Genomic DNA, 288,358 nt, shown 5'->3' with positions numbered 1-288,358 from the left:
TGGAGCTCCCCTCGCCCTCCGTCCCACTGGTGCCTTCACCCTCCGTGGATTCACCCTCCTGGGCCATGTGGGATGCAGCTCCCTCTGTCTCCAGGGCCTCTGCTCCTCCGCCAGATGATGCTAATACACACAAGCACAGGGTGACAAAATAAGAAGCGTTGGAAAGACAGAGGAGACACATGGTCATTGCCAGCAACACCACTACCGTTGGAGGACACAACACACAGGGAGCATCCCTATGCACTAGGCCATGCACTAGCAGTTAGTAGGAAAATCACCTGCCCATGGGGGACTATGTCTAACACCATTTGCTGCACACCTGGAACCCACAGAAGCCTGACTAGTTGTAGATGCCCACCACCACTATTGAGGTTGGAGTGCCTCAGAGCCTGCCTAACAATGGACCTACCCTTCCAAGTTCACCCTGGCCTAGGGGAACCCACAGCCCACATCCCCCACCCAGACACCTCGTAAAGCACGCAGAGGCAGCTGAATGAGACTGTACTCACCCCCTTGTGGCTGCTATGATGCCCTCAAGAGGCCACCCAACTCCGGATATGCCACCGCCAGGATCCGGAACATTAGGGGGGTCATGGTGCATCGGGCACCCCTTCCACGTTGGGAGGCCATCCCCAGCTGGGCCTCCACCGTCTTCTTGCTCCAGCAGCGCAGGACCTCCCATCTTCTGTGGCAGTGGGTGCTCCATCTATGATAGACCCCCAGGGTCTGCACTTCCTTGGCAACTGGCATGCCAAATATCCTTCTTCTGGTGGGCGCTGACCTAGAGGAAAGGTACAGGATGAAAGGAAATTACTCTCCAGTCTGGACCGTCATACTCATTGCCCACCAGTTCCCACCCATGCCCTGATGCACATATACTCACCATCCTCACATGCAGGCCTCAGCACCACCCCACATGTATCTTCCATCCACACCACTCCATACATTCATGGCCCACGCATCATGCTCACAGTGTACTCACCTGTTTGTCTGGAGGACCGTAGAGTAAGGTGTACTAGGGGAGGACCCCATCCACCAGTTTGTCCAACTCCTCCGCGGTGAAGGCAGGGGCCCTTTTCGCCAGACACATGAGCCATTGTCACTTCCAGACTGAGGTCACAGCAGCACTTGCAGTGTAGGTCCTCTCCTGTTGAAGGTCAGGTATCAAGTGAGTGAACAGATAGAAAATGGCGGTCACGTCCGCGGCGGTGCGTACCGTCACCGCCGGCGTACCTCGTCATTGGCTCCTGGAACCCATAGAGCCCAATGATAACCAATGCTAAACTGCGCGGCGGTCTTCGACCGCCTACCACAACACTGCCCAACGCCAGCGCAGTTACATCATTTCAACTTGCCCCTCCTTACATGTCAGGCAGCCGCCATTTTAGGGGGGCACGTGGCATGGCACCTAACTGCGTCAAAGCACATTTTGGCAAAGACAAAGTACGCCACACACAAATTTACTCACATTACAGCAAAAGCACTTGTGCAACCTATGTGGTACATGACCCTCTGCTCACCATTCTCCTCCATAGGGCACATCTGCTGGGGCAGATGATGAGATGGCGTCATCCTCCGGTGTACAGGCTGCTGGTGGACCTGTCGACAATGGAAGACAGACACATCATTATCACCTACAGACTTGATCGTGCCACAATCCAATAACTGTGTGTCCAATTGGAGCCAGACCTGATGTCAGCTATCCGCCATCCCACAGGAATACCCCCTCTAGTGCAGCTTCTGTCAGTGCTCCATTTCCTGGCAAGTGGCTCCTTTCAAATACATGCCATGGCATCAGGGATTTCTCAGCCAATGTTTTCTAACGTGTGACCAGAGTGTTGTCAGCCCTGCTGAAACACATGAGCAGCTACATCATATTCCCCCAGCTGGAGGATTTGCCCACAGTGAAAGCTGACTTCTATTCCATGGGACATATCCCCAACATAATTGGTGCCATTGATGGTACACATGTGGCATTTGTCCCACCCCGCAGAAATGAACAGGTGTACAGAAATCGAAAAAGCTACCATTCTATGAATGTGCAGATGGTGTGTTTGGCAGATCAGTACATCTCTCATGTGAATGCCAAGTATCCTGGCTTTGTGCATGACGCTTACATTTTTGAGGAATAGCAGCATCCCTTATGTGATGAGCCAACTCCAGAGGCACCGGGTGTGGCTAATAGGTGAGCCCAAGGTCCCCACACAGTATGAATAGATGTCTGGGTATAGGGTAGTCCCTAAGGGTTAGTGTGTGTCTAACATATTTCCCTAGACATTTGCAGGTGACTCTGGTTACCCCAACCTCTCATGGCAACTGACCCCAGTGAGGAATGCCAGGACAAGGTCAGAATAATGCCACAATGAGGCACATGGGTGAACTAGGCATATTATTGAGCGGACTTTCGGCCTCCTGAAGGCCAGATTCTAGTGCCTCCATCTAACAGGTGGCTCCCTATACTACTCACCGAAGAAGGTGTGCTAGATAATCGTGGCATGCCGCATGTTACACAACCTGGCTTTGTGACGCCAGATGCCTTTTCTGCTGGAGGATGGGCCTGATGATGGTATTGTGGCAGATGTGGAGCCTGTGGACAGTGAAGAAGAGGAGGCAGAGGAAGAAGATATTGACAACCGAAACAACATCATCATGCAGTACTTCCAGTGAGACACAGGTAAAAGACTGGCACTGCTCATCTCATATCTGACTACTGTAGGACATTGTATAAGTCAGCCTCTTAACCTCTGAGTATGGACACTGACAGTTCACTTTGGCATTCCATTTCACAGATCTGGGTACCTCATTCTGCCTTCCGCTATATTTACTGCTGCCCAACAACTGTCATACATTGGTATGTGCAAATGAACATTTACATTGATATTTGTGGAAGAAGTTGTAATTATACATTTGTGAAAGTCCAGTCTGACTCCAGATTGGTTTGTGATTCAAGGGTGTTTATTTATGGGCTAATGTTTATAGGGGTATGTGGAAGGGGCTGGGGTGATGGTGGAGGAAGGTCCATAGTAGAGTCCAGTCTCTCTGTATCACAGGTGCATTGCCCAATGGGGCATAGGAAGTGGAGCAATGTCAGTTAAAGGTGAACAGGGTGACAGAGTGGGTCACAAGGGTGACAATCAGGAGAGTCTCATTTCCTGGTGGGGGTCTTGGCAATGTTCTCTGTCTTCTGCCTGGATCGCAGGGACAGTTTACGTGGTGGTTCTCCTTCTGCAGGGGGTGGGGTGCTAGTGGCCTGTTGGTTCTGTGGCTTGACCTCCTGTCCACTAGCGCTGGCGGACATGGAAGGCTGTTCATCGTTCGGGCTGGTGTCAGGGGCCCGGTGGTATGCCACTGTCTCCCTCATGGTATTGGCCATGTCTGCCAGCACCCCAGCAATGGTGACCAGGGTGGTGTTAATGGAGTTCAAGTCCTCCCTGATCCCCAGGTACTGTCCCTCCTGCAGTCGCTGGGTCTCCTGAAACTTGGCCAGTACTGTGGCCATGGTCTCCTGGGAATGGTGGTATGCTCCCATGATGTTTGATAGTGCCTCGTGGAGGATTGGTTCCCTGGGCCTGTCCTCCCCCTGTCGCACAGCAGCCCTCCCAGCTTCCCTGTTATCCTGTGCCTCTGTCCCCTGAACCGTGTGTCCACTGCCACTGACCCCAGGTCCCTGATTTGCTTGGGTTAGTGTGTTTGCCTGGGGTCCCTGTAGTGATGGACACACTGCTGATTGACGTGTCCTGGGGACAGTGGCACGGGCCCACTGGGTGGGTGCTGTGTCCGGTGACATTGTGTAGGGGTCCTGTTGGGGTGTAAATGTGTTGTTATTGTATCTGTGTGTGCCATCTTGTGCAATGGGTGTGTTTCCATCTACTACTGTTTTTGCAATATCGCCTTGGCCCTTGTGTGAATGGTGATTGTGTGCCCTGGGTTAGTCTCTTCCTTGGACATGCTTTGGTGATGGGTGTCCATGCAGGTCTGTGATGGGTGTCCGTGCATTGGTGTAACATGCAGGGCTTGGTATTGGGATGGGTGGGTTGTGATAGTGGGGTATATGTGAGGTGGTGGAGTGATGGGTGTGAGGGTAGGGATAGATGTTTGTGGTGGCATGCAGGTAGGTGGGGGATATAGTAGTAAAGATTTGCCTTACCAGAGTCCAGTCCTCCTGCTACCCATGCGAGGCCCCCAGGATGCATGATCGCCAAGACTTGCTCCTCCCATGTTGTTAGTTGTGGGGGTCCAACGCCAGTCCTCTGTATGGCTACCTGGTGTCTGGATACCACGGAATGTACCTTTCCCCGTAGGTCGTTCCACCTCTTCCTGATGTCATCCCATGTTCTTCGATGCTGTCCCACTGCATTGACCCTGTCGACAATTCTCCACCATAGCTCCATCTTCCTAGCAGTGGATGTCTGCCGCACCTGTGATCCGAATAGTTGTGGCTCTGCCCGGATGATTTCCTCCACCATGACCCTGAGCTCCTCCTCAGAAAACCTGGGGTGTCTTTAAGGTGCCATGATGTGGTGTGAGTGATATGTGAACTGATGTGTGGGTGATGTTTTGGGATGTGTGGTGTTTTGTGCGTGGATGGTGTATGAGTGATGGTGTTGTGTGCCTCTGGATGCTGGTGTGGTCTTTGCTTTTCTGTCTCTCTGCTTCTTCATAAATGTTCATTAGAAGGGGTTGTGGGTAATGTGGGTGTGTGTTTTATATTGGATTGGGTGTGTAGGTGTGGTGTGTGTATGTGGAACAAGTGTGTGTATTTTGAATTGTACAATGTGGTTGTGTTTTGTAAGTGTGCATGTGATAGTGTGGGCATATTCCTGTTGGCGTAACGGTGTGGGTTTTGGTACCGCCAATTTATCATTGACCTTTGGTGTGGTGGACTTTTGTGGGTGTCTGTATTGTGGAGGATTTCTAAGTTTGGGTTATAATACCCGTAGCGGATTTCCGCCTCGGACACGGTATGTTGGCGGCCGTCGGCACAGAGGTCAGCGGACTTTACCACCAGGGTTGTAATGAGGGCCTTAATCTTCCCATGCCTAAAGCCCAAAGGGATGTGTTCTTGTGTAATGTAACTGATGCCCATGTAAAGCACTCTAATTTCTTCAGTTCAAGTCTGCACTATTTTAAACTGCATAAAAACAAAACAATTAAGGCTCAGATTTATACCTTTTGACACAAACCTGCGTTAGTGCAGGTTTGCGTAAACAAATATAGCACCGGCTAGCACCATGCCAGGACAGCAGCTGGATGCCATATTTAAGGAATGGCGCAAGTCGACGCTAAGGCCCGGTTAGCATCAAAATAAATTATGCTAACCGGGTAGGGGAGGCGTAGGGATAACTGGAGGCTGTGTGTGAAAGATGGTGCTAGTCAGTTTAGAGTAATAAAAATGACTCTAACCTTACTAGCGTCATTCTTTTGATGCACCACCCCCATGGACATGACTCCTTTCTTAGTAAATACGGGAGTCATGCCCCCCAGCCCAATGGCCATGCCCAGGGAACTTTTCTCCCCTGGGCATGGCCATTGGGCACAGTGCCATGTAAGATGGCCCAAGTTAGGTCCCCATGGCACTTTAAAAAAAAAAACTTACCTGGACTTACTTGGGATGGGTCCCCCATCCGTAGGTGTCCTCCAGGTGTGTGGGTGTCCCTGGGTGCAGGGAAGGGCACCTGTGGGCTGTTTCCTTGGTCTCTGACCATAGAAAATGGCCCACAGGTCCCCTAACACCTGCCTGTCCCAGGCATTAAATAATGGCGCTAAGCATGCTTATCGCCATTATTTATGGCCCTCCTCCTCCTGTGTGTGATTTTTGCACAGGAGGATAAATAAGGCTCGAGGGCGTTAGAGTAATTTTTTTTTGCCCGGGAATGCCTACCTTGCATCTCATTGATGCAAGGTAGTTTTCCGCAGGCAAAAAATCCAATATTTTGACGCTAGAGATGGGTCTAGCTTCAAAGTATAAATATGGAGTTAAGTTTGCATCGGATTTGCGTAAAAAAAAATATGCAAATCTGTCGCAAACAGAGTATAAATATGCCCCTATGTGTTTTGCATACTTTGTCATTAGACTATACATGGACTACAGTTGGGTGATATTTGTGCTACATTTGGGTTATGTTTTCTCTCGTGGCCAATTTGGGAGACTCCTTTGTTATGAAGCTCCCTAATCTTCTCATTTACTGCAGTAACTACAATTGAAAATTCTTCCGGTTTTCTACTTTGATTCCATCAAGCTGGTGGTCAGATGTGCCACACTTTTGCCATAAATTCAGAATGTGCATGTTTCAGTCTATAGGTCAGAATGTTTTAATGAAATAGAAGAGGAAGATAGTTGAGAACTCACTTAAAACATGTCCTAATTTTTCTTCCTATAGCACTAACCATAATTTCTATTGAAAAATGAAACGCCTCAATGTGTTGCTTTCTAAATTAATTGGTTTAAGTTTCAGTTTGAGTCATTCAAGATGGCTTTGGATTCACCACACTTTTGTCATTAGTAAGACTATAAGTGCTCTAGTTGTTCTTTAGAACACTCTGGGAGACTGCAGTAGAACAAAAGGGAATCAAGTTGCAGGATACTCCCGTTGGAAGTACAAGTTTTACTGAGAATGTCAGACTTTATTCTCATATGGCTGAGAAAGACAGTGTGAATTTGCAGAAAATATGCTCTCGATTTAGCTTCTGGAGCACCCTCCATATCTTCTATGTGTAAAACAGTTTCTCCCAAACATAATTCATGAAATTCCAACAGAAGGCTGTTTCAAAGGGTAAAATCACATTAGCAGCAAATAATTTATATTATAAATAAAATCTGTCATGACCCTTTATACATTCTCTTTTTTGTGACTCTCCAATCCTCCAATTTGGTGCTACAATGTATATTGGTCACAAGATGGCTGCCATCACGTTATGGTTAAAGTGCTGACAGCCAATCAGATCTCACCATGAGATCTGGGCTTAGGCTCTGCCCAAAGATACAAATTAGGATTTCCTTTAATATCTTGAAAAACTACTGAACAGATTTACACCAAATAAGAAAAAAGGGTGATCTGCAAATCTAAAGTTACCTGCCAAATTTTGATGTAATTCAATCTAGCGGTTCGGGCTGCAGGCGTGTCTTAAGAGTCTGTTTGAATTATCTTGGAAGCGCGTTTTGGCAGCAGGAGGAGGCGGCGCCCAGAACGAGGGCAGGAGCCCTTTAAACTTGAGCTTGTGCACCCGCTACCGCGGGAAGCGCGTTTTTGGCAGCAGGAGGAGGCGGCACCCAGAACGAGGGCAGGAGCCCTTTAAACTGATATCGGTACCTACATATAGGGTTGGGATGTGTTTTTTTCATCAGGCTGACTCCCCTGTGGATTCCATGACTCAGCGTTATAGAGGGCTGTAAGGAGACGTTTAAGGACTCAGACTTGCAGCTGGTGCCGGCTCTGTGGACAGGGCAGGAGCCCTTTTAACAACTTTTTTCCACTCCCACCTTACGGGGGCGCTTGTAACCAATGCCGGCTCTGTGGACAAGGCAGAAGCCCAAAATAACTCTTTTGCACCCCCGCCTTGTGCCCGCCAGAGCCAGGAGGAGGCTGGGCTGGGCACACCCTGTTGATATTTGATTCAGAAATTGCATATACCCTGTCTATGACTAGCTAAGAGTGCCTAACATAGTTAACCCCTTATATATAATGGGGAAAAGAAAGCAAAACCAAATAGGGAACGGTATTAATACAAAAAGCCAGAGAAGTACTAATACGATTACCAATTACCTTACAGATGCGATGGGGAAAATAAACTAAGAAATCATTAATGTTGAAGCACGTTTAGTGGCAACAAAAAATGTCCTACATGAGGCTATCACCGAAGTGAGCTTTGAGGCTGTAGGCTTAACCTCTGAATTAAAATCCCCAAAATAAAAATTTATTGGGCCGGACCCTAGATTTTCCCTAGGCTCTTTACTTCCTACAGATATAATAGAGGAAATTGATTCACCGAACAGTACAGATGACCAAATCTCTTCACCACCCAAGAAAAAAAGAAGCAGTCAGATTACTAAATCCAAGTCCATGCTAGTACACCCACAGCTTCCTAAGAGTAACAAAAAAATTACAGAAATGCATGGGGGTCATGCAGTAGTACTATCATCAGATAACGATGGTTCCTTACAAAAACGTATGGAAACCCTTTTTAAGAAACTGCATGGCAAGCTAGACCACATAGAGTCAAAAGTATTGTTAGAATTTAAGGAGATAAAAGAACGCATAACCAAGAAAGAAGTAAGTGTTAACTCAATGACTAAACCGAAAACTCTGCCTCTTGGCAGTGATTTTATATCAAACGAGAATCAAGAGGTTGCAGTCTCAAGGAATAGTGCATCGACAGGGATAGCAGATCCAAACAAAAGGAGTATGAAATGCCGGAACCCCATACAGGAAGAAATCCCTCAGTCCAAGGCACCTATGATTAATCAAATGGAGCATTTGGATAGAAATCATAGATGCCAGTCCCTGACTAGAAATAGACCTGTGAAAGAGGTATTACAACTACCGCCAGATGCTACTCCATATACAATCATTCTCAAAAATGTTCCCAAACTGGGATCAAACATCGTCGAGACCTGGCCAGATTTACGCAATAAAGTAGTACACTGGATTTCAGGGAATATATGCACACCAGATATACTATTTTGTGAAATCTTATATGCAAGGAGAGTTGACTGGGTGGAAAATCTGGAGGAAGAAGAGGGAGATTGTATCGTGGTCAACTTTCATAATCCTCATTTTGTGGGCCAACTGCTAGCAGATTTGGATTGTAAAAACTTGAGGAGGGAGATTATGGCTGTTCCCCTAGGATACTTTTAAAGAATGATGAATACCTCAGGCACAAGGGACACAGGGGCTACAGGGAATATATCCAGTATCTTGGACAGGCATAATAAATTAGAGTATTCCAACCGATTTGCCCCCTTGAGTAACATGGAGGATCTAGATTGACTGCAGGAGAACATGAGTAGAAAAGTGATTTTGTTGTCCAATAAAACACAACCTATTACTATAGTGCCCAAATCAAAATCTTTAAGTGGTAATGGCGACGCCGAGACAGATGGGAGACCCTTAGTAGGAGACCTAATTATACTCATGTCGTGGAATATAGCTGGAGTAAAAACAAAAATGGTTGAGAAGGAATGGCAGACTATAATAAGTTCATCACATATAATCTGCCTACAAGAGACATGGCACACGGGATACTTTTTTATGGAAGGCTATGCCACATTCTCTACACCAGCCTCGGCCTCAGCCAGGGGAAGGGCAAAGGGAGTACTAGCAAATTTGATTTCAACACTGGTACCGTATATACTGGTGAAATCCTCCCTTGATTCCCCTCACTACCAGTTTTTATATTTTCGGATAGATGGGATTTTAGGAATTGTATTAATAAACTATTACAATAATAAATTTGATGGTACCAATAGAGTAGCGGCATCGACTCTTCAGGATGACCTACAGGCCTTTGTAAACAATATAACTTCAAGCTATATAATAATATGGGTTGGAGATTTTAATACTGGGACATGCAAGAATACTATAGGAAAGACATGTGGATTTATCGACGATGGGGGAAGTGCTCAACTGCACTTTGTGCATAACAACTATGGAACCGTATTGAATGAAATATTATTTAGACATGACTTAGAGTTGATGGAACAAGATGGGCATGAAGGAGTGAAGCTTCCGTCGTTTGTAGGAAGAGGACATTTCTCATTAATTGACCATATACTAATGTCCAAGAGTTATATGGACATGGTCGATTCATTGAAGATTGAGCCTACTATCTATAGTGATCATTACCCCTTGTTACTGACTATGAGATTAGCCAAACCCTTTAATATAGGTGAACGATTAGCAATGGATATAGGAATAAGAAGGGAAAATGGATTTGCAATTAAATGGACTGGGGTAAATGAAATAGATGTGATGAACAAAGTTGTGACACAACACCGTCAAGAAATTTTCACATGCACAGAATATAATCAAAATCCATATACGATTCTAGGATCCTTTAACCAGCTCAGAAACGCCATTGCAGGAAGCTTAGTGAGAACATCGGGGAACAAAAAGAGTGAAGAAGTGGGGTGGTTTGATCACAATTGTTCATCAGCTAGCCAAGAACTAAAACAAGCCCTGCAGGCCCGACCAAGGAATAGAGAAGAAGTAATTACTAAGCGCTCTAACTACAAACATGCATTAAAGACCAGGAAGGTACAACTGAGACGTAGGGCATGGGCTAATCTTGAGCAAGCAACGACATTAAGATAAAGTACTCTATTCTGGAAAACAATTAATCAACCATTCCTAAAAAATAGTGATGTACCCGAAATAACAGTACACGTTCCTTTATTGGAATGGCTTTCTCATTTCGGCTCAATTTTTAACCCAGATAATCTGACTATTCACCCACCAAATATTGGGATAATTGAGATCAAGCCACCCTTCTTGAAACCAGTTAGTCTAGGGGAAGTGAAATCTGCTATGGGAAGATGCCCGAAAGGGAAGGCACCGGGCCCTGACGGGGTGCCAGTAGATGCTTAATTGACACATGTCGATTTATGGTGCCCTATTTTGACCCAAGTTTTTTTGAGTGTGACAAAGGGATATATTTTAACAACATGGAGTGAAAGTATAATTGTCCCTATTTTTAAAAAGGGAGATAGAGGCGACCCCAAATGCTATCGGCCAATTTCACTTTTAGATACCTCTGTTAAACTGCTGGGAAGAGTACTCTTAGAAAGATTAGAATCATGGGCAACTAACAATCATATACTCACAGAGGCCCAATTGGGATTTAGGCCTGGGGTTGGTACCCTGGAACAATGTATAAACCTTAACTTAATAATAAGTAAATACAATAGCAAAGAAGGGTCATATGTTCCTTTGTTTTGCAGTTCTAATCAGTGCCTTTGATTTGGTGAATCATGCTAAGTTGTGGAAAGTTTTAACAGATATGGGTGCGCCCTCAGATATAATAAGCTTCTTGGCGCTACTATACAATCATCTAACAGCACGGGTGAGATATGGAAGAAATGGTGAGTGTACCCCAGGTTTTAGGATAGGGAGAGGAATACGCCAAGGTTGTGTTTTGGCGCCTCTCCTATTTTCCCTTTATATAAATGGAGTGGATGCCCACCTAAAAAATATAGAAATTGATAGCCCTAAAACAGGAGAATGTTCTATCCCAATTCTTTTATACGCAGATGATGCAGTACTGCTGTCACGACCTGCAAATGGGTTGCAGCGGTTAATTGAGGGCTTTGTGGAATTCATGGAGGAAAGAGATATGATGTTGAATATGAGCAAAACAGTGGTAATGACTTGTGGACAGGGAAAGGTCAGGAAGAAAACTTACTTTATTAAGGGCCATAAATGTGAAGAGGTGAATGGATTTACATACTTGGGTATACAATTTTCTAATATGGGTCATTGGAAACAACACCTAGAAATTATTAAGATGAAGTATATTAGGACAACTGAGGCTGTCTTTAGATTTTCTCAAAAAATTGGTAATAAACCCCTAAGGGAAATGCTGCAAATTTACAAAAGCAAATCAATCAGCAGCATCACATATGGTTCTGCCCTTTGGGGCCTGATGCCCGAGATCCATTCATTACAAGTGTTAGAGAACACATTTTTTAACAGATTACTTGCAGTCCCAAATACCACCTCCACATTCAAGGTACATAAGGAATTGGGCAGCCCTTACGTGGAAGATCTAATATATATTAATGCGTTGTCGGCTTGGCATGGCATTTGGTCAAAAGAAGGGACGCATTTTACCCAAAAGATTATTAAAGATTGTCTTACATTAGAATATTGGAATAGAATCCCATGGTTCATGCATTTAAAAGATCTGTTGAAAGGCATAAATCTAGCACCAAATTTGGACAACCCAGGTATAGTCCTCCAATTTAGTAAGAAAGAATTGAAAAACCAATTAATGGCATGGAGGGATAGTGATAGAGAAAATAGAGAATGCATGAAATCAACAGTAGCACTCTATATGATCAAAAACAACGAGGTAATACCAAATTACTTACTGACAGTTGTAAACACTCAGCATAGATTTTATCTGACCCGATTACGTTTTAGAATGTTGCACTTTTTGGTAGCCTTCCCAAAGGTGAGGATTTGGAGTAAAAGCCTACCGAAGTGCCTCTGTGTGGGACGATTTTCACAATCTACAATGCACTTCATTATAACTTGTAAATGTTATCATGACATTAGGAAACAATTTTTAAAACCACTATTTATTATTAACAAGTTATTTTATTGTAGAGAAGCTTTTAACTATTTATCTAAATGGGATACCAATGAGAAATGTGAAGCAGTGATAACATTTATCTTACATGCAATAGAACAGAGGAAAAAGTTGTCTTATCTAGAAAAACTAGATATGAGAATGAATAACCGCCTAATTTGTTGCAGCAAATGTTTTTATCTATTTATTTATTAGTAATATATCTTGAAGTATTTTATTGTATATCCTTTTTTATTTAAAAGAGATCGTTTATCTTTTATGGAGTAAAATCCGAATAAAGATTGTTTTGAATTGAATTGAATTAACTTGGAGAAAACATTTTTTAACTCCTCTTTTTCTTGGCCCCGCTTGACGAATCGCCTCGACACTTTCCATGCACAACAAGACTGAACTTACTAATATAACACTTTTTTGGAAAATGTCATGAAGATTTGTTAAACCGTGCCAAATATATAGACAAGACAAAAATGCTTCTTCTATGGAAACTAGGTCCTAACTATAACTACCTAGTGATCTTTATCTCTATTTATTTATCTATCTATCTATCTATCTATCTATCTATCTATATATATATATATATATATATATATATATATATATATTTATAGCTAGCTAGATAGATACTCATGGAAAAAACAAAGGTTACAGGGACATTATAGTTAGGTTCTAAATTTACTCCTACAAAACCATAGAAATTCAGCAGTTATATTTAGAGTTATTTTAAGAAACTATAACTTGTGCCCTAAAGTAATTATATCTTGTCCCTTGCCATGCACAGTTTTCCTATCAATAATTGTATTGCACATGGTCCAGAGATAATAACAAAGATGTCATACAAGATCTCATCAATGATATAATATGTGGAGTGATTATCTGTGTATAGCGAAGGGCGCACAAGTTATTTCGTGAATTATTTGTGAAATATTTGTAAAGTCATTGGGGCCAGAGACATTCAAATTTGTTTTCCCTTTAATATCTCAAAACCTACTGAATGGATTTACCCCAAATAAGGGAAGGCATGATCTGCGCACCAAAAGCTAGCTTTCTGCCAAATTTGGTGTAATTCTGTCTAGCGATTCGGGCTGTATGTGTGTCTAGCGGATGTATGGGAATTAACATGGGAAATACAACTTTTTTCACACACACCCCTTTTTCAGTGCTCCAGCTTGACGCACCACTCCAAAACTTTCCGTGCACAACAACAATCACTGCAACACTTTTTTGAAAAATGTTGTGAAGATTCGTCAAACGGTGCAAATATATAGGCAAGTCAAAAAATGCATTTTCTATGGAAACATGGTCTTAACTATAACTACGTAGTTATAACTACCTATCTATATATTACTATATATAGATAGATATAGATACAGATAACTATGTAGTTATAGATAGGATCACTTTTACATAGCAAAAAACATGTTTTTCTGTTGCTAATAACTGTGCCATCGTTTGATGAATCTCCCAAAAACTTCCCTAGTAGGTTCTACTTTTCAACTAGTTTGTGCATTGAAAGGTTTGGGGTGATTCGTCAAGCGGGTGGAGAAAAAGAGGGGTCACAAAATGCCAATTACCTGCATTTTGTATACATTTCTTTAGGATGGGCTACAGCAAAAATGGCTGCATGGAATTACACCAACACAGCAGGAAGTTAGATCTTGATCCACAGATTGGGCTTTTTGTCATTTAGTATAAATCCGTTTGGCAGTTTTTGAGAAATGAAGGGTGAAAAGTTATTCTATATTTTGGCAGTTGGGCTCACAAGAGTATCACGGGTGTCCAGCAAGAACATAAAATCTAAAATTGAGCCCTTTGTTTGGTCGGGAGGCCTGTTTTCCCATGAGCCTTCATGGTCTTGCCGGAGCATGAGGTTCCTGTGAGTCCAGCAGGAGCGCCTGCTCTGATTGGCTGGCTGTTGGAATTTTAGAAATGAAATGGCTGCCATAACAGCTTACTGTGAAAAATTGCAGGTGTTGTGGAAACGAAGTAAAAAAGCTATATGAGAGGGCAGCAGAAGGCATGCTGTCCCCCTAGATTTAGAGAGGAGGTATCTAATTGATAACTACTGAGATAAAAAAAAATATATATTGTTTTTAATAAAGTTTCACATTCCCACAGGACCCCCAGGAGTCCATGAATAATATAAAGGAGCAGATAAGTTCTAATTACAGTCTGCTACTAAGAAAGCATATTACACCACTTGATAGTGAGAGAGAGAGGTCTCAAAAGAAAGGCCAGTCCCTCAAAACCCCTACTATCACGTCTCATCTGGGAGGAAAGTCTGAAAGGGAGGGCAGTCCCTCCCCACACACTGCTATGCACACCTGTCATCTGAGAGGGAGGTCTCCAAGCAGAGGCCAGTGCATCCACCCACCCTTTTACGCATACCCATAATCTGAGAGAGAGATCTGAAAGGAGAGAGCCAGGTGATCATGATGTGATTCTCTGGCTCTCAAGACAATCTTGAATATTTATGAACTTTTTTTGAGTTTTCCAACATTTTTAACTTTTTTGTATTTTAAAATTTTATAATAGCGTAGAACTAAAACTTGCAACTTGGGGGAGCAACACCATCATTTTAAAACCTAAAAGGAGAAAAATCTGGAGAAAAAAAACTGTTGAAAAAAAACTATTGCTTAGGGCGGCATTTGTGATCTTGGACAAACTTGTCCTGTACATACCTGCTTGACTTAGATAAAAAACTGATCTGCTCATATGAGCAGCGAAAAAGTGCTTAATTAAAAATGGTCAGGGTTGTCATTTGTTTCAGCACTCAGTAGCTGGGCAGGCACAGTATCTCCAGGATGAAATGAAATGGGAGCCACGGAAGCCTAAGCTAAGTCTGCCCGAACAAGCCATTGTGGATCTGTAGATCTGAGGTGCCTCCACATGCCTGTGTACTCATACTGAAATGTTTGTTTCTATTTCCCCGGCTGAAATCCTTCTTGCAAGGTTTGCAGATGATGTGATTTTCAGATACTTTTTTACCACCTGGCCTCATGTTCCAGGCTGCTCATCAGAATCTGATGAAGACATTTTCTTAAAAGAAGACAAACAAGGAAAGAGAGCAAACCAAAAAGGGCTACCCACTGCAAAATACAATAGGCAACTAAAACAAAAAGGATATATTCTTCTTTTTCTAAATAAAGACATCCTTATAAACCAATCACAATCCTTCCTTGAGATGCGCTTTCTCTCCCAGACCTCTTGCAAGTGTCTTGCGAGCATCTCACGAGACTGTAAAAAAATACTTGCTTTATATCTTCAATGGAACAGTACATAATCACTGCTATTAACTTAATTCTAAATGTACGATCTAACAAGTGGTTTGTAAGAGCTAATCAGGAAATATAGCCACCCTGTTGAAGTAAGCCTCAGCAAGGCCTACTAGTGCAAGGGGTTCACCTTTCTCTGCACAAAGTCCTCAGACCATGTAGGAAGAAGTTGGCACAGAAACTGGAATAAAAGACACACGTTTATTAACCTCATGAGGTGGTACTACAGTTCAAACAGCACCCTAGGGTAATGTCTGAAGTAGCACACTGAACTGAGAGAGCATGGTCCTTTTATACCCACACAGGGGCTAAAAGGAGATGGTACAATTATGGAAACAAGACTTGTATACATGTAAGGTCATGTGGAAAATACACAGTCGACAGATAGGAGGAGCTAACAGTTTCCAAGGACTAACAGCTGCAGACCTTACTGAGCATGTGCGAAAGTAAGAGATGCTAAATATAACTTGTCACTAGGCAGATTTCAAGAGCAGTTAACAGAAAGGTAGGACAGAGCACATGGTGAGCACATGGCAGCATGTAGCAGAGAAAATGGCTGCCATGAATACAAAATGGATTCCGCAAAATGTTCACAATAGTTACTAAATACAAGATGTCTTCTGCTAATGCTTAATCTAATCACTGCTAAATTACAACAGACGACCCTTTCATCATTAGCTGAAGACGTTTGTCTTTCTGGGATAATCTAAATATTCATCCTGTATATTTATGCTCATCATTTCAGCTATTTCCTTATCTAACATATGTTGTGCCTTCATTTCTGTAATATTTCTTTTGGTAGGCATACAAGCAGTAATACACATGGAGCAGAACATTGGACCACACTGAATACAGATACAGCATGTAAAAAATATTGCAATTATTACACACAGGATAGTCAGTAGTTTCCAGCCCCAGGCGGAAACAAGAGCCCAAAACCATCCAGAAAAAGTCCAAGTATCAGTCTCTGTATGGATTTCTGCAGCAATTTTATGCAATTTAGATATTGCATCATATACTGAAGGTGAGTGATCTGGGATAAAAACACAACAACTACTACCGATGATTCGACATGCACCACCTCGGTCAGCTAATATCACATCTAGTACCATAGGATTTTGGAGTGCTACAATCCTCGCAACTTGGAGCTCCTCAGTAATATTCCCAAGTGCCAGAGCTGCCTGATTGGTAACAGCTTCCACAACCCTAGTCAATTGTCTCACTTTCCTACTGTTTAACGCAACACCTACAAAGGGGAACAATCCTAAATTAAAATCAACATATTGTTGCAGGCTAGTATCCGTTTGGTCTACCTCATTTGTACTTATTTCCCTTTTATATCTATTGTTAATGATGTCATTGAACAATTTCAAATCTCGGTGATATGATGCAGGAGCCAAAAACACAGGGGGTAATAGAAAAGATACATAACACACACCTGACCACCCAACAGGTAGTTGGTAATATCCATAGTTACCACAAACAAAATATGTATTATGTGAAGCTGTAAAACTACTATTATTTACACTCTCAATAGTTAAAATCAAGGTACAATCGCTTATCCCTACTGGAATTCGTCCAATGCTTCGTATACATAAATCTGCTTTAGTTTTTGTAATAGAAATCACAAATTGTTCTTTCTTGTCAGAGTCTCGTATATTTGTGAAGACATATGGTATTGAAACATTGTCCGGTTGATACTCTTCCGATTCCCATTTAGTTCCTTTAGCTTGGGGATACCCATCTTTGTCTTGGTAGCACACTTTATTAAGGCGAAAAAGAAGTCTGCCCTCTGTACGTTTTCCAGATGCAAACAAAAGCATGTACCAAGCTTGACAAGAACCATTGTGTGAAAAAGGAAGAGGAATGAAAGGTGTTCCTCCTTTCTTTTGATGCGCAGGTATCATTCCACATACCCAACAGTTAGTAGTATTTGTAGCATTATGAGTATGATGCAACATCTGAATGAAAGTATTATTGAAGTACGATTGACGGTGCTTCTGCTCCTGATAGGGAAGCGTAAAGTAATAGTGATCCTCTGGTACTGGAGTAGTGGCAACAAAAAACTCACGAGCAGGAGACTTCTTTTCAATAAACCAGGTGATTGTTGCTGTAACCACCAAAACAACAACAAACCCCATAATACTAATGATCAATTTGTTATTCATTTTAGCAACAGTGATAATCGACCCTTTCAGAAATGAATTAAAAACAATCGTTGGAGCTCTTATCCCTGGGCAGCCGCTGATTTCTTCAACACGGGCCAAGACGGGTGTCACTACTCTAATGCACGGCTGATCCACCCCCCTTGCCACATTGGCTCTCTGTTTCACTAACCCAGGGCGGTAGCTCAACCAGTCTTTTCAAAACAATTTTTCAGATTCTTTCCTTGGTCTCAAATTATATCGCGACACTCCAGAAGCCGTATGGTCCGGGAACACCTCTGCTGATTCGTCAGGTGATATAGCTCGGCCTTTCTCCGTAGTCAAAATCTCTCGATGATCGGTCAGCACAGCAGGTTCCACCAAGGTAGGTAGCACTCTCTTGCAGTGAGTACTATGGACCCAATTCTTTCGGTTCGTCACTCGAACTGCTGTCCTTGTCACAAGGAGCACCTGTTCTGGGCCTCGCCACCTTGGTTCCAAGCTGCTTGATCTTTCAAAAGACTTAATCATCACCTGGTCACCAGGTCGGAGTTCATGGCCTTCACCTGTAGATCTGTCAGGAAGTGCTTCTCGAACCTGTTGATGAATAGAAACCAAATTGTCGGTTAACTGTGCCAAATAATCATTCATCAGGACACAAGGTACATCATATACAGATTTTGGTTTAGGAACTCCCCAAATATTCATTGGTCTCCCAAATACTACTTCATAGGGGCTAAGGCCAAGTCGGGAGTGTGGCACTGACCTAATAGACAATAATGCCAATGGTAATGCATCCGGCCAAGTTAAGGATGTGGAAGCCTGTATCTTCGCTAATTTCAGCTTCAATGTAGCATTATACCTTTTCACCAACCCTGCTGATTGTGGGTGGAAACCCGCATTGAACTTCTGTTTGATCCCTAATCCTTTCAGGACATACTTAATAACTTCCCCAACAAAATGAGGTCCGTTATCACTCCATAAAAGTCTGCAAACACCAAACCTAGGGAAAAATTCTTTCAAAAGCACCTTCGCTGTGGTAATGGCAGTATTATCCTTTGTGGGGTATGCCTCTATCCATTTACTGAAGGCACAAACCACCACCAAGACATACTTTAAATTGTTGCAGCGTTCAAGCTGAATATAATCCATTTGTAGAACTTCAAAAGGTGCAGTTGGTGTAGCATACCCTCCTGCAGGAGTACGTGTCCCTTTTCCAGGATTGTATTGTAAGCAGATCAAACAAGGCTGTACTACTCTCTTAGCTGTACTGGAAATTTCTGGATGCTCCCAAACATGCATAAGCAACTTCGTTATTGTTGAAGCTCCAACATGTGCCAGCCCATGTGCCATCTGAACCATAGGTTGTACAAAAGCTATAGGCAATTTCCAATTATCCATCTGCTTATTCCGCCAACAGCCCTCATCATCCAATTCTCCATCTTTAGACCATTGCTCACGTTCTTTCACAGAAGCAGATTTCTGTATATCTAATACGTCTTGTCTAGCATTATGCCAACATTCAGCTTGTGACTTCACTACATACATAGAAGTAGTACTTCGCTGCATCGCAGTCTCACGTGCTACACGGTCTGCAAGAGCATTACCTTGCCCTATCTTATCGGTCACTTTCTTATGTGCACTACATTTCACAATAGGTAGTTTATTTGGATATGTCAATGAAGTCAAGAGGTTATGCACTAATTCTCCGTGCATTATCTGCATCCCGTGGGATGTGAGAAAACCTCTTTCCTTCCAAAGCAAACCAAAATCATGAGCCACTCAAAAAGCATAGCGGCTGTCTGTGTAAATGTTCACACTTAAATCAGTACTAAGCTCACATGCTCGTGTCAAAGCTATTAGTTCAGCTGCTTGAACTGACTTCTGTGGTATACGAGCTGTCTCCACTGCTGTGTGTATTGTGGTGATTGCATATGCAGCTGAGGTCGTACCATCTGGCAACTTCAAACAAGACCCATCAACCCACAGTTCCCCGTCTACATCTAAAAGGGGCGTATCTTGTAAATCAACACGACCCTTTGTCTGTTCTTCGGTAAGGAATATACAATCATGTGTTTCTTGTGACTGAGGCTGAGTCACCGGATATGGCAACAAAGTAGCTGGATTTAGTGTCGCACATCTCTTCAGTGTAATGTGAGGAGCCAACAATGTCAACTCATAACCTGTCATACGGGCGCTAGTTAAATGTTGTGTCTTTGTTTGATTTAAAAGAGCATCAACCGCATGGGGTACTAGCACCAATAGCTTATGTGACAAAACTATCCCTTCACTCTGACGTATTGAGACAGCTGTTGCGGCAACTGAACGAAAACACCCGGGCAACGCTCGAGCGACAGGATCAAGTACTGCTGAAAAATATGCACAGGGACGCTGCCTATCGCCATGTGTCTGTACTAAAACTGACAATGCACATCCATCTTTCTCGTGTACGTAAAGTGCAAAAGGCTTCATGTAATCTGGAGTACCTAACACTGGTGCAGAACAAAGGGCTTGTCGCAGCTGCCGGAAAGCAGTCTCACATTCATCTGTCCATGGGAGGGGCATTGGAGTATCTTTAGTCAAAAGTGCTAGCAAAGGTTTAGCAATGTGTGAAAACCCTAATATCCATTGCCTACAAAAAGAAGTAAGACCAAGGAATGCACGAACATCTTTCTGAGTAGAGGGTACTGGTGTGTCTAAAATTGCTTGAATACGATCTGATGTAAGTGCACGGCCCTCCTTAGACAAAAGGTGACCTAAATAGGTTACCTTTGGTCTACAATATTGCAATTTCTTTCGTGACACTTTATGATGGTGTGAAGCAAGAAAAGAAAGTAAGGACAAAGTGCACTTTTCACATTGCTCCGGGGTATCAGCTGCCAACAAAATATCATCAACATATTGTATGAGAGCCACACCTTCAGGCAAAACAAAAGAATCAAGTTGTCGTTTTAACGCCTGACTATAAATACTTGGACTCTCCGTATAGCCTTGAGGAACTATATGTTCGTTTATTCAAAGTAAAACCAAACAAATATCGGCTGTCAGGATGAATAGGGATCGAAAATAAAGCATTCTTCAAGTCTATCACAGAGAACGTAGTTGGTGTCGGGGGAACCAAAGTAAGGAGTGTCGTGATGTCAGATACCACAGGATATTGTGGTATCACAATCTTATTGACTTCTCGTAAATCAATAATTAATCGGTAAATCCTAGTATCAGTATCCTTTTTCAGAATAGGAAGAATCGGACTGTTACAAACATTATACAGAACTTCCTCGACAACTCCAACTGCAATAAGATCATGCACAATTCGTGTGAGTGCTTCTTCGCCCTCCTGTGAAATTTTGTATTGAGGCAAACGTGGCAATATAGCTCCCTCCTTGACACTAATATGTACCGGTGGAATAATCATTTGTCCCACATCAGTATCTGAAGTAGCCCACAAAGTACTAGGGAGTGAAGCTAATGCAACATCCTCTTTAACAAGACAAACTCTTTCCATCACAGGATGATTATCATTTAAAATAACACGCACCCCTTCAGGAGAGCATCGTATTGTAGCCCTGAAATACTTGAGCATATCAAGACCCACAATATTGTGTGGTGTATTTGGAGAAAGCAAAAATGGACATGGAGCAGTAAATTTATCAACATGGAATGCAAGTGGTTGTGACAATGGGCTAGGGGAAGGTGTTCCATCGAAACCTGTCGATGTAATGGTTAAGCCAGACAGGGGAGCCCTTGGAATCAATTGTTTAGACAAGGCGCTACGAGTAGCTCCTGTATCAACCAGAAACTGATCAGTAAGACCCAAAACATGTGCTGTAACATAGGGACCCCTCTGATCTACTGGAACTTCGACTGATTCCTTACCCCATCCTAGGCAATCCTATGCATAAGCATAATCTTGGAAATCAGGCTGCACATGATCAGACATCTGGTATTGGTTCCGTCTATCAAAAGTGTTAAACCCATCCTGCCCTCGTGTATTAGCATCAACCCTAGCATGATCATTTGTGCTTCTTCTAGGTCCTGAATATCCTGAGCGATTTCTCATTTGTCCCCGACCACGTGAACACTGCTGAACACGTAGTGCTGGACAATCGGCAGCCCAGTGCCCAAATTTCTTACTATACGCACACTGATCATCAGACAAATTCGAACGAGTGTAAGAAGAACCATAAGATCCACGTCTACCTCTCTCACTACCTCTAAAAGGCGGACCATAAGCTTGAGCCAACATAACCTTCGTCTTTAATTCTTTAATCTTTTTCTCCTCGCTACCTTTTGCTTCTAATTCCTGTCGTTCATAATACTGAGCCATAGTCAAAAGAGAAACCGGAGTAGAGGTAGTCCATGAACTTTCACTAGCTTTTAGACGACTAGCTATTCCTGGTAACAGATTTGCAACATATTTATCGACGAACAAATGTCTGCCCTTATCATCTGACAATGACTGACCGCTAAAATCATGAAATGCTTCTTCAAAGCGTGTAAAGAAATCAGAGACCGATTCATCTGCCTTTTGTTTACAAGACGCTAAAACAGTCCAATCTATCTTTTTAGGGGGAATAATCGTTTTCAACTTAACTAATATGGCTGCAGGAAGATCTAGAATCAACTGATATGGCTTTTTCGCAGGTTCCCTATCCCTGTCCATCTGTTCTATTTCTTTCCATGATGCCCCAAAAACTGTACGATCATCAATTTTACGAACAGTTCTCCACATATCTGGCGGCAATATCAATCCGAAAAATAAATCAATGTCAGCCAAAGTCATAGTACAAGAACTAATTGCTCCCTCAACTTCCTCATAAAAGGCGGCTGGATTTTTCCACGGGTCAGGTAATGCCGTTTTAAGTGCCATTACATCTGCCCTATTCCAAGGAGTATACACCCAATTATAAATAAAATAACCCTTAGCATCAACAGAAGTTTTATCTTCATTTGTACCCAATCCTTTAGGAGGAACATACAAAGGTGCGGCCTCCCGCATTGGTTTCACGTGAACTATCATAGTCTTATCTGTTTCAAAGATGGAAGCTTGCGCCCCTTCGGTCTGAGATGCTCGTGCAACTGCGTCCGCAGCCCTTTTCTCTTCTTGCAAACGGACTGCCACAATACGTAATTTCATTAAACGCCTGATTGCATCAGCCACCTGGGAGAAAACAAAAAGACCATCACGCATTTGCTTATGATCAGCTGCTACATCATCGGGCTCTAACTCATCAGAATATTTCCGATATAGTTCAATAACTTCTGAGCCAAATGCCTCAGTAAAATATAGCTGCTCCTTTTCCGTCCACCCTTTCATGTTGTCTAAAAGTTCAGAAGCAGAAACAACGCTACGAATTGTTTTACGAGCAATAGATCTAAGCTCAGACGCACGGTCAGCAGGCAGCATAGAGCGACTGTCCTGCATCTTCTGTTGCTCCGAACTGGAGACTTTAGGTAACTCATGAGGGGCAGAAGGGACGACATACGGAGGTGGAGGGCGATCTAGTAAGAATAAATCATCATGTGGTTTATTAAGAATAGGATAGAGAGGTTGCCTAACAGTGTATTGGCCAGTTTCCTGTAGCTTACGTTCTTTCTCTTCTAGCTCCTTTAAGTCATTTATTTCTTTCTTTCTCATTTCCAATGCTTTCACATATACATTCTTCCGCTGCTCTTTCTCAAGCAAGGCTTGCTCACGCTTCACTCGTCCACGCGCTTCTTTCTCCCACATTCGTACACAGTCAAACATATCTTGCCTAGACTTTCGCTTACACATACATTGTTCCACATACTCAATCTTTCGCAAATCAAATGACCCATGCATAGGCCAACGTAACTCAGGATCCGCGCGGGTGTATTTATTCCATAATGTGCTGTACATTATAGAAGAAAGACCATGTTTAACATACATATCTCTATTTGGCGTCCCCTCTGGGGGTGCCGGTTGCGATTCTTCCAATCTCAAATTGGTACCATTACAAAAGCAACACATCCTACGAAGTGCGCTAAAAACAGGCATGCCAAAAATAGTGCAGAATATGCAATATTATAATCAAAGTAGCACTTAAGTTGCAGTTCAAATTAAAATTAAATTGGAGAAAATTCTCCTCATTACCTGCCTATATAAATTGCAATTTATATATCAAATCCAAAGAATACAAATTGACTAGTCACCCAAATCATGAGAGCCACAGTAAGTAGTGCTAAACTACATTACCAAACACAGGCATCAAAACCCACAGCAAGTGCCGTAAAACGGCTCTTACCAATCTCAGGGTGTCCAGGTTCCAACTGCCAAGTTCTAAAATCGACCAAATGGTCACTGCATGACGAATGAACAAAAAGGATCTCAGTCGAGGACCGGCGCCACCTGGATGGTCAAATCAGAAAGAAGGGAAAAACGCCGTGGTTGCCAAGACTCGGGTCTCCTCAGGCATTGATCGTCCGCAGCGAGATTCCAATCCTTCTTCGCGACCAATCCATTGGGCATCCGAGTCGCCGATAAGTCCCTGTTAGGGCGCCAATTTGTTGAAGTAAGCCTCAGCAAGGCCTACTAGTGCAAGGGGTTCACCTTTCTCTGCACAAAGTCCTCAGACCATGTAGGAAGAAGTTGGCACAGAAACTGGAATAAAAGACAAAAGTTTATTAACCTCATGAGGTGGTACTACAGTTCAAACAGCACCCTAGGGTAATGTCTGAAGTAGCACACTGAACTGAGAGAGCATGGTCCTTTTATACCCACACAGTGTCGCGCCGCACCGCAGGACTTACTTGGGGCCTCGCGCTGCTCTCTCTCTCCATCTTGTTGGGGTCTCCTGAGCCCTCTTACCTGTTTGGGGCTCCTTTTTCTTCTTTTCTGTCTTTCTTCCTTTTTGGGTCTGTTTTCTTCCTCTGTCCTTTATGTCTTTTCCCCTTCCCAGGTTACCTCTGTCTTCCCAGCATTCCTTCTTCCCTATTCTCTATGGTTTCTGCTCCAGTCTATTCTATCTACTTTTCCCTATTCAAGATGGTGTCCTTTTTCTTCCTGTGGGTCACTTCCTGTTTTATGGTATTTAAGGGTGGTTTTTCTTTTCCTCTTTGCGCTGCAACACTCTCTGTTTCAGTTAGTGTCCTCGCTCCTGATTTCCTAGCCCTTGGCTCTGGATTTCGCCATTTCTGTTTTACGTCAGTTCCTTTGATTCCTGTTCCTCTGTTCTTGTTCCAGGAATCCCCTGCGAATCTTCTGGGAGGTTTTTTCCTCTTCTTCTGAAGGGGTTTTTTCCCTCTGGCGCTACTTTCTCACGGTCACGGTCTGTCCTTGGCGTTTCCTCGCCTACAGCACCGTGGCTACCAGAAAGAGTTGCCCCTTTTTGGGCCAAAGTCGAACCCTCAAGATCCACGCCTCAAGATCTGCAAACTCCAGGCGCAAGCAGCACGTGAGTCGTGACAGATTGCAGCGCCAAACCATCTCGACGTCTTCTAACACCATGGAAGACACTGTGGTAGCTGCTGCGGATCCGGATCAAGCTCTGCTAACTACAATTCAGCAACAAGCTCAAGAATTACAGCAACTACGCAGTGAGAATGCTGCGCTGCGACAGGCTTTGGCTTTCCGCAGTGGTGATGTCCCGACGCTCTCCGCCTCTACCCATCGTTTTTCGGGTGAACCAACCAAGCTGCGAGAGTTCCTTGACTCCTTGACAGTGTACTTCGCCTTCCGACCCACCCAATTCTCCCATGACCGAACAAAGGTGGGTTATCTCATCAGTGCCTTATCTGGTCCTGCCTTGGCCTGGGCAACCCCGATGGTATCATCTAACGATCCGGTATTGTCGGATTATTCCGCCTTTGTGAACCGCTTCAAGCTGATGTTTAGTCGTCCGGGATTGGAGGCTTCAGCAGAAGAGGCCTTATGCGATATTCATCAAGGTTCACAAGATGTCCTTCAATACATTACACGCTTTCGTCAACTAGCGGCAGAGACCACCTGGGTGGAACGTACTTTGGTGACTTTGTTTCGTAGAGGACTCAAAGAAGAAATCAAAGACGAACTAGTACATTCCACCAGAGTGGAAGATCTTCGTGGCCTGATGGATCAAGCCCTCTCCATCGAGTATCGCCTTCAGGAACGGAGAGCAGAGAAGAGAAAGAGCAGAGGGTCTTTTCAACCAAGCACCTCACGAGTTTTTCCGCATCGTTCTGAGGAACCTCGCCCTCCTGTCAGAGACACCGAAGGAGAACCCATGCAGGTGGATACAACTCGAGGCCCTCTCTCCGCTAGCGAACGAGAAGCTAGACGAAAGAAGGGTTTGTGTTTATACTGCGGTTCTGCCGGCCACATACTGCGTTCCTGTCCAGTACGTCCATCAAGGCCATCGGGAAACGCTGCTTCCCGTCCTCTGTAAGAAGGGAGGGGACGGGATTAGCAGCTATACCTTCCATCAGTTCTTTCAACGACAATACCACATCCTTGTTCATTTTACCAGTAATGTTACAATTACCTGATGGCCGTCAAGAGAAGACTATGGCACTACTAGATTGTGGAGCTAGTGGCATTTATATGGATAAGAAGTGGGCCACCACTCAACAAGTTCCTATACAACCCAAGGAGACTCCAGAACAAGTACACACGGTGGATGGATCTTTGATATCATCGGGTCCAGTAGATACAACTACCCTGATGCTGAATCTACAGATCAGTAACCATCAGGAACACATCTCCTTTGATCTTATAACTTCCCCCAACCATACCATCATTCTTGGAATCCCGTGGTTCATCAGACATAATCCATATGTGAACTGGGCTACCCGGACGGTTTCCTTGTCTTCACAGTTCTGTCACGAGCACTGTTTTGCTTCAGACAAGTATTGGTCGCCTAAGAGGTCAATAATCACGGAGGGTACCACCGGTTCGACCATAAATACAGTCCAAGGAGTTCCTGAACACTATTTGGATTTTCAAGATGTCTTCCAAAAACCTTCCAAACCTGTGTTACCTCCACATCGAGGTTACGATTGTGCTATTCCCTTGGAACCTGGCACTATCGTTCCTTTTGGCAGGATGTATTCCCTCACGGAGACTGAAAAGGAAGTACTAAAGGAGTATTTGGATGAAAATATTCAAAGTGGTCTTATTGTTCCATCGTCTTCTCCGGCCGGGGCTCCTCTCTTTTTCGTACCCAAGAAGACAAAGGACCTTCGCCCTTGCCTGGATTTTCGAGGCCTGAATAAAATAACTATTAAAGATCGTTATCCTTTGCCTCTCATAAGGGACATTTTAGAGGCAGTCAGAGGGGCCCAACGGTTTACCAAACTAGATCTACGGGGAGCCTATCACCTCTTACGCATTAAAGAAGGAGATGAGTGGAAGACGGCCTTTAGGACTCCATTTGGTCACTTTGAATACAGGGTAATGCCTTTCGGTCTTACTAATGCCCCGGCAATCTTTCAGAGATTTATGGACTCAGTATTCTCGGATCTCCTGAATCAGACAGTTGTAATCTACCTTGATGATATTCTTATTTATTCCAGAAATCTCGAACTCCATTCTTCCCATGTTAAACAAGTCCTTCAACGACTCCGGGCACATCAACTATTTTGCAAACCCGAAAAGTGTGAGTTCGACCAGACGGAAGTCAAATATCTAGGATATCATTTAAGTACCACCGGAGTAGCCATGGATCAAGAAAAGGTACAAGCTATCCTAGATTGGCCTTCTCCATCTTCTATTAAAGAAACACAATGCTTTCTAGGATTGGCGAACTTCTATCGACAATTCATCGCAGACTTTGCAAAACAAACTAGCCATATAACTCACACTTTAAAGAAGGAAAATCTTATTAAAGGGTTTGTCTGGACTAAAGCTGCTGAAACAGCTTTTCAGGATTTAAAGAAGGCATTTACACAAGCTCCCATCTTAAGACATCCAGATACCAACAAACGATTTATTGTCGTCACCAATGCTTCTGAAAAAGCCATTGGTGCCGTCCTACTCCAACAACAAGAGGATGATGGTCTTGAACATCCTGTTTTCTATTTGTCTCATATACTCTCTATTGCAGAACAACATTACTCAGTATTGGAAAGAGAATTGTTGGCTCTGAAAACAGCTTGTATTGAATGGAGGCAGTTTCTGATGGGTTCCAAGGAACCTTTTGAAGTGAGAACAGACCATCGAAACTTACAATGTTTACGAAATTTCGTATGCCAAAATAGTCGTCAAGCTCGTTGGGCCTTCTTCTTCAGCCAGTATGATTTCTACATTACATATATTCCTGGCTCCCAAAACATTCTGGCTGATGCTCTATCGCGTCGTTATCCAGATTGTACTCCTGTCCCAGCTCAACCCCTACTGGAACCTAGTAAGATCATTGGGGTAGCCCAGTCTTTTCTGGAGGAGGTACAACTGGAGCACCCCAATCTATCTGATGATGAAATAGAGAACTTAAGGCCTCTTTTACATAAGAGACAAGGATACTATTATTATCACAATCTGTTATTCATCCCCACTAACAGAGTGAGAGAAAAGGCATTACAAATGTGTCATGATTCACCGGTTGCTGGTCATAGAGGCATCAAGGCCACACAAGAACTGTTATCACGATTTTTCTGGTGGCCTACTTGGAAACAGGATATTGAAACATACGTTCAGGCTTGTCCCACATGCGCTCAAGTCAAGATTCCCCGAACCAGACCTGCGGGATTACTCCAGCCCTTGCCGGTTCCGCCAACTCCATGGCACACCATCTCTACCGATTTCATGTGTTCGTTACCACTCTCAGCAGGAAACCGGGTAATCATGGTCACTGTGGACTCTTTTACTAAGATGGCTCACTTCACTGCCTTGAAAAAGCTACCTACATCCCAAGAATTAAGCCAGATATTCATCGAACATATCTTCCGTCTTCATGGACTTCCTCATACTCTTATATCTGATAGAGGACCTCAGTACATTTCCCGGTTTTGGAGGTATTTTTGTAAGACACTAAACATCGATAGAGCTCTGTCCAATGGACAGACCGAGCGTCTGAACCAAGGCTTAGAACAATACCTTCGTTGTTTTTGCAACTCAACTCAAAGCAACTGGAGCACTTATCTCCCTATCGCTGAATTCTCTTATAATAACTCAGTCCATAGTGCCTCCAAGACCACTCCTTTTTTCTGTTCTTATGGTTTTCATCCTACCTCTTTTCCTACTTCTTCTCTGTCTCCCACTCCCTTGCCCGCTATTACTCATTTTTCCAAACGTCTTCTACAAATCCATAGACTGATTCGTTCTAATCTCTTACACACCAAGAGATATATGAAGAAAGTAGCAGACAAGAAACGTAGGGCCACTCCGGACTACCATCCACAGGATAAAGTTTGGCTTTCTTCTAAATTCTTACCCTCACGTCTTTCTCAGAACAAATTCACACCTCGCTATTACGGGCCTTTCCGTATTCTCCAGTTGCTTAATCCTGTCACTGTCCGTCTTCACTTGCCTCACACATGGAAGATTCATCCAGTCTTCCATGTCTCCCAACTCAAACCTTATGTACCAGATCCGTATTCCCGTCAGTTTTCCTGTCCTCCTCCTGTCTTAGTGGATGATGTTCCTGAATATGAGGTTCAGGAGATTTGTGACTCTCGTATTTTTCACACCCGTCTGCAGTATCTGATTCATTGGAAGGGTTATCCTCTCAGTGAGTGTTCTTGGGAGGATGCATCTTCTGTTCATGCTCCTCTTCTGACTCAGCGCTTTCACCGTTTATTTCCTTTCAAACCAGGGCCTTCGGGAGGGGGGCCTACTGTCGCGCCGCACCGCGCGAGCCGAGCGTTCGGCACAAGCCGCGCGTTCGGCTCGGGCCGCGCTTCGCGTCTCTAAGACGCGGCGCGCCCCGAGCCTTTCTTGCACCCTGCGAGGCCCCAGGACTTACTTGGGGCCTCGCGCTGCTCTCTCTCTCCGTCTTGTTGGGGTCTCCTGACCCCTCTTACCTGTTTGGGGCTCCTTTTTCTTCTTTTCTGTCTTTCTTCCTTTTTGGGTCTGTTTTCTTCCTCTGTCCTTTATGTCTTTTCCCCTTCCCAGGTTACCTCTGTCTTCCCAGCATTCCTCCTTCCCTATTCTCTATGGTTTCTGCTCCAGTCTATTCTATCTACTTTTCCCTATTCAAGATGGTGTCCTTTTTCTTCCTGTGGGTCACTTCCTGTTTTATGGTATTTAAGGGTGGTTTTTCTTTTCCTCTTTGCGCTGCAACACTCTCTGTTTCAGTTAGTGTCCTCGCTCCTGATTTCCTAGCCCTTGGCTCTGGATTTCGCCATTTCTGTTTTACGTCAGTTCCTTTGATTCCTGTTCCTCTGTTCTTGTTCCAGGAATCCCCTGCGAATCTTCTGGGAGGTTTTTTCCTCTTCTTCTGAAGGGGTTTTTTCCCTCTGGCGCTACTTTCTCACGGTCACGGTCTGTCCTTGGCGTTTCCTCGCCTACAGCACCGTGGCTACCAGAAAGAGTCGCCCCTTTTTGGGCCAAAGTCGAACCCTCAAGATCCACGCCTCAAGATCTGCAAACTCCAGGCGCAAGCAGCACGTGAGTCGTGACACACAGGGGCTAAAAGGAGATGGTACAATTATGGAAACAAGACTTGTATACATGTAAGGTCATGTGGAAAATGCACAGTCGACAGGTAGGAGGAGCTAACAGTTTCCATGGACTAACAGCTGCAGACCTTACTGAGCATGTGCGAAAGTAAGAGATGCTAAATATAACTTGTCACTAGGCAGATTTCAAGAACAGTTAACAGAAAGGTAGGACAGAGCACATGGTGAGCACATGGCAGCATGTAGCAAAGAAAATGGCTGCCATGAATACAAAAAGGATTCCGCAAAATGTTCACAATAGTTACTAAATACAAGATGTCTTCTGCTAATGCTTAATCTAATCACTGCTAAATTACAACAACCCTGGAGTCCAGGCAGGAGATTGTGAGTCCGGCTTCCATGAGTGTCCTACAAGTTTCATCAGTTAAAAAAAACAAAAAATTCAAAACATATTTATTTTTTAATGGCTCTTGTATTATAGGTTAGCATTAAATAGTAGCCAAAACCATGAGAAAGCACTCTGTAAAATAGATTAAGACACAAGTTAGAGCTCTACAACCTTGCCAGTGTCCCGCTAGTGGCTTGCGAGCATAATGATGCATCCTAAAAATAGATTTATATGTTGAAAACGAATACTGTACAATATTGCAAAAACTGATCACAAGCTCTTTTAAATATAATAATGAACAGAACCAAACACAAAGACTATGAAAAGTGTAATATTAGAATATTAATGAACTTGCTAGGAAGATATCGCAATATGACAGTTATAAGAACTGAGGAGATGCACAATCTGAACTGGAATTTTATTGTGTTACTCTGTTTTATACTCACACATCATTTTTAGAAACATTTTGCAAAATGTGAACCCTTCCCCATTATGTTATAATAAAGAAATCCCTTTCGAAATAATGTCTGCTCACAGGATATGTTATACAGTTATTGTGCCATACATACCCTCCAAACTGATTCATTTACTGTATAAAAAAAAAAAAAATCCCAGAACAAAACAAAGGTAAGATTAAAGCTGTAGTTAGGTGTATTAAAAAGATTTGTTTTTGATTGAAAAACCTTGCAAATTCCCTGAAAATAAAAAAGGTTAAAGTAACATTATAATTAGGTGAATTGCTCAGTGACAACATTAGGGTTTTAAAGTTAAAAAAACACTGATATTCACCAGTTATAGTCAGCAGCACTAATTATAACTTGTGCCCCGACATGCACTGCTTATGACCGCATGCATGACATCACTCATGACATGTTCTATGACATCATTTATGACATCACTAATGACATTACAAATTACATAATCGAAGACATCATTGATGGTATCACTGATGACTTTATCTAAACTTTACTTTCTCACATATTGCTCTAAAAATTACTATGGCATTAGGAGCCTGACAGTAGGCACAACATAGCGCGGGAGAATATCAGCCATCATTATTGCCATCACAGATACAACTCTCTTAGGTGTAGAATGCAAGCATTATGTGCAAAATTGACCCCATAGCATACACTTTATAGGCAGCATAATTCACATTAACAATCATTAGCGGATATACGGGAAACCCTCATTGAGTACATTGTTCAACCTCTATACAACTGTTCAGACAAAGCCAAAATAGTGAATGCCAATAAGTAGAGAACTGGGTACTGTTAACACTGTTTAGTCTATGGAGAGCATTTACTCTTTACCATACTGTTTGCAAATAGTGAAACTCTCATGAGAAATACAGCGCAGAGTATTAAAAATAATCTACTATGAACAGTGTACACTCTATGCCACAGTTGTCAAAAAAGACACTGTTTGCTCATTGTAATGTACAGTGCAACACAAATACAAAGAGGTAAACATTAGTAGAAATAAAAGTATTTCTCTTTTTGAACATCTGCTTTCAAGTGGTGTTATTTTTAGATGCAAAACCCTTTCTACTATTGTTAGTAGATAGGGTTCTGTATAAGAAACATTGGTGGTTGACAGGGAATGCCCATAGGACACCCCCTTAGAGCTAATGCAAATGTTCAATGCAAAACATGTTTTGTGTTGAAAATTAGATCCAAAAAATAGCATCTTACTTAGGTTTCTGTCACTTTTGTAATGCAAACCTAGCACACAATGTCACAGAACAAAGTGCAGTGCCCCAAGTTGCTGTGCTGCATTGCATGCAAGGGAGAGAGGAGGAAAGTGCCATATGTACTGACCGGGAAAATGAAACCCTTTCTCCCTTTGATCCCTCTTTCAAGTAGCCTTAATTGTCAGCAAAACCCCTTGTATGCTACAGTTGTTCATCAAAAACCATGGGCATTAGCATGGGAACGTCCATGTACCACCCCAGGAATGCTCCCTTAATGCCTTATAGCAAAGTAACGCAAAGCAGCACTTCACACTGGTTTGCTTTACTTTGTGCTACAGACTAACTTTGCATTGGTTTGTAAATCACAAAGACTTTGCGTAGGATCTGGGTTAAAAAAGCAATGCAAATTCAATGTCAAACCTTTCTAAATCTGGGTCAATGTTTGTTAAACTGCTGTATGTGTAAGCTAATATTTAGGTTCTACACAAAAGCTGCAAGAGTTTCTCTTGCCTGTTGGAGCCATAATCCCAGATTATGCATACACTATCATACCACTCTGGTTTGAACTTTCTACAGTTCTGCTGACAATGAATGACGATCCTGAATCTGCAAAACCAAATCAATCAAGGACTAGATAGTGACATCCAAGCATTCCACTGACATATGCTGAGGAACCATCTAAAACCTTTCTCTTCCAAAACCAAGATCCTAAACTCACAAAATGGAAGAACTACCAGTTCACAAACAGTTGTCCCCAGGAATGTGACCCCCTTCCACAGAGGTATCCAATGAAGTAAAAAACTTGAGAGTGATCACAGAGTCCAACCTGTCACTTGCCCCATAAGTTCAACAAGTTACAAGAAGCACTGTGTACACAATGAAAACTCATCAGTGCAACTTACTTCTCTTAGGTTTCCCCAGCATTTGACTACTATTGCCCCCATTCCCTAATATATAAAAATAAACTCTACCTATGGGTCAGGCTCCTCCTACTCCAAAGACGTCTATGGATTCAAAATGCAACAACCAGATGACTCCACTGTCACATATATAGCCACATGACCCCTTGCACATCAATCACTTCTATAGCAACTCTTGTCCAGGGACTCATTGTTCAATGCACTCTGTGTTGTGTGTAGGAAATGGCCATCTTTTGTGTAATAAAGTCCCAGATGTTTGCCTTGACTCTTTATGCTGCCTTTAGAATGTTGAGCATGTTATCCCAGCCAACCAGTACAAATATGCATGTGCTCCACCTTTCAGCATGATGAAATTGTCATGTACCTAAATGGTGTAATTCACTTAACTGTAATTCCTTATTGTATGGTACAAATGTGTAGCCAGAACCTGACATTTAAACGTAACAACTGGACTGAAGCACCCATTGTGCCATCCACTACAGTGACAGCATATATATGACTGTAGGCATACCCTCTGTAGTCTGGCTAAGCAGTTCTAAACTGGAAATTTGACCTGCCAAAACAAACACTTTTGACAGGCCTATGCTTTCCTTTTCCATATTAGTAAGTTCCCCCTACGTAGACCTCCCTGCCTCCAAGGCATGGTGAACATTATTTGAAAGGAAGACAAGTATAAGTTTATTGGTAAATTTGTCACTAGAATCAAAAGGCCATAAAAAGAACTTTCACTGTAGGAGAGCAGACTGTTCCAAAGGAAAGCAATGGGATACAATATTAAATGCAATCGTTTTATTTCCAGCTAGAATAAAGCTACATAATTAATTATTGAACTTTTTGAAATATTTACTAGCAGCCCAAATTTCAGATTTATTATAAATATTTTGGAAAATATACTTTTAGAAAGTTGCCTTTTCCCTGCCTATCCACATTCTTAACCACGCAATGCCTTTACCACCCATATACTTTTATCACACATACCTTTGCAATGCAAGGTAAGAATATATAACATAAGTATTTAATTTTGGGGAATCTCCTTTGCCCCCTTTTTGGTAGCCTTACCAACCTCTTACCTTACCCACCCTTAAACCCTAAAAGCACCCTTACTACCCTGGACCCTTTCCAACTTCTAAACCATAAACATCACACCTACCACTCTATACACACACCCTAAACCTTAAATACACCCATTCCACCTAATATCCTGACCCAACCATAATCCCTAAAAGTACCCTTACAATTTTATAGCCCTACACACCCCTAAACCCAAAACTATTCTTAGCAACCAAGACCCCTACCCACTCCTAAACATTAAAAGTACCATATTCTTACCTACCTCTAAACCCTGAAAACTTCCTAACCATCTTATACACTTACCCACTCCCAACTTCTAAAATAACCTTATCACCCTTAAATATTAAAACATCCTTACTACCCTATATCCCCAACCAAATGTATGATGGAACAAAGAATGCTGGAACCACGCATGCCTGAACGAGGTCTGAAAAACAACTGGTTTGTTACCATGAATGTCTTTACCATGATTGCCTTTACATCAATTTTTCATTGGAAAAGCATGCCTAGTAAAGGCATGTGTGGGAACGGCATGCATGGTTCTAGTATGCGACCCGCCCACCTGCCCTAAGGCCCAGAAGTATTCCACCCCTAACACTAAAACTACCCCGACACCCCACCCAAACAAAACTACCCTGGATATCTCCCACCCACCCTGATCCCTAAACCCTTCCCCGACCTCCCCCACCCGCCCTAAAAACTCCCGACCCTCCACCCCGCCCCTAAAAACCAAACTACCCTTATACCCCACCCCCATAAACCAAACTACCCGATCCCTCACCCCCACCCCAAAAACCGAAATACCCCTCACCCCACCCCCAAAAGCTAACTACCCTGATCCCTCACCCTAAAAAATCAAACTACCCCTATCCCCACCCCCACCCCAAAAAACAAACTACCTCAATAACCCACCCCCAAAAGCCAAACTACCCGATCCCTCACCCCACCCCCAAAAACCTAACTACCCTGTTCCCCCACCCCCAAAAATAAAACTACCCCGATACCCCTACCCAGAAAACCAAACTACCCTGATCCGCCCACACCCAAAAATCAAACTACTCTGATCCTCCACCCACAAAAACCAAACTACCCGATTCCTCACCCCCACCCCCAAAAACCTAACTACCCCTCAACCCCACCCCAAAACCAAACTACCCTGATCTCCCACCCCCAAAAATCAAACTACCCCATCCCCCACCCCAAAAACCACACTACCCCGATCTCTCCCCTAAAACCAAATGACCCCGATTCACCGCCCCACCAACAAAACTACCCGATCCCCCACCTCTCACCCCACAAAACCAAACCTACCCTAAGCTCTACCCCGCCCCTAAAAGCTACCTACCCTGACCCACCCACCCCTGCCCCTTAAAAAACAAACTACCATGATCCTCCACCCTCACCCCCAAAAACCAAACTACCCCTGTCCCCCTAACCCCCAAAACCGAACTACCTAACCCCCCACCCCCAAAACCCAAACTACGCTGATCCCGCCACCCCTACTCAATCCCCCACCTCCATCCCCAAAAACAAAAGTACCCCCACCCCAAAACAAAACTACCTCACCCCAAAATTCAAACTACCCCAATCCACCATCCCCACAAACAAAAGTACCACAACCCCCACCCCCAAAAATCTAACAACCCTGATCCCCTGAACCTTCCACCCCCAAAAACTTAACTACCCCGATCCCCCATCCCCCCAAAAAAAACTACCCGAACCCTCCACCCCAAAAACCTAACTACCCCTATCCCTTACCCCCAAAAACCAAACTACACTGATCCCCCACCCCAAAACCAAAAGTTCCCCGACCCCCTCCACCCCCAAAAACCTAACTACCCCGACCCCTACCCCCAAAAAACAAACTATCCCCCCACAACCAAACTACCCCAATCCCCCACACCCAAAAACCAAACTACCCGTCCCCATCCCAAAAAAAAATACCCCGATCCCCACCCCCAAAACCAAACTACCCCATCCACCCACCCCGACAAACAAAAGTACCCTGACCCCAAAAATCTAACTACCCCGATCTCCTGATTCCCTGACCTCCCCACCCCAAAAACCTAACTACCCTGATCCCCCACCCCACCCCAAAACCAAACTACCCTGATCCCCTACCCCCAACAAACAAACTACCCCGATCCACCGACCTTATCCCAAAAACTACCCTACCCCCACCCCCAAAAACCAAACTACCCTGATCCCCCACCCCCTCAACCAAACTACCACGACCCCCACCCCCAAAAAACAAACTACCCGCCCCACTCCAAAAACAAAAGTAATCTCAACCCCCACCCTGCCCGCCCCTAAAAACAGAACTACCTCAAGCCCCCACCCCACCCTTAAAAACAGAACTGCCCTGACCCCCGCCTCTAAAAATCAGCACTACCCCAATCCCCCCTAAAAACCAAACTACCGAAGCCCTTAATCCACCCCCACCTCTAAAAACTACCCCAACCCTGCCCCAGCCTCACTTACCTGACCGCGTCCTGACCCGATGCACTCTGCCATTTTCTCTGCCTTAAAGGCTGTCTTCCATTTCCATGAGCTTCAACTGTCACCTAAGTAGCCCCCTTGATAAGGTGTGAACTTGCACTCAGAGCACAGACAAAAGTCATAGGTTGCAGGGCTGTGTTGTTTTTCCCTTGAGAGAATGTCACATAGGTTTTGTCCATGAACTTGATTAACTTCAAAGCGCAAGACCCTGTCACAGGCAGCTGTAGCTAGCACCTAGGACTGCCCCTTCCCTTTATACCCCAGGCAGGCTGACACCAGTCCCAGTAGGAGGGCAGCTTTCTCCACAAATGGTTTCAAGTGACCACAGAAAAGGAGCTGCTCATTTACATGATCACACCACTGGGGTGGGTCAGGAGCTCTGCACATGGGAGCAAAGGTCCTGCCATTTTGGTTTTGCCACACTGGTTAGGGAGGAGCCAATAGTCACCTCCACCCACAAGCTGGTGCCAGACATAAATGTAGCATCCACAGTACCCTCGTCAGAACACTGCTTGAACGTATGGAAGAACAGAAGAAGACTAAACCTGCTGTCTGCAACCTGAGAAGAACGTCGGAGACTGAACCCTCTCTCCCTCTTGTACCCAGGACAAGGAAGTGGACTTCAAGGACATAAGGCTGATCTCCTTTTCAAACTATAGGGGAACAACAAACTAAAAGAGGCCTTTTCTACAATTGCCCAGGTGACCAGTTCCCACTAGACCTGTCCTGGACACTGCAGGAGTGAGTGTTGACTCCTAAGTGCTGTTCCTAAGGTCCTGGACCCTTGTTTGACATTAAGGTGTACTCCTCTTAACATATCCTGAAACCTGGGACTTAGAAACTTTTTAGCTCCAAATACCTCCAGTGGACTAGGACCAACCTGCCAAGCCGATCCAATGAAGATGCATTTTCACTGGGCAAAAAAGTTCACATTGCTCCTGCTAGGAGCTTTTCTGCAGCAGCAAATACAATTCAGTGGCAGCAATCTGGCCATGATGAGCCATTTTAGGGTACAAATGGCAGCCTCTAGCTACTGGAAGAATCCAAGTTCCTGATAAGTGACAAAGTCAGAAGGTATAAATATTTACTAAAGGTACTAAACATAACTGGCTGGCGAGGGATTTTCCATGAGAGCATAGTTTAAATATTTCCCAATCAGGCTTTCCTGCTAAAAGGCAATGGCTTCATCTGGACCTCAACAACACAACAATTTGCCCTCCACTGTGCAGATAAACCAATGTTTTTTTACAGGTCTGCTTCAAATACACTTGATTCTACTGAAAAGAAAATACATGCTACAAGATAATACTTTTATTTCATAGTAAGAAATCATTACATAATTATTTAGCTATTCTCTCAACCTTCTTCTTTACAACAGTTTCACGTCATAAATCACACAATTTAAATAGAGCCCTTACATTGTACACTACACTACCCCATATCACTCAAATTTAGCAAAAACACCCCTTGCACACCTACAATTTCAACCAATTTCAAACTAATTATGGGAGTTCCGACTTGGGAGTTCTGACTTGGAGGTTGGCGGTAGAAGCTATGGATGACATGCCATTAGAGAGAAAATTCAGAATTATTTCAGAGAAAATGAGGGCACTGAATCATCCAAACTATGGATTGGGATGCCTGTAAAATTGTCCTCAATGGCATTGCATTAATACCATTCATCCCACATTAATCAGGGTAGTGGAAAGGCAAAACAAAGTTCTAAGAGACATAGAGAAAAAGAAGATGTGAGCACCCATGACTCCATATAAAAAGAGGCTTAGGTGCTTTTGAAAATAAAGAATATCCAGTGAGAACCTTGGTCAAGCAGGATAAATCAGGTAGACTACTAACTTCGCTAGTCAATCCAGATAAGGAGTCCCCTACAACAGAACTCCTGGGTGCCTATTGGACAACAGTATATTCACAAAATGAAATAAATGATGCCTTTGTAGAATATTATGATGAGATGCTGGACATGGGTTAAACTCCAGATTGTACTAGAATATTTCAAGAAAATGGGGCTGGATAGCCAGTTGCAGGATGAATCTGAATTATTTGGACTGAACATTGTAAAAGGGGAGATGAGGAAGGTGGTTATGGAGAAAAGTAACAGGGTTACATTACTACCCATTGAATATTATGAAGAATGCACAGTTCTATTGGCACTTGCAGAAAATCAAGGGGCTTATTTGCAAGAAGTTTGCTCCACCTCTGAGTCATTTTTATTTACTCGGCAGGGGCGCAAAAACAACTTCATATTTACATAGTGATGCTAGTTGCCTCTAGCATCACTTATTCCACCTCAGCATCAGCTTTCAGTACCATTGGATCTGGCTGCATCAGATACTGACAATGATATGCAAGGTTGGTGTTCCTTAAAAAATATGCTGCGTTGACGCAGCCATATTTACAAGCTTTACGAAAAATGACACACGCTTAGGAAAAGTCATGCAAAGTCTGACTAGCATCACAATTTTAATGCCTGGTCAGGACAGGCATTAAAATTACTCTTTGCTACAGGGGCATAAGAAGAACACACACAAAACACCCTAGCAACCCGGAGGACAACATGAATTTAGTCCTACTATGTTTAAGGTACCAAAAACACCACCCCACTCCCCACTGTTGGAAATGGCACTTCTGCATGGTCACCCCCAGACTTTTTGCCTTCCTCCTCTTCTTTTTCTGACCGCATTTTTGCTTGCTTTAGGAATCTGGTCACTTTACCACTGCTAACCAGTGCTAAACTGCGTGTGCTCTCTCCCTAAAAACATGGTAACATTTGCTCGTACCCAATTGGCACATTTGATTTACTTGTAAGTCCCTAGTAAAGTGCACTACATGTGCCCAGGGCCTGCAAATTGAATGCTACTAGTGGCCGGCAGCACTGGTTGTGCCACCCATATCAGTAGCCCCTTAACCATGTCTCAGGCCTGCCATTGCAAGGCCTGTGTGTGCAGTTTCACTGCCACTTCAACGTGGCATTTAAAAGTACTTGCCAAGCCTTAAGCTCCCCTTTTTTTTTTACATATAAGTCACCCTTAGGTAGGCCCTAGGTAACCCATAGGGCAGAGTGTTATGTAAGTAAAGGGCAGGACATGTACATGTGTGTACTGTATGTCCTGGGAGTGGAAAACTCTTAAATTGTTTTTCCGCTACTGTGAGGCCTGCTCCTTTCATAGGATAGTATGAGGGCTAGCCTCATATACTGTTTGAGTGGTAGCGTCTGAATAGAAAGGGGTAAACTTTTCATGTTTAGTATGGCCAGAATGGTAATAGAAAATCCTAGTTATTGGTGAAGTTGGATTTTATATTACTATTTTAAAAAATGTCACTTTTAGAAAGTGAGCATTTCTCTGCACCTAAAATCCATCTGTCCCTTACAGCCTGTCTCTAATCCACATCTGGGCAGGGCTGGCTGACAGCTCCATTGTCCATTTCACCCAGACAACCACAAACATGGGATACTCAGTCACACCTGCACTCATCTGCATATTGAATGGGTCTTCCTGGGCATGGATGGTGAAGGGACTAACACTTATATTTCAAAGGCTAGTGGCCTGCCCTCACACAATAGACTGCCAAATCCTATTCTGGGACACTGTCAGACAGACCTGTACTGAAAGAGGACCTTGTGCACTTCAAAACCACTCTTTGAAGTCTCCCCCACTTCAAAGCATTTTGGGTGTATAAACTGGGTCCCTGACCCCACCAAATCAGACACTTCTGGACCTGAACCTGCAACCTGAGGAACTGCCTGGCTGCCCAAATGACTCACCAGAACTGCTTTGCTGTGAAGGACTGCTGCCTTGCTGTTGCCCTGCTCTCTTGCTACCCCCTGACTTTGTTGAGAAGTGGTCTCCAAGGGCTTGGATTGAGCTTGCCTCCTGTTTTCTGAAGTCTCATGTCCAAAAAGACTTCATCTCTTCAAGGAAATTCCTTGTATGCTGAAAATCGACCCACAGCCTGCTGGAAATGATGCACAGCCTGCCCTGTGATGAGAAAATCGCCGCACAGCCAAACTGGAACGATGCAGCCCGACTTACAGAGTGAAGATCGTCACAGTGCCTGCGCTGCGACTGGAAATTCGATGCATAGCCATATCGAATCAATGCCGAGCTGAGCCAGAACGACACAGCCCAAATTCTTGAGTGAAGAATTCACGCAGTGTTTGTGGTGCAACAGAAAATTTGACGCATCACCTACCGATTGACACAATGCCTGTGACTGAGTCCCGCACGCCCAGGATTTTCACACATCGTCCCTGGGCATCAAAAGTCTCCAAATCGCAGTGAGGAACCAAGCCTGCGTGCCAGAAATCAACGCAAAGCCCCTTGCAGTGTTCAAAGAAAAGAGGCATCATCTGTGTCGCTCTGGAAAATCCGCCACCCACCCTATTTTCCATGCATCTCCTCCTCTATGGTCTTCGTGTGTGATCATTTTTATGGAAACCAGTTGCTTTGTGCACACAAGACACAACTGTTGATTTCTAAGTTGCAAAAGTGATGTTTGAACTTGTGCTTATTCAATCTTCATCGTTGTGACCTTAATTTAACTAGATAAATATAATATATTTTTCTAAACCTTTGTGGTGTATTTTTCTGGTGTTTTCACTGTGTTATTGCATGATTTATTGCACAAATACTTTACACATTGCCCTCTAAGTTAAGTCTGACTGCTCTGTGCCAAGCTACTAGAGGGTGGGCACAGGATAATTTGGATTGTGCTTGACTTATGCTGACTAGGACCTTTGGATAAAGGCCAATACCTCAGCCAACTAGAGACCCCATTTCTAACACCCACCATCACCACCAAATCCACCACCACCACACAATCACCACCACATGCACCCCAGAGGCAGTGCAGGAGAAGGGAGTGCATCTACCACAAGAAGACATCCCTGACTGCCCTCAGGGAGGAAGAGGTCATCACCTTCTACCAGCTGTGCATGGAGTCCATTGTACCCAGACTGCAAGCTATGGTCGACATGGTCACCAACATACCACCAGTGACCAAGCTTCTGGCTATGCTACATATGCTTACATCAGGCTCCTTCCAGACCACTGCAGCACGTGTGGGAGGAGTGTGACAGCCATTCCTCCCCTCTGTCCTGGATGCCATCATCTGCCTCACAACCCACCACATCCTCTTCCCTAATACCCAGCAACTGCAGCAGGAAATAAAACAAGAATTCTGCACCGTTGATGGATTTCCACATATCCTTGGTGCCATGGACTGCACACATGTGCAACCTGTTCCTCCTGCTGCAACTGAACACTTATACAGAAACTAGAAACATACCCACTCAATGAATGTACATGCCATTGTTGACCATCGTGGGTTGATCCTGAATGTGGTGGCCAAATACCCGGCAGTGTACATGATGCATGCATCTTCCTGCAGTCCATCATAAACCAGAGATTCCAGGATGGACAATATGAAAATGGCATGCTTGTAGGTAAGCAAACAGCAAGTACATAACTGATGCAATAACAAACAGATATTACACAATACACAGATGTCTGTCTGCCTGCACAGATATGGACTGCAGGATGAGGCTTCTCACACATGTATGCACTATGCTCCAGTACACGTATGTAATACAAAGCACCCTGACATACAGGTGAACATATCTCAACCCATTTTTGCACACGTTGCAGATTATAAAGGCACACAGCCACGCATGGCAGCTAGGAAATCTGCCCAAAATCTCTGTGTACCAGGGAGGTGTACCATGTACAGTGGGGAGTGGTCACATGCAACACACTTGGACCATCAGCCGTGTCATGGACACACAACAGGGACTAGGGGCCTCATGTACAAGGCCCTACCAGCAGCATGCGCCACCAGAGCATCATTTTGCTCATAGTCCGGTGGCACAATGTGCCACTCAATATTTGCAAGGCCATATTTGCAAGGCCGTGCACACTTTGTGTGACTTTTCAGGGGCTTGTAAATATGGACACCTTTCGCGCATAACACTACGTGAAAGGGGCTTTCCATGAGTGTTAGTTAGGATGTACTCATTTAAAACCCATGGTAGCTGAAGGTAGCTGATGCATTCACATATTTACAAGGCTGGGAATTCTGCAGCACACATAGAAAGAGGGAAACACCTTATACGATTGTATGTGGCCAAGATTGTTTTTGGCCAGGAAGGTGTCCCTTCCTGCACTAAAACAATCGTCCCTACAATGCAGGCACACATGCACCATTGTACATGGCTGCCTGCATTGGCACTTGGCAGCAATTTGTGCGCCACTGCAGGGGGGGAGGACAGAAAGGTGCCATATGTTGTTGATATGGTGCATTCATGGCTTTCCCTGGTGTCAGATGGGAGCACAGCAAGGCACTTGCTGCGCTGTTTGTGCCATGGACCCCGTACATGAGGCCCTAGGTGCCAGATGACAAAACAAGGCCCATGGGCATGTGATATGTAACTGTAGAAATGTATACTCTTATGTAAAATAACTCCCATCTCACATGTGTGAAGTGTAATGGTACACATAGACATCACTTACCATGCTTCTGAGGCAGCAGCTTTGCATGGAAGGTGCTCCCACATACAAACATTCTATCCTGAAAGCAAAGGAGGACATTTACAACGCCTGATGCAAGGGTGAATGTGTGCTTGCCAGCCAACTTGTCTGTAAGTCTAGTTGAATGGTCCCCAAATCTGCAGGAGGCCCCAAATATTGTGTACAAGTTCCCCTTCTTAGAGATGTAGCACAGTGTAGGAAGTCATGTAGCTGGACTGCAGATGAGCACCAACAAATTGGTAGGATACATGTGCTGTGTGCACAAATTGGGCGCAATGCCATTACACAAGTGCACAATGTTTCCTCTCTGTGACATTCAACCATAGATTGGGAAATGGCAGTTGTCACATCATGTCACTCTGTTGGTATGTGTGTGTGCATACCGTGTGAACGGCATCTTGTCAACTATCATGGACAATGTAAGACAATCAAAGGCATGGACAAATGTAATATATGGCTGTACAAACATCTGGGGAGGAGCATGGACCTATACATGTTTCTGTGTCAGCCATATCTGGCATGTCACCAACAGCTTAGGCTGGATCGACAAAATATAATTCACATCCACATTATGTCTCACCACACATGTTTTGTGAACACAAAACATTGAGTGGACTTGAGCAACGGGAATCAGCCACCATCTAAATCTCCTGCAGAAATATGACAGTCAGAAAGTTGAATTGTATGATATACCTGCCCTGCTTTTGCCATACCATACAGTGAGTGTACAGGCCTGTGCAAACTGCAGTATAGTGGCATGGCCAACATATCATGTGGTCACACTTGGGAGAAGTGCATGATAAAACCAAAACACATAGCACACAGGGGCAGGATGTATGCAATACAGTAATCTAAAACAATGACATTGTTGCCCTATTATTTTACATTTCAGCTGACCAAGAATATGGCTTCCATCAGTGGGTCATTACATGATTTGGAAACCCACAAACTGAGGCAGAAAAGGCTTACAACCAAGTGCACAGTCATACCAGAAACATAGTTGAGCGGACATTAGGGGGCATATTTATACTCTGAGCTGAATTAGCATCACTTTTTTTACGCTAATTCAGCGCAAACTCAACGCTATATTTATATTTTGATGCTAGACATGTGTAGCGTCAAAATATTGGTGTTAACGTCATTTCTTGGATGTGTGAAACCTCCTTGTCCAAAAAATGACTCAAACACCCTAGCGCCGTATTTATCCATCCGTCCAAAAAAGACACACAGGTGGGAGGCGGAACTAAAAAATGATGTTAACACCGATTTGCATCAGCATTTAACTCCTGGATCGGGGCAGGCATTAAATAGTGGCAAACACACCACTACATAAGAAGAAAACACAGAAAAATCATTACAAACCACAGGAGAAGCTGGCGGTGATAATGATGCAGCTTGCTAGGCGGTGCAGAGGACAGCCACAATTCCAGCAATCACCACCACAACAACGTTGCCCACAAAGGCAACGCAGAAGGCAGGAGAGGGTCTTCAGAACCAGGACCAGGACAACCCTCCTTGACCTCAGGGACCTGGAAATTATTAGGACCTACAGACTGAACTGGCAAGCCATACTACACCTGTTGCACCACATTGAGCACAAATTACAGCCAGCCTGCAGACCCCACACAACATACCACCTATGACAAAGCTGCTTGCTGTCCTGCACATGCTGGAAAGTGGTTCCTTCCAAACAATGGGTGCACTGGTTGCTGGTGTCTCACAGCCATCGTCCTCTGCATTCCTGCCAAAGGTGTTAGACGTTATCATCTCCCTGACACCCCGCCATATCAGCTTCCCCAACGCGCAGCAAAAACAACAGGAGAACAAACAGGTGTTCTATCAAATCCTTGGCTTCCCACATGTGCTTGGTGCAATTGACTGCACCCACGTCCGGCTCATACCACCTCCAGCAAAAGAGCACTTATGTTGGAATCGCAAGCACATGCATTCCTTTAATGTGCAGGGCATAGTGGACCACTGGGGACTATTCATAAACATTTTGGCCAAGTATCCTAGGAGTGTCCATGACACCTATATATTCCGGCACAGCAGGATCAATAAACAAGTTTAAGATGAACAATTTGGGAATGGCCTTCTTGTGGGTAAGTCAACAAATCTAGCAATATACACACAACACACCAACCCTGTCTGACACACAAGACATTCACCACTACAGTAACCCACATGTGCAGGTGAAAACACATATGCACCATGCTGCAGTACAGCAAATCAGTGCACAACAAAAATACATACACCCACATGTACGTAACCCACCCACAACTTGACAGGCACACCTCCTGAAGGACAGGTGCAGACATGTACCCTTTGCTAACAACAGAACTACACAGACTACTACAAGTGCCCACAGGTTGCCTACTACGTACACATCACATGCAGTACACCTAACAAAGAATAGCACAGACATGTCAATGGCATACACCATGCCAATGTCATGTAAGTTCCAAATAGGCACAGATCCCTCAAGTCATGCCATGCAAATCAGTGCCAGAACAAATGTCAAACACCACACAACTTGCGCCTATATCAACTGCATCTCATCAACACATCCCTGACTTACCTGTAGGGCGCAGAGACATCTGCCCTATGCATTGGCTCACACACATAGGAATACAAGATCAATGCCCATCACATACCATGTGCCAGATGTGTGAGAAGTGGTACCACACCTAGGGATCATTCCGACCCTGGTGGTCCATGACCGCCAAGGCCGGGGACCACGGAAGCACCGCCAACAGGCTGGCGGTGCTTCCAGGGCCATTCTGACCGCGGCGGTAAAGCCGCGGTCAGAAAAGGGGAACCGACGGTTTCCCGCCGGTTTTCCCCTGGCCCAGGGAATCCTCCATTGCCATGGGGATTCCGACCCCATTGTAAGTTGTCCACCTTCCCATGCTGTTTGTAGTGTGGAAGGGGTGTGCAATGTTTGTCGCTGCAGGTCTGTCACCACAAGATACATAGCATGATGATGCTGATTCACATGTAGCTGTCACCTAAAACCTGAGGAAGTGCCAACAACAAACACCACCCCAGCGGTGCTGTATGCAGGTTACAATAAGGAAGTAGACTGTGATATGAACTCAGATGATTGTGGCTCCAATGCATGCTGCATTCCTGCACACACAATAAGAGGCAATTGGCCATCAAAACAGCATATGTATAGGATGGTGTACCCTCCTGCACAGATCCATCCACCTCCACAAGGCAGTTAGCCAAGTACCCTGGTGCAGGGTAGGTAGTGCCGGTGCGCGGCTGCACATGATCAACCGGTACAGGGGACAACAAATGGCTGGCAAGTAACATGTCACACATGGGGCATTCTTGCATAGTTGAAATGTTGCAGGACAGTGCAGCCAATTTTGGAGACATGTTGTGCATTCTCACTTACCAATTTCAAAGGCCCTAAGTGTCACACATCATCTGCAATGACACATGTCAAAAGAGATGGGATGTCCAGGCTCTGTAGTGCTACCATGTTTCCACCACATCTGATCCCATTGTGTTGTGAGCCTGTGTCATGTCCCCTCTAGTGATAGCACACTGAGACACAGGTGCACTACACAACGCATGGTACATGCATAATGACCATCAGTGTGGAATCCAAATAATTTGTCCCAGGTCCTTGAGCCAAACACAAGACTGTCATGTCCAACAACCTAGTTGTGAGGAGACATTACACAAGGATAGGAACTCACACCATACCACAAATACATATGAGCCACAATTAGCTCTAAATATCAACTGCCATGCTACATGACATACCTGTTGCAAGCCCTAACAACAACTTACTCCTTTAATCTTTTGCAGCAGATCATGGTTATGGCATACAGCCATGGATAATGACCCCATTTCCCAACCCAAGCATAGCAGCAGAGTGTGTATACAATGAGGGACATTAGAGGACACAGACTATTGTGGAGAGAATATTTGGCATCCTAATTGCCAAGATTCAGGTGCTTGGACATCACAGGAGACAGCCTCCTATATGCACACATCGTCTGCAAGATAATCATGATGTGCCATCCTGCACAAAGTATGTGTGCGGATGAACATCCCTTTATATGAGCAGGCTGATGACCTGCCTGAAGAGGAGGAGGAGGATGGTGGGGAAGAAAATTAGGGTGAACAGCACAACACAGCTGCTGGGATACCCCGCAGACTGCGCATCGTTGAAAACGTCTTCACTTAATAATCACGTTACTCACCTTGTACATTTGGTCAATAGACACCTCACTTATTCACAAAATCCGGCTTTGGTCTCTTCAGTCTACACAACATATACCACAGGATTGTGAGTCTAACCTCAGGGAGCATGTCACAAGCACAAGTCTTATGAGTACAGTTGCAACATCACATGTGATGTGTGAGATTTAACTGCTACTATCACTCATTTCACAAATAGCCTCATCACTTGATGTGATAACTGTAGGACACAATCTATGGACCACAACATATTATTTACATCCATGTTGGCAACTTTTACAACAATAGCTCATCACACACAACTACAACATGTCCAAATGGGAAGTAAACAAGGGGCCCACACATGAGGCAGTAGATGTCAAATCATGGTAAGACTGTAATGTTTGAGCAGACCACTGACACAACTCAGTGTGAGAGTTGCAATTGCTGCATGGGGCATGTGTGACAAGGGGGGACATTATTGTTGACTATGGTCATCATGATTAGCCCAGGTATGACAAGCAATGGGATAAATTGACCCTGCTCAGTACATCCATGGAAATCAGTCCTGTCACAGGGTACACATGACCTCACACTTTGGACGAACATGTCTGTGGAATGCACATTAGAATGGATGAGAGCATATGCAGCTAGGGCTGCAGGTCCACCACACAAAAATATTATTACAATGCTAAATGTAATGACATTGATCTGACTATTGTGTTCAATAGATTATATGGTTGGAATGTAGGCAGAGTGTGTCAATCACAGTATGTACCAAATATGTATACATGTCAGATATATGTGTAGTCCATACATTAGTCACCATATCCTCAAGATCAGCAATGGAGACAGTTGTCGGCTAACACATGCTAGATAGCATTCATCAGCCATCAACAATGCCCGAGCTGTGTATGCCGTCTGAAATGTGATGCTCTGTAAGACAACTACACACATCACATAAGTGAACACAATTCACCATCACATTCCATTACTCTTGCATACTACTGACTGCCATACATGTGTGCATACACTGTTGTCACACATACATACATATGCATGACATGAATACATTTGCATACTGTTGATTCTGTAACACACATTGGTGTAACAGACTAATCACACCCAAATCACATTGTTGTGTGGACTACCACATGTGATCATACACAAAATGCCACCCTGCAGCCCAGCCCATTCAATTTGTATGTTGATACCGGATGCATCCATTGGCAATGGCCAAAATCACACAATCAGGAATAGAGTAAAAAAAAATGGCGCAAATGCTTCGAAAACATTCACAAACGCAAAGTATATGACCCCTGGGCCATTAGCGTGTTTCCACCTTTGCACTCATCTCAATGCTGATTTACTGTTAAATCAATGCATAAAGGTTATGTGCAATAAAAGAAAGACGCATGTAAGTCATGCATCAGAAATACCCACGCAAATATCAGATGCGTCAAATAAATACACACATTACAGAAAACGTGACGCACAGGGACATGAAGTGATGTTATAGGAAGTCCTATTTACAGGCATGGTACAACGGGTGTACTTTCACTTTCTCTTTAGAGTCTGTGCCTCTTTGGACTGTGTGGTTGTGTCTTGGAGTTGGTGGTGTGTTATTGCTCTGTTTTGTATCTTGTGGTGTCCCTCTTGTTGTGTTTTCTGTAGTGCTTTACTGTACTTTGTCCCAGTGTTAGTGAATTTGTGTTTTTTTTTTTTTCCTTGTACCTGTACTGTGGGGTGTTGTCCGGGTTAGTTATTAAGTTGGGTTAGTTGGGATTGTTATTTGTGGGCGTTAAGTTTCCTTGACTTAATTATTTTTTTACAAGCATAATTTTTTGTCAACCTGTACCCCAGTCAAATGTCTGGTAAGGGGGCTGGAGGAGCTGGGAGGCTTTGTGTGGCTGGTAGCCCACTACCTCCCATTAATGTTGGAGATGGGTGGACCTGTGATACAGGGCTACCGGACGGAGGCAGAGCAGCTGCGGTGGGGCAAGGTACTCCACCATTTGGAGAGGGCGTACCACAGCAGCCGCAACGTCCACCAGCTCAAACATCGCTGGGCTGATCTGTTGGCCTGGGAGCGGGATCTTTTTGACCATCTTGGTGTGGTGATCAGTGGCCATGTTGGTGAGTCTCCCATTGGCAAACTATTTCCTGTTCACTGCACTTGAATGACAGCAGCAGATGTGTTGATGTGCTGCATGCAATGCTTGTGGACAGGTTGCATGCCATCAGAATGAAGTATCACTGTGCCAGTATGGACATGGGGTTCACATATCCTACCATTTTACCAATGCAAGTCAGATGTTTGGTGAGCCATGCACAACCATCACTAAGTCACACATGTCATGGGCCATGGCAACATCTGTGCCCCAGCATTGTGTCATGTATGATATGCCAAGACAACGTCAGCATACCATATGTAACTAGATTGTGATAACAAAGTATGGCAAACCATGTATGGCGCTACATTGTCAGAATTTCACATACATCATCCCTACCATTATGTTTACAAAGGGGGCATTCCCGCCATAGGGGGCACTGGCAATAGGGCATTTGAAACCATTAGACAACTGTGACACATCAGTCATGGATTACTCAATGCATGAACATTTCAGACTACAAATTGAGCTGCTTGTCCTTCACATAGTGCCACTGTGTGCCTTGCAGGACAAGCCAGAATACCCGAGTCAGTTGTCTTGCAGAGCAACAGGGTAGTGACATATATCTGTCACCCAACTCCCCCTCATTCCATGGAGTTCCGTCTTCTGCAGATTGCCCGCATATGGCTGTTGCTGGATGTAGCACTACATGAGTCTCAGGCCCAGTGTAAGAGTGCAGATGTGTGGCTCTCACTCACCTGAGTGTTAGTATCATCATGAGTTTGTAGTGGTGTGTCCATTTCACTGTCCTCAACCTCGATAACTAGCTCACTCCTCTAAAATAGTACACACTGTAATATGTTGTCCACTAGTAGTGACAGTGATATGATACTAACCATGGGTTTCCATCCATATCTTTCAGGTGGACCTGCCCCCAACACCATAGACGAAGTGGCAAGATTTGAGGACCCAGATGTATCCAGTGATTATGTCTGTCCTGTGTAGTGATTAAGGCTTTTGTGTGAGTGAGTCATGTGTGTGTTGCACCCAATGCTAGAAGTGATTAGCTGTCAAATGATTACATATCAAAGTAGGCTGGATGGTGACACTGTGTCACATTTAAGGGTCCACATGCATGTGCAGAGAGTCATATCTTGTGAGGCTTGTGGCGCTCAATGGGCAACATCGTGCAAACAAGGTGATGACAAGCCACATGTAGACCCATATGTGACTTAGATGTGCACCGTTATGAAAATATTGACACGGGGACTCACGTCATTCTCACAAAACAGTGATGCCCATTTTGTACACAAATTGGTGCATCTCTGTATTGTAATGTACAGGTAGGACTGCATGGGCAATTTTCCCCCAGCATGGTGCCACATATATTGTACTCCACTTAAATGACACTTACATGGAATGTAATAGGCGTGCATGCAGGTCAAGTCCAAACGTGTGCTGGCATGGATATGGGTGTGTAAGGAATGGTATGGGCTGATCAGGTATTGATGGGTATCTACACCTGGACACATGAATGTAGATGTGAAAGACCTATGATTACCAGCTTCCTAGTCGTCAGCCCTCCTAACATACGGTCTACTCCATGACTCCATGTATGAGTGGGCATGCGTTGGTGGATGACCTGGAAAGTTGAGATGAAGAATTGCATGGCCAGCCCCGAGGCACAGGGGGTGGGAATAACTAATTTGATGTGATGCTCACAGTGTAGGTGACAGTCATTTTGACCAGGCTTGCATCTGTACCTATCAACGCTGACCCTTTATGGTTAACAACTGCATCTCATACTCCCCATAACAGATTCAAGTTCCTGGTGATGTATGGTTCAAATTTCACACAGATGATGAGGAATAGTGCCCCTGACCTATGTGAAGTTGACACTTCCTTTGCATTGTTACACATGGCACAAAACCAATGCACATCTAATTTTGTTTGTTTCCTAATCTTATTGTGGGTGGCTATGGTGTCAATGAAATGATGCTAAGCCAACGTTGTAGTTTCATTCATCAGGGCCATTGTATTATCTGGAATGTGAGTTATAGTTCACGTGCAATTCGATGTAGAGTATAAGCCTATAATCTGCACATACTCCACACAATGCTGACACTGATGGTTGCCTGTCTAATTTTAACAGCTGCCAACATGAACAATGAGGAGCCGTGTGCCTTTCAAAAGAGGGCAGTCTGCAATCGGCACATACTAGCAGGGAAATCTCAGTTCAGGAGGATGGCACGCCGCTATCACAAAGAGCGATCTCCTGGTGAGGGGCGGGCATTCACACAAGGGGGACCCACACTGCCCACATAGGGAGGACCAAGAACCACAGCTGTGCAGGGGACCACAGCTGCCACCATGACAATAGCCCCAGCTGCTGCACCCTCAACATCTCAACATCCGTGCCACAGCCAACCACATCTGCTGCCATGGACATTGAGTGCCATCATAGATCTACAGAGTGATGTCACACAGGTCCTCATAAGTTGGACTCTCTTGAGAAGGAGGTGGAGAAGAATACTAAATGACTAAGGGGCATATTTATACTCCATTTGCGCCGAATGTGCATCAAAAATTTTGACGCACATTTGGCGCAAACCGTGCACCATATTTATACTATGACGCCTGACTCCGCAGATGTAAAAATTCCTCTGTGTGTGTAATTTTTTGGATGCGGGAAACCGCCTTGCGTTAATGAGATGCAAGGTAGGCGTTCCCGTCCAAAAAATTACTTTAGGGCCTGTGCGCCTTATTTATACTTCAGCATCATTTTGACGCACAGGAGGGGGCAGGCCTTAAAAAATGGCGCACAGCCTGATGTGCGCCGTTTTTTCACACACGGGTGAGGGCAGGCGTTAAGGGACCTTTGGGCTCACTTCCATGGTCTCTGACCATGGAAACAGTCCAGAGGTGTCCTTCCCTGCCCCCAGGGACACCCCCTGCCCCCCTCGTCCACCCCTGGAGGACGCCCATGGATGGGGGACCTATTCCAGGTAAGTACAGGTAAGTTGAGGTAAGTAATATTTTTGTATTTTTCTAAAGTGGCATAGGGGGGCCTAATTTGGGCCCCCCTACATGCCACTGTACCCAATGGCAATGCCCAGGGGACACAAGTCCCCTGGGCATGGCTATAAGGCAAGGGGGCATGACTTCTGTCTATGCTAAGACAGGAGTTATTTCAATGGGGGCTGTGCGTCAAAAAATGGCGCAATTCTGGTTTGGCCCATGGTTTTTTACTCAAATCTGACTTGCACCATCTTTTGACGCACAACCCCCATTTTCCCCTACGCAGGCGCTGCCTGGTTTGAGTCATTTTTTTTTTACTCTGACAAGCCAGCAGTGCCGGCTAACGTCAATCCTTAAATAAGGCACCCGCATGGTGCGTAGGAATGGCATTAGCCGGCGGTAATTTTTTTGGTGCAAAACAGCGCCGGCGCTGGTTTGCACCAAAAAGTATAAATTTGGGCCATAGGAGCATATTTAGACTCCGTTTGCGCCGAATGTGCGTCAAAAATGTTGATGCACATTCGGCGCAAACCGTGCACCATATTTATACTGTGACGCCCAACTCCGCAGATGTCAAAATTCCTCTGTGTGCGTATTTTTTGGGATGCGGGAAACCGCCTTGCGCTAATGACATGCAAGGTAGGTGTTCCCACCCAAAAAATGACTTTAAGGCCTGTGTGCCTTATTTATAGTCCAGCATCATATTGACGCACAGGAGGGGGCGGGCCTTAAAAAACGGCACACACCTGATGTGCGCTATTTTTTAACACCTGGGTGAGGCCAGGCGTTAAGGGACCTGTGGGCTCACTTCCATGGTCTCTGACCATGGAAGCAGTCCACAGATGCCCTTCCCTGCCCCCAGGGACACCGCCTGCCACCCTCGCCCACCCCTGGAGGACACTCATGGATGGGGGGACCCATTCCAGGTAAGTACAGGTAAGTTGAGGTAAGTAGTATTTTGTAATTTTTTTAAAGTGGCATGGGGGGCCTAATTTGGGCCCCTCTACATGCCACAGTGCCCAATGGCCATGCCCAGGGGACAGGAGTCCCCTGGGCATGGCCATTGGGCAAGGGGGCATGACTCTTTGCTAACACAGGAGTCATTTTAATGGGGGTTGTGCGTCACAAAATGGCGCAAGTACGGTTTGAGCCATGATTTTTTACTCAAACCTGACTTGCACCATTTTTTGACGCACAACCCCCTTTTTCCCCTACGCCGGCGATGCCTGGTTTGAGTAATTTTTTTTTACTCTGACCAGCCCGCAGTGCCGGCTAACGTCCATCCTTAAATAAGGTGCCCGCATGGCACGTAGGAATGGTGTTAGCCGGCGGTAAATGTTTTGACGCAAACCAGCACCGGCGCTGGTTTGCGTAAAAAAATATAAATATGGGCCTAAAATTCATAAAGAGGAAACTCAAAAGGCCCAACCTGTGAATGGCATAATGACTCTCAGATCATCCCCAGTTCAGCCCCCTCCCTCCTCCTTTGTTTTAATGTTTTTTAGTGGGTATTAGCGGAGTTAATTGGAGGTTAGTGGGTTAGTAAGGATAAGTAGGTTCGGGGTGAGTTTTCTACTTTTTACATTTAAGTACGTGGGTGGGTAGGGGGTGATGTTTGGGCTTTTCTGAGTTATAAAAAAATAAAATAAAAAAATATATATATATATTTGTTTAGTAATAGGTAGTATATGGGGGGGAGAGCCAATGTTCAGAGTGTGTTGTTAAATGTGTTAGGTAAGTTTAGCATAGAGTAGTTAGGGTCTGTTGTTGGTTATGTATAGGTAGGATAGGTTAGGTAACATTAGGATAGGTGTTCCTAATTCTTTTTAGTTTTGTTAAAATCTAATTAAAAACATTTGAGTACTCCCTTAATTCATGTGTCTTATGCTTGGTTCTCAGGTTCTTCCCATGGGTGTAGAGTGAAAATTGTGTGTTGTCCTAGGGATTCCGTCCTGCCTCTGGATCCCTCTCTTGACATGTTAATCACTTTCTTACAAATGAGCTGTCACATTGGCAGCTACAACACATCTAATTATTGTGCATCTGCCATCCGGTGTACCTACCACTCAAGGTGACTATGTTGACCATGTATAGGACAGGTAGGTATGGTAATTCAGCTGTCCTTTTATGGGTCCTGTTTCGGAATGTTGGGCACTGTGGGACATCTGACAACAGCCTACATTTCATTCCTGTCCTGGTAAACTGACCAGTGGCAGTTACGGATGAGGTTGAGTCCCCCTGTTTCCCACCAATGTGTTCTACTGGTACTCCCAGCTGACAATATTGCCCAAGAACTGTTTCACAGTCATTTCTGCCATGTGAACTGTGTGTAGCATACATGTGTTCAACATTTTTTACATTCTTAGTGAATTGCTTGTAGGGGATGAGGCCAGCATCGACGTTCATCATGTAGGTACCATGTGCATAGATATGTGCCCTCATATTCATGCAATCTTGTACTGACACTCTGTGACTTAAGACTTGTTACACACATCACAATTCCTAAGCATAGTAGATGTGTCACAACACCAAGACATGCTGGTTGTGTAGGTGGTGTTTAATACCAAGTGTTATAGTGCAATATTTACAATGTCCAAGTCTGTGACCCCATCCATGGAATCCATCCAATTGTGACACAGCACAAGCCCAGGGATGAGGGACATGTCATGGGACATGCTTGGGTAAAGTGTCTTTCAGTGTAGGGGAACATACATTGCCAATTGAAAAGTTAGAGACAATTGCAGTCCATAGCAGAAAGGTCAACAGTATGTCGGTGAAGAGAGCATATCTGCAACAGTGCTAACACTGGCAGGATGTCAAGCACAGGACAAAGGTCAACACTTCCCATGGCTTGTGCTACAGGGAACTCCTACGGGTGAAGATGATCTGTTCCACATCTTTATCCTCCAATGTGTGTGGTGCCTCCTCTACCCTTGATGGTGGTAGTTGGGAGGTAGAGTGGGCCACACACACTTAAGTGGTTACAGATGTGGACTCCCAATTCCCGGCAGCTGCCATCTACGGCACTACATTTGGCAACACTGCAGCAAGGAGGAGCTGTTGTTTTTTAAGTATAGCAGGAACATCCTTGTGGTAGGCAGCCATGTCTGCCCTGAGGGAGACCACTTCCTGGTGCATGGAGTCCATCTTGTCTCCCTCATGGCAGCAGCTAGTCCCTCAAACACTCCTGGACTCCACGCACTAGGGAGTGTGTGTGTCGGTTAGCTGTGGTCTGTTCAGTAGCCGTGACCATGCATGTCTGCATCCCTTCAAGGCTGGTTGCCATAGTTTGCATCCCCTCCCGCACCTCCTTAGCCAGCTCTCACTGGACTCCTACCACTGTCCTATCAAAGCTGGTCCCTGAGTCCTCGGAGTCCTCAGCAGTGTATGTGCTGGCAGGTCGTACTATTAGGGTGCTAAGTGGGGCCTGTGGGATGTCTGCTACATCAATACTCCTCCTTCCGACTGGAGGTTGTATCTGGAGGTTTACAAGGACTTCTTGGATGAATCCTTTGCTGATAGTTGCCAGCTGGTCATCCAGGTCATCAGGGTACTCCAGGACAGGTAGATCCGCAGGAGAGCCATCATCCTCTGCAATGAGATGATATAAAATCAGTCTCTCTGTGTTATGACAGTTGACATGTCACATCACTGACTTGATATTTGAGGCTCATTGTCATCTTAGGGCCATATTTATTGAAAAGTTGTGCAGTGTGGTGCTGTGCAAAAATTCGCAGCATCATGCTGTGTCACTTTGGGAACACAAGGATGTGCCTTATGTAAGTGAATATGGTACACCCCTGTGTTGTCCCTTGCTCTGGTGCAAAACTCTGCTGCCAGTGCCAACGCAGGCATCCTTGCACCATCGTGCAGGGATGTATGCGTTGAGGGGTGTGATTGTTTATTTGCATGAAGGTGTCTCTTCCTGCACATTAACAATCACTAATGGTGCTCAGAGCCAAATCACCATATACAAATGATTGTTTTAGCGCAGGAAGGGACTCCTTCATGCACATAAACAATGATTTCTGGCATTTTGTTCTTCCTATGCATGCTGCAGAATGCAGCACACATTGGAAAAGCAAAAAACGAGGAGGTATAAGTGTATTCCTCCTCGTTGCACCCTGCTAACACCAACCATGGGGGTGGCGTGAGATTTTGTCACTGCTTCAGGTTGACAAAATTCCATTTATCTGAGACAGCATCAAAATGCAATGGGTGTTCCTGTGGCATACCCACAGCAACACCCATTGCACGCACCTTCCACACACAGTGATGGTTGGGAAGGGGGGTATTTACAAAGTGATGTTAAGCCACAAAAAGTGGCTTAATGCCACCTTGTCAAAAAGGCGCAGTGCTTAGCGCCACAGGAGCGTCTCTGAAAGGGACGCTCCTGTGGCTCTAGGGGCCTATGATACACCCCTTAGTTCCATACTATTGTTCCTGTACATCATGGCTGCAGTCTACAGCCCTATGCCACTCCTGCATGTCTCCTAAGTGTGGTTTCTATCCTTTTTGTGGCACTAATCACTGCGCCGTACTGACAAGGTGACATTAAGCCACAAAAGTTGGCTTAACGCCACCTTGTCAATACGGCGCAGTGCTTAGCGCCACAGGAGCGTCTCTGAAAGGGACGCTCCTGTGGCTCTAGGGGCCTATGATACACCCCTTGGTTCCATACTATTGTTCCTGAACAGCATGGCTGCAGTCTACAGCCCTATGCCACACCTGCATGTCTTCTAAGTGTGGTTTCTATCCTTTTTGTGGATTGACACCGTCTTTTCATGTTCTACCCTTCTTTTGCATCCATTTGCATGGTGAGGCCTTGCAATGGGTGTTGCTGTGCTCATGCCACAGCATCAGATATGGCAATTTTCACCTGTCACAGTCTTACATGTTTCACGCACACCCATGCTGGGCTCAGACCTTGCACCACCCCAGGGATGGCATTGCCAGGACACTATGCTCTTGTTGCCATTGATGGCTCCTCATGTTGTTGTTTGTGTTTGTGTGCTACATTGCATGGCACTCATTGACCTGGCAGAGTTCAATTTCATCTCCTGTCTGTGTAGGTGTGTTTTCCGTACTAAACACCTATGTCCTCCCCTCAATGCAGCCCTCCTTGCACTAAGATACATGAGTGCAGCATGGCGACAGTACAGCTCATTTGACACAAGCACAGGGTTGAACCCAGGGATGGTCAGTATGGGTATGAGATTTCTGCTGTGTACACCATTCTGTATGTGACAGTGCCTGATGGTAAATGAGTCTATGGAAATAGCCATTTAACAGGAGTTATACTAAGGTCAGGACCTGAAGCAAGTTAGAGATGATTATGCAGGTACTGATTTCAATTGTATCAGTCCATTGGGCACCTGACTAACATTGTGCATTTGACCGCCCCAACAGCACAGGTGGTAGTGGCAACTGTTGTCAATGTGGAATGCCCCATGGGCCAATGGCCTGGACAAGGCAGGTTTCTAGCAGCTTAAAGACTGGCTACGCCATCTGTCCTGTGACACCAGACTACTGTTACATTCAACACTACCCTCCAGGTCTGTTTCCTCATTTCCACCAGCCTTTGCATGGCGGTATAACCCCCATGAAATGGTTGTTGGTGATGTGGTGTGGCCCTGGGTGCCTCCGCACATTCCATGCCCTGGCCCTTTGCCTTTTTCACTGCATGATTTGCAGGGCTGTGTGCAGCGTGTCCTGTTACACCCAATGCAGCCCAAAACTGGCACTGAGTCTATTTGATCTATTAAGAATGTTGTGCTAAGTGCCCCACAGAGCTACCATGAGCAGACAGATTTCCAACCACCATCCCAACATGTGACTCCTACTTGCAAGCACAAAGGATACACTGCACTGGCAGTCTTACAAACACCGGACATGCCCATGCACCATCCTCTGCCAGTCAATGTTGAATTATCTGCCATTATGTTTACAGTCACACCTCATGTGTTGTATGTGTGTGTTTCTTTCCCTATTCCCATGTGTCTGACATGGTTGTGTCGGAGTAGTTGTTTGCTCAGCCTGTGACTGTTGTGATCTACTGTTTGCTATCTGTGGTTCAATACTGCTTCAGTTTTGTTGGTCTGGTAGTTGCATGTTACTAATGATACAGGTCCAGCCTGCTATTCCCCCAGTGCCTGTTCAGTTCATTGTTCAATGCACCCAGGGAACACCCTGACTGCATGATGTAGGGATGGCTGCCTCATGTGGATGTGTTTTCTATGTGCGGTGTGGTGGTGCTACCGGCAAATGGCGGGGTACTTTTGTGACAGTTGCAGTGACTTGTGTGCTGTGAGATGCAGCATACATGCGTTTGGGCAATCAGATGATGCAATTACAAGGTTTTACTGCAAGGGACACCACTATAACGTAACCCCAGGACTGGTGTTGACTGACTACTTGGTCTCTGAGGTCTTGGTCATGTTAGTGGTGTTGATATGACTACATGCGAGGGATATTGTGATGTCACAACCAGTGACACAGTGATTATACATACCTTCCATCCCATGTGCTGCATATGTGCATGTAGGTATTTTGGCCTGGTGTTCAAAATATGTCCAGGTTGTGTATGTGTCATGGTACAACGCACTACCAAGGAGTAGGTACATGTGTATCTTACGTCGGCATGGTGCAACTTGCTAAATTTACATTGTTTTCCTTCTTGCACTTGATATTTTAAATCATACATTTCCCCCATGCAACTTACCCTGCTTTTGTAGTGTTTCCTGGTAGCCTGTGCTGTCCTGTCCAGCGATTCCTGTGATGATTTCCTCCGGGATGACCGGTGCAACCATCTCCTCTATCTTGTACATCTTGAGCACAGTTTTGTGTCAAAAAGTCGAAATCTGGCCCTAGGTCTACTGAAGGGGCGGTTTCGCTGCGTGGACGTTTCGGGTAGTAGACTCCACTATTTCCCCTCCCTGGTCTGCAAGATTAAATTGGCCTGTGAAATACTGCGCAATATTTGTGTCAAGAAAAATGTCCCTTGAGCCATCACATCAACCTGATCTCCCGAACACTACTGCAGGTATACGGAGATGTGCACACATTGTGCAGAGCTTCTTCACTTAAGCACATGTGACTGAAGGCATGACTGCAAAACTTGTAAATAAATAATTCAATCTAACATATGTCTTGAGTTTCTGTCACAGTCCCACTTAAAAACATAACCCACCTACATGGATGAAAGCTTAAATAGGCTGTACAGTTGCCAATCAAGTGTGAACACTGTCATCATCCTCAAAGTACCAGACAAAGGGGGTTATTCCAACTTTGGAGGAGGTGGTAATCCGTCCCAAATGTGACGGATTTACCACCAGCCGTATTACGAGTTCCATAGGATATAATGGACTCGTAATACGGCTGGTGGTATATCCGTCACTTTACCGTCACTTTTGGGACGGATTACCACTTCCTCCAAAGTTGGAATAACCCCCAAAATGCTTTGATCTCTTAAAACTGTGGTGTGTAATGTATGCATTGCCTGTTGAACAAACATGTTGAACTAGAAATACTCATATCAGACAATGAACTGTTGGTACAAAAGGAAGATGGACAGATATGAATCACCATTTGATGCATTAGGGTGAAACTGTGTGGCAAGGTATGTAAATAGTATACACAAACTGCAACAATGGCTGAGTGTGAGATATGTGTCAACTCAAAGGGTGAAAGAGTCATAACACTGGTAACAACTCACAACATCCACATCTTTTGCACTCACATATGACAAATCGTAAGTGTAGCACAGATGACAGTACACCTGCATGTGTAGCACAGTGTCCAACAAATATGTGATCATTTTGCATGGATGCAAATCAATGGCATAGCACGTCACATCAGGACACAGAATGACTTGTAAATGAATGTGGGAAAATTAGCTGTAATGACCATTCCCCCAATCCATCCTTACTAACTGTGCACCTGAAAAAGGACATAGATTGCAGCTATGGGTGAGTACTCCTCACAAGCACAGCCATATGTAAAATCAATAGAGTCATAATCATGTTCTAAACATGACCTGCTACATTGTGGAGGGGACTTCCAGAGTACATAAATATTACTTCTCCAGTCAAGAAATGTTTGGGGTCAATTTAGCCTACTCACCACCAAGAGCAACTAAACTAATATTAGTGTGATGCAAAGTGTAGAACACTTCTGCAGGACATAGGGGGTCATTCTGACCTCGGCGGTAAAAGGCCCTTACCGCCGGTCAGAAGTCCGCCATTCTACCGCCGCGGCCGCGGTAAACCGCCACGGTCATTCTGACCACCAACTGTGAAACCGCCAAAAATCCGACATCCAAGGAAGGCCGCCACATCAGCGGGCCGCAGAAAACTGGAGATGACCAAACCTCCACCGTCACGCCAACACAAACACGCCCATGCCATTCTGACCCAGGAATCCACGCGGCGTTCTTTCAACGGCGGTATTCCATTGGCGGTACACACTGCCGCGCTCAAAATACACACACACATGCAAAACACTGCCACATTGGACATTTTGAAATACGCACACCTGAGACACATACAAACAACACACCCACACATCCAATCAACTATAAAACACACACCCACATCACCCACAAACCCCCACATCTACGCACACATCACCACATATCACCACGCACATCACCACAAACACCACCCCACACCTCATCCACACCACCCCATGGCACCCCAAAGACACCCAAGGTTTTTGGACCAAGAACTCCGGGTCATGGTAGAGGAAATCATGAGGGTTGAGCCCCAGCTCTTCGGCACACAGGTGCAGCACACCACCATAGCAAGGAAGGCTGAGCTATGGCAAAGGATCGTAGACAGGGTCAACGCTGTGGGACAGCATCCCAGAAATCGGGAAGATATCAGAAAGCGATGGAACGACCTACGGGGGAAGGTGCGCTCGATGATCTCCAGGCACAACATCGCTGTGCAGAAGACTGGCGGCAGACCCCCACCCACTCCACCCCAATTCACAGCATGGGAGCAAGAGGTGGTAAACATCCTGCATCCTGATGGCCTCGCTGGAGTAGGCGGAGGAATGGACTCTGGTAAGTCGAATCTCAACTACTTCACCCCCCCCAACCACCAGCATGCCAACCCCCCCCTCACCCCCAATCTCACCCCCCAGCACATAACCTCCCTGCCAATGTCTCACCAGCACAACCCACCCTAAACAACACCAACCCCTGAACGCCAACACAAACCATAGACAGCCACCACCAAAGCATGACCATTGCACATACCCATACACCCCCCCCAAACCCTCACAACACCTCCCACAAGGGAATGGTAGCACTGGGGGCCAAGGGCACACAAAATGCACGCCATGGCACACACAGAAACAATAACCATACTCCTTTACCCCTGCAGGGCCCGAACGCCAACACACCGCCACGGAGGGTCCAGATTTGTCCATCCCACCCCCAGAACAGGCCCCCAGCGAGGACAGCAGCTCTGTCGACCTAGAACCTGACGACCAGCCTGGACCATCGGGGACCTCTGGACAGTCGGTTCCCCACACACAGACACAGGCCACAGCAGACCCAAACCCCTCTGGGAACACCAGCACAGCTCCCACCCAGCGGGCCCATGCCTCTGTCTCGCGGACGCGTCAATCAGCGGTGTGTCCGCCACTACAGGGCACACAGGCTGACCCAACACCCCAACAACAACAGGGACCTGGGGGCAGTGGTAGTGGGCACACCGTCCAGGGGACAGAGGCCCGGGGAAACAGGGCAACTGGGAGGGCTGCTGTGCGACAGGGGGGGGAGGACAGGCCCAGGGAACCGACTCTCCAAGAGGCCCTCACCACCATCATGGGAGCATACCATCACTCCCAGGAGACGATGGCGACGGTACTGGCCAGGTTCACCGAGATCCAGGCACAGCAGGAGGAATGGTACATGGGGTTCAGCAATGAACTCCGGGACATCGCTACCGCTATGGGGACCATAGTCCAGGCCCTCAACCGGATAGAAACCACATTGCGGGACCATGTGGCACCGCAAAGGGCCCCTGTCACTAGCCAGGAACAGCCTACCACCTCCGCCGGCGCTAGTGGTCAGGAGGCCCCCACAGAACGACGGGCCACCAGAACCCCACCTCCTGCTGAAGAACAACCACCCCGCAAGAGGAACCTGAGATCTCAAAGGAAGACAGAGTAGGATGCCAAGACCCCCGCCAGCCTAATATCCCCCCGGATGTCATTCCACTGTCCCACAGTGTCACCCTGTCCAACCTTGAACTGCCCCTGCTCCATCCTTCCACAGCCCGATGAACAATGCACCTGTGCGACCGAGAACTGGACTCTGCCATGGCCATAACTCCACCCCCACCCATCACCGTTTTAATATCATGTACCACAATATAGCACTAAAAATAAATCACTCATTGCACAGAAATCATTCTTGAGTCAGCCTGTATTATTTACAAATGTATAACACATTACTTATCAATAATGTTCTGTTATTTATGTGTGGACAACATACCGATGTCAATAAGCATTAGTCCATGGGCTAACCAAGCAGAAGTCACGCAGTGGGTCATACAGCACTGAAAAGGGAAGGGAAAAGTAAACTTCAGTTTAAAAGAACTGGGGGGAAATACACATAGTAAAGATGCAGGGGGCATTCAGTAAATGTTAAATGGCGTGGGTGATTCCTACCTGTGTGCTACTGAAAATACTGTTGGATAACTCTGTCCCTGTTGTCTGGGTCGTCCTCTTCGTCTTCCTCCTCTTCACTCTCCGCAGGCTCCACAGCTGCTTCAACACCACCATCTGGACCATCCTCCTGCAGGAAGGGCACCTGACGTCGCAATGCCAGATTGTGAAGCATACAGCAGGCCACGATGATCTGGCACACCTTCTTTTGTGAGTACATCAGGGATCCCCCTGTCATATGCAGGCACCTAAACCTGGCCTTCAGGAGGCCAAAGGTTCTTTCAATGATCCTCCTAGTTCGCCCATGGGCCTCATTGTACCGTTCCTCTGCCCTGGTCCGGGGATTCCTCACTGGGGTCAATAGCCAAGGCAGGTTGGGGTAACCAGAGTCACCAATTAGCCACACACGTTGTCTCTGTAGCTGTTCCATCACATAAGGGATGCTGCTATTTCGCATCACATACGCGTCATGCACTGACCCAGGGAACTTGGCATTCACATGGGAGATGTACTGGTCAGCCAAACAGACCACCTGGACGTTCATCGAATGGTAACTTTTCCTGTTTCTGTACACCTGCTCATCGTCTTTTGGGGGTACTAAAGCCACATGGGTCTCATCAATGGCACCAATTATGTTGGGGATATGTCCAAGGGCATAAAAATCACCCTTCACAGTGGCCAAATCAACCTCCTCAGGGAATACAATGTAGCGCCGCATGTGTTTCGTCAGGGCAGACAACACTCTAGACAAGATTTTTTAAAACATAGGCTGAGACATTCCAGATGACATGGCCACTGTTGTCTGGAATGAGCCACTTGCCAAAAAATGGAGGACTGACAGAACCTGCACTAGAGGGGGAATTCCTGTGGGTTGGCGGATGGGGGACATCAGGTCTGGCTCCAGCTGGGCACACAGTTCATGTATAGTGGCTCGGTCAAGTCGGTATCGCAGTATGATGTGGCGTTCTTCCATTGTCGACAGGTCCACCAGCGGTCGGTACACGCGAGGATTCATCCTTCCCCTCGCAAGTCCCAGCGGACGGTGCCTAGGAAGGACAACATGGCGCACAGAGTCAAGCAAATCACAGGTACGTTCACCACTGCATGCATAGCACACCATTATCTATGTATTGAAAGGCGTGTATGTTTGGCAATGCAAGGCCTAGGCCTGTGTGACGCAGTACAAATAATGCCATGTGGGCCCTTGAAATGGCGGCTGCCTGACCTGTGAAGTGGGACAATGGGATGTGAGGTCAATGCGCTGGCGTGGCACACCGTGGCGCTAGGCGGTCGAAGACCGCTATACGAAGCCGCATTGGCTAACATTGAGGCCTATGGGTTTCAGGAGCCAATGGCGAGGTGCGCCGGCGGTCGCGGTACGCACCGCCGCGGTACGCACCGCCGCGGGCGTGACCGCCATTTTCTATCTGCTTAATCACTCGAGACCTGATCATCCACAGGAGAGGACCTATACTGCAAGTGCTGCTGTGAGCTCGGTCTGGAAGTGATAATGGCTGCTGCGACTGGGGAAAGGGCCCCTGCCTTCACGTCTGAGGAGTTGGACAAACTTGTGGATGGGGTCCTCCCCCAGTATGCCTTACTCTACGGTCCTCCAGACCAACAGGTAAGTACACTGGGTGCAAATTGAATGGGCTATGCCTGTGTGGAGTGGTGTGGATGCTAAGTTGGTGGGGTGGCGGGCGAATGAGGAGTGCAACGCACGACAGATGAGAGCATGTGCCATATGGCAAGGTTGGGGAGGAGGGGCCAATCGCATCTAACATGCAGAAAAATGATGATTCTTCCTTCCCACCCTGTACATGTCAAATAGGTCAGCGCCCATCAGAAAGTGGACATTTGGCGTGCCATCGCCAAGGAAGTCCGGGCCCTGGGGGTCCACGTCAGACGGGGCACCCACTGCCGCAAGAGGTGGGAGGACATCCGCCGCGGGACCAGGAAGACCGCCGAGTCACTGCTGGAGATGGCCTCCCAACCTAGGAGGGGTGCCAGTCGTACCCTGACCCCCCTGATGTCCCGGATCCTGGCGGTGGCCTACCCTGATTTGGATGGGCGCTTGAGGACATCACAGCAGACACAAGGGGGTGAGTATCAGTACATTCTGCTATCTCTCTGCGCAGTGGAGGCGTCTGGGTGGGGGAGGAGGGTTGGGGGTGACATTAGGCCAGGACGCTTTCTGTAGTGTAGTCCTCTCCTTTAGGCATGGTCCTGTGCTCCCGGCCCCCACCTCTGTAGGGTGACAAGTACAGCTATCGATGGTCCAGCATCACACATGTGCGCCTTTGTCGTCTCTAGACCTGTTGTCCTAGTCAGAAGTACTGAGTAGTGTACCCCGAATGCGCGGCTTAGTGCATGAGGCTCCTGTGTCTGTCCTCTCCGCCAACGGTGTTGACATTGCATGCACTCAACCTGGTCTTCGTTTTTCTCCCCCCACCCTTCTTCTTCGTCTTCTTGTGCATCTGTGCATTAGCATCATCAGGCGGAGGAGAATTGGCATCGGAGCACGAGGGAGCTGCAAGTCACAAGGCCCCGGTGGGACCAGGAACAGACACTGAGGGCACCAGTGATCCGGAGGGCGAGGGGAGCACCACAACGGGGACCGGTGGTGACACCAGCGACAGCGACACGTCCTCGGATGGGAGCTCCCTAGCGGTGGCGGCAACATCCGGGCCCCCCGCCTCTCCAGGTACAGCCGCCACCCAGCGCGCCAGCCCCGCCCTCCCAGCAGCCCCTCAGCCTACGCTCCGTGCCCGCTCGCCCAGGAAGGCGGGCGTCTCCTTCGCCCCAGGCACCTCAGCCCCTGCCCCTGCCCCTGTTACCCCTGCTGCCCTCAGTGAGGAGGTCATTGACCTCCTCAGGACACTCATTGTTGGGCAGACTACCCTTTTGAATGCCATCCAGGGGGTAGAAAGGGAGGTGCATCGGAGCAATGCCTACCTGGAGGGCATTCATTCGGGTCAGGCTGCCCATCAACGATCGTTCAATGCTCTGGCCTCAGCACTGACGGCAGCCATTGTCCCTGTTTCCAGCCTCCCTCTTCTGACTGCCTCCAGCCTGTCTCTGTCTCCTGTTCCTCAGCCTATCCCATCCACACCATCAGACCAGCCTGCACACACCTCAACACCCAAGGGCAGCTCATCCAGACACAAGCACCACAGAACCCACAAGCATTCACGCAAGCAACACCCAGATGCAGACATTCCAACAGTCACTACCACCTCTGTGTCCCCCTCCTCCTTGTCTCCCTCCTCCCTCACTGTGACGTCTACACTCACACCTGCATGCACACCACCATCAGCCAGTGCTTCCATCCCCAGCACACCCTCCAGTCCAGTCCGCACACGTGCAGTCACCACTCCCACTACCATTTACACGTCCCCTGTGTCCTCTCCCACTGTGTCTGTCACCCCCTCTTCCAAGACACACAAACGCAGGCAGACACCCACCCAACAGCCATCCACCTCATGACAGCCTCCAGCACAAGCACCTGCACCCAAAGACAGCACACCTGACTCTCCTACAACCACATCCTCTTCCTCCACTTCCATCACCACTTCTCCTACCTTTTACCTTGGTCCTAAGAAAGTTTTCCTTGCTAATCTTGACCTCTTTCCCTCCACTGACCCACCCCCTCCATCTGCAAAGAGTCCCAAGAGCACCTCAGCCACCACCAGCCCAGCTTCGAGTGTCACTGTGGTGCATGGGTTCTGGAGCCCACCCTTTGCCAGCAGTGACACTTCAATCAGCAGCAAGGGGACAGCCAGCCCCCCACCAGGCAAGAAGACCAGGAAGCTAAAGGGCCGCCGTGAGAGGACTGACACGGCTGCCCCCAAGGAGCAAAGTTCGCCCACTTCACCAGCCACAACATCTAGGGGAGGCAAGGGCCCGAGAGACCCATCTAAGGAGCGAAAGGGCAGCACGGCAGAAAAGTCAGCAAGCAGGAGCGCGGAGCAGGAGGGGCCCACAAGCCCCATCCCGGGTGTTAGGAAGGACACCAAAGGGCCCAGGACTCCGTCACCGAAGGGTCCAGCAACAGCACGGTCGGAGGGCGACTGAGCAGGGAGTCCAGGCCAGGTCTGGCTCCCTTGACCTACTGGACGAGCACCGCTGAACAGGGCCCCGCCGTCTCAAGCACCGCTGAACAGGGCCCCGCCGTCTCAAGCACCGCTGAACAGGGCCCCGCCGTGCAGAAGAGCACCGCTGAACAGGGCCCCGCCGTGCAGAAGAGCACCGCTGAAGAGGGCCCCGCCGTGCAGAAGAGCACCGCTGAACAGGGCCCCGCCGTGCAGAAGAGCACCGCTGAAGAGGGCCCCGCCGTGCAGTAGAGCACCGCTGAACAGGGCCCCGCCGTGCAGAAGAGCACCGCTGAACAGGGCCCCGCCGTGCAGAAGAGCACCGCTGAAGAGGGCCCGCCGTGCGGAAGAGCACCGCTGAACAGGGCCCCGCCGTGCAGAAGAGCACCACTGAAGAGGGCCCCGCCGTGCAGAAGAGCACCGCTGAACAGGGCCCCGCCGTCTCAAGCACCGCTGAAGAGGGCCCCGCCGTGCAGAAGAGCACCGCTGAAGAGGGCCCCGCCGTGCAGAAGAGCACCGCTGAAGAGGGCCCCGCCGTGCAGAAGAGCACCGCTGAACAGGGCCCCGCCGTGCAGAAGAGCACCGCTGAACAGGGCCCCGCCGTGCAGAAGAGCACCGCTGAACAGGGCCCCGCTGTGCAGAAGAGCACCGCTGAACAGGGCCCTGCCGTGCAGAAGAGCACCGCTGAACAGGGCCCCGCCGTCTCAAGCACCGCTCCGCTGGGCCCCTTCCTGTCAAGCACCGCTCCACTGGGCCCCTTCCTGTCAAGCACCGCTCCGCTGGGCCCTTCCTGTCAAGCACCACTCCGCTGGGCCCCGCCGTCTCAAGCACTGCTCCGCTGGGCCCCGCCGTCTCAAGCACCGCTCCGCTGGGCCCTTCCTGTCAAGCACCGCTCCGCTGGGCCCCGCCGTCTCAAGCACCGCTCCGCTGGGCCCCGCCGTCTCAAGCACCGCTCCGGTGGGCCCTTCCTGTCAAGCACCGCTCCGCTGGGCCCCGCCGTCTCAAGCACCGCTCCGCTGGGCCCCGCCGTCTCAAGCACGGCTCCGCTGGGCCCCGCCGTCTCAAGCACCGCTCCGCTGGGCCCCTTCCTGTCAAGCACCGCTCCGCTGGGCCCTTCCTGTCAAGCACCGCTCCGCTGGGCCCCGCCGTCTCAAGCACCGCTCCGCTGGGCCCCTTCCTGTCAAGCACCGCTCCGCTGGGCCCTTCCTGTCAAGCACCGCTCCGCTGGGCACCGCCGTCTCAAGCACCGCTCCGCTGGGCCCTTCCTGTCAAGCACCGCTCCGCTGGGCCCCGCTGTCTCAAGCACCGCTCCGCTGGGCCCCTTCCTGTCAAGCACCGCTCCGCTGGGCCCTCCTGTCAAGCACCGCTCCGCTGGGCCCCGCCGTCTCAAGCACCGCTCCGCTGGGCCCCGCCGTCTCAAGCACCACTGGCACAATGACAGTGCCGGATCTGTCTCGAGCTACTGTTCACGGTTCACTGTGCCCACCATGCCTCCTCCTTGACCGGTGGAGACTGTTATCCACCTGATGGACTGTGGCTTTGCACTCCCCAGGATGGCCGAGTGGGCAAGCCACCCACTGTAGAGACTTGAGAGACTGTGGCTTTGCACTCCCCAGGATGGCCGAGTGGGCAACCCACCCACTGTAGAGACTTGAGAGACTGTGGCTTTGCACTCCCCAGGATGGCCGAGTGGCCAAGCCACCCACTGTAGGGACTTGAGAGACTGTGGCTTTGCACTCCCCAGGATGGCCGGGTGGCCAAGCCACCCACTGTAGAGACTTGAGAGACTGTGGCTTTGCACTCCCCAGGATGGCACAGTGGGTATGGTGGCCCCTTCGTGGATCTGGCGTCGTGGACTCATGTGGCTGTGGTGTCCCCCCCCCTTCCCTTCCCCCTGAGGTGCCTGTGGTTTTTTCATCAGATGCCCCTGCAGTGTTCTCTCCAAAGGACTCAGGTCTCCTGTGTGGGCTTTGCCCTTGTGTTGCTACACTTTGGCCCACGGACACTTGGAATCTCGTTAGATGTGCAGGACTTATTGCCTCGGTTTATCGTATACACTGGATGTTGAATTGGTATATTTGATTTGTTATTGCTATTTGACCGTGACTTATCAGTGGTTTTTATTTCCCATAAATTTTGAGTCACAATTTAATTATGTCCTTGTTTTTTTTACGGGGGTTTGGGTGGTTTCACTGTGACTTGTTGCTCTGCATTGGTGTGTACATGGTTTGGGGGGGGTGGGTGTATCGCGTATGTGTGTGCACGTAACCTTTCGTCCTCCCCCCTCCCCTGTGTCGTAGGTGCAGTACTCACCGTTGTCGTCTGCGCCGGCGTTCGTACTCGTTGTAGATGAGCAGGTAGACGAGAGCAGGTAGGATGTTTAATTCGGGTTCCATGCTGTCCTCCTTCCTCGTGGAGTGCGTAGAGGTGCGCGTTTTCCCGTTCGTAGTCTGTTTCCGCTGTGTTTTTATCGGCGGTGCTCCCGCCCCGGAAAAGGTGGCGGATTGGCCGGTCATGATAGTGTGGGCGGTACATTGTCTGCCGCCTGTCTGTTGGCAGTGACCGCCGCGCTGTTTGTCGGTCCCGCCGTGGCGGTCGGAGTGTTAATGTGGCGGGCTGTGTTGGCGGTTCCCGCCAGGGTCAGAATTCCATTTTTTGGACCGCCGGCCTGTTGGCGGTTTGGCCGCCACTTTATCACCGACCGCCAGGGTTAGAATCACCCCCATAATCTACCATGGCCCAATATCAATGAGCATGAAGAATGGGACGATGAGGATGCTGAAGGTGGGGAGCAGGCATAAGATGTGACTTCAATAGTAGCAACATTGCTGAGGTACCATATGCTAGTCATGTGTGTGGTATATGGTGAATGACTCAGATAGTGTCAGAAGAGTGTGATTCCAAGGAAAAGTGTATCTAAGTAAGATAACACATATCATCACAACCAGTGTGTATCCAAATTACCTGCCCAATCACAGTGTGAGAAAGGCATCCTGATTGCATATACAACAAAATTTGACTTACTGAAAATGTGGGAGACTGACCCCGGTTTTAACCTGGGTCTGCTAACCATGCCTTGGTCCATTTCAATGAATAAAAGGTATATATGCAGAAGTGCTACAAGTACAACTGCCAATGACAGACTCCTGTATGTCCCTAGTAGATAACAGGGCAAGAAGGAATCAAACTACCTATAAGCCCGTAGTAAATAGGGCAAGGGTGAATCAAACTACATATAAGTCTCCAATAGATAATAGGGCAGGGAAGTTTTGATTGTCTGCTGTATGTAATATGTGATGCTAGGTGCAGAGCCAATCTCCGTAGGCAAACTGGCAATGTGTTCGCTGATGACAGTCCTCTGGTTGGGGGGGAACATGAGCAAGTTTCACCATTCACACATCCCTTCACATGTATTTATATGTTTCACGACAAATGCCTGCTGTCTGCACTGTGGGAAACAGCACATATTGGCAGATATCTGCACTGTCCTAGATGTGGGTGTGCGGCCCACATAACATGGCAAGTCCATGGCATCCCTGGGGGTAAACTAAGAAATGGATTCAGGTGCCAACACATAGTTGCCACTGGGGCATCCCTTCAAAGATGTAGTGTCAACAAAATATAGGAAGTGAGGCCTATGCATGGTCTGATCCCTGTTGTGCATGTTCTTTCATCCATGTACAGTAACAAAACATACAATGGACACATGGATAGAGAGGAGAGTGTAAAACACAACTATTTGCAGGCAATACAACAGTCCATATGACTATAAAAATGAGTTCCACATGACACCAGACATATATATACATATTTTAGTCATTGTGTCAAACTAATCGAAGCATTGTCCCAGTGCAGGTTTTTGTAACCCATTCTTTGGGGTACATTAGTCTGTTGGAGTAGTTGGGGGCAGTTTTTCTTTTTTCAATCAGTTAATTGTGTGTTTGGGTTGGGGCATGTCAGGGAAGGGAAGGACCTGTGGCATGAGTGCAGAGGAGTTGGGAGACTTTATATGAGTGGTCACCCACTACCTCCCACATATGGTGGCCATGGGCGGTCGTGTGATCTAGGACTATGAGACTGAGGCACAGAAGCTGCAGTGGGGGAAGATCCACTTTCACATGCAACGGATCTTCGAGGTGGAGAGGTCGACCCACCAGCTGAAACATCAATGGGCACACTTCATAAACAGGAAATGTGACCTCCTCGACTACATGGGATTCGAAGTCAGAGAAACTGTTGGTAAGTACCCATTCTTTGTGGCTGATTCCTTTCATTGCACTTGCAATCAGATGTCTGCTGGCCTTAGGGCCTCCCTTTACTAAGTTAGGACTCAGGACAGGGCTGCAAGTAGTGTTGCTGTGCCAGCATGCATCCCTGACAAGTGCAGCAATAGGCAGTAACTATGACATATGGCACATTTCCTGTCCTTGTCCCCATGCTTGGGCACAAATTGCTGACAAGCATCAATGCAGGCACCCTTGTGTCATGGGGCAAGGGTACATGATTGACAGGGATGATTGTTCATGTGCAGGAAGCAACACCTTCCTGCCCATGCACAATCATTAATGTTGTTTTCCATCATCTATGTGTGTCGTAGAAAGCAGCACACATAGGAAGAGGAAAAACGTGGAGTAATCTTGTATTTCTTTCCCATTGGGCCTCTGAGTCGCCTCTCCTGAGGTGCCATTTGAATCAGATGAATCACCAGCCTTGGTATCACTGCCTGGCGTTCAGTGCCACCGAAACTTAACAGAAATGTTGCTCTAGCCGTGCAGGTTGACACTTGAGCTTGTAAATGTGACCTACACTATCAGTGATTCACCTATGTCAAGGCACAAATGACATCACAACCCAAAACAGTCACTTCATAGACAGCGCTGGCACAAAGGATTTCAATTTCTGGGTTGTCATACGTTCACATTGAGCAGTGTCCCTAGCATACCTGTCGGACACTTTCCTGTTAGCACCACAGTGCACATGTCACCAGATGTGCTGTGGGGAGCTTGAGGAAATATGTCCCATATTTGGGCATATGTCAACATGTGCCACCCTGGGAGGTGTCCCTTAGTAATGGAGATCCAAGTTTGAAACACTTCAGAGGATCATGTCTCACGTAGTTGAGGCATGATGCGTGTAATTATGAACATATTCATTACTTGTCGAATGCCATATGCCTGATTATGTCACACACGTTTGTACCTCAAATGATAATGTAGTGGTTTGGGGTGTAGAACACATGTGTGATTGTGTCTTTGACCATGCAGCAATGACATCTAACAATGTCTATGAAATGAGGGGACAATGATGTCTAACTACTGTTGTATGTTGCACAGTCATGCACATATGATGTAAGGAGTGCGGCAGAAGTATTGCTAGTCATGGCTTAGAGTGTTCTGTGAGTCATGTAGGTGCACAGTTCCACTACACTCATCTAGCCTTAACAAAACCTGATGTAGTCAGTCATTTGAGAGCCTCACACTATGTACCTGAGACATGTATGTACTGTACCATCAGATATCTATACATATCATACTGGCCTACCAATGCATGACGTTGAGACATGCCCAATGGCCCATTTGAGTTGTCACAACCATAAAGCTATAATGGTCAATTGCAAGTCATGTGAAATGTGAAATATTTGACCACAGTGTTAATTGTTCAACATTCACAGTGTCTCATGTTATGTCTTGCTAGTGGACTCGAGCCATACTTGACAGGAGAGTTGGAAAGATTCTGTGACCCCGATGCTACCAGTGAGTGTCATGCATTATATGTAGAGGCTAGTGCAAGGATTGTGTGTGATGTTGTATGCTGTGTGCAAAGCCATGTACAAAGTGCATGTATAAAAAATGAAACTCCAGAGGCTATACATGTGTATGGAAATGAGGTGGAGGTTCAGTCCAGGATGTGCCTTTGCATGGTGGTTCTGATTTCTATAATTGAGGGCCCCTTAATATGATAGCATGGCCAAAGAGCAATGACCACAATTCCAGGATCTGTGAACATATATGGTAGTGGAATAACAAATGAACATGGCAGGGCACTGTAGATCGGAACAAAGCTTTCTATCTGTTCAGATAGGCTGTTGTTACTGACGGTGCAATCTATGTTTGATGTGTCTGGCTAGCCCACACATGAGGCCTGATTACGACCTTGGTGGATGGGCTACTCCTTTACAAAAGTGACAAATATCTTGCCTGCCATTTTAAAAGTTCCATAGGATTTAATGGAACTTGTAATACGGCCGACGGGATATCCATCACTTTTGTGGCAGAGTAGCCCATCCACCAAGGTTGTAATCAGGCCCATGGTGTATGAGTTAAAACACAGTGATGGCAGTAAGAACATGTGCCAGGAGTACAGGGGTTCTACACATCTATGCAGGGTGACAATATGTGGGTCACAGAACATATTCATGCAAATAGAATCCTAAGATTTGCAGATCAGTGGTCAATGTGCAATACTCGGATTTGCAGTTGATTTGCCCACTACTGTGGAGTGATGCCCCATACTCTATGTTGTGTGTGACAACATTGATATCCCCGGTCGTTTCAAGAAATCTGGTAATGTGTGTTAGACTAGAGGGCTGTTCATACAAAAGTGACATACGACATGCCAATTCCAAATTCAGCTTCAGATAGTGCTGGCTCTGGTAGTCCACAGGATGTAATGCAAACTGGTACATACAATGATCAGCATTAGCCATTGCTGTTTCAAGATCCATTTGCAGATGAGATGTAGGGCATTCCTGAACCCACCTATTAAATGGTTGTGCTGTGTGCTGGTGTGCAGCAAGGTGACATGAATTGTGCACCCATATGTACAGGCATTGGGCTGCATAGTGAGACACATACAGTTGCTTGGGGAGTATACTAGGAATCATGGCACATCCCACCATGTATGTACATGAGTGGATATGGGAGTAGTTTCATGTATCTCTGTGTGATGTGAATGAACTATCCACATTTCATTCTCACATATGATATCTGGCTCATGTATTTTTCATGTAGTAATATGTCCAGGTATGTGTCCTTGCCATATCAGGCATGTAATGGTGTGGAGCATGACATCTAACTTACAGTTCTTGCTCCGATGACTTCGCTAAATGTAAATTGATCCAAGAGCAATGGAGTATGCAGAAGGGACATTGATGAGCAATGCAACATGATGAGTGTGCCCTACCATGACCACAAAAAACAGTATTTTTCATAACCATTGCAAATAATGATATGGTCATTCAAAGGTGCCCCAAGACAGGGCATTGTAATTGTGTAAAATTCGCTTGGACTTGATATCTTTACCATAATCAATGTGGAGATGATGCATATTGGACAAATGTCTGTTCACATTGCCCTCCAAGATGTTATTGTGATTTGTGATGTGTGTCATGTGATGTCTGCAGATAGTATTTACATGGAATGCTTGATATGCATTTTCCCCAAGGGGCTTTTATATGACATGTATTGCTCCTATTTACTCCGGCAACATGACACCATCCCATAAGAGAAACTCTGAAAAAAAAACAGAGTGGTATTGTCACATTCCCCATGTGAGAAAGACATTCAAGAGGATAGGAAGACCTATGAGCATGAGAAAGCATTGGGGTCCTGGAGTGCCTTACACAGCCACCTCTATGCACCATCAACAGGCCAAGTCTCAGGCCACAGACAGGGTTGGGCCTGCAGGGAAAGGTCCATCCACCACCACCACAATCGACTCATCCATACCACAGGCCCCATCACAAATCCTTTTGGCGGATTTTGAGCATGACATCTGGACTGAAATAGCTGACATGAAGCTACACATCTCAAACCCGGAGCAAAAACAAAACCAGGTGCTCATCATCCTTTGCAAACTCTAGGCCGCTGTCATAAAGAAATGAGGAGCAGGATTGCCCAAACCAAAGCTTACCTCCCTTTCCCTTCTATATATATTTTTTGGGAAGTTGACGCTTTACATAGTTAATGCTCAGTACGTTAGTGTAGTGTAGGTTAGTTTTAGCCTGTAATAGTTTTTACTATGGGTGGGTACATTATTTGGGGTTTCTTATTATTGGGTGATATTGAGGGAGGTGATGTTTTAGGTGTGTGTACTTTATAAAAAACAATTAAAAAAAACAAATCCCCCCAAAATACAAAAACATATTTCTTTGTTTAGGCCTAGATGTTTGGTTCATTCATGTATTCCTGTAGTTAGTGTTGTCCTTGTCTACAGATGTGTTTTAAGGGGGGTGGGGGTTGGTATCTATCATGTGGCGTTAAATGTAGAGGATAACTTAAGTTAAGTTAGTTGTAGTTATAAAGAGTTTTAAGGTAGTGTAGGTTAGGTAAGGGTGGTTAGGTTAGGTAGTTTAGGTAGTTTTTAGTGTATGAATAATAGTTGTATATACATTTTATTGTGTCATAAATTATGGTATCCATCATGATTTACTGTATCGGTTTTATAATGTCCGTACAGGTGATGACTGGTACATGCATATGGCTTTGCAAGCAGCATCTGGAAACATGTAACAAGGTGTATTCCTTATGGGCAAGTATGTGTCAGGTTGGCAATGGGATTCCATCAGCTATCTACAAACATCATTTATCAATGTGAGTGACAAGCTAGATGTGAATGGATACACATTCTATTATAGGTATTCATGTGCATTTTCTCTGTGTTGGTAAGCCATGGGACATGCATTTCTGGAATGTTGTTGTCAATGCACCCACCCTAACTCATGGATTTGTTTCTCACACATTTATGCCTGCCCCTCACAGACATAAACTAGCATCATTTGGTTGTCACATAAATGTGAGATTTTTGATACTGTCCTTTCTTAGACCAACCACTTATGGTGTGAGTTACATCAGCTGTCACAATGACTTCATGATACCTGTTGCATTACATAATGAGGAGCCCCAGAAACTGTTTTTTTCATCAACATCAATATCATATTCTTCAAATATGTTCATTCAGTCTGTGTGGCTCTGTCTTGGATTGCAATCCACAGATATCCATTTGGTAAGCAGTCAATGTATGAGCTTCACACAATGCAACATGTTCATGTTGTTCCTGCTTCAGACACACATACAACACCAAGGTTGTAGTAATTGATTTTATTTACATGTGTTAATATACGTGCAGTACTGAGGTACATTCAATGAGGCAACAACCACAACAGATCTATTTAGCCATTGGATGTCCAGACAGAGTCCATGGGGGTGAACATGCCATGGGACATGTGTAGGAGAGGAGTACTTTAGTAAGGAAGAAGACCACATTGCTATAAGTGAAGATTGGCAATAATGACAGTCCACATATATGAGAGGTCAACAGTGGGAGATTCCAATTGAGGATGGTGCCAGGTGTTTTGACACTAGCATGATCTTTAGCACAGAGCAAAAGAGAAAGGGACCATGTGCCACAGAGAAAAGCTACTGGGCAGTTTTCTTGGTGAAAGATGTTCCTTCCACATCTTCATCCTCTGATATTTGTGGTGCCTCCTGTGACGGGATGTTGCAGGTGCTGAAGTAGAGGGAAGCACAAACACATCAGGGGCTGGAGTTGTAGGTCCTACGCCCACAGCAGCTCTCATCTGTGTGAACACATGAGTCAGCATAGCAGCAAGGATGACCTGCAGGGTCTGCAACACTGCAGCAACGATAGGGTGAAAGGCACCAAGGTGGTAATGAGGGAGTCCTGCTTCTGCTTCATGGACTCCAAGATATTTTGTAATGCCCCCAGCCTGATGGCAACCTAACTGGTGGCACTTGGGCTGTGCATTTGCTCCTGCCTCAGCCTCATGACACCAGCGATGTCAGACAGGAACTGCTGGAGGCCAAGAATCAGAACGTTGGTGCCTCGTATGGAAGTCAAATTGTCCTCATTTGGACTGAGGCACCTTAGGACTGCCTCTGAGGTCACAGTCTCCAGCCCCACCTGCACCATATCTACCAGCTCCCACTGGACTCCTACCACAGTTTTTTGGAATGTAAGTTCTGGGGCCTGGGACTCCAGGGCTCTGGTTGACCTGGCAGGTGGTGTATGTTGGATGATGGGTGGGTCATCCGGAGACCCCACAACGCTGTCTAGCCTCCCTGCACCCAGAGATTGTGTCTGTATGGATTTGTTGGAGGGTATCCAAATTAATGGTTTGCAGCTGGTCATCCGTATCATCCGACAAGTCCAAGACAGGCAGCTGGCCAGGAGGTATTGTGTCATCCTCTGTAATGAAATGGAGGTAAGTTAATGTTGAGCTCTGCTAGATTGTGGCATAAATGATCAGGTTTACAATCAAGGTTTCCAAGCGAGCACTTTAAAGGCCTCATTTCCAAGGCCCTAGCAGCATACTGTGCATTTGCAGTGTCAATGAATTTGATGCTCTCTAGTGGCACAGTGTCCAGGCCCCAAACTTAGAAGACCACACCACGCCAACTTGCGTAGCTTGTCATGGCCCTGTAACAGTGTACCCCTTTTAAGCATCACACTGCATACAAGGTGAGTTCCTTGGGTGTTCTCCCACAACACCCATGGAATCCAAAGGCACATGACATATTCCCAGATTTAGATATCTGGAAATGCATCAGATTCCTTTTCAACCTCAGGGGTGGTATTGAAGTGGTGCAACATAGGGATTTTACATGTTAGTCACCATTGTTTTCCTATTTCGAGGTTTGCTGCATTCTGCAGCACACATGGAAAGTGGAAGACAACATTCATGATTGTTCAAATTCAAGAAAGTGTCCCTTTCAGCAAGTGAGCACTCATCCCTGCAATGCAGGCCCCCCTATAGCATGGTGCAGGGGTGCCTGTGTTGGCAGTAGGAAGCACTGAGTACACCATCATGAAGTAAAGTGCAGGTATGTGTTGCGGTTTGGTAAATACAATGCATCCCTGCACTTTCAAAATGGTGCAACACAGCATGGCAAGCTAGCTTGCAGCACCACAGTGCATCATTTCCTCATACGTGGAACTCTGAGTTGGACAGTGATGTGTTGTTCAACTGTTGGGCATGGGTACTGATGCACAGTTTCCCGAGACTTAAGTTGCAAATGGGTTGTTCCCACGGGCCCTGTGTGCTTGCTCTGAGGGATGTGTTTCTGTCATACTGTTTAGTTTGGCTCACTTACATTCCCCCATGATATCCTGATGTGAGTTTTTTATCTGCAGAGTATCACACATCATATGTCTGAGGCCCACACCATTGTATGTGTCCAGACCGCCTTAGATTGCCCACTTTTGATTCCTGGTACACAGATAAGTGGTACACAGTGATTCTACCGAACTCAAACATTCATTCTCACGCACCTACAGAAGATCAATCATGCATGTTCATATCCAGTGGTACTATATGATAATTTGTTTCAGACATCAATTGTTGGGGCCTCACCCCACATGGTAGTGGTGTTGTTATTGGTGGCAACTCCCTACATCTGAATACCACATCAGTGGGGCCACCCACTTCAGCCTAAGTTCTTCCATGGGTCCCATGAATTGTGGTGGTTAGGTGTTTCTTGGTATCCCTTTGTCAAATTCCTGTTTGACATCCTCCAAGTTGTACATGTGGCACCATGAGACATTGTTGCATCATACTCCTTCCTGGCATGTGCCACATACTCCTCCTGCTCCACATGACTTGTAGGCTGTAGTCCCCTGATGGGCTTTTCTCTGCCATCTCTTCCTAGGTGTGCCACAAGCATTGCATAGTCATGCCCAGTGGCGCATGTGTATTTGTGTAGGTGTTATGCAGACACATGTCCATTCATACCTCCCCAGTATGCACAGACTTCCTGTTCTAATCAAATGTCATTTAGCCATGAAGACTCAACACCTACCATGCAGAGCAGTAGCAGTGTATCACCATGCCCACACATAATCATTAGTTTGTACACACATGGCCCAGTGTTGTGCATTTCTCACATCAACCAGCCTCCAATTGGTTATTTGTGATATGTTCCTGTGGTCCCTTACATGGCAGCTGACACCTGTTTGTACTCCACTGCCGGCCATGTCAGCTAGGTGCAATTTAGTTTGATGTAAGGTACAATAGACGTCTCTTGCTATGTCCCTATGTGTGTATGCCTCCCATCGCCCACACCTGATCCCTCTCAGATGAGTTGTTTGTCCTGTGAACAACACGTTCCATTCAGAAGATTTAAATTCTAGATTAGTGTGCATAGGCCCAAGTGAGACAGAGTAGTTACATGTTGGAAGGATGCCTGCATTGGAACTAGGCAGCAGTTTTTGCCCCATCGCTGAGGAAAGTACAGGGCTGCATTGAATTTTAGTGACTACGACGCATCCCTGTACTTTCTAAATGACACAGTGCAGCACAGCAAGCACGCTGGCTGCACTACACTACATCATTCCCTCGTACATGAGGCACAATGGGCCTCATTTATGCAGCAGGTGGCACAGGGCGGGGCAGCACGTACCCTGCACTACAGAGAAAAGGCAGAAATGCACTATATCTAAAAGACACGGCACATTTCTTTCCTGTCCCCTGCACTGCTGCATAATTTGGTGCCTATTGCCAATGTAGGCAGCCTTGCACTATGATGCAGGATGTCTAAGTTGCGAGGATGATTGTTTTTGTGCAGTAAGGGCCACCTTCCTGCACAAAAACAATCATAAGAGGTAATTGTCTCTTTCTATGTGTGCTGCATTTGCATTTCACATAGAAAGAGGTATGAAAGGGAGGAAATGAAAATATTTCTTCCCGTTACATCATTCTTACGTCACTCTTGAGGTAGCATAGGAATGTGACGCGTTCGCAGCCTTGTAAATCTGTGAATGCAACAGATTCCTTTGGGTTCCATAGTTGTCTAGCACCAGGATGTGCTAGTGGCTACCTTTGCAAAGGTGAAGATGCTCTTGTTCAGATGAATATGGGTGGATTCTGGCAGCTGCAGCACTTAATACCCAGTGCCAATGGACCAGGTCTTGATTTGCTCCACTTGACAGGGCAAGACTTGCAGCAAGCATGATCCAGGTGCTGAAGGTGATGATGAGTCAGAGTCTTTTGTGTCCCTGACTCTTCAGGAATACAGGAGGCAAGCCGGCAAGCCCTCTGAGTCATTTTGGTTTTGGGTTCTCACTACCAGGCAAGGAGGACAACAGAGCAGTAGTCCAGCAGATTCCAGCACAATGAAAGACCTTTCAGCAGCACAGCAGCCCTTCTTAGTGGCACAATATCCACAGGTCAGGAGGTGTACTGAGATGGTGGTGTCTTAGGTCCAATTCTTATACCCATTGGTGCCTTTGAAGTGGAGGAGACATTTAAGAGAGGCCTATAAAGTGCAGAGTTCCTGCCCCATCTGCGCTGGCTCCAAACTTACTAAAGGGGGTTAAGCAGTCCTTTACGTGGGACAGGACACTGCCTAGTCAGGTGTCAGAGTCAGCCCCACCCTCCCATCTTAGCCAGGATGGCGCATCAGTCACACCTAAGCTCCCTTTTTCTGTGGCTGTCTAGAGGAAATGCACAAGAACCCAGCTGTCACCCACCCAGACGTGTATTCAGAGACAGGCAGAAGGCACTAGATGGTTAAAGTAAGAAAATGCTAACTTTCTAAAAGAGGCATTTTAAAGTTGTGATTTTAAACTGTGATTCCAGAGACACCAAACTTTGATTCCCATCTCTTCCCAAATGGAAATTACATGTGTAAATTACAATAAGGCAATCCCAATGTTATCCCATGAGTCAGATAGGCTTTAAAGTAGTGAAAAATGAGTTTAAGAGTTTTTCAGGTACAACTTAAAAGTACATGTTGTACTTTTTAAGTGCACTGCACCCTGCCCTTGAGCTGTCTAGGGCCCAACTTAGGGGTGACTTATATGTATTAGAAAGGAAGGCTTGGGCCTGGCAAGAGGGTTAATTCACCAGATCGACGTGGGACTTTAAAACTACAAACACAGGTTCTGCAGTGGCGCGCCTGAGTCATGTTTGAAGGGCTACTGAAGTGAGTGGCACAATCAGTGCTGTAGGCCCACCAGTAGCATTTAGGTTACAGGCCCTGGGCACTGGTAGTACACTTTATGAGAAACATCTAAGTAAATTAAATATTCCACCTGTGGATAAGCCAATGTTACCAGGTTTTAAGCAGAGAGCAAATGTTCTTTAGCACTGTTTAGCAATGGTAAACTGCCCAGAGTCCTTAAGTCAACAAAAACCAAGCCAGCAAAAATGGAGGTCAGAAGGCAAAAAATGTAGGGAAACAATGCCAAGGAAGGCAGGTCTAACAAGGGAGGGTCAGTAGTCTCAGATTTCAAGTTACATTTACCCGATGGCATAGCTGCAGTAGGTTACATGATGGATAAATAACAGAAAAGGTAGACAAAATTCCTGAAATACAAAAGTTCTTAATGATATTAGAAATATTGCTTATGGCCAAAGAGAGAAATAAAATGAGGACAGGATAATCAAAGTATCCCACCACTCATGGTCAAGAGAATTGGTATTAACTCACACTCAAAGGCAACATGCTGAAGAACTCCATCTAGAGGGAATACTAAGTCATCAAAATGTGGGAGGTTGGCAAAGTTTAAGAAAATGGCCAGATAGAGGGGGTTGAGATCCCAGGTGATTTCTATTAGGAATGAACTTTGAGAAAGTTGAGGAACTGCAGAGTGATTATGACATTTCAGGAGAGTATTTTCTGTTATTCAGGGCAATCAGAGAGATGATATGAGAATTTTGGAAGCTAATTAACATAGTATGCACAACAAGCTGGAAAACCAGAGCAGTAACGTTAATGTATCAAGTGCTACTGCATCAGTGCAAAGGTTCTTTAGAAGCCCTGAGGGAATCTTAAATGACAGACCTTAATATACCCTGTCAATGAAAAGTGGGGTCAGGTCCTGAGGAACATCCCCAAAATAACTAGAAATAAATTTTTCTGGTTATTTTTCCTGTACTGGGTGCACAGGCCATATGCAAAGCTTGAATGAATTAAGAAGATTTACCCCTAAGCTCAGGTTAAATATCCCAGATGCAAAGAATTATATATAGATATTAGATATAGCATTCCACCACATGATATAGGAAATGTCCGGACTTAACAGGAGACTGTGAGAAGGTGGTGGAATTGATTGATATCTTAACAGAGAAAAACATACCCAGATCCCCAAAAGTGTTTATAATAGGCCTTACTGCCAGACAAAGGCAAAAGGGAGATGACTAGCTTCATCGACCTGCCTCTATTGTTGGAAAAGTGGAATAAAGCAACAAATTGAACAAATACGAGAGGGCCAACTCAATTAAAACGGCATAGAGAACTGATAAGATGGGCTGAAGGAGAGGGTACACTTCTTCCTAGAGACGCAAAGAGGGGATGGAGAAAAATATGCTTTGCAAGAGCCTGAAATGAAATGATGGCCTCCTTACCAGAAGCCCGATCTGGAACCACAAACTCCTGCTACACCGGTCCTTTGTGAAACTGGTTGTTAACAAATACACAGTCGACTCTTGAGCAGCCGGACAGGAGCTAGCCTGGAAAAAGAAAGGGTGAAATGTGCAGTGGAATGGCAAGGTTAGCTCAGTGCCTTTAAAAGGGTTGTATACCCTCATCAACTATGGTGTTCAAGGTCCATTGCTCCTTCATCTGCAGATAATATGAGAAACTGTATGCTGTTTGTTACAGAAATGTATTAAAATAATTTCTCATCACATGTGTGTGGTAGGTTGTGCTGTCACCTGCATTTATTTTGCGTTGTTCCTTTGGTAGGAGCAGAATCTATATGACTGAGGAGTCTTGGCACATAAAAAGATAGGACTGTCTATCTTTTTATGTGTGGAGTCTCTGCATTCTTAAAGATACTACTAGTAAAATGCAGTTGTGAATAACAAAACATCACAAACTGTAGATGTAAACTGTAAAGAGTAAATTTACCTATGTGAAGCAGGCCATGGGTTATTTGAGGGATCAGGCTTCTGTGCAATGGCATTTCTCCCAAATACTATATTCCTCTGCCTAATGATAAGCAACAAAGGAAGGAGTCCACAGACAGTAATGCCACAAAAAAAAAAGCAACAAACCAACATTTCTGCATTTTGCTGGCTTCCCACTCCCAATATATGCAGCTTTACCAGAAGGAGCAGAAAATTACCCAAACTGCAGTTTGATGTTCTGTTAAATTACTGGAAAATAGGCAAGTAATGCTTGTGCACAGATACTGCCTAGTGGTGTCAGATCACTGCTTTGAAATCCTCTGTGATTTAATGTATTGGCTTAGCTATCTTCATCTATTGGTCTGTTCGAGTTTCATGCACACTTTAATTCTGCCCATAGCAGCATGGCTCAGTGGCTTAGCCCACCTCCTCTACTGGCTTTATTAACACTGAGTTTTCAGTAATGGCTGTATACATGAGCATATCTGTTTTTAAAATGTACTCACTTCATTGTCAGTGCAGGTGTCACAATCTCTGCTTTAATTTTCTGCTTTATTTTTATTTTTTCCATATGTTTTAAACATGTCTCCATGATGGTGGCATTTTTACTTGTAAACTTTTTTCCCAAAATGTTATATTGTTTCACAGCACAGGGAAAGCATGACAGATACTGTTAGAAATGGGGTCTCTGGTTGGCAATCAGTCTGCCCTCTGTCTAAGCAGGGACCCTCACTCTAGTCAAGGCAGTGGAGATACACACTTAAGACAACTCCTGCTCACCCCCTTGGTAGCTTTGCACAAGCAGTAAGGCTTATCTCAAAGGCAATGTGTAAAGTATTTGTACCAACACACATAGTAATACAATGAAAACACTACAAAATGGACACCACAGCACTTTAGAAAAATAGGCAATATTTATCTAAATTAAACAAGACCAAAAATCCAACATACACAAGTCAAGGTATGTTTTTTTTAAAAATAATAAGAGTCTTACTCCATAGAAAACAAAGGAAACATTGTTGTTACACAAAGCACCTGGTTTGCATAAAAAAGAAGGCCCCACAGGCGAGTGTGCGTTGGAAAAGTCAGCAATGTATCGATTCCTTACTCCCAAGTGAGGCCGTGAGTTGTTTCTTCTACGTTCAGGTGGGAGATGATTTGTTGTTCTCTCCCGCAAGAGAGCGATGCGTCGATTTCTGTATGGGTCACCCCAGATCAGCGCAGGTTCGGGATGACTTTGATGGCGAGAGACGATGCGTGTGAAATCCGGCCGCACGGTGATAGAAAAACCCCAATGCGAGGGGTTTGCGTTTGTTCTCAGCAGCCGCAAGTGGGTGTTGCATCATTTCTCCAGCCGCTATGCAGGTGATGTATAGATTTCCCAGCCGCGATGCATGTGGTGATGCATCGATTTCACCCGCGAGGCATGTGGTGCATCATTTTTACAGCCATGTTGCAGGTAGTGGGTTGAAATTTTCCGTGCACGGCTTCCTGTGCGTGGATTTCAGTCCTCGTTCTACCAGCTTCACCTCTCAAGGGCTCAGGGACTGGATAGGCCACCACTTGGCAGGGCAGGAGTCTCAGCAGAGAGTCCAAGTGCTGGCGGAGGAAGTCTTTGATGCCACTGAGACCTCAAGACAGGAGGCAAGCTCAGTCCAGGCCCTTGGAGATTCTTCACAAGCAGGAATATACCACAAAGTCCAGTCTCTGTCCCCTTTCAAAGGCAAAAGCAGCAAACTGCAGGATAGCCAAACAAGCACAGTCACTGGCAGGAGCAGCACTTCTCCTCAGCTCTTCAGCTCTTCTCCTTGGCAAAGGCTCTTGTTTCCAAAAGTAATCTGAAAATCTGGGGCTGTGGGTCCACTACGTATACCCCTTTCTGCCTTTGAAGTAGGTAAACTTCAAAGGAAAATCTCTGTTGTTCACAAGATCCTGCTCTGCCCTGGCCTGGCTCTAGACTCACACCAGGGTGGTTGGAGACTCCATTGTGTAAGGGCAGGCCTATTCAGGTGTAAGTGTCCGGTGTAAGTGTCCATTCCTCCCTCCACTCTAGCTCAGATGGCCCATCAGGATATGCAGGTTACACCCCAGCTCCCCTTGAGTCACTGTCTAGTGGAGATTCACAAACAGCCCAAGTGTCATTCTAACCCAGACAGGGAATACACAAGCAGGCATAGTCAATTCAATTCAAAGAAGCTTTATTGCGGCTACAAGAGCCAAAAAAGCGCATAGTCACAGAATGGTTTAAGCAAGAAAATGCCAATTTTCTAAAAGTGGCATTTTGAAACTGACAATCTAAAAACCAACTTTACCAAAAGTTGTGTTTTTAAATTGTGAGTTCAGAGACCCCAAACTCCATGTTTCTATCTGCTCTCCAAGGGAAACTGCACTTTAAGGATGTTTAACGGCAGCCCCCATGTTAAGCTATGAGAGAGATAGGCCTTGCAACAATGAAAAACACATTTGGCAGTATTTCACCGTCAGGACATATTAAACAAATGTCCTCCCTTTAACATACACTGCACCCCCCCCATGGGGCTACCTAGGGCTTACCTTATGGGTGGCTTACATGTGGAATGGAAGATTTTGGCCTGGCAAGTGGCTACACTTGCCAAGTTGAATTGACACTTTATAACAGCACACACAAACACTGCAGTGGCAGGTCTGAGCTATGTTTATAGGGTTACTCATGTGGGTGGCACAATCAATGCTGCAAGCCCAATAGTAGCTTTTGATTTACAGGCCCTGGGCACCTCTAGTGCACTTTACTAGGGACTTACTAGTAAATCAAATGTGCTAATCATGGAAAAGCCAATTACCCATACATTTTACACAGGTAGAACTTGCACTTTAGCACTGGTCAGCAGTGGTAAAGTACCCAGAGTACCAAAAACAGCAAAAACAGAGTCCAGCACTCAGTCAAAACATGGGAAGCAGAGGCAAAAAAGACAGGGGAGACCACACCAAGGATGCCAGATCTAACACGTGTCCCCCCCCAGCTGAAAGTGGGGAGAACTATCCAACCTCATGGGAGTTCTCTTCACAAAGGCGGAAGTATCTGGACAGACCATCAGCATTGGCATGTTCTGTTCCAGGGTGATGGTCATTCACGTAGGGAGATAGACCACCTCAACAGTCTTGGGTTCTCACTCCTCATCTGCATTAACGATCTGAGGGGCCTTTGGTCTGTCTGAACCCGGAAGTGAGTCCCAAACAACTACGGTCTTCGCTTCTTCAGCACCCAGACCACAGCTAAAGCTTCATGCTCAATTGCACTCCTCCTGCGTTCCTGGGAAAGTAGCCTCCTACTAATGAAGGCTACAGGTTGGTCTAGGCCCTCTTCATTTAGTTGTGACAACACTGATCCCACACCATGCTCTGAAGCATCAGTTTGCATGACAAATTATTTAGAGAAGTCAGGTGCCTTCAGTACATTTGCCGGGCACATGGCTGCCTTCAGGGCATCAAAAGCTGTCTGGCAAGACTCGGTCCAGATCACCTTTTTGGGTTGCTTCTTGGAGGTTAACTCAGTCAAGGGAACAACAATAGTGCCATACCCCTTGACAAACTTCCTATAGTAACATGTGAGACCTAAGAAGGCTCTCACCTCAGTCTGGGTCTTGGAGGGGCTCCCAAACCAGAATGGTATCAATCTTTGGCTGTAGGGGTGCCACCTGGCCACTCCCCACCTTTTGTCCCAAGTACACCACAGAACCCTTTCCTCTTTGGCTCTTACTTGCCTTAATAGTGAGGCCTGCCTTCTGTAGGGCCTCTAACACTTTGCAGAGGTGCTGCAAGTGTTCCTCCCAAGTGGAGCTGGGCATAGCAATGTCATCCAGGTAGGCTGCACTGAAATCCTCCAATCCAGCCAACACCTGATTAACCAGCCTCTGAAAGGTGGCAGGGGCATTTTTCATCCCAAAGTGCATCACCCTAAACTGGTAGTGCCCATCTGTGGTAGAAAATGCAGACCTCTCCTTGGCCCCTTCAGTCAGAGCAATCTGCCAATATCCAGATGTTAAATCAAATATGCTGAGATATTTGGCAGCCCCTAACCAATCAATGAGCTCATCAGCTCGGGGAATGGGGTGCATGTCAGTTTTCGTGACCACATTGAAACCCCGGTAATCCACACAGAACCTGAGTTCCGGAGTGGCACCAAGAGCAGCATCTTTTGGGACCAAGACCACTGACTGGCCCAAGGGCTACTGGAAAATCAATAACCCTATGAGCTAACATTTTGGATACCTCATCCTTAGTGCAGTCCTATAGCTGGGTCCAAACTGAAGTGACATGGTGTGCAAACATAATGATGGATTGATGCGGCCTGAGTAATTACCAGTGGCTGCGATAAATTCAAGCATTCCATCCATCACTTTTTTGTATACTTTAGTGTTTCGTCCTAAGTGCGACAGGTATTCCAAGACATGGTCCCACGCACACTGTATCACTGGCACCAAGCTGTAGATGGCAGTTGAGCTCACAACTAGGACAAAACCATTTTTGGGTTGCTTGTGTTCCGGTTCAAAAAGGACCTGGCTTGGCAGTCCGGCCTTGACTTTTCTGACGGAAGCAAGGTCAAGACTGATTTGCATATATGTGGGTCCAAACTGAGCTGAATTGGTGTGCAATATAATGATGGATTGGGATGCAGTCCTAAGTAATTACCAATGGCTGAGGTTCATTCAAGCATTCTTTAGTGTGTAACCATAAGTGGGATGGGTATGCCCCATGTGGGTCCCATGCACACTGTGCCAGTGGTATCTGGCTGTGGAGCCCATAACTTAGGAGAAACCAAACGTGGGTTGCTTGTGTTCAGGTTCAGGGAGGATCTGGCTTGACAGTATTGGCTTCACTGCTCTGATTGGAGCAGGATGAAGATTGTTTTGCATATAGTTGCGCCCAAACTGAGATCACATGATGTGCAAAATAACAATTGTTTGAGGTGCGGACCAGAGTAATTACCAGTGGGAGAGTAATTGAAGCATTACACATTTTGAATACTTTGATGTCCCACTGCCATAGTATCTCAAACCAGCCCCCAATGGACTGAATCATTGGACAGTCCCAAATCATTGTGCATCAAAGTGCCTCTAGACACATTGGCCTTCATTACAACATTGGCGGGAAAAGCCGCTTACCGCCGTGCAGAAGACCGCCAACACACCGCCGCGGCAGCGGAATTCCGCCACGGTCATTATGACCCAATGCTCGGAATCCGCCAAAATTGAGACACCCACACAAGTCCGCCACACCAAAGGTCAGTGATAAATTGGCAAAGACAAAACCTCCACCGTCACACCAACAGAAATACACCCACACTATCACGACCCACGAATCCACGCGGCAGTCTTTCAACTACGGTATTCTATTGGCGGTACACACCGCCACGCTCAAAATACACACACTCTTACAAAACACAGCCACATTGGACAAATCAAAATACACACACCTGATACACATACACACACCACTCCCACACACCCATTACAATATAAAACACACACCCACATCACCCACAAACCCCTACGACCAAAATACCAAAAGAAGGCCAGAGAGAGACACTACAAACTGCTACCAAGCATCCACAGGCACACAATACCATCACCCACATAACTTCCATGCACCTCACACAACACACCACTAAATCTCACACCACTTATCACTACACACACCACCCAACACATCACCCACACCACCCCATGGCACGGCAAAGACACCCCAGGTTCTCTGAGGAGGAGCTCAGGGTCATGGTGGAGGAAACCGTCCGGGTAGAGCCACAGCTATTCGGATCACAGGTGCAGCACACCTCCATAGCTAGGAAGATGGAGCTATGGTGAAGAATAGTGGACAGGGTCAACGCAGTGGGACAGCACCCAAGAAATAGTGATGACATTAGGAAGAGGTGGAACGACCTACGGGGGAAGGTGCGTTCTGTGGTCTCAAGACAACACCTTGCGGTTCAGAGGACTGGCGGCGGAACCCCACCTCCTCCCCCACAACTAACAACATGGGAGGAGCAAGTCTTGGCGATTCTGCATCCTGAGGGCCTCGCAGGAGTAGACGGAGGAATGGACTCTGGTAAGTCAACTCTTAACTATTACATCCCCCACCCTACTTGCATGCAATCACATACCCCCACCCTCGCCCTCACCCCCATCACTCCAACTCCTCACAAATGTCCCAATATCACAAACCACATATCCCAACACCAAGCCCTGCATGCAACAACAAAGCATGGACACCCATCACCAAAGCATGGCCACTGCACATACCCATACACCCTCTAAACCACCATCACACAAGGTCCCACACAGGAATGCAAGCACTGGGGTACACGGTCACCCACCCATTGCACACCATGGCACACACAGATGCAATAAACATCCTTTTATACCCCTGCAGGACCCCTACCCAATGTCACCGGACTGGAGGGTCCACACATGTCCACACCACCAACAGAAGAGGCCCACAGTGATGATAGCAGCTCTGTCCCACTGGATCTAGATGACCAGCCCGGCCCATCGGGGACCTCTGGACAGTCGGCTCCCCTGACACAGTCACAGGCCACCACAGAGCTTCCCCCCTCTGGAAACACCAGCACATCACCCACCCAGCGGGCCCATACCTCTGTCCCCAGGACACGTCAAGCAGCAGTGTGTCCACCACTACAGGGAACCCAGGCTAACCCACCACCCCAACAACAACAGGGACCTGGGGGCAGTGGCAGTGGGCACACGGTCCAGGGGACGGAGGCCCAGGAACACAGGGGAACTGGGAGGACTGCTGTGCGACAGGGGGAGGACAGGCCCAGGGAACCCACTCTCCACAAGGCCCTCTCCAACATCATGGGAGCCTACCACCATTCCCAGGAGACGATGGCAATGGTAATGGCCAAGTTTCAGGAGACCCAGCGGCTGCAGGAGGAACAGTATTTGGGCTTCAGGGAGGAACTCAGATCAATCAATTCCACCCTGGGCACCATTGTAGGGGTGCTGAAGTGAAGTCCTCAACACCAGGAGGGACACTGTGGCACAACCAGGGGCCCCTGACACTAGCCTGGACGATGAACTGCACCGCCACAGGACCACCACACCAGCACCCCACCCCCTGCAGAGGGAGAACCACCCCGCAAACGGTCCCTGAGATCCAGGACAAAGACAGAGAACGATGCCACGACCCCCGCCAAGAATTAAGACCACCCTGATTGTCATCCTTCTGTCCCACCTTGTCACCCTGTCCATCCTCAAACTGCCCCAGCTCCACTTCCTATGCCCATTTGGGCAATGCACCTGTGAGACTAATAGACTGGACTCTGCCATGGACATTCCTCCACCATCACCCCTCACCATTTTATAGCACCCTCCAATATTGAGCACTTAAATAAACACCCTTAAAGCACAAAACAATCTGGAGTCTGTCAGTGATTTCGAAATAGTGTATTAGCAATTACAGTGTCAAAATGCTCTTTCAATTGTAATGTCAACATACCTATGTCACACAGCTCTAGTCCATGAGGAAACAAAGCAGATGTCACACAGTGGGACCCACATCTGTGAAATCGTAAGGGAAAGTGACAACTCAGTGACCATACACAGGGTGAAAACAACAGACAGTAGAGAGGTAGTAGTGTTAAAGCACATGTAGTAGGCAGGTTTGTATTCTTACCTGTGTCTCACTGGAAGTATTGATGGATCACTGAGTTCCTGTTGTCGATGTCCTCTTCTTCTGCTTCCTCGTCTTCACTGTCCACAGGCTCCACAGCTGCCACAATACCTCCATCTGGACCATCCTCCTGCAGAAAAGGAACCTGTCGTTGCAAAGCTAAGTTGTGAAGCATACAGCAGGCCACGATGATCTGGCACACCTTCTTTGGTGAGTAGAATAGGGATCCACCTGTCATATGGCGGCACCTGAACCTGGCCTTCAGGAGGCCGAAGGCCCACTCTATAATCCTCCGAGTTCGCCCATGGGCCTCATTGTAGCGTTCCTCTGCCCTTGTCCTGGGATTCCTCACTGGGGTCAGTAGCCATGACAGGTTGGGGTAATCAGGGTCACCTGCAAATGGCGAGGGACAACTGTTAGACACACACTAACCTGTAGGGATATCCCCAAAGCCAGACAACCATTCCCACTGACTTGCTTCCAGGTGCTCACCTAATAGCCACACACGGTGCCTCTGGAGTTGACCCATCACATAAGGGATGCTGCTATTCCGCAGGATGTAAGCGTCATGCACTGAGCCAGGAAATTTGGCATTCACATGGGAGATGTACTGGTCTGCCAAACACACCATCTGCACATTCATCGAATGATAACTCTTCCGGTTTCTGTACACCTGTTCACTCCTGCGGGGGGTACCAGAGCCATATGTGTCCCATCAATGGCACCTATGATGTTCGGGATATGTCCCAGGGCATAGAAATCACCTTTCACTGTAGGCAAATCCTCCACCTGAGGGAAAACGATGTAGCTCCGCATGTGTTTCAGCAGGGCAGACAACACTCTGGACTACACATTGGAAAACATAGACTGGGACATCCCTGATGCTATGGCCACTGTTGTTTGAAATGACCCACTTGCAAGGAAATGGAGTACTGACAGCACCTGCACTAGAGGGGGGATTCCTGTGGGATGCCGGATAGCTGACATCAGGTCTGGCTCCAACTGGGCACACAGTTCCAGAACTGTGGCACGATCAAGCCTGTAGGTGATGATCACATGTCTTTCCTCCATTGTCGACAGGTCCACCAGCGGTCTGTACACCGGAGGATGCCGCCATCTCCTCACATGTCCCAGCGGACGGTGCCTATGAAGGACAACAGCGAGCACAGAGTCAACCAACTCAGAGTTACGTACCCACAGCTTACACAGAACATGATTCATAATCTGAAATTTACATGTATGAGTGTTGAGGCAAGGCCTAGGTATGTGTGACGCAGTTGAAAATTAAGCCATGCGGGCCCCTGAAATGGCAGCTGCCTGACCTGTAAAGTGTGACAATGGGATGTGAGGTAACTGCGCTGGCATTGTACACCGTTGCGGTAGGCGATCGAAGACCGCCACACAATTCTGCATTGGTTAACATTGGACCCTATGGGTCCCAGGGTACGCACCGCCGCAGACGTGACCGTCATTTTCTATCTGTTCAATCACTCGATACCTGATCATCGACAGGAGAGGACCTACACTGCAAGTGCTGCTGTGACCTCAGTCTGGAAGAGACAATGGCTCATGCGTCTGGGGAAAGGGTCCCTGCCTTTACAATGGAGGAGTTGGAGAAACTTGTGGATGGGGTCCTCCCCCAGTACATGCTACTCTACAGTCCTCCAGACAAACATGTAGGTACACTGGGAGCATGCTGTATGGGCTATGCCTGTGTGGAGTGGGGTGGATGAAAGATGGGGGGGAGATTGAGGCGTGCATGAAACGATGGTGAGTACATGTGCCACATGGCAAGGGTAGGGATGGGGGCCAATGACTGTGATGGTGCAGCTGGTAATAACTTTTATTTTTCCCCTGTACAATTCATGTAGGTCAGCGCCCACCAGAAGAAGGACACCTGGCGTGCCATTGCCAAGGACGTCCGGACCCTGGGGGTCTATCACAGACGGAGTACCCACTGCCGTAAGAGATGGGAGGACATTTGCCGCTGGAGCAAGAAGACGGTGGAGGCCCAGCTGGGGATGACCTCCCATCGTGGGAGGGGTGCCCGTAGCAACATGACCCCCCCTGATGTTCAGGATCCTGGTGGTGGCCTACCCGGAGTTGGATGGGCGCTTGAGGGCATCACAGCAGCCACAAGGGGGTGAGTACACTCTCATTCAGCTGATTCAGCACGCAGTGGAGGTGTCTGGGTGGGGGAGGTGGGCTGTGGATTTCCCTAGGTCAGGGCGAGTGTGCTAGTTAGGTCCCCTTCTTCTGGCAGACCCTGTGGCACCCCACCCCACCTGTGTACAGTGCCAACTACACCTAGTCAGGCTCCTGTGACATCCATGTGTGCAGATGTCGGCCATAGCCTTGTAGGCCATGTCCCAGGGATTGAACAGTGGACCCCAACTGCGTGGCGTAGTGCAGGGGGCTTCTGTGTCTGTCTTGTCCGCCAACTGTAGCGGTAATGCATGCACTCAACATGTCTTTCTTCTGTCACCCCCCCCCTTTTTGTGGTCTCTCTGTTCTTGTGTGCATTAGCATCATCAGGCGGAGGAGCAGTGGCACCGGAGCAGGAGGGAGCTGCATCCCACATGGCCCTGGAGGGCAAGACTACGGACTCGGAATTCACCAGTGGGACGGAGGGCGAGGGGAGCTCCACGGCGGGGACAAGAGCGGACACCAGTGATACGGACTCGTCCTCTGATGGGAGCTCCCTTGTGGTGGCAGCCACATCTGTGCCCCCCACATCTACAGTTGCAGCCGCCACCCCCCCTACCAGCACCACCCTCCCAGCAACCCCTCAGCCTTTGCCCCATGCCCACTCACCCAGGAGGGTGGGCATCACCTTCGCCCCAGGCACCTCAGGCCCTGCCCCAGTCACCCCTGCTGCCCTCAGTGAGGAGGCCATTGACCTCCTCAGGTCCCTCACTGTTGGGCAGTCTACCATTTTGAATGCCATCCAGGGAGTAGAGAGGCAGTTGCAACCAACAAATGCATTCTTGGAGGGCATTCATTCTGGTCAGGCAGCCCTTCAGCGAGCTTTTCAGACTCTGGCCTCAGCACTGATGGCAGCTATTGTCCCTGTCTCTAGCTTCCCCCTCCAACTTCCTCCACCCAGACCCACACCCCTGTACCTCAGCCTACCCCAAGCACACCATCAGACCAGCATGCACACACGTCAACACACAAGGGAAGCTCTGGCAAACATAAGCACCACACATCCCACAGGCACTCACACAAGCATCATACCCATGCAGACATACCAACAGCCACGTCCTCCACTGTGTCCTCCTCCTCCTCGTCTCCCTCCTCCCTGCCTGTCACGTCTTCACTCACACCTGCATGTACTACATCTTCAGCCACTACGTCCATCACCAGCACGCCCTTCACCACACCCCCCTCACGTGCACTCACCACCCCCACTACCATTCACACATCCCCTGTGTCCTCTCCCAGTGTGTCTGCGAGCCTACCTCCCAAAGTACACAAACGCAGTCACACACCCACCCAACAGCCATCCACCTCACGACAGCCTCCAGCCCATGCACCTTCACCCAAAGTCACCAAACGTACACCTCCTACAACCACAACCTCTTCCTCCACTCCCAAACCCCCTCCAGCTACCCGTCCCAGGGTTCCCAAGAAACTTTTCCTGTCCACCCTTGACCTCTTTCCCTCACCTCCCCCACCCCGTCAGTCTCCTAGGGCCCGACTTTCCAGGTCCCAACCTAGCACCTCAGCCACAGCATCTCCGGGACCAGTGGTGCCAGTAGACACCGGATTCTGGAGTGCACCAGGCAGTAGGGCAGCCAGTGTGGCAAGGAGCCACAGCACAGACAGCCCCCCACCTGTCAAGAATCAAAAGTTGGCCAGTGCCCGGAGGGAGAGGGGGAAGACTCCAGCCACCAAAAGCCGCTCCCAGGGGTATAGGTGGGAGTGTGGAGTCAGCTGCGACACCTTCCAAGGTGGGGAAGGGGCAGAAGAAACTCATCAAGTCTGGGAAGAGCAGCACGGCAGAGAATACCACCATCAGCTCCGCTGCCCAGGAGGCAACCGCCATCATCCCCGCTGCCCAGGAGGCCACTGCCATCAGCCCCGCTGCCCAGAAGGCCATCGCCATCAGCCTCGCTGCCCAGGAGGCCACCACCACCAGCCCCGCTGCCCAGGAGGCCACCGCCATCATCCCGCTGCCCAGGAGGCCACTGCCATCAGCCCCGCTGGGCCAGAAAGGACTGCCAGCACCAGCCCCACTGGGCCAGACAGGACCGCCAGCACCTTCCCCACTGGAACAGAAAGGACCGCCAGCACCAGCCCCGCTGGGCCAGACAGGACCGCCAGCACCAGCCCCGCTGGGCCAGAAAGGACCACCAGCAACTAAGTCGCTGACAAGGACCCCGCCGCAACAAGCATCGCTGAACACGACACCGCCGCCACAAGCACCGCTGAAAAGGACTCCTCCGCCACAAGCACCGCTGAACAGAACACCACCGCCACAGGCACCGCTGAACAGGACACCGCCGCCACAAGCACCGCTGAACAGGACACCGCCGCCAAGGGCACTGACGCTACTGAGTCCACCACGAGCAGGATAAAGCACTCTGGGCACAAAGCCCCCTCCAGAACCAGTGGAGATTTACATCCACTACCTCTGTCCTTGGCAGGATGAAGCACTCTGGGCACAAAGCCCCCTCCAGAACCAGTGGAGAAAGGCATCCACTACCTATGTCCTTGGCAGGATGAAGCACGCTGGGCACAAAGCCCCTCCAGAACCAGTGGAGATTTACATCCACTACCTCAGTCCTTGGTAGGATGAAGCACTCTGGGCACAAAGCCCCCTCCAGAACCAGTGGAGATTTACATCCACTACCTCTTTCCTTGGCAGGATGAAGCACTCTGGGCACAAAGCCCCCTCCAGAACCAGTGGAGATTTCCATCCACTACCTCAGTCCTTAGCAGGATGAAGCACTCTGGGCACAAAGCCCCCTCCAGAACCAGTGGAGATTTACATCCCCTACCTGAGTCCTTGGCAGGATGAAGCACTCTGGGCACAAAACCCCTTCCAGAACCAGTGGAGACTGTTATCCACTTGAGAGACTGTGGCTTTGCACTCCCCAGGATTGAACAGTGGGCAAACCACCCACTGTAGAGACTTGAGAGACTTTGGCTTTGCACTCCCCAGGATTGAACAGTGGGCAAACCACCCACTGTAGAGACTTGAGAGACTGTGGCTTTGCACTCCCCAGGATTGCACAGTGGGCATGGGGCCTCCTCGTGGATTTTGCGTTGTGCACTCAACCGGCTAAGGTGCCCCCCTTTTTCCTTCCCCTGAGGTGCCTGATGCCCCTGCAGTGTTCTCTCTGTCATGTTCGGGAATCGAGTGTGGGCCTCGCCCATGCAGTGTGGGCCCAGTGTTCCACGGACTTCAATGGAGCAATACCTGGACTACTATTCTTGGTGTATATATATTTGTTTATAGTGTATATATATATTTTTGCGTACTGGATTTTAATAGATTACAATGGTTACACTAATTTGCTTTTGCCTTTGCATTCTTCCAGGGGGTTTGGGGGGTGTAACTGTAATGTATCATGCTGTATTGGTGTGTGTGTTGTCGTGGGTGAGGGTGGGGGTGGGGGTGTTGCGTGTTGCGTGTGTGTGTCACTGTTTTTTCCCTCCACCCTCCCCTGTCTCGTAGGTGCAGTACTCACTGTAGTCTTCGCCACTGGCGTTCGTGCTCCTGGTAGAGGAGCAAGAAGATAAGGGCCGGGAAAATGTGAAGCTCTGGTTCCATGGCATCCTGGTTCCTCGTGGGGTGTGTAGAGGTGAGCGTTTTCCCTTCGAAGTCCTGTTTCCGCCGTGTTTTTGTTCGCAGTGAATCCGCCCCGGAAAAGGTGGCGGATTGGTAGGTTGTGATACTGTGGGCGGTACATTGTTTCCCGCCTGTCTGTTGGCAGTGACTGCTGCGCTGTTTGTTTGTAGCGCTGTGGCGATCGGAGTGTTAAAGTGGTTGTCTTTATTGGCGGTTTCCGCCACGGTTGTGATTCCATTTTTTTTTCTGCTGGCCTGTTGGCGGTCTTACCGCCGCTTTACACCAACCGCCAAGGTTATAATGACCACCATACCTGGAACAGGAAGGAGAAAGTCTAGTGATCATCTTCTTCAACCAGTCTGGGGTATCAAATATCTAATGGAGGTAATGGAATTGGACCAGTCAGAGGTGGGTCAAAATTGCCAATCAAGGCCTACCACCATTCATCATCATCATCATCAAGTGGATCCAGGACTCCCAGCTGGCTCGCAGTTGTAAGCAGAAAGTGGTACAATCACAATATACCACTCTTAGTTGTCTGTTTCATGTCCAGCTATGCCTTTTGTGAATTAAATTGGTGTTCGATGCTGCAGACATAGGCCCTCATTACGACATTGGCGGTAAATCCCGCTTACCATCGCGGTGACGGTCTCCAACATACCGTCCCGGAGGCGAACATTCATTCGCCATAATATGGTACACACACACTAAACTGGCAGAATACTGCCACAAACACATACCTGCCAGACCAAAGGTAATTGTTAAAGTGTTGGTACGAACACCCATACTGTCACACCAACAAAACAACACCCTCCGCATTATGACCCATGAATCACCACTGCAGACATTCAACTGCGGTAAACCATTGGCGGTACACACCGGCGTGATCAAAATTGACAGCCAAATACAAAACAACACAACATTGGCCAAAACTAAAACCACACACCTGACACTGATACACACACAACACCCACCCACCCACAGCACTATAAAACACACACCCACATTACACACAACCCTTCACGAACACAAAAAAGAAAGCCACGCAAATCACAGCAACAACTATACACACCACAAACACCTATCCATATGTCACGCACCACACACCCCACCACATTATACAACAGCCACTGCAAAACACACACCACACAACACCCAAGTCCCCACAAAGGCACCCCCATTTCATAGATGAGGAGTTGCGGGTCATGCTGGAAGAAATATTCAGGGTAGAGCCACAGCTGTTTGGAGCACAGGTACAGCAAATCTCCATTGCAAGGAAGATGGAGCTATGGCGGAGAATCGTGGACAGGGTGAACGCTGTGAGATAGCATCCAAGAACAAGGGATGATGTCAGCAACAGGTGGAATGACCTACGGGGGAAGGTACGTTCCATGGCAGCAAGGCACCAGCTCGCCATCCAGAGAACTGCCAGTGGACCCCCACCTCCTTTCCCACAACCGATCGGATGAAAAAGTCTTAGCAATACTGCAGCTTGAGGGGACTCACTGGAGGATCCGGAGGACTGGATACTGGTGAGACACAATTTACTACCTATCCCACCACATGCCTGCATGCCACCACCACCCCTCACTCTGACACCCACTCCATCCCACTCCATCCCACACAGTACACCACCACAATTGAATAACATCAATGCCAAGCCCTGCATGCCATACCCACTGCATGAACATCCCTCCCAGCCCTGCTTGTACACCCACCACCAATGCATGCACAGCAAGGAGAACTAACAATTCCACAATACATCACCATACACAAACAAAGATGACAGGGCAACAGCAATGATATAGGGGAAGTTAGGGATGTAGAAAATGTCACAGACATGTAGCATAATATACCACTTACATCCCCACAGGTGTCCCAGCCATTCTCAGCGGCAAGGAGGTGCCACGGCTACCCAGTCCCCCAACAGATTATGCCCCCAGTGATGACAGTAACTCTGGACTTCTGGATCTGGATGAACTACCTGGCCCATCAGGGACTACTGGTCAGTCAGCAACCCCAGCCCATACCCACACCACCACAGAGCCTCCCCCCTCAGTAACCAATGCCACAGCAGCCACCCAACGTACCCACACCTCAGTACCCAGGACAAGTCAATCAGCAGTGTGCCCACCTGTACAGGGACCCCAGTCCACACCTCACAGCCAAGACAATCAGGGTCCTAGGGTCAGTGGCAGTGGGCACACTGTTCAGGGGACACAGGCACAGGGGGCCAGGGCAGCTGTGCGCTGCAGGAGGACAGGCCCAGGGAACTGAATTGCCGGGAGGCACTCTCCAATGTCCTGGGGGCTTACCAACAATCCCAGGTCAAGATGGGTCAGATTCTAAACATCATGCAGGAGAACCAGCGGCTGCAGGAGATACACCATCAGGAGATCAGGAAAGATTTGCAGGCCCTCAACACCACCATGTTCTCCAGAGCAGGGGTACTGGCTGACATGGCCAACATCATGTGAGACTACACAGCACACCAGCGGGCCCCTTCCACTAGCCATTCATCTGAGCAGCCCTCCACATCTGCTACAGCTAGTGGACAGGAGGCCCTGCCACAGGACCCACAGGCCATCAGAACTCCTCCTGCTGCAGAAGGTGAACCACCCAGCAAACCTTCCTTGTGACTCAGACAGATGCCAGAGACACTTGCCAAGACCAAGACCACCGCCAAGAAATGAGACCCTCCTGAACACCCTCCTTGTGTTCCAATCTGTCACCTTGTCCACTTTGAACTGCCATTGCTCCCCTTCATATGGCCCCTTGGACACTGGACCTGTGCTACACACAGACTGGATCAATACCCTGGACTTTCCTCTACCATCACCCCATTCAATTGCACTATTCCACCTATATTTTTCACTTCAATAAACACCCTTGAACACAACTTGAGTGATAGTGCTTTATGTGACGAAAATGTGCAATATCAACAGTTACATCTTGTGCAATTGTCCTGAACTTTGTGATTGTATACAAATAATGGCTTGTAGCTCTCTGTAGTCATCACATCAGTACACAGTTGTAATAACACCAACATCTGCAAAATGAGAAGGCATAGGTGACACTCAGTTGAGATGCAAAGGAAGTGACTGCCATCATGCTAAAGCCACACTGAAAAGATAAATAATCAGAGGAATGGTCAGTTCCACTGTCTTACATGTGTGTCATTGGAAGTACTGCTGTATCACTGATGTCCTGTTGTCCACATCCTCATCCTCTGCCTCCTCATCCTTACTGTCCTCGGGGGCCACTGCTGCCACAGGAGCATTTTCACCCTCCTTCTTCTGCAGATAGGGCACATGTCGTCTGAGGGCTAGGTTGTCCAACATGCAGCATACAACAACTATCTGGCAGACCCACTCAGGGAAGTAGCACAGGGATCCACCTGTCGCATGGAGGCATCTGAACCAGGCCTTCAGAAGGCCGAAGGTTTGCTCAATTATCCGCCTGGTTGGCCCATGAGCATCATTATATTGATTCTAAGCCCCTGTCCTGGCATTCCTCACAGGGGTCAAGAGGCAGGACAGGTTTGGGTAGCCAGAGTCACTTGCAAAACTTGAGGTACAAACATCAGCCTTGCACAATGGCATGGGGATGACTCCTGAAGGCATACACTGAAGTGCATTGGGTGGGGACTCAGGCTCACCTATTAGCTGTCAAAGCCCAGCTCACCTGAGTTCTTGTTCAGTTCTGATGGAGGTTGAAAACAATCCGACCCCACCCTGAAACTGCTTGTTCCAGCACACTAGTTTTTAAAACAGTGCACTAAGAACAGAAGCTCAAGGGAAGGGGGGAAGTGGATAAAATAAAAAAAAGAGAGACAACACCGTTCTTGCGTTTCCACTGTTGAAGTGCTGCACAAATCTGCGGCCCTTTCTGACTTCTGTAGAAACTGGTGCCTAATGAAACATAAACAAAGAACAGATAAGTGCAACCTATTCCTAAATGGGTTCCTGACTATCCCTTTATTTATTAGAAATTCTCTTCTAAAAGTACCTCTTGGATCCTGGTCTCTAGTTTCCAGGTTTGGAATGTGTTACTGCTCTGGGATGTGTTTTCTATTACTGTAAAACTTTTTTCCCATATTTCCAGAATCTTTTATAAAACAAATACTGTACTTTTACATCAAAATACAGCATGTAATTTGTGCAAGTCCTTGATTTACTGTTTGCCTTGCTGTTAATGGTTTCCACTGTTCGATTCTTAAAAGTTCCATGAGAAAAAACAATGTTTGCTTCACAAAGTTCTGCAAAATATTCTTGTAACAAAGAGTTTGAATCACAATGTTCGTGGAAGGTATTTCGTTTCAAATTGTCTATACACGAATCCAGAAATTGTTGTCAAAGTTCTTTCAGGTAATAAAAGGTTTTGCACTTACTTGTTGCTCGCAATAGATACTGATCAGTCTAACCTTGTCTTCTTTCTCTTTTGCAGGTTACTCATAGGAGAGAGGCTGAAGCAAGGAGGAACCGGAAACCGGAAGAAGGAAGAGCCAGAAGCTGCGCCCATTGAAGTCAATGAAAGTCTGTAAAGAGCAGGAGTGCCAGCGCTGAGGGATCTGTTCTCAGGTAAGCGGGAGGTAGACGAGCACAAGCACTGGGTGAGGCTCGGGGGATGCCTTTTATAGACAGGGCTGGGTGTGGTTTGAAGGGCTGGGTGTGGTCCTCACATGCTGCACATGTTCTTGGAAGGTGTGCAGAGCTGGGTGTGGTTTGAAGAGCTGGGTGTGGTCCTCACATGCTGCACATGTTCTTGAAAGGTGTGCAGAGTTTCAGTTATTATGCAAATGAGTTGGATTAACACATGGCCTAGGGAGGAGTGTTTTAAAGAAGCCTTGGTAAAAGCAAGGCCCAATGTGTAAACAAAACAGCACATTAAACAACATACACAGAAGCCTAGGGGGGGGGGGAAGGTGAGATAACAAGAAAGGCTTTCAATATTAAGTTTAAAAGGTAGCTATTACAGAACCCACTAGTGCAGTGAGAGGGGACATGCTCTTTGCTGTGTACAAACCCTAACAGTTGCCCCCCTCACAGGCCCTCCTACAGGACGGGGTTTTCCTGGATTTTTTAAATAAAACCGTCTAATCAGCTGTGGGGCATGTACATATGATGCTGGTTCCCATGAATTCTCAGATTCATCATATCCTTTCCATTCTACTAAATAAAACAGACGTCCACTAATTCTTTTTGAGTCTTTTATGCTTTTCACTTCATATTCCAGATTTCCCTTAATTGGTATGGGTGGAGGTGGTGGTTCAGGTCGGGTTTTTGAGTTGTACGGCTTAAGCAAGGACACATGGAATGTAGTATGTACTGGATATTCTTTTGGTAAATCTAATTTTACTGTTACCGGGTTTACTATGGCAGTTATTCTAAAGGGTCCAATGAAACGTGGTTGCAGCTTTCGGGATCCCTCTATGTTTAGGTTCTTTGTGGAGAGCCATACCTTGTCACCAATTTTATACATTGGGGCCTCAGACCTGTGTTTGTCTGCTTGTCTTTTCATGCTTTCCTTGTACTTTAATAAATGTTTCCTGGCTTTGTCTTGTATGTCACCTAACCTCGTTAGTCTATCCGTTACTGTAGGCAACAGGGAATCTTCTAACAAAATGGGTATAGCTCTTGAATGATACCCCTGCAAGAAATAGAATGGTGAGCAAAGTAGAGCTGAATGCTCAGTATTATTATAAACAAACTCTGCTACAGGGAGAGCTTCCAACCATTCATAAGAATAATCAGCCAATAAACAACGTAGCGTTTGAAGTAAGGTTTGGTTCAGTCGTTCAGTCTGTCCATCTGTCTCTGGGTGGAAAGCAGTGGATAAGGCCACATCTATTTTCAGTTTTTCACATAATTTTTTCCAAAATCTGGAGTTGAACTGGCTCCCTCGGTCTGAAACCACTTTGCTTGGCAAACCATGTAAACGCACAATTTCCCTTATAAAAATATCGGCAAATTCTGCCGCCGTGGGTAATTTCCGTAATGGTACAAAATGTGCCATTTTAGATAAAAAATCCACTATAACCAACACTGTTGTGAAGGATTTTACAGGTGGTAAACCTACAATAAAGTCTACGCTCACAGTGTGCCAAGGTTGTTTGGGTGTTGGCATTGGTATTAACAAGCCGTCAGGAGCCTTATGAGAAGATTTATGTCTTGCACAAATTGGGCAGGTAGTGAAAAATTGCTTAATGTCCTTTCTTATAGTGTCCCACCAAAAGTGTTTTTGCACATTTTCCAGGGTTTTTACCCAACCAGGATGACCTGCCAAGGGTGAGGCGTGATGCCAAATCATCACCTGTGTTTGTAATTCAGAGGTGGGCACTAACAGCATGTTGTCGTGATACAATAAACCTCGTTGTATTGTGTTATGGGAATCCTTTAACCAATCCTGAGGTGCTATTTGCATGTGTGCATTATATAGATCTGTAATGAAATCCTTCTGTTGTACTGGTGCCAACAACTTTTGGGGAGGAATAATGGGTTCTCCTATTTTATCTTGTTTCATGTCTGAGGTATGTCCGTATCTAGATAACACATCAGATTGAATTTGTTGTGCACCTGGTCTATAGGTTATAACAAAGTCAAATGTGCTAAAAAAATTTAACCAGCGCATCTGACGTGGTGTTAGTGCTTTAAGTGATCCAAAAAACTGTAGGTTCTTATTGTCAGAAAAGAATGTAACTGGGTACTTGGCTCCCATTAAATGGTGCCTCCATTCTGAAAAGGCTACTTTGATAGCTAGTAGTTCCCTTTCAGCCACAGTGTAATTTTGTTAAGCTGGCAATAACTTTTTGGAATAGAAGGCTATAGGATGTAACTGGCCATCTACTGCATCTCGTTGAGAGAGAACTCCTCCTAAAGCTACTTGTGAAGCATCCGCTTCAACAAAAAAGGGCAAGTCAGGATCAGGATGTTTCAGAATTGGGGCTGAAGTGAACTTTTGTTTTAGGAGTTGAAAGGCGTGTGCCGCCTCATCAGTCCAAAGAAATCGTTGCCCTTTCCGCAACAAGGTAGTTATTGGGGCCGCAATGTCTGCAAAATGTGTAATAAACCTCCTATAAAAATTGGCGAAACCCAGAAATTTCTGAATATCTTTTACAGAGGATGGTTCTGGCCAATCAGCAATAGCACTGATTTTCTTTACATCCATAGTTATTCCTTGAGGTGACAGGCAGTATCCTAAAAAGTCCACCTTGTTGACATTAAAAGTACACTTTTCTAACTTAGCAAAAAGATGATTTTCTTTTAACTTTGATAATACTGCACGAACATGTTGGGTATGTTCTTCTGAGTTCTTAGAGTAAATGAGGATGTCGTCTATGTATACTATGACACAAACGTCCAGGAATTTGTATAGGACCTCATTTATAAAGAACTGAAAGGCCGCAGGGGCATTACATAACCCAAAGGGCATTACTGTGTACTCAAATAAACCAAACTTTGTCTTGAAAGCTGTCTTCCACTCATCCCCCTCTTTTACTCGGACCAGGTGGTAAGCTCCCCGCAGATCTAGTTTAGTGTATACAGTAGAATGTCTTAATTGATCCAACAACACAGGCATTAGAGGAAGAGGATATTTATTCTTTATTGTAGCCTTATTTAGTCCTCTATAATCGATACACGCGCGCAGGGATTTATCCGGCTTCGGGATAAAAAAGAGTGGAGATGACACCGGAGATGTGGAATGACGGATGATCCCAGACTGTAGTAGGTCATCTAGGTAGGTTCTTAAGTATTTGGTTTCTTCGTCAGTCAAAGCATATACTCTGTTATTAGGTAAAGGGGCCCCTGGGATAAGATCTATACGGCAGTCATAAGACCGATGTGGGGGCAGCACACTAGCCTTTACTGGATCAAAGACGTCTTTAAAGTCAGAATATTCAGGAGGGAGACTTGGTTCATCTTGTGTAACACTAGCACAGTGTAATACTGTGCTCTGTTCTGTAACTGCTTCTTGATAGCAATTGGTTCTACAGAAAGAGGAATCCAAAGTAACAGTTCTATTCACCCAATCAATTTTTGGGTTATGAGTTGTTAACCAGGGTACCCCGAGAATCAAACCAAAATTAGGAGTATCTATCAGATCAAAGCTAATCACCTCTGTGTGCCCGTTCTGACAGACCATAACAAGTGGACTTGTTTGTTTTGTGATTAATCCAGAGGTCAATTCTGACCCATCCACTGCACATACTGCTTCTGGACAAGGCTTTAGGCACATAGGAAGTCCTAAGATTTCAGCTAACTTATTATCCACAAAATTTCCTGTCGCGCCTGAGTCCAGTAGGACAGGGAGAGAATGCCTCACTAGGGTAGTAACAATTAAAACGACCTGAATTATGAAATGTCTAGGTATGTGCGGTACCCTGACGGCTGCAGCATTAGAGGTTTGATTAAGATGTTTTCTCGAACAAGTAACCTCTCCCCTTGTCGAGCTTAATCGTTTCCCGATTCAGTTGAGGAGGTGGAGGAAACAGCACCCTTTCGTGGAGTTTTAGGCTTTACTGGACATTCTCTGGCAAAGTGACCTGCCCTGCCACAATATAAACATAATTGAAATGTTCTCCTTCTTTCTTTTTCCTCTGATGTGAGTGGACCTCTGAGTGTCCCTATTTGCATAGGCTCTGGTTCAGGGAGTTTATTATCTGTGTCTTTCTTCTCGTGTCTAATAAAAGTTAACAGTGATTCCAGTTTGTATTTATCTCCCTTTCTTTCTCCTAGTCTATGTTCTAATTTCACAACTAAATCTACAAAGTCCGAATAGTCTTTTGGCAAATCAACGATATGAGCCAGCGCGTCTTTTAACTCGTCTCTCAAACCTTTATAAAAAAGGGAGACACGCTTTTCTTCTGGCCACTGTGTCTCGGTGAGTAAACGATTAAAACTAGTGAGATAGGTCAATAAATCCTTGTTACCTTGTTTAAGATTTAAAAGCTCATTATCACTTGCCTGCTTGAAAGTGTGTTTTGCAAAAAGGCTGGTCATGGTACGTTTAAATTGATTCCAATTATGGAGGATGGGATCATCTCTATCCACGAAAGGAATTGACCAATTGGCTGCTGTGCCACCCAAATAAGACAAGACGAATGCCACTTTCGTATCATCAGTAGGGAACTGTTGTGGCTTACAAATGAAGTGTAATTGACATTGATTGATAAAAACATGGAATTTGTTACTATCTCCATGAAAACGTTCAGGTGCTGCTAAGGGCACAACATTAGGAACATTAACAGTAACCTCAACTGGGGAAGGCAAAGTTGTATGTTTTGATGGCGCCCCTGTCTCTTAGGAGGTTTTAAACAAAGGTGTAGAAGCTGTGTTCCACTGAGATCCCCTAAATTTATACCTGCTTAAATCCTGTTTTAAAGAGGTATTCTCCATCTTTAATCTCTCTATTTCCTCTTGCATATGTTGCAAGATGCCAGACACTGATTCATTATGAGCCAAGTCCTCATTTAGGGCCTGCGCCATATCCGTGACGACAATGCCCTCTATTTCTTCCCAGGTATTCATCGTCCACCAGAACTGACATTTTTTAAAGGCTTGTGCTTCTGTCAAAGCCCAGCTCACCTGAGTTCTTGTTCAGTTCTGATGGAGGTTGAAGACAATCCGACCCCACCCTGAAACTGCTTGTTCCAGCACACTAGTTTTTAAAACAGTGCACTAAGAACAGAAGCTCAAGGGAAGGGGGGAAGTGGATAAAATAAAAAAAAGAGAGACAACACCGTTCTTGCGTTTCCACTGTTGAAGTGCTGCACAAATCTGCGGCCCTTTCTGACTTCTGTAGAAACTGGTGCCTAATGAAACATAAACAAAGAACAGATAAGTGCAACCTATTCCTAAATGGGTTCCTGACTATCCCTTTATTTATTAGAAATTCTCTTCTAAAAGTACCTCTTGGATCCTAGTCTCTAGTTTCCAGGTTTGGAATGTGTTACTGCTCTGGGATGTGATTTCTATTACTGTAAAACTTTTTTCCCATATTTCCAGAATCTTTTATAAAACAAATACTGTACTTTTACATCAAAATACAGCATGTAATTTGTTCAAGTCCTTGATTTACTGTTTGCCTTGCTGTTAATGGTTTCCACTGTTCGATTCTTAAAAGTTCCATGAGAAAAAACAATGTTTGCTTCACAAAGTTCTGCAAAATATTCTTGTAACAAAGAGTTTGAATCACAATGTTCGTGGAAGGTATTTCGTTTCAAATTGTCTATACACGAATCCCGAAATTGTTGTCAAAGTTCTTTCAGGTAATAAAAGGCTTTGCACTTACTTGTTGCTGGCAAGAGATACTGATCAGTCTAACCTTGTCTTCTTTCTCTTTTGCAGGTTACTCATAGGAGAGAGGCTGAAGCAAGGAGGAACCGGAAACCGGAAGAAGGAAGAGCCAGAAGCTGCGCCCATTGAAGTCAATGAAAGTCTGTAAAGAGCAGGAGTGCCAGCGCCGAGGGATCTGTTCTCAGCTAAGCGGGAGGTAGACGAGCACAAGCACTGGGTGAGGCTCGGGGGATGCCTTTTATAGACAGGGCTGGGTGTGGTTTGAAGGGCTGGGTGTGGTCCTCACATGCTGCACATGTTCTTGGAAGGTGTGCAGAGCTGGGTGTGGTTTGAAGAGCTGGGTGTGGTCCTCACATGCTGCGCAAGTTCTTGAAAGGTGTGCAGAGTTTCAGTTATTATGCAAATGAGTTGGATTAACACATGGCCTAGGGAGGAGTGTTTTAAAGAAGCCTTGGTAAAAGCAAGGCCCAATGTGTAAACAAAACAGCACATTAACCTCTTAAGTGCGGGCGTCGGCCACTGGCCGACGCCCACACACCCTCCCTGGTGCGGGTCACGACCAGTGGCCGACACCAGGAAGGGCATTAATAAATCCTCGGGTGCGTCGCACCCGAGGATTTATATATTTTTTTTTTTTTCCCCCGGGAGACACGGAAGCTACCGTGTCTCCCCCCCGCCCCCCACCCGCCCCTTTGTGACGTCAGCGTGCCGCGAGGCGCGCTGACGTTGCAAAGGTGTTTTCCCCATGAAAGCAGGAAGCAGCCTTGCGGCCGCTTCCTGCTTTCATGGGGAAAACGGCCTTTTTCACGTTCGGGAAGGCCTCGTAAGAAAGGGGAGAGTCTCCCCTTTCTTACGAGGCCTTCCTGAAAGTGTTTCCTGGCCCCCGATCGCAGCACAGCGGGGCACCTACCTTTTTTTTTTTTTAAGAAAATTATGGCGGGGGGGGTGGCCCGTTTTCCGGGGGGGGCCGCCCCCCAAAAGTGAAATCCCTGGTGTCTAGTGGGGTTTCAAAAAAAAAAATAAAAAAAAAAAAAATGAAATGACAGGGGGTCGCCCGTGGGCAGGGTGACCCCCTGTGGGGGCAATTTTTTTTTTAGATGTTGTAGGGTTTCCCTGGGGGCCATTTTGGCCCCCAAGGAAACCATACAACAACTAAAAAAATATATATGTATATATCTATATATATATATCTATGTAGATAGATATATCTAGGTACATGGATATATCTATAGATATATCTATGTAGATATATATTTATATATATATATATATATAGGTAGATCTATATCAAAGAGATTTATAAAGCGCGCTACTCACCTGTGAGGGTCTCAAGGCGCTGAGGGGGGGAACGGGGGGGAGGGAAAGGGGCTAGGAGGTTCACTGTTCAAAAAGCCAGGTTTTGAGGCCCTTCCTGAAAAGAAGTAGGTTTTGGGTCTTGCGAATGTGGGTTGTGAGTGCGTTCCATGTTTTGGGTGCAATGTAGGAGAAGGATCTGCCCCCGGTGGTGGTGTGTTTGATGCGGGGGTCAGAGGCAAGAGAGAGGTCAGCTGAACGGACGTTTCGTGTGGGGGTGTGGAAGGTGACTCTCGTTGAGGTAGGCAGGGCCTGTGTTGTGGAGTGATTTGTGTGTGAGGATGAGGATCTTGAAGGTGATCCTTTTGTCAATGGGGAGCCAGTGGAGGGATTTGAGGTGTGGAGAGATGTGTTTGTGTCGTTGGAGGTCGAGGATGAGTCGTGCTGCTGAGTTCTGGATGCGTGCAGTTTGCACTTGAGTTTTAGAGTGGTGCCGGTGTAGAGGGCGTTTCTGTAATCAAGCCTGCTGCTGATGAGTGCGTGAGTGACAGTTTTTCTGGTCTCTGTGGGGATCCATTTGAATGTTTTTCAGTATACGGAGTTTGTTGAAGCATGAGGAGGTAAGAGCGTTGATTTGTTGGGTCATAGAGAGGGAGGAGTCTAGGATGATGCTGAGGTTGCGTGCGTAGTTGGCGGGGGTGGGTGCAGGGCCTAGCGTGGTGGGACACCATGGGGGGTCCCAGGTTTTTTTGGTGAGGGCCAAAGAGGATTATTTCAGTTTTGCTTGAGTTGAGTTTCAGGTGGTTGGCTGTCATATATACATCACTTTTGTCAATATGTGTGTGGTTTCCCGGGGGGGAAAAGGGTCCGACTTGTCTAGTGGCAGTTTTAGTGCCATAAAGAAGCACAGAAGGTTTATATGCCTACTGCAAAGAGCACATCTGTATTTTATGTAAATAGCTGAGTACATTAGTAAAGTCTATGGAGAGATGAAGGGCACTTTTGCTGGGTGGTAATGAGGGAATCCGAGGAGGAGGGAGTGGGAGCACCAATAATGATTGTTGGACTGGGCGCAGGAGGTGCTAAAGACTGTGACGAATGGTATGTGACAAGGTGTTTTTTGAGTGTCTTGAAAGTACGTGCTGATTGAGGGAAGAAGCGCAGGTAAGGTGGCCTCTACTGTTGCACGTATCTCACACACACCATCGATTTTGTGACTGTCTACGTAGGCTAGTGTTTTAGAGCAACAGTTTAGCCAATAGCAGAGATGGCATCTTGATGGATGACTGCTGCCTGCACTTGGGTTATAGAGGACCGCTCTGACATAGATCAGAGACTGAGACATCAGATACTGAGACAGCATCTGAGGGATAGGACAATGGCGCAGACTCTGGGAGTGATTTTTCAGTCAGAGGAGTCCCATTCGAAAACTCCTCTTCCAGTACATTATGAGGGAGGTGAGGAGGACAGTCCTGCTGTCCCTTCGCAAGCTGTTCGTGCAACTGGGTAATAGTGGGTTAGGCCAACCCAGAGAGCAGGTGAATGCGGCGGCAAGCAGAGAGAGAGTGCTCTCTTGGGAGCTCACCAATTTAGTTCAGCCCCAAATTCCACCACCCAAATCATATTGTGGAGACATCAAAATTGTCTATGGCAAAACAAACTGGTTTTGTAAGGCAGGCACCTGTGTTTTTGGTCCTGGATTCGGCGGCCATATAGAGAAACACACTAAACCCAAACATTTCTGGAAACTAGACATTCGGGGGAGTCCACAGAGGTGTGACTTGTGTGGATTCCCCAAAGTTTTCTTACCCAGAATACCCTGCAAAGCTGAAATGTTGAAAAAAAACTCTATTTTTCTCGCATTTCTGTCACACAAACTACAGGAATATGCTGGGATCCACAACATTCCTACCACCCAGGGACTCCTCACCTGTCCTGATAAAAACACTACCCCACTTGAGTGCCTACACCTAGTGCCTGTGTCAGGAATGGATCACCCCAGGGTCAACAGCTGCCTCACGTAAGGACCAACATTGACCGTTGTGTGATCTATTCCTGTCGCAGGCACCAGGCCTAACCACACAAGTGAGGTATCATATTTATCGGGAGACTTGGGGGAACGCTGGGTGGAAGGAAATTTGTGGCTCCCCTCAGATTCCAGAACTTTCTGTCACCGAAATGTGTGGAAAACGTGGTATTTTAGCCACATTTTGAGGTTTGCAAAGGATTCTGGGTAACAGAACCTGGTCCGAGCCCCACAAGTCACCTCATCTTGGATTCCCCTGGGTTTCTAGTTTTAAAAAATGTGCTGGTTTGCTAGGTTTCCCCAGGTGCCGGCTGAGCTAGAGGCCAAAATCCACAGGTAGGCACTGTTTTCTCTGAAAAAATTTGCTGTGTCCACGTTCTGTTTTGGGGCATTTCCTGTCGCGGGCGCTAGGCCTACCCACACAAGTGAGGTATCATTTTTATCGGGAGACTTAGGGGAACGCCGGGTGGAAGGAAATTTGTGGCTCCCCTCAGATTCCAGAACTTTCTGTCACCGAAATGTGTGGAAAACGTGGTATTTTAGCCACATTTTGAGGTTTGCAAAGGATTCTGGGTAACAGAACCTGGTCCGAGCCCCACAAGTCACCTCATCTTGGATTCCCCTGGGTTTCTAGTTTTCAAAAATGTGCTGGTTTGCTAGGTTTCCCCAGGTGCCGGCTGAGCTAGAGGCCAAAATCCACAGGTAGGCACTGTTTTCTCTGAAAAAATTTGATGTGTCCACGTTCTGTTTTGGGGCATTTCCTGTCGCGGGCGCTAGGCCTACCCACACAAGTGAGGTATCATTTTTATCGGGAGACTTAGGGGAACGCCGGGTGGAAGGAAATTTGTGGCTCCTCTCAGATTCCAGAACTTTCTGTCACCGAAATGTGAGGAAAACTTGTTTTTTTGGCCACTTTTTGAGGTTTGCAAAGGATTCTGGGTAACAGAACCTGGTCCGAGCCCCGCAAGTCACCCCTCCTTGGATTCCCCTAGGTCTCTAGTTTTCAGAAATGCACAGGTTTGGTAGGTTTCCCTATGTGCCGGCTGAGCTAGAGGCCAAAATCTACAGGTAGGCACTTCTCAAAAAACACCTCTGTTTTCTTCCAAAAATTTGGATGTGTCCACGTTGCGCTTTGGGGCGTTTCCTGTCGCGGGCGCTAGGCCTACCCACACAAGTGAGGTATCATTTTTATCGGGAGACTTGGGGGAACGCTGGGTGGAAGAAAATTTGTGGCTCCTCTCAGATTCCAGAACTTTCTGTCACCGAAATGTGAGGAAAACTTGTTTTTTTAGCCACTTTTTGAGGTTTGCAAAGGATTCTGGGTAACAGAACCTGGTCCGAGCCCCGCGAGTCACCCCTCCTTGGATTGCTCTAGGTCTCTAGTTTTCAGAAATGCACAGGTTTGGTAGGTTTCATTAGGTGCCGGCTGAGCTAGAGGCCAAAATCTACAGGTAGGCACTTCTCAAAAAACACCTCTGTTTTCTTCCAAAAATTTTGATGTGTCCACGTTGCGCTTTGGGGCGTTTCCTGTCGCGGGCGCTAGGCCTACCCACACAAGTGAGGTATCATTTTTATCGGGAGACTTGGGGGAACGCCGGGTGGAAGGAAATTTGTGGCTCCTCTCAGATTCCAGAACTTTCTGTCACCGAAATGTGAGGAAAACTTGTTTTTTTAGCCACTTTTTGAGGTTTGCAAAGGATTCTGGGTAACAGAACCTGGTCCGAGCCCCGCGAGTCACCCCTCCTTGGATTGCCCTAGGTCTCTAGTTTTCAGAAATGCACAGGTTTGGTAGGTTTCCCTAGGTGCCGGCTGAGCTAGAGGCCAAAATCTACAGGTAGGCACTTCTCAAAAAACACCTCTGTTTTCTTCCAAAAAATTTTGATGTGTCCACGTTGCGCTTTGGGGCGTTTCCTGTCGCGGGCGCTAGGCCTACCCACACAAGTGAGGTATAATTTTTATCGGGAGACTTGGGGGAACGCTGGGTGGAAGGAAATTTGTGGCTCCTCTCAGATTCCAGAACTTTCTGTCACCGAAATGTGAGGAAAACTTGTTTTTTTTGCCACTTTTTGAGGTTTGCAAAGGATTCTGGGTAACAGAACCTGGTCCGAGCCCCGCGAGTCACCCCTCCTTGGATTGCCCTAGGTCTCTAGTTTTCAGAAATGCCCAGGTTTGGTAGGTTTTCCTAGGTGCCGACTGAGCTAGAGGCCAAAATCTACAGGTAGGCACTTCTCAAAAAACACCTCTGTTTTCTTCCAAAAATGTTGATGTGTCCACGTTGCGCTTTGGGGCGTTTCCTGTCGCGGGCGCTAGGCCTACCCACACAAGTGAGGTATCATTTTTATCGGGAGACTTGGGGGAACGCCGGGTGGATGGAAATTTGTGGCTCCTCTCAGATTCCAGAACTTTCTGTCACCGAAATGTGAGGAAAACGTGTTTTTTTAGCCACTTTTTGAGGTTTGCAAAGGATTCTGGGTAACAGAACCTGGTCCGAGCCCTGCAAGTCACCCCTCCTTGGATTCCCCTAGGTCTCTAGTTTTCAGAAATGCACAGGTTTGATAGGTTTCCCTATGTGCCGGCTGAGCTAGAGGCCAAAATCTACAGGTAGGCACTTTGGAAAAAACAGCTGTGTTTTCTATAAAAAAAATAGGATGTGTCCATGTTGTGTTTTGGGGCATTTCCTGTCGCGGGCAATAGGCCTACCCACACAAGTGAGGTATCATTTTTATCGGGAGACTTGGGGGAACACAGAATAGCAAAACAAGTGTTATTGCCCCTTATCTTTCTCTACATTTTTTCCTTCCAAATATAAGAGAGTGTGTAAAAAAGACGTCTATTTGAGAAATGCCCTGCAATTCACATGCTAGTATGGGCACCTCGGAATTCAGCGATGTGCAAATAACCACTGCTCCTCAAAACCTTATCTTGATCCCATTTTGGAAATGCAAAGGTTTTCTTGATACCTCTTTTTCACTCTTCATATTTCAGCAAATGAATTGCTGTGTACCCAGTATAGAATGAAAACCAACTGCAGGGTGCAGCTCATTTATTGGCTCTGGGTACCTAGGGTTCTTGATGAACCTACAAGCCCTTTATATCCCCGCAACCAGAAGAGTCCAGCAGACAAAACGGTATATTGCTTTCAGAAATCTGACATCGCAGGAAAAAGTTACAGAGTAAAACATAAAGAAAAATGGCTGTTGTTTTCAGCTCAATTTCAATATTTTTTTATTTCAGCTGTTATTTTCTGTAGGAAAACCTTGTAGGATCTACACAAATGACCCCTTGCTGAATTCAGAATTTTGTCTAGTTTTCAGAAACGTTTAGCATTCCGGGATCCAGCATTGGTTTCACACCCATTCCTGTCACCAACTGGAAGGAGGCTGAAAGCACCAAATATAGTAGAAATGGGGTATGTCCCAGTAAAATGCCAAATTTGTGTTGAAAAATTTGGTTTTCTGATTCAAGTCTGCCCGTTCCTGAAAGGTGGGAAGATAGTGATTTCAGCACCAGAAACCCTTTGTTGATGGCATTTTCAGGGAAAAAACCACAAGCCTTCTTCGGCAGCCCTTTTTTCCCATTTTTTTGGAAAAAACTAAATTTTCACTGTATATTGGCTATTTTCTTGGTCTCCTCCAGGGGAAACCACCAACTCTGGGTACCATTAGAATCCCTAGGATGTTGGAAAAAAAGGACGCAAATTTGGCGTGGTTAGCTTAAGTGGACAAAAAGTTATGAAGCCCTAAGCGCAAACTACCCCAAATAGCCAAAAAAGGGCTCAGCACTGAGGGGGGAAAGGCCCAGCAGCTAAGGGGTTAAACAACATATACAGAAGCCTGGGGGGGGGGGAGGTGAGATAACAAGAAAGGCTTTCAATAGTAAGTTTAAAAGGGAGCTATTACAGAACCCACTAGTGCAGTGAGAGGGGACATGCTCTTTGCTGTGTACAAACCAGCCACATCCTATGCCTCTGTAGTTGTGCATCACATTTGGGATGCTGCCATTCCTTAAACAAAGGTGTCATGCACTGACCTAGGATACATGGCAGTGAAGTGGGAGATGTATTGGTCAGCCAGGAACACCATTTGCACATTGAGTGAGTGGAAACTCTTCTGATTTCTGTAGGCCTGTTAATTGTGCCAGGGGATTACAAATGCAATATGTGTTCCATCAATGGCCCCAATAACATGTGGAATATGCCCCATTGCATAGAATCCAGCCTTCATAGTGGCCAAATCTTCCACTTGGGAGACAGCAATGTAGCTGCACATGTGTTTGAGCATGGCAGACAAAACTCTTGCCAGCACTATTGAGAACATTGGCTGTGACATTCCTGCTGCCAAGCCCACTGTTACTTTGAAAGAACCAGCTGCCAGGAAATGGAGCACAGATAGTATTTGTACAAGAGGGGGGATCCCAGTGGGATGATGGATATCTGATATCAGATCAGGCTCCAATTGAGCACACAACTCTGTGATTGTGGTCCTGTCCAGTCTATAGGTGAGTATTATGTGCCTGTCCTCCAGTGTAGTCAGGTCCACAAGGTGTCTGTACACAGGGACTTTCCTCCTCCTCCTATTCCTCCACAGTGGTATGTATCTAAGGGACACAAGAGTGAGAAGGGTGTCACAAACAGAATAATCGAACCACCATCTCAGTGTAACTGAGCATGTATGGAATTGGACAATTTAAATGGCAATGTATGTGCAATTGACAGCAATGATGCAGTTTCCAATTTCAGATTGTTGACCACCACCATAAAATGGCGACCGCCTGACCTGTATGTAGTCACAGGTGGAAGTGATGTAACTCCGTTGGCGTTGGGTGTCATGGTGGAAGGTGGTCTTGCACCGCCGTGCTATTCCTCACTGGCTTACATGGGGCTCCATGGAGTACAGTGTCCAATGAGGATGACAGGCGGCGGTGACAGTGTACACCGCCGTGGACGTGACTGCCATTTTCTGTCTATAACTACACTTGATTCCAGACTTTTCAAAGGACAACACCTCCACTGCGTGTGCTGCTGTGACCTGTGTCTGGATCCTACCATGGCCCATGTGACAGGGGAGCGGGCCCCAACCTTCACTTCGGAGGAGTTGAAGTGCCTGGTGGATTGGGTCCTCCCCCTGTATGGACAGCTGCATGGGCCTCCAGACTAACAGGTAAATATATACCATCGGGACGATGCATGCAACAAGGTTGCATGGAGAAGTGTGTGCTGGCAGTGTGTCATTTGGGTGGGGGGTATGTCTGGTGGTAGTCTACATGTGGGGCTCCGGGTGATGTTTGTGTCAATTGAGTTGAAATGGTATTTGTGGGCCATATGTGTGACTGGCTGGATTGTATGGTTAATGGTGTCCTTCTGTTACCTCTGCAGGTCAGCGGCCATCAGAAGAAGGGATTGTGGTGTGCCATCACCAAGGACGTGCAGACCCTGGGGGTCTATAGCAGGCGGAGCACCCACTGCAGGAAAAGGTGGGAGGACCTGAGCTGCTGGGCCAGGAAGACCGTGGAGGCCTTGCTGGGGATGGCATCCCAATGGGGAAGGGGTGCCTGTCGGAACCTGACCCCCCTGACAGCCCACATACTGGCAGTGGCCTACCCAGAGCTCGGAGGGCGCTGGAGGGCAGCACAGCAGCCACAAGGAGGTGACAGTGTATGTAACAACCATCTTTGCTGCCTGGCATGGGATCCTGGTGGTGGGTTTCAGTTAGTGGGTGCCCCTTAATGCCAACTCAGACATTGCTACGTGGTCCAGCTCATGGTAAAGGGGTGTATGGCAAAATCTTGTTAATTAGCTAGGTCGCATTTCATGTCAGACAGGGCTTAATGGGTCCTAGGAAGAGTGCAGATGGTGGTGGTTGGCTCTCATATTGCTGTGGTACCTAGCCAATGGAATGCCAGTGTGATGCATAGTGCTCAATCTTGATCCCTGTGTGTGATGGTAATATGTATGCCATCTGTGGTGTAGGTGCTGTAATTGACCCAGTGCTCCGTTCCCCCCATTTCTCCTTCTGTCATCCTGTCCATGTGTGTATTTGCATCATCTGGCAGAAGATGAAGGGCACAGCGACTGAGGGATTTGCAGCCCACAGGACCCAGGAGGCAGAGTCCACTGACTCCGAGGGGACCAGTGGGACAGAGGGCGAGGGGAGTGCCACTGCAGAAGCAGGTGGTGACCACACTGACTCTGATTCCTCCTCTGATGGAAGCTCCCTGATGGTGGTGGACACCTCTGGAACCACCCCAGCTACAGGTACAGCTGCCACCCCCCGAACCAGCACCGTCTCCCAGTAGCTCCCCCACAGAGTTGCCCCCTCACCTAGGAGGGTGGGCATCTCCTTCAACCCAGGCACCTTAGGCCCTGCCCAAGTGAGCCCTGCTTCCGTCAGTGAGAAAGCAATTGACCTCCTGAGATCCATCTCTGTAGAGCAGTCAACCACTGTGAATGCCTTCCAGGGGCTGGCATTCCAGATGCAGCATGCAATGCCTACCTGGAGGGTATCCACGTGGGGTTGGCATCCCTACAGAGATTGTTTCAGGCTCTGGCCTCTCTCTGATGGCAGCCAAGGTCCCTGTTCCTACTGTCCCCCCTCCGACTACCACTTCCCAGTCCCAGTGTCCTCAATCCCAACCCATCCCATGCACACATACAGACAAGAATGCACACAAAACATCACACAAGGGTGGCACAGACAAACGCAGGCAGCACACTTCAGGCCACAAGCACTCACACAAACAACAGACAGTTGCACACACAACAACATCCACTGCCTTCACTGTCTCCTTCCTCTTCCTCCTCCTCCCTCACAGTCACATTCACACTCACACCTTCATACACTGCACCAACAGCCACTGCCACTATCACCACATCATGCAGCACACACACCTCACTTGCAGACGCCTCTACAACATCCATCCACGCGTTCTGTTTGTCCTCTCCCACCCTGTCTTCCCCCTCAAGAGACACAGACTCTCGCACTCAGACACCCAACAGCATCCACCTCACACACACACTGTCCATGCATCTGCACCCAAGTCCAGCAGATGTATACCTCCAACAACCACTCCCTCTACCTCCATCTCTCCTCCCACACCCTGCTCCAACATCCCTAAGAAGCTTTTCCTTGCCCAACTTGACCTCTTCCCTCCTCCACCACCCCTCCCGTCCTGCCTGTAAGAGCTGGGTCCCAATGGCCCAGTCCAGCACCTCAGCCAAACAGTCTGCTACTGCTCCCACCAAAAAATCAGTTGCTGGCACAAAGGGGCCCCTGAGTGTGACAGCAGCCACTCCTAGTAAGAGCACACCGCCACCTCAGAAAGGGAGGACTAGGGTGGCAAAAACCAAGGGACAGAGGATGGGGACAGTGGAGGCACCTCCTAGTCCTGGAGTCAAGAACACAAGTCACATGTCAAAGGGCAAAGGGGCGCGTCACAAGAGGTGACACATGGATTCCCCTCTACCACCAAAGAGTGCCAAGGATCCCCCTCCACCACCCAAAAGTGCCAAGGTTCTCCCTCCACCACCAAAGAGAGCCAACGATACCCCTTCACCACCAAACAAAGCCAAGGCTCCCACTCCACCACCAAAGAAAGGCAACGGGCCGCCTCCACCTGCAGAGGGCAGGGAGCCCTCTCCTCCAGCAGAGGCAGCCAAGGAGACACCTCCACCAGCAAAGGGCAGAGAGCCCTCTCCTCCAGCAGAGGCAGCCAAGAAGACACCTCCACCAGCGGAGGGCAGGGACCCCTCTCATATAGCATAGCCAGCCATGGAGACACCGCTACCAGCAGAGGGCAGGTAGCCCTCTCCTCCAGCAGAGGGCATGCAGGCCACCCTCCAAGGACTGTTGGGCAAGGAGCCCCCTCCAGAGCCAGTGGGTATTTTACCCACTTCAGAGATTGTGGCTTTGCACTCTCCACCAAAGACAATTGGGCAAGGAGCCCACTCCAGAGCCAGTGGGCATGTTACCCGCTTCAGAGATTGTGGCCTTGAACTCCCCACAGAGAAAATTGGCCAAGGAGCCCCCTCCAGAACCAGTGGGCATGTTACCGACTTCAGAGACTATGGCCTTGCATTCCCCACCAGAGACAATTGGGCAAGGAGCCCCCTCCAGAACCAGTGGGCATGTTACTCGCTTCAGCTGAGGTGCCCCCAACCCACCTTCCCTCTGAGGTGCCTGCCCATTTCCAACATGATGCCCTTGAACAGTGTGGTCCGGATTGGGTCAGGAGTCAAGTTGGGCCTTGCACTGTGCCCTGTGGCCATGTGGACCTTTTGTACTTTGGACTGGCCATTGGCCCAATCTGGACATTGAAACCTGCATGTGCATTTGATTTAACATTATGGTGGCTGTTAGTAGCAAATTACAGTGTTCGCTCCCTCTAATTGTTGTCCTTGTTTTAATTTAACGTGGGTCCTGTGACATTTGTTTCACTCTGTAGTTGGTTCTGTGTATGGTGTGTGTGTGAATGGTGTGTGTTGTGCGTGTGTGTGGCACTCTCCTTTTCCTCCCTCCCCTCCTTGTGTGCTAGGCGACTGTACTCACCGTTGCCATCTTCGTCAGCATTGGTGTTCCAGGACAGCCATAGCATAGTAGAGCATCGGGAAGACTTGAAGTTCTGGTTCCATGGCGGCAGCGGAATCTTCTGTGTTCCTTTTGGTGAGTCTTTCGTTGTCTGTGCAGTGTTTCTGCCAGGCTTTTGATGGCATTTGTACAGCCCCGGAAATCCTGGAGGTTTGCTATGTCATAATATGGTGGGCGGTACCTTGGCTTCTGCCTGGCTGTTGATGGCTAACTCCAGGGTCAGTGGTGTTAATGCCCTGGCGGTTGGTGTTAGTACATTGGCTGTCTATGGGAGGTAACATCGCCATGGTCATGATTTGGCAGTAATTACCGCCAGCCTGTTGGTGGTATTACCACCACTTTAACAGTCACCGCCAATGTCAAAATGGCCACCATACTCTAGTGAATGATGCACCTAGAGCAATTTAAAACATTGGAATTTGTGTAGCTGGTATTTACCCTGATATTCCATAAATGACTTCATATTGACACCTGCCCAAACATATTTGAATTTAGACATGCCTATGTAGTCCCATCCTTCAAAGTTGGGTGCCACATTGGTGGTATGGAGCCAGTCACCAAGCCAGAGAGGGTATCTCGTGTAGGGAAGCCATTCCACCCCATGTGTTGCAATGGCTTATGCCAGGCTGTCAATGTCACAGCTGTGATTGTGGTGAGTTACGAAGGAAGTTTGCAGTGATATGGAACCCACAGAGGGACGGTCTTGTTGAAAAGATCCAATTGCAGGCAAACTGCTGGCTCCAACCTATCACCAAACATCCAATCATTAGTAGGGAGATGGGTTAAGGGATGTTATGATCCAATACAAGTTATTTGCTCTGGTTGCTGTCTCCTTTCCAAGAAGTTGCATGCTGTATTATCTAATCATTCTTTGACTGTTGCTTCTTTTCTGGGCTTTCTGTATTGTATTGATTGTGTATTGTATTGTTTGATTGCATTGTGTACTACTTTTCTTTTGGTACTGATAAATAATAAATACTCAGGATTAGAATGGTAACAGTTTGCGACAGACTTGGGGCAGAAATAGTACACAACAAAACAGAGCACAGACAGATAGCCAATTCAATGCTCCAGAGCACAACATAATATCTCTGTCAGCCAGGAGCAAGCTACTTTGGCTGCACATACATTTATGGAAGAAAGTGGCACTCCCCTTGCCCAGATTGCTCCTTTGGGATGCAGAGTTCTCAAGTGGCGAGCAAGGCATTGCAACACTGTATCCAGAAAGAACCACTTGCCTGCCTGACCTAACGTTTGGAGAAATTCAGCAACAGTTACGAGAAATTCCTATGTCCAAGGCACACCATTACTGCAGCTGCCTCAACACTGTCATATCAAGCCCATCCATGCCACGCTGGGGATTGCCGTCACCTGGGGAGCTTAGAGCCAATTGGAAGCTTAATGCTTCAGGCAAGCAGGTTGCTCTCTGCTCCTCATTAGTTGACCAGTAGCACCACATTCAGGATGCCCCCAACCAAGTTTGGGCTCCTTCATCATCACTGCCACTTCCCCTCTAGCAAGGAGAGAGGAGAGAGATCCAAAGCCGAGAGTAATCTGCACCACAATAGCAAGAGGTACGGGGATAGGGGTTCCCATACAGCAGCAGTCTTTACTGAGGCATTCTCCTTCCTGCCGAGGGCCGGCCAACTGCTCCTTTGCGGCTAACCACTTGCAATTTCCAGATCCCTGTCAGAGGTCCACCTATAGGAGGACGTTTTCCTACCTGGCATCTTTCATCCTGGAGACATGCCTCTAAGGGGGTTGGGGCAAATGGGTTGCACGGCTGGAGATTACCAGGTCTCAGACAGTCACCAGGGCTAAAAATAAAGTCAGCACTTCTGGTAGACAGGGCAATGTCATCTCAAATTCTGAAGTGCCCTTCTGAAGGGTAAGGGGGTCCCTCAACCTCTTGTTGCATTAGAGGAGAAGGGGCCCAATCTAAGCTCTGGACAGGCAGAGAAAGAAGCACAAAAGGAGCTTGGGAGTGAATCTGAAGTGGCCACGCCCGGTGAAGTCAGTAGCTTATGCAAGGATAAGATGGTTTCTTGCTTCCAAAAGACTATGGACTCCTTTGTCACCGCCTTTGTGCTTCCTGCAAACAGCACTCCCTTTCCTAGCCATGTAGAGGTAACGGTCCACGCTAAGGCACATAACCAAAACACAGGATCAGACCTGCTATCCTTTTGGGACCCCACTAACCTCAGTAGCAGTGGATTCACAAATGCTCATTACATCTCATCGGATGGCTGTGGTGGTTCAGGAAGGTGGAGCCAACCAACAAAATGGGGTGGCTGGTTTGGCTCATCTAGGCCCAGCTATAAATCAGCCTCAACTAAAGTCTCCAGCCCTCTAGGGGCAGGGAGCGGCACCAGCATCATCATTGGCACCACTGGCACCATGGGGAGTGGCTGGCAACACACGAGGCACTTTTCAGACTGTCTGATAGCGACTGGGATGATGAGGTAGATTTAGTGGCACAAAGAGGTCCGGCTACCAATACCTTTTCACTGGTACTGAAGTCCTCTTTAGACACCGGCTCTGCTACCATCCAGCTATCTAGGTCTACGAGGGTGACAGGTACCAAGAAAGATAAATCTGGAGATGTAGTGAGATCTGCCTTTGACCAAGGCATCATAGACCCTACCCTCGACATTGCGGGGAAAGAGATGGAGCTGGTGTGGGAACCTGATGGCACCGAACTAACTCCCACTAACTACTCACCTCCGACCACAATACCATCAGCAGTGTTGTCTACCCAAGATTCATCTCAAGCCCATCCCTGATCTATATATTCAATCCCTCCATTACTGTTTCTATTGGAAGGCCAACAAAAGCCAGGATCCGGGCCATCATCAGGGGCACCAACAATGGCCGCAATGAACCATCTTCTGATGCAGCATGGTGAGGAGTATAAGAAATATTCATTGGCACTAAGGGCAGCCCACATGAAAACTTGAGTGCACCTTTGGAAGCTTTCTAAGAACATAGATATGCTCCAATCTTGAGTGGTTGCAGTGAGTCAAGACAAGTGTCCCTCCAGAAAGTAGTGGAGGATAATTCTGCAAAGATCGCCCAGCAGAACGAGTAGACTGTGACACTCCTCACAGACCTGGAAAATAGATCACACAGAAACAACCTCTGGGTCCTTGGAATTCCTGAAGGTTTAGAAGGGGATGGCCCTCGGGGATTCATTGTTTGTCTGTTTCAGGAAGCGTTTCCCGATCTCAGGGACTGGGATATGGACTGCATGATCCAGAAAGCCCATTGATTTGCATATAAGCCACCTATCAAACCATTGTGGTATCCATGGGCACTCTTGATATACATAGCAAACTACTGAGCTGTCACACCTAAAATACCGGTTAAAGCCAGTGGACTGGAGTTTTTTGTTCGCATTGACTTTTCTCATCAAACGGTTGTGAGACACTGGCAGCTTTGTGAGTTTATTCTGGCCCTGCAAAAGCTCAGCGCTATGGTTTCCCTAATGGAACCAGTTGCCCTACGGATTTTCAAGGAGGGACAGACATATTTTTTTTATGATGGCCCAAAAGTCAAGGAGCTCATCGCAAAGTGGCAGCCTGGGGTTTGAGAGAGGCTTCTCAGCTTCTCTTGCTTAATCTTTGTACTATATTTAGTGGGTTAGGTGCGAGGGAACATCAGTGGGATTTGGGATCATTCGAGAGGATTGGATCTGTCAAAGGTTTGAGACGGTCTTGTTGGAAGTTTCTGATTATTGCATTTGGATAATAGTCACCGTTAGTAGGCATCAAGTCTTTTTTTTTTTACTTTCTGTCCTTCTCTACTATAGTATGTTTTTTTTTCCCTACTCTGAGAGCGGTTTTCCATGAAGGGTGGGAATCTAGGTCTTTTCAACTACATGATGCATCAGGGGATTAAGTCACAGGGCCATTAGAGGAGGGCACAATGGGCAAGGAGATGGGTTTTGCTCATGTACCCTGGCTAGACTGGGTGGGTTGAGGTAGCAGTGGGCAAAGGGGGTGTAGTGGATAGCCTGTTCCTTCTTGTGCTCGATGGCGAGCATCTGGCTCTTACTGCTATCATGGTCCAGCCCCACAAGCCTCTCTTCTACAAGGGCTTGCAACTACAACAACAACATGGGAGGGAATGCTCTTGGGTAGCTTGGGCTTAATTCAGGGGAGGGTAAAACATTTTGGGATTGGGGGTGGTAGATGAGGGGGGCCAGTGGGTATTGGTGGTTATTTCTTTTTTTTCAATCAGATTATTTATGTGGCCGGGTTGTGGGGCAGGGGGGTTTGCAAATGAAAATGAGGTTCAAGGATATTCTACTTATAATGTAAAGGTTGCAGCAAATGTGATTTCTCCCTGCTTAATATGATATGCTGGATGTTTATCAAAGTATGGCTGTGGTTAAGCGGGGGGCCCAAGACCAGCACATACATCTTCTCTCGGGGAACATTAATGAGCTAAAATCACTTCAGAAGCTTAAGCTTCTGAAAGAATGGTTATAATATTTACATCCGCATTTAGTAGGGCTACAGAAAACCCATCTCCATCCTACAGAGAATTCCCTTCTAAATGATTTGGAGTATCAGGTCTTGGCCTCAGCTTGCTATACCTCATCGCAGAGCGGGGTGGCCTTATTGGCAAAGGATAAGAGCTGAACACTGATAGATCATCGGATTGATACCTTTTGCTAATGTTTGTAGGGGACAACCTAGTTTTACTCTTTGTGTCTTGTATGGGGCCAGTATTGATGATCCTGGGGCCTTCAACAGCTTATTGCCGGAACTACATGCTTGGCATGAGCCACTGATAATATGTGGTGATTTCAACCTTGCTCTAAATACAAGAGTAGACTCCTCTTACAAATGTATGCAACATGTCTCCCATCCAACAGCTTTTTATAGGTCCAAGAAAATGGCTAGAGTAGCCCTTTTTCAACTAATGGAATCCTATGCCTTAGTCGATGTTTGGCATTATCATTGCATAAGGAAGCATGGCTTCACATATTACTCTGCCTCTTGTAAGACTTTTTCTCGTGTTGACATGTGTCTTGTTAGTCGTAAGTTCTTGTCTTATTTGGGCATTTGTTTGAATCCAAGAGTGGTTTTAGATCATAATTCTCTGTCCCTGTTTATCCAGGTGGAGGGGATACAACTAAATTCTAAATCTCATTTATGGACATTAGATCGACAACTCCTCCTTGATGAAGAATAAATCCATTCTATTATTCAGGAGGCTAGACTTTTCTTCAAACTTAATAAGGCTTCTATCCCTATGGTATGGGATGCATTTATGGCCTGCTGTAAGGGCCAGACCTTGAGGTTTGCCACCTTCCAATGGAAACAAGGTAATTAATAGTGACTAATATTCAGTACACCCTCACCCATCCGGATATACTGATGGTCAACAAGGCAACGGCTCATGATTGCCTATCATTTGCGTCCCTGAGGGGTCACTTTTTAATAACTCAGTACTCACTCAAGGAACTAATTGTTGATAATCTTATGATGATGGCTCTGGCCAAACAACTAACCTTCTTTGAAAAAATGAAGAAATGGGCTGGGTATTATCATTTCAAGTTCAGGAGAGAGACAATTTGCATGCTATCTTGGAGATTAAGAGCTATTGTGGGAATGTTGTGACAGATGCCAGTACCTTCAACTTTATCATCATCGGAAATTGTCTACCAATCAGCAGCTCAAACTGGAAAGACTGATATCAGCCCTGGAAGTGGAAGATGGCTTTGGCCAGCTAGCACATGGTACAGCCTGTGGTCCGGATCAACTTCCACTGGAAATATATTCCAGATTGCTACATCTTTCAGTCCCAGTATTGTGTGACTTATTCAACTTGTTTGAAAAGTTAGGCACAATTTCTCTGTCATGGACTGAGACCAACATAGTCTTCATCCCCAAAAAAGGGAAGGACTCCTTACTTTATACTTTATTTCAGCAGATTTCCCTAATCAATGCTGATTCCAAAATATACACCTGGATTCTGGCCAACAGGCTTCCCACCATTATCAGCAACCTTGTTGATGAGGACCAACATGGTTTTGTTCTGGGGCGGAACACCTTTGTGCATGTTAACTCAGTTTCACTGCTTTGGAGGGAGAGTCTGTCCTGGATAGACTGGTAGGAATAATAATGTAGGGTATCATGGCTATTTCTGTGGGTGGTTTTGGCTAACTCAGGGTCTGGTCCACTCTTTATGGCTTGGATCCAACAGATCTATTTGAATCTCATGGCTTTGGTATTTTGTCTTGGGTCCCCTTCAATCCTGATCTGGATTAATTGTGGTACCTGCAATGGATGCCCTCTCTCCCCTCTACTCTTCACACTCTATATAGAACCCTACATCCAAGCATTGAAGTGTTGATGAGATATTGCCCCCTACAGATCCATCTTCTAAAACTTAAAGTTCTTGCTTTTGCAGATGATATTTCCATCCTGGCTTTCTCCTCCGTGTAGTATATAAGAGCTATTCAACAAGAGGCTAATTCATTTGGGGTTATCTCTGGTATAAACTCAACCTAGATAAAATGTTGTTTCTAGCTAACATCAAACGTGCTACCGAAGATATTTGCTGGGATAAGTCTTGAACATATCTGTGGTTGGAACTCTCTCTGAGGACAGGTGAAATAATCAAATCTAATTATGAATCACTCTCCAGACAGATGATTGATACATTTAGTAAATGGAATTGTCTACAAATAGGTCTAATAGGTCGTTGCAACCTAATCAAAATGATTATTCTTCTGGGATATCTATATCTCATCCGTTGTATAACTTTGTATCTACCTGAAGCTTTTTCTAGAAAGGTCGAGGTCGTATGGTAAAGATTTATTTGGGGATATAAGAAGCCTTGTGGTAATATTTGTAGGTTGCCGCAGCTCAGAACCAAAGGCGGTCTCTCAGTACCTGACCTTTGGATATATTTCTTCACGGCATTCATGTCTTTGCTGAGTAAAGTAGTTGGGAGTGAACCATGGGAGCTTGGGTGGTCATTTAAGGAATATCTCACTTAGGGCAGGGAGATGACCCCACATACATGGATTATAGACAAGATTTATTTCAAACGTACTGATTCAAGAATTTAAGGGTTTACACTTCTATCTGACAGCTCTGAAAAGAAGGATTATTGGGACTACATCTTTTAATAAATTCATATCTCTGGTAGAAACCCAACTTTCCATCCTCAGTCCACAATAACTTCATTGACTGCTGGCAGGCGATTGGCTTATCTACATTTGGTTCTTTTACTGAAAAGGATAGCTTTCTCTCATTCGAGGTGTTATCCCAACACTTCTCGCTTCCTCACTCAGGCTTCTTCCAGTACATTAAAATCCACCATTTAATACAGAGTTTACAGGGGGCCGAGATCAATTGCTCCAATAATATCCTCCTTGAATTCTTACAGAAGGGATCCCTCAAGAAATCAATTAGCCAGCCCTGCCAACGTATATCCCAGGCAGATGCCCATTGAAGGGTAAACATTTTCCAGACTCTGGCTGAAAAATGGAACCAACACCTTGTTGTCTTAGTTACTCTGAGGAATTGAGGTGTAGTTACCTTCTAGCTCATGCAGTCTTGAATGTTTCTGGGGTAAAAATCCATCAATAGAAATTTATGAACGATTTCTATTTTGCTCCTTACCGACTTTGGGTTATGAATCTGAGGGACAAGTCCAAATGTCTTTGGTGTTCTGGCAATCTTACAGTCATGGTGCATATTTTCACCACTTGCCCGGCTGTCTCACATTTCTGATCATCTGTTTTTGATAAACTGAACTCACTCTGTGTGTTTAATCTCAGGTGGTATCCTAAATTAATTATTTCTAGTCACTCATCTCTTATCCCTGAAAATCTTGTGTGTCTCTACTTTTGTGTCATTGTATTGGCTCAATTGATCTTGTCTAGACATAGGCTGATGACCCAGGCCCCCAACCTGTTGCTTTGGTGGCATTAATTTATCATTATAGGTTCCTTTGAATGCTTAATCATTGATTGGGTCAAGTAACGTCAACATCTCATGGGGATATGGGAGGCATTTAGTAAGTTTCACGCCATCTTTCATGCTGGTCATGGTCTCTTACCCCCCTTGGCTCTAGCTGATCTTATATTATTTCAGGTAGTTTTGGGCAGGGTAACTAATTTCTTGGGACATCCAGGCACTCGTAGGGAACAGGGCAGTTATCATAACTATTCTACAATTAATTGAAGAGTAGTTTTTCTTTTTGTTTTTTTCTTTCTACCTGATGTTTTTTTGTTGCTCTTTGACTTGCAAGCGCAATTAAAAAAAAAAGATAATTAAATTATATTTGGGACCATCAAGGTGCTTAATAGAAATTGACCTAAAGGGTTGAGCATATGTAAATTGATTATGGATCTCTATATTAAATTCTAGTGGGGCGGTTAAATAAAAAAACGTTTATTTTTTATTTTTAGTAAACTGCAAATGCTGCTCCCAAAAATTAGCTTGCCAAGGTCCAAAGGTGCATATACTATTGCCCATATGTACAACATCCCCATCATTTGCCCATGTATCACAGTCACATTCCAGGAATATCTATCATATGCTAGTGATAGCCATTAAGGCCTGTATTTATACTTTTTGACGCTAAACTGCGCTAACGCAGTTTAGCGTCAAAAAGTTTTGCGCCGGCTAACGCCATTCTGAAGCACCATGCGGGCGCCGTATTTATTGAATGGCGTTAGCCGGCGCTAGCAGACCGGAGCTGCCTGGTGTGCGTGGCAAAAAAACACGTACACCAGGCAGCGCCGGCGTTGGGGAAAATGGCGTTAGGGCGTCTTAAAATGGTGCAAGTCAGGTTGACGCCAGAAAATCGCCTCCACCCGATTTGTGCCATTTTTAACGACGCCCAGACGCCATTTACATGACTCCTGTCTTAGTAAAGACAGGAGTCATGCCCCCTTGCCCAATGGCCATGCCCAGGGGACTTATGTCCCCTGGGCATGGTCATTGGGCAATGAGGCATGTAGGGGGGCACAAATCAGGCCCCCCATGCCAAAAAAAAATAAAATAAAAATAAAAAATTATACTTACCTGAACTTACCTGAATGTCCCTGGGATGGGTCCCTCCATCCTTGGGTGTCCTCCTGGGGTGGGCAAGGGTGGCAGGGGGGGTCCCTGGGGGCATGGGAGGGCAGCTGTGGGCTCATTTTGAGCCCACAGGTCCCTTAACGCCTGCCCTGACCCAGGCGCTAAAATCCGGCGCAAATGCAGGGTTTTTTGCCCCGCCCACTCCCGGGCGTGATTTTTGCCCGGGAGTATAAATACGACGCATTTGCGTCGCAGTCATTTTTTTAGACGGGAACACCTACCTTGCATCTCATTAATGCAAGGAAGGCGTTCACGCAAAAAAATGACGCTCTTTCCTCATACTTTGGCGCTAGACGCGTCTAACGCCAAAGTATAAATATGGCGTTAGTTTTGCGCCGAATTTGCGTCGAAAAAAACGACGCAAATTCGGCGCAAACGGAGTATAAATATGCCCCAAAGTGTCATGGATGCCCACATTACGCCAGTTATGGCTGTGGATGACCAACAATTTCCAGGTTTACCGAAACAGCACTGCTAGCTACCTCTTTGCACTTAATGGCAGTCATAATAAAGATAACATAAAAAAAGATAAATAATAAATACACGTTGCAAAAAAACCTGATGTGCCACCCAGTAATAAACTTGAAGTCCGCCATACCAAGTCCCCCTCAAAAGTAGATTGTGTACATTTAGCCACAGACATTCTTAGTAGTTTACCTGACCACAGAAATACTGTAAAGGAAGAATGCAGGGAAGTGAAAAACCATCTGTTTCAGATTCAGTCTTTGGATGCAGTGGCAGGTGCGTCATCTGATATGAAGCCATTCTGGTCCTGTTGGCCAAGGTAGGTTATGCCTTGACCAGCTTCCTGGCCAGGTCCTTAGCTAGTATTTGTGATTTAACTTTAATAATAGAAATTAGGCGATAGGATGCACACTGATCTGGGGTTACTGGGTGTATGTATTACCACTATTGTGGCTTCTCCAAGATCCTCAGAGAAACTCACTAATATGAGCTGCTTCAGTAGGGAGGGACTGAAAATGAAGGTTAAGCAGGGAAAGAAAATGAAGGTTAAGCAGGAAAAGATAGTTTTTAAAGAATTCCACTGGAAAGCCATTAGGTCCAGAGGGTTCCTCACACTGCAGTTCCCTAGCGTTCTATGCAATCTCCTCCGGGGTCACGGGTGAGTGTAAGTAAGTATGATCATTGGGTGTCAGGCATTGGAGTAGACGATCTGACATAAGTGGCTTGGTCTGCTCCACTACAGAGGGCATGGATCTAGCATACGATGCCTTATAGTAAGAAGTAAATTTGTCATACTCTATGATGCGGTACTAATTACTGTCTAATGTACCAGAATCTACTCTTGTTGCTGGCCTGCCCATAGCTACTTAGTAAATCATTTTACCAGATTTTTCTACAGATTCATATTTTCTGCTTTGCAAGGTCTGCCAGAGATGCCTGGCTGTGTCTGAAACAAAATCTCATAATTGTGTTTTGGAGTCTTCTAACAGTCTGAGAATGGAGACCAGACCTCACGCTCCATTTGTAATACATTAGTTTCAAGAATCATAATTGTCACCTCCCAGTCCCACCCATGGGCTTGAACATACTCTGTTGCTCTCCCCTGATCACTGCCTTGAAGGTCTTCCATAAGGTAAGAGGTCAAGGAACTGGGGTTATTGATCTCAAAGTATTCTCCAACGTCTCTTTGGAGTGAGGTGACCAAAGACCCACTTTGAGGCCACCTAGGACTAAACCGCCAGTGAAAAATGGATTAAGAGTGATCTGATATGACTCTGAGGAGGACATAGAAACCCACAATGTCAGGGATGTCCACGAAGAACAAGAAGTAGTCAGGTCAGGAAAATGTGCCATAAACGGAGTAATTGATAGTAAAGGCCCTCTACTCTCCTTGATAGACCCGCCAAGCATCCATCAATCCCAGAGCATCAGGCTTGTCCTGTGACTGGGAAACTGGTAAGGCTTCACTTACAAGATAGGGCAGGGGCATGGTAGAATTCTGGAGCCCTTGTAAATGCTTGTGGAATATAAGCTCAAAAAAGGAAACTTATTGGGAAAGGAAGGAAACAGTGCATGGGAAATGTTTAGATTGAGAACTTTGATGGGTGACATTTGCCAAGTGACTCCGGTCTACCATTTGCCCCTAGTGATCCCTCTAAGCAGAAGGGCCAGTTTCCTGAACCACAAAGGGTCACTCAAGCTTAATTTACTTTAAAAAATCTTTGGAAGCCTTGCATTTCCCAAGGCTCACATAGTTACAAGTTGTGTAACTCTGTGCACCCCTACAGATAACCAATAATTGTGTCTGGTCTCATCTGTTGCACCTTGGTGGTCACTCTGCAAAATTATGCTAGAGTGGATGCTGATGGCCATAGAAGTCAACCCTGGAAAAGAGCCCACGAAACACAGGAAGGTAGAAAAGGAAAAGAGGTTTGGTTCCATATATTTAACATGTGTACGCAGCCATATTAGAGGGGTTGCCGTCTTTGTGAACAAACACAAAAATTTAAATAAGCACTCAAATATCCTGCCTTACTTACATTTCCCTGCATGGCATCTCTTTCCATTGTCTTGAACCATCCTGTGAGCTGAATATTGTGCTTGGTTAGGATGTATGTCAGTCACTATAGCCCATATTCCTATACTTTAGGCAGTCCTACTTTGATGACCACCAAGTGGATATGCTGAAAATGTTTTAGTTACTTACGGCACTCCATGAGTGCTTTAATCAACTTCTATAAATTAACTGTTAGGCGCTTCTGTTTTCATTTCAATCAACTTCAAATGTGAATTTTGTTTAGGGAAAATAATGAAAGGAACAGGAAATCATGATTTAGTGCTCTACTGTTATGAATTTCATTTAATGTAGTCAATTAAACCCATCAACCCAAGGTAGGCACTTGCCAGCCCGATGATTAGTTACTCTTATGCTGCGCTTCAGAGCAACATTATTGTACCATATCACGTTTCCTTTCGAGTTGTTATAATGTTGCTGTTTTGCATCATTTTCAATGCATGGGCTATAAGTAAGTGTGTTTAGACTTCAAGATCTCCTTCACTGTTGAAAGCGCCTCTGCCCTCTTCTGCTTCTGCCAGTGATGCTTAGAGAGTAAAACATAACGATGCATGACCTGGAATTTGGATTTGGTAGTAAGTACTTGGTTTTGTAAATGGCCAAAATTACCCATAGTTTTTCATATCCCCAACAAGGCCACAAAGCATTCTTATTCCCATTGGATCCCCGTATTTATACTTTTTTAGCAACGCATTTGTGCTGCTTTTTGACGCAAAAGCGGCGCAAACTCACAAAATACGTTTTGCGTTAAAACATGACGCAAATGCTGCGCTAAAAAAGTATGAATACAGGCCCTAGAGTTTTATTACAGATAGGGGCACTTTTCCTGTTAGCGCCACGGTGCTATTTTAAATAGGTGCACCGTGCACAAACCAGGAAAGTGCACGCTATAAGGGTGAATGCGCTGCCTCGAGGGCTGCCACAAACTCCTGCTGCTCTGTAGACAATGCAATCAATTGAAAAAGGGAGCGACTGCTTCAAAGTCACTCAGGGGCATATTTATACTCCGTTTGCGCCAAATTTGCGTCGCTTTTTTAGACGCAAATTCAGCGCAAAATTAACGCCATATTTATACTTTGGCGTTAGACGCGTCTAGCGCCAAAGTAGGAGTAAAGAGCGTCATTTTTGCGTGAACGCCTTCCTTGCGTTAATGAGATGCAAGGTAGGCGTTCCCGTCCAAAAAAATGACTGCGACGCAAATGCGTCGTATTTATACTCCCGGGCAAAAATCACGCCCGGGAGTGGGCGGGTCAAAAAAACCCGCATTTGCGCCGCTTTTTAACGCCTGGGTCAGGGCAGGCGTTAAGGGACCTGTGGGCTCAAAATGAACCCACAGCTGCCCTCCCATGCCCCCAGGGACCCCCCCTGCCACCCTTGCCCACCCCAGGAGGACACCCAAGGATGGAGGGACCCACCCCAGGGACATTCAGGTAAGTTCAGGTAAGTATAAATATTTTGATTTTTATATTTTTTTTGTGGCATAGGGGGGCCTGATTTGTGCCCCCCTACATGCCACAATGCCCAATGACCATGCCCAGGGGACAGAAGTCCCCTGGGCATGGCCATTGGGCAAGGGGGCATGACTCCTGTCTTTACTAAGACAGGAGTCATGTAAATGCCGTCTGGGCGTCGTTAAAAATGGCGCAAATCGGGTGGAGGGGATTTTTTAGCGTCAACCTGACTTGCACCATTTTTAGGACGCCCTAACGCCATTTTTCCCTACGCCGGCGCTGCCTGGTGTACGTGGTTTTTTTCCACACACACCAGGCAGCGCCGGTCTGCTTGCGCCGGCTAACGCCATTCAATAAATACGGCGCCCGCATGGTGCTTCAGAATGGCGTTAGCCGGCGCAAAAATTTTTGACGCTAAACTGCGTTAGCGCAGTTTAGCGTCAAAAAGTATAAATACGGGCCTCAATGTTTAACTGTTCAGGCAGCAACCTGCCTGCACCTTATAAAGGGATTAGAGATCTCTTTGCAGGTGGGTGCAGTTAGTGGCTGCATAGGGCTGCCATCTGGGGAGCACTTTCAGTGAACCTCCTGACAGTGTCTTTGTCTCCGAACCCGTCTCCATAGTATGGCATGGACACAGAAGTGAAGAGATTCCTTCATTTGCATGGGGCCATGGCTCCATGCAAATGAGGAACAACTTTTTGAGTTAACGCTGCTGCTACCTGTGCGCCAGAGCTCTCTGTATTACAAATGGGGCTGCACGAGTGCCTGTCCCCCCCTCTGTAATACTAAAGGGCCTTGGGGGTGTTAAAAAGAGGCCCACATTCCCATTGCACTCCGGGGCACTTTATGGAATATCACCTTTGAGGTTCTTTGGCAGAGCATGGCCGTAAGGGCAGTGGCTTGAATTTGGCTTACAGGCATGGGTACAGTGCTTAATTTGAGCTGGTGGTTACAGACGGGGCCATTCAGCACTCACATTTTGAGACTGGTACTTATTTTCTCTCAATAGATTTTAACTAAAGCAAGAGAAGGAAGACACGGAGGGGGGACAAAGGAGGAAAATTATTTAGGAAAAACAGTGACAAAGGTAGAAAGCAGGGTTGGAAAATAATCTGCAAGAGTGATATAAAGGGGCAGGGAGTGTCTGGTGGTGTATGAAAGAGGCATGCAGTGGAATCAAAACCATGCAGTCTTGGCATTTGGAACCCTGACACCAGAGCAAATCCTTGACCCCAGCGCTTATTCATTTACAAATTAACCACTGTGGAGTAGAGGAAGGAGCTAAAGGTTCAGAGATTTTCTAAAAAGACAATGAACCGGCAGCACCCTCATAGCATTATGTGACACAGAGACGTGCAGGAATACACACAATAATTCATGCCAGAAGCTGTCCTAATTAGGGCCTGTATCTTGCAGTGATATGAATAGGAAAGGCACTTTTTTCACTGCTGTCCAAAAAGAAGACCGACTACTCATTTCTTATGTTGATGAATAACTCATGTATTATAATTATTTATATTGGTCAGCGATGGATGATAATATTTTGACAGTAATGTGATGGTTTTCTTTGACAGCAGTTATAAGTGAGTGTTTGACTTGGCCCTTTCCACAGGGTCACACCCAAACTTTCTGCTTTCACCCTTCTATTTTCTGAACCTAGGTTTGTGGGCAGTTAGAACCCTGCACACTTTACCACTGCTACCCAGTGCTAAGGTGCTGTGCTCTCTCATTTAATCATGGTGAAACTGAGTTTCACCCAATTGGTACACTTAATTTACTTGTCCATCCCTAGAAAAGTGGTAATGCATGTACTGACGGCATGTAAATTAAATGCTACTAGGAGCCTGCAGCACTGTTTGTGTCACCCACTTACGTAGCTTTTAAAATATGCCTCCGCCTTCCCATTGTAACCTGCGTGTATTTGTAAACTGCCATTGAGACCTGGCAAGATAGTCCTCTTGCCAGGTCCAAAACGTTCTTTTTAATACTTGTACGTCACCCCTAGCGTATACCCTAAATAGCCAGGGCCGACTGCAGGGTATTTGCAAAGTTCGACATGTACTTTTATGTTTTTCATGTCCTAGTATTGAAGAACTCTTAAATTTGTTTCTTAACTACTGCAAGGCCTACCTCTCCCATAGGGTAATGTAGGACTAACTTATTACATTTAATAATTGATAACTTTCATTTGGGAGCAGGTAGGAATGTCAAGTATGGTATATAAACAAAGTCAGATTTTACATCAAAATTCTGAAAATGCCACTTTTATAAAGTTAACATTCTCTTGTACTGATCATTTGCTACCTGCAGCCTGGTTCCTGGGACACATGGCTAGGTGTAGTTTGCAACTGATCTTTGTGTATTGCTCCCAGACAGTGAGACAAAGGAGCATAGGTATTGACAGGATGGGCCATGATGAGGGGGGAGAACTGTCACCTACCACACTTGCATACCACAAAAGAACTGCCTGGGCACACTCACAAAGGATTTGACACTAGTCTATTGTGACCCTGGATAAGCTGAAACCAGGGCAAGGAGGCAGGAAATTCCAAATACATCTTTGGGTGGAAACCTCCAGAACCTTCTCCTCCTTCAAAGTTGGCATCAGGTATAAATATTGGACACTCAAAACCAGCTTTTCAGTACACCTCTGGACCCGTGGAAGATTCAGAAGGACTGCTGTGTTGCTCTGCAGAAGGACTTTTAATCTTTTGCCCTGCTACGCTGCTGCTTGCTGCCCTGCTGGCAGAGTGAAAGGCCATAACCTGCATACTGGACCCAGGACCACCATAGTGACTCAAAGAACTAGTTGGCTGGGCTTCTGATCAGAACCTCAGAGAAAGAAAAGGCTCAAACCACCTTGAACACTGCACATGGACTCTGTCTTCTGTGTATCCTAGCCCGCAAGCGGTGCAACCCTAGTCTTAGACCCTCAGAAGTGGGCCTGAAAGTGCCCTACCAGCAAAGCTGTGCTCCTGTGACAAGAACTGACAAGCGCAACTTATTTCTTCCACCCACTCAACCCCGAAGCAGGAACTTGCATTGCAGCCCACAGTCTCCTCAGAACCACCACTGCACGATTCATCCTCGATGTAGGCCTTCATATTGCAAGCCCCTCATTGATGGTATTCACAACGATGACGGAGGACTCCACATCACACGCCCTCGGCTTCTTTGGAACCACCAGTGCAAGAAGCATCTTCAAAGTAGGACTGCTCATTGCAAGACCCTCACTGACTGCACCTTTATCAAAGATGCAGGACCTCATATCTCAGCCTCGCAGCTCGGTGGAACCACCACTGCACAATGCATCCTCAGCATGGGATCTCACAACATTACACAATCAGGAATTAATGTACATTGTTCAGTGGGTCCAACTTGGTCCAGGCATTCTGCCTTGCGGTCAACCTGAACTTGTGAGTTTGTCCCAGTCCTGCATGACCAGATAAACAGAGTTGGGGCTTTGTGATTCTATGCACTATTTTTACTTAAACATTTAAAATTGCATATCTCCTGATCTACTGATTGAATTTTTGTCACTTTGGTCTCAAATAATGTATTGCATTTCAATCCCTTTTTCTAAATTGGTGTGGGACTGTTCTTGTTTTGTGTTTTTGCTTAATGTCTGTTTGATTTGCTGCATAAATACTTTACATATTGCCTCTACATTGAGCATCGCTGCTTTGTGTCATGCTACCATAGGGTTAAGCTCATGTTAATTTGAAGTTCGCTAGTGTTTCACCTGAAAAGAATTGTGAATGCTGCTTTAGTAGGGATTAACCCCGTTAACCAACAACCCAATTTCCAACTGTGGGTATCTGTAATGTCTAGTAGCGATTACAACCTGCAGTAAAGTTGAGGATGTTAATAATAGGCCTGGTAGAATTTTAAATTATGCTGGCATAGTTTGTGTAATTTTAGGAATTTTAAGTGGAGCCTATTATGTGAAATTCAAAACATTATGCCACTTTGTGTAATTATGCACTAATCATGATACAAATTTACTACAAACACACACTAAGAATAGAACATGAGCCACTGTTGTTCACAGAGCTCTGTTTAAAGGTGTTCTCACACCAAAAGTTGACATAAGAATGCATTTCACACTTAGATATAGTACAAAATTATGGATTTGCATTCTGCAGAATTTTGTGTAATTTGGAGCAATTTTGTATCATTTTCTTTCACATATAATTTTGCACACTGCAAAATAATACATGTGATGGATTAAAATAATGTAATTATTATCATGCGTTAACTGGCACATATGTGCAAGTTGCATCCAATACACTGAATAAGGCACATCATTTTTAGAAGTCAGCTACAAGTCTCGGCTACAAACAGGCATTTGTTTCCAATAAAGTACATGCATTTTAAGTGAGTTTTGGGTGAGCCCCTTGCTAATAACTGGATGCCTTTCTTATGTATCTCAATTGTCTATTTTTAATTCAATGGTTCTCCTTCCTATCCTTAAGTTTGTCCCACCCAAGAATATTTTGGTCCTACAGTTGTTGGACTGGATGAGTTCAATATTGCACTGCATATTATCTAGTCAGTACACATAACAGATTTATTTTCTGTAGATCACCTGTTGCATGTTGCTTGGTAGCTGGAAATGTTGAAAATACATGTGGCTACTTGGTAGGTACTCACTTACCATACAGGTCTAATATTCATGTTTGTCGGTGACTTTTGCACAACCATTCCAAATCACTAATACACAAGAAACATACAATACCCTACCAAACACTGCATGCAGCTTGGTGTACACAATGTACTCTAAATATGGCAGAAAATAATTTACAATCTTTTAATCACTTTCCCCTTAGGTGACACTGCACATGCACTCTCTCCCTATCTGCTCACACTCTACAGACATCCTATTGCAACATCGCAGCAAATGTAAAATAGGACACACATTCGTAGAAAAGCTATCATAGAGCTCACTTTTTGTCTCCATAAGTCGCAATTCAGATGTCATGGACCATACATGGGGGGTGTTGGTCTATTCCTCTGAAGTTGTGTGCAAGAAAATAGTAGACTGTTGTGTCTGGTACAACATTGCAATATGACAAGTCTTACACATATCTCTGAACCCTCTTCAACGTCAAAATCCAGGAACCAGAGTGTTGTCCCAGACAGAGATCAGGGTATGCAGGTGTGTGATCAATGCTTTTTCTCTTGAGTTACTAGTTGGGTTATTGTCCTTTTGAGGTTCCACAGTCTGTTGTCAATGATAACTTGTGGATATTTAACACTCTGTCCATACATTCCATCCTGCGACAATCTCTGTAAGCCTTTCATAATGTATGTAATTAAAAGCTGTAATCAAGAGTTAAAAGATAGCCCATGAAAAAAATGTGTGGGACCTATTATTAGTTAGTCAGGACTATGGAGTTAAGGACGTCATTGTCCTTGGGGAGTAATGGTTCCTCCAATTCTGAGATGTCCCCCACCCCAGTGGACATCTCTGCCATTGTCAGCAACAGTTGGTATGATGTTTTATGTCCATGCATTGAACAGTGAGGGGTGGCTTTGTGAACATGATGGAGCCTTACAGGTTTATTACAAGATTTTAAGTTTGTGATCCTAATAAAAGTGTTATTTTGGAATTAGTCAGTTACAAAAAGAAACAAACAAGTAAGCACTCCCTATGGGATTTGAGCACCATGCTGTGTTGTTAATTTTCCCATTTCCACTGGCCCTTGCAAGCATATGTTACATGAGGGTGACAGGTAGTGAACACGTACGTTTGTGCACTAATTCTACATTGTAGGGGCAAAAAATGGCAAAGCTCTGACTGGGCTTAATGGTTTAATCCATTTGAGTTTTGTGTCAGCGGTGGAGAATGAGTAGCCACTGGCACTAACATAGTAAGGCCCTGGCTGGGGAAACAATGAGGGTGTATGACCTTCAGTTTTGCGGAGAGGGAAGTATGACACAAGTGCGAGTGAGATTTGGCATCCTCTTAGCACGATTTCCCGTCGCTATGAGGCTTTCCACTGTGATTTTGTAACTCTGGCAGCTGTGAGGGGTCACGGTCAGAAGGCTCCCCCTTGAGTATATTTTCTACTTGAGTAGCAGCAAAATAAACTCAGAAACAGTTTTCCGGGTGGGTATTCTACCGAAGTGGATGGTTCAGCTAGTTTTCTAGCATGAAACACATTTTTTCATTTTTGTTTACTCTACTTTCATAACAGGAAGAAAGTGCCTCTGAGACTCCAGCTTCCTGATTCTGTCCATAAGTCTTCTCCCATTTCTATGCCCATCACTTGGTCACTTTCTATTTGGATTTAGAGTATAAGGATCACTCTTGTCTTCAATCCCTGCTGCATACAGCATTGGAGTTTAAGTTTTTATGTGAGAAATCAAGTAAGTTAAGGAACTTTTGGATAAGTTTGTTGTTTGATAGAGGGCATGCACCTGTATTTGTTTACACTTTTTTTTCTTTACCTTTTAAATATGATTGTGGGTGGCCTGGAGTTGCTTTAGCATCTACTTTGCATTCACTTTCACTTTGTAAGGGAAAAGTTTGCACATTTTTGGGGGGCCGGTTTTAAAGTACTTTTTCTCTATATTCTTGTGCGTTGTTTGTGAATTTTGCACAATTTTTACTCATTTTTCTATCTGGGGCCTGGTCTGCCCATAGGCTACATCAAGCAAGGCACTAGACTTAAGGGGTCCTCATTTTGGGGTTTTTGCCGCAGGGCAGCAAGTCACTCTGCTCTGCTGCCTTGCATCAAAAGGGATGGCAGGAATGTGCTGTATTAATAAAATAAGGCATATTCCTGTCCCTTCTGTGTGCCCGGCACACAAATTGCTGGCTGGTGCCAACGCAGGCACCCTTGCACCATGGTGCAAAGGTGTCTGCGTTGTTGGCAACAATTGTTTTTGGAAAAACAATCAATGAAGGTGTTTTTCTTTTTATATGTGTGCTGCAGAATGCTGAACATATAGAAAGAGGAAAAAAACGAGGAGAAATAAAGTTATTTCTCCTCGTTATACCTCCACTGGGGAGGCGCACAGTTTTGACGCACTCCCGCAGATCTTTGTAGATCTGGGAATGTGTCAAAACCGATGGTAGTTGCATGGGAAAACCCACTGCAACACCAATGGAACACCTTTTTGTCATAGAGAAAGGAAATGCAGCACTTTGCACTGTGTTGCCTTGCTCCATATCTATGATGTCACACAAAGCCATGCAGGGTGGCTTTGCTTCAACTCATACATGTGATTGAGAGGGCTGCACCACCGGACCATCATAAAAAGTGATGCCCTTGTGGTGCAGGCCTCTTGTAAATGAGGCCCGGTGTATTTTAAAAAACTTTTTCTGTGTTTTTTTTTAATATCTTTTGATTTATGGATGATCTTGGATTAAATGCAAAATGTATTTTTTTGTATTTCATGTTTTTGTGAAAAACGTTAAGCTGTATTTTGGTGGGATTATTTTTTGATGCCTTAGGATGTTTGTGATTGGGGAATTTCTAAAGTTGACTTAATTTTCAGTTTTGGCATTGGTGGTGTTTTCTTCTTTGTTTGCCATGCCAAGTGGCAATTGTTCTGTGGCATGTTTGCGTCTGTTTGCTCTAGGCCTTAATTTTGTCTTTGTTCTAAGCCTAATTTGTTCTCCATGCCATGTGGCAGGGTATCCATTTTGTGTAGCCAGTGTGCCTTTGCCATAGGCTTTCCTCTGTTTCTTGTTGTCCATGCGTTTTTGCTTGTTGTTCTGAACACATGCCTGGCAGACATTTGGGTTTAAGGCGCATGAGGGTTATTTGGCCACGCTTTTGCCCTTAGTGACTTTGTGGCAGGATGGCCATTTTGTGTAGCCAGTGTGCTTCACTTTTGCCATAGGCCTGCATGTGTTCTAAGTTATCCATGCCTTCGACTTTGCTAGCCATGTGGCAAGGTGGCCATTTTGTATATTCAGTGTTTTTTGCCATTGGCCTACATGTGTTCTTTATTCTCTGTGTCATCGTTCTTGGTTACCATGTAACAGGGTGGCCATTTTGTGTAGACGGTTTGCTTTGCTTCTGCTATAGGCCTTCTTTGTTTTCCACACCTGCCTCCTTGGTGGCAATGTGGTAGGGCGTCCATTTTGTGTAGCCAGTATGCTTTAGTCAGAGGCCTCCATGTGTCCTTTTCTGTCCTTGCCTTTGCCATCGGTGGCTGTGTAGCAGAGTAGCCTTTTTGTGTAGCCAGTGTGCTTTTCTTTTGCCATAGCCTGCATGTGTTCTTTGCTGTCTATGCCTTCACCCCTTGGTGGCCATGTGGCAGTTTGGCCATTTTTTGTAGCCAGTGTTTCTTTGCCATAGGCCTCCAAGTGTACTTTGTTGTCCATGTCTTCTTGCTTGTTGTTCTAAACATGTGGCTGGCAACCATGTTGCGTAGCCAGTGTGTTGTCATTTTCTTACACTTTTCAAAGCCATTTTCAAGAGACGTTGATAGAAGACATCAATGCCTTTTTGTTTTTTTGCATGTTTTCTTTTTTGGGCTTGAGGATGACTGTAGTATAGTGTTTTTTATGCATTTTTCTATTTTCCCCTGTGCCTCCTATAGTTTTTCTCATAGCACGAAAGAATAAACCAGCAATATTTATTTTAATTATTTGATTTTTTCCTGCATCCCATGCCTGCTATAGGTGTCTCATAGGCCACTGACATACATCAGCAAGAAATCTGTAAGAATTATTCCATTTTCTCCAGCTCATCCTGCCTGTCATGGGTGTCTCATAGGTCATAGGTTCACACCAGCAATATATATTTTTTTAAAGAAATATTCGTTTTCCCCTGCACTCCTTGCTTGCCATAGGTGTCTCAGAGGCCATAGGCACACAAAATCAATACTTTTTAAAAATAAGTTTTCCATTTTCCGTTTCACCCCTGCTTGCCATAGCTGTTTCATCACAGCCGATAAGCACACTGCACACCAGCAATAATTATTTTAAGGATTATTATGTTATGCATTGCACCCCTGCCTGCCATAAGTGTCTCATAGGCAAATGGAGCACACCAGCATTTTTTCAAAGAATTATTCAATTTTCCCTCCACCCCCTGCCTACCATAGGTGTCTCATAGGCCATTAGTGCACTGCACACCAGCAATAATTGTATTAAGAATTATTCCATGTTCCCCTGCACCCGCTGGCTGCCACATTTGCCTAGTACATATGCTACCAACTCATAGTCCATCTAGTCTAAAGGATCCAGCTACCAGCTACCTGTACTAGTAACACAATATCTCTATCATAAGCTTGAATATTGCTAAAACATTGAGTTCAAGCTTAGTTTGAGATAGATGAGGGTGTAGTGGGATTTTGACGTTGTTTTGTGGCCTAGATAGTAAGCACTTAGCAAGGTGTTTGTATTAAACAATGGGCAAATGAATATCAGCCAAGAGCTAACATGGGGTAGAGAAAGCAAGAAAACTACTAACCTGCTAAAAATGCTACTGAAAACTTGATACAAATGATGATTTGATTGAATAGGTAGAGTCTATTTTGAGTGGTGAGAGATCTGATAAGTCCTGTAGTGTTGTGCTTAGGTCAAACAATTGCAACGGGCAATAACACAACTCAAGTATGTTAATAAAAGCTGGGGAGCCATGCACACCTACTAGACCCAGATAGGAAAAATAAAGGCCCTCTAGACTATAATCATTCCTATGCTATGCCTCCCCTCCCATATAGATGGTGACACATATTGAGTCAACTATAATTTGTCAGAATAGGTTTGCTTTATTAGCGGTCCCCAAGACATTTGTTAATTTTACTAAAAAGGGGGAAACTGGTAACAATAACATTTTGGAAAAAGAAGAGAACTAGGTTGGAGGGCGGGCAGACCACATTAATTTGTTGCAGTTCCTCTGTCCTGTGGGTATACAAGCTAATAGGAACCAAACTTCACATGGTAAACAGTAGGCTAAAGGAAGTTACAACCAAACCAGACAACATGATCCTTGAGGAGAGGGAGGTATATGCCAGGCTAAGTTACAAATCCCTAGACCAGAAGCATATCTGCTACCAGAAGTCACCCTGTTATTATTCCCCCCTCAAGCAGCTATCGAATAAACTGCCTACAGGATCCTTGGCAGTGTCATCTCAGTGGATAGCTATAATCTAATGAAAGGTGTAGTTACTGATCAGGTGACTCCAGGTCCCTCAATGGGTAAGGTATCAAGAGGGTCGAGAGAGGTGCACATGGTTAATGTACCTAAGCTTGCCCTGTATGTCAGAGAAGACGAAGATTCCCTTAAAAACAAAACTGTATCAAACACAACAGTGCCCTTCAATAACACAATCTGATATCTGGTATGCAAAGCACCATTGAGGGCTGATTGATCCAAATGATTATACTACTCTTTCTCTTGCTAAATAGGAGTTAATTGTGGGCTTGGACCAGCATACTAGCATAGGAAATGGCTTAGAAATCCAATTCAAATATAAATATGATTTCCAACTAGTCCCTGTGAGGTTTCTTCTTATATAATGAATAGAAAAGCTCAGCACAGACTTATCTCCAGGAGATCACCAAGTTTGGTAGAATCGCTGTAGGGACATAGTGCAAGTGATATAGATTGGGAGGGAACAATACAGCAGTCACCCATGAATAGTGTTGGTACATAAGCTGCAAACACCACGACTGCTGTATATGTTGATGCTAGAAAGGGTGCTGCTCAACCAACTGGGCAATGAAAGAGCCCATTGGGGGTTGTTCAGACTGTAAACTTTCGACGTTTTGCCTAATTCCTATAACTCAGTAGAACAATCCTCAATCAAGTTGCTTTCATGTAGTGTGTTTTTGCCTCGGCTTACAATGTTTTGACTGTGTCCTGGACTCTGTTTTTGCTGGTTTATGGTTCTCTAAGCACTTTGCCACTGCTGACCAGTGCTACAGTGCAAGTGCTCCTGTGTAAAGTGTATGTGTAATTGGCTTTTTCATAATTGGCCTATTTGATTTACTCGTAAGTCACTAGTAAAGTGCACTAGAGGTGCCCAGTGTCTGTAAATCAAATGCTACTAATGGGCCTGCAGCACTGGTTTTGCCACCAACATGGCTCAGACCTGCCACTGCAGTGTCTGTGAGTGCAGTTTTAAACTGCCAATTTGACTTGACAAGTGTACCCACTTGCCAGGCCTACACCTTCCCTTTTTATACATGTAAGGCTTGCCTAAGGTAGCCCCTGGGTAGCCCTATGGACAGGTAACAGTGTGTGCTAAAGGTGGGACATGTACTGATGTGTTTTACATGTCCTAACAGTGAAATACTGCCAAATTCGTTTTTCACAGTTGTACAGCCTATCTTTCTCATAGGTTAACATGGGGGCTACCTTTATATATTCTTAAACTGCAGTTTCGCCTTTGATAGCAGACAGAATTTGGAGTTTGGGGTCTCTGAACTCACAATTTATAATACATCTATGAGTGAAGTTGATTTTTAGATTGTTAGTTTGAAAATGCCACTTTTGGAAAGTAGGCATTTTCTTGCTTTGACCATTCTCTGTCTGTCTGTTTGTGGATTCCCTGCCTGGGTCAGACTGACAGTTGGCTGTTTGTGAATCTCCTCTAGACAGTGACACAAAGAGAGCTGGAGTGTAACCTGCATATCCTGATGAGCCATCTGAGCTAGAGTGGAAGGAGGGATGGTCACATACACCTGAATGGGCTGTGCCTGCCCTCACACAATGTAGTCTCCAAACCCCTGGTGTGTATCTGGGGCCTGGCCTAGGCAAAGCAGTATCTTGTGAACAACAGAGACTTTCCTTTGAAGTTGCCTACTTCAAAGGCACAAAGGAGTATAAGTAGTGGACCCAAACTCCCAGACTTTAGATCACTTCTGGAACCAAGAGAAACCTCTGCCAAGGAGAAGAGCTGAGGAGGAGTGCTGCCCATACTTATAACTGTGCTTTGTTGGACTATCCTGCAGTTTCTTCTTCTGCCTTTGAAAGGGGACAAAGGCTGGACTTTGTTGTGCATTCCTGCTTGAAGAAGAATCTCTAGGGGCTTGAACTGAGCTTGCCTCCTGTTTTGAAGCCTCAGGGCCATCAAAGACTTCCTTTGCCAGAGCCTGGACTCTCTGCTGAGGCTCCTGCCCTGCCAAGTGGTACCTTGTCCAGTTCCTGGGCCCTTGAAATAAGAAGTTGGCAGAACAAGAGCTGAAATCCATGCACAGAATGCCGTGCGGAGAAATTCTTGACACACCATCTGCAATGCGGCTGATAACCGATGCGCTACCCACCTCCCTGCAAGAATCAATGCTCCACCTGCATCGCAGCTGAGAGATCGACGTATCACAGCTGGAGAAATAACTTAACACCCACTTGCAGCTGCTGATAACAATACAAACCCCAAGCAGCACGGTTTTCTAAAACTGTGCAACCGGATTTCTCAAGCATCATCCCTGGGCGTCAAAGTCATTGTGAATCGGCACGGATCCGAGGTGCCCCATCCGGAAATCGACACATCGCACTCTTGCGAGGGAGAAAAAGGACTCATCGCCTACCTGACCAGAGAAGAAACACACAGCCTCACTTGCGAGTAAGGAATCGACGCATCGCTGACTTTTCCAACACACGCTTACCCCTGTGGCTTTATTTTTTACACAAACCAGGTACGTTGTGTAAAACCAACGTTTCCATTGTTGTCTCTTAATCTTTTGAAAATTCACATTTTGAATGTGTATGCTGGATTTTTGTTGTTTTGGTCCTGTTTGATTCAAATAAATATTACCTATTTTTCTAAACTGGTGTGGTGTCCATTTTGTAGTGTTTCTACTGTATTACTGTGTGCTTTGGTACAAATACTTTACATATTGATTCTGAGATAAGCCTGACTGCTTGTGCCAAGCTACCAAGGGGGTAAGCAGGGGTTATCTAAGTGTGTTTCTCCATTGCTCTGACTAGACTGAGGGTCCTTGCTTGGACAGGGGGTAACCTGACTGCCAACCAAAGACCCCATTTCCAACATATTGTATATGGATTAAGAGCTAATCTGAATGATCCTGCTTGGGGCAAGTTTATAGACAAACATCATATTTGTGTTCTACAGGAAGCTTGTCTTTTGCCACCTCCCAGTAGGTCTGGATAGGCAAGCTTTAGTATCAAAGCCGGACCCTCTGCAGCAGGCCACCCCTCAGGAGGTTTATTGATTTGAATTAAGGCTACCCTGTATTGTAAAATTAAGGTACTCATATTAAGTTCCCCAGATGTCATGAATCTTTTATTGTCTTCCCCATCAGGACCTTCTCTTAGACTATTTAATGTGTGCAGTAGAACCATTAGACAGAATAAAGAGTATCTTATTTTCCGGCATCTTGATACTTTTTTGGAGGCTAATTCAGTTAGTTTCCCACTAATGGTTTCTGTCCCTATATCTAGTAAATACACTTATCAGTACACCGACATAGTAAATACATTAGAGCTATATGTACATGGGCCTGAGAATAGGATTCAGATTATTGAATTACATTCTGTGTTTTCTGAGGTATAAAAATGTGTTTTTCATAAAGAGATCAAGATACAACCCCTGAGACAAAAGCAAAACTATGGTTTGATAGGAAGTGCAGGGAAACAAGATCCAAGCTGAAAATTGCTGTAAAACAGGGTGACACATGAAGTATCTGGGAAACACACAAAATGAATCAACATAAGCAATTGAGAGGAAAACAAGTGGCGTGACCTATTAAATATTCTAAAGTGTGATGATAGCAGGTAATTTTAGCATATCCTTGCATTTATAGCTCCAAAATAAATAGAAGTGAAATTTTTTTATCCAGCCACATATAAGACACCAGCACATTTCTGAATTATACAAACCCTATCTAATTGAAGTCCATTATCCTGTAGTCCTTGATAGCACATTAAAAGCTGATAAGACAACTGGCCTGGGCAAGATATCTGGGGAATTATACAAGATGGAGACTATTGTTTGGACTCTTATGTGAATATACTCTCAAACGGAATAGCTGCAGGTGCTGACATTCCCAAGACATGGAAAGGGGGCAAAATTATCCCGATCTACAAGAAAGGAATGACAGATAACCCTGGAAATTATCGCCCAATAAGCCTAATCAATATTTGCTAAACATTTTTACAAGACAAGTCCTAGACAAGATGCAGAATAAAATACAGGACTATAATATGTTTTGATGACTTAAGCTAATTTGCTCATTGGTTGTGTCTACTGTAAACTGAACAGGAATTTTTCTCGTATTGATTCACATGACTATTTTAAGTTGTAAATCAATATGCTACTTTTATTCTGTTCAGTGGGATACAAATCTAACTAACCAAGTTACTCAATGACTTCTCTACCCATCAACAGGCGAGTAAATGTGTATTTTAAATGTTAATCTGCTGCTGTGCAAGTACTTGAGTGAAACGAGTGGAATTATTCTCCCAAGGGTGAAATAAGTTACACTAAGAAGTAAACTAGGTAACAAAGGGGGTCATTCTGACCTTGGCGGTAAAAGGGCCATACCGCAGGTCAGAACTCCGCCATACTACCGCCGCGGCCGCGGTAAACCGCCATGGTCATTCTGACCACCAACTGTGAATACGCCAAAAACCCGACATCCAAGGAAGGCCGCCTCATCAGCGGGCCGCGGTAAACTGGAGATGACCAAACCTCCACCGCCACGCCAACACAAACACGCCCATGCCATTCTGACCCACCAATCCACGCGGCGGTCTTTCAACCGCGGTATTCCCTTGGCGGTACACACCGCCGCGCTCAAAATACACACACAGCTCCAAAACACTGCCACATTGGGCAATTTGAAATACACACACCTGACACACATACCAACAACACTCCCCCACATCCATACAAGTATAAAACACACACCCACATCACCCACAAACCCCTACGACCGAAGATCAGAGACGAAGGAGAGAGAGACACATCACAGAATAGAGAGCTACATCACACAGAGGCACACTACACCATCACACACACCACATAGAAGCACAAAGCACCACACACCAACACACTCATCACCATATATACCACCCCACACCTCATCCACACCACCCCATGGCACCCCAAAGGCACCCACGCTTTTCGGACCAAGAACTCCGGGTCATGGTGGAGGAAATCATAAGAGTTGAACCGCAGCTCTTCGGCTCACAGGTGCAGCACACCACCATAGCCAGGAAGGCGGAGCTATGGCAGCGGATCGTGGACAGGGTCAACGCGGTGGGACAGCATCCCAGAAATCGAGACGACATCCGCAAACGCTGGAACGACTTAAGGGGAAAGGTGCGCTCGATGGTCTCGCGGCACAACATCGCAGTGCAGAAGACTGGCGGGGGACCCCCACCCACTCATCCCGAATTCACAGCATGGGAGCAAGAGGTACTAAACATCCTGCATCCTGATGGCCTCGCTGGAGTACACGGAGGAATGGACTCTGGTAAGTACAATCTCAACTACTTCCCCCCCCCCAGCATGCTAACCCTCACCCCCAACCCCCATCACACATCCTCCCTGAGAATGTCTCTCCAGCACAACCCACCCAACACCAACCCCTGCATGCCCCCACAAACTATGGACACCCATCACCCAAGCATGACCACTGCACATACCCCCCCCAAACACCCCCACAACACCTCCCCCAAGGGAATGGCAGCACTGGGGGACAAGGGCACCAATCAATGGCACGCAATAGCACACACAGAAACAATAACCATACTCTCTTACCCCATGCAGGACCCGAACGCCAACACACCGGCCAGGAGGGTCCAGAAATGTCCATCCCCCCCCCAGTGATGACAGCAGCTCTGTCGACCTGGAACCTGATGACCAGCCCGGACCATCGGGGACCTCTGGACAGTGGGTTCCCCACACACAGGCCACAGCAGACCCAACCCCCTCTGGGTCCAACAGCACAGCTCCCACCCAGCGGGCCCATGCCTCTGTCTCTAGGACAGGTCAATCAGCGGTGTGTCTGCCACTACAGGGCACCCAGGCTAACCCACCACCCCAACAACAACAGGGACCTGGGGGCAGTGGTAGTGGGCACACCGTCCAGGGGACAGAGGCCCAGGGAAACAGGGCAACTCGGAGGGCTGCTGTGCGACAGGGGGGGGAGGAGAGGCCCAGGGAACCCACTCTCCAAGAGGCCCTCACCACCATCATGGCAGCCTACCACCACTCCCAAGAGACGATGGCGACGGTACTGGCCAGGTTCCAGGAGATCCAGGCACAGCAGGAGGAACGCTACATGGGGTTCACCAATCAACTCACCAACATCTCTACCGCTATGGGGAGCATAGTCCAGGCCCTCAACCGTATAGAAGACACGTTGCGGGACCGTGTGGCACCACACAGGGCCCCTGTCCCTAGCCAGGAACAGCCTACCACCTCCGCCGGCGCTAGTGGACAGGAGGCCCCACCACAACGACAGGCCACCAGAACCCCACCTCCTGCTGAAGAACAACCACCCCGCAAGAGGAGCCTGAGATCAAAGAAATCGACAGAGTAGGATGTCAAGACCCCCGCCAGCATGAGACACCCCCTGAAGTCATCCCACTGTCCCACATTGCCACCCTGTCCAACCTTGAACTGCCCCTGCTCCATCCTTCCACAGGCATATGGACAATGCACCTGTGAGACTGAGAACTGGACTCTGCCATGGCCATTACTCCACCCCCACCCATCACCGTGTTTATATCATGTAACATTATCTAGCACAAAAAATAAATCACTCAATGCACTGAAATCAAACAGGAGTCAGGCTGTATTATTTACAAATGTATAACACATTACCGATCAATTATGTTCTGTTAACTTTGTGCTGAACACATAGCGAGATCAATAAGCATTAGTCCATGGGCTAACCAAGCAGTAGTCACGGAGTGGGTCATACAGCACTGAAAAGGGAAGGGAAAATCAAACATCAGTTTTAAAGAACTGGGGGGTCATAGACAAAGCTGAGAAGCAGGAGGCTTGCAGGAAAAGTAAAATGGCGTGCTTGATTCTTACCTGTGTGCTACTGAAAATACTGTTGGATAACTCTGTCCCTGTTGTCTGTGTCGTCCTCTGAGTCTTCCTCCTCTTCACTCTCCGCAGGCTCCACAGCTGCTTCAACACCACCATCTGGACCATCCTCCTGCAGGAAAGGCACCTGACGTCGCAATGCCAGATTGTGAAGCATACAGCAGGCCACGATGATCTGGCACACCTTCTTTGGTGAGTACATTAGGGATCCCCCTGTCATATGCAGACACCTAAACCTGGCCTTCAGAACCCCAAAGGTCCTTTCTATGATCCTCCTAGTTCGCCCATGGGCCTCATTGTACCGTTCCTCAGCACTGGTCCGGAGATTCCTCACTGGGGTCAATAGCCAAGGCAGGTTGGGGTAACCAGAGTCACCTATTAGCCACACACGGTGTCTCTGTAGCTGTTCCATCACATAAGGGATGCTGCTATTACGCATCATATACGCGTCATGCACTGAACCAGGGAACATTGCATTCACATGGGAGATGTACTGGTCAGCCAAACAGACCACCTGGACGTTCATAGAATGGTAACTCTTCCTGTTTCTGTACACCTGCTCATCGTCTTTTGGGGGGACTAAGGCTACATGGGTCCCATCAATGGCACCAATTATGTTGGGAATATGTCCAAGGGCATAAAAATCACCCTTCACAGTAGGCAAATCAACCTCCTCTGGGAATATAATGTATCTCCGCATGTGTTTCATCAGGGCAGACAACACTCTAGACAAAACCTTAGAAAACATTGGCTGAGACATTCCAGATGACATGGCCACTGTTGTCTGGAATGAGCCACTTGCAAGAAAATGGAGGACTGACAGCACCTGCACCAGAGGGGGAATTCCTGTGGGTTGGCGGATGGGGGACATCAGGGCTGGCTCCAGCTGGGCACACAGTTCGTGGATAGTGGCACGGTCAAGTCGGTATCGTAGTATGATGTGGCGTTCTTCCATTGTCGACAGGTCCACCAGCGGTCGGTACACGCGAGGATTCATCCTTCTCCTCGCAAATCCCAGCGGACGGTGCCTAGGAAGGACAACATGGAGCACAGAGTCAAGATAATCACTGGTACGTTCACCACTGCTTGCATGGCACACGGTTATCTAGGTATTGAAAGGCGTGTATGTGTGGCAATGCCAGGCCTAGGCCTGTGTGTCGCAGTAGAGATTATGCCATGTGGGCCCTTGAAATGGCGGCTGCCTGACCTGTGAAGTGGGACAATGGATGTGAGGTCACTGCGCTGGCGGAGCACACCGTGGCGGTAGGCGGTCGAAGACCGCTATACGGAGCCGCATTGGACAACATTGAAGCCTATGGGTTTCAGGAGCCAATGACGATGTGCGCCGGCGGTCGCGGTACGCACCGCCGCGGGCATGACCGCCATTTTCTATCTGCTTAATCACTCGAGACCTGATCATCCACAGGAGAGGACCTATACTGCAAGTGCTGCTGTGAACTCGGTCTGGAAGTGACAATGGCTGCTGCGACTGGGGAAAGGGCCCCTGCCTTCACGTCTGAAGAGTTGGAGAAGCTCGTGGATGGGGTTCTCCCCCAGTATGCCTTACTCTACGGTCCTCCAGACCAACAGGTGAGTACACCGGGTGCACATGGAATGGGCGATGCCTGTGTGGAGTGGGGTGAATGTAAGTTGGTGGGGTGGGGGGCGAATGAGGAGTGCAACGCACGACAGATGAGAGCATGTGCTATATTGCAAGGTTGGGGAGGGGGGGGCAATCACATCTAACATGCAGTAAGTTGATGAATGTTTCCTTCCCACCCTGTACATGTCACATAGGTCAGCGTCCATCAGAAAGTCGGGATTTGGCGTGCCATCGCCAAGGAAGTCCGGGCCCTGGGGGTCCACGTCAGACGGGGCACCCACTGCCGCAAGAGGTGGGAGGACATCCGCCGCGGAACCAGGAAGACCGCCGAGTCACTGCTGGGGATGGCCTCCCAACCTAGGAGGGGTGCCAGTCGTACCCTGACCCCCCTGATGTCCCGGATCCTGGCGGTGGCCTACCCTGATTTGGATGGGCGCTTGAGAGCATCACAGCAGACACAAGGGGGTGAGTATCAGCACATTCAGCTATCTTTCTGCGCAGTGGAGGCGTCTGGGTGGGGAGGAGGGTTGGGGGTGACATTAGGCCAGGGCGCTTTCTGTAGTGTAGTCCTCTCCCTTAGGCATGGCCCTGTGCTCCCGGCCCCCACCTCCGTAGGGTGACAAGTCCAGCTATTGATGGTCCAGCCTCACACATGTTCGCGTTTGTCGTCTCCTGACCTGTTGTCCGAGTCAGAAGTACTGAGTAGTGTGCCCCGAATGCGCGGCTTAGTGCATGCGGCTCCTGTGTCTGTCCTCTCCGCCAACGGTGTTGACATTGCATGCACTCAACCAGGTCTTCTCTTTCTCCCCCCACCCTTCTTCTTCATCTTCTTGTGCATGTGTGCATTAGCATCATCAGGCGGAGGAGATTTGGCATCGGAGCACGAGGGAGCTGCAAGCCACAAGGCCCCGGTGGGCACAGGAACAGACACCGAGGGCCCAAGTGAGCCGGAGGGCGAGGGGAGCACCACGACGGGGACCGCTGGTGAAAGCAGCGACAGCGACACGTCCTCGGATGGGAGCTCCCTAGCGGTGGCGGCAACATCCGGGCCCCCCGCCTCTACAGGTACAGCCGCCACCCAGCGCACCAGCCCCGCCCTCCCAGCAGCCCCTCAGCCTACGCTCCGTGCCCGCTCACCCAGGAAAGTGGGCGTCTCCTTCGCCCCAGGCACCTCAGCCCCTGCCCCTGTTACCCCTGCTGCCCTCAGTGAGGAGGTCATTGATCTCCTCAGGACACTCATTGTTGGGCAGACTACCCTTTTGAATGCCATCCAGGGGTTAGAAAGGGAGGTGCATCGGAGCAATGCCTACCTGGAGGGCATTCATTCGGGTCAGGCTGCCCATCAACGATCGTTCAATGCTCTGGCCTCAGCACTGACGGCAGCCATTGTCCCTGTTTCCAGCCTCCTTCTTCTGACTGCTTCCACCCTGTCTCTGTCTCCTGTTCCTCAGCCTATCCCATCCACACCATCTGACCAGCCTGCACACACCTCAACACCCAAGGGCAGCTCATCCAGACACAATCACCACAGATCCCACAAACACTCACCCAAGCAACACACAGATGCAGACGTCCCAACAGTCACTACCACCCCTGTGTCCCCCTCCTCCTCGTCTCCCTCCTCCCTCCCTGTGACGTCGACACTCACACCTGCATGCACACCAACATCGGCCAGTGCTTCCATCACCACCACACCCTCCTGTACAGTCCGCACGCGTGCAGTCACCACCCCCACTGCCATTTACACATCCCCTGTGTCCTCTCCCACTGTGCCTGTCACCACCCCTTCCAAGACACACAAACGCAGGCAGACACCCACCCAACAGACATCCACCTCACAACAGCCTACAGCACCTGCACCTTCACCCAATGACAGCACACCTGACTCTCCTACAACCACATCCTCTTCCTCCACTTCCATCTCCACTTCTCCTACCTTTTACCTTGGCCCTAAAAAAGTTTTCCTGGCTAATCTTGACCTCTTCCCCTCCGATGACCTACCCCCTCCATCTGCAAAGAGTCCCAAGAGCACCACAGCCACCACCAGCCCAACTTCGGGTGTCACTGTTGTGCATGGGTTCTGGAGCCCACCCTTTACCAGCAGTGACACCTCCATCAGCAGCAAGGACACATCCAGCCCCCCCCCGGCAAGAGGACCAGGAAACACAAGGGCCGCCGTGCGAAGACTGACACGGCTGCCCCCAAGGAGCAGAGTTCGCCCACTTCACCAGCCACAACGTCTAGGGGAGGCAAGGGCCCGAGAGCCCCATCTAAGGAGCGTAAGGGCAGCAGGGCGGAGACGTCAGCCAGCAGGAGCGTGGAGCAGGTGGGCCCCACATGCCACATCCCAGCTGTAAAGGAGGACACCAAAGGGCCCAGGACTCCGTCACCGAAGGGCCCAGGAACATAACGGCCGGAGGGCGTCTGAGCACGGAGTCCAGGCCAGGTCTGGCTCCCTTGAACCTACTGGATGTGCACCGCTGAACAGGGCCCGCCGTGCAGAGGAGCACCGCTGAACAGGGCCCGCCGTGCAGAAGAGCACCGCTGAACAGGGCCCGCCGTGCAGAGGAGCACCGCTGAACAGGGCCCGCCGTGCAGAGGAGCACCGCTGAACAGGGCCCGCCGTGCAGAAGAGCACCGCTGAACAGGGCCCGCCGTGCAGAAGAGCACCGCTGAAGAGGGCCCCGCCGTGCAGAAGAGCACCGCTGAACAGGGCCCGCCGTGAAGATAGGCACCGCTGAACAGGGCCCGCCGTGCAGAAGAGCACTGCTGAACAGGGCCCCGCCGTGCAGAAGAGCACCGCTGTACAGGGCCCCGCCGTGCAGAAGAGCACCGCTGAAGAGGGCCCTGCCGTGTAGAAGAGCACTGCTGGACAGGGCCCGCCGTGAAGATAGGCACCGCTGAACAGGGCCCGCCGTGCAGAAGAGCACTGCTGAACAGGGCCCGCCGTGAAGATAGGCACCGCTGAACAGGGCCCGCCGTGAAGATAGACACCGCTCCGCTGGGCCCCTTCATCTCAAGCACCGCTCCGCTGGGCCCCTTCATCTCAAGCACCGCTCCGCTGGGCCCCGCCGTCTCAAGCACCGCTCCGCTGGGCCCCTTCATCTCAAGCACCGCTCCGCTGGGCCCCTTCATCTCAAGCACCGCTCCGCTGGGCCCCTTCATCTCAAGCACCGCTCCGCTGGGCCCCTTCATCTCAAGCACCGCTCCGCTGGGCCCCTTCACCTCAAGCACCGCTCCGCTGGGCCCCGCCGTCTCAAGCACCGCTCCGCTGGGCCCCTTCATCTCAAGCACCGCTCCGCTGGGCCCCGCCGTCTCAAGCACCGCTCCGCTGGGCCCCTTCATCTCAAGCACCGCTCCGCTGGGCCCCTTCATCTCAAGCACCGCTCCGCTGGGCCCCGCCGTCTCAAGCACCGCTCCGCTGGGCCCCTTCATCTCAAGCACCGCTCCGCTGGGCCCCTTCATCTCAAGCACCGCTCCGCTGGGCCCCGCCGTCTCAAGCACCGCTCCGCTGGGCCCCTTCATCTCAAGCACCGCTCCGCTGGGCCCCGCCGTCTCAGGCACCGCTCCGCTGGGCCCCGCCGTCTCAAGCACTGCTCCGCTGGGCCCCTTCATCTCAAGCACCGCTCCGCTGGGCCCCGCCGTCTCAAGCACCGCTCCGCTGGGCCCCTTCATCTCAAGCACCGCTCCGCTGGGCCCCTTCATCTCAAGCACCGCTCCGCTGGGCCCCGCCGTCTCAAGCACCGCTGCGCTGGGCCCCTTCATCTCAAGCACCGCTCCGCTGGGCCCCGCCGTGTCAAGCACCGCTCCGCTGGGCCCCTTCATCTCAAGCACCGCTCCGCTGGGCCCCTTCATCTCAAGCACCGCTCCGCTGGGCCCCGCCGTCTCAAGCACCGCTCTGCTGGACCCCGCCGTCTCAAGCACCGCTCCGCTGGGCCCCGCCTTCTCAAGCCCCGCTCCGCTGGGCCCCGACGTCTCAAGCACCGCTCCGCTGGGCCCCGCCGTCTCAAGCACTGGTTATGGTTCACTGTGCCCACCATGCCTCCTCCTTGACCAGTGGAGACTGTTATCCACTTGAGAGACTGTGGCTTTGCACTCCCCAGGATGGCACAGTGGGCAAGCCACCCACTGTAGAGACTTGAGAGACTGTGGCTTTGCACTCCCCAGGATGGCACAGTGGGCAAGCCACCCACTGTAGAGACTTGAGAGACTGTGGCTTTGCACTCCCAAGGATGGCACAGTGGGCATGGTGGCCCCTTCGTGGATCTTGCGTCGTGGACTCATGTGGCTGTGGTGCCCCCCCCTTCCCCCTGAGGTGCCTGTAGTATTTTCATCAGATGCCCCTGCAGTGTTCTCTCCAAAGGACTCAGGTCTCCTGTGTGGGCTTTGCCCTTGTGTCGCTACACTGTAGCCCACGGACTGTTCCATTTGACTTTGATGTAGCGGACTAATTGCCTCGGTTCTCCATGGCAGTGTGTATAGTAATATTTTGTTATGGATATTTTGCATAGTTGCCGATACATCTCAGAGTCTATTTTTTATATAAAATTTTGGTTCACAATTTAATTATGTCTTTGCATTTTTCAGGGGGGTTTGGGTGGTGTCACTGTGCATTGTTGCTCTGCATTGGTGTGTACATAGTTTGGGGGGGTGGGGGTCGCATATGTGTGTGCCCGTAACCTTTCCTCCTCCCCCCTCCCGTGTGTCGTAGGTGCAGTACTCACCGTTGTCGTCTGCGCCGGAGTTCGTACTCGTGGTAGATGAGCAGGTAGACGAGTGCAGGTAGGATGTTTAATTCGGGTTCCATGCTGTCCTCCGTACTCGTGGAGTGTGTTTTGGTGAGCGTTTTCCCGTCCGTAGTCTGTTTCCGCCGTGTTTTTATCGGCGGGGCTCCCGCCCCGGAAAAGGTGGCGGATTGGTGAGTTGTAATACTGTGGGTGGTACATTGTCTGCCGCCTGCCTGTTGGCGGTGACCGCCGCGCTGTTTGTCTGTACCGCGGTGGCGGTCGGAGTGTTAATGTGGCGGGCTGTGTTGGCGGTTACCGCCAGGGTCAGAATTCCATTTTTTGGACCGCCGGCCTGTTGGCGGGTTGGCCGCCGCTTTATCACCGACCGCCAGGGTTAGAATCACCCCCAAAGTGTTTATTTTGTACATTGTACATAACTGTTTTCATGGATCGAATATATTTGTGTGTCCTGATTTTTATGAATTAACTTAAGGCCTGATAGAGCCTGCCAGATGGGGTATTCCATCATACACAGGGAGGATAACGGATAACCTGTCTGCGTATTACAGTAGATGTGCACAGAATATAAATGATTCACTGGAGTGCAGAAAATTGGATATTATATTTTTCACATTTGTCACATGTCACAGAGTATGCAATCCACCAGTCTAGTCCCACATTACCCTCTGGCCTCCACCACAAATTATTTCCAACAAATACTTTCACTTGGGAGTGGGGAAAATTGGACTCTGAGGAAAGTTGGTTATAGGGACTGGGCTAGGTAAAGGTTTAGCTATGGAATGGTTGGGTATCACTGATCATGTAGTACGCTTTTGCTTAGTCACATTGGTTGACAAAAGAAAGAAATTGGAACCATAAATCCATAATGGAAGACAGGCAATATAAATCACTTGGGCAAAAAAATATGGCAAATGCCAAGATGGAATTTACCTTTTCGGGTAAGCTGGGGCAGTAGAATGATTAAGTAAAGTAGTAGGCAGCTGAGTGGGTACAAGGAAACACACCTTGTCTTTGGGTTAAATACATTGCAGACTGCTGACTGGAGCAGATGGAGATTTCATCACCTGAGGTGCAGGACTGAATCAAACTGCACTGCAGTTTTACGTGGCAAAATGCCTTGGGAAGGAGGTCAAAAAGCAGGATAACTTCACAAAAACAGTATTGTTAATAGAAAAGCAAGGCGAATTACCACTGGTGCCTGCCACTACTGGGACTTCTCCTACTTCTTTAAACTGGGCCTCCTCCACTGAGCTTGGCTGGCTGGCACTGGTGGTAGCACTGGTGAAGTGAGCTCCTAGACTATAATTTAAGGCACCCATTCTAGATGCCAAATTACTCACCTAAGTAACTCATCTCAAAAAACTGTAACTCATGCCCTAAAATATCGATAATTGGGGCCACCGCCATGCACAGTTTTTCCATCAATTATTTTATCGCAAAAGTTGCAGGGATATTAACAATGATGTCATAGAATATGTCATGACTGATGCAATATTTAAAGCGGATGTCAAGCTGGGCTCAGTTTACTTTCTTTGCCGTCGGGACGGACATGGCTGATCCCTTATGTTATGGGGTAAGCGGTTACTAATTGATTGCAATTTCACGTGCTTCACGGACCTTTCAGGCAGTATTATCGATGACTAGGCATTTAAATTTAAATATACCGCAAATGCCTTTTCTTTGTAAATGTCATCCTGTGGAACACTGTTTTGTAGTATGCCTATTCATTTCCTCTCCCATTGGGATTGTTTTGTAGTAATAACACGAATAAATAGCATAGTAGTACATGTGTGGTGTTAGAATTTATAAATATATGTTTTTGGCTAAGCACTTGTAGGTTTGTGGGGTTATGGTTTATGAGCTGTGTTTTTTTGTAAAATAGAAATAGCTATATTTATATATTTATTCTTAAAAGCTTTGGTTATTATCTTTAGAGTGCAATTCTCGTGTTTTTTAAAAATTATATTATGGGCTCTTTTGGTGGTCTTTCTTTGAGGCATTTTTGGCCATTTATGTAGGGCTATTTGTTTATGGAGTTTGTTGACCTCTTTTTAAATTCTCCATCTTTTGAAAATTTTGAAAATATTAAATATATATGTGGGTAGTCGATAATTTTGGTTGTTACTCGTTTCTCAATCCATGGGATATTACATAGGGTTGTCATTCTTTTTAGTAATAATAGGTTGGACATTTAATTCCAATAATATGGAAAGACAATCAATTTAAAGACTATGCAAATATAAGGTATGATGTGTTTGATTGCATATTTATTTCTCTATATATATATATAAAAAAAAATGTATTATTATTATAATTTTTTCTTTTCAATAAATATATTGTTAAAAATTACAGAATTATGGCGATATTATAAAAATCTTTAGAACTATGTAGATTATATCCTTTTAAAAAAAACTGGTGTTTATATTTAGTTTTTTGTATTTTGTCTGTAAATATTAGTAATATGTGTCATGTGATATATTAATATATATGTCTTCATCAACTATATGTGTGAATAACATTCCTGGTAGCATGTGTCCCTTGTCTCTTATGATTATGAGTTCTTTATGACTATAAGTATGCGTATTGGAGGTGATTTTTTGTATATATTTTTTGCATGTTTTTGTACATTTTCTTTTTGTTGTTAAATTATTTTTGTATTTATTGTGTCTTTTCTGTCCTGGTGTGATATATACATTCTTTTTGTGTTACATTTCAGCCCTGAAGAAGTCCTTTTGTGTAGGAGGAAACGTGTTGGCTGATTGTTCGTTTGTTCAAGAAAAAGCAATAATAATAAATGAAGATTTTTAAAAGACAACGTTGTGTTACTGGACTTTACTGACTTTGCGCAGTGGTGCACTATCCATATCTTTATATATGTGGGGTAATTAGCAATGCATGGGAAGGGTGTGAGATAAAGTCATCTTAGAGCAAGAGTTATAGGCCCTCATTCTGACCCTGGCGGTCGGTGATAATGCGGCGGCCAAGCCGCCAACAGGTCGGCGGTCCAAAATATGCAATTCTGACCCTGGCGGGAACCGCCAACACAGCCCGCCGCATTAACACTCCGCCCGCCACGGCTGAACAAACAAACAGCGCGGCGGTCCCCGCCAACAGCCAGGCGGCAGACAATGTACCGCCCACCCTATCACGACCCACCAATCCGCCACCTTTTCCGGGGCGGGAGCACCGCCGATAAAAACACGGCAGAAACAGACTACGAACGGGAAAACGCTCACCTCTACGCACTCCACGCGAGATTCCGGCAGTATGGAACCCGAGTTGCAGGTCATCCCCGCACTCCTATACCTGCTCATATACCAGGAGCAAGCCCGGCGGCGCGGAAGACATCGGTGAGTACTGCACCTACGACACAGGGGAGGGAAAAGATTACCGGCACACACCCACCCACCCATACCCACTACAACACACACATCAATGCATTACCACAGATCACTGTCACAACCCACAAACCCCCCCCTCCGAAATAATGCAAAGACCAAAAGAAGAGATCATAAACGGGCAGATATATTGAAATATGGACACCAGTAATCCCAATAAATAAATAAACTATGTACAAAATATATACAGCTACTAAATGTAGTCCAACCACTGTCCGTGGACCACAGGGGTCCTGTGCAAAGGGGCAAGGCCCAGTCCCACGACAAGAACTCCACGGAGAGAACACTGCAGGGGCATCAGAAAGAAAATAGGACAGGCACCTCAGGGGGAAGGGAAGGGGGGGCACCTCAGCCACTTGAGTACACGACGCCAGATCCACGAGGGGACTCCATGACCACTGGGCCATCCTGGGGAGTGCAAAGCCACAGTCCATACAGTCCATACAGTGGGTGGCCTGCCCACTGGGCCATCCTGGGGAGTGCAAAGCCACAGTCCATACAGTCCATACAGTGGGTGGCCTGCCCACTGGGCCATCCTGGGGAGTGCAAAGCCACAGTCCATACAGTCCATACAGTGGGTGGCCTGCCCACTGGGCCATCCTGGGGAGTGTAAAGCCACAGTCCATACAGTCCATACAGTGGGTGGCCTGCCCACTGGGCCATCCTGGGGAGTGCAAAGCCACAGTCCAAACAGTCCATAACAGACCCCACTGCCACTGGAGGAGGCATGTTGGCCAGAGGACATCCTGCAGCCCTGCCCGAGATAGATCCTGCCCTGCCACGTCTGCCAAAGGGCCAGCGGTTCTTGCCTGGAAGGGCCCAGTTCAGCGCCTCTTGCCTTGAAGGGCCCAGTTCAGCGGGTCTTGCCTTGAAGGGCCCAGTTCAGCGGTTCTTGAGACGGCGGGGCCCAGCGGAGCGGTGCTTGAAACGGCGGGGCCCAGCGGAACGGTGCTTGAGACGGCGGGGCCCAGTTCAGCGGTTCTTGAGACGGCGGGGCCCAGCGGAGCGGTGCTTGAGACGGCGGGGCCCAGTTCAGCGGTTCTTGAGACGGCGGGGCCCAGCGGAGCGGTGCTTGAGACGGCGGGGCCCAGCGGAGCGGTGCTTGAGACGGCGGGGCCCAGTTCAGCGGTTCTTGAGACGGCGGGGCCCAGCGGAGCGGTGCTTGAGACGGCGGGGCCCAGTTCAGCGGTTCTTGAGACGGCGGGGCCCAGCGGAGCGGTGCTTGAGACGGCGGGGCCCAGTTCAGCGGTTCTTGAGACGGCGGGGCCCAGTTCAGCGGTTCTTGAGACGGCGGGGCCCAGTTCAGCGGTGCTTGAGACGGCGGGGCCCAGCGGAGCGGTTCTTGAGACGGCGGGGCCCAGTTCAGCGGTTCTTGAGACGGCGGGGCCCAGTTCAGCGGTTCTTGAGACGGCGGGGCCCAGCGGAGCGGTTCTTGAGACGGCGGGGCCCAGTTCAGCGGTTCTTGAGACGGCGGGGCCCAGTTCAGCGGTTCTTGAGACGGCGGGGCCAGCGGAGCGGTTCTTGAGACGGCGGGGCCCAGTTCAGCGGTTCTTGAGACGGCGGGGCCCAGATCAGCGGTTCTTGAGACGGCGGGGCCCAGCGGAGCGGTGCTTGAGACGGCGGGGCCCAGTTCAGCGGTTCTTGAGACGGCGGGGCCCAGTTCAGCGGTGCTTGAGACGGCGGGGCCCAGCGGAGCGGTTCTTGAGACGGCGGGGCCCAGTTCAGCGGTTCTTGAGACGGCGGGGCCCAGTTCAGCGGTTCTTGAGACGGCGGGGCCCAGCGGAGCAGTTCTTGAGACGGCGGGGCCCAGTTCAGCGGTTCTTGAGACGGCGGGGCCCAGTTCAGCGGTTCTTGAGACGGCGGGGCCCAGCGGAGCGGTGCTTGAGACGGCGGGCCCAGTTCAGCGGTTCTTGAGACGGCGGGGCCCAGTTCAGCGGTGCTTGAGACGGCGGGGCCCAGCGGAGCGGTTCTTGAGACGGCGGGGCCCAGTTCAGCGGTTCTTGAGACGGCGGCCGGTCTATGGCCAACTGCTCATTGCCTGGTGGTGCCCTCCTGGGCAGCGGGGATGGTGCTCCTTCAATGCCCACCTGGGCTGTGGGTGGTGGGGCCCTCCTGGCCAGCTGGGCTGGGTCCTCCCTGGGCAGCGCTATGGGGGTGGTGGGCTCCTCCTGGGCAGCAGGCCTGCTGCCTGACCTCTCCGACTTGCTGCCCTTGCCCTCCTTAGTCGGGAGTCTGTGGCCCTTTCCTCCCTTTGGAGCTGTGGCTGGTGACTGTCTCTGGGTGGTGTCCGGGGGGGATGTAGAAGCCGGGCTCCTGCGGCGCCCCTTCCGCCTTCTGCTCCTCTTCCCAGGGGGTGGGCTGGCTGTCCCCTTGCTGCTGGGCGAAGATCCAGACATGCGGGCTGGCGGGCTCCAATACCCCTGCACCCTTGTCAAGGGGGCTGCAGGGCTGGTGGTGGCTGAGGTGCTCTTCTTACCCCGACGAGAAGGAGGGGGGGGCTCAGGGTCAGGAAAGAAGTTAGCAGTGGCGAGGAGGAGTTTCTTGGGACAATGGAGAGTGGTAGGTACAGTGGGAATGGGAGTGGAGGGAGAGGATGTGGTTGTAGGTGAGTCACGTTTGCTGTCTTTGGGTGCAGGTGCAGGAGGGATAGGCTGTCGTGAGGTGGATGGCTGTTCTGCGTTTGTGTGGTGTGGAAGAGGGGGTGACAGACACAGTGGGAGAGGACACAGGGGACGTGTAAATGGCAGTGGGGGTGGTGACTGCACGTGTGCGGACTGGACTGGAGGGTGTGCTGGTGATGGAAACACTGGCTGATGGTGAGGTGAATGGAGGTGTGAGTGTAGACGTCACAGGGAGGGAGGAGGGAGACGAGGAGGTGGGGGTCACAGAGGTGGTAGTGACTGTTGGCATGTCTGCATCGGAATGTTGCGTGTGTGAATGTCTGCGTGATCTGTGGTGCTTATGTTTGGATGAGCTTCTCTTGGGTGTTGAGGTGTGTGCAGGCTGGTCTGATGGTGTGGGTGGGACAGGCAGAGGAACAGGAGACTGGGAGGAGGGAGTTAGTAGAGGGAGGCAGGAGACAGGGACAATGGCTGCCGTCAGTGCTGAGGCCAGAGCCTGGAACGATCGCTGATGGGCAGCCTGACCCGAATGAATGCCCTCCAGGTACGCATTGCTGCGATGAACCTCCCTCTCCACCCCCTGGATGGCATTCAAAAGGGTAGTCTGCCCAACAATGAGCGTTCGGAGGAGGTCAATGACCTCCTCACTGAGGGCAGCGGGGGTAACAGGGGCAGGGTCTGAGGTGCCTGGGGCGAAGGAGATGCCCGGCTTCCTGGCAGAGCGGGCACGGGGCGAACGCTGAGGGGCTGCTGGGAGGGCGGAGATGGTGCGCTGGGTGGCGGCTGTACCTGTAATGGTGGGGGGCACGGATGGTGCCACCCCCGCAAGGGAGCTCCCTTCCGAGGACGTGTCCGTGTCGCTGCAGGGTCCAGTCGTCCCCGTCGTGGAGCTCCCCTCGCCCTCCGTCTCACTGGTCCAGTCTGACTCTGTGGCATGGCCCTCCTGGGCCATGTGAGATGCAGCTCCCTCCTGCCCCGATGCCACTTCTCCTCCGCCTGATGATGCTGATGCACACAAGCACAGAAAGACAAACAAAAAGGGGGGGGGAGAGAGAAATAAAGGGATATTGAGTACATGGATCTCCGGTACAGTTAGCGGACATGACAGACACAGATGCCCCCTGCACTAAGTTGCGCACTTGGGGTCCGCTACGCATTCCGTGGAACATGCCCTACACGCCTAGAGTTGACAACTGCACCCATGGATGACACGGCCCAGGGATGGCTGTACTGACAAACTACTGAGGGTGGTGGCTGGGGACACAGGGGCTTACGGGGGTGCCCAGCCTACAGATATCGCCCTGGCCTAGGGGGACCCACAGCCCTCCTCCCCCACCCAGACACCTCCACTGCGCGACAACAGAGTAGATAATGCTTGTACTCACCCCCTTGTGTCTGCTGTGCTGCCCTCACGCGCCCATCCAAATCAGGGTAGGCCACCGCCAGGATCCAGAACATCAGGGGGGTCAGTTGACGGCAGGCACCCCGCCTACGTTGGGAGGCCATCCCCAGCAGAGACTCGGCGGTCTTCTTGGTCCCGCGGCGGATGTCCTCCCACCTCTTGCGGCAGTGGGTGCCCCGTCGATGGTGGACCCCCAGGGTCCGGACTTCCTTGGCGATGGCACGCCAAATCCCGATCTTCTCATGGGCGCGGACCTATGTGACACGTACAGGGAGGGAGAAATACCACGTTCAAGTTTGTCAGCATTTTCCTTGCCAGTGGCCCAACGCCCCCCATCCCCGCCAGGCCCCCCGCCATGCCCCCCGCCATGCCCCCCGCCAGGCCCAACATGCCCCCCATCCCCGCCAGGCCCCCCGCCATGCCCCCCGCCATGCCCCCCGCCAGGCCCAACATGCCCCCCATCCCCGCCAGGCCCCCCGCCATGCCCCCCGCCATGCCCCCCGCCATGCCCCCCGCCAGGCCCAACATGCCCCCCATCCCCGCCAGGCCCCCCGCCATGCCCCCCGCCATGCCCCCCGCCATGCCCCCCGCCAGGCCCAACATGCCCCCCATCCCCGCCAGGCCCCCCGCCAGGCCCAACATGCCCCCCATCCCCGCCAGGCCCCCCGCCATGCCCCCCGCCAGGCCCAACATGCCCCCCATATCCGCCAGGCCCCCCGCCAGGCCCAACATGCCCCCCCATCCCCGCCAGGCCCCCCGCCAGCCCCAACATGCCCCCCCATCCCCGCCATGCTCCCCGCCATGCCCCCCGCCATGCCCCCCGCCAGGCCCAACATGCCCCCCATCCCCGCCATGCTCCCCGCCATGCCCCCCGCCATGCCCCCCGCCAGGCCCAACATGCCCCCCATCCCCGCCAGGCCCCCCGCCAGGCCCAACATGCCCCCCATCCCCGCCAGGCCCCCCGCCAGGCCCCCAAGCCAGCCAGTGGCCCCAAATCCAGATTGAATTAAACTCACTTGTTGGTCTGGAGGACCGTAGAGTAGCGCATACTGGGGGAGGACCCCATCCACAAGTTTCTCCAACTCCTCTCCAGTGAAGGCAGGGGCCCTTTCCCCAGGCGCAGCAGCCATTGTCCCTTCCAGACCGAGGTCACAGCAACACTTGCAGTATAGGTCCTCTCCTGTGAAAGTTCAAGTCGCAAGTGGATAAGTAGATAGAAAATGGCGGTCACGTCCGCGGCGGTGCGTACCGCGGCGGTGCGTCCCGCCACCGCCGGCGCCCTTCGCCATTGGCTCCTGAAACCCATAGGCTTCAATGTTAACCAATGCGGCTTCGCGCCGCGGTCTTCGCCCGCCGCCCACCGCGGTGTGCCACGCCAGCGCATTGACCTCACATCCCATTGTCACACTTCACAGGTCAGGCAGCCGCCATTTCCAGGGCCCACATGGCTCAATTTCAACTGCGTCACACAGGCCTAGGCCTTGCATAGCCACTCAGACACGCCATTCACTGCATAGAGAATCGTTTACTGTGCTAGCTGTGAGTACGTACCTGTGGGTTGCTTGACTGTGTGCTCCATGTTGTCCTTCCTAGGCACCGTCCGCTGGGTTTGGCGAGGAGACGGATGAATCCTCCCGTGTACCGACCGCTGGTGGACCTGTCGACAATGGAAGAACGCCACATTATCCTGACCTACCGTCTTAACCGTGCCACTATACATGAACTGTGTGCCCAGCTGGAGCCCGACCTGATGTCCCCCATCTGCCAACCCACAGGGATTCCCCCTCTGGTGCATGTCATGTCAGTACTCCATTTCTTGGCAAGTGGTTCATTTCAGACAACAGTGGGAATTGCTTCTGGGATGTCTCAGCCCATGTTTTCGAAGGTGTTATCCAGAGTGTTGTCTGCCCTGATGAAATACGTGAGGAGCTACATCATTTTCCCTGAGGTGGGCGAATTGGCTACAGTGAAGGGTGATTTCTATGCCCTTGGACATATTCCCAACGTCATTGGTGCCATTGATGGGACCCATGTGGCTTTGGTTCCCCCAAGAGACAGGGAGCAGGTGTACAGGAACAGAAAAAGTTACCATTCAATGAACATCCAGGTGGTGTGTTTGGCTGACCAGTACATCTCGCATGTAAATGCCAAATTCCCTGGGTCAGTGCATGACGCCTACATCCTGAGGAATAGCAGCATCCCTTACGTGATGGAACAGCTAGAGAGACACCGTGTATGGCTAGTGGGGGACTCTGGGTACCCCAACCTGTCGTGGCTACTGACCCCAGTAAGGAATCCCCGGACCAGGGCAGAGGAACGGTACAATGAGGCCCATGGGCGTACTAGGAGGGTGATCGAACGCACCTTTGGCCTCCTAAAGGCCAGGTTTCGGTGCCTGCATATGACAGGTGGATCCCTAATGTACTCACCTAAGAAGGTGTGTCACATCATCGTGGCCTGCTGCATGCTTCACAACCTGGCTTTGCGCCGCCAGGTGCCTTTCCTGCAGGAGGATGGTCGAGACGGTGGTGTTGTGGCAGCTGTGGAACCTGAGGAGAGTGACGAGGAGGAAGACGACGGGGCTGAAACAGACAACAGGGACAGAATCATTGAACAGTACTTCCAATAGGACACAGGTAACAATTCAAAGATAATTTAGTAAATGTGAACTACTCTCCTGCATCTCTGCTGCCTGTCTATTTGCCCCAGTGTATGATGACTGAGTTGTGGCTTTTCCCTCCCTATTTCAGATCTGGGGTCCCCACTACGAGTCCTGTGCTTCGTTTCCCCATGGACTACAGCTTTGTGGCAGCTGTTTGTTGACTTCACCATGTACAAGGACATATTTGCACTGTCATGTCAATTACAATATATTGAAATCACAGCCAGACTCCAGATAGTTTTGTGCAAAATAGGTGTTTATTTAAGTGCTCAAAATGGGATGGGTGGTTTCAAGTGGGTGGGGGCTATGGTGAAGGAATGTCCATGGCAGAGTCCAGAGTAACAGTCACACAGGTGCATTGTCCAGAGGCCTGTGGAGAGATGGAGCATGGGCAGTTCAAGGATGGACAGGGTGACAATGTGGGACAGTGGGATGACATCAGGTGGTATCCATTGCTGGCGGGGGTCTTGACATCCTACTCTGTCTTCTTGCGAGATCTCAGGGCCCTCTTGTGGGGTGGTTCTTCTCCTGCAGGAGGTGGGGGTCTGGTGGGCTGCTGCTGTGCGGGGGCCTCCTGTCCACTAGCGCCGGCGGAGGTGGTTGGCTGTTCTTGGTCCAGGCTAGTGGCAGGGGCCCTTGGGTGTTGTTGAGTGTCCGTCCTGGTGTTGACGAGGTCCTGCAGCAGCCCTACCATGGTAACCAGGGTGGAGGTGAGGGCTCTGATGTCCTCCCTGTACCCCCGATAGTGTTCCTCCTGCAGTACCTGGATCTCCTGGAACCGGGCCAGTACCGTCGCCATCGTCTCCTGGGAGCGGTTGTATGCTCCCATGATGGTGGTGAGGGCCTCGTGGAGAGTGAGTTCCCTGGGCCCGTCCCCCCCCTGTCGCACAGCTGCTTACCGAGTTGCCCTGTTTCCCTGGGCCTCTGCCCCCTGGCCGGTGTGCCCACTACCACTGCCCCCAGGTCCCTGTTGTTGTTGGGGTGGTGGGTTATCCTGGGTGCCCTGTAGTGGTAGACACACCGCAGATTGACGCGCCCTGGAGACAGAGGCATGGGCCCGCTGGGTGGGAGCTGTGCTGGTGTTCCCAGAGGGGTTTGGGTCTGTAGTGGCCTGGGCCTGTGTGAGGGGAACCGACTGTCCAGAGGTCCCCGATGGTCCGGGCTGGTCATCGGTGTCCAGGTCGACAGAGCTGCTGTCATCGCTGACGGCCTCTTGGGTGGGGGGTGTGGAGAATTCTGGGCCCTCCACGGCGGTGTGTTGACGGTCGGGTCCTGCAGGGGTATAGAGGTATGGTTATAGTTTCAATGTGTGCCATATGGGTGTATCTGTGGGTTCCCGTGTCCCCAAGTGCTGGCATTCGTGTGTGGGGGCTTTGGTGAGGGTGGCTTGTGGGGGGATGTGTATATGCATTGGGCATGCTTTGGTGATGGGTGTCCATGCTTAGTGGACGCATGCAGGCCTAGGTTTTGGGATGTGTGGGTTGTGATGGTGAGACATTGGCAGGGAATAGGTGTGCTGGGGGTGGGGGTGAGGATGGTGGTGGGGGTGAGGATGGTGGTGGGGGTGAGGGTGGGGGTCAGGATGGTGGTGGGGGTGAGGGTGGGGGTGAGGATGGGGGTGGGGGGTGAGGGTGGGGTTCGAGGATGGGGGTGAGGGTTGGGGTATGATTTGGCATGCAGGTGGGGGGGAAGCAGTAGTGAAGCTTCAACTTACCAGTATCCATTCCTCCGCCGACTCCTGCGAGGCCGTCAGGATGCAGGATGTTCAAGACTTCCTCCTCCCATGATGTAAATTGTGGGGGTTGAGGTGGGGGTCCTCCGCCAGTCTTCTGCACGGCGATGTTGTGCCTGGATACCATGGAACGCACCTTCCCCCGTAGGTCGTTCCATCGCTTCCTGATGTCTTCCCGATTTCTGGGGTGCTGTCCCACAGCGTTGACCCTGTCGACAATCCTCTGCCATAGCTCCGTCCTCCGGGCAATGCTGGTGTATTGTATCTGTGTGCCGAACAGCTGGGGCTCTACCCGAACGATTTCCTCCACCATGACCCTGAGTTCTTCGTCTGAGAAGCGGGGGTGTCTTTGGGGTGCCATGGGGTGGTGTGTATGATGTGTGGGGTGGAGTATGTGTAGTTAAGTGTGTTGAGTGTGGTGGTGTGTGTTGTTTTGTGCGTGGATAGTGTGTGGGTGATGGTGTGGAGTGGCTGTGGCTGCTAGTTTGTGGATGGTGGTGTCTCGCTCTGGCCTTCTTTCAGAATTTTTTGGCGTAGGGGTTTGTGGGTGATGTGGGTGTGTGTTTTATATTGTATTGTGTGTGTGGGAGTGGTGTGTGTATGTGTATCAGGTGTGTGGGATTCAAATCGTCCAATGTGGCTGAGTTTTGTTCGTTTGTGTGTATTCTGACCGCGGCGGTGTGTCCCGCCAATGCAATACCGCGTTTGAATGACTGCCGCGTGGATTCGTGGGTCGTAATGGCATGGGCGTATTTCTGTTGGCGTGACGGTGGAGGTTTTGTCACCTACACTTTTCCGCCGACCGCTGGTCTGGCGGTCTGTTGTGGCTGTCGGATTTTCGGAGGTTTGCCTTCTGCGGGTCAGAATGACCGTGGCGGGTTTCCGCGACCGCGGCGGGATTATGGAGGATTTCTGACCGGCGGTAGGCGCCTTTTACCGCCGAGGTCAGAATGACCACCATAGTATCTTGAGAGAAGTATAACTAAAACTGCTAGATTTCTTCCGATTTGTGTGTGTGAAATCTGAATCTAACTATAACGTCCTTCTAACCTTTGATTTTTAGTGAATTTGTAAAGTTTTTTTAAATTCTGTTTCCTAACTATAATGTCTGTGTAACCTTTGGCTTTTTTAGTGAATTTCTAGGGTCTTTTTTTATGTAAATTAATATTTAATTACCATAGATTAATACAAATGCAACAGTGTATGACCTTTGGCCATGCAGCAGTGAGGGATTGGCTGCATGCAGCCAACCTCATGCTGCTCATTGCCTTTGGCCATCCCTGTGGGGGATTGGTTGCAGGGTCAAACCCCTGCATGCAGCTAATCCCAAGCTATGGGTCTGTGAATGGGTGTGTGAGTGGCTGTTTGGGTGTGTGATATGGTATGTGGGTTTGTAAGTGGGTGTGTAAGTGTATGAGTGGGAGTGTGCCTAACTGTGTGGGTGTGTAAGTGACCGTATAGTGTGTTACATGATGTGTGTTGTTGTGGGGGTGTATTAGTAAGTGTTTGAGTGTAGGAGTGGGGGGTGAGTGCATGTGTGAGTGGATGTGTGGGTCTGTGAGTGAGTATGTGAGTCATTCTGTGGGTGTGTAAGTGGGTCTGTGAGTGTGTGAGTGGGTGTGTGATTGGTTGTGTGTGAGAGGGTGGGTGTGTGAGTGTCTGTATGGGTGTATGGATAGGTGGGTGAGTGGTTGTGTAGGTGTGTAAGTAGGTGTGTGAGTTTATGAGTGGGTGTGTGAGTGTCTGTGTGGGTCCGTGACTGGGTATTGTAGTGGTTTTGTGGGTCTCTGAGTGTGTGAGTGAGTGTGTAAGTGGGTCTGTGAGTGGGTGTATTTATTTAATTAGCACACCTCACAAAAACATTTTTGGGCAGTTCCTTGACCATCAGGGGTCCCTTCCAGACCCCTCTATAAGCCCCCTGGGATCAGGGTACATGGACGCTGACTCCTTCTATCAGGTTCAAAATTTATTCCCCCAGGACCGAATGCCATTACACAAAAAGGTGGCAGCAACTTTCCTCTCAGGTTGCAGCCAGCCAATCATGGTATTGCTGCTGGTGCATGGATATGAGGTAAATCTGCATCTCAAAATATACATAAATCTTTTTTCTTTAAAAACTCTGCAACTACTGAACAGATTTACACAAAATTACAAAAATAAATCTTTGTGCACCAAGACCTAGCTTTCTACCAAATTTGGTGTAATTCCATCCAGCGGTTCGGGCTGTAATCATGGGTAAAATCCCTATGGAAAATCGCATTGGGAAATCGAATTTTGGGATCCCCCTTTTTCTCAGCTCTGCTTGATGAATCACACCAAAACTTTCTAGACAGCAGCTGAAGTGAGTGGCAAATTAGTTTGACAATTTCATGAAGTTTCATCAAATGACGACAAAGATATTAGCGAAACAGAAAATGCTTTGTTTATGGAAACTAGGCCCTAACTATAACTACCTACTGGCAACTGCCAGTAGGTTATATATTTATGTGTGTGTATATATATATATATATATATATATATATATATATATATATATATATATATATATATATATATATATATATATATATATATAATAATATATATATATATTCCAACAATTGACTCTTAGTCACTCGTGGCACACCTGGGATCTTCAAAAATCTATATTTATTACTAGTTGATTCAGATACAACCCACACCAACACGTTTCAACCCTCCAGGGTCTTGATCACGGTACAGAGTACTCCATTCCTCATAATTTATACTCTCTTTCCCAGTTTGCCCCTATGTGGCTTTCTGGGATCTGTAGTATATATTAGACACCAATTATAAATGCAAACTTAAAAACACATAAAAATATAAATACAATCACCACAAAAATATTAAATCTCATAAGTGCTCTCACTATCAAAAAACATTAGTGTCTATTTACATTAATACCCATATACAAAATTTCTGCTGACAATTACTATATCTTATCTATAAATTCACATCTTTTATATTATTTATACTGCTATTGCTTTATTTTCACATATATACAAGCTACAGTATGGTTTTACCATGTTGTTTTTCAATGTTCTCATATCTATCCATCATTACTTTCCCTATTTCTTATTATTTTGTTCATATATTTCACTATACTTTTATTCACAAGTGGCACTTTGACTCACCATCCGTCATATTCACTATCTTCCACCTGTTTGCTTCTCTCTATAGATGACAGTATAACTCTTCGTCCATATTAATCCCAAATGGGGTCTTTGTTTTGAATCTAATAATGTACTTCAATTCCAGGCGTCTCATTTGCTGGACTCTGTCTCCCCCTCTTTCATGTTTTACAATGGTTGTAATCCCATAGTACTTCATGTGTAACCAGTTAGCCCCTGTCGCAGGTCGAACAGTATAAAGACCACTGAGACGTATTTTAGGTGATGGTAAGTGGTTTATTTTCCTTATGATAGGGGGGTGGTTTTGGAATAGTATGCACAAAGTCACAAGTTTTATCGTCTTTCTTAGTCACTTGTTCTTCCTTTGTATCGCTTCCCAGGTTCGTGATGGTATATCCTTGCTTCTTATTTTGCAGGTAACCCAGCTGTCTTACTCGCTCGTCGGAGTCCAGGATGGTGCCGGAAATAGAAGGGAGAACGCCAAGGTAAGTATTGGTTTTTAGTAAGAGGCTTTTTCCTATACTCTTACTTTTGGACTGGGAGGTGGTACACACAAAAGGAGGGGGTTGGTGCCAGTGGGGAAGTGGTTTCAGGGACTAGTGCGCACACTTCTATTATTAGTGTAGAAATAAGTGACCCCGGTGAGTTACTTATAGTGCCCTTCCTTTTACCTCCCTTTCCAACCCTCCTTTATGACCCCTCCCCAGTCCCTTCTCCCCTATTTCCCTTCTTTCTGTCCCAAAAGGACCGTACCTTGTAAAGCCACGACCCTCCAGGGTCGTGGCTGGATTGGTAGTGTTCCTCCTGCTGGTGTCCTGCTTCCAGGTTCAGGAGCTCTTCTCTTCCCTCTCTGTCAGTCAGTTCCTCGTCTGCTTCTTTCCTGGTGTCCTTCTCCTCCTCGCGCTGCTCTCCCCTTGGTCTCTCTGTGTCTTCTTTTTCCTCCTCTCGCTTTTCCTTTACCGCGTTTCTCTCCTTCTTCGTCTCTCCCGCGTCTCCTTTTTTAACCTCCTTAACCCGGGAAACACACGTTGTTTCCCGGGCAACGTTACCCTGTCGGCCGTGTTCCGGCCGCGTCTCCCCAGCAACGGGAAGACGCGGAAATGACGTATCGGCTTCGGCCGATACGTCAGTTCCCGTGTCTGTAGCCGGGATCGCCCGGCTACAGCCCCATTGTGATTTTTCAAATGCTTAGTCATAGCATAGTTCATGTCATTGTTTTGTACTGCCCTGATATATTACAATATTCTTTTTTTAGGGGACAAATGGTACTTCCTACGTATTTTAAACCACACATGCATTCAATTATATACACTACGAAGCTAGTTTGCCATGTTATTCTTTCCACAATTGGAATTTCTCTGCCCCGAAAATCTACAATTTTACTCTTATTGCAACCAATTCTACACGCTTCACACTTGTTACAACACGTACAAACTTTACTGGAATCTGTCAACTAATTCGATTTCTTTGGAGATTCAAAATAACTAATCACCACTAGATCTTTTATAGATGGCACTTTTCTGTAGGTTACATTTGGTCGTATTCCTAAATGTGGTCCCATGTCTTAATCTTTTTTAACTAGGTACCAATACTTGTTTAAGATATTCAGTATTTGTTTATTCTCTTTACTGTATGTTAGAATCAGCCTTCTTTGATCTTGTTTTTGTTCATCCCCTTCTCCCCCTTTATTAACAAGAGCTTGTGCACGTCATTGCTCTAGCTTTCATTTCACCTTGCTTCACATCTCGATTTCTGTATCCTCGTGCTAGAAACCTCTGTTCTGTTTCTACAAATTTCCTTTCCATATCATCTTTTTTGGAACAATTTCTCTTAACTCTGATAAATTCACCATAGGGAATGCTTTTAATCAATGAGGCTGGATGAAAACTTGACCCATGTAACAGACTGTTTGTTGCTGTCGGTTCTCTATGCAAAGTAGTTCAAAGTAGTCTGTAATTTGTCATTTTCTACATATACCATCAGATCTAAGAATTCAATTGATTCCTTGCTCATTTTGTATGTGAACCGAAGTCCCATATCATTCATATTCAATTGTTCAAAAAAGACCCTAAATGATGCCTATGTACTGTTCCGGATTACAAATAGATCATATATATATCGTAGCCATACCACTATATTTTCTGTGAGTTGTTCATTCTCTTCCCCCACACTATGTGTTTTTATCACCATCCCAGTGTTAAATTTGCATAACTTGGGGAGAAGGAATTCCCATGGCAGTCCCACAGGTTTGTTTATATATTTGGTGATCAAATATAAATACATTATTTTCCAAACAGAGTTCAATCATCTCCAGTAGCGTTTCTGAATGTTTCAATAAATGAATACTTCTCTGTTGTAAACAGTATTTAACTGCTTTGATCCCCACATTGTGTGCTATTGATGTATATAACGAAACTACGTCAATAGTGATCAGTATATAATCTGCTTGCTATGCCACATTCTCCAACAATCTGAGAAAGTCTCCTGAATCTTTGATATATGAGTTTAAATCCCTCACCATCGGTGCCCAAAAAATGTTCACATATAGGGAGACATTCTCATATAATGATCCACAGCTGGACATAATGGGCCTTCCTGGAGGTTTTTTCAAGGTTTTATGGTTCTTCAGTAAGAAACAACTTTTTTAGACAAAATTAAACTAGTATACTTAGACCAAACAACACCAAGAAACAGGGGCAGAGAATATATGCACACTTATTAAAGGTTAAATATATTTATTTGTATATATACACAAAAAATAATGTACATAATATATATTATACATAAGTATGTATATGTGTGTGTGTGTGTGTGTGCATATATATTTAGAAAACTATAATATTACTCTCTGAGCCCCTTAACCCTGAAGCCTAGCATGTCGAGCAAGTCCTGTTCACAGAATTTGATGTCCACCCAGTGGTGTGTCAGCTGCTTCTGGGTACGCAGTACGCCAGTGGCATGGCTCGTACAGCACCACACCTGCCCCCGAAGCACCCGCCGCTCCCTAGTGTGTAGATCTTGCCAGGACTACCATGTACTTCCAACATGCATGGGAAGTATTGCTGCACCCACAAGATGAGTACAGTCACTTCTGCCTCACCAAAGATAGGGCACGGAGGGGGGAGTGGGTAGACGCTGCATTGCTGCCTGTTTCTTCCATAGCACATGGGACTGGACTGGATTCTGAACTGGGATAAAAAGAATGGAAAGAGGAAGACAGGTCAGTAAGTAGGGAAAAAAGTACAAAAAAGTTAGTTAAACACACATACACACAAATGTAAATCATACAAAGGGAAAGTCAGAAAGAAATAAAATAAAGTAAATCACAAGTGGAATTGTGGAACTGGTGATCAGATGGAGCTGATTGAGTTGGATGGAAAAAACAAGACATATATGAGAAAGATACACAGGAGCATGCTAGATAAAACAAATGGGGCATGTGCACCTGCAACTTGTGGAGCTGAAACGTCAGCGCGGAACATGCTAACAGGTATCTCACAGCACAAGCAGCGTGATGTGCATTTTCTTCACATTGGGGGAACTCCGATGAAACTCAGGGAATTTTTATGCATCTGTGGAGTTCCGCAGAGTGAAAATCTGCGAGTTCCGCCCATCCCTAGCCATTAGACTCTGTGGCTGGGTGGCTAAATACTGGGCACTTGCAATACTTAGAAGTAAAGTAGGAGGAACAATGTTTGCTGAATGTGTAGTTGCTGTACATCTTTTAGGCACTGGGCCAACAAAGCCCTCCTTTTCATTCATGTCCTCCTCCTAGACCACTGCTTGGTGATCTTCTCTCTTCTCATCCTCTTCTTGTTGAGTAGTGCTCCTTACAGACATTGCTGCTTGGAGGAGGATTAGATTATCTCCTTGGCTTGCCCGCCGCCCTCTATTTGTAGATGTTTCAGCTTCATCAAATTACTTATTGTCCCCAGTAACAGAAAGAAGGTTGCAATAAATGAAGTACATCACACGGTAGTTTAAGTGCTACAACTCTGCTGTGCCTTAAGTTACATGTGACATGAGATTTGTGCAATCCAGCATATGATAGCACAGCGATAAGCAGTGACATGATAAACAAACATGAGAAAGCAAATTCAAACTCACCAGCTCCAACCATGGGGGCGTGGCCAGGCAAGGTGGCTGGCTACCCTCTCTATAGTATGGCTACCACTGGCAAAACCAATATACTGTTTAATTCTGGAGTTGAGTGCATGATTGGTCCCCTCTGTGCATCCACACCAATGCATGACACCGTGGGCAGCATCTGGGCCCAAGATTGAGCAGCAATTCCAGATGCTGGGCCCTGGGGGAGACAAAGGTCTGAGGTGGCCTGCAGCCTGCGACCCAAGAAAAGGAATGGTGCAGTGGAGGCTGTGGTGAGCAGAGGACCATGTTGGGATCTCCCCGTCTGCAGGTGCCTATTGCCTTGCAGTGACCCAGCAATGGGATGGATACATCCTGGTTGGTGCCTGGGGGCTGTGGTTTGGAGGACCTCCCAGATGTGATTTGGCCTAGGCAAGTAGCCACAAGCGTGGCTCTTGCAGCCCCATCATGGAGGGGGATGCAAACTGTGACTATTGGCCTGCTGCAGTGTCGGGGGACAGGCTAAGATGTGCTCTTCTCTGGTTGAGGCCCCAAGAGGGGTAAGATGCCTGCAGCAAATACTACGGTGGCCTCAAGAAGTGCAGCCCTGAGCCAATGGGTGCAGCCTGAATGCTCCTGCATAGAGGCTTGCTGCTGAGCTGTGGAGACAAAGACATCAGAGCAGTGGGGACCTCTTTGCGGAGGTGGACCTAACTTTGAGACACTGCCTACTCATCCTCGGGGGAGCTGCTGGCACAGTGCTGGTCCCTGACCCTGTGGGTGCAGCTTGGAATGATGGACCCTTTGCAAGGGCCCTAAGGTGTGTGGGGTAGTGGCTGGTGCATTGTGTTGACATTCTGGCTCAGCGCATGGGACTCTTGCTATGTATGGCACCTGGGTGACTGACTTGTGCGCTTTGATGGGGAAGGATAAATTGGCCAAAATGGCACATACTAACAAAACTGACAACTATACACTGCCCCCTGCAAACAGCAATGACTAGGGATGAACAGCCTTAACATGCGCAGGAAGGGACAGTGGCGGCCCGACGTTGACAGATCTCCTGACAGTAATTAAAGGATCATGGGAGGCCATGTTGTTCAAAATTGATATCGTGGCCATTGAAGTTAACCTTCTCTGAGCCAACTTTCACAAAATGGCTCATTTGGTTACAGACACCAAGGGTAACATGAGGGAACTACAGCAGGAGGTGGAGGTCGTAAAGAAAGCAGTTCCTATTCTTTAGTCCAAATCGTCCAGAATGGAGGAACAGTTAGAAAACTTAGAAGGGTATTCCCACAGGAATAATTTGAGATTTGCAGGGTTCCTGAAGTGCGCAGAGGGCAATCAACAGAGTTGCTCTTGGAGATTTGGCTTACCTACTCTTCGCATTCCAAGAAACTTTCCAAGTTTTTCTCCATAGAAAGAGCTCACCAAATGCTGCCACCAACACCATGGCCAGGAGCGCCACCGCAGGCCATCATAGTATGCCTATTTAACTACTGGTACTGGGAAGCCATCCTTCAGCATGTCAGAGTACATGGGTCACTGCCATATCCGGGCAGAAAATTATGGTTTTTCTGGATTACACTGGCAAAGTGCAGACCCTCCGTAAAGACTACATGGTGACTAAAAAGAGGCTGCAGGAGTTGAATCCTTGTTATAGTTTGATGTTTCTGGCAAAATTGTGACCCCCATTACTACAAAAAAGCCTTCTTCTTCACCACTCCTGGGGAAGATTGTGACTGGGTGGACAGGCTTGGTGGCACATCCAACAGACAGATCTTAGATAACACTCATAGTGGTAGAGGTCCTATCTGGAAGTCAGTGTGATTACAGAGATAATCCATGAGCTCGGATGCTGCGAGTGAAGCCCAGCAAGTGGGCAGGATTGCGATCTGTCCGGATGGCATACTAGAAGACTCTAAGGGCATTAGATAAGAAGCACTGCATTAGTGATTACCAGATAGCGATTTTTACTGAATCGCTATTTGGAATTTGCTAAATGCAATGAAACACCATAATCACAAAATATTTAGCGATTACCTAAAATTCACAATCATAAATAGCGATTACCAAATAGCGATTCAGTAAAATAGCGAATAGCTATTTGGTAACCGCACTTTGTGATTTTTACATTCTGGAGCAGCTTGATGACCTTACAACCAGGAAGTGGGTCGGTTCATGCTGTTTCCATAAACCTGAGCCCTAGGAAGTAGACACAGTGAGCTGAGCATCAGGGACCCAGTCAGGAGTGTCATCCAGGACCCAAACACATCATGGCCATGGCTAAAGTTCAGTGAGCAGGAACTGCAGGTGCTTACTGAAGTGGTGGTGAAGAGCCACAACAAGCTCTTCGGGAAGAACTCACTTCATGTCCCATAGACTAAGAAGCACAAATTATGGAGTGACATACACGTAAAGATCAGCACGGTGGGTGTGGTGCAGTGCTCCATTGAGGAGATATGCAAGTGTTGGTGCGATTTACGTGCATGTGCAAAGGAGAGGGTAGCAACCAGGCTTAAGGAGGCAAGAAGCACTGGCAGAGGACCAGACACCATCCAACCCTTTGGAGGACATTGTGAAGGCAACTCTGCAGACTGAAGCCATAGTTCGGGTGACTGACAGAGACACCTCAGCCCTACTAGGCACCAGCAAAGGTAAGGACAACAGTAATTTGAATCACCATATGTACAGGCAAAATTGTCCACTAGAAAAAAATCAATGTTAGCATTCACTGATAAAAATAGCCCATGCCACACATTCCATTCAGCCCAACAATGCCTTATGGGCATTGTGGTCCATACATACAACTATGAACCTAGTACAAACATTGCAGCTTTGTGCATCCCCATGCAGATAGACAAGACACATGGCAAGGAGAAACAATATGTCAGGGAAACTATTTATTTCAAAATGAAACTGTGAACTGAGACTTGAAAAAATAATTTGTACCTTAAATACTGCTCATTGATCTTGCAGATGTCCCTGCACCACATGCAGCAGAAACAGAAACAGGAGGGAATGAGGAAACCAGCCACAGTCTAAGGTTGACAATGTTGTGTCCATAACACCTGCACAACCCAGATGCATGGCAACAGTCTAACCACTCCCCAAGTCTAACCTGGAGTCCAATGACTTGACAGAAGATGTGCATACACCACCTTCTTAAGATAGATGCACCCACAGACGTCAATCTCTTTTCCAGTGCCAATATACTTCCCTCAGAAGATGTAAAACAGATGTCAGACAGAGCTCAGAGGAAGGTGAGAGCTCATCTATGTTTGGAGGCCTGAAGACATCAATGTTGAAGGTGTGGGACTTACAATGTAAGCATGTGGAATCAGTGCACAGGCTGTTGGTGTCTCTCAATCACCACAAGTGACAGCTGAATGCAACAGTGTTGAAAGGATAGAAAGCAACAGCAAACAATTTAAGGGGGATGAACAATGGCATTAAGGGCTCTGCACAGTAATGCCGCAGGACCATGTCACCAACCATAGGGACCATCACCAATTGATGGGTCGATTGAATGGGTTTAGGAGATCTGTCCATCACCTTAAAAATGCAACTACTTTACTGTCACAACTTGTTGTGGGCATGCAAGTGGTGATGGCACATTGCAGTGGAGACGTTGCACAGGGATTGGTGCAGTTTACCAATGCATTGGAGAACATGCAGGCAGTCTGGATCACTGGTAACAGCAACATGGGTGGTGGGGGCTGTGAGGTCCACTCTAACCTCAGTATGTGACTGCCACTGTGATTGAGTACATGCATCGCAGTTCCAGACACAGTGGTGTCTCAGAGGCCTCAACAAGAGATGCCGCTAAGTCAACTGACTATTCCAGTGGAGTGAGTGGATGCAAAAATTAATGAAGACATGCTCCGGGACTTATTGTTTTCTGATATTGCACTACTTATATGATGTCTATGGTGAAGCATTTGATTTAAGTGTAGATAGTGCTTTTGGACTACTTATGGTATATGCCCACATATTTGCCCTGAAGTTAAGGCAATAAATGTGATACCTGTAGCAATAAGGAACAATACATGGTATCTTCATTACTTACATAAAAAAAGAAATCTGCATAAAATTTGCATGTCTTTGCCTCCTGCTGCTCTTGATCCATCTGCTGGGTGACGGGGTGGTAATGGGTCATCATCCTCATCAGACTCCATAGCTGAGGGTTATAATTTTAATTTTGTGAGCTGCACGTCCTGTGGGGTGTTGGGGAATTTGATGTGCTCATTGATTTTAGTCAACATTACATTCATGAATGCTTGGAAGAAGTGTGACAGCGCAGTTTGGGCACACCTCCAGCTGCTGCTATTCCCCCCCCCCCCGATAGCTTCCTGAGGCTAAGAGGTGCAGGGTCAAACAATGTTATGCACACTCTGAAAATGTACCCCTGCCATTGTTTGACCCTGAGGATCCCGACAGGTTTGAGGAGAGGGAGCCATGACGTACAGTGCAGCCATGCTTGAAAAGGGCTGATGCACTCTGGGCCTCTTTATATAGGTTGCACCTGTTTGCCACCTGATTTGAGTTAGTGCCAAATTGCACATGCAAAATCCCAAATTTTGGGCCAATCACAATGTGCAATCATACATTGATTTTGTGATTACCTATTTGTGAACCAAAATTTGCAATTCTTAAAACTGAGTCGCAATTTTAGGGAATTACTATTTTTTTCCTTGGGTCAGAATAGCCTGCAGGCAACTAGCAGAAGAACTGTCACCAACAGTAATTTATCCTTGGAAGGGGTGGACTGACAATGCCTCATGGCCCGCACTATGAATGGTCTCCAGGATATAGTTAGAGCCTATGTCTCTTTTATGTCAGCTTTGGGTTTAGAGGTCTATTTTAAGAAATCACATTTTATGGTTTGCGGAAGACCCTTGAGCAGGGTGGGGGAGCTAAGGGTGGAGGATCAAATTATTAGCAGGGTCCATGAGTTCCCATACTTAGGGGTTATTTTTGATGAGAAAGGATCTTGGAAACCCTGTATTGCCAGAAGGGGTGTGCTTTTTCATGCAACAGTTGGTGCGACTTTTGACTTTGCTGTAAGGGTAGGTAGTAAACCTATCAAGCCTTTGCTTGAAATCTATAGGCGGAAATGCCTCCCTGTCCTGCTGTATGGTGCGGCACTTTGGGGGTATAGGGATACCCGAGCCCTTACGGTGGAAGAAAATCGGTTCTGTAGAAGGCTATTGGGAGTTGGACAAAATATCCCTGGTTTTTGCCTTCATCTGGAACTGGAGCTTGAGTTTGTGCAGGACACTATTCAGTTGGCTCCCCTTCTGTTATGGATCTCAATCTGGAGTAACGAACATGCCACTCTTAATAGGGATATCTTAAGGGATTGTTTGGCTTGCGACAATGCAAAGAATATTCCCTGGCTGATGCACATAAGGAAGATGGCTCATGATCTGGGGCGGCCTGAATTGTTTGACTATCCGGAGGGCCTGACTAGTTGTGATAAGAAATGGGTTAAGGATAGTTTTCTGAGAATCCAGGAGACCAAGAGGGAGGGGGAGGCCTTAGGGAAAAAAACAATCAGGGATTTCATCATGCTAAAGATGTGGGTGGGTCCTGAGCGCTATCTCCTAGAGATAAAGGATGTGAGGGACAGGTCTCTTATAACTCGATTCTGTTTGGGGATCATTAGAAGTAATCTGTGTTTCCCGCTAGGTCAGTTTTGGGAAAAAGTTATTAGACCTTGGCCCTGTGATGGGGTGTCCCAACAGACCTTGTCCCATTTTACATTGTTTTGTGTTTTTTATGCACCGTTTAGAACTCCATTTCTATAACCTCTCCTAAGGCCCAAGGGTTTCGTGCAATATCATCCTGCTTTTATGTGGTTGCAAATGGCCTCAGATGTATTGGTGTGGAAGGGCCTGGGATCATTCCTGAAGGGAGCTATTACTTGGCGTAAACATGTGGAGTTTCTAGAATGAATGCTTCTATCTTATTGTTTTTTATGAATGAGGTTTTATATGTTTATATTCTTGATGGGTGTTTTTACTATATATGGTTTTATTGTTATATTAACAAATGTATTGGTGATTATTTGCTTTAATGGATTAATTTTTTCATACCGCATAAAAGTTTATTATTATACTATTTTTGTGATTCCTTAACCCCTTCGCTGCCAGGCCTTTTCCCCCTCCTGCGCCAGGCCTTTTTTTGCCTGTTTGGAATAGTTCTCGCTTAGGCCCTCATACCTTTTCGGCCACATAAGCCTCCCACGCCAAATTTGTGTCCTTTTTTTCCAACATCTTAGGGATTCTAGAGGTACCCAGACTTTGTGGGTTCCCTGAAGGAGGCCAATAAATTAGCCAAAATACAGTGATTTTTTTTTTCTTTTTTTTTTTAAAACAATGGGAGATAAGGGCTGCAGAAGAAGGCTTGTGTTTTTTTTCCCTGAAAATTGGATCAACAAAGGGTTTGTGGTGCTAAAAGCACCAGCTTCTCAGCTTTCAGGAACAGGCAGACTTGAATCAGAAAACCCAATTTTTCAACACAATTTTGGCATTTTACTGGGACATACCCCATTTTTATGATTTTTTGTGCTTTCAGCCTCCTTCCAGGCAGTGACAGAAATGGGTGTGAAACCAATGCTGGATCCCAGAAACCTAAAAGTAGACGAAATTCTGAATTTAGCAATGGGTAATTTGTGTAGATCCTACAAGGGTTTCCTGCAGAAAATAACAACTGAAATAAAAAAATATTGAAATTGAGGTAAACAAAATCAGCCATTTTTCTCTACGTTTTACTCTGTAACTTTTTCCTGCAATGTCAGATTTTTGAAAGCAATATACTGTTACGTCCGCTGGACTCTTCTGGTTGCGGGGATATATAGGGCTTTTAGTTTCATCAAGAACCCTAGGCACGCAGAGCCAATAAATGAGCTGCACCTTGCAGTGGGTTTTCATTATGTACCTGGTATACAGCAATTCATTTGCTGAAATATAAAGAGTCGAAAATAGGTATCAAGAAAACCTTTGTATTTCCAAAGTAGGCACTAGATAAGTGTTGAGGAGCAGTGGGTATTTGCACATCTCTGAATTCTGGGGTACCCATACTAGCATGTGAATTACAGGGCATTTCTCAAATAGACGTCTTTTTTACACACTGTCTTATATTTGAAAGGAAAAAATGTAGAGAAAGACAAGGGGCAATAACACTTGTTTTAATATTCTATGTTCCCCCAAGTCTCCCGATAAAAATGATACCTCACTTGTGTGGGTAGGCCTAGTGCCCGGGACAGGAAATGCCCCAAAACACAACGTGAACACATCACATTTTTCCACAGAAAACCGAGGTGTTTTTTGCAAAGTGCCTACCTGTGGATTTTGGCCTCTAGCTCAGCCGGCACTTAGAGAAACCTACCAAACCTGTGTATTTTTTAAAACTAGAGACCTAGGGGAATTCAAGATGGGGTGACTTGTGGGGCTCTCACCAGTTTCTTTTACCCAGAATCATTTGCAAACTTCAAAATTTGTCTACAAAAACACCTTTTCCTCACATTTCGGTGACAGAGAGTTCTGGAATCTGAGAGGAGCCAAAAATGTCCTTCCACCCAGAATTTCCCCAAGTCTCCCAATAAAAATGGTGCCTCACTTGTGTGGGTGGGCCAGGTGCCTGCAACAGAATAAGGCCAAAAATGTATAGAGATAGAGGGGATAGCACAGCGAGTTGATGAGGACATATTCTTCTTTTAAACATCTTTAGGCTGACTCTGCTTTGGGGACCCACACAAGTGATGTGTCATTTTACTTGGGAGACTGAGGGGAATGCTGGGGAGTAGGTATTTTGTGCTGGAGCGGTGATCCTACTAAGAAAAGTCAGGAAAATATGTTTTTTTAAGCAAATGTTGAGGTTTGCAGTTGGGGGAGCCACGCAAGCCACACCTCCCTGGACTCCTTGGGGTGTCTAGTTTAAAAAAATGTCTGGTTGGTGATGGTTCAGTAGATCCAATTTTATTAACAAGAGATTTCACAAAAGTGAAATGCACTGTTAATAAGTGAAAGGCCAAAAAACTGAACAAATGACTCAAAGCTCGTGAGCTGTAAAGCCGTGTCAAGGCACCAACCGTTTTACAGTCCATTCATACAGCTTTCATATATGACATGCACAAGACCATTCACGCCGCCAGCCAAGGGCCCAGCACATTACAACACTCACATCGACAGACAGCGCCACTCAACGGCCCATCACTTACATACGCCCACATACCTGAAACAACAGTCACACTTGCTGATGGGAGTGTGTGGACTGACGTTTGGCTGGTACCGCCAGCCAAGCGCCACCCCACGCACACCACCAGCCAAGCACCACCCCACGCACACCGCCAGCCAAGTGCCACCCCACGCACACTGCCAGCCAAGTGCCACCTCACGCACACTGCCAGCCAAGCCCCACCCCACGCACACTGCCAGCCAAGCGCCACCCCAAGCACACCGCCAGCCAAGGGTCACCCCACGCACACTGCCAGCCAAGCCCAACCCCACCACACTGCCAGCCAAACCCCACCCCATGCACACTGCCAGCCTGTCAACATCAGGGCAGTGCGCGCTCTATGGGCGACTAGAATGCAAAAACCCAGCACTCTCAAGACAACATAATTTATGCCTTGTGCTGATATGTTGTTGTTTAACCTTTTGCATTGCAGAGTTCAATCCTGAAGACTTATTTTTAAGGTGCTTATAAATACTGTTCATTTGCAATGTATTGCTGCAGCCTTTCAGAGTGTGTCAGGGTTGGTCCCTTTCCAGGGCCTTCTAGAAGCTTTCCCTGCAGCATGCTTGGGTGTGGTTGTGGGCTGGGCCAAGACTCTATAAAAGGGAGCCAACCCAGCTCCACGTGCTCACTGTTCAGAGATCCCGTGCAGAGCAGCAGCAACTTCCTGAGCTCCTGTTCCGGTGGCCTACTTTGATCTTCCAGGCCTCTGCCCTTCATACTACAATGGAGATTCTTAAGCAGGGCGGTAAGACAGAGGTTGGGCTGGGCCCCCGACCCCGTTATCGAGTACGGTTGAATTCTTGGGCCTTATTCTTACATGACAAACAATTACTATTGCATGTGTGAATGTGCACTTGGATGTTTCGGGGCATTTGCATGCTGTTACTAGAATCGGCAAGACGCACGCTTCTTTCTCCGTGTTTAATTCATGTTATTCATTGTGCACTACAATTCCTTGACAGTTACATGGTGGCCTTCGAATTGGCAAGACGCGCGATTCGCTTTTTAGTGATTTAACCCTTGATATTCATTGTGCGCTACCATTCCTTGACAGTTACATGGTGGCATTCGAATCGACAAGACGCGCGATTCGCTTTCTAGTGATTTAACCCTTGATATTCATTGTGAGCTGCTATTCCTTAACAGTTACATGGTGGCCTTCGAATCGGCAAGACGCGCAATTCGCTTTCTAGTGATTTAACCCTTGATATTCATTGTGCGGCATCATTCCTTGACAGCTACATGGTGGCCTTCGAATTGGCAAGACGCGCGATTCGCTTTCTAGTGATTTAACCCTTGATATTCATTGTGCGCTACCATTCCTTGGCAGTTACATGGTGGCATTCGAATCGGCAAGACGCGCGATTCTTTCCTCATGTTTAATTTATGTTGTTCATTGTGCGCTACCATTCCTTGGCAGTTACATGGTGGCATTCGAATCAGCAAGGCGCGCAATTCTTTCCTCGTGCTTAATTCATGTTATTCATTGTGCGCTACCATTCCTTGGCAGTTACATGGTGGCATTCGAATCGGCAAGACGCGCTATTCTTTCCCCGTGCTTAATTCATGCTATTCATTGTACGCTACCATCCTAAGGCATTTACTTGGTGGTACTCGAGTTGACAAGTTGTGTGATTTATTCCTTGAATCTACGTTGTGTTATTGATGGTGCACAACCCTTCTATGGTGTTTACTACCTATGTGAAAATCTGCAATGTGCGCAACTCATGTTCCAACATTTTGAGAGAAAACAAAAAGGTCAGAGTTCTAGATGGAATGTTGTGTGTTCCTGATATGTATTCTTAAAAAAGATTCATATGATGGTTCAGAACCTATTCAGATTGTTTCCTGATGCTCATGCAAAAGAAAGTACTTGAATTTGAAGGTTTCATTTAACCTTTCTTGATTCCCTCACAAGTATTCAGTCATCTTGAAGCCTAGTCATTTTAAGTCTATACTTAGGTTGTTCATGTTTTCAGAATGACGATGCTTAGAGTCATAGACTAGTCCTGATTTCATGAGAGGTAATTTTGATGTTGTGTGTTTTAACCTTTTTGCTTCCTACAGGTCTCCTTCCCAGCTGTTCCCTTCCTAATCCCCTTTTCCCCACTTGGACTCTCTTAGACTCTGTGACAAATCTAATCAGAGTATTGGAGCTGTCTTGTGGTGGAAGTGTTGGGAACGTGCACAGACCCCAAGGATCTGGTGACTCTGACACAGCCAAGCGCCACCCCAAGCACACCGCCAGCCAAGCGCCACCCCACACACACTGCCAGCCAAGCACCACCCCACAGACGCTGCCAGCGAAGCGCCACCCCACACACACTGCCAGCCAAGCGCCACCCCAAGCACACCGCCAGCCAAGTGCCACCCCACACACAACGCCAGCCAAGCGCCACCCCACACACACCACCATCAGTTTTTTCCCGTTTATAAACAACAAAGAAACCACTAACTAATTATAAAACAAGTACAGAAATACAAACACAACAGCTCTAACTAAATACATGACAATAATGCCAACCATGAAACTGAACATACGAAAATATAAAATAGGCAGTTTACGCTCACGGTATTTCCTCAAAAGTTTTCTTGGTGTGGTAATTTCTGAAACAGGCGGGCACACACAGCCCAGGCTTTGAAGGGCAATCGGGGCAGTACATCCGGCTCTCCCCCCGGATACCTCTTCGGGCACATACTCTACATTTCTTAGTGGTTAAGTCTTTCTTGGGAGTGGGAGGAATGTGATCTGGAAAGTGGCGATCTTTCAATCTAGCCACATCCTCCACCACTACTGCTCTAGGAACTCTTGCCTGTTCCACCACAATAAGGCTCTCTATCACCGACTCCTGTAATTTAACAAATGTCATCCTTGATTCAGGTGAACATTCCTTGAACACAATAAAGGCATTAAAAGTTGCCAGATGAAATAAATGTAGGGCCAACTTTTTATACCACACGTAAGACTTACGCAGAGCAGTGTAAGTTTCCAACCTCTGATCTACTCTATCAACACCACCCATGTGCCTATTGTAGTCCAAAATGCACGCAGGTTTGCGCGCTTCCGCAACCTGGCCCCAAACAGTCACAGGGGAAGTACTCTCATCATGGATGGTAGATAGCTTGTACACATCCCTCCTGTCTGAAAATTTCAGAGCTAGCAGCTCATTATTCCGCAAGGCACTGCACTGTTCCCTCTCAAGTTTCTTACAGACAAGCTCCCTTGGATAGCCTTTCCAGTTAGAACGGATTGTGCCACAAGCAACAGTGTCCACTCTAAACAACTCCTTGAACAACTGCACTCCAGTGTGGAAATTATCTACGTACAAATGGTGACCTTTGTTAAACAGTCGTCTACCAAGTTCCCACACAATTTTTTCACTAACTCCAAAAGTGTCCGGACAACCATGAGGGTCAATACTGGAATCCCTACCAGTGTAGACCCGGAAATTATACACGTATCCTGTACTGCTTTCTGACGGCATGTACAATTTAATCCCATATCGTGCCCTCTTACTAGGAATGAACTGCTTAAAAACTAAACGCCCCTTGAAAAGGACCAAAGATTCGTCCACACTTATCTTTTTGCCTGGAACATAGACCTCTGAAAAACGATCTACAAAATGATCAAGGACAGGCCTAATCTTAAAAATACAGTCACATTCTTGGTGATCTTGTGGCAAGGCGAAAGCATTGTCTACAAAATGCAGCATACCAAGAAGAAGCAAATAGCGATTACGAGTCATAGTTGCAGGAAATATAGCCTTTGCCATCAAGGGACTAGTAGACCAATAAGAAGCCAGTGACAGCTTTCTTATCAACCCCATCAAAAAAGTCAAACCTAAAAACTTTTTCATCTCTTCAAGATATGTGGGAACCCACTGAGTAGCTCTAGACTGAGGCCTAAGTCTGGCAGCGTTGTCCCTCAAATATTGCTCCGCATACACATTAGCCTGCTCCACAATCTCTTCCAAAGATACATGGTCCATAAACAAGTGAAAGAAATTGACAGGCAAAAAGTTTTCCGTATTGACTCTACACCATGGGAGACCAGTAAATGCAGGTAACTGTGGCTGCTCCATGTTTGGGGCAATCCAGGAGTCAGGTCTTCTAATGGGAAACCCTTCAGCCCCAGACTGCTACACTCTTGAACAGGCCCTTCATCTGCACTAAGGGCCAGATGTAGCAAGCATTTTGCATGGTGCAAACTGCGAAAATCACAGTTTGCGCCATGCAAAATGCCGAATGCGATGCTCATTCGCAATTTGCGAGTCGGTACCGACTCGCAAATTGTGAATGCGACTCGCAAATAGGAAGGGATGTCCCCTTCCTATTTGCAACTCGCATCGCTATGCTAAATTGCTTTGTGACCACGAATGCGGTCGCAAAGCAATTCGCAGTTACCACCAGTGTCACACTGGTGGTAACTCATTCACAAAAGGGAAGGGGTCCAAGTGGGACCCCTTCCCCTTTGTGAATGTTGCCAAAAAGAGTTTTTCAGAGCAGGCAGTGGTCCAATGGACCACTGCCTACTCTGAAAAACCGAAACCAAATGGTTTCGTAATTTTTTTTATTTTGAAACTCGTTTTCCTTTAAGGAAAACGGGCTGCAAAATAAAAAAATAAAACTGCTTTATTTAAAAAGCAGTCACAGACATGGATGTCTGCTGTCTTCAGCAGGCCACAATCCCTGTGAGTGCAGGGACTCGCTATGGGATCGCAAAATGCGATCCACCTCATTAATATTAATCAGGTGGGTCTTTGCGACCCCATAGCGACTCGCAGAAGGTGTCTGAGACACCATTCTGCATATGCTTTTGCGACTCGGAAATTGCGAGTCGCACCGACTCGCAATTTCCGAGTCGCAAAACCATTTCTTGCTACATCTGGCCCTAAGAGTGGCTTCCTCATCAGAAGAATCCTCTCGGACAGAAAACTCACTACCAGAATCTTTCACTTCCTCCTCTGCCTCAGATGCAGAGTCGGTCTCGTAATCATGGTCTGAAGACGACTCAAAAAGCATGCCAACAACCTGCTGAAAGGTCTCTCTGCGGCTTGCCATGATCCTCACTAACAACAAATGGATTGCCAACAACCACTGGCACTAAAATAAGTAATAAACAAAGTGTAGCTTTATCACAAAGAGTTATGTACTAAAAAACTATACCACTCACTTGCCTGAAAAAGCTACTCACCAGCAACTACTCTGCCCAGACACAGCAATCACCAATGATATCCCACTAAAAAGATAAAAGAAAAAAGCAAATTAGACATATGACAACACAAATATCATTGTGCCCAAATCTAAGGACAATTTCACACACAATACTACATTTAGTACACCACCTACAAACATGTCATTCATGCATGTCAACAATACTCCTTAGGAGTACATTGTTTTCACTTACCTAAAACATGCAACTATGCAAACCGCAGGACAACTACTGCCAAAACCGCAAGGATCCACAGCAAAGGAAGCTAAAGCTTTGAACTAGAACAAAAAGAAGAAATAAACTGTTATAATCACAAATACAAATACTTCGCCAGTTGACAAACACCCCGCCACCAAGAACTTAGAAACTGTCCCTGGTGCCTAAGTGGCTTCTGCCCCCCAAGGGGGCAGAAATGGCCAACAGCTCTGTACCCTGTTTGGAGGGGGGGGACCCTTGCCAAAGGGGGTGAATAGGGGTGCCCCCAGCACAAAAAAAAACTAAGGGGAGCAAAAAAGATAAAAATTCCCCTCATGTCTTGGTGGCTTCTGCCCTCTTGGGGGCAGATAGGCCTAATAAGATAGCCCGATCTGCCCCCAAGGGGAGCAGAAATGGTCATCAGTAATGTGCCCCTCTTTGGGGAGCGATGCTTGCAAAAGGGTCCTCCCTCCCACCCATTCAAAACACACACACACACACACAAGATCCCTGGTGCCTAAGTGGATTCTGTCCCCCTTGGGGGCAGATGGGCTTAAAAAAGTAGGCGAATCTGCCCCCAAGAGGGGCAGAAATGGTCAACAGCTCTGTGCCCCTTTTAGCCAAAGGGGGTACCCCCAGCACAAAACAAAAAAAAGGGGAAAAAATAAATACATCCCTGGCATATTGGTGGTTTCTGCCCTCCTTGGGGGCAGATGGGCCTAAAAAAAATAGAGGCAGAAATAGCTAATACTAATTTCCCCCCTTTGGGGGGGCGACCTTTGCCCAAGGGGTGCCCCCAAACACACAAAACAAACACACACACCGCACAATCCCTGGCGCCTAGTGGGTTTCGACCCCCCCAGGGGTGAGATCGGCCAAAATCATGGCCAATCTAGCCCCGGGGGGTGGGGTGAAAAAGGATTATTTATGCCCCCAAGGGCACTCCCCAAAAAATCATACACAAAATAAAATCCCTGGTGTCTAGTGGCTTTCGACCCCCCCTCTCCCCCAGGGGGCAGATCGGCCGAAAAAACGGCCGATCTGCCACAGGGGGGGGAGAAATAGGATAAAAAATAGCCCCCCATGGGAGCGACCCTTGCCCAAGGGGTCGCTCCCAAAACAAAAATATCAAAGAAATTCCCTGGTGTCTGGTGGGGATTCGTGGACCAGGAATCCACTGAAAACAGGCACAGGGGGAAAGGAAAAACCCTTTCATTTCCCCCTGTGTCTGTTTTCCCCCAAAAAAAACCAAGAAGGGGAAGGACTCACCTGTTAGAGATCCTTTCCCTCGACGCGCTGGAAGCAAATGGCTTCCAGCGCACCCTCAGCAATACTTGATGACGTTGGCGTGCTGTGAGCGCGCTGATGTCACCAGATTGCCGAGGGGGGGGGTCGAGGGTGGAAGGGGAAGGGATTCTGCTTCCATCCACGACCGGGGGGTGTGGGTGGGGGGCCCACGGGGGAGCGCTAGCACTCCCCCCGTGGGCCAGGTGCAGGTCGAGGTGATCTCGTCCCCCATGTGCTGGGACGAGATCACCTCGTCCAGGGCATCCAGGGGGTTAAAATTGGCCTGTGAAAGCCTTTCATACATTCGGAAAGGCTATTTTGCATTTGCAAATGGTGGAATTTTACAATTCAGGCCATTTGTGAATGCAAAATACATTAATACTTCTAGCCCTAATTTTTTACCTGACACCAGTGAGTTGTTTCTACAAAGAAAAGGGGAGCGGGGCTCTCTGAGTGACAGCACAGACCGGAGCAAACCACAACAGAGTCAGAGGGCTACATAGAACTGAGGCATTAGTTCTGCTCCTGTTGCTCTGAACTGGAGAGTAGCTCCCACTGTACATTGAACTCTGGTGTTCAGGGTGTTTGCACGGGGAAGTTTGCTTGGATGGGTATGTTTAAGGCACACTACTATTGGTGTTGGGACTGCTCAGCTATTAACATGCTGCAGATTACAGGACTGGGCATGTTTGTGCCCACTTTGGGAGGTCACCTAAGGCATGTTAGAATGGGAATGAGAGGTGACAAAGTTGTGTTATTTACTTGAAATGTAAATATGCTTGAAATCTAATCTTTGGCCGGAAGGTAGACTTTGAGGGCTACAATCTCTTGGAGGAGGTTTGAGTGCCCTTTAGTCCTTTCCTCTCCTGCTCTCTGCAGGTTGCACATGGGGATGTTGAGGCTGAAGCTTCTATTGGGCAGATGGGGTGGTGGTTGCTGATTATTGGCCTGTAGTTGCGGGCGTAGGTTGTTTGGGTTCAGTGCAAGTGTGGGGGGGGAGTTGCTGGGGGATTTGTTGAGGTTTGTGGTTGAGTTGTGGGGACTGAGATTGCTCTATCGTGTGAGGCATGAGTACTATTAGTGTAGACATACCTGGAGGTTATAAATGCCAAATTTATGACTGAGGATTGGGATGCAGGGGTTATGGCACATGGTACAGGAAGGAACCTAAATGGAAGTTCTTAACGTGGAATGTCTGAGGCTCGTATGGTGACCAAGCACCATAGAATGTATTCATACCAGAGGCGATATGGGGTGTCTATGGCCTTGCTCCAGAAGATGTATATGGGGGGGGAGTGTATTGGCCGGCTGAGTTGGAGGGGACAAATGTTTGTGACCTTCTATTCTGGCTATGCGCTGGGGTACTGATTTAAGTGGCACCAGAGATACCGTTCTGTGCAAAAGGGGTGAAAGTGGATGTTGAGGGATGGTATGTGGTTCTGTTCGGAACCCTGGATGCCAGTGAGGTATGTTTCATTAATGTATATGCTCCTAATGTAGATGGTGGTAGGTTTTTTGGTGCTGTGATTGGGGAACCAGCTGACTACTTGGTGTCTGAGATACTGCTGGCTGGGGATCTTAATTGTGAGTTGAATGCATGATCGATCGTTCTCCACCATGGACGGACACTAAGCAGTCCATTACTGTTACACTATGGGGAGCTATGAGCAGAATGGGATTACATGATGTTTGGAGAGTGGGACACCCCAGGGACCAAATCTATTTGTGTTATAGTCCTGTGAAAGGAACAAATATCAGAATGGATAATTGTTTGATGTCCGGTGGCATGGTTCATGGTGTGACCGAATAATACATGTCAGGCAGAACACTTATTGGACCATTGCCCATTGTTGGTTGCCTACAGTGCATGCAGGAAAGCCCCGAGCGTCCGGCTGTGGAAGCTGAGGGCTGAGGCGCTGTTGGATCCGGTGTTTGATCACACCAAGTACGAGGTGCTGGACAATTATTTTGAGGAGAACTGAATCAGTCTTTTAGAGAGTGAAGGCATCAGCTCCCTTCATTGGCTGCCAGTCACAAAGGGAGTGATGTATAAAGCTCTCCCCACGATATCTCTGGCTTTTCACCACCAAGGGCCTGCGTCTTTCATAACAGCGTTCCACTGGTACGGCCCTAAAAGACCGCTTAGATCCTCCTTGCCAAGGAAGGTGACATTCCCTAGATTTCGTAAAGCCAGGCGTGGCAGCCACACCTTTTAGGTAGCATTGGCTAATTTATGGAACACTTTGCCTCTACATATTGCAAACTTTGACTCTTTCCTGGTGTTCCGTAAGCAACTCGAAACCTGGCTTTTCTCCCTTCCATGAATGTAGCTCTTTGGTCTCCATGGATGCTCCCTATCAGCCTTAACACTTTGAAGTCTTCGAGTTTAGTACGCTTTACAAATTTCAAATTTCATTCAATTCCATTCAATTACCATACGGAATGCAGAGCCACAGAATGGGATGCCTTGAAAGTGGTCTTGCATGGGGAGTGCATGAAGACAATGTATGGTGTCAGGCAACAACTCTTGAGGACCATAGAGGGGCAGGAGATATGATTGGGTAGCTTGGAGGGTGCCCTGTTTGAGCACCCAGAACAGTTGCAAGAGTGGAAGGAATGCAAAGGAGGATTATTGGAGACTTGGGACCAACTGGATACATTTGTTCATACAACCCGAAGACAGAGACTTTATGTGGTTGGGAACAAGGTGGGTAGGATGCTTGCCATCCTCCTACAAAATGAAGCCCAGATGGTTCTCATTATGAGGGTGAGATATGCACAGGGGAAAGAGCTGTACATACAGCATGATATCATGGTAGTCTTTGCAATGCACTTAAGGGGGGTGCATGATGCTCCAGGCGGAGGTCCCATGGGGGAGATGGCAGCTTGTCCATCTGCTGTGCCTCCAGCCCGGCTTACGGAGTAGAACCAGGAGAGGGTGGATGCTCCTCTTACCAAGGCAGAAATAATAATGGTGATCAGAGCCCTAATACTGCCAAGGCCTCAGCGGGAGAATCAGTCTAGAGTATGGGAATTTGCCGCTCACTTATTAGCTGTTTCTAATGAAGCCCACAGTGTTTTGCTGGAGTCGATGAGCAAAGAACTTATAGTAATGCTGCCTAAACCTGATAAGGATGTTAAAGAGGTTTCATCCTAGCCCCCACTCTCAATGTGATACTTAGTAAGATCCTGCTGTCCAGATTGCTGGTCTATCTACCTGCAGGAGCAACTGGGAGAAATGGTTGGTGGAGGGTATTCATGGGGAGGTATCCCTACTGTGTCTACTGATGTTAGGAGCTAGTGTCCCTAGCTCTGTGTCATATGTTCATGGATAGGAATGTTGGATATAGGAGTGAGTAGTTGGGCGAGTACTGAAACAATATTCATATGTGCCAGACATGCATCTGGACTCTGAGCCCCTTTGCAAAAATTGCTTGCTAATATCCGGAGAGCACTGGAAGGTTTGAGGCTGCAAATTCCTCTGGGACTTATACCCCAATGACAGGTTTGTTGCATTAGCACATGCAATGGATACATTTAACTTGTGATTGGGGCAGTTCTTAAAATACATTGAAAATGCAGCCACCGGGGGGAAACTTGGCCAATGTTCCCAGAGGTGCCCCAGGAGTCACAGACACTGGTGGCTTTACTTAACAGGGCTGGTCCGAAACAGCTAGTTTCACACATTTACAGGGCCCTTTGGGAGGACTCACTGTTGCCCTCCCTGGTAATGCAGGACAGGTAACATGATTCCCTCGGAGAACCCTTAAAAGATTTGGCATGGGGGTTATTCATGAGGGGGGAAGGTGACCGCTACTAATGCTTGTTTCAAATAATTTAGTATAACTTTGTGCTCCAGGCTTATTTCTCTTTGAAATTGTTTCACACTATTTACCCTGAGCAGATATCCTCCTGTCCTCACTGTTTAATGACTGGTCCTGATTTTCTGCACATGATATGTGGTTGCCCTGTAGTAGAGGATTATTGATGGGCAGTGGTAGCTGGGTTGGGGAGGAACACAAGTTTGACAGTCACCAAGGATATCCAACAGTGCCTGTTGGGTCTGATCCCGATAAGTAAATAGAAGAAGCTAAGGTGAAGGTTCCTACTACTGGAACTGTTGCTTGCAGAATGTAGGTTTTGCAATTAAGTGGATCTCGCCAAGCTCACAACTGCTTGTAGACTAGCTGAGAGATAAGTCAGAGTGTGCTGTTGCGTAAGAAAGACACATGCGGAACACACATAGGGACTATAAGCTGACCGATGATATGCAGGCCTGGGCAACTATGTTGGTGGAGATGCTTTAGCCATCGAATGCAAGGACCCCATGAAGGGAAATTTGGCAGGAGTCGATAGGGGGATAAATATATGTGATGTTTAGTTGGGCCAGGATCAAGTGGAGCAGGATTGAATAGGGCTTTAGAGAGAGGTGCATGGAGGTTTAAAGGTTTCGGGCAATATATACTTCACAATGAGTTAGATAATGATACTAATGCAGGACATCCTGTTCTCAATACTGTTAAAGTAGAGAAAGGGGTGGTGGGTGGGGATGAAGGTTCATGGGTTGATTAGACTGTCTTTATTCATGATGTGACAAATGTAGGTAATCTGAGATTAAGATTGTGATAAAATCCAATAACAATTTACACATAAAGGAACTCCGCCCACAGATCTTTGTGGCTTGGATATCCCCCATGAGGTCAGCTATGGAATCTGGCTCCTTGAGTTTGAATGCACAATGCATTCCTTGACCCAGCAGCCTCAAATTAAAGCTTGACCATTATTATTTTTCAGATTTATTATTAGGTCAACATTAAAACCAAAGCAGAGACTTTACACAATGTATTAGTGGAAATTACACACCATCATAACACCATTAGAAAAAGTTGCATAGACTGTCAAACACATTTCTTTCTGCAAGAGTTAGGCAATGTGTAATATATTAATTTTTTTATTAATCTACAAAAGTTGGCACACTTACAGACGATGGCAGAATGCCCTATTGCTGTTTCCAGTAAGTCTTCTGATACCCGAGATGTGGTATTTTCAGTGTTATTAATGACCTATTTGGTCCTGATTGCAGCTGTATAAAGTGACACACACATATTGAAACAAACATGTTTAAGTGTGGAACTAAGTGTATGTGATGCTGGGATATAAAGTAGTTTGAGCTACTCCTTTTTATAAAACACAATATGAAATATTTTAAATACAAATGTAAAGGCTAAATAAAGAGGTTGTCCCCTGAATTACTCAAATGGCTAGTTTGCTGGCCTCCTGATCTGAGCCTCAGGAACATAAAAGGCTCAACAACAGCTCCTGGAACTAAGCTTCAGTAAGTTCCTGACCCCCAAGTGGTGCCCAATTCACACAGGAACCATGTCACTCGCACCAAAAATCAGCTTGAACCACCATCGCCCAACTCTTCATGAAACAGCATCAACTGCTAGCGGGGACCCACAAACAAGAACCACCAGCCCATCCATCTGCAAAGCCTAGCCCTGTCTTTGTGCCATGGCAATAGCTCCATGTGATACCCTCCTTATCCCTTGTGACCTTCTGCAACACAAATGGGACACTTGCCACAAAACTTGAGAAGGTGAACCTTTAGCGGGACTAATTTGGAACTTTATCTGACCTGTGCTCTATCAGGATTGGCTTGAACCTTCGACTAGATAGCCATATTGGAGCCCTTGTATTGCACTTGTTCTTTAACAATTCAAACCTCTGGGTCTTCTGATTGGATTTCTGTCATTTCGGTCTTGTTTTATTTACTAAATTAAGCTTGTTTTTCTATCCTGGTGTGGGATCTCTTTGTTTGGTCTTTTCACTGTTTTCACTGTCTTACTGTTTGAAGTGTTGCATGAATACTTTATACATTGCTAAGCATGATTAATCTGTTCCAAGCTTTCAGGGGGTGGGCACAGGTTAATTTGGGGTTTCCTGGTGGTTAATGCATGACCCAGGCTCACATCCCAGTCAAACAGTAACTGAACTTCTAACATATTGGGTAAAAGTACCAGTGTCTACATCTGCCTACTGTGTGGTGCCTGACCAGGTGTGATAATATTGTGAGGAGCAGAGGTCACTCTTGTTTGGGATGGGGCTGGGCTAGCATCACAGGACCTGTAAGAATAGGAGAATATTACTAACTAAACACAACATTTAACATGTAAAACACACATATACTGTTAACTGTTATATTGAAAACCAAGTAAAAGACATGACACAACATATCTAATGAATACATTTTGGGACAACAAGGAAAACACTTCTTGTTAGTATATCTTCTTACCAATTCTTGCTGGTGGTTGTGGGTGAACTGGCCCTTGACATCCACCCCCTGCAGATACATGGACTTCTGCCTCAACAAAAGAATTCACTATGTTTTTTTGTGGAAAATTAGGACAGAATATTAAAATCAATTCCTCTTCAGCACAGGAAATTCTTAGGAGCAAAATGACAAATAATTAACCATGTAGCAAGAAGAACAGCTAGGTAATTAAATGAGCTGAGAAGAACTAGAGGCTTGGATTTGGGCTGCTTTTACATAGTTTGTCACCAGGTTTCAGGTATCATTAAATGATTTCAGATGCATGCACTTACTAGTTAGTTTGCCTTGTGTATTTCTCACGTTTTAACGCCATGCGGGGTGCTCTGTCCTGTGTGTGGAGATTCCGTAATCAGTGCAGGGACTCCACCCCGAGTGCACAGACTCTGCAGACGAAAAGATACTACTCATAAATGCCTTTTTGAATAGAAAAAAATGGAAACTTATACAAAAGTGTACATTTACTGTTATGAATGAGAACTTGTATGTGCTTGGTAAGCTCCCAATATGTCTTTTGCAATCTGTGCTGTCTGGTAGGCTCAACCTAAAAATGGCTGGAGTGGTCCATGACCATTGTGCATGCATGAGACATTATGCACGTGCGCGTATGTATCACGAGGCGTACATGCACATAAGCGGACACCTCCAAATGTTTTGAATTCTTTTGGCAAGAAAGATTTCCAATTTTAACTGCTCTGTAGGAGTTGCCTACTTAGATTTTCTTCAACATCAGAACTGTGAGTACTTACATTTACTTGCTACATTTTGCACTAAGGTTTGCACTTTTATTATTATAGTGTACTATTAGTTATGTGTTTTGGGATAAATGCTTACAGTTGTTATGTTTATATTTAAACAGTAAATGTTTTTATAACTTTTTATTTAGGGTGTTGGAAATTTGTTCGTATACACAGGAAGTATGGGGTATTTGTGTGGGAACCACTAACAACAACTTTTACCTTGGACCCTTTTGTCTCAGATTTTGAGGTTTATTTTGCATGCTGCTTCTAGCTATGTGGTAGGGGAAATTTCCTTTACGGACTAGGTGGTCTCACACACTCTATAGTGTCTTGCTTCATCATATGACCACCTAGCCCATCCGGGTAGGACAATGCCACCTGGACGGACTCAACCTCACCATTTAAAGAACTCAGAGGAAGTGCAGAGATTAAAGTTATCTGGATAGTGGTGGGATCCAGTTGTGCTAGGGAAATAATAAAAACACTTAGCCATTCACCTGTGTAATAGTACACCTTTATCAGTGGTGACTGCTGGTGAGATTAAGAACAAATGATGGGACACCTATTTGAGAGTAATGACTCAAAGGGTCTCCTATCCATTGATTAGTGGCTGACATGTTTCTGCCCACTACTACGAGCCAACGGAGGTCTAGGGGCATTCTTCAGGGCCTAGGATCCCTCAATATCATGCACTACAGAAGCTACCTCAGTAGGAGGAGCAATGATACTAAAGATAAGGAGATGGCCTACCTATGGAAGGCTAAACCACGGAGGCCCTAATCCTGTAGGGCAATTAGCCCCAGGTCTATCGGAGGGGGAGTGCCCCCTTATAGTCACACATACTCCAAAAGAGGTGCTGGCTTTGGCACCTATTCCGTTCCCCTCCCGGCCACTTGTGATAACCAATGGAAATGGAAATTTGTTGTCATTTTTAGATAATTGCATCATCTGTTTTTAATTATCATTATATATTTGTGTTATGTTTAATTAATCTTAGTAGTACGTGTTTAATTATGCACAGTTTTAAATACAGTTTTAAAGAGGCTTACATCATGTCTAATCTAAGTTTCTTTTTTTTAGAACTGGAAATAATTGTATTTTCAGTCTATAGGTTCATTCATGGTTTAATGTTTTTAAATGTTTTTCAATGTATTTGTTGATAACTTTTTTTTAGTTAACTTATATTCTTAGTGATTAGCAACATTTGTATTTCAATATGATTGTCATCAATACCATTATTGTTGAAATTCTTGCAATTTACATAGAATGTGCAGAAGGAAGAAAGTAGGACCACTTTAGGCACAACAAAATGGCTTTTGTTAATATTCCAATGCTGTCACAATTTGGGCTACTAAGGAAAGCTATTTTGGAGTACAGAAAAGAGTACTAGTACATACCACAAAATGCAATAAACAAACCTCCAGCTGGAGAACCCTAGTTCCACCTGCCTATCCTTCTTGCACAAAGAGCTTACTCCAGTGGTGGTGATCTCCACACATAGGTTTTAGTAGTAAATGTGGAAGGTTCAAGAAAGGGTGGCCGAAAATGGGTAACAATCACTACAAAATGGTTGGGATTTAGTGAAATTAAAAGAGGGATGAAGGGAGGAAGGTGGCAAAACAAAAAACAAACTCACAAATGATTAAGACATTTGCAATGATAAAATAAACCTCTAGATTTGCTTCTGTAGTACTACTGAAAACCAGGCTTAAATATCCCCCAGCCCAAGCTTGAAGTAAGTTAAAGCACTACACACAGTCAATCCCTGGTACTGCAATACACTCCTGCAGTGATTAAGGGGGGACGGGGATTTAATATGACATAGGTAAACAAATAATACAAATGGAATTAAATAACATTTTAAATTACATTTTATTAAAATAATTTAATTTGATAAATATTGATTTTTTAAAAGAAAACATTTTAAATCTTAAGCTTTTTATTATGCACCATAACATTTTAGAGAAACATATGGTAAGTGATAATTACAAATCAAATAAACCTAACTTGCATTCAACACTATAGCGCTGTCAATAAAAAGGATAAAAAGGATAATGTAAGGGACCGGAGAGAGAATATGACATTTAAGGTTGTTGAATAATTATTCTGAAAAATATGTTAGAATTACATTAAGCTAAAATATAATAATAAGTTAAGTTTTACCACAGGTGGGTTGGTGGATAGACATTCGAAAAATGTGTTTTAAAGACTGTTAAATATCAAATTAGTGTTCATTTTTAATGCATAGTTAATCTTCTGAACATTCCCTATTTCTTTCTGTAGGGAGATCCATGCCCTGGAGGTGTAGAGTTCCACAAACAGGAATAAAGTTACTGAAAGTAACTTGGTCATAAAATCAGTTGTAGGAAATGGAGATCATAAGTCTAAACCTAGGCAGAGATCTCACCCCTGAATTGATAAATCACTACCATGAGGCAATCTACATCTAGGTATAGGGGTTGAGTTATGGGTTTGGAGATCATCACATTTAAACTTACCTTAGTGAATAGGCTTCATGTTTCCTCAATATAATCAACACATTTACATCATAAATATAAATGTGCATGACATACTTTCATTTTTCGTTTTGATACGTTGTATTGTGTGTATATATTGTGTATTATTGCTGAGGAAAATAGTTGTGTCTTGCCAGACTGAAGTCATCACTAGCCTGTAGATCAGAATGTTACTATGCAAACAATATTGATGCCACAAGTCCTCTTTCCCCTTGACATTGCTAAACACAAGCTCTCACTGCTGATGGCAAAGAGTGGGCAGAGGGATAGCAATATGAAAGAATGTGCATTAGAGACATTGTTAACTTTTAGTGGCACAGCTAGTGTTGTGAGATGGAGAGTCTCCCAGATTTTGTATAGCATCACAAAAGTGAAAATTACTTAACCATACTGTTACTTGTGCTCTTACATGATATTCAAATATGCACAGTTTTATCATTCATATGGATTTTGCATGAATGTAACATTCTGCAGCAAGTGATACATAAACAAGATTTACTTTGGCAACTTGTCTACTATGGTAAGTATTCAGCATATCAATGGCACAGTACCTTATTCTTGTTAGAACCAAAAGAATCATCACAAAACGGGTTGAGTTCCTATGATCTATAACAGTTGTTAATGTTCCACAACTTGAGACACCGATCAGAAACAAAGGTTCTCAAAGGAGCTGAATATAACACTGCAGAGGCCCAAGAGAGAGATGTTACAGCTCAATTTTGATGCTGTGATAGAATCGCAAAACATAGGTGAAGATGATAGTACAGAGTCCCACCTGGAGTGCCCCAATCCTAATAAGTAACATCTACCTTTCTCCAGGGAAGCAAGGGAAGTTTTGAGGTGACATTGCTGAAGGAATTTCAAGAATCAGCACAAACACCAGACTTCTGGGATAATAGTCTTGGTGCCTGACCTGAAGATAATCTTGATTGGAACATCAGGAACACAGGTGAAGCGATGAACCTAAGAGGAGCCTAAGCAGATGCTTTGTCTCATCAACAGGGAGAAAAGATAAGCACCTGGCCACACCTTGGATGTTGTTTTATAGGCTGAGGGATACTTGAATCCTGCAGTAGATCATTGAGTCCAAGAGTCCTTAAATCAGGGGATCTTTATAATCTGCATTAGATCTCAATTCCAACTTGCCACTCAGAAGGTCACAGCTTTTGGGTTGTCCATATAGGGACAAGACTATCGGCTAATGATGGTGGGTAACAACCTGGAATTAGATTTGTAAGGGGCAGCATGACTACAGTTACAGTGCAAGGATGACATCTAAGTGGCAATACCCTGAGCTAGTGGTGGAATGAAAGGTCAATAGTGCACCTAACTGCAAGAGGATGAGAATTGAAGTGAGGCACCTGTGACAACCATGCCATGTGTTCTCACACCCATCAGCCTATCTGACCCGCAGAAATGTTACACCTCATATCTATTGTTAACCTGGTTAAAATATGTCTATCACCAAAGAGTGAAAACAACACATAGAATTGGCACTAAATAGGAGGTATATTTGAATCAGTTGCCCTGCCTGGATATCTAAGACTGACAATCCCCCATTAAAGCTGGTGTTTTCCTAATAGAGGTCTCTTGTAGATTCTGTGTCTCCACTGACCAAATGATAGTCTACAGTTGTGCTGGCAGAAGGAGCTGGGATTGCTTTCAAACATACTGGAATGAATCAGTTGGTAGGTGGGATATGTTTGGAGATCAGGCAGAACTCCTTAGTGGCAATGATATTCTCAGGTCCATTGGATTTTAAAGCACAGAGGAACCAGATAAAAGTGGCAATAGAGTGGGAACACCTTAGAAATAGGTGCATAGTAACTCGTCAGTAGTGTGCTTGTATGTGTAAATTGTAATTGGAGGGGCACCAACAAAAATCATAAAGGAAGTAGTCATCCAAATATCCTGTTTCAACTAAATCTTTATTTTCCTCACTACAACAAACAACAGCCAATGCGTTTTGCCCACCACCTGTGAACTTCCTCAGGGCTTTAAAACAAGCATACATGAAACATATATGAATCTCATTTACTGCATCAAAAATCATCATGATTCCAACACATAATAAAACAATCCAGACGTAACATCTAAGGTTTTGAAAACAATCATGCTAATAGAAAACAGTGTCATATTTCATCATTACACTCTTAAAAACATATACATGTGTACCTTTCCCTTATACATTATTACTTACTGCTAAAAACATGAATATACACAATAACAAAAAAAATAAAAGAGAAAGGAAAGGATTAGACCATAACTTCCTTTTATTAATGTTCAAATGGCAATCTCTATTCCAACCAAGAACTAGGCATAGGTAAGTACTATGACCATCCTATAGTAAGGCATCTTTGTTTAAATACGTTTCCTATTGACATAAAGGTCAATGTTCTATTGTGAATATTACTAGACAATTCTTTAATACGAATGTTCATGTTTAAAAATATATTTCACCCCCTGTCATCAAGATTGATGATCTGTTAAGAATATTGGTTGGGCGGGCTTTAAATAACAAGAGCCCTTACGTATTATTGCCTCTCTCTCTCTCTCTCTCTCTCTCTCTTTCTATATATATATATATATATATATATATATATATATATATAAAAATAAATATATGTACCCCCATAGGGTCTTAATCAAAGAAGTGCAAATCGCTAGGCTACCCTGATGTAAAACCTGAAAAGTAAAAAAATGTGTCATTGTCACCTCTCACAGTAGCCTGGAAAAATCAATGTACCTCCTGCACATATCCAACAACCTATATTCCATTGCGCTGTCTCTTTAACTGATATTAACGCCTAAGAATTGTGCAAAGTATACATACATAATCGGGAGCCAAAAAAACATCAAGTCACATCAGTATAACAAGTCACAACTATAACATATAAGTATGGAAACAGAATAAAAATAGTCCTAAAATATAAACTGTTATATCAGCATAAAATCCCCAACATTATAGTAACGCTGACAAAGTATCATCGGATGAGTGTTCGCAAACGTTTCCCAGAGCATTGCAACCCGGACATGTTTAGACAATCTTCACAATTGAAAGACAACATAATGGCAGAACTCTTCATAATATTGTATCAATTCCCTTACATTATTCACAAGCAAACCTGGACCTGATCATGTTGGAAAACTGCCTATTGGGTAACAATGCTTCATGAAGCTGTTGGCAAAATGAGAGGGATTGCTGACCATAGGCAAAAGGACGCAGAATTTGGTAGAATATTTCATGAATACTAGCCACTCAATTGTTTTCTTGTAAAACTTTCTCTAACCTTTTGAATTAGTAACAACATCCATTATTAATGGAGGATACCTGTCATCATTCCAGCAAAAAATGTGGCCTCAAGTCAGCATTTCATGCTCTCACTACAGCTGCCAACTCAAAAATGTTGAAACAAGAGTTTATCATATTTGAAGCAGTTCCTGCACTGCCGTTGACTTAAGCTGTATTTAAATTCAACATTGCACAAATGAGCAGTACATCAACCCACAGGACCCAAGGGCCATATGTACGAAAGTTTGGCTTTGCAATTTCTAAATAGTGAGTTTGTAGAAATTGCTATTAGGGAGTTGCAAAATTAAACGTGTATTCCTCTAATATCGATTTCTACTGATTCACAATCACAAGTAGAAAATCGCAATTTAGGAAATTGCAAATTAGGAAGAGTTTCATTCTGGACGCAGAATGATGATATCAGACCAGGCAGTTAAGAAATACAAGGTGGGATCTTAACTGCTTCAGTGCGGGTGTCGGCCACTACCTCCCTGGTGTGGGTCACAAACAGTGGCCGACACCAGGGAGGAGGTTAAAAATCCTCTGATGTATAGCATCAGAGGTTTTTTTTTAATAAAAAAAAACCCTGGAGACACAGAAGATCTTCCGTGTCTCCACCCCAACGCCCCCACCCGCCCCTTTGTGATGTCAGCACGCCGCGAGGCACGCTGATGTCACTATCTGTTTTCCTGACAGGAGCAGGAAGCCTCCGCTCTGCTCAGGAAAGCAGGCCCAAACGTGCTTTCCCGATGTTCGGGAAGGCCTCGTTTGAAAGGGGAGATTCTCCCCTTTCAAACGAGGCCTTCCTGAATGGGTTTCCTGGAGTGCCAGGAAACCCCCACTAGACACCAGGGAATTCACTTGAGGGGGGTCGGCCTCCTCGGAAAACAGGCCGCTCCCCCGTGGGCAATTTTTTTAAACAAGGTAGGTTTACCCCTGGTGGGGTGCAATCGTGCCTTACCGCTCCACCCACCCCCCCAAGGGGTGTAAATGTTTTTTTTTAAAAACATGAAATTGATAGGGCTTCGCCCGTGAGCCGGGGACGACCCCCTGCAGTGGCAATACTTTTTTTAACAGCTGTATTGTTTCCCTGGGGGCCACTAGTTCCCTTGCAGTTGCAGCTTATGTCTTGAAAGCAATGCATATACTTCAACTGACGCGTTTCAATGGTAGCTTTTAGGCAACAATAACAAAGTCAAGTAACTCTTGTGATTGTTTCTGCTAGAAAATGATCTGGCTTTTGCCTAGTGGCAGTTTTGATGTCATAAAGTAGCACAGAAGGTTTATATGCCTACTGCAAGGATCAAAACTGTATTGAATACCTGAGTGGATTAGTAAAGCCAACCTTTACCTCTGCTATAATACAAATGAAAGGTATGTGCGTGGAGGGGCTATGGAGAGATGAACTGCACTTTTGCTGGGTGGTAGTGAGGGAATCGGAGAAGGAGGTAATGGGAGTGGGAGAACCAATAGTGAATGTTGGACTAGGCGCTAGAGGCGCTAAAGACTGTGACGATTGGTATGTGACAAGGTGAAGTAATTGTATGTCTTTTTTGTTTTTTTGAGTGTCTTGAGAGAACATGCTGATTGAGGGAAGAAGTGATGGTAAGATGACCCCTAATGGTGCAGGTAGCACACACACACTCATCAGCAATTTTGTGACTGTCTACGTATGCTAGTGTTTTAATGCGACAGTATAGCCAGTAGCAGAGATAGCATCTTGTTGTATGACTGCTGCTCAAGCCATAACACGGGTTATATAGGACAGGTCTGAAGTAGGATCAGAAACTGAGACAGCAGATACTGAGAAAGGATCTGATAGATAGGACAATGGTGCAGACTCTGGGAGTGATTTTTCAGTTGGAGTAGTCCCATTTGATAACTCCTCTTCCAGTGATTATGAGGGAGGTGATGAAGACAGTCCTGCTGTCCCTTTGCAAGTACAGTCTGTGCAGCAGGACAATAGCGGGTTCGCCCAACCCAGAGAGCAGGTGCATGTGGCAGCAAGCACAGAGAGAAAGCTCTCTCGGGAGCTCCCCAATTTAGTTCAGCCCCAAATTCCACCGCCCAAATCATATTGTGGAGACATCAAAATTATCTATCACAAAAGAACCTGGTTTTGTAAGGCAAGTACCTGCGTTTTTGGTCCTGGGCTCCGCGGCCATACAGAGAAACCTACCAAACCCAGACATTTCTGGTAACTAGACATCCGGGGGAGTCCACAGAGATATGACTTGTGTGGATTCCCCAAAGTTTTCTTACCCAGGAGACCCTGCAAAGCTGAAATGTTGAATAAAAAACTATATTTTTTCTTGCATTTCTCTCACACAAATTACAGGAATATGCTGGGATCCATACAGTTCCTACCACCCAGTGTTTCCACACCTGTCCTGATAAAAACGTTACCCCATTTGAGTGCCTGTACCTAGTGCCTGCGTCAGGATTGGATCATCCCTGGGTCAACAGTTGCCCTCATGGAAGGACCAACATTAACCGTTGTGTGAGCTATTCCTGACACGGGTATTAGGCCTACCCACACAAGTGAGGTACCATTTTTATCGGAAGACTTGGGAAAATGATGTGTGAAAGACAATTTGTGGCTCCTCTCAGATTCCAGAACTTTCTATTACTGAAATGTGAGAAAAAAATGTTTCTTTTTGCAAAATATTGAGGTTTGCAAAGGATTTTGGGTAACAGAACCTGATGAGAGTGCCACAAGTTACCCCATCCTGAGTTCCCCTAGGTGTCTAGTTTTACACATTTTGGTAAGTTTTCCTAGGTACCGGCTGAGCTAGAGACCAAAATCCACAGCTAGGCACTTTCCAAAAAACTCATCTGTTTTCAATGTAAAGATTTGATGTGTCCATGGTGCGTTTTGGGGCGTTTCCTGTCACAGGCACTAGGCCTACCCACACAAGGGTACCATTTTTATTTGGAGACTTCAGGGAATGCTGGGTGGAAGAAAGTTTGAGGCTCCTCTCAGATTCCAGAACTTTGCAGCACTGAAATGTGAGAGAAAAGTGTTTTTTTTGCCAAATGTTGAGGTTCGCAAAGGATTCTGAGTAACAGAACCTGGTGAAAGCCCCACAAGTCACCCCATCCTGGATTCGTCTAGGTGTCTAGTTTTCAATAATGCAACGTTTGGTAGGTTGTCCTAGGTGCCGGCTGAGCTAGAGGCCAAGGACCACAGCTAGGCACTTTCCAAAAAATACGTCGGATTTCAATGTAAAAATATGATGTGTCCATGTTGCATTTCCAGTCGCAGGCAGTAGGCCTACCCACACAAGTGAGGTACCTTTTTTTTATCAGGAAACTTGGGGGAACACAGAATAGCAGAACAAATGTTATTGCCCCTTGTCTTTCTCTACATTTTTCCGTTCCAAATGTAAGACAGTGTGTGAAAAAGAAGTCTATTTGAGAAATGCCCTGTAATTCACATGCTAGTATGTGGACCCCGGAATTCAGAGATGTACAAATAACCACTGCTTCTCAACACCTTATCTTGTGCCCATTTTGGAAATACAAAGGGTTCCTTGATACCTATTTTTAAGTCTTTATATTTCCCCAAATGAATTGCTGTATATCTGGTATATAATGAAAACTCATTGCAAGCTTCAGCTCATTTATTGACTCTAGGTACCTAGGGTTCTTGATGAACCTACAAGCCCTATATATCCCCACAACCAGAAGAGTCCAGCAGACATTACAGTATATTGCTTTCAAAAATCTGCCATAGCTTGAAAAAAGTCATAGAAGAAAATTAGGCCTCAATTTTAATATATTTTTATTTTAGCTGTTACTTTCTGTGGGAAAACCTTGAAGGATCTACACAAATGACCCCTTGCTAAATTCAGAATTTTGTCTACTTTTTAGAAATGTTTAGCTGTCTGGGATCCAGCATTGGTGTCACACCCATTTCTGTCACTAACTGGAAGGAGGCTGAAAGCACAAAAAATAGTAAACATGGAATGTCCCAGTAAAATGCCAAAATTGTGTTGAAAACTGTGATTTTCTGATTCAAGTCTGCCTGTTGAAAGCTGTGAAGATGGTGATTTTAGCACCGCAAACCGTTTGTTGATGTCATTTTCAGGGAAAAAAACACATGCTTTCTTCAGCATCCTTTTTTCCCCATTTTCTAAAAAAAACAAGATGTTAGCTTTATTTTGGCTAATTTCTTGGCCTCCTCAAGGGGAACCCACAAACTCTGGGTACCTCTAGAATCTCTAGGATGTCGGAAAAAAAAGATGCAAATTTGGTGTGGGTAGCGTATGTGGGCTAAAGGTTATGAAGGCTTAAGCACAAACTACCCCACCCCAAATAGGCAAAAAATGGCTCAGCACTTGGGGGGCGGAGAGGCCAAGGAGCTAAGTGGCTAATGAAAACACCTTACACACCCCATACAACAAAAATACAGAAATATCATCCCTTTGGCTTCTCTACGGTGTATGGAATAAATGATGTAGAGAATCCACTGGCAAAGAAATAAAAGAGCCAGTAGTGAAGCAGGTGCACTCCTCCTTCGTAGACAGGGCGAAGACATAGGCCAATATATACACATCAGAATCAGAATGGGAGTAGCAGTGTACAATGTCTCCTGGGCCAGATTTGTGGAATGTTACACTACTTTAATAAAAAATACTCTCACAAATAATGCAAAGGTACTGACATTTTAAATGGCCATGTAAATAAGTATTTGAAATGTATATAATTATTTTAAAATATTACACCGATCTAGGTCTATTCGTCTGTTGTGTCTTTCATGGTTTTTGTTCCCCCCACTACCCCATACAAAATGTGAGACAGATTCAAACTACTTAGGCCAAAGGCTTACGTCACTGTGAGTGATGGCATCCTGTTGCTTTAAAATGTGGAGTTACATAGAAAAAGAAGTCCCCTTCAATGCAGGAGATCACTGACTAATATGTGCCTTATAATGAAACAAAAACTCACTTAGGCGTTCAATTTTTGTTTGCTTATTTATTTATTATTACTTTGGCAAGGACCTGGAAACTCCCCAATCACTGTCACAGGGCAGTTCATGTCTATTGGTATGTGCATGTTGCATGCATAATTCAATATTGTTGCTGACAGCAAATATACAAGCATTAGCACAGCCAATATTCCTGGTTTGTGCAACCAACATTTTTGTATCAACCAGCTCATCTGGTGTCCTTTATATCAATAATGCAAGTACATTTGTGCAGAGTATGAGCTGGATTGTTGAGCCAGAATAATATGTGGACAGATAAATGACGGATAGATGAAAGAGGAACAGCTATAGTGATAGAACCAGTCATTTAGTAAGATGTTCTACAGCAGAGAAGGAAGGTTGTATGATGGTCTTAGTATACTGTATAGGAACATACTGCTGGTCCTACTAGAATACGGTGGCACAAGATCAGCCACAAGATCTTGAGATCCGTTGGCATGGTGAAAGAATCTCTGCGTTGTTCTTCTTCTTTCTGTCTGTGTGGTTTGGATGCCACCTACCTGCAGAGTTCCAAAGGGGTCTGTCATTATCCCATGCTAGTGCGATAGAGGGACTTTGTTGCTTTGTTTAAATAATGTTATATCCACAATGGATATAGTTGATTTAGGAGAGATACTTGATTGTGACAACCTAAATTAAAGGTGATCTTTTCCGTTATGCACTATGCATTACCATCATGTGTGATGTCTATTTCTTAGATGTTGTAATCACTATTACCTCCAAAATAGTCGTTGGTGACTTATGTGCATTGTGCATGGCCCTCTAATGCTCGTGTCCCGTCCTGCTGTACCTTTAGTGGTGGCAATTCCTGGCAATCTGATTTGAATTCGTCCTAAATGTTGATGTTGTTCAGACCCTTCCTCATGGCTATGTTGTGGAGAATGGCACATGTGACCATGGTTGTGCAACACATCTCAGGTCTGTAAAGCAGTGCTCCACAAGTCTTGTGGAGACGTCTAAACCTAGACTTCAGTATATCAAAGGTACATTCACTGATTGTGGTGTCTTATTGCCCTGTTTTACTGCCTTTCACTTCTTGTTCTTAGATTCAAGTATGGTGTCAGTATCCAAGGGCACAATGCATGTGCACTGTCTCCTTTAAAAGTACAAGAAGGAGAAATCATTAGGTCACATTGCAAACACATATGGGCACTATGAATTATTGAGTTTGCTATTCTCTTGCCAAGTAATAAGCCAGCTCGAAAGTCACCTTGAGACAGATGGTTATGTTAGCACGTCTGACCTTAATAAGTAAACTTACAAGGAGACGCGAATAGGTCGATGAACCTTTTGACTCACAATTAAGATGGTCTTGCCATAGTTTCAATACATAATCAATAATCAATAATCAATACACAATAATCAATAATCATTAGCTATCAATGAAAATCAATAATCAATGGAGTCAGTTATTGTCACGCACCACAATCTTTCAGTCATGAATAACCAAACCTCTTAGTAAAAGCTTAGAATGTTTATTTCCCTATATTACTAATGCTAAGGTCATGTAGATTAATCTCAATCAGATGAAACACATATAGAAACAATACTGGCTGTCGAAAGCAGCGGAAGAAACGTAATCTAATCAATGCTTGAACTACAACACAATCTAAGGTTATGGTGCAAATCAGTAACAAAGTCAACTGTGTCAATGTGATTATGTACATGAAGTTTAGCAGAGAAATTCATCAAACAATAGTCCCTGTTATCATAATTCCATTAGTGAGGATCCTTAACTAACACCAGATTAGCATCAGCATGTTGGGCTTCATGCAAAACAATTTAGTAACCCAAATTTGGTAAACATTTAATAAAGGCTCTATCAAACAATGCAGTTGGTAACTAGAAAGAAAAAGCAAATATGCATGATAATCACAGATTAGGTTATAATACCTATCCTCAGTATGGATCAGCAAATCAAAATCAGTCTTCATCCTCAGGACATCAGTCGATCAGCAAGTCATCAAGATTCAGCATTAAAGTTCAGAAAATGAAAAGTCTTTAAGTACTCAAAAGAATAGAGGTAACCCCTATAGAAGAATAGAGAAAAATTGCCCATCTCCCCCCTCTGCAGTGTTGTTAAGTCAAAGTTACCTAAACTACCTTCCAAAACTCCATTGGTCAGTTAATCGCATTTTCACACTTTGTCCAATAAAACTAAAATCCCAAATCTATGAATTCTGATATTACTCCATTCACATATCGTTGATTGGTTTGTCTTGCAATGTCCTCATCATCCGGCTTGTCAGGTAACAATATTATTGCAGCTTCCACTCTAGTCAGTATCTTCATTGTTCTTGTCCTGGGAAAGTCAGTCTCACACACATTACACATAAAATGCTACATTAACGAGAACATCATCTTCTAGCAGTCGGTTCTCATGAGAAAGAGTCAACTTCGAATACATAATGCAAAATGGAAACCCTCTAGGACAGCCATTTTATTAAACGTTAATAAATACAGCTTTTACATGAGGCCTGGCAAGTAGGCCATGATACTCGCTTAGTTAAGGCCTACAATTAATAAAGCTAAATCTTACTGCATAACCCTTAATATGACATATTACTACATTAGTCAAACATATATTTAACATTTCATATTATTAAATCATTGATTAGTACATTTCGTTAACATTGGTGGTCATTCTTAGTAATCACATTTTCAAATGCTGGCATTATTTTTCTATGTTATTTTATTTTCTACACAAACTTATTATTCGGAATACATAAACACTCAATCATTTTTATTATTGCACCTGTGCTAGCAATCCCTCCTCTGATGACTAAATGTGTAATCACACTAATTACCACCTACAAATTTGTTTTGTATCAGCTAAAATTCTGTCAATTCAATTCCTTCACATTTTTGTTTCCCCTTTGAATTTTCCCTATACAATTTTTCCCTTTTCTTTTCTTCCCTCCTCTTATTATTCCTTGACCTTTTCAGTTTTATTTTTTTGCATAATTTGCACAATCCCCATATCCTAATTAGACAAACCACAACAATTAATATTCCCTGTATTATTTCCAATAGAATCCCATTCCAAATGTTGCTGTGACAATTTTCCATTGAAGCAAAACCATTGCCAACTTTTTCCCAAACACCTGGTCTTTCAATTCTTTCAAATCAGCATTTGCATTAGTCAGATTAGTAAGTAAGTCTCTTGTCTCTTTACTGTTATCAGGAATATACAAACAACAATGCCTAGAATTAATCATTCTACAGACTCCACCATCCTTCGCTAAAAGAATGTCTAAAGCAAAACGATTTGGAAGAGTCATAGCTCTATCCGCAGCTAACTCAGTATCTATCAGGAATATGGCCCCTGAAAAATTTGTCAGCATGTTATCCACAATAGTAGACAATTTTTGAATCTTTATCGAATTCAGAATGACTCCCACTGAAGGAATCACAGCTCCAAATATATCTCCCACTATACTCCCTCCTTTCTCTCTTATCATGTAATTCAGTCACTTTTGGAAACTTTTTCAAATCCTCCATTTGATAAATCTTTGGGAAAACTATCCCCAAATAACATGTCCAATACCATCCTCTTGGGAAATGGTAATAAGCATTAAGACCACAGATGTAATAAATCCCTGGAAAAGCAGGGTCCTGTCCATTCAACATAAACGTCCATTTACTCTGGAACAAAAACTCTTGCCTACATTCACTCGCTCCCACAAATAAAGTGTCAATGCGCGATTTAAGTCTATATATGCAAAGTTTCCCTATGTGTTGTGCATCTAATGCTAATTTCCCTTGAGTTTTAATTGCATTATAAACAGAATCATTCTTGTAAGTCCTTTTTTTCTAAGCCTTTTTCTAAATCCTACTTTAATGCCTTTTCTCCTGTCATCTGTGTGATCTAAGAAGCTTTTCTCTAAAGTTGTAAGCAAGCATGTCCAATTACTGCTGAGTGCATAAGCTGTGCCAAAGGTCAATGTAGGGTCAAAGAAACTTCTAACTATTATTATGTCTTTATCCTTAGCTATTCTACTCCAATACCTAATTATAGGAACTAACGAAAACACAACATCATAATTTGAATAAAAGTACTTAATGTACTACTGGTTATAAAATCTTGTTAGTAACATACTACAACTTATTCCGTAGTTTAAAGGTATGCTATGATAGGTGACTCCTTCCTTGACTGATGAAGGAATCTGTGTACACATATAACAATTCTTCGCATCCATTGTCTCAACATACTCACTCAACAAGCAATAGAAAACATTAGAAGAAAGTTCCCCTTGCGCATTAGTATCACAATGCAAATATTTCTCATCTAACCTAAACTTCTTTATTGCCATTAGTTCAGTAGTCATCTCAAAAGCAGAAGTATGGTTGGTTTCACTCTTATCAAGAACAGACATACCTACAATCAACACTACAAACAATATCCCACACATAATCGCCAAACCAATACTCACATATTTACAGTGCCCAGCATTCCTACCCTGTTGACTAATATTATTTATGATCTGTAAAGAATCAGAAAGCAAAAGAAATTTAGAAAAACTTGCAGCAAAAAATCAAAAATAGGCAACTCTTCTTTCAGCAGTTATTACAGCTCTCAGTCTCTCTTCTAGGATCCCTTGTCAAAATCAGTTAGCAGCTTTGTCAAAATCAGATTTCAACAGTCAAATCAGGTTATCAATGCCTCTTCCGGTTACTTGCAACAGTCTCTTTCTTAAAAAAAATTCTCTCAGATTGTTTCAACAGTTCAGTTCTTCAGCTTCCTTCAGGTGCCAAAATATTGCCCCGGAATCTCTCTGTCAAAACAAAAAGACAAAGGCTCTCACTATAACCTTGGCGGACGGTGGTAAAGCAGCGGTAATACCGCCAACCGGCTGAAGGAAAAAAAATGGAATCACGACCATGGCGGAAACCGGCAACATAGACAGCCGCTTTCACACTCCTACTGCCACGGCGGTAGAAAAAAACACTGCAGCAGTAACCGCCAACAGACAGGTGGAGGACAAAGTAGTGCCCACTGTATTACAACAGGCCTATCCGCCACCTTTTCCGGGGCAGAACCAACGCTATCAAAAGCACGGCAGAAACAGTACACAGAAGGGAAACCACTCACCTCTCGACACTCAACGAAGAACCAGATAGCCATGGAGCCCGAGTTCCACGTACATCCCATGCTGGTCTTCCTCCTGCTCTATCAGGAGCATGACAGACGCCGTCGACGACCATGGTGAGTACTGCACCTACAACACAGGGGAGGGGGGGAAGGGAAAAGAGTGACACACACACGTGAAACACAATACCCCCACCCCCTCCCTCACCCACAACACCATAGACACAAATACATGCAGCAACATTACATATACACCCCCCCACCCCTGGAAGAATGCAAGGACAAAATTAAATGATTGTAACAATTGTAGTCATGAAAAATCAGATAGTGAAAGTTCAAAAATCAGTATATACAAATATGTACACCAACTACACAAGTCCGGTTAGTGTACCAATCATTGTCCGTGGACCAGAGGTCCCAAAATGCATGGGCGAAGCCCACACAAGATACCTGACTCGAAACGGAGAGAACACTGCAGGGGCATCAGATCAAAAATAAACAGGCACCTCAGGGGGGAAGAGGCGGGGGGGCACCTCAGCCAGATGAATGCACGACCCCACTGCTCCTCGAGGGGGCTCTATGTTCATTGCTGTATCCTGGGGAGTGCAAAGCCACAGTCTCTCAAGTCTTTCCAGTAGGTGGTTTGCCCACTGCTTTATCCTAGGGAGTGCAAAGCCACAGTCTCTCAAGTCTTTCCAGTGGGTGGTTTGCCCACTGCTTTATCCTGGGGAGTGCAAAGCCAAGTCTCTCAAGTGGATAACAGTCTCCAATGGTTCTGGAGGGGGCTTGGTGCCCAGTGTGCTTCATCCTGCCAAGGACTGAGGTAATGGATGTGATTCTCCACTGGTTCTGGAGGGGGCCTTGTGGCCAGAGTGCTTCATCCTGCCAAGGACTGAGGTACTGAATGTGATTCTCCACTAGTTCTGGAGGGGGCCTTGTGCCAGAGTGCTTCATCCTGCCAAGGACTGAGGTAGTGGATGTGATTCTCCACTGGTTCTAGACGGGGCCTTGTCCCCAGAGTGCTTCACATGCAGTGTGGCTGGTTCCGTTCCCTCACCTGGGCTTATGTGCCTCGAGATTGCCTAGGAACAGGTAGCATGATACGCCATGGAGGCAGAGACATACCCCACCCTGCTGCGGCTTCGGCTTCCACCTGCAGGTGCAAACAGTGATGAAAGTCATGCCTCATGGAAGCTGGGCAGGGTCCAGGAAGTCTCCTCCAGCCTCGGACGGCTGCCCACTGGTGATGGTAGCCATGTCAGCTGTGGTGCCACTGTCCAAGCACGTTGCGGGTCTGGTGGCGGTGCTTGCAGCGCTGTCTGTGGCGGCGGTGCATGTGTCAGCACCTGTTGAGAGACATAGCAGGACGTCTCCTGATGCCTCGGATGGCTGCCCACTGGGGAAGATGCTGGGGACTGTTTCTGAGGCTGCAGATGTGCAGGTGGCAGTGCAGGTGGCTGTGCAGGTGGCTGTGCTGGTGGTGGTGCAGGTGGCGGTGCTGGTGACAGTGCAGGTGGCGGTGCAGGTGGCGGGGCAGGTTGGTGTAGTCGTTGAAAGAAGGGGTGACACTAGTACCTCAGTTGCGGCCACCGTGCCCTGTCCTAGCCTGCTCTTCTGCTTTTGTCCCTTCCCCACCTTTGATGGTGCCGCAGGTGTCTTGCCACTGTCCCCTTTTGTTTTGGTGTTGCCCTTGGTGGTTGGTAGGTGCGGCTTCTCCCTCCGGGATGTGGGCACCTTCTTCACCTTGGCAGGTGGCGGAATGTCCTTGGCCTCGCAAGGTGGCACACTGGCAGCCCTGATGGGTGGCACACTCAATGACCCTGCAGTTGCTGGCACCACTGTGCCCGGGGATTTGGTTTCTGAGGTGCTTGGCTGGGACCTGGAAAGCCTGGCCCTAGGGGAAGGACGGGGGGGAGGTGTAGGGAAGAGGTCAATGTTAACCAGGAAAAGCTTCTTAGACACACTAGGACGGGAAGATGGAGGGGGTTTGGGAGTGGAGGAAGAGGTAGTGGCTGTAGGAGGTGTATGTTTGCTTAATCTGGATGAAGGTTCATGGGACGGAGGCTGTTGTGAGGTGGATGGCTGTTGGGTGGGTGTGTGCCTGCATTTGTGTACTTTGGGAGGAGGGCTCACAGACACACTGGGAGAGGACACTGGGGATGTGTGCATGGTAGTGGGGGTGGTGATTGCACATCAGTGGTGTGTGGTGATGGGCGTGTTGGTGAGGGAGGTAGTGGCTGAGGATGTAGTGCATGCAGGTGTGAGTGGAGACGAGACAGGGAGGGAGGAGGAGGACGTGGAGGAGGGGGACACAGTGGAGGCATTGGATGTTGCTGTGTCTGCATGGGGATGGTGCTTGTGTGAGTGCTTGTGGGATGTGTGGTGCTTATGTTAGCCATGTCCACTCTTGTGTGTTGATGAGTGTGCATGCTGGTCTGATGGTGTGCTTGGGATAGGTGTAGGTACAGGGGATTGGGTCTGGGTGGAGGAAGTTGAAGGGGGGAGGCTGGACACAGGGACAATGGCTGCCATCAGTGCTGATGCCACAGCCTGAAATACTCTCTGGTGGGCCACCTGCCCAGAATGAATGCCCTCCAGGTATGCATTTGTTTGTTGCAAATGCCTCTCAACACCCTGGATGGCATTCAAAATGGTAGATTGCCCAACAGTGAGGGATCTCAGGAGGTCAATAGCCCCCTCACTGAGAGCAGCAGGGCTGGCTGGGGCAGGGCCTGAGGTGCCTGGGGCGAAGAAGATGCCCACCCTCCTGGGTGAGCGAGCACTAGACACACGCTGAGGGACTGCTGGGAGGGCGGTGCTGGTAGGGGGGGTTGCAAATGCACCTGTTGATGCGGTAGGCACAGAGGTGCCCGCCACCGCAAGGGAGCTCCCATCAGAGGAGGAGTCGCTGTCGCTGGTGTATACTCCTGTCCACGTCGTGGAGCTCCCCTCGCTCTCCGTCCCACTGGTGGCTTCAGACTCCGTTGCTTCACCCTCCAGGGCCTCAGCCAGATGATGCTATTGCACGCAAGAACAGGGAGACAAAACAAAAAGGGGGGGAAAGACAGAAGAAACACATGTTCAGTGCATGCAACACCACTACCGCTGGCGGACACAACACACAGGGAGCAGCCCTCTGCACTAAGCCATGCACTAACAGTTCCTAGCAAATTCACATGCCCATGGGGGGACAAGGCCTAAGCCCAATTGCTGCACACCTGGAAGTCACAGGAGCCTGACTAGGTGTAGATGGCTATTACCAGTAGTGGAGTTGGAGTGCCACTGAGCCTACCTAACAAGGGACCTAGCCTACCAAGTTCACCCTGGCCTAGGGGAACCCACAGCCCACTTCGACCACCCAGACACCTCGTAAAGGGCACAGAGTCAGCTGAGTTAGAGTGTACTCACCCCCTTGTGGCTGCTGTGATGCCCTCAAGCTCCCATACAACTCCTGGTAGGCCACCGCCAGGATTCGGTACATCAGGGGGGTCATGGTGCGACAGGCACCCCTTCCACGTTGGGAGGCCATCCCCAGCTGGGCCTCCGCCGTCTTCTTGCTCCAGCGGCGCAGGTCCTCCCATCTTTTACGGCCATGGGTGCGTCTTCTTTGGTAGACCCCCAGGGTCCGGGCGTTCTTGGCGATGGCACGCCAAATTCCTGTCGACAATGGAAGAGAGACACATCATTATTACATACAGACTTGATTGTGCAACAATCCTGGAACTGTGTGCCGAGTTGGAGCCAGATCTGATTTCAGCTGTCCGCCATCCCACAGGAATCCCTCCTCTAGTGCAGGTTCTGTCTGTACTCCATTTCCTAGCCAGTGGGTCTTTTCAAACAACAGTGGCCATGGCATCAGGGATGTCCCAGCCAATGTTCTCTAACGTGTTGTCCAGAGTGTTATCTGCCCTGCTGAAACACATGTGCAGCTACATTGTTTTCCCTCAGGTGAAGGATTTGCCCACAGTGAAAGGTGACTTCTATGCCCTGGGACATATCCCCAACATCATTGGTGCCATTGATGGTACACATGCGGCATTTGTTCCCCCCCTTCAGGAATGAACAGGTGTACAGAAACCGGAAAAGCAACCATTCCATGAATGTGCAGATGGTGTGTTTGGCAGACCAGTACATCTCCCATGTGAATGCCAAGTATCCTGGCTCTGTGCATGACGCTTACATTTTGAGGAATAGCAGCATCCCTTATGTGATGGGGCAACTCCTGAGAAACCGTGTGTGGCTAATAGATGAGGCCAAGGTCCCAACACAGTTGACATAGGTGTCTGGGTATGGGGTTGTCCCTAAGGGTTAATGTCTGTCTAACAGTTGTCCCTGAACATTTGAAGGTGACTCTGGTTACCCCAACCTGTCATGGCTACTGACCCCAGTGAGGAATCCCAGGACAAGGGCAGAGGAACGCTACAATGAGGCACATGGGTGAACTAGGAGGATTATAGAATGCACCTTCGGCCTCCTGAAGGCCAGATTCCGGTGCCTCCATCTTACAGGTAGCTCCCTATACTACTCACCGAAGAAGGTGTGCCAGATAATTGTGGCCTGCTGTATGCTGCACAACCTGGCTTTGCGACACCAGGTGCCTTTTCTGCAGAAGGATGGGCCAGATGGTGGTCTTGTGGCAGCTGTGGAGCCTGTGGACAGTGAAGAAGAGGAGGCAGAAGAAGAAGATTTTGACAACCGAAACAACATCATCATGCAATGCTTCAAGTGAGGCACAGGTAAGAAGATGTAACTGCTTCCCACATCTCATACTATTGTTGGAGCTAGCATATGTCTGTCACTTTCACTCAGTGTATGGACCCTGACTTGTTACTTTGCCTTTCCATTTCACAGATCTGGGTCCCACTTTGTGCTCTCTACTATGTTTACTGCTGGCGTACAGCTGTGTTACATTGGCATGTGAACAAGTAAATTGACATTGCTATATTCCAGAGGTTTTGCAATTACACATTAGTGAAAGCACAGACAGACTCCAGATTGTTTTGTGATTCAAGTGTGTTTATTTCTGTGGAAATAAGTGGAGGGGTGTGTGAAATGGGATGGGGTGATGGTGGAGGAATGTCCATGGCAGAGTCCAGTCTATTTGTTTCACAGGTGCATTGGCCAATGGGGCACAGGAAGTGAAGCAATGGCAGTTAAAGGTGGACAGGGTGACAAAGTGGGACACAAGGGTGACATTCAGGGGGGTCTTATTTCCTGGTGGGGGTCTTGGCAATGTTCTCAGTCTTGTTCCTGGATCTCAGGCACGTTTGCGGGGTGGTTTTACTTCTGCAGGGGGTGGGGTGCTGGTGGCCGGTTGTTCCTGTGGTGGTGCTTCCTGTCTACTAGTGCCGGCAGAGGTGGAGGGCTGTTCATCATCCAGGCTAGTGTCAGGGGCCCGTTGGTGTGCCACTGTGTCCTTCCTGGTGTTGAGAAGGTGTGCCAGAAACCCTGCAATGGTGACCAGGGTGGTGTTGATGGACTTTAAGTGCTCCCTGATCCCCAGGTACTGTTCCTCCTGCAGCCGCTGGGTCTCCTGAAACTTGTCCAGTACCGTGCCCATGGTCTCCTGGGAATGGCGGTAAGCTCTCATGATGTTGGAGAGTGCCTCGTGGAGAGTGGGTTCCCTGGGCCTGTCCTCCCCCTGTCGCACAGCAGTCTTCCCAGCTTCCCTTTATCCTGTGCCTCTGTCCCCTGAACCGTTTGCCCACTGCCACAGCCCCCAGGTCCCTGATCATCCTGTGTTAATGGGGTTGCCTGGGTTCCCTGTAGTGTTGGACACACTGCTGATTGACATGTCCTGGGGACAGAGGGATGGGCCCGCTGGGTGGGTGCTGTGGTGGTGTTTCCTGAGGGGGGAGGTTCAGTGGCGGTTTGTGACTGCGTCAGGGGAACCGACTGTCCCGAGGTCCCTGATGGGCCGGGCTGGTCATCTTGATCCAGGCGTGCAGAGCTGCTGTCATCACTGTGGGCCTCTTCTGTGGGGGGACTGGATATGTCTGGCACCTCATGTCCGGTGACTTTGGGTATGGGTCCTGTTGGGGTGTAAATGCATAGTTATTATGTCTGTGTATGCCATCTTGTGCAATGGGTGAGTTACCCTCTACTCCTGTGCTTGCATTATTGCCATGGCCCTTGTGTGATTGGTGATTTTGGGGCATGAGTGAGTCTCTCTACTGGACATACTTTGGTGATGGGTGTCCATGCATTGGTGTTACATGCAGGGCTTGATTTTGGGATGTGTGGATTGTGTTAGTGGGGTATCTGTGGGTTGTTGGGGTGAAGGGTGTGAGTATGGGTGGGAGTATGTGATGGCATGCAGGTGGGGGGGATAAAGTAGTAAAGATTTGCCTTACCAGAGTCCAGTACTCCTGCTACTCCTGCGAGGCCCTCAGGATGTATTATTGCCAAGACTTGCTCCTCCCATGTTGTTAGTTGTGGGAGAGGAGGGGGGGTCCACCGCCAGTCCTCTGTACAGCAATCTGGCGTCTGGATACCACGGAACGTACCTTCCCCCGTAGGTCATTCCACCTCTTCCTGATGTCATCCTGTGTTCTTGGATGCTGTTCCACTGCATTGATCCTGTCGACAATTCTCCACCATAGCTCCATCTTCCTTGCAATGGACGTCTGCCGCACCTGTGATCCGAATAGCTGTGGCTCTACCCGGATGATTTCCTCCACAATGACCCTGAGCACCTCCTCAGAGAACCTGGGGTGTCTTTGAGGTGCCATGATGTGGTGTGGGTGATGTGTGAGGTGCTGTCTGTTGTGATGTTTGAGGGGATGTGTTGATGTGTGTTGTTTGAGGTGCGTGGATGTTGGTTAAGTGATGGTGTTGTGTGTCTGTGGATGCTGGTGTTGTGTTAGGTAGTCTCTCTCTCTGGCCTTCTTTCAGAATTTTGGTTGTAAGGGTTTGCGGGTGATGTGGGTGTATGCTTTATATGGGATTGGGTGTGTGGGTGTGGTGTGTGTATGTGTGTTAGGTGTGTGTAGTTTGAATTGTCCAATGAGGTTGTGTTTTGTAAATGTGTGTGTATTTTGAGCGCGGCGGTGTGTACCGCCAATGGATTACCGCGGTTGAAACACCGCTGCGTTGATTCGTGGGTCGTGATACTGTGGGCGTATTCCTGTTGGCGTGACGGTGTAGGTTTTGGGATCGCCAGTTTATCACTGACCTTTGGTGTGGCGGACTTGTGTGGGTGACTGTATTGTGGCGGATTCCGAGCTGTGAGTCATAATACCTATAACGGAATTCCGCTGCCGCAACGGTATATTGGCGGTCTTTTGCACGGCGGAAAGCGGGATTTACCACCAGGGTTGTAATGAGGGCCAAACACTCTTGCTGCCATTCATTCGTATGTGCATATGCCCATTCAGTACCTGCGTATCTTCGACTTGCTATTCTCTTTCTTTTCAATTTTCGATCACCATTCAGTTCTCCTCCACTTAGATCTTCTCTCCTTGTTGTATCTACTTCTTCCTCGATTGTAGGTTCAACAACCACTTCTCTCCCTTTTTCTACTTGCAACTCCGGCCACTTATCTCCTTTCAGTGGACCTTTTGTCAGTGTTCTCTTCAGAGTCAAACTTGAACCTTCTCCTTGTTCTGCAGTGTTTTCTCTTGATGGACCTGTAATCGGGTCCGGAGGAGTCACATCACAGTGACTTTGATCCACCTCAAATCCTTCCCCCTCTGGGTCTGGCAATTGCTCTGTTTGTCTCTCAAGATCATCTGGTTTTGGGATAGCCCTCCTTTGACTAGGCTATCCTGCTGCCTCAGTTGAGATAGGCTCTCCGTCACCCTCCTGGAGATCGCCTCCCTAGTCTCTCACAGGAGTGACCTACCCGTCCTCAATGGGCTCAGATACGGTCTCAGTTCCCCTTTGTTCTCCTTCTGGCAATGAGACTTGTCTCACCATTGTTGGTACTTTCAACAACAGTTCTTCATGATCCAGTGGTCATCGTATGACTTGCGTGAATCCAGTTTGGAAATCCAGCACACTTCACAGCTGTGGTAATTCTTAAAACTAACTGATAAGGTCCCTTCCAACAAGGCTACAATCACGTTTTACTCACATGTTCCCGGACCACAACCCAGTCTCCAGCTCTCAGATTGTGCTCTGGGCCATGGATCGGTAGCAGTGTGGTGGCTTCCACTCGCTGAGAGAAAGAGCGAACCACATCAGCCAGACCTTTGCAGTAATCCAACACCATATCATCTGTAATGTTGACAAGTGCATTTGCAGGCACCGCTGGCAACCTCATTCCTCTGCCCATGAGGATCTCATGCGGCGACAATCCTGTCTTCCTGTTGTGTGTTTCTCATTTATATCAACACTAAAGGCAAAGCGTCAGCCCATTTCAAATTTGTGGACGCAGACATTTTTGCAACTCTTGACTTCAATATACCATTCATCTGTTCAACTATTCCTGATGTTTTAGAGAGGTAACTACAATGCAACTTCTGCTCAATGTTTAATGCTGCACACAGTAATTTAATTACTTAATTGTTGAAGTGACTTCCCCTATTGGATTCTAAAGAGATCGGAAATCCGAAACGCGGTACCAGTTCCCTAAGCAGTAGTTCTGCTACTGTGAGACTATAATTTCTTCATGCAGGGTAAGCTTCAATCCAGTGACTAAAGATGCATACAATCACCAACACATATCTCAAAACTCTACACACAGACATTTCAATAAAATCCATCTGCATTCTACTGAATGGACCTCCCGCTCTTCCAATGTGGCTCAAATTAACCACTGTCCCTTTCCCTGCGTTTAGTTGTTGGCAAATGACACCCCGATGGCAAACTGCTTCAGCAACTTGTCTAAACTTTGGATTGAACCAATCATTTTTTAACAAAGGAATCATCGCATCCATCCCAATATGTGCTTGACCTTGATAGTACTCGCCATTTGAGACAACAGACTATTTGGCAAAACCAACCGACCCTCTTCTGAAACCCACAATTGATCTTATCTTTACACACATTTCATTTTGCTCCATGAACGTTTTTCCTCCCTGTCAACATTACTCTGCAATGTTTTCAATTCTTCTAAAGTGTCAATTATTTTCAATGCACAGCATGTACACGTTTCATCTTCTTCAGGTAACAGTTCTCACTTGTCTTTGAATTATATACAGTTCAATGCACAAAACCTTGCGACTTGATCTGCCTATCCATTTCCCAATGATACAAAGTCCTGCGACTTCAGATGTGCACTGCATTTCACCACGGCAATCTTTACAGGCATTTGAATAGCATGTAACAATTCTTTAATTCTCTCACCATTCCTTACTGGTGAACCAGAATAGGTGAGGAAACCTCTCTGTGACCACAACTGACCCAAATCACGGACTATTCCAAATCCATACTGGCTATCCATATAGATTGTATCTTTCAGCTGAGCAGAAACATGGCACGCTCTGGTAATGGCTACTAGTTCCGCTACTTGGGCAGAATACACTCCTCGAAGCCAAAAAGCTTCCAAGGTACCAGTAATTGTGCACACAGCATATCCTACTCTCAGTGTTCCTGTATTGTCTCTCAGACAAGAACCATTGACAAAGATAATTTGGTCATTTTCTTCCAGTCAGGTATCTCTAATGTCAGGTCTCAGTTTTGTGCACAAGTCATTTACTTCAAGACAATCATGTTCAACATCTTCCTCTTTTTCAATTTCAACTCAGAAGTAAGGTTGCCGGGTTCAGCACTGTACATCTTTTCAATGACACATTTGTTGACCCTGGAATACTCGTTTCATATCTGGTCAACCTCGCACCAGTCAAATATTGGGTTTTCATCCTTGTAAGTAGAATCTCAATAGAGTGAGGAACAATTAGAGTCAGGGGATATCCCATCACAATGCCTCCACACTGTGTAAGGCTCTGACCAACTGCTGCAACTGTGTGCAAACAACCCGGTAAGGCTGCTGCGACTGGGTCCAAAGTAGGTGAAAAATATGCTACTGGGTGGTTTACACCTCCATGGACCTGTGTCAAGACAGACAAAGAACATGCATCACGCTCATGACAAAACAATGTGAAAGGTTTCATGTAATCAGGCATACCCAACGCTGGAGTCCTGCACAGACTCTCTCTCAACTCAGTGAACACTTTCATTTCAGCATGGCCTAACACTATTGGATCAATGACTCCCTTATGAGTCAACTTCTACAATGGTCTCGAAATGACTGAAAAATTTGGAATCCATTTGGGATAATAACCTACCATCCCCAAAAACATCCTAACATCTTTCTGTGTAGTCAGGGGATTTATCTGCAATATGGTTGTAATCGTTTCTCTGGATATTTTTCTTGAACGCTTCTCAATCTGATGTCCCAAATATTTAACTACTTTCTGACAGAACTGCAATTTAAGCGGAGACATTTTGTGACCCTTCTTTCTCAAATGGTTCAACAGGGCAATCGTATCATATTTGCACTCGTTCCTTGTTTTGGACGCAATTAACAAGTCATCAATGTATTGCACCAAGGTCGATTGGAAAGGCAATTCCAACGACTCCAAATACTTTTTCAGGATTTGATTCAATAAGGAAGGTGACTCAGAAAACCCTTGAGGAATTCTGCACCAGCAATAAACTCGATCCAGGAATTTGAAACAAAAGAGAAATTGACTATCCACAGAAAAGAAAGCTTGTGACAAATCAATGACAGTGAACCACGCAGCATCACAGTTTTTATTTTCCCTTTTTTTTTCCTTCCCCCTTCCTTCTCTCCGTAGTCCCCCCCCCCCTCTCGTTCTCTCTCTCTCTCACCCTCGTTCAGGGACGTGGTCCCACGCACCTGAGTGGCCACTCTTCTCCTGAAGCATGGCGGGATGCTGCGCTTCGTCCTCCCGGTTGCCTGGAACAGGGTCTTCCGTCGCACGTCTTCCGCCTTCTCCTCCAGTGTAAGAATGGTACCGCTGTCTCCAGATCCCGAGTGGGCTCCGCTCCTCGCCTTCCTTGTTCGCCTCTCTCTCTCTGGGTTTCTCCTCCTCCAATGGATGGATCACGGCTGCTCCCGCTTTCTCCTCACAACCTCCAAACGCCGTAAGCTTTGGCAGCGGCACTTTTGACCTCCCGGCATCCCGCCTTTGCCGGTCTTCCCACAAATCACGGGCAGGGAGACCAGGAAGCCTCGGGGTAGCAGTGGCAGCATCAGCACAAGCGAGAGCCATGTGCGGGCGAACTGGTTCCAACTGGTCACACTGGCTCAACTCCCTTTATAAAACCTACTTCTTTTCCTGTCACACTTTCTCCTTAACAGTTCCCTGCAAATCAGGATGACGCTCTTTCACTGTGAACATTTGGAAAAATTCAATCAGAAGGTACTTCTCATTTATAGTTTCACACTCTGGCTCTTGGGCTTGGTCATCTTCATCATCACTATTGGTCTGGATCTCAATTCCCTCATTTGAACATGTAATCAAACACCTCGTTTTACACAGCAAGCTTCCCAGTAGAGATACCGGACTTGAATCACAGACTACAAATTTATGCAATCCCGGAAAGTTGTCAATCTCAACTTGAACTGGATCTGTTATCAGGTTAGTCAAATACTGGTTTGCTACCCTCACAACCTGGACTATTCTACCTGAAAAGGGGATTGTTCTACCTGAAAGGGGCAAATTTGGAGTACGCACACTCCTTCTACAACTTTATTTGGAGTATGCAAACTCCCTAAAACGCTCATAGATCTCACAATTCACCTGCAATTTGCATAAGCTGTGCTAGCACAACCTATTTCACTCACACTGTCACTAGAATACCGGTAACATCCTCAAACAACCATTAGCAGGATCCAGGAGCTGGGAAAGTGATTTCTGGACTTAAGGGAACATCATTTCTCCAATTAGCATCACTGAAAAACAAAATCCAAATCTCAATAATAATGAGTTCTGCTACCACCTCTGGGACCTTCAATCCTGCTACTTTCTCCATTAACACCTGTCACTCTGTATCGGTTATGTAATGGCAAGCTCTAAAGGAGACAAACCATCAGTTTCTCTTACCGTCTCTGTTCATCTGTTATTCTATACCGGACATCTATGGTAAGCTCTAAAGGAGACTAACCATCAGTCTGCTACCATGTCTGTTAGCGCGCCTGACCTTAATAAGTAAACTTAGAATGGGACGTGAATAGGTCGATGAACCTTTTGACTCACAATTAAGATGTTCTTACCATAGCTCCAGTACATAATCAATAATCAATGCACAATAATCAATAATCATTAGCAATCAATAAAATCAATAATCAATGGAGTCAGTAATTGTCACGCACCACGACCTTTCAGTCATGAATAACCACACCTTTTAGTAGAAGTTTAGAATGTTTATTTCCCTATATTAACAATGCTAAGGTCATATAGATTAATCTCAAAATTAGATGAAACACATATAGAAACAATACTGGCTGTCCAAAGCGGCAGAAGAAACATAATCTAATCAGCGCTTGAACTACAACACATTCTAAGGTTACGGTGCAAATCAGTAACAAAGTCAACTGTGTCAATGTGATTATGCACATGAAGTTTAGCAGAGAAATTGATCAAACATTAGTCCCTGTTATCATAATTCCATTAGTGAGGATCTTTAACTAACATCAGATTAGCATTAGCATGTTGGGCTTCACACAAAACAATCTAGAAACACAAATTTGGAAAATCATCTAACTATGGCTCTATCAAGCAATGCAGTTGGTAACTAGAAAGAAAAAGCAAATATGCATGATAATCACAGATTAGATTATAATACCTATCCTCAGTATGAATCAGCAAATCAGAATCAGTCTTCGTCCTCAGGACATCAGTCGATCAGCAATTCATCAGGAGTCAGCATCAAAGTTCAGAAAACGCAAAGTCTTTAAGTACTCAAAAGAATAGAGGTAAACCCTCTAGAAGAATAGAGAAAAATGTCCTGTCTTCCCCCTCTGCAGTGTTGTCAAGTCAAAGTTACCCAAACTACCTCCCAAATCCCTATTGGTCAGTTAATCGCATATTCACACTTTGTCCAATAAAACTAAAACCCCAAATCTATGAATTCTAATATTACTCCGTTCACATATCGTTGATTGGTTTATCTTGCAATGTACTCATCATCCAGCTTGCCAGGTAAATATATTATTGCAGCTTCCACTCTAGTCAGTATCTTCATTGTTCTTGTCCTGGGAAAGTCAGTCTTACACACATTACACATAAAATGTTACATTAACGAGAACCTCATCTTCTAGCAGTCAGTTCTCATGAGAATGCTTCAGCTTCGAACACATAATGCAAAATGAAAAATCACAGTTTAACTCTCTTGGACAGCCATTTTATTAAACATTAAGAAATACAGCTTTTACATTGGCCTGGCAAGTAGGCCATGACACTAGCTAAGTTAAGGCCTACAATTAATAAAGCTAAAGCTTACTGCATATCCCTTAATATGACATATTACTACATTAGTCAAACATATAGTCAACATTTCATATTATTAAATCATTGATTAGTACATTTTGTTAACATTGGTAGCCATTCTTCGTAATCACATTTTCAAATGTGTGCATTATTTTTCTACATTATTTTATTTTCTACACAAACTTATCATTCAGAATACATAAACACTCATTAATAATTTGTATTAAAACACCGGAGCTAACAGTTATGTATTCCACTGTGGCAAAATATAAAGGAGTCATGTGTGCTGCTTTGAAATCTGCCTACGAGGTCGGTTATGATGCATGAGGTATCACACTCTACCTGTGCACCATGTGAGTAGGTACATTTCCTATTGCTATATATAAATTCATTTGCACAGGGGGGCATATGGCAATACGTGTGCCATCAACACAGCCAATAACATTAAGAAACTGTGCTACCCTGTAAAACAATAATTTTGTCTGTTGCTAATATTGGGACATGTTTGGTAAACATATATGTTTGTTTAGTTTGCTAACCGTGATGTCAAGAAGCCTGATTAAAAAAACTAGGAAACTGCACTTTGTGACATTCCTTCTGCCACCGCTATGACTCCCTGGTGACTGCCTGAAGCCAAAACGTGTAGACAACACTATACCTGCACATGTGGTGACTGTTGGGGTCTGTAGCTGAGGTTATATTTCAGCAATTATATCCAGAATGACCTCACTACTGAGTCTGTACTTCTCATATATCTTCTCCTCAGTCAGTTAAAAAGGGCAAACTTTACCCTGTCTCTCCTGTCTCCTCCTCCTTCTCTGCCTACCAGCCAAAATCATTAAACTCCTCCGCAAGACATTCTGAATGAGCCAGATACATTTTGGGCGATTCTTTTTTTTTTTTTAGTTGGATCCGTTTATCACCAGATCCCCAATGATGGTAACTGCATTTCCTAAGTGGCCATTTTGTGACTATTCACAATTAGGAAATCCATTGTACATAGTGTTAGTGATCTGCTATTTGGAAATTCCTATTTGGGATTTCCTATTTAGCAATTTCCAAAATGTGATTTCTACTAGATAGAAAATGCCTTTTGCACCACCACAAATTCCTTTCATACATATCGAAATGACATTTTGCATTTCCTAATGGCCTGAAATTGTGAATTGCACCATTAAGAAATATAAAATGCCTTCACACTCATGAGCCCAAGTCACTCCCACAACTTTCTGCCAGATGTACTTCTTCAATCTGGAGGTGAGTTTAAGTCACTTTTGAGTCTTTGCAGGTAATTTCTGAGCTATTTTATTCCCTTCTTGCTCCTAAGCGTCTCCATTCCTGGTGCTTAACAGGTCATTTTCCGGCAAAATTTGTCCCTTGTTAGTGCATGTGTGAAAAAGAAAGAAAGAAAGAAAGAAAGAAAGAAAGAAAGAAAGAAAGAAAGAAAGAAAGAAAGAAATATAGAAAGAAGGAATAATTAATTCACATTCAATTCAAAGTAAATTGCATTTGGGATAAATATAGTATGTGCAATCAATATTCATTAATGAGTCTACAGCCTTCTTCAACATGTGCATTTTACAAGCATGTTTCCCGTAATATTTGCATTACGTCATTTAGTACAAGTTCAAGTTTATGTGAAAATAGTTTAATTAATTCAATAAGATAAATGAAGCTGAAAAACAAAAACACATTCTAAACAGTGGCAGAGGTTCTATAACACAATTAATGTACTAAAACAAACTGCTTGAGAACATTATTCAGCTTTGCCCTTAAATGAGATTTGCAATACTCAATAATATTTAAAGCAATGGGTTTAAATTCAATGTGACCTGCATTACAGAGTATCCTTTCTTCGGTATCAAAGTCAACGCATCCTCATGTCCTTAATGCAGCTACGGAGTTGGGTTCAAAATAAGAGCTAAACCATCCTTCATCATAAGGTTTGTTAGTTAGTAACTTTTCTCTCAAGTTCGGAACAGAAGCCTAATTTTATTGATTCTATTGCCATTTTAAAGGAAATTATAATAATAAATGGTTACTTTACTGTACAAAATGTATTGGTGGGGGACGGAGGGGCAGCAGAACACATGGAACAGAGGTAATTTAGAGCACATGGGTATTGCAGCAGAATTGCAGCAGAACTGAGATGTAGAGCAGCCGAATTATGAAAAAGTCAGTAACTGAATTAGCAGGAGTAATTTCGACTATGTGTAGAAAAAGTAGTGAACTGGCCAGAACCTATAAAGGTAATTACCAACATGGTTCCAACATGGCTCCCAACAATTACCATAAATGCTTCCCACAGTTAATGGTTGCTGGGCAAATGAACTGTGGTAACTATGTTACCAGCTGTTATTCATCACAGTTACTATGCATTTTCCAGATGTGTACTATTTAAAGGATGCTGCTTAAATAGAGGGACTGCCGGACAAACAATGGCCCTCATTACAACATTGGCGGTAAATCCCACTTACCGCCGTGCAGAAGACCGCCAACACACCGCTACGGCCGTGGAATTCCGCCACAGCTATTATGACCCACAGCTCGGAATCCGCCAAAATCCAGACACCCACACAAGTCTGCCACACCAAAGGTCAGTGATAAACTGGCGATAACAAAACCTCCACAGTCACACCAACAGGAATACGCCCACACTGTCATGACCCACGAATCCATGCGGCGGTCTTTCAACCTCGGTAAACCATTGGCGGTACACCGCAGCGCTCAAAATACACACTCACTTACAAAACACTACCACATTGGACAATTCCTAATACACACACCTGATACACATCCACACACCACTCCCACACACCCACACCACTATAAAACACCCGCCCACATCACCCACAAACCCTTACTACCTAAAATATTGAGGAAGGCCAGAGTGACAGCACAGCAAAGACCACCATACAGAGGCACACAACACCATCACACATACACATCCACGCACAAAACACCACATACCCCTAAACATCACCCCACACATCACAACACACACCACCTCACACATCAACCACACCACCCCATGGCACCGCAAAGACACCCCAGGTTTACTGAGGAGGAGCTCAGGGTCATGGTGGAGGAAATCATCCGGGTAGAGCCACAGCTATTCGGATCACAGGTGCAGCACACCACCATAGCTAGGATGATGGAGCTATGGCGCAGAATCGTGGACAGGGTCAACGCAGTGGGACAGCACCCAAGAACACAGGATGACATCAGTAAGAGGTGGAACGACCGACGGGGGAAGGTGCGTTCCGTGGTCTCAAGACACCACATCGCGGTTCAGAGGACTGGGGGCGGACCCCCACCTCCTCCCCCACAACTAACAACATGGGAGGAGCAGGTCTTGGCTATACTGCATCCTGAGGGCCTCGCAGGAGTAGCTGAAGGAATGGACTCTGGTAAGTTAAATCTTTAACTACTTCATCCCCCACCCTAACTGCATGCTAACACATACCCCCACCCTCACCCTCATCACTCCATCTCCTCACAAATGTCCCACTATCACAAACCACACATCCCAACACCAAGCCCTGCATGCAACACCAAAGCATGGACACCCATCACCAATGCATATCCACTGCACATACCCACACAGACCCCTAAACAATTAGCCCACAAGGTCATACACAGGAATGCAAGCACTGGGGTACAGGGTCACCCACCCATTGCACACCATGCCACACACAGATACAAAGACTATGACTTTACACCCCTGCAGGACCCCTACCCAACGTCACCGGACAGGAGGTTCCAGACATGTCCACTCCACCCACAGAAGAGGCCCACAGTGATGACAGCAGCTCTGTCCAACTGGATCTAGATGACCAGCCCAGCCCATCTGGGACCTCGGGACAGTCGGTTCCCCACACACTGGCACAAGCCACAACAGAGCCTCCCCCCTTTGGAAACACCAGAACAGCACCCACCCAGTGGGCCCATACCTCTGTCCCCAGGAGACGTCAAGCAGCAGTGTGTCCACCACTACAGGGAACCCAGGCTAACCTACAAACCCAAGAACAGCAGGGATCTGGGGGCAGTGGTGGTGGGCACACGGTTCAGGGGACAGAGGCCCAGGAAAACAGGGGAACTGGGAGGGCTGCTGTGCGACAGGGGGAGGACAGGCCCAAGGATCCCACTCTCCACGAGGCCCTCTCCAACATCATGGGAGCCTACCCCCATTCCCAGGAGACGATGGCAACGGTACTGGCCAAGTTTCAGGAGACCCAGCGGCTGCAGGAGGAACACTATTTGGGGTTCAGGGAGGAACTCAAATCCATCAATACCGCCCTGGGCACCATTGTAGGGGTGCTGAAGGAACTCGTGAACACCAGTAGGGACACTGTGGCACCACAAGGGGCCCCTGACATTAGCCTGGACAATGAACTGCCCACCACCTCTGCCAGCGCTAGTGGACAGGAGGCACCGCCACAGGACCACGACACCAGCACCCCACCCCCTGCAGATGGAGAACCACCCCGCAAGCGGTCCCTGAGATCTAGGACAAAGACAGAGAACAATGCCAGGACCCCGCCAAGAAATGAGACCACCCTGATTGTCATCCTTCTGTCCCACTTTGTCACCCTGTCCATCCATCAACTGCCCCAGCTCCACTTCCTATGCCCCTTTGGACAATGCACCTGTGAGACAAATAGACTGGACTCTGCCATGGACATTCCTCCACCATCACCCCTGACCATTTTACAACCCCCACCACTATTTAGCACTTAAATGAACACCCTTAAATCACAAAACTATCTGGAGTCAGTCTGTGCTTTCACAAATGTGTATTTGCAATAACTGAGGGAAATAGCAATGTCCATTGTATTGTCAACATACCTATGTCACACAGCTCTGGTCCATGAGGAAACATAGCAGAGGTCACACAGTGGGACCCACATCTGTGAAATCGAAAGGGAAAGTGACAAATCAGGGTCCATACACTGGGTGAAAGTGACAGACAGATGAGAGGTAGAACAAGTGTATCAGATGTAGCAGGCAGTGATATCTTCTTACCTGTGTATCACTGGAAGTATTGATGAATCACAGTGTTTCTGTTGTCAATATCCTCTTCTTCTGCTTCCTCTTCTTCACTGTCCACAGGCTCCACAGCTGCCACAACACTTCCTTCAGGACCATCCTCCTGCAGAAAAGGCACCTGTCATCGCAAAGCCAAGTTGTGCAGCATACAGCAGGCCATGATGATCTGGCACATCTTCTTTGGTGAGCAGAATACGAAACCACCCGTCATATGGAGGCACCTGAACCTGGCCTGACCTCTCTATAACCCTCCTAGTTCACCCATGTGCCTCATTGTAGCGTTCCTCTGCCCTTGTCCTGGGATTCCTCACTGGGGTCAGTAGCCATGACAGGTTGGGGTAGCCAGAGTCACCTGCAAATGTTGGGGGACAACTGTTAGACACACACTAACCCTTAGGGACAACCCCAGACCCAGACAACTATTCACACTGTATAGGGTCCATGTCCTCACCTAATAGCCACACACGGTGCCTCTGGAGTTGCCCCATCACATAAGGGATGCTGCTATTCCTCAGAATGTAATCGTCATGCACTGAGCTAGGAAATTTGGCATTCACATGGGAGATGTACTGGTCGGCCAAACACACCATCTGCACATTCATAGAATGGTAACTCTTCTGGTTTCTGTACACCTGTTCACTCCTGCGGGTGGGGACCAAGGCCACATGTTTCCCATCAATGGCACCTATGATGTTGGGGATATGTCCCAAAGCATAGAAGTCACCTTTCACTGTAGGCAAATCTTCTACCTGAGGGAACACGATGTAGCTGTGCATGTGATACAGCAGGGCAGACAACACTCTGGACAACACGTTGGAGAACATAGGCTGGGACATCCCTGATGCTATGGCCACTGTCATCTGAAAAGACCCACTTGCCTGGAAATGGAGTACTGACAGCACCTGCACTAGAGGAGGTATCCCCGTGGGATGGTGGATAGCTGACATCAGGTCCGGCTCCAACTGGGCACACAGTTCGTGGATTGTGACACAGTCCATTCTGCAGGTGACAATTACATGTCGCTCTTCCATTGTCGACAGGCCCATCAGCGGTCTGTACACCGGAGGATGCCGCCATCTCCTCACCTGCCCCAGAGGACGTGCTCTATGGGGGAGAACAGCGAGCAGAGGGTCAGCCAACACTGAGGTACGAAAACACAACTTCATTGCACACATTTTTCAATCCGCTATTGGCCTGTCTTAGTGTGTATGCAAGGCCTAGATATGTGTGACGCAATTAAAAATTATGCCATTTGGCCCCCTGAAATGGCGGCTGATTGACTTGTAAGGTGGGACAATGGGATATGCGGTAACTGCGCTGGCGTTGTACACCGTTGCGGTAGGCGGTCGAAGACTGCGGCGCAACCCTGCATTGGTTAACATTGGGGCCTATGGGTCCCAGGAGTCAATGACATCGTACGCCGGCAGTGACGGTACGCACCGCCGCGGACATGACTGCCTTTTTCTATCTGTTCACTCACTTGATACCTGATCTTCGACAGGAGAGGACCTACAATGCAAGTGCTGCTGTGACCTCAGTCTGGAAGAGACAATGGCTCATGTTGTCTGGGGAAAGAGTCCCTGCCTTCACCACGGAGGAGTTGGAGAAACTAGTGGATGGGGTCCTCCCCCAGTACACGCTACTCTACGGTCCTCCAGACAAACAGGTAAGTACACTGTGAGCATGCTGTATGGGCACTGCCTGTGTGGAGTGGTGTGGATGTAAGATACAGGGGGGAGAATGAGGCGACCATGAAACAACGGTTAGTGTATGTGCGTCATGGCAAGGGTAGGAACGCGGGCCAATGACTGTGACAGTCCGGACGGTTATATCTTCTCCTTTTCCCCTGTACTATTCCTGTAGGTCAGCGCCCACAAGAAGAAGGATATTTGGCGTGCCATCGCCAAGGAAGTCCGGACCCTAGGGGTCCAACACAGACGGAGCACCCACTGCCGGAAAAGATGGGAGGACATTCGCCGCTCGAGCAAGAAGACGGTAGAGGCCCAGCTGGGGATGGCCTCCCAACGTGGGAGGGGTGCCTGTCGCACCATGACCCCCTGATGTTCAGGATCCTGGCGGTGTCGTACCCGAAGTTGGATGGGCGCTTGAGGGCATCACAGCAGCCACAAGGGGGTGAGTACACACTCAGCGCATATTACGAGGTGTCTGGGTGGGGGAGGTGGGCTGTGGGTACCCCTAGACCAGGGCGAGTTTTGTAGACAAGGTCCCTTCGTAGGGCAGGCCATGTGGCACCCCACCCCACCAGTGTTAATAGCCAACTACACCTAGTCAGGATCCTGTGACATCCATGTGTGCAGCAATCGGGCACAGGCCTTGTACCCCATGGCCCTGTGATTAATGAGGGAACTCTAAGTGCATGGCGTAGTACAGAGGGCTGCTGTGTCTGTACTGTCCACCAACGGTAGCGGTATTGCATGCACTGAACATGTGTTTCTTCTGTCTTCCCCCCCTTTATGTGGTCTTCCTGTTCTTGTGTGCAATAGCATCATCAGGCTGAGGAGTAGTGTCACCGGAGCAGGAGGGAGCTGCATCCCACATGGCCCTGGAGGGTGAGACAACGGACTCCGAATTCACTTTGGAACGGAGGGCGAGGGGAGCTCCACAGCGGGGACAGGAGCTGAGATCAGTGACACAGACTCCTCCTCTGATGGGAGCTCCCCTTGCGGTGGCGGGCCCCTCTGTGCCCCCGCATCTACAGGTACAGCCGCCACCCCCCTACCAGCACCGCCCTCCCAGCAGCCCCTCAGAGTGTGCCCTGTGACTGCTCATCCAGGAGGGTGGGCATCTACTTCGCCCCAGGCACCTCAGCCTCTGCCTCTATCAGTCCTGCTGCCCTCAGTGAGGAGGCCATTGACCTCCTCAGATCCCTCACTGTTGGGCAGTCTACCATTCTGAATGCCATCCAGGGTGTAGAAAGGCAGTTGCAACAGACCAATGCATACCTGGAGGGCATTCATTCTGGTCAGGCAGCCCAACAGCTAACTTTTCAGACTCTGGCCTCAGCACTGATGGCAGCCATTGTCCCTGTGTCCAGCCTCCCCCCTCCAACTTCCTCCACCCAGCCCCAATCCCCTGTACCACAGTCTATCCCAACACACCATCAGACCAGCATGCACACACCTCAACACACAAGGGTAGTTCTGGCAAACATAAGCACCACACATCCCACAGGCACTCACACAAGCATCATACCCATGCACACATACCAACATCCACTGCCTCCACTGTGTCCCCCTCCTCCTCCTCTCCCTCCTCCCTCCCTGACACGTCTCCACTCACACCTGCATGCACTACATCTTCATCCACTACGTCCATCACCAGCACGCCCATCACCACACACCACTCACGTGCACTCACCACCCCCACTACCATTCACACATCCCCTGTGTCCTCTCCCATTGTGTCTGTGAGCCCACCTCCCAAAGTACACAAACGCAGTCACACACCCACCCAACAGCCATCCACCTCACGACAGCCTCCACCCCATGCACCTTCACCCAAAGTCAGCAAACATACACCTCCTACAACCACTACCTCTTCCTCCACTCCCAAACCCCCTCCCAGTGTGTCTAAAAAAACTTTTCCTCTTAAATGTTGACCTCTTCCCTGCACCTCCCCCACCCCTTCCGTCCCATAGGGCACGCCTTTCCAGGTCCCAACCCAGCACCTCAGCCACCACATCACCAGGAACAGTGTTGCCAGCAGTAACCGGCTTCTGGAGTGCGCCAAGCAGCAGGGCAGCCAGTGTGCCACGGAGCCAGACCACGGACAGTCCCCCACCTCAGAAACATAAGAAGTTGGCCACAGCCCGGAGGGAGAAGGGCAAAACACCTGCCACCAAGGTCTCTCCGAGGACTACAGTTGGGAGTGGCAAGACAGCTGCACCACCATCCAAGGTGGGGAAGGGGCAGAGAAAGAAAGGGAAGTCGCCCCCAACCTGCACAGAGGACAAGACCGCCACCAGCACTGCTTCCCAGGACACCGCCACCAAGGACACCGCCTCCACCAGCACCGCTTCCCAGGACACCGCTGCCAAGGACACCGCCGCCACCAGCACCACTTCCCAGGACACCGCCGCAACCAGCACCGCTGCCAAGGACACCGCCGCCACCAGCACCGCTTCCCAGGACACCTCTGCCACCAGCACCGCTGCCAAGGACACCGCAGCCACCAGCACCGCTACCAAGGACACCGCCGCCACCAGCACCGCTTCCCAGGACACCGCCGCCACCAGCACGCTCACTGAGCCACCCAGCAGTACCACAGGCCCATGAGCGCCGCGAGCACCGCCGCTACTGAGGCCGCCGCAAGCACCGTCAGCAGCCACGCCACATCATGTGCCAGTGGCACCACCGCAGACATGGCTGCCATCCCCAGTGGTCAGTCATACGAAGCTAGTGATCAGTTTCAGGGGCCTGGACAGCTTCCATGTAGGCCCACCATCAGTGGAGAAAGGCATCCACTACCTCAGTCCTTGGCAGGATGAAGCACTCTGGGCACAAAGCCCCCTCCAGAACCAGTGGAGAGTTACATCCACTACCTCAGTCCTTGGCAGGATGAAGCACTCTGGGCACAAAGCCCCCTCCAGAACCAGTGGAGAGTTACATCCACTACCTCAGTCCTTGGCAGGATGAGGCACTCTGGGCACAAAGCCCCCTCCAGAACCAGTGGAGATTCACATCCACCACCTCAGTCCTTGGCAGGATGAAGCACTCTGGGCACAAAGCCCCCTCCAGAACCAGTGGAGAAAGGCATCCACTACCTCAGTCCTTGGCAGGATGAAGCACTATGGGCACAAAGCCCCCTCCAGAACCAGTGGAGAAAGGCATCCACTTGAGAGACTGTGGCTTTGCACTCCCCAGGATGCAGCAGTGGGCAACCCACCTACTGAAAAGACTCGTGAGTCTGTGGCTTTGCACTCCCCAGGATGCAGCAGTGGGCAACCCACCCATTGTAAAGACTTGTGAGACCGTGGCTTTGCACTCCCCGGGATGCAGCAGTGGGCAACCCACCCACTGTAAAGACTTGTGAGACTGAAGCTTTGCACTCCCCAGGATGCAGCAGTGGGCAAACCACCCACTGTAAAGACTTGTGAGACTGTGGCTTTGCACTCCCCAGGATACATCAATGGGCATGGAGCCCCCCGTGGATCTGGCATTGTGCACTCATCCGGCTGAGGTGCCCCCCCTTCCCTTCCCCCTGAGGTGTCTGTTTTATTTCGATCTGATGCCCCTGCAGTGTTCTCTCCGTTTTGATCGGATATCTTGTGTGGGCCTCGCCCATGCATTTTGGGCCCAGTGGTCCACGGACTATGTACGTGCAGTACATGGACTTGAATTCTTGGTGTATATATTAGTTAATAGTGTATATATATTTTATGAGTACTGGATTTTTATTGATTACAACCGTTCAACTCATTTTCCTTTGTCCTTGCATTCTTTCAGGGGAGGTTGGGAGGTGTAAATGTAATGTATCAACATGTACTTGTGTGTGTTGTAGTGGGTGAGGGTGGGGGTGTTTTGTGTTGCGTGTGTGTCACTCTCTTTTCCCTCCCCCCTCCCCTTTGTCGTAGGTGCAGTTCTCACCGTGGTCTTCGCCACCGGCGTTGGTGCTCCTGGTAGAGAAGCAGGAAGACAATGTCAGGTAGAATATGGAGTTCCGGCTCCATGGCGTCCTGGTTCCTCGTGGGGTGTGTAGAGGTGAGCGTTTCCCTTTCCAAGTACTATTTCCGCTGTGTTTTTGTTTGCGGTGAACCCGCCTCGGAGAAGGTGGCGGATTGGCCTCTCATGATACTGTGGGCGGTACATTGTCTTCCGCCTGTCTGTTGGCGGTGACCGCCATGCTGTTTGTTTGTACCGCCGTGGCGGTCGGAGTGCTAAAGTGGCTGTCTATGTTGGCGGTTTCCGCCATGGTTGTGATTCCATTTTTTTTACCGCCGGCATGTTGGAGGTTTTACCGCCGCATTAATACCGACCGCCAGGGTTGTAATGAGGGCCAATGTCTTTCAACGTCTCAAAACCTATGCTGCACTATGAAGGTAAAAAAGAAAAAAGAAACTACCAAAGGTACATTGGGAATTGCACATATCCTTATGAAACTAAAAGTTCTGCACTTGCTTGTACATTTAGTAGCACACGTACTACAAAATGCTATTCACTAATCTGTGCACTGAGGTCTGTGCCACAACTACTTTTATCTTTTCTATGTTGAGATTTCTGCCCAGATTACAGAGATCTCCACACACATGCACCTACATTTTAGTAGTAAATACAGCTTGTTATAGGCCAATTTCCCTACTTGATACATCAGCTAAATTAGCGGGGAGAATTATTTTGAATAGACTTCAAACATGGGCGGAGGAAAATGGCATTTTGGGCCATATTTATACTTTTTGACGCAAAACTGCGCTAACGCAGTTTTGCGCCAAAAAAATTAGCGCCGGCTAACGCCATTCTGAAGCGCCATGAGGGACGTCGTATTTATTGAATGGCGTTAGCCGGCGTTAGCCGACCGGCGCTGCCTGGTGTGCGTGGAAAAAAAAACACGTACACCAGGCAGCGCCGGCGTAGGGAAAAATGGCATTCGGGCGTCCAAAAATGGGGCAAGTCAGGCTGAGGCAAAAAAAAGTCTTAACCCGATTTGCGCCATTTTTTTTGGGGCGCCCAGACGCCATTAACATGACTCCTGTCTTAGCAAAGACTGGAGTCATACCCCTTTGCCCAATGGCCATGCCCAGGGGACTTCTGTCCCCTGGGCATGGTCATTGGGCATAGTGGCATGTAGGGGGGCACAAATCAGGCCCCCCTATGCCAAAAAATAAATAAAAATACTTACCACAACTTACCTTTTCTTCCCTGGGGTGGGTCCCTCCATCCTTGGGTGTCCTCCTGGGGTGGGCAAGGGTGGCAGGGGGTGTCCCTGGGGGCTTGGGAGGGCACCTCTGGGCTCATTCTGAGCCCACAGGTCCCTTAACGCCTGCCCTGACCCAGGCGCTAAAATCCAGCGCAAATGCGGGTTTTTTTGTCCCGCCCACTCCCGGGCGTCATTTTTGCCCGGGAGTATAAATCCGACGCAATAGCATCTGAGTCATTTTTATAGACGGGAACGCCTACCTTGCATATCATTAACGCAAGGAAGGTGTTCACGCAAAAAAATGACGCTGACTCCATGAACTTTGGCGCTAGACGCGTCTAACGCCAAAGTATAAATATGGAGTTAGTTTTGCGTCGAATTTGCGTCGAAAAAAACGACGCAAATTCGGCGCAAACGGAGTATAAATATGCCCCTTTATCTTCAGTACAGTACGGTTTCCGTACAGGAATAGGTACGGTGGAACAGGGCCTGAATCTAAGCATTATAATTGGGAAGTATAGAAGGATTAGGGAGGGCAATTTGTACTTGGCCTTTATAGACCTATCTTCAGCATTTGACTGCGTAATACACAGGAAGTTATGGGACATCTTAAGTAGCACAGGAGTAGAACCAACAATAATTCAGTTTCTTCGGGACCTGTACACAGGGTGTAGAGCAAGAGTGAGGTACGGGATAAGAGGGGAATATACTAGGCCTTTTGGCATACATAGAGGAGTACGCCAAGGCTGTGTACTAGCTCTACTCTTGTTCTCATTATATATAAACAACTTAGAACGTGAACTGATAACTAAATGTAAGGATCTCCCCCAAATAGGCAACCGCGCTGTCCCGGCGCTACTCTATGCAGACGATGCTGTACTTATGGCCAGGACTCCATTAGCCCTCCTAAAACTTTTAACCACTTGTATAATTTTCATGACAGATCTGGGACTTAACGTTAACCGCTCTAAAACTTTTATAATGAATTGCGGGTGGAAGCAGAGTAAGACCTATAATATTACTATACAAGAGGGGAAAGTTGATATAGCTCGAACATTCTCATATTTGGGTATAATGTTTGACAAATAGGGTTCCTTGGCACACTGCTTGAAAACGAAAAAAGTCCAGATCATCAAAACAACGGTGGCCTTGAAAATCTTTTAAAAAAGGCTAGGAGTGATTACCCCGCAGAATATGGTTAAAATCTATAGAGCTAAGTGTATCCTGGCTGCCATGTATGGGTCAGGTATCTGGGGATATACTAACTGCAACCTTATCCAGACGGTGGAAAATGGCTTTCTTAGATACTTGTTAATGGTACTTAATGGCACATCGTCGTATATTAGTCATGCGGAACTGGGGGTCTCCTTTCTAGTTGATTTAATAAAGATACGGCCATTATTATTGTGGCAGAAAGTTTGGACCTCTGAGCATACTGGATTAAATAAGGCAATTTTATCTGACTGTGTGGCGTCAACATATTCCCTAAGAGTACCTTGGCTGAGGTACATTATGGCCTTTTTTGAAAACATGGGCAGTAAAGAATATTACACAAACCCAGAATTACTGGAAAATATTACTAGGAAGGAACTGAGGACCTTGACATTGAAATATTTAGAAAAACAGCGATGGGAAGCAGAATCAAAAAAGTGTAGTGTTATGTCTAACCAACTAATCTTGTCTACTGAGGGCATGCAGCCCTATTTGGTAAATGTGGTAAATCCTCAGCATCGTTTTGTCCTTACAAGATAAGGCTAGACACTTTCCATCGCCTAGTAACCTTTCCAAACATGAACGATTGGAGTACAAACTTAGGGGCATGTCCTTGTGACGCAAAGGCACCCCACACCACGATACATGTGGTCCTCTTTTGTAAATTTTATGATAAACAGAGGAAGTGCATTTTAATGCCTCTTTTAAGATCGATTTAACTGTGTCAGTGTCGTATTGCGTAAATCAGCTTACAGTTTTTATCTTCTATTGAAATGTGTGGAATTTTGGCAAATTTTTTATGTTCTGTAATAATTGCAAGAAAGTCTTTGGGCGTGCTGGTGACAATCTGACTAGTCTATGCAAATATGTGTGAAGGGATAAATTAACAACATATATTTTTTGCTATTTATTCTTTTATTATTTTAATGTATTTGTTGTGCTCTTATACATGGACGTCTTTTATCTGTTACTTTTATGACTCGTTTGAAAGTCGAATAAAGTTTTTGTACTAGTAAATGTCAGAAAGAGAGGGGCGGAATGGCTAACAAATAGGGAAACAGATTAAAAAATGTAAGGGATTTAGGTCAGTGTCAGGAGTTCTTAAGCGAGACTTAAAGATGGATGTAGGGAAGGACACACATCCACCGACCAAAGATTAAGTACTTGCTATTCAAAAATGGTACTTCTACAGTTACTACAACCAAAAGGAGTAAAAACTGTTGTAAACATACTCCAGCCAAGTCTTGGAGTAAGTCTAGCACTACATATTCCCTCTTACAGACACGGCAACACGATCCTGTAGAAAAATAACTGAGCAAGGAATTAAAATAACCCTATATAGGATTTCATGTTAAAATAAATGAACTTGATTTGAATTTAAAAAAATATCTCAATTGTATTTAGTGTAAAAAAAAATATACATACATATATATATATATATATATATATATATTAATAATGTATACTTACAATTTTTAGTACACTTTTAAACTTTAGAAATAAATATACCTTTTCTTTTCTTGAAAAAATATAAATGAATTACAATTTACTCTACACATAACTTTCAATAATTTCTCATTTGTATTAAAATTAAATAAACATTCTGTAGATGGGATTTTTATCATGCATTTTCAAATAAATAAATATACATTAATTAAATGTATTTAAATGAATATATTTTAAGCATGCTTTTTTATATAAAATTGTTGTACCATTTTTTATTTCTAGTATAAAAATATGTATAAAAATATTTCACAGTAACTTTATTTTAAGTTTAATATTCTTTTTTTTATTTTTACCTATATTTACCATGGTTTGATCTCTCGTAGCACAGAGGGGACCAACCAGCACTCAGCACCTCAGAAATACTGAGTTCTATATTAAAAGTACACAAAAAGAGAATTACAGAACAATCAAAGATTATACAAAAGAGAATAAGCAAAAATCTGTTTTAAACAGGGATTGCAGGGGTATAGGAAAAATAATGAAAAACAAGAAAAACGTATTTATGCAAATTCTAAACAAAGTCATAAGTGTTTAACTCATGAGGGGACTGGCAGCTAAATAAGATACCTGAAAATGGCAAAGTATCCCCATCAATGGCAAAAAGAGGAATAAATATTTATGTCCCCCAAAATGCAAAAACTCAGAAGGGTTTATAGCAAAACTAAACATTCTATTAATAGATTCTGCAAATTCAGCATAGCTTGGTCATGGTTAAAGTTGCATTTGGCAAATGAGGACGAACAACGTAGTAATTCATATTACACATTTAATTATGCACTAATCTATCACTTCAGGTAAGAGAAATTTTCCATTGTTTCCTCAGTGACTACACTCCAAAGATATGCAATCCAATTGAAACATCTCTTAAACAATAGCTTATAGAACCCAAACATTGTCTGCGAAACTTCCTGCGAAAGTCCTTGAAAATGATATTTTACATTATAAAAGCCTCATTCACATGACAAACTTTCTAACATGATATTATACAACACTTAGGGCCTCATCATGAGGCTAATGGGTCAAACGTCGGCCCGTCAGCCCCATGATGAGAAGATTGTTGCGAACATGGAGGTCTTCTCACCTGGCCTATAACGGATTTCCCACAGGGATGACAGGCGGGAACCAATGTTTCCACCCATCTGCCCAGTGGGAAAGGCACAGCAGAATTCATTCTGGCTCATATTGGAGCTAGTGGCAATGCAGCCGTAAGCAGGACATACCAGCACCCTTGAAATGTGCACTGCTGGACCCCCTGTGGCCCCCTAGAAATTGTTCTCTGCCAGTCTTTTTATGGTGGGGAAACTGCCATGAAAAGGCTGTTGGAAAACAAGGCTGTAATCAACAAGGGAGAGCTGAGTTTATTGCCACCATGGCTGACTACAACCAAGACTGCCATCGGGATCTTTGATCCTGGTGGGTACATCGGTCGGTAGGCGCGTACGACTATCTTGTAATGTTGTAGTCAGACTTCCACGGTGGTCCGACCACCACCGCAGGACTGGAGGTCCTAGGACTACCAGCCTCGTAATGAGGCTGTAATTCATTGAGGTCATCTGCTTGATTCTCCTCTGAAGAACAGGAGAGATGGATTTGCAGGGGGGGGGATGCAAGTTGAATAGAATACAAAAACTATGTATCCAGTTTAAAATTAATGGTGTTTCACACACAAATCTAGCATAACTATTAATAGCATAATCTAGACATCAATATGACCTAAACATTATATTTCAGTAGCAGTCTCATCAGCTCTTCAGTGATGGCTATATGTGTCACTAAAACTAAAGCATTTCTAAAACAATTTTCCACCTATAATTACACATTTTACATGTTTTGAAAAATGCTATAGCATTATGAGAATGCTCCATATAGCAATTGAAGTGGAGAGACATCCAGGACATTATTAGGACGACATGATAACTGTCTCAATGGTGCAGTGGAATTTTCAAAGCTGGATTTTTACCAAGCATATCATAAACTGAAAATAGGTGAACAGTTGTGTAACAACATTGTCTACACCTTTAGATTCATCCTAAACATTCCCTGCCACAAACATATCTCCAATTCCCTAAGAGACCTCCTCTGGCTCCCTATCGAGAAGATAATTAACTTCAAGCTCCTCTCACATGCTTACAAGGTCCTTAACACCGTAGGCCCTGCCTACCTCAACCACCACATCACCTTCTACTCCCCCACCAGACCTCCTTGCTCTGCTCAACAAGCACTAGCCACTGTACCCCGCATACAGAAGAGCTGGAACACCCTGTACCTGCACTTCAGGCAGTCACCATTGCTACCCCAATTCAGGAAGGACCTTAAAACCTGGCTCTTCAACTGAAGCTCAGAGGACAAACACTCTTAGCGCCTTCAGGTCCTTACGGGTGAATAGTTGCCCTTTATTAACCCTGATTCGATTTGATTCGATCCAGGCTTATTTAGATACCAATGAGTGAACTTTGGAATACGTTCAGCTGCCAAAATTATTCAGACAATAAAAAATATCAACAGATCAAAAAAGAATTGCGTGAATTACAGTGATAATATTTTGGTCTTTGGAAAAGTCAACAAGAAAGTGATCATGCACTGATGGAAGTATGTAAATTGCTAGGTGTAGCTGGTCTCACTCTAAATGCTGAAAAATGTAACCAAAACAGATTTTAATAATATATGGACAAATGTTTGTGACCAGATCTAACTAAAAAGTTCATATTTATTGTTAATTACTTCACATCCACAGAATGTACATGGGTTATTCTGTTTCTTAGGAATGGCAAGTTATTGTTTCCATTACATTAAACAAAATTCCAGTACTGGTACACTTCCATGTGAATAAACTAATGAAGGAATAACATTTGAATGTTATGAAAATTGTGAAGAATCTTTTAAAAATACAAAAAGAATACATATATATCCTGCAGGACACTTAGCATATTTTGATCCCATTCTCTCTACTGAGCATATAGCAGATGCAAGTCCAGTAGGATTAGGAGTCATTTATTTTGATGCCAAAACAGGGCAAACTTTACTCCATATTTAATTTTTGACGCTAGACCCATCTAGAGGTAAAATATAGGATTTAACGTCATATTGTGGATGCAGCAAACTACCTTGTGCTAATTAGAAGCAAGGTGTTGGAAAATGGGTTATTGGTAAGAGCAGGTAAGTACCTACAATTAGCAAAAGGCCACTAAACTCCCCTTAGGTCCAGTCAGGTATCAGTAAATTAAACCCAGCTCAACCCTTGGTAGCTTTGCAACTAGCGACAAGACTTAACTTAGGAGACAAAGTGTAAAGCATTCAAAAATCACAAAACAGTAATTAACTCAAAAACAGGAAACAGTTTAAAAATCCAAATCCAGTTTATGAAAATAGGAAATATGTTTAGCTTTAAAATGACACCATAACTAACAAAATCGGATAAAGGGAACTGGAGATATGAATTTTTAAAGAAGTAATGCATTTTAGTGTTTGGAAATGAATAGCGCCAATCTGGTCATCTGGTCGCACCTCGACCGGGGCAAAGTCAAAGTCTGAGGTCGACCCTGATGGAGCCCTGCTCGGCTACAGCTTGCGGGAGGCCTGGGTCAAAAGTTTACCTTCAGACTTAGTCGTTTTCTTGAATATTTTCTTCAGCAGGACCAAGTCGCCAATCCAATCCAACCTCCTGGAACTCTTCTCGTCGCAGTAGTCCTCGGTGGATATTTTTATCTTTGGACTTAGTTGTTTTTTCGGGATGAAAATCCTTCGACCGGGGCAAACCTGAATCTTGATCCAACATCCCTGGAGCCCTCTTAGGATACACAGCCTGGGAGTTCCCGGTCAACTTCCTACGTTCGAACTTAGTCCCTTTTTCTGAGATTATCTTCACCGGGACAAACCTGCAAGTCAGGCTGGGTCACGGTTGAGGCAAGCCAGCTAGAGTTGCTGTGGCAGGCCGGTCCCTTTAAGGGAGCTTTTTTCCAAAAGTTCTCCAAACTTCTCCAAATTTCTGGATCTTCTTCCAGATGTTCCTTTGAGGTTCTTTTGAGGTCCACAGCTCAGCCCAAGGTTCCAGAAGCTCTGAAATGCTCCTTGAGGGTGCGGACTACAACTCCCAGAATGCACCTGGGACAAACTCCTTTTTGGCCACTGGACAGTGGTCAGTTGGTCAGTTACTTCAGGAGTTGGTGCAGGGGACTCTGCTTTGCAAGTTTTTACCTGTAGCAAACAGGGAGTCCCTTCTTGAACCAGTTGAAGCCAGACAAAGTCCTTCTTGCGGTGAAGCACAAGGGTGCAGCTGGTGCAGTCCTCCAGAGTGCAGTGTCCAGGTGCAGGTCAGGGGTCCAGCAGGGCAGTCCTTCTTCTCCTGTAGTTCTTCCTGGTAGGGATCTGAGGTGTGGGTGCAGATCTTCCAGTTTTATTCTTGCTCCTGGGTGAAAAACAAGGGGGTCCTGGTTCTCCAATCAGGAGCAGGGTCCTTCCCCCTGTGATGACCACTTCCTGGGAAGTGTGGCAAAAATCAGTCCTAAGGAGCAACATTCCTCAAAACCATCATGGCTGAAAATTATTTTTCGAAGGTACATCTGGCTGAGCCCACCCACTGGTATGGTAAAAGTCCTAAACACACCCCTCTTCTGCCCTCTCCTAAGCTAATCAAGGAGGCAACTAATTGTCTGGGTTTACAGGATGTGAGGGAGGTGTTGGGTTGCTCCAAATGTCCTTCCCTGCCTTTGAAGACCAGTTTGGCAGTCCTCCTCCCTTCCTGCTTCCCCAACTACTGAGAGAAGATCTCCACCAACAAAGCACAAATCTCTGTGTTGAGCCAGACCACTTCACACCTCATCAAGGTAGCCTGGCCAGGCTGCCAGAGGCTGGCAAATCAGAGCAAAGCAGCAAAAACACTGCAGGCCTGAAGTTGGCAACTTTTTAGGTAAAGTTTAAACCTCTTTGCCTGAACGAGTTATATTAAATCCAATAATTGTAAGTTGTGGGATTTATTCTAACAATTAATTTGATACCAAACTTGTTGTATCGGTCACTTACGGGGACTTTATAAACTAAAATAAAGTCTCCCCATTCTAGCCTATGGAGGCCATTCACTACAATGAGGGAAAAACAAATTTGGCTGTTTTACCTCTCCAGGGCTTATAAAACTATTTGTATAAGGTCCCTGCTTATAGTTATATGGCACCCAACCCTAGGGGCACAAAGGGCACACCTTAGGGGTGACTTATATGTAAAATTAAGGTAGTTTACAACTTTGGAAGTGCTTTTAATTTAAAAGTCGAATTTGCATGCAACTGCCTTTAAAATTACACTGGTCACCTCAGCAGTGCACCTATGAGTGCACTACCTATGCTGGGTCCCTAAACCTACATGCCCTACCATATACTAGGGACTTATAGGTAGGTTAATTATGACAATTATAATTAGCCTAATTTGCATATCCACTTTACACAGAGCACTGGCCCTGGGACTGGTAACCAGTACCCAGGGCACACCCAAGAGTCAATAACCACCAGTATCTGTCCAAAACTTTTGGGAGTGACCAGGGCAAAAAGGAGAACTTTTCTACACATGGTAGGTGTTCCCATCCACAATATCACGCTAACCCCCTACTGCCTTATTTATACCCTGGTGAAAAACGATGCACACGGAGTAGGCGGACCCAAATAATGGTGCTAAGCCTGCTGGGCACCATTATTTAACACCTGGGTCTGACCAGGCTCTAGGGAACCTGTGGACCCATTTCCATTGCTAAACACCATGGAACGGGCCCACAGATGCCCACCCCAAGCCCCAGGAATGCCCCCACCCACACCAGGGGGATGCCATAGAATGGGAGACCCCATTCTGGGTAAGTATATTCTTTTTCTGTGCCATTGAGGGGGCCCTTAAAAGGGGCCCCCTGCCTGGCACTGGGTGTCATGGCCTTGCTGTGGTCCCCTGGGCTGGCCATTGTGGTGGTGGGCATGGCTCCTGTCTTTACTAAGACAGGAGTCATTTTTGGGTGGTAGTGCGCCAGAAAATTATGCTAGGCTGGTTAGCGGCATATTTATTGACGTTAACCAGTCTAGTGTCATTTCTGACCCACTAATGCCTTTTCCCCTCCCATCATCCCCCCCCGGCTATCATCTTTTCTTTAGTGCAGTTTTGCAGTAAAATCCATAAGTATGGGCCTAAGAACCTGATTTAGAACTTGGTGGAGGAGAATACTCTGTCACAAAAGTGACGGATATCCTGTCCGCCGTATCACAATCCCATTATATCATATGGAGATTGTAATACAGTGGAGGGATATCCGTCACATTTGTGACAAAGTATTTTATCTGCCAAGGTCTAAATCAGTCCCTAAGACATGTTGCATCTCATGAAAAAATATTTGTTACTAATTTGCGTGTGTGAAGACTATCATTCTTTTCCATATGGCAAACCATTTATAGTGATTATGTATCATCAAATATTAAAGGCAATAGTTAGTAACCACAGAGGTAAGATGCCACCACAAGTAAAAAGGTGGGAATGAGAATAATGGTCAATAATTTTACAGTCATGCGTAAGCCATGAAACAAATATAATCCTGCTGACTATTTGGCTATGCAGAGTAGAACATATGTTCTGTAGTTGTAAAACTGACATTTCAGAATGAATTTCAGTAAAAGGATTAACTGAAGCCTCAGCAAGTGATCAAACAATACAAGAAGCAAGGAATACATAATATAAATAGGTGGATGTCTATGGATGTCACAGTATGTTTTCCATCAGGTGTTGACAAAAAGGACATGATTGCATCTGAAAATGTTAATGAAGAACTTGCATTAGTACCATTTGGTATTTAGTCATGAAGGAGAAAAACAGTGATTTCCACAACATTACAAAGATGTGTGCTTGACATTGCCCATAAAAGTCCTAGGGGTATATCTAAAACTAATAATTTTTTGCAGGACAAATTATGGTTTATAAGAATGGACAGATAAATTGAGGAGCTTCTAAAGGTATATCACGTATTTCAGTGCATGGCTAAATATAACACTTTGAGAAGAAATCAAAACATCTGTATTGCCTGGGGCCACTTAGAAAATGTTGTGTCTTTGAGCTTGTGGATTTAGGGCCATATTTATTTGTTATCATAGATTAGAATTGTAGGTTTCCTTGAGTTTAATAGGTGATTCTCACTCCTATGTCTGCTATACTTCCAATTTTGGGTGATATTTTTCTCTTAGGCGATTTCAAATGCTTTAAAAACTGACAATGATCCACCCATTGGTGGAGAAGATTTTATATATTTGTTAAGTTATATAGAAGTAATGCATAGGAAGGTGGCTCTGTTTTGGCCTGAAGAAAATAAAGTAGTAAAAAGGTTCATGAGTATGTTAAGAAAAACAGTTCAGAGAGCTACATTGCCAAAGGAGAAATTCAATCAAGGGTTATGTCAGATTATAGGAATACCCAACATGGTTCAATGGGACATTTTCCATCGGAACTTGTGTTTGGGCAAGCGAGAGAAAGTTCTCGTCCACAATCTGCTGCAAGAACTCCTGATTATCATGTGGAGGTTGTTACACAAGGTAAATAAACAATAGAGAAGATGAACCATTATGTGGATAGACAGTGATTAGCTAGATCACAAAAGTATAAACCAACTGATTTAGTTTTGGTCAGACAACAAAAAACAAGAAAATCTAAAGCTCCTTTTAATCGAAAGTGTTTGGCCACAACAGGTTTAAAGGGTGCTATTATTGCAGCTCAATATGAAAAGAGATTTGTACCAGAAATGTTTCATATTTAAAAAAATTCAAGCAGCTGGTCTGTGTAAAAATCAACTTTGACATTGAAATATCTGGGTGTGACAGAAGAAGTAGTGAGAATGGTGGACACTTGTCCAAAATATCTGACCTAAATGAAAGAGCTAAACCTGATCTGAGTTTTGGTATTTGTTTTTGTTTCTTTGTTTCATTTTGTTTTCAAAATGAGGGTAATGTAATATCATAATAATACCGACACCCCTTAACTACTTTGAATACAGCACTGACAGAATGTGAGCTCACTCATGAATGCTCTGTAATTGACAGTTGATCAGATATCAGAGGCAAAGTAGCACTATAATAAAATGTATGTCTGCTTAATCCTTGTTGCTTCATTTATTTGTACACTCACCACGTTCTGTTGGTCTGGCTTCCCACAGAAACACCTAATCAGAGGCTTTCAAATTGCTATGCTAGCTCTCTGAGGTGGGGCCTTTTTTATACAACAGATCATTTCAGAATAAATGCCACTGTTTCTTAAAAATTGGATTAAACTTTCCACACTATGCTATGCTACGTGAGGCATTTGTAAAGTACATGGCTACCCGACAAGCTTCCCAGCACTAGATGTCGATTCTGTTACAGAATAGCTGATGAAAAGCATGTGATTTCTCCTTTAATTGTTCTCAGGGGCAACCGCAGTGTGTTCCAGAGTTTTGATGCCAGGTACGCAAATGAGAGCCTACTGCTTCCGGTGGTCTTAATTCTGGGCAATGTGAAAAGCTTCTGGTCAGTGGAGCATAAAGCTCTCTTAGGGTAGTAGGGGGTTAGCAACCGCTGTATTACAAGAGAGCGTTTGTTATACATTGCTCGATGGCCAAGGTAGATTTAAACATAATTCCCTTGGATACTGGCAGACAGTGAAGGATTGAAAGAGACAAGGAAACAGAATGATGCTTAAGTATTTTTAACAAAGTGAGAGCTGCGGCATTCTGAACCACTTGAACTCTTTTGACCACATACGAAGGGCTTCCCAGATAAACAGAGTTACTGTAGCCAAGACGGGACAGCATAAGACCCTGAACTACTGTTCTTTGAGTAGCAGAGGCGAGCCAACTCAGAACCTTCTTTAATGTCCTGAATACGTCAAGATAACTGGCTGCTAATTTGTTTACTTAAACCAGAAACTCAGACTTTCTGTTTCTGTTTTGCAAGGGGGCAGGTCTCCTAAACTGTCGAGCTAACCTACCTCGGTCCAGAGACAGGGGTGGATGCCGACTACCATGACCTCAGTTTTGTCTCCACTGAGTTTCAAATACCTACTCGACATAAAGTTGATGACGTCTCTCAGACAGGTATTACATTGGGTGGAGAGTGCTGCTGTATCGAGTGTAAGAGAAATTATTATTTTGTGTGTCATCAGCGTATGATATCTGCCAACGGGCAAACATAGACATTGAACAAAGTAGGGCTCAGTAATGAGCCCTGTGGCACACCATTTTCCAAGGCCTGAATATTTTAGCAGAATGATTCCTCACATATTTTAAAGTTTCTATTACCCAAAAATGAGACAAGCCATTTAATAGCTGTACCATTAATTTGTGCTTCTTTATTTCATCTCTTAATGAGCATTGGATGGAATACCATATCAGACGTGGCACCTAAGTCAAGAAAAATAGCTGCAGCTGAGGCATTTAGATCAAAGAATCCTTTAAGCTCTTCAATTAAGGGTAAGAGGGCCATTTCTGTGCTGTTTCCCTCTCTGAAGCCTGTTTGAGTAGGGTGGATAATTACCTGTTCCTCTAGAAATGCAGAGACGTTCTTGTTGACAAATGTATCCACAATTTTACTAATATGTAGGACCAGGGAAACTGGGTCTATAGCCTTTGGGTAGTGTAGGATGTAGGGTTGTTTTCTTGAAAAGTGCTTTCAACACTGCATGTTTCCATGACAGGGCACCACACCTCTCTCTAATGAGTGGTTAAGTAAGTTGGCTAAAGCGGGACAGATGGCTTTCCCACCTTTAAGGAGAATTTTGAGGGAGCACAGTCTAGCGGGGAACCAGATTTAATTGCAGTGAATAAGCTTTCAATGTCTTCAACTCTGATCATAGTGGATGATTAAAGATGTTCCTTTGCCTTCTGATTAATGTCAGCAGTCTCTATTTTTTAGAATATTGGCGTGTATCGTGTTAATCCTTGATATCTGTTTTAGATAATTCTGATCTCACTCTACAGTCAGCATTCTTACATACTAATGTTATGGCTCCTATTCCTGAAGCTCACTTTGAGTTGCTCTGTGCTGTTTGTATGATCGTTATCAGTGTAGCTCTAATAAAAAGTGATGGTGTGTATAAAATGACAGCTTCTCTCCAGCAAAATCAGTTTATTGAAGGGAGTTTTTCTAAAAAAGCATGTACCTAACATATGTTCTGGTACAGAGATTTATAGACCAAAAATTAATTGCTAGTGGAGCCAAATAAATAGTCATTAGGAGCCCCTCTGTTCACTATTCAGTTTGTTGACATGTTTTTTCACTCCCTGAAAGTTCAAACACTATACAATGAAAAAATTATCCGGATATGTCTTGTGTTAAATGTTTTGTCATAAACTCTCATTGTCAAAATGAGATATGATGACACAAAAAAGTATCCAGTTACCATTCTGCAACCTCACAGACAAAGTAGACAGTGTGTTAAGTTGACATGACAAACCATCCTCACATGTAGCATCACCTGGCAGGGCTACCTGCACCTCTATTCCCAAGTATGATAGTGGATGCCTTTCTCACATGCTAAAATGTCTCTTTTACTTGCAAATATGTTTGTAGCGAGTTAGGTGCGCAAACCTTCTGAAAGATTTTTCCCAATATACATTCCTCTAATGAATGCCATAGTCCTCTTCATACCTTTATACTGCATTATACACATTTTGCAATTCCTTAATAGTGAATCTGTAATATTGGCTACTTAGTAATCGTAAGATATACTTTTTGTAGATCAGGCACAAACAACTTTGTTAATTTCAGACCCTCATTTATGGAGACATCAGCAAAGACTTTGCATAGCAAGGGAATCATTATTGAAGCTGTAATATTGTATTATTCAATACATAGGGGGTCATTCCAACCCTGGCGGTCAGTGTTAAAGCGGCGGCTAACCCGCCAACAGGCTGGCGGTTAAAAAAATGGAATTCCGACCCTGGCGGAAACCGCCAACTGAGACCGCCACTTCAATACTCTGACCGCCACGGCGGGACAAACAAACAGCGCATCGGTCACCACCAACAGACAGGCGGGAGACAATGTACCGCCCACCCTATCACAACCCACCAATCCGCCACCTTTTCCGGGGCGTTAGCCCCGCCGATAATAACACGGTGGAAACAGCCATTTCGAACGGGAAACGCTCACCTCCATACACCCCACGAGGAATCTGGACAGCATGGAACCCGAACTTCACATCCTCCCAGCTATTGTCTTCCTGCTCCTCTACCAGGAGCACGAACGCCTGCGCAGAAGACAACGGTGAGTACTTGTTAGACCTGACAGCCTTAGGGTAGTCACCCCTAACTTTTTGCCTGCCTCCCTCCACTTTTTGGACACTGTTTTTGCTGGTTTATAGACTCTGCGCACTTTACCTCTGCTAACCAAGGCTAAAGTGCATATGCTCTCTCCCCTAAAACATGGTAACCTGGAATCATACCTGATTGGACTATTAATCTACTTATAAGTCTCTAGTAAGGTGCACTCTATGTGCATAGGGCTGGTAAATTAAATGCTACTAGTGGGCCAGCAGCACTGGTTGTGCCACCCACTTAAGTAGCCCCTTCTCCTTGTCTCAGGCCTGCCATTGCAAGGCCTGTGGGTGCAGTTTCACTGCCACATCGATTTGGCATTTAAAAGTTCTTGCCAAGCCTAGAACTCCCCTTTTTCTACATATAAGTCACCCTTAATGTGTGCCCTAGGTAACCCCTAGGGCAGGGCACTGTGTAGGTAAAAGGCAGGACATGTACCTGTGTAGTTATATGTCCTGGTAGTGTAAAACTCCTAAATTCGTTTTCACACTACTGTGAGGCCTGCTCCCTTCATAGGCTAACATTGGGGCTGCCCTCATACACTGTTGAAGTGGCAGCTGCTGATCTGAAAGGAGCAGGAAGGTCATATTTAGTATGGCCAGAATGGTAATACAAAGTCCTACTGACTGGTGAAGTCGGATTTAATATTACTATTCTAGAAATGCCACTTTTAGAAAGTGAGCATTTCTTTGCACTTAAATCCTTCTGTGCCTTACAATCCACGTCTGGCTGGGCTTGGTTGACAGATCCTTGTGCATTCACTCAGACACACCCCAAACACAGGGTACTCAGCCTCACTTGCATACATCTGCATTTTGAATGGGTCTTCCTGGGCTGGGAGGGTGGAGGGCCTGCTCTCACACAAAGGACTGCCACACCCCCTACTGGGACCCTGGCAGACAGGATTGAACTGAAAGGGGACCTGGTGCACTTCTTAGCCACTCTTTGAAGTCTCCCCCACTTCAAAGGCACATTTGGGTATAAAACAGGGCCTCTGCCCTACCTCATCAGACACTTGCTGGAGAAGAAACCTGAACCAGAAACTACATCCTGCCAAGAAGAACTGCCTGACTGCTCAAAGGACTCACCTGTCTGCTTTCTACAAAGGACTGCTGCCTTGCTGTTGCCCTGCTGCCTTGCTGAACTCTTGTCTGGCTGTGAAAGGGCTCTCCAAGGGCTTGGATAGAGCTTGCCTCCTGTTCCTTGAAGTGTCAGGACCAAAAAGACTTCCCTCTTTTACTTGGACGCTCCGTGCGGCGAAGATTTCGACGCACAGCTTGTTTCGCGGCGAGAAAAACGCCGCACTCCGACGCTGATCGACGCAACGCTCTTGGGACGATCGAAGATCCGACGCACGGCCTCGCAAGGACAACGCCGCCCGACCTCTAGAGGAGAAATCGACACAACGCCTGCCATGAGATCGTAATTTCAACGCGCAGCCCCGCAGATCGAAGTCTAGAGGAGAAATCGACGCAACGCCTGCCGTGAGATCGTAATTTCGACGCGCAGCCCCGCAGACCGACGCGCAGCCAGAGAACAATCAGGAAAATCCACGCACAGACCCAGGACATCTGGTAATCCCCGCGATCCACAGAAAGAGACTGTCCGCGCGCCGGAAAACGTCGCCGACTTCCCTGCGTGGAAAATAACGACGCAAGTCCGTGTGTGCTGGGGAGAAATCGACACACACACCCTTTTTCCACGCACCTCTTCTCTTGTGGCCCTCTGAGGAGATTTTTCCACTCCCAACCAGGTACTTGTGCTTGAAAGAGACTTTGTTTATATTCTAAAGACTTAAGACACTTTGGGGGTGATCCTAATTCTGGCGGGCGGCGGAGGCCGCCCGCCAGAATTCCGCCCCCAAAATACCGCGCCGCGGTCAAAAGACCGCGGCGGGTATTTCAAGTTTTCCCCTGGGCTGGCAGGCGGCCGCCAAAAGGCCGCCCGCCAGCCCAGGGGAAAACGACCTTCCCACCATGAAGCCGGCTCGTAATCGAGCCGGCGGAGTGGGAAGGTGCGACGGGTGCTACTGCACCCGTCGCGTATTTCACTGTCTGCAATGCAGACAGTGAAATACAAGCGGGGCCCTCTTACGGGGGCCCCTGCAGTGCCCATGCCATTGGCATGGGCACTGCAGGGGCCCCCAGGGGCCCCGCGACACCCCCTACCGCCATCCTGTTCCTGGCGGGCGAACCGCCAGGAACAGGATGGCGGTAGGGGGTGTCAGAATCCCCAAGGCGGCGCAGCAAGCTGCGCCGCCTTGGAGGATTCTTAAGGGCAGCGGAAAACCGGCGGGAGACCGCCGGTTTTCCTGCACTGACCGCGGCCAAAGCGCCGCGGTCAGAATGCCCTGCGGGGCACCGCCGACCCTGGCCCCGGCGGTCTAAGACCGCCGGGGTCAGAATCACCCCCTTTATATCACTTTTTCCGTGATAATTCTACAATTTTCCATTGCAACCTTATTCTTTTTGACCTACAATTATCCTGATAAAATATTATATATTTTTCTAAACACTGTGTGGTGTATTTTTGTGGTGTTATATGGTGGTATTGTATGATTTATTGCACAGATACTTTACACATTGCCTTCTAAGTTAAGCCTGACTGCTCGTGCCAAGCTACCAGAGGGTGGGCACAGGATAATCTTAGATTGTGTGTGACTTACCCTGACTAGAGTGAGGGCTTTTGCTTGGACAGGGGGTAACCTGACTGCCAACCAAAAAACCAATTTCTAACAGTACTGCACCTACGACACAGGGGAGGGGGGAGGCAAAAAATTACGGGGACACACATACGCGACACACCCACCCCCACCCTCACCCTCACCCACTACAACACACACATCAATGCATAGCAATACATCACAGTTACACCCCCCAAACCCCCCGGAAGAATGAAGGGCCCAGTTCAGCGGTGCTTGAGACGGCGGTGCCCTGTTCAGCGGTGCTTGAGATGAAGGGCCCAGTTCAGCGGTGCTTGAGATGAAGGGCCCAGTTCAGCGGTGCTTGAGACGGCGGTGCCCTGTTCAGCGGTGCTTGAGATGAAGGGCCCAGTTCAGCGGTGCTTGAGATGAAGGGCCCAGTTCAGCGGTGCTTGAGACGGCGGTGCCCTGTTCAGCGGTGCTTGAGATGAAGGGCCCAGTTCAGCGGTTCTTGAGATGAAGGGTCCAGTTCAGCGGTTCTTGAGATGAAGGGCCCAGTTCAGCGTTGCTTGAGACGGAGGTGCCCTGTTCAGCGGTGCTTGAGACGGCGGTGCCCTGTTCAGCGGTGCTTGAGATGAAGGGCCCAGTTCAGCGGTTCTTGAGACGGCGGTGTCCTGTTCAGCGGTGCTTGAGACGGCGGTGCCCTGTTCAGCGGTGCTTGAGATGAAGGGCCCAGTTCAGCGGTGCTTGAGACGGCGGTGCCCTGTTCAGCGGTGCTTGAGATGAAGGGCCCAGTTCAGCGGTTATTGAGATGAAGGGCCCAGTTCAGCGGTGCTTGAGACGGCGGTGCCCTGTTCAGCGGTGCTTGAGACGGCGGTGCCCTGTTCAGAGATGCTTGAGACGGCGGTGCCCTGTTCAGCGGTTCTTGAGATGAAGGGCCCAGTTCAGCGGTGCTTGAGATGAAGGGCCCAGTTCAGCGGTGCTTGAGACGGCGGTGCCCTGTTCAGCGGTGCTTGAGACGGCGGCGCCCTGTTCAACGGTGCTTGAGATGAAGGGCCCAGTTCAGAGGTGCTTGAGACGGCGGTGCCCTGTTCAGCGGTGCTTGAGATGAGTGTCCAGGTCTGCGGATCCGGCCATGGCATGGATGTCACTCACCACCTGACATGTGGCTGGCGGGGCCTTCCTGCCCATCTGTCTGGTGGCTTGGGGGGCCCTCCTGGGCTGCAGTACCGGGCCTGTGGGTGTCCTCCTGCCCACCTGGGACGTGGCTTGCGGGGCCCTCCTGGGCTGCAGTAGCGGGCCTGTGGGTGTCCTCCTGCACACCTGGGATGGGGCTGGTGGGGCCCTCCTGGCCAGCTGGCCTGCTGCCGGACTTGTCGGGCGTGCTGCCCTTCCCACCCTTCCCTGTTCGCCTGTGGCCCTTTCCCACCTTTGGCGGTGTGCCAGGTGGCACCCTACTTCCTGCCGGAGCCATGGTAGGGATTTTGGTCCCTGGTGTCTTTGGCCTCTTGCGCCGGGCACTGGCAATCTTCGGATGCTTTTCCGGGGGTGGGCTGGCCGTGCCTTGGCTCCTAGATGATCTGGCTGCCCTTGAGGGTGGGGGACTCCACAGTCCATGGCAAACAGTCTTTACAGGTCCCGGTTTTGTGGTGGCTGAGGTGCTGATTGGAGTCTTATGAGATGGACGGGGTGGGGGAGTTGTTGGAAACAGGTCAAGTTTGGAAAGGAAAAGCAATTTCGAAAGAGAGGGACGGGTAGGTGTAGTGGGTATGGGAGTGGAGGAAGAGGATGTGGTTGTAGGAGTGTGAAGTCTTGTGTCTTTGGGTGCAGGTGCTTGGGCTGAAGGCTGTCGTGAGGTGGATGGCTGTTGGGTGGGTGGCTGCCTGCGTTTGTGTAGTTTGGAAGAGGGAGTGACAGACACACTGGGAGAGGACACAGGGGACGTGTAAATGGTAGTGGGGGTGGTGACTGCACGTGTGCAGAGTGTTCTGGTGGGTGTGCTGGTGATGGACGTAGTGGCTGAAGATGTTGTGAATGCAAGTGTGAGTGGAGACATCACAGGGAGGGAGGAGGGAGACGAGGAGGAGGGGGACACAGTGGACGCAGTGGGTGTTGGTATGTCTGCATGTGGATGTTGCTTGTGTGATGTGTGGTGCTTATGTCTGGATGAGCTTCCCTTGGGTGTTGAGGTGTGTGCAGGCTGGTCTGATGGTGTGTCTGGGATAGGCAGAGGTACAGGGGATTGGGTCTGGGTGGAGGAAGTTGGAGGGGGGAGGCTAGAGACAGGGACAATGGCTGCCATCAGTGCTGAGGCCAGAGAGTTGAACGATCGCTGATGGGCAGCCTGACCAGAATGAATGCCCTCCAGGTATGCATTACTCTGGTGCACCATACTTTCTACACCCTGGATGGCATTCAAAAGGGTAGACTGCCCAACAATGATGGTCCTCAGGAGGTCAATGACCTCCTCACTGAGGGCAGCAGAGGTGACAGGGGCAGGGCCTGAGGTGCCTGGGGCGAAGGAGATGCCCACCTTCCTGGGTGAGTGGGCACGGGGCAAACACTGAGGGGCTGCTGGGAGGGCGGTGCTGGTGCGCTGGGTGGCGGCTGTACCTGTTGTTGCGGGGGGCACGGATGTTGCCGCCACCACAAGGGAGCTCCCTTCAGAGGACGAGTCGCTGTCACTGACATCAGCACGAGTCCCCGCTGAGGAGCTCCCCTCGCCCTCCGTCCCACTGGTGTATTCGGACTCCGTTGCATGGCCCTCCAGGGCCATGTGGGATGCAGCTCCCTCGTGCTCCGATGCCACTTCTCCTCCGCCTGATGATGCTAATGCACACATGAACAGGAAGACCACAAAAAAGGGTGGGGGGGAGAAATAAAGACATGTTGAGTGCATGCATTGGCGACACCGTTGGCAGAGAGGACAGACACAGAAGCCCCCTGCACTACGCTGCGCACTTGGGGTCCACTACGCAATCCGTGGGACATGGCCTACAAGCCTATGTACGACAACTGCACACATAGATGACACAGGACCATGGATACCTGTACTTGGCACCCTACAGAGGTGGGGGGCGGGGGCACAGGACCATGCCTTACGGAGGGGCCTAGCCTACAGAAATCGCCCTGGCCTAGGGATACCCACAGCCCTCCTCCCCCACCCAGACACCTCCACTGTGCGCAAAGTCAGCAGAATGTGTTTGTACTCACCCCCTTGTGTCTGCTGTGATGTCCTCACACGCCCATCCAAATCGGGGTAGGCCACCGCCAGGATCCGGGACATCAGGGGGTCAAAGTACGACTGGCATCCCTCCTACGTTGGGAGGCCATCCCCAGCTGAGCCTCCACCATCTTCCTGCTCCAGCGTCGGATGTCCTCCCACCTCTTCCGGCAGTGGGTGCCCCGTCTGTTGTGGACCCCCAGGGTCCAGACGTCCTTGGCGATGGCACGCCAAATAGCGACTTTCTGGTGGGCGCTGACCTATGTGAAATGTACAGTGAGAGAAAAATAGTCATCACCTTCTGCATGCTCGATGTGAGTGGCCCCTCATCCCCACCCTTGCCATGTGGCACATGCTCTCATCTGTCGTTTGATGCATGCCTCAATCGCTCCCCTCCCCACCATCTTTCATCCACCCCACTCAACCCAGGCATTGCCCACTAAGCATGGTCCCTGTGTACTTACCTGTTGGTCTGGAGGACCGTAGAGTAGCGCATACTGGGGGAGGACCCCATTCACAAGTTTCTCCAACTCTTCCGCAGTGAAGGCAGGGGCTCTTTCCCCAGTCGCATGAGCCATTGTCTCTTCCAGACCGAGGTCACAGCAGCACTTGCAGTGTAGGTCCTCTCCTGTGGAAGATCAGGTATCGAGTGATTAAGCAGATAGAAAATGGAGGTCACGCCTGCAGCGGTGCGTACCGCGGCGGTGCGTACCGTGACTGCCGGCGCACATCGTCATTGGCTCCTGAAACCCATAGGGTTCAATGTTAACCAATGCGGCTTTGCGCTGTGGTCTTCGACCGCCTACCGCCACGGTGTGCCACGCCAGCTCATTGACCTCACATCCCACTGTCGCACTTCACAGGTCAGGCAGCCGCCATTTCAAGGGCCCACATGGCTAAATTTCTACTGCGTCACACATACCTAGGCCTTGCATCAACACTCATACAAACCTTTCAATGCATTGGGAGTCGTGTTATGTGCAAGCTGTGGTTACGTACCTGTGGGTTGATTGACTCTGTGCTCGCTGTTGTCCTTCATAGGCACCGTCCGCTGGGACATGCAAGGAGATGGAGGAATCTTCCCGTGTACAGACCGCTGGTGGACCTGTCGACAATGGAGGAACGTCATATCATACTGACATACAGGCTTGACGAGCAACTATACAGGAACTGTGTGCCCAGCTGGAGCCAGACCTGATGTCACCCATCCGCCATCCCACAGGAATCCCCCCTCTAGTGCAGGTGCTGTCAGTACTCCATTTCTTAGCAAGTGGGTCTTTTCAAACAACAGTGGCCATATCATCAGGGATGTCCCAGCCCATGTTTTCCAAGGTGTTGTCCAGAGTGTTGTCTGCCCTGCTCAAACACATGCGGAGCTACCTCATTTTCCCTGAGATGGGGGATTTGGTTACAGTGAAGGGTGATTTCTATGCCCTTGGACATATTCCCAACATCATTGGTGCCATTGATCGGACACATGTTGCTTTGGTCCCCCCCAGCAGGAGTGAACAGGTGTACAGGAACCGGAAGAGTTATCATTCCATGAATGTACAGATGGTGTGTTTGGCTGACCAGTACATCTCCCATGTTAATGCCAAGTTCCCTGGGTCAGTGAATGACGCCTACATCCTGCGGAATAGCAGCATCCTTTATGTGATGGGTCAACTCCAGAGGCACCGGGTGTGGCTATTAGGGGACTCTGGTTACCCCAACCTGTCATGGCTACTGACCCCAGTGAGGAATCCCAGGACAAGGGCAGAGGAACGGTACAATGAGGCCCATGGGCGGACTAGGAGGGTGATCGAACGAACCTTTGGCCTCCTGAAGGCCAGGTTCAGGTGCCTCCATATGACAGGTGGATCCCTAATGTACTCACCAAAGAAGGTGTGCCAGATCATCGTGGCCTGCTGTATGCTTCACAACCTGGCTTTGCGATGCCAGGTGCCTTTTCTGCAGGAGATGGTCCAGATGGTGGTGTTGTAGCAGCTGTGGAGCCTGTGGAGAGTGAAGAGGAGGAAGCCGAAGAGGACGACATAGAGAACAGGAACACAGTAATACAGCAGTATTTTCAATGACACACAGGTAAGAGTACACACCGGCATATTACATTTACTTAATGACTCCTACCTCTCTACTGTCTGACTTTTTCCCCCAGTGTATGGTAACTGTGTTGTGACTTTCCCTTCCGTTTTCAGAGATGTGGGCCCCACTGCGTGACATCTGCTTTGTTTCCCCATGGACTACAGCTGTGTGACAGAAGTTTGTTGGCATCACAATGTGAATGAACATTTTGGCACGGTCATATCTAATACATTTGTTCTAAATCACAGCCAGACTCCAGATTAGTTTGTGCAATAAGTGTGTTTATTCAAGTGCTCTAAATTGGATGGGTGGTTGCAAATCGGTGAGGGGTGATGGTGGAGGATTGTCCATGGCAGAGTCCAGACTATCAGTATCACAGGTGCATTGTCCAAATGCCTGTGGAAAGTGGAGCAGGGGCAGTTTAAGGTTGGACAGGGTGACAAAGTGGGACAGTGGGATGACAATCAGGGCGGTATCCTTTGCTGGCGGAGGTCTTGACATCTTACTCTGTCTTCTTCCTGGATCTCAGGGCCAGCTTGCGGGGTGGTTCTCCTTCTGCAGGGGGTGGGGTTCTGGTGGCCTGTTGGTCTTGTGTCGGGGCCTCCTGTCCACTAGCGCCGGCGGAGGTGGAAGGCAGTTCTTGGTCCATGCTAGTGTCAGGGGCCCTTTGAGGTGCCACAGTGTCCCGCAATGTGGTGACTACCTGATTCAGGGCCACTACGATGGTACCCATTGCGGAACTGATGTTTCTTAGTTCCTCCCTGAACCCCAAATACTGTTGCTCCTGCAGAAGCTGGATCTCCTGAAACCTGGCCATGACCGTCGCCATCGTCTCCTTGGAGTGGTGGTATGCTCCCATGATGGAGGAGAGGGCCTCGTGGAGAGTGGGTTCCCTGGGCCTGTCCCCCCCCTGTCGCACAGTAGCCCTCCCAGTTCCCCTGTTTCCATGGGCCTCTGTCCCCTGGACCGTGTGCCCACTACCACTGCCCCCAGGTCCCTGTTGTTGTTGGGGTGTTGGGTTATCCTGGGTTCCCTCTAGTGGTGGACACACCGCTGATTGACGTGTCCTGGGGACAGAGGTATGGGCCCGCTGGGTGGGTACTGTGCTGGTGTTCCCAGAGGGGGGAAGGTCTGCTGTGGCCTGTGGCTGTCTGAGGGGAACCGACTGTCCCGAGGTCCCCGATGGACCGGGCTGGTCATCTAGATCCAGGGAGACAGAGCTGCTGTCCTCACTGTGGGCCTCTTCTGGGGGTGGAGTGGACATTTGTGGACCCTCCTGCGCGGTGACCTGGCGTTCGGGTCCTGCAGGGGTATAAAAGTATGGTTATTGCTTCTGTGTGTGCCATAGCGTGCAATGGGTGGGTGCCCGTGTACCCCAGTGCTGGCATTCCTTTGTGGGGGCTGTTGTGACGGTGGTTTGGGGGTGGGGGTTGTATGTGTATGTGCAGTGGGAATGCTTTGGTGATGGGTGTCCATCCTTTGTGGACGCATGCAGGGCTAGATGTTGGGATGGGTGAGTTGTGATGGTGAGACATTTGCAAGGAGTAGGTGTGATGGGGGTGGGGGTGAGGGTGGGGGTATGAGTTGGCATGCAGGTGGGGTGGGGGGATGAAGTAGTGAAGATGAGACTTACCAGAGTCCATTGCTCCAGCTACTCCTGCGAGGCCCTCAGGATGCAGAATGTTCAAGACCTGCTCCTCCCATGTTGTAAATTCTGGGGGAGGAGGTGGGGGTCTGCTGCCAGTCCGGTGCACCGCGATGTTGTGCCTGGATACCATGGAACGCACCTTCCCCCGTAGGTCGTTCCACCTCTTCCTGATGTCGTCCCTATTTCTTGGGTGCTGTCCCACATCGTTGACCCTGTCCACTATTCTGCTCCATAGCTCCATCTTCCTGGCAATGGTGGTGTGCTGCACCTGTGTCCCGAACAGCTGTGGCTCTACTCGTACAATTTCCTCCACCATGACCCTGAGTTCATCATCAGAGAACTTGGGGTGTCTTTGCTGTGCCATGGGGTGGTGTGGGTGATGTGTAGGGTGGATTGTGTGGTGTTAAGTGTGGTGATGTGTATTGTTGTGTTGTGTGAAGTGCGTGGTAATATTGCTGGGTGACAGTGAATTGGGCGTCTGGATGCTCGGATTTCTTTTCTCGGTGCATGTTCACGAATCTCTAGGAGTGGAGGTTTGTGGGTGATGTGGGTGTGTATTTTATATTGTATTGGGTGTGTAGGAGTGGTGTGTGTATGTGTATCAGGTGTGTGTATTTTGAATTGTCCAATGTGGTAGTGTTTTGTACAAGTGTGTGTATTTTGAGCGCGGCGGTGTGTACCGCCAATGGAATATCGCGGTTGAAAGACCGCTGCGTGGATTCGTGTGTCGTGATAGTGTGGGCGTATTTCTGTTGGCGTGACGGTGGAGGTTTGGTCATCGCCAGTTTCTCGCTGCCCTTTGGTGTGGCGGACTTTTGTGGATGTCTGTATTTTGGCGGTTTGCCTGTTGTGGGTCAGAATGACCGTGGCGGTTTACCGCGGCCGCGGCGGTGTTATGGCGGTCTTCTGAACGGCGGTAAGCGCCTTTTACTGCCGAGGTTGGAATGACCCCCATAGTCTGTTTTCACCAAGAGCCTTGCCCTTTGGTAGTGTTTTATGGCACTCAGATCTCTTCCTCTGTGATTTCAAGTTTTAGGCGTTTAGATCTCTTCCTCTGTAATATCAGTGTCTGGCTCATCTGCTTTGGGTTCAGTTTTTCTGGAGCTGTAGACCAGATACCAAAGCCTTCTCTTGGTTCATTGCATTTTCTGTTTCCATGGTGTACAGAGAGGTGTAGTATTCCCTTATGATGCTGTGATGTTTTGATGATTTGCCAATAAAAGGCCTGATTTACTCATGAGTGCTGTTTTAAAAGTAGCTGCAAACCACAGCCAGCTTTTTCACCTTGTTCATAGTGTTTATGTTTAAGATAGCATAGCGCCCATTCCACCTTCATGGTAAAAAAGGAACTAGGGTCATATTTGGTTATCGACGTCAGGGAAGCAGATGATCTACACTTATATTAATTTCCCAGCTGTTCATTTTTGTCCCAAAATTTGCTGTTTTGATATTTTTTTCCTTTGGCCATTACATAATCTGACATTATCTGGCCTCCAATATAGGTTTTAGGTGTGGCCCAAAGAGTTTTTAAAAATGAGACTGACCCCTCAGACATGGCCATGCAATTGTTGAAGTACCCCAACAAAGCTTTTTAACGATTTCTTCATTTCAGAATCTGCATTTTCCAGCGGTTTGCAGTTGGGGCCAGTTATGAAGTATTGAGCAATGAGACAGTTTGTTGAATGTTGGGCAATGACAAGTAAATGGCCACTTCATGTTTCTGCGCCATGGACACATGCCATAAATATGAACTGACTTTCAGTTATGTTTAAAAAGATTCCAGGGTTCCGTCACCGTGTGGCCTGAAATCAAATTCTTAAGAATTCCCAAGACGCCTATGTCCCCATTAAGGGTTGTCCATGGTGGTCCTGAATGATCTAAGACTGGATCAGGGCTTATATACCAGTCACCACCAACTTGAATTCTAGTCTGGTGGATTTCAGTCACTGTTCTTTTATTGGCTGAAAAGATGCCTGCCCTATCTTTGTTAAGGTCACGCAGTGTACTATAATTAGTCAAAAACAAAAATGTTGGGTAGCTATTTTCACTAATTAAAAATGCCTGTTCTTGTCAATCCAAGTTTTGCTGATGCAGGCAGATAGAGTTTTACATATAAGAATGGAAACCCCATTTTCTGTATTTTGGTTCTAATGCTGTAATCACCCTGCTTACTGCGATCCTTTTAAATTTGAAGGATTCTTGTAAAGACAAGTCGGTATCTTGGGCTGGTGTACTGTGTGGCTACTTAGTTGTCAGATATGAAAGGATGTCCCTACTCTCAATATAACTGGTCAGACCCTTAACATTGACAAATCTGTAAAAGTCAGTGTTTTGTACCTGTATTAACCCTTCTTGTTTTATTCTAATGTCTAACCTTTATAAGGGTGAGCTTAACCTCTGCTCACATTGCCTTCACTTTTAAGTGTGAGTTAAAGATCTGATGAATCGAAAATCATAAAAGTTGCCAGAACTCACTACAGTTGGAGGTTGGGAGTAGAGTAACAGTCATCACTAAGATCGTGTCATGATTCTTCAGAATGGTCTTTCAGAGGAATCCTGGATTTATCCAATGAGAAACACAAGGTTTCCAGACAGTGGCATGAACAAAACTTGATGAGGTCCCCTAAAAAATAAATGTAGGCGGCCACCCACTCTCCAGACTAAGGCCCTCATTTCTTCTCTGGCGGGCGGCGGTCGCCGCCCGCCAGGCGGGAACCGCCAATTGCCCGCTACGCGGTCAAAAGATCGCTGACGGCATTCAGACCTTCCCGCTGGGCCGGCGTCGCTAACTATGTTAGCGCCCGCCGGCCCAGCGGGAAGGATGGCTGCAACACAGGAGCTGGCTCCGAATGGAGGCGGCGGTGTTGCGGCCGTGCGACGGGTGCAGTTGCACCCGTCGCACTTTTCACTGTCTGCTAGGCAGACAGTGAAAAGCTGGCTGGGGCCCTGTTAGGGGGCCCTTGCACTGCCCATGCCAGTGGCATGGGCAGTGCAGGGGCCCCCAGGGGCCCCAGGACACCCGTTCCCGCCAGCCTCTTCCTGGCGGTGACAACCGCCAGAAACAGGCTGGCGGGAAGGGGGTCAGAATCCCCATGGCAGCGCTGCTTGCTGCGCTGCTTTCAGCGCTGCCATGGTGGATTCGCCCAACCGGGGCTAAATCGTCGGGAAACCGCCGGCCCCGGTTTTCTGACCGCTGCTTTACCGCCGCGGTCAGAATGGGCGAGGAAGCACCGCCAGCCTGTTGGCGGTGCTTCCGTCATTCGTGGCCCTGGCGGTCAAAGACCACCAGGGTCAGAATGACCCCCTAAGTCAGGAACTCTCTGGCCATGGGCCCATCACCCCTGCACAGTGCCGGTGGGGACCCACTGGAGCTCAGCTGCCCCCCTCCCCACAGGGGTTGTGGGGGCTATTGTTAAGCCACTGTTTCCAGATTGTCACAATTGTGGTATAGTATGGCTGGCTGTTTTGTTGCTGCTGATTGCGATAATCTTGACCATTTTGGAATATGGGCTTATTGCTAGAAGGAATGTTCCACATGATTCCCATGCTGTATAACTGAAGCCCTTTTCGGGAGCAGCTGCTGCAAATATCAAGGGGGGGGTGTGGATGGGACCAGACAGGGGATAAATAAAAATAAATGTACCTTTCCTGATGCTGCCAGCCACCTCGTGCTCCTTTTTTGATGGTGCCTCAGGAGCCCTTGGGACACCAGCACAGGCTCCCAACGTAACCCAGATGATGCTCTCATGCTATACCTAGCATGAGAGCAGTGTCAGAATTGGTCTGAGCCGCTTGTTCTGCCACTCAGACACTGCATTGATATCTGTGCAGTTTTGTACTTTTTGACACCATACTGCACTAATGCAGTTTGGCGTAAAAAAGTATACCGCCGGCTAGCACCATTCCAAGATGCCGGCCGGGCATCTTATATCTGGAATGGCACAATTTGGCGCAAAGGGTAGGCTAACGTCATGGAGAATGATGTTAGCCGGTGGGGGTGGCGGTATGGGAGAAGGGGTTTTGCACCAAAAATTACGTTAGGCTGGTTAGAGTAAAAAAAAGATTACTCTAACCAGCCTAGCATAATTTCTTGATGCTAAACCTACCATACCACATGATTCCCATCTTATAAAAGACAGTCGTCATGCCCACCACCCCAATGGCCAGCACAGGGGACAAGAGTCCCCTGGGCATGGTCATTCCACCCAGTGTTGGGTTATCCTGGGTTCCCTCTAGTGGTGGACACACCGCTGATTGACGTGTCCTGGGGACAGAGGTATGGTCCCGCTGGGTGAGTACTGTGCTGGTGTTCCCAGAGGGGGGAAGGTCTGCTGTGGCCTGTGGCTGTCTGACGGGAACCGACTGTCCCGAGGTCCTCGATGGACCGGGCTGGTCTTCTAGATCCAGGGAGACAGAGCTGCTGTCCTCACTGTGGGCCTCTTCTGGGGGTGGAGTGGACATTTGTGGACCCTCCTGCGCGGTGACCTGGCGTTCGGGTCCTGCAGGGGTATAAAAGTATGGTTATTGCTTCTGTGTGTGCCATAGCGTGCAATGGGTGGGTGCCCGTGTACCCCAGTGCTGGCATTCCTTTGTGGGGGCTGTTGTGACGGTGGTTTGGGGGGGGTTGTATGTGTATGTGCAGTGGGCATGCTTTGGTGATGGGTGTCCATGCTTTGTGGACGCATGTAGGGCTAGGTGTTGGGATGGGTGGGTTGTGATGGTGAGACATTTGCAAGGAGTAGGTGTGATGGGGGTGGGGGTGAGGGTGGGGGTATGAGTTGGCATGCAGGTGGGGTGGGGGGGATGAAGTAGTGAAGATGAGACTTACCAGAGTCCATTCCTCCAGCTACTCCTGCGAGGCCCTCAGGATGCAGGATGTTCAAGACCTGCTCCTCCCATGTTGTAAATTCTGGGGGAGGAGGTGGGGGTCTGCCGCCAGTCCGCTGCACCGCGATGTTGTGCCTGAATACCATGGAACGCACCTTCCCCCGTAGGTCATTCCACCTCTTCCTGATGTCGTCCCTATTTCTTGGGTGCTGTCCCACATCGTTGACCCTATCCACTATTCTGCTCCATAGCTCCATCTTCCTGGCAATGGTGGTGTGCTGCACCTGTGTCCCGAACAGCTGTGGCTCTACTCGTACAATTTCCTCCACCATGACCCTGAGTTCATCATCAGAGAACCTGGGGTGTCTTTGCGGTGCCATGGGGTGGTGTGGGTGATGTGTAGGGTAGATTGTGTGGTGCTAAGTGTGGTGATGTGTATTGTTGTGTTGTGTGAAGTGCGTGGTAATATTGCTGGGTGACAGTGAATTGGGCGTCTGGGTGCTCGGATGTCTTTTCTCGGTGCGTGTTCACAAATCTCTAGGAGTGGAGGTTTGTGGGTGATGTGGGTGTGTATTTTATATTGTATTGGGTGTGTAGGAGTGGTGTGTGTATGTGTATCAGGTGTGGGTATTTTGAATTGTCGAATGTGGTAGTGTTTTGTACAAGTGTGTGTATTTTGAGCGCGGCGGTGTGTACCGCCAATGGAATATCGCGGTTGAAAGACCGTTGCGTGGATTCGTGTGTCGTGATAGTGTGGGCGTATTTCTGTTGGCGTGACGGTGGAGGTTTGGTCATCGCCAGTTTCTCGCTGCCCTTTGGTGTGGCGGACTTTTGTGGATGTCTGTATTTTGGCGGTTTGCCTGTTGTGGGTCAGAATGACCGTGGCGGTTTACCGCGGCCGCGGCGGTGTTATGGCGGTCTTCTGAACGGCGGTAAGCGCCTTTTACCGCTGAGGTTGGAATGACCCCCATAGTCTGTTTTCACCAAGAGCCTTGCCCTTTGGTAGTGTTTTATGGCACTCAGATCTCTTCCTCTGTGATTTCAAGTTTTAGGCTTCCAGATCTCTTCCTCTGTAATATCAGTGTCTGGCTCATCTGCTTTGGGTTCAGTTGTTCTGGAGCTGTAGACCAGATACCAAAGCCTTCTCTTGGTTCATTGCATTTTCTGTTTCCATGGTGTACAGAGAGGTGTAGTATTCCCTTATGATGCTGTGATGTTTTGATGATTTGTCAATAAATGGCCTGATTTACTCATGAGTGCTGTTTTAAAAGTAGCTGCAAACCACAGCCAGCTTTTTCACCTTGTTCATAGTGTTTATGTTTAAGATAGCATAGCGCCCATTCCACCTTCATGGTAAAAAAGGAACTAGGGTCATATTTGGTTATCGACGTCAGGGAAGCAGATGATCTACACTTATATTAATTTCCCAGCTGTTCATTTTTGTCCCAAAATTTGCTGTTTTGATATTTTTTTCCTTTGGCCATTACATAATCTGACATTATCTGGCCTCCAATATAGGTTTTAGGTGTGGCCCAAAGAGTTTTTAAAAATGAGACTGACCCCTCAGACATGGCCATGCAATTGTTGAAGTACCCCAACAAAGCTTTTTAACGATTTCTTCATTTCAGAATCTGCATTTTCCAGCGGTTTGCAGTTGGGGCCAGTTATGAAGTATTGAGCAATGAGACAGTTTGTTGAATGTTGGGCAATGACAAGTAAATGGCCACTTCATGTTTCTGCGCCATGGACACATGCCATAAATATGAACTGACTTTCAGTTATGTTTAAAAAGATTCCAGGGTTCCGTCACCGTGTGGCCTGAAATCAAATTCTTAAGAATTCCCAAGACGCCTATGTCCCCATTAAGGGTTGTCCATGGTGGTCCTGAATGATCTAAGACTGGATCAGGGCTTATATACCAGTCACCACCAACTTGAATTCTAGTCTGGTGGATTTCAGTCACTGTTCTTTTATTGGCTGAAAAGATGCCTGCCCTATCTTTGTTAAGGTCACGCAGTGTACTATAATTAGTCAAAAACAAAAATGTTGGGTAGCTATTTTCACTAATTAAAAATGCCTGTTCTTGTCAATCCAAGTTTTGCTGATGCAGGCAGATAGAGTTTTACATATAAGAATGGAAACCCCATTTTCTGTATTTTGGTTCTAATGCTGTAATCACCCTGCTTACTGCGATCCTTTTAAATTTGAAGGATTCTTGTAAAGACAAGTCGGTATCTTGGGCTGGTGTACTGTGTGGCTACTTAGTTGTCAGATATGAAAGGATGTCCCTACTCTCAATATAACTGGTCAGACCCTTAACATTGACAAATCTGTAAAAGTCAGTGTTTTGTACCTGTATTAACCCTTCTTGTTTTATTCTAATGTCTAACCTTTATAAGGGTGAGCTTAACCTCTGCTCACATTGCCTTCACTTTTAAGTGTGAGTTAAAGATCTGATGAATCGAAAATCATAAAAGTTGCCAGAACTCACTACAGTTGGAGGTTGGGAGTAGAGTAACAGTCATCACTAAGATCGTGTCATGATTCTTCAGAATGGTCTTTCAGAGGAATCCTGGATTTATTCAATGAGAAACACAAGGTTTCCAGACAGTGGCATGAACAAAACTTGATGAGGTCCCCTAAAAAATAAATGTAGGCGGCCACCCACTCTCCAGACTAAGGCCCTCATTTCTTCTCTGGCGGGCGGCGGTCGCCGCCCGCCAGGCGGGAACCGCCAATTGCCCGCTACGCGGTCAAAAGATCGCTGACGGCATTCAGACCTTCCCGCTGGGCCGGCGTCGCTAACTATGTTAGCGCCCGCCGGCCCAGCGGGAAGGATGGCTGCAACACAGGAGCTGGCTCCGAATGGAGGCGGCGGTGTTGCGGCCGTGCGACGGGTGCAGTTGCACCCGTCGCACTTTTCACTGTCTGCTAGGCAGACAGTGAAAAGCTGGCTGGGGCCCTGTTAGGGGGCCCTTGCACTGCCCATGCCAGTGGCATGGGCAGTGCAGGGGCCCCCAGGGGCCCCAGGACACCCGTTCCCGCCAGCCTCTTCCTGGCGGTGACAACCGCCAGAAACAGGCTGGCGGGAAGGGGGTCAGAATCCCCATGGCAGCGCTGCTTGCTGCGCTGCTTTCAGCGCTGCCATGGTGGATTCGCCCAACCGGGGCTAAATCGTCGGGAAACCGCCGGCCCCGGTTTTCTGACCGCTGCTTTACCGCCGCGGTCAGAATGGGCGAGGAAGCACCGCCAGCCTGTTGGCGGTGCTTCCGTCATTCGTGGCCCTGGCGGTCAAAGACCACCAGGGTCAGAATGACCCCCTAAGTCAGGAACTCTCTGGCCATGGGCCCATCACCCCTGCACAGTGCCGGTGGGGACCCACTGGAGCTCAGCTGCCCCCCTCCCCACAGGGGTTGTGGGGGCTATTGTTAAGCCACTGTTTCCAGATTGTCACAATTGTGGTATAGTATGTCTGGCTGTTTTGTTGCTGCTGATTGCGATAATCTTGACCATTTTGGAATATGGGCTTATTGCTAGAAGGAATGTTCCACATGATTCCCATGCTGTATAACTGAAGCCCTTTTCGGGAGCAGCTGCTGCAAATATCAAGGGGGGGGTGTGGATGGGACCAGACAGGGGATAAATAAAAATAAATGTACCTTTCCTGATGCTGCCAGCCACCTCGTGCTCCTTTTTTGATGGTGCCTCAGGAGCCCTTGGGACACCAGCACAGGCTCCCAACGTAACCCAGATGATGCTCTCATGCTATACCTAGCATGAGAGCAGTGTCAGAATTGGTCTGAGCCGCTTGTTCTGCCACTCAGACACTGCATTGATATCTGTGCAGTTTTGTACTTTTTGACACCATACTGCACTAATGCAGTTTGGCGTAAAAAAGTATACCGCCGGCTAGCACCATTCCAAGATGCCGGCCGGGCATCTTATATCTGGAATGGCACAATTTGGCGCAAAGGGTAGGCTAACGTCATGGAGAATGATGTTAGCCGGTGGGGGTGGCGGTATGGGAGAAGGGGTTTTGCACCAAAAATTACGTTAGGCTGGTTAGAGTAAAAAAAAGATTACTCTAACCAGCCTAGCATAATTTCTTGATGCTAAACCTACCATACCACATGATTCCCATCTTATAAAAGACAGTCGTCATGCCCACCACCCCAATGGCCAGCACAGGGGACAAGAGTCCCCTGGGCATGGTCATTCCACCCAGTGTTGGGTTATCCTGGGTTCCCTCTAGTGGTGGACACACCGCTGATTGACGTGTCCTGGGGACAGAGGTATGGTCCCGCTGGGTGAGTACTGTGCTGGTGTTCCCAGAGGGGGGAAGGTCTGCTGTGGCCTGTGGCTGTCTGACGGGAACCGACTGTCCCGAGGTCCTCGATGGACCGGGCTGGTCTTCTAGATCCAGGGAGACAGAGCTGCTGTCCTCACTGTGGGCCTCTTCTGGGGGTGGAGTGGACATTTGTGGACCCTCCTGCGCGGTGACCTGGCGTTCGGGTCCTGCAGGGGTATAAAAGTATGGTTATTGCTTCTGTGTGTGCCATAGCGTGCAATGGGTGGGTGCCCGTGTACCCCAGTGCTGGCATTCCTTTGTGGGGGCTGTTGTGACGGTGGTTTGGGGGGGGTTGTATGTGTATGTGCAGTGGGCATGCTTTGGTGATGGGTGTCCATGCTTTGTGGACGCATGTAGGGCTAGGTGTTGGGATGGGTGGGTTGTGATGGTGAGACATTTGCAAGGAGTAGGTGTGATGGGGGTGGGGGTGAGGGTGGGGGTATGAGTTGGCATGCAGGTGGGGTGGGGGGGATGAAGTAGTGAAGATGAGACTTACCAGAGTCCATTCCTCCAGCTACTCCTGCGAGGCCCTCAGGATGCAGGATGTTCAAGACCTGCTCCTCCCATGTTGTAAATTCTGGGGGAGGAGGTGGGGGTCTGCCGCCAGTCCGCTGCACCGCGATGTTGTGCCTGAATACCATGGAACGCACCTTCCCCCGTAGGTCATTCCACCTCTTCCTGATGTCGTCCCTATTTCTTGGGTGCTGTCCCACATCGTTGACCCTATCCACTATTCTGCTCCATAGCTCCATCTTCCTGGCAATGGTGGTGTGCTGCACCTGTGTCCCGAACAGCTGTGGCTCTACTCGTACAATTTCCTCCACCATGACCCTGAGTTCATCATCAGAGAACCTGGGGTGTCTTTGCGGTGCCATGGGGTGGTGTGGGTGATGTGTAGGGTAGATTGTGTGGTGCTAAGTGTGGTGATGTGTATTGTTGTGTTGTGTGAAGTGCGTGGTAATATTGCTGGGTGACAGTGAATTGGGCGTCTGGGTGCTCGGATGTCTTTTCTCGGTGCGTGTTCACAAATCTCTAGGAGTGGAGGTTTGTGGGTGATGTGGGTGTGTATTTTATATTGTATTGGGTGTGTAGGAGTGGTGTGTGTATGTGTATCAGGTGTGGGTATTTTGAATTGTCGAATGTGGTAGTGTTTTGTACAAGTGTGTGTATTTTGAGCGCGGCGGTGTGTACCGCCAATGGAATATCGCGGTTGAAAGACCGTTGCGTGGATTCGTGTGTCGTGATAGTGTGGGCGTATTTCTGTTGGCGTGACGGTGGAGGTTTGGTCATCGCCAGTTTCTCGCTGCCCTTTGGTGTGGCGGACTTTTGTGGATGTCTGTATTTTGGCGGTTTGCCTGTTGTGGGTCAGAATGACCGTGGCGGTTTACCGCGGCCGCGGCGGTGTTATGGCGGTCTTCTGAACGGCGGTAAGCGCCTTTTACCGCTGAGGTTGGAATGACCCCCATAGTCTGTTTTCACCAAGAGCCTTGCCCTTTGGTAGTGTTTTATGGCACTCAGATCTCTTCCTCTGTGATTTCAAGTTTTAGGCTTCCAGATCTCTTCCTCTGTAATATCAGTGTCTGGCTCATCTGCTTTGGGTTCAGTTGTTCTGGAGCTGTAGACCAGATACCAAAGCCTTCTCTTGGTTCATTGCATTTTCTGTTTCCATGGTGTACAGAGAGGTGTAGTATTCCCTTATGATGCTGTGATGTTTTGATGATTTGTCAATAAATGGCCTGATTTACTCATGAGTGCTGTTTTAAAAGTAGCTGCAAACCACAGCCAGCTTTTTCACCTTGTTCATAGTGTTTATGTTTAAGATAGCATAGCGCCCATTCCACCTTCATGGTAAAAAAGGAACTAGGGTCATATTTGGTTATCGACGTCAGGGAAGCAGATGATCTACACTTATATTAATTTCCCAGCTGTTCATTTTTGTCCCAAAATTTGCTGTTTTGATATTTTTTTCCTTTGGCCATTACATAATCTGACATTATCTGGCCTCCAATATAGGTTTTAGGTGTGGCCCAAAGAGTTTTTAAAAATGAGACTGACCCCTCAGACATGGCCATGCAATTGTTGAAGTACCCCAACAAAGCTTTTTAACGATTTCTTCATTTCAGAATCTGCATTTTCCAGCGGTTTGCAGTTGGGGCCAGTTATGAAGTATTGAGCAATGAGACAGTTTGTTGAATGTTGGGCAATGACAAGTAAATGGCCACTTCATGTTTCTGCGCCATGGACACATGCCATAAATATGAACTGACTTTCAGTTATGTTTAAAAAGATTCCAGGGTTCCGTCACCGTGTGGCCTGAAATCAAATTCTTAAGAATTCCCAAGACGCCTATGTCCCCATTAAGGGTTGTCCATGGTGGTCCTGAATGATCTAAGACTGGATCAGGGCTTATATACCAGTCACCACCAACTTGAATTCTAGTCTGGTGGATTTCAGTCACTGTTCTTTTATTGGCTGAAAAGATGCCTGCCCTATCTTTGTTAAGGTCACGCAGTGTACTATAATTAGTCAAAAACAAAAATGTTGGGTAGCTATTTTCACTAATTAAAAATGCCTGTTCTTGTCAATCCAAGTTTTGCTGATGCAGGCAGATAGAGTTTTACATATAAGAATGGAAACCCCATTTTCTGTATTTTGGTTCTAATGCTGTAATCACCCTGCTTACTGCGATCCTTTTAAATTTGAAGGATTCTTGTAAAGACAAGTCGGTATCTTGGGCTGGTGTACTGTGTGGCTACTTAGTTGTCAGATATGAAAGGATGTCCCTACTCTCAATATAACTGGTCAGACCCTTAACATTGACAAATCTGTAAAAGTCAGTGTTTTGTACCTGTATTAACCCTTCTTGTTTTATTCTAATGTCTAACCTTTATAAGGGTGAGCTTAACCTCTGCTCACATTGCCTTCACTTTTAAGTGTGAGTTAAAGATCTGATGAATCGAAAATCATAAAAGTTGCCAGAACTCACTACAGTTGGAGGTTGGGAGTAGAGTAACAGTCATCACTAAGATCGTGTCATGATTCTTCAGAATGGTCTTTCAGAGGAATCCTGGATTTATCCAATGAGAAACACAAGGTTTCCAGACAGTGGCATGAACAAAACTTGATGAGGTCCCCTAAAAAATAAATGTAGGCGGCCACCCACTCTCCAGACTAAGGCCCTCATTTCTTCTCTGGCGGGCGGCGGTCGCCGCCCGCCAGGCGGGAACCGCCAATTGCCCGCTACGCGGTCAAAAGATCGCTGACGGCATTCAGACCTTCCCGCTGGGCCGGCGTCGCTAACTATGTTAGCGCCCGCCGGCCCAGCGGGAAGGATGGCTGCAACACAGGAGCTGGCTCCGAATGGAGGCGGCGGTGTTGCGGCCGTGCGACGGGTGCAGTTGCACCCGTCGCACTTTTCACTGTCTGCTAGGCAGACAGTGAAAAGCTGGCTGGGGCCCTGTTAGGGGGCCCTTGCACTGCCCATGCCAGTGGCATGGGCAGTGCAGGGGCCCCCAGGGGCCCCAGGACACCCGTTCCCGCCAGCCTCTTCCTGGCGGTGACAACCGCCAGAAACAGGCTGGCGGGAAGGGGGTCAGAATCCCCATGGCAGCGCTGCTTGCTGCGCTGCTTTCAGCGCTGCCATGGTGGATTCGCCCAACCGGGGCTAAATCGTCGGGAAACCGCCGGCCCCGGTTTTCTGACCGCTGCTTTACCGCCGCGGTCAGAATGGGCGAGGAAGCACCGCCAGCCTGTTGGCGGTGCTTCCGTCATTCGTGGCCCTGGCGGTCAAAGACCACCAGGGTCAGAATGACCCCCTAAGTCAGGAACTCTCTGGCCATGGGCCCATCACCCCTGCACAGTGCCGGTGGGGACCCACTGGAGCTCAGCTGCCCCCCTCCCCACAGGGGTTGTGGGGGCTATTGTTAAGCCACTGTTTCCAGATTGTCACAATTGTGGTATAGTATGTCTGGCTGTTTTGTTGCTGCTGATTGCGATAATCTTGACCATTTTGGAATATGGGCTTATTGCTAGAAGGAATGTTCCACATGATTCCCATGCTGTATAACTGAAGCCCTTTTCGGGAGCAGCTGCTGCAAATATCAAGGGGGGGGTGTGGATGGGACCAGACAGGGGATAAATAAAAATAAATGTACCTTTCCTGATGCTGCCAGCCACCTCGTGCTCCTTTTTTGATGGTGCCTCAGGAGCCCTTGGGACACCAGCACAGGCTCCCAACGTAACCCAGATGATGCTCTCATGCTATACCTAGCATGAGAGCAGTGTCAGAATTGGTCTGAGCCGCTTGTTCTGCCACTCAGACACTGCATTGATATCTGTGCAGTTTTGTACTTTTTGACACCATACTGCACTAATGCAGTTTGGCGTAAAAAAGTATACCGCTGGCTAGCACCATTCCAAGATGCCGGCCGGGCATCTTATATCTGGAATGGCACAATTTGGCGCAAAGGGTAGGCTAACGTCATGGAGAATGATGTTAGCCGGTGGGGGTGGCGGTATGGGAGAAGGGGTTTTGCACCAAAAATTACGTTAGGCTGGTTAGAGTAAAAAAAAGATTACTCTAACCAGCCTAGCATAATTTCTTGATGCTAAACCTACCATACCACATGATTCCCATCTTATAAAAGACAGTCGTCATGCCCACCACCCCAATGGCCAGCACAGGGGACAAGAGTCCCCTGGGCATGGTCATTCCACCCAGTGTTGGGTTATCCTGGGTTCCCTCTAGTGGTGGACACACCGCTGATTGACGTGTCCTGGGGACAGAGGTATGGTCCCGCTGGGTGAGTACTGTGCTGGTGTTCCCAGAGGGGGGAAGGTCTGCTGTGGCCTGTGGCTGTCTGACGGGAACCGACTGTCCCGAGGTCCTCGATGGACCGGGCTGGTCTTCTAGATCCAGGGAGACAGAGCTGCTGTCCTCACTGTGGGCCTCTTCTGGGGGTGGAGTGGACATTTGTGGACCCTCCTGCGCGGTGACCTGGCGTTCGGGTCCTGCAGGGGTATAAAAGTATGGTTATTGCTTCTGTGTGTGCCATAGCGTGCAATGGGTGGGTGCCCGTGTACCCCAGTGCTGGCATTCCTTTGTGGGGGCTGTTGTGACGGTGGTTTGGGGGGGGTTGTATGTGTATGTGCAGTGGGCATGCTTTGGTGATGGGTGTCCATGCTTTGTGGACGCATGTAGGGCTAGGTGTTGGGATGGGTGGGTTGTGATGGTGAGACATTTGCAAGGAGTAGGTGTGATGGGGGTGGGGGTGAGGGTGGGGGTATGAGTTGGCATGCAGGTGGGGTGGGGGGGATGAAGTAGTGAAGATGAGACTTACCAGAGTCCATTCCTCCAGCTACTCCTGCGAGGCCCTCAGGATGCAGGATGTTCAAGACCTGCTCCTCCCATGTTGTAAATTCTGGGGGAGGAGGTGGGGGTCTGCCGCCAGTCCGCTGCACCGCGATGTTGTGCCTGAATACCATGGAACGCACCTTCCCCCGTAGGTCATTCCACCTCTTCCTGATGTCGTCCCTATTTCTTGGGTGCTGTCCCACATCGTTGACCCTATCCACTATTCTGCTCCATAGCTCCATCTTCCTGGCAATGGTGGTGTGCTGCACCTGTGTCCCGAACAGCTGTGGCTCTACTCGTACAATTTCCTCCACCATGACCCTGAGTTCATCATCAGAGAACCTGGGGTGTCTTTGCGGTGCCATGGGGTGGTGTGGGTGATGTGTAGGGTAGATTGTGTGGTGCTAAGTGTGGTGATGTGTATTGTTGTGTTGTGTGAAGTGCGTGGTAATATTGCTGGGTGACAGTGAATTGGGCGTCTGGGTGCTCGGATGTCTTTTCTCGGTGCGTGTTCACAAATCTCTAGGAGTGGAGGTTTGTGGGTGATGTGGGTGTGTATTTTATATTGTATTGGGTGTGTAGGAGTGGTGTGTGTATGTGTATCAGGTGTGGGTATTTTGAATTGTCGAATGTGGTAGTGTTTTGTACAAGTGTGTGTATTTTGAGCGCGGCGGTGTGTACCGCCAATGGAATATCGCGGTTGAAAGACCGTTGCGTGGATTCGTGTGTCGTGATAGTGTGGGCGTATTTCTGTTGGCGTGACGGTGGAGGTTTGGTCATCGCCAGTTTCTCGCTGCCCTTTGGTGTGGCGGACTTTTGTGGATGTCTGTATTTTGGCGGTTTGCCTGTTGTGGGTCAGAATGACCGTGGCGGTTTACCGCGGCCGCGGCGGTGTTATGGCGGTCTTCTGAACGGCGGTAAGCGCCTTTTACCGCTGAGGTTGGAATGACCCCCATAGTCTGTTTTCACCAAGAGCCTTGCCCTTTGGTAGTGTTTTATGGCACTCAGATCTCTTCCTCTGTGATTTCAAGTTTTAGGCTTCCAGATCTCTTCCTCTGTAATATCAGTGTCTGGCTCATCTGCTTTGGGTTCAGTTGTTCTGGAGCTGTAGACCAGATACCAAAGCCTTCTCTTGGTTCATTGCATTTTCTGTTTCCATGGTGTACAGAGAGGTGTAGTATTCCCTTATGATGCTGTGATGTTTTGATGATTTGTCAATAAATGGCCTGATTTACTCATGAGTGCTGTTTTAAAAGTAGCTGCAAACCACAGCCAGCTTTTTCACCTTGTTCATAGTGTTTATGTTTAAGATAGCATAGCGCCCATTCCACCTTCATGGTAAAAAAGGAACTAGGGTCATATTTGGTTATCGACGTCAGGGAAGCAGATGATCTACACTTATATTAATTTCCCAGCTGTTCATTTTTGTCCCAAAATTTGCTGTTTTGATATTTTTTTCCTTTGGCCATTACATAATCTGACATTATCTGGCCTCCAATATAGGTTTTAGGTGTGGCCCAAAGAGTTTTTAAAAATGAGACTGACCCCTCAGACATGGCCATGCAATTGTTGAAGTACCCCAACAAAGCTTTTTAACGATTTCTTCATTTCAGAATCTGCATTTTCTAGCGGTTTGCAGTTGGGGCCAGTTATGAAGTATTGAGCAAGGAGACAGTTTGTTGAATGTTGGGCAATGACAAGTAAATGGCCACTTCATGTTTCTGTGCCATGGACACATGCCATAAATATGAACTGACTTTCAGTTATGTTTAAAAAGATTCCAGGGTTCCGTCACCGTGTGGCCTGAAATCAAATTCTTAAGAATTCCCAAGACGCCTATGTCCCCATTAAGGGTTGTCCATGGTGGTCCTGAATGATCTAAGACTGGATCAGGGCTTATATACCAGTCACCACCAACTTGAATTCTAGTCTGGTGGATTTCAGTCACTGTTCTTTTATTGGCTGAAAAGATGCCTGCTCTATTTTTGTTAAGGTCACGCAGTGTACTATAATTAGTCAAAAACAAAAATGTTGGGTAGCTATTTTCACTAATTAAAAATGCCTGTTCTTGTCAATCCAAGTTTTGCTGATGCAGGCAGATAGAGTTTTACATATAAGAATGGAAACCCCATTTTCTGTATTTTGGTCCTAATGCTGTAATCACCCTGCTTACTGCGATCCTTTTAAATTTGAAGGATTCTTGTAAAGACAAGTCGGTATCTTGGGCTGGTGTACTGTGTGGCTACTTAGTTGTCAGATATGAAAGGATGTCCCTACTCTCAATATAACTGGTCAGACCCTTAACATTGACAAATCTGTAAAAGTCAGTGTTTTGTACCTGTATTAACCCTTCTTGTTTTATTCTAATGTCTAACCTTTATAAGGGTGAGCTTAACCTCTGCTCACATTGCCTTCACTTTTAAATGTGAGTTAAAGATCTGATGAATCGAAAATCATAAAAGTTGTCAGAACTCACTACAGTTGGAGGTTGGGAGTAGAGTAACAGTCATCACTAAGATCGTGTCATGATTCTTCAGAATGGTCTTTCAGAGGAATCCTGGATTTATCCAATGAGAAACACAAGGTTTCCAGACAGTGGCATGAACAAAACTTGAGGAGGCCCCCTAAAAAATAAATGTAGGCGGCCACCCACTCTCCAGACTAAGGTCCTCATTTCTTCTCTGGCGGGCGGTGGTCGCCGCCCGCCAGGCGGGAACCGCCAATTGGCCGCTATGCGGTCAAAAGATCGCTGACGGCATTCAGACCTTCCCGCTGGGCCGGCGGGCGCTAACTATGTTAGCGCCCGCCGGCCCAGCCGGAAGGATGGCTGCAACACAGGAGCTGGCTCCGAATGGAGGCGGCGGTGTTGCGGCCGTGCGACGGGTGCAGTTGCACCCGTCGCACTTTTCACTGTCTGCTAGGCAGACACTGAAAAGCTGGCTGGGGCCCTGTTAGGGGGCCCTTGCACTGCCCATGCCAGTGGCATGGGCAGCGCTGGGGCCCCCAGGGGCCCCAGGACACCCGTTCCCGCCAGCCTCTTCCTGGCGGTGACAACCGCCAGAAACAGGCTGGCGGGAAGGGGGTCAGAATCCCCATGGCAGCGCTGCTTGCTGCGCTGCTTTCAGCGCTGCCATGGTGGATTCGCCCAACCGGGGCTAAATGGTCGGGAAACCACAGGCCCCGGTTTTCTGACCGCTGCTTTACCGCCGCGGTCAGAATGGGCAAGGAAGCACCGCCAGCCTGTTGGCGGTGCTTCCGTCATTCGTGGCCCTGGCGGTCAAAGACCACCAGGGTCAGAATGACCCCCTAAGTCAGGAACTCTCTGACCATGGGCCCATCACCCCTGCACAGTGCCGGTGGGGACCCACTGGAGCTCAGCTGCCCCCCTCCCCACAGGGGTTGTGGGGGCTATTGTTATGCCACTGTTTCCAGATTGTCACAATTGTGGTATAGTATGTCTGGCTGTTTTGTTGCTGCTGATTGCGATAATCTTGCCCATTTTGGAATATGGGCTTATTGCTAGAAGGAATGTTCCACATGATTCCCATGCTGTATAACTGAAGCCCTTTTCGGGAGCAGCTGCTGCAAATCTCAAGGGGGGGGGTGTGGATGGGACCAGACAGGGGATAAATAAAAATAAATGTACCTTTCCTGATGCTGCCAGCCACCTCGTGCTCCTTTTTTGATGGTGCCTCAGGAGCCCTTGGGACACCAGCACAGGCTCCCAACGTAACCCAGATGATGCTCTCATGCTATACCTAGCATGAGAGCAGTGTCAGAATTGGTCTGAGCCGCTTGTTCTGCCACTCAGACACTGCATTGATATCTGTGCAGTTTTGTACTTTTTGACACCATACTGCACTAATGCAGTTTGGCGTAAAAAAGTATACCGCCGGCTAGCACCATTCCAAGATGCCGGCCGGGCATCTTATTTCTGGAATGGCACAATTTGGTGCAAAGGGTAGGCTAACGTCATGGAGAATGATGTTAGCCGGTGGGGGTGGCGGTATGGGAGAAGGGGTTTTGCACCAAAAATGAAGTTAGGCTGGTTAGAGTAAAAATAAGATTACTCTAACCAGCCTAGCATAATTTCTTGATGCTAAACCTACCATACCACATGATTCCCATCTTATAAAAGACAGTCGTCATGCCCACCACCCCAATGGCCAGCACAGGGGACAAGAGTCCCCTGGGCATGGTCATTCCACCCAGTGCCATATATGGGGGCATTTTTCAGGGCCCCCAATGGCACTTCAATAAAAATCCTAAAAATACTTACCTCTACTTACCTATACCTACCTGGAACGGGATCCTCCATCCTCTGCTTTCCCTCTTGTGTGCATGGGGGTGTCCTTGGGGCCTGGGGAGGGCACCTGTGGACTTATTACATGGTGTTCCACCATGGAATTAGGCCCACAGGTCCCCTAACGCCTACCCTGACCCAGGCGTTAAATAATGGCGCTAAGCAAGCTTAGTGCCATTATTTAGGCCCACCTCCCTCCGGTGCACCGTTTTTGCATGGAAGGCATAAATAAGGTGCATGTGCCTTAGAGTCATTTTTAGCCTGTGAACGCCTACCTTGCATTTCATTGATCCAAGGTAGTTTTCCGCCGGCAAAAAATGATTTTAACTCCAATATTTTGATGCTAGATGTGTCAAGCGTTAAAATATAAATATGGAGTTGAGTTTGCGCTCAAATAGCATTAAAAAAATGATACTATTTCAGCACAAAGAGAGTATAAATATGCCCCTAGATGTTTTCGGAGTAATTACGTTATAATCACATGACCTGATGCCATGCCCTTTCTCTCTGGAAAGCCGATATAACTAATATTGCTCAGGGGCTGCTGCAGTTTTTTCTTACTGGATTTGTATATTTTTGTTGGTATGGTTCCCATTACATGCCTATTACGAAGTGGTGAACTGGTGTCTGATCTTTTGAGATTCGTGGCTGGCTTATCATTCCCAGAGCACGGCACACTCGCCGTTGGGTAGTGATTCCCCCGTTCAACCTACAGGCCCTGCAATACACACATAGCACATACGTTTAATTCTTGAAACACGCATATATTATCATTGTGGCAGTTTCTGTGAACTTACACAATTTATTTGTCATAGTTTTGTCAGTTTTGTGTCAGTCTCGTATGAGGTGGTCTTGGGTTTTGTGGCCCGGAGAATGTGCTCAATATTAAGGTAATCATTTGTAAGCATGTGTTTTCACTCAACACATCAGTGGTTTACCTTGTAGGTGTTGGGCACATTTGTGGTGTGGCACGGACGTGGTTGATGCAGCATAATCCATAGGCCGTTGGTGCCTACACACAGGACATTTTTGACACATTCTGAGGTCCTCAAATCTGGTTACATTTCTCACTGGTTTTATGGGTTTAACTTGGTTGCTCACTGTAACTTTGGTGTGGAGGGAAGTCATCATATCTTAGTGATATTAGAGCATAGTTGGCAGTTCATGTGAATTTTTAGAAATGTACATATGCAGATATTTTATGTTTTATTGTCACTTGTACTTAGTGACACATGACCTTGTTGTACATCCTGAGGGGGGTGTTACCTATAGGCAGAAGCATGTCAGCACATACTCATAAGAACACAATCATCAACTGCACATGTATTTACAAATATCTTTTATTGGACACTGGGAGTCCTTCAGGACTGACATTCGTGCTACCAATTAGGGTGTACCACCATAGGGAGCTATTCTGTGGACAACCACACATTCAACTATCGGACAACAAGCTAAAGTGTGAATGGACTTTTGGATAAACAAATTTATAAATGATAAATTAATTGATGTATTAATACTACAGTACTGACATATGATTGTTTTGATTGACAGTGTGACTTGGAATTGGCCTGGACGTATAAGGGTGTATGCATTTTAAATCAGATTGTTTGCACTTGTGGCTAATGAAATAGGCTGGTCCAACAATAAAAGTTGACCAATGAATTGTTTGATTCATCCCTACAGAGAACCCTTTTTTGTCATAATGCTGATTGTAATGGTGGTTGCTCCTGTGCTGGAATGCGCATCTGTGTGTTTTGATCCTCAGTTGCATACCTTGATGCAGTGTTTAACCAACCATTGTTGTGGAGTCTAACGTAAATACACACCATTCCAGGTCCTCAGGCCAAATTAGGTGTTTCATTTCCTCAAGGTGGGTCAAAGAGATGGATACTTTTTTGTGCAATTTCAGTTTCCCTGGAAAAGTTAGCTGCTATAGAAAACCTATATCTATTTTATTTGAAAGTCCTGTGTTGTTAGGAATATGAAAGACATATCGGACTTCAGTACAATTTTTGACACTGTTGTGTTAATGACTGCCAAGATGCACCATATTATAAATGTCATTGGGGGGGGGGTGCAAGACAAATCGGGACTGATGCACCACTTTCTTGTGAATATGTCCCAATGTTTCCAGTTTCAAGATGAGAGTCATCACCTCCATTTTTAGGAGTTTCATATCTGTACTAGTCTCTGAGATGGACTGTTCAATCATTACCATGGAAATCTTAATGGCTTTGAGTTCAGTAAAAGTGTTTCCATAGTTATCCTGGTCTAACCACCAGGTGTATTAGCATTGGTGATTTTCAGTTTCTGTCTTACGTCTTCAAAACAAAACGTTGATGCATGGATTTGGTAAAGATAGTAGAAAAAATAATTGTTGAGTGTGGATCTCAAACATAAATAAGGCTGCAGGGTTGCAGAGTTTGCACATTTACAAATTTTTGGAGAGCCACTCTAGAAGACGTCAGTATATACAAAGGATATGATATGATTAATTGCAACCATTGTTTTTATTTATTGCTTGCCATCCAGTGGCAGTTAAAGAACCTCAGTATAGTGTGAACTGCCACACTTTATAGTATGAAAAAATCTGCATGACTTGTTAACAGTGTCAGTTAGCAAAATGACAACAATGACAAATCACTGTTGAAAAAGGTTCAATTTCTTCTCTGCCCATAAAAACTATGATGGCCCACGTCCACTCAATGTCATTAGGACCATTTCTCCAGTTTAGAGATGGCTGCCACCTGGTCTCTCAAGTAGCAAGCAAGGGTTTCCATAGGACAGTGGGGGCTAAACACCCAACTGTCACAAATCTTGTTCTACTGCTGAGGTAGGTACCTGTTTTAATATTTGCCTGCTCATCTAGACCTATGTGGGCACACACTATGCTGCCCAGGAAGTGGCTTACCATAGACCCACTGTGAAATTGAGAGGTGGGAGCCTGCAGAACAAGCAGCTCTTGCGTTCTGTGATGAACTGTCGGTGCAAGGCGGTCTCCTGCCGTCTCCATTTCCTCCTCCTGCATTCAGTACCTGCTACAGTTGGAGCCAGACTTATGCTGACTATGCACTGTTCCAATGCCACATTAGCATCATTTTTATGTCCCTAATGTGGCAATAGAAGAGGAAAACCGCTGCACTATATTTACAAAGTAGCACAATGTGTGCATTTTGCTCCTTTGTAACCCCTTGCACCACATTATGCCTGTACCAGGCATAATGTATGCAAGGGGACATTCCGGCGCTATGGGGGGTTGTACAAATGGTGCAAAGGAAGCTGTGAGATTCCCTTGCGCCATTTTTATCATCATTTTTTAATGCCTGCTAAGTGCAGGTATTAAAAAGAGGCTCCCATTGATTACAATGGGCATCTGGGTGCTTTGCAGGATTAGCGTCATCATTTTTTACACTAATCCTGCAAAGCACTGGAGTAGTATCAAAAATTAGGACGCTAGTCACCCTAACTACCACCATAGTGCACCGTATTTTAAATATGGCGCTCCCATGGTGGCGTTAGGGGGCATTAAGGGGCACAAGAAAAGTGGCGCTTCACTAGATGCAGCACCACTATCTGCCCTTTGGTTTTCTGGGGTCTCCCAGTTATCAGCCGGAATTCTTGGGGGCAGTACATGAGTCCCTCTTCTGATAAGCGTTTGAGTGTTGTTCCATTTGTCCTTCTGTTGGTCCAAAGGAAAGAAAGTGCAGGGCTCTTTTGAATGGTAGCCATTTTCAATCACGGCTATGCCCTGATGCCCATTTTTACCCCTGGCTTAATAAACAAAATACCAGGAACATTGACAGAATTTACAGCCACATTATTAAATCTAAACTTTCTCCATATGTGCTTCAAGCAACAAATATTAGTATGTTAGGGGATATTAGCTTTGGGAGGGAGAGAGCACATCTGCAGAGGCAGTGTAACTATTAGAGTTCTGATGCTACTGTCTTACAACAGTTAGCTAGAGGCCCTACACAGAAAGCTGGCCACAATTGGATATGACCTTTACCTTTTTTAAAGAGCCTGAAGTTGAGCCAGGCTTACAGATCCCTTATTCTGTCCACTTCAATGTCATTTGAAATTTAGATTAATTTTGCTCCCACTTTTCAGAGCTTGGGAAATTTTCAGATGCAGCAACTGGGGTCAAAGATTTTTAGTATCACTTATGTCAAACTCTTAGTCATCGTGATTTTCTTGCTACTTTTGGAAGTAAAGGTTTATACAATCAATTATGACGGTCTAAATTAACATGCACACACTAAAAACATTTATCCAGGGTACTCCAAAAAACCTTACTCCTCTATGGAAGACTGGCCAGGTGGGTTAGATTCATTTAACTTTCAAACTGGATGTTAATAAGAAAATACATCATAAAGAGGGATTAAGGAAGCAAACAATAGCTATGAAGGCCGCTTAAACAGAATGCTATCACAACAGAATCCTTAATTCCACCATCACTTCTAAAGAGATTTTTGGTACTGTGAGAAAATTATCATTCTTGACCTCTAGGTACTGTATGGAGCCTATCTCTGTAGACTTGTATAAAAAAGATTTAATTCTTTAGGATCACATCAACACAATTAGATTAAACTTTGAGAATCAATTAAATGATAACTAATCCACTGTACCTATAAAATATGCTCCGCCAGTTCATAAATACAACTGAATTTCGTTCAGTTTTGCATGTTAAAGTTAGCTATTAAATACAGCTGTCTATTAAATTCTTGCAAGATCATAACTAATAAACTAGTCAGGTTATTAGTTGCATATTGACAGAGTTATGTCCCTAAAATAGGAAAAGCAATAACAATAATAATACCCCTGCTTTAGAAAGTTGCCTTTGACTCACTAACGCTAGTGAATGATAGGCCCAGCTTTTGCCCACCACACGCTGATGAAATCTAAGAAATTCTAGTCAATAATCAGGTCTCAGCTTTTCTAGAACTAAGGGCCATATGTACGAAAGCTTTTTCCCATAGGCACATAATGGGTAAAATCCTTTGATACATCTGGCCCTAAGGCCCATAAATATACTTTTTCAGCACCAGATTTGCATCATTTTTGACGCAAAAGCGACACAAACTTACAAAATAGCATTGTGGCCCATATTTATACTTTTTTTAGCGCCGCATTTGCGTCATTTTGTGACGCAAAAATGGCGGAAACTTACAAAATACAATGCTATTTTGTAAGTTTGCGCCTCTTTTGCGTCACAAAATGACGCAAATGTGGCGCTACAAAAAGTATAAATATGGGCCTAAATACCATCTAAGATACCGCAAAGGCAGGATTTAGATGCAAGCATGGCACAGAGTCTGTGCTAATAAGGACCCTGTATGATTTACAAATGATACAAGGCAATGGAATACCAGGTATTACTCTTTTATTTGACTTATTCCAGGCTTATCCCGTCCTGTACTCAGTTGAAGGCCTCCGATTAAAGAAGAGACATTTATTCATGTGCAAACTTTCAGAAAGCTAACTAAAAGGCAGTATAATTCACCACAAACAACTTACGCAAGGGGACATCATGGGTTTATTGTAAGTGAGGAGCCAGTTCCACTTATAAGTACTTAGATATCCATGTCATGAACTCCCTAGGTGGCAGATGGACTTGGATTGGACTGGTGGTGGCTCCTTGGGGATAGGTAACGTAGGTTTGGTAAAGGGGTGGACAATAAGTAGGGAAGCCCTCAACTACAGTTTTGACTGAGGAACTAAATGCTTTTTGAAATAATGTCAAGATGACAACCATAATACTTTACAATGCTCTTTAGGTGCTTCTGTATTGTAACTGTAGTTTTGTAAAGCACTCTGATACTCTGGGGACATGTCAGTGCGATATAAAAATGCAATATAACGAACATAAATAAATTGTTTTAAATTATTGTAATTTTCGCTATGCCACAAGGCTTTATATTTCATCTGTCTTTTTGGGATTTGAGTCATCTACTGAGGGTTATTTTCTGAATGATCCAAAGTTACATTTGTCTCTAAGATAATACATTGATTCAAATACTTTTTTAGAACAGGAAATAAAAAATGAACCTAGTGTCCCAAGGGGTATCTATCCATGATGCCAGATGAGCGACAGATAGCATGCAATATAGTCAGATTATGTTAAACAAACAGAAAATCATTCAGTTGAAGTACAGTTGTAAGATGTCTTTTTTTTTTATCCTCATTTACCTTCCAAAGTTCCTTTCACAGACCGGGGGGGAGGGCAGAAAGGTTCTCACACAACTGCTCACCACCCGTCTCCCACTACATCTCCCCTGTCTAGGAAAAACTTTCCACATGAAATCCGGTGTGGATCACAAAGGAAAGAGTATTAATCATAGAATCACATCCTACCTATTTATAACTCCCCAATTCCCAACCATTGCTTGAGGGGATTCCAAAATCTAGTTCTCTTACAGTCTTTATGACAGTCTAATTTGATATAATAGATTAGAGAGTTTTTCCATTCAACAAGAGTAGAGGAAACAGGACTGATCCATTTCCTACATATCTCCCTTCTTGCCACAAGCATCATATAGAACAACAGTTTAGCTCCATCTCTACCCACCTTCTGCGCCTCATATGAGAAACCAAAGATCACTATCGACGGTCTTACCTTCAGACTTGTGGGAAGAATTTCCTTAATTGCTTCCCCCACCTCTTGCCAAAATCCATGGAATAGAGGACAGTCTAAAAACATGTAGATCATCTGCTGAAGCAGAACCACACTTCATACACCTCACCATGTTATCCTGTCTCAGTCTGGAGAACTTTGTGGGAGTCCAAAAAGCTGTGTGAATTGAAATAACTGATTTATTTTTAACATAGCAGGTTTAACAGTATTATAGAGAAGTGTAGTAGATACTTGCCAAAGATCTTTAAGCTGAGGCTCCAGCAAGCACTCCCTCCAGATTTCTTCCGGAAGAATAAATTCACCATCAACGATATCCATCATCAGCCAGTACCATCTAGCCACTTCTTTCTTCAACTGGATATCCAGCTGCATCTGGTCCTCCACTCCGTTAGTACTTCCCACTTCCTCAGTCACATTCCTTACCCAACTCTTCATCTGAAGATATTTAAACTTGGACAACCTTCCTCCTACCTCCATATTGAGGTTTTCAAACTCCCTGATTTCTCCGTTATAACACAAGTTTCTCCATTGCACTAATCCTGCCTCTTTCAATGGAATGGCCAGGGCATCTTTAGTCCATTCTGGAGAACCAGGAGAATCCCAGACCGGAGCATACTCACTATAATAAGACAACCTTGTGATCTGCCTCATCTCGTACCACAGCATTGCCCAATCCTGTAATATCTTAAAACTATTTTTTTTAAAGAACTTAGGATCCCCAAACTTATACAAAAAACTTTTCTCAACCTCCTGTCCATCCATCATAGCGATTAACACCTGCCCCAATTCTGAATGATCTGGTAAGTTAAGAATCTGCCTTACATTTTTCAACAAAAAAGCCCATGCATAATACTGCATATCAGGAACCGCCAGACCACCTTTTTCTTTCTTCCTTCTATGTTTTTTCCACGATATACGAACACCTTTGGATGCCCAAATAAAACTGCTAATTTTCCCTTGAAGCTTCTTTAAAGCAACCTTGTTAAACATTAATGGCAATGAGTTGAAGATAAAAGTTAGTTTGGGAACAATCACCATCTTTACAACATTAATCCAACCTATAATAGTTAGTGGAAGATTAAGCCATTTTTTCATTAGTAGGTCCTCCTCCCTCATAACCCGACCAAGATTTGTTTCCGCCATTTTACATTTATTGTGTGTTACAATAATCCCCAGAAATGTAACTTCTTCCTTTACATTCACTGAGTCATTTACTTCCATATTCCAAGCCATAATTTCGGTCTTTTAAATCTTAACAGCATAACCAAAGAGTCCCCCAAAATCCTCCATTAACTCTTGTAGAACTGGTTTGGCCTGACTTAAGTTTGAAGTATAAATCATTAAATCGTCTGCATAGAAAGAGACCTTCCTATTTAGATCCCCGCACCAGAAGGGAAGTATTCTCTTATCTCTCCTAGTTCTGCTAGCTAATGACTCGATATAGAGATCGAACAATAATGGAGAGAGTGGACACCCCTGTCTCGTCCCTCTTTCTATTTTTGCCAGAGGAGTAAGCAAACCATCAATCACAATTATTGCACTAGGGTCATGATAGATTTTTTTG

Source organism: Pleurodeles waltl, chromosome 11, assembly GCF_031143425.1.
Source record: "Pleurodeles waltl isolate 20211129_DDA chromosome 11, aPleWal1.hap1.20221129, whole genome shotgun sequence".
NCBI classification, from domain to species: domain Eukaryota; kingdom Metazoa; phylum Chordata; class Amphibia; order Caudata; family Salamandridae; genus Pleurodeles; species Pleurodeles waltl.
This window is presented reverse-complemented; position numbering follows the sequence as displayed.